The 251,356-nt window shown below is 48.7% G+C and overlaps 2 protein-coding genes across 14 annotated transcripts in view; both read left to right on the top strand.

Annotated features, from left to right (window-relative positions):
* Positions 1-72,590, top strand: part of GRK4 (G protein-coupled receptor kinase 4) — a 96,764-nt gene extending 24,174 nt beyond the window's left edge. Inside the window, exons 2-20 of one of the 11 annotated variants that reach the window (XM_057546373.1) lie at positions 5,336-5,431; positions 10,131-10,243; positions 13,076-13,153; positions 19,508-19,611; positions 22,809-22,901; positions 23,909-23,972; positions 27,318-27,458; positions 29,863-30,053; positions 39,557-39,594; positions 51,129-51,218; positions 52,094-52,118; positions 52,194-52,302; positions 56,348-56,485; positions 58,037-58,174; positions 58,644-58,772; positions 58,866-61,145; positions 61,708-61,768; positions 62,462-62,522; positions 68,544-72,590. In XM_057546373.1, the coding sequence (XP_057402356.1) occupies positions 5,336-5,431; positions 10,131-10,243; positions 13,076-13,153; positions 19,508-19,611; positions 22,809-22,901; positions 23,909-23,972; positions 27,318-27,458; positions 29,863-30,053; positions 39,557-39,594; positions 51,129-51,218; positions 52,094-52,118; positions 52,194-52,302; positions 56,348-56,485; positions 58,037-58,174; positions 58,644-58,772; positions 58,866-58,898 (1,580 nt within the window). In that variant the 3' untranslated portion in view covers positions 58,899-61,145; positions 61,708-61,768; positions 62,462-62,522; positions 68,544-72,590. Of the gene's footprint in view, positions 1-5,335; positions 5,432-10,130; positions 10,244-13,075; positions 13,154-19,507; positions 19,612-22,808; positions 22,902-23,908; positions 23,973-27,317; positions 27,459-29,862; positions 30,054-39,556; positions 39,595-51,128; positions 51,219-52,093; positions 52,303-56,347; positions 56,486-58,036; positions 58,175-58,643; positions 58,773-58,865; positions 61,685-61,707; positions 61,769-62,461; positions 62,523-65,687; positions 66,165-67,053; positions 67,117-68,543 lie in introns of those variants that run through there. The other 10 variants (XM_057546368.1, XM_057546369.1, XM_057546374.1 and 7 more) reach the window with 10 other exon arrangements.
* Positions 72,591-80,716: 8,126 nt separating this feature from the next.
* On the top strand, positions 80,717-217,222 carry HTT (huntingtin). 3 transcript variants are annotated; one of them, XM_057546224.1, is made up of 67 exons: positions 80,717-81,088; positions 94,360-94,443; positions 102,670-102,790; positions 107,210-107,269; positions 107,649-107,728; positions 109,392-109,530; positions 114,702-114,843; positions 115,605-115,783; positions 119,416-119,620; positions 120,830-120,877; positions 123,818-123,898; positions 128,543-128,904; positions 131,444-131,567; positions 131,825-131,943; positions 133,607-133,718; positions 133,969-134,106; positions 134,896-135,054; positions 135,153-135,250; positions 136,303-136,442; positions 137,465-137,528; positions 137,789-137,889; positions 140,254-140,400; positions 141,428-141,548; positions 143,139-143,215; positions 144,233-144,384; positions 145,475-145,677; positions 148,166-148,292; positions 149,854-149,981; positions 153,084-153,194; positions 155,570-155,647; positions 156,019-156,242; positions 157,418-157,496; positions 157,608-157,769; positions 160,203-160,258; positions 161,639-161,787; positions 163,457-163,593; positions 165,052-165,168; positions 167,901-168,023; positions 168,303-168,538; positions 169,621-169,763; positions 182,915-183,119; positions 188,788-188,929; positions 191,200-191,379; positions 191,509-191,685; positions 191,975-192,051; positions 193,237-193,375; positions 194,386-194,508; positions 196,004-196,217; positions 196,623-196,768; positions 198,171-198,348; positions 199,329-199,424; positions 201,785-201,951; positions 203,578-203,704; positions 204,935-205,035; positions 206,299-206,453; positions 206,811-206,950; positions 207,346-207,428; positions 207,910-208,040; positions 208,151-208,280; positions 209,907-210,062; positions 212,332-212,522; positions 212,792-212,906; positions 213,046-213,259; positions 213,560-213,665; positions 215,255-215,417; positions 215,576-215,736; positions 216,487-217,222. In XM_057546224.1, the coding sequence occupies exons 1-67, from the start codon at positions 80,877-80,879 to the stop codon at positions 216,698-216,700; spliced, it is 9,369 nt and encodes a 3,122-aa protein (XP_057402207.1). In that variant the 5' UTR covers positions 80,717-80,876; the 3' UTR covers positions 216,701-217,222. The 3 variants fall into 3 exon arrangements, with proteins under 3 accessions (XP_057402207.1, XP_057402206.1, XP_057402208.1); XM_057546223.1 differs by having other exon boundaries at positions 80,718-81,088; positions 201,764-201,951; XM_057546225.1 differs by lacking the exons at positions 80,717-81,088; positions 102,670-102,790 and having other exon boundaries at positions 94,385-94,443; positions 201,764-201,951.
* Positions 217,223-251,356: the final 34,134 nt, after the last annotated feature.

The raw sequence follows: 251,356 nt of genomic DNA, 5'->3' as shown, positions 1-251,356 counted from the left end.
TTGCTATACAGTAATTAAAACAAATTCATTTACTCATTCAACAAATGTTTACTGAGTGGTTATTTTATGCCAGATACTCATCTAGATATTGGGGGTACAGTTATGAATAACACAGGTAAAACCCCTCTCTTCAAGGAGTTTATTATCTAGTGGGGAGACAGGTCCTCAACAAGATACGTAAAATAGATTGTGTAGTAGATAGTGATAAGGGCTAAGAAGAAATAATGAAGCAGAGAAGGGAGATGATAAGGGTTGGACATAAGGTGGGGCATGACAGTTTAGGTGGGATGACCAGGAATAAAGGCCTGAGGAAGAGCTTTCCAGGCCAAGGGACAAGGAGGGCAAAGGTCCTGAGGCTGGGGGTCGGGAAGGAACAGACTGGGACGGAGTAAGCAAGGTTGTGTCAAAATGGACCAAGTTACTTGAAAAAATATTAAATTGTAGAGTGATGTATGCAGTAACACACCATTCCTGTTAATTTAACAACCTCTAGAACAGGGCTTCCTAATCTAAATAAAATTAATTACCTACAGTTGTAAAGGAAGCCAATTATATTAAAATAATTATAAAATTTTTAATGGATTCGTGTTACAATATGTGCTTTGTTATTAGAGCATTAAGTGACAAGGCAATACATGTAAAACATAGGCAAGTTAAGGTGTCATCTTTTGAAGATCTGTCAGTGTGAGGGTTCTTGTTGATCAGCTCAAATGGGGATTGTAAACTGAGGGATGGCCTTTGACTTACCTACTTCTGTGTGTTGCTCAATACAGTTGTAGGGAATTGCAGAGAGTAAAGTAGATAGCTAGACCACCCATGTGAGAACTTGGGCCCTGGCCACTTGGAGTCTGAACGATTAACTGCCAGGCACAGAGCTGCCTAAGGGTTGGTTGACTGTGTCGCATGAGTGCTTGTAGACCGTCTGGCTGCTGGCCTGGCACCTATACTGTAATTTCAAAGTCGTTTGAGATACAAGATATTTTGAGTTACCTCTGATAACTATGATGAGACATGAAAATCTGAATTCTCCTGGTGATGAAGTCACAGGCACGGCTAATATGATTGTACTTTTGCCTATATTTATAGCAGAAGGAAGTGATGAATTTTGGTTGGAAGTTTGTGAAAATAAAGATGATTTTTTTTTCCAGTTTGAATTCAGGGACACCCTGATATCTGCTGTGGATCCCAGGTTAAGAATCTTGTTTTAAAACAATACGATATTGTTCATGGCTATACACACACACACACACACGCGCGCGCAGATATTTACAAATGGATTGGAATAATACACACTAAATTCATGATTGTAGTTGGATGGTGTGTAATGTCACAAAATATGTTATAAAAATAATTATGGCATTCAAGGTATAAAACCATGTCACAAGCCCCTCAATATCCAGGAGCCACTGGGGCGAGCTCTTCCTCACATTGTGCATTTATCTTGGCAGTCCTGGTTATTGATGGAAAAACAGCCGCTGTGACAAAGGTGGCGTCCGCATTTGTCCAGGGCTGTTAGTTGGGTTCAAATCCCAGTGTCCCTGCTTACTGCCTGTAAAGCTTTGGGCAGATTATTCCACACATCTGTGCCCTCGTTTCCACACCTGTAAAATGAGGATTATAACAAGAGCTCAGCAACAGTACTCGCCTTGTAGCGCTGATGGGAAGATTTAGTGAGAGTAGACTTGTGAAACTTCTAGAAAAGTATCTGGCTTTTAGTAAATGCTAATAAGGGCTACTCATTATTATGGCCATCACCATAACCATTTCTGATATCTTGGGAGTTTTGGTTTACTCTTATTTTCATTTCACACATACCTTAATTTCTTTTTTTAAAAAATATTTATTTATTTATTTGGCTGCATCGGGTCTTAGTTGCGGCACGCGGGATCTTCCATTGCGGCGCACGGGCTTCTCTCTATTTGTGGCCCGTGGGTTTTCTCTCTCTAGTTGAGGCACACGCAAGCTCAGTAGTTGTGGCAGGTGGGCTTAGTTGCCCCGCTGCATGTGGGATCTTAGTTCCCTGACCAGGGATCGAACCCGCGTCGCCGGCGTTGGAAGGCAGATTCTTTACCACTGGACCACCAGGGAAGTCCCAACATACCTTAATTTCTAAACGTGTTCGTGGCAAATCTTTAGTTTAGATGCTTTTGCACTTTAAAAGAAAAAATCAAAACCAAAACCACTTTGGTTGCAGCTTATTGCTTCTTAATAGACAGTACTGTTTAAGCGGGATTCCTGGAGTCAGGCAGGCCTGAGTGTGTCTTGGTTCTTCTCTCACCAGCTGTGTGACAGTGGCAAGTTATCTACTCTTAGCTTGGGTCCCTTATGTGAGAAAAGGGACTAACTAGTAGCAGTACCTACATCCGAGGGGGCGATTGAACGAGTCCATAGGTGGGAAGGTCCTAGAGAGGTGAGGGAACTGTGGACCTGTGAAAATCCTAACTCTCCTCCTCCTTTCAGCCCTCGAGAGGCATCACTACCTCTGACCCATTCCCTGTAGTCAGCGCCTCCAGTTTTTTCAGTCTGCTGTGTGCAGTATGCCGCTCTTGGTGCCCTGCACCTGGAGGTCCATTTAGTCATCCCCTCAATTGTTTGCGGGCTGGAGCTACACCGGGAATTAGACTGTGAACCTAGAACCTGCCCTCACTGAGATTTAATGAAGATGTTTTCAAGATGCAGAGGGCTGGAAAAGGAAGGAGTGCTTGCCTCTCCCTCGGACAATCAGGGTGGGCTTCCTGGAGGGGGTCCCGCTTGAGCCGAGTGGAGATTATGTAAGTGGCGTGGCTTGGGCACGGTGTGCCTGTGGATGGTGTCAGGCAGGGCTGCGCTCTGTTCTCACTTCATCCTCAGACTCCGCGACACCTTCAAGGTCTGTAGGCGGTGAAGTGAGCTTGTATTTGCATGTTAGGAAGGTGACCCTGAGAGGCAGTGGGGAGGGTCTGGAAGGGAGGAAGAGGTCGGAAGGCCAGTTAGAAGGGAGGTGGAGGAGAGTGGTGGCCCTGGCGTGAAAGGACAGTAGAGAGGGTGGAGGGGTGGGGGGTGGGCGGGAGCGCCTCGGAAGGCCGGGCTGGCCTCCGTGATTCTGCACGGTGTGCCTGGTGCCCGACAGGGCCCTGCGCGCAGGACCGCAGCAGCGCACCCCTCCTGAGTGACTGACTGCGGTGCTTAGCAGACAGAGTTAGGTGGTGCCCCAGTTTCCTGCTTCCTTCGCCTGGTAGACGGTAGCTGTTGGCAGGATTCTCAGTGTGGAAAGAGGACTGGATTGCAGGGGGTGATGAGTCTAATCTGAAGCTGACCTTGAGGTGCTCTGGGACGTCCGGAGAGTGGGTGCAGGTCCAGGGCTCAGGATCTCAGTTGAAATGGGGGGAGTAGTGGAGCAGAAAGGAAGGCTGAGGAGGAAGGCCCTGTGTCTCCCACCTGCCCCCACTGGGCAGCCACTGTCAAATCTCTGTCTGCAGCCAGGCCTTCCCTCCTGAGCCTAAAACAGCCCCCCATCTTCTGGTGTCTTCCTCTCCAAACTGGGAGCGCATCACTTCCCCGAGAAACAGGACCTTCCTCCTGATTTCCCTGTTCTTCCCAATCGTCCTGGAGGCTTTAGTCACCAGCCAAAACTGTGATGTTTTTAGATAACTAATGAGAATCTACTGTACAGCACAAGGAACTCTACTCGATGCTCTGAGTAGAGTTCAGGAAGGAAATCCAGAAAAGAGGGGATACATGTATACAAATGGCTGATTCACTTTTCTGTGCAGTAGAAACTAACACAACATTGTAAAGCAACTATACTCCAATAAAAATAAATTAAAAAAATAATCACAAAACCAAACCAAAGGGCTTCCCTGGTGGCGCAGTGGTTGAGAATCTGCCTGCTAATGCAGGGGACACGGGTTCGAGCCCTGGTCTGGGAAGATCCCACATGCCACGGAGCAGCTGGGCCCATGAGCCACAATTGCTGAGCCTGCGCGTCTGGAGCCTGTGCCCCGCGACGAGAGGGGCCGCGATAGAGAAAGGCCCGCGCACCGCGATGAAGAGCGGTCCCCGCACCGCGATGAAGAGTGGCCCCCGCTTGCCGCAACTGGAGAAAGCCCTCGCACGAACCGAAGACCCAACACAGCCAAAAATAAATAAATAAATAAATAAATAAATAAATAAATAAATAAATAAATAAATAAATAAATACAAACCAAACCAAAGCAAACCAAACCAAAACAAAACAAATAAACTGTATGTTTTCTCTTGGATAAAATTCAGTAAAACTTCAGTTCCTCAGAATGCTTAAAACTGAAGGTTCTAATTTCTCGGAGTTAAACTTTTTTTAAAGGTCAGTTGTTCAAAAACCTCTTTCTAAAATATCATCTAATTGCTTTTCCCACCATTCTTGCCTCGCTAGGGACGGTCTTCTCCCAGACCTTCCCGAGGCTCACATCCTCACATCCCAGGTCTCTGCCTAAGTGTGACCCTCCAGAGGGGTCTCTCCTGGTCCTACCTCAGCCCAAACAGCACCCTCCGCCTGTGCCTTTGCTTGATTTTGTTTCACACCGTTTATCACTACATGATTGGCTAATTTTTTTCTTGTCACTTGTCATTAAGTGATTTTTAACCTCTCTCCCTCACTAGAATGGTCTTTTTTTTACCATTGTATTCCCTGCACTTTGAAGGTGTTTGGTATATAGTGGGTGCTTAATAAATAATTGTTGAACGAATATTTATAGGCAGCCCTTTATGACGTGATATTAGGTCCGGTTTACAAACTTGGATATAGGCTTAGCAGAGCTGCTTACGAAGGTCCAGGTCACCCGATTTCTAAAGGACAGAGCCAGTGACTGATTGCCTCGGTGGGATTTTCACACTTCATCAGGGTGCCTTCCAGATCACTCATCGTAGGTACCCAAGCTACTCAAAACAGAATACATTAGTGGAAGAAGTTGTCAGAAATGGATGTTTCTGGGACTTTCCTGGTGGCGCAGTGGTTGGGAATCCGCCTGCCAATGCAGGGGACATGGGTTCGAGTCCTGGTCCAGAAGATACCACATGCCGCGGAGCAACTGAGCCCATGCACCACAACTATTGAGCCTGAGCTCTAGAGCCCGTGAGCCACAACTACTGAGCCCACGTGCCGAAGCCCAACCGCCTAGAGCCCGTGCTCCGCAACAAGAGAAGCCACCGCAATAAGAAGCCTGCGCACCGCAGCAAAGAGTAGCCCCCGCTCTCAGCAACTAGAGAGAGCCCGCGCGCAGCAACGAAGACCCAAGGCAGCCAAAAATGAATAAATTAATTTTTTTAAAAATGGATGTTTCTGATTGTTACAAAAATGCCTTGTTTTTTTCAAATTTAGGAGGATATGGCAAAAAAAGCGGTCGTAGTAAAAAATGGAGGGAGATGCTGAAGCTGCCCCCTGTCGGCCAGTGCAGCGAGCTTCGACATTCGATTGGTGAGTAAGGAAGCCACACCTGCTCGAGTCCGGAGGTCATGGCTGGCGTTGTGCTGTTTCGTTTGTTAGATGTTGGTCTTTCCTTAGTCCCTTATTTGCTTCAAATGCTATTTAATAGATTCTCCATATATCATCACGATTCTTCCCAGGAAAAAACCCTGTAGGTTTTCTAATGTGCAGTTATAAAGTATGGCTATTGACTTTTTCATTAAAAACCTTTTTTAAGAACTGGGACTTCCCTGGTGGTCCAGTGGTTAAGACTCCGTGCTTCCAATGCAGGGGCTGCAGGTTCGGTTCCTGGTCGGGGAACTAAGATCCCACATACTGTGGGGCACGGCCAAAAAAAAAGTGATATATACCCATTGTTCCAGGTAGAACAGAAGAGAAATGTAGCAGTCATCCTCTCTAGAAGTGAACACTGGTAACCGTTTCTCAGTCTCCTTCCAGACAGTTCTCTATGCGTATGGACAGGAATTACTGGTGAGAACTTCAGGAAAGGAATAGTCAGATAAAAAATAAGGTATGGCAGGGTCATGGAATACTCTGCAGTGTAAAGAATGAGAGTTAGCTACAGGTCCTGACATGAGCACAAGAAGTCACAAGTAGAGTCATGTCTAAGGGCAATCATAATTGTATTTTTCAATATGGCAGTTTTAATTTTTTTTTTTATATAGGCAACTATATCAATATTTTTCTTCTTAGTCTCTGAGCTTTATGTTGTACTTAGGGAGGACACCTTTACTCCCTAAGATAATTTTTTTAAAAATCTGTCTTTTCTTTAGTACTATTATAGTTCCTTTTTAAGAAAGTTTAAATATTTTAACTATCAAAATTAATTTCAGATAGTATAAAGTGGGAGTATTTTTTCCCCAAAGACCTATCCAGCCCTTTTAATGTCATTACATTTTTTTCCTCATTATGTTTTAAAAATAGCAGTTTTATTGAGATATAATTAACATGCCATACAATTCACCTATTTAAAGTGTACAATTCAATGGTTTTTAATACATTCTCAGAGTTGTGTGACCATTATCACAATCAATTTTTCAATTTACAACATTATCATCACCCAAAAGAAACCCCATACCCATTGGTAGCCACTCCCCATTCCCTCCCCACCTCTAGCTACAGGCAACCACTAATTTACTTCTGTCTCTGTGGACTTGCCTATTCTGGACATTTCATATAAATGGGAATCATACACTACATGATCTCTTGTGACTGGCTTCTTTTCACTTAACATAATCTTTTCAAAGTTCATGCATGCTGTAGCATGAATCAGAACTTAATTCCTTTTTGTTGGCAAATAATATTCCATTGTATAGACATATCACACTTTATTTATCCATTCATCATTTCATGGACATTGAGTTGTTTTCATTTTTTGTCTGTTATGAATAAAGTGACTACAGTGATTGATGTACAAATGTTTTTTAAATTGTGGTAAAATACACATAACCAAAATGACCATTTTAAGAATGTAGGCTCCCTCCTGCTGCCGTCTCCTCACCACGAGGGGACTCAGAATTGGAATGAGTTGCCTTCTGAGATGCACTTGTCACCGGAAGCTGGCCTCTCCTTCCGACACTCGCCACCTCCCTCTGGCAGCAGCTGCTCGCCCGCTGGCTGGTCCCCTGCCCCGTCCCCCTGTCCCAGCCCCACTGCCCCCTTCTCCTCCACGGCCCCGGATCCAGACGGCCCTCAGAAGTGAGCAGGTCCCATAGGGTCTCTGCTGTCCTCACAATGCCCAGCTTGTAAGTATTATTGTGAAATTCAAATGAAATAATACACGGAAAGGACTTACAATCATAGTGGCACGCAGTAAGAGGTGAAAAATATTACGTGTAGTTATTATTTTTATCTGTTCCTTCTAGGAGAGAGAGAAACTCCTTAGTCTGGCACCAAGGCTTTTTGAAAATCTGATCAGTCTTTTTAAATTTTTATTTTATTTATTTATTTATTTTAAAAAATTTATTTATTTTTGGCTGCGTTGGGTCTTCGTTGCTGTGTGCGGGCTTTCTCTAGTTGTGGTGAGCGGGGGCTACTCTTCGTTGCGGTGCGTGGACTTCTCATTGCGGTGGCTCCTCTTGTTGCAGAGCATGGGCTCTAGGTGCACGGGCTTCGGTAGTTGCGGCACGCAGGCTCAGCAGTTGTGGCTTGCAGGCTCTAGAGCTCAGGCTCAGTAGTTGTGGTGCACGGGCTTAGCTGCTCCGCGGCATGTGGGATCTTCCCGGACCAGGGCTCGAACCCGTGTCCCCTGCATTGGCAGGCGGATTCTTAACCACGGCGCCACCAGGGAAGTCCCTGCCATTCATTTTAGGAGATTTCCTTATTATCCAGGTAAACATCCATGCTTTTATGCACATGCAAAGTACTATCCAGCCCATCCCACAGGGTTTTGTCATTAATCATATTTTTATTTAATTTCTAAGCCCACACTCTTGTTCTGTGACTGCTTCTTTCATGCTTTATGTTCTAGCAGTCCCTTCAGTCTCTAGTCTAGAGGATACTAATTAGGGTTTTAAAAGCTAAGTTTCTGTTGCCTGAATTATCTTTTCTCCTGGGTCAGTTTTTCTGCTGGCTTTTTTTGTTTGTTTATTTGGTTAGTTGGTTTTGGTTTTAGTTTTTACCTGCTGCTTTTCCCTTGTATCTAGAGACATGCGATTATTTATTCAGGTTTATGTTAAGGGCTGTTTTTCTTTGTGCGGTGGCGGTCTGGCTTCCTCTGTGGTTGTACCCCTCTCTTGAATGGTGTTCTGGAAGGCGGGTGCGTCAGCGGGGTGCCGTCCAGACAGGGCCTGCGTTCCGGCGGCCACAGACAGCGTGACTCCACTTTGCCAGCAGAGTGTGTGGTTCTTCAGCTGTGCTCTGCCTCCCCCCTGGGGTCCCAACTTTCTGCCAAGCGGCTTCAGCCTGAAGAAGTCCCTTGGTCGGCAATTGTGCCCAGTCCTGGGAGGGGCTCCTGGGACCCAGACACCTGGGCGGACCTGCTTATCTCTGCAGCTTCAGCTGGTGGTTCCTTTAACAATCCAGCCCCATAGGCTTTCCCTCTTCCAGGTAATCCTCAAATTTCTCACTCTTGAGGGTGCCCTGTATTCTTTTTCCAGATCACGTTTCATTCTTTTTGTTGTGACTTTGTCCTTGTTCCTTTCAGTAGGAAGCTGGGTAAGAAGGTTGGCAGACCTATGCTCCATGTGCTACCTCAGTGGAAACCAGGAACATTTCTGAGCCTTTGAGTTCGGGAGGAAAGAGTTAAAAACTCTCAACTTGTTAAAAACATCACTTTTGGACTGCCTTGTGTCTTTTGTTTCTTAAACGTAGTTAGTGAGTATCCCTAAAGTAAAATGTGGTAGCAAAATTGGACAAAGTGGGTTGTAGAATTTTTGCAAAACTGGTGCTGATATTTGTTGAATCAAGCAGTTGTGCATTGGCAACCAAAGTGTTTATATCCTTGCCTGTATTTTCCATGTGCAAACTCCAGTGACCCAAAACAGGATTTAATTCCTACATACACTTGGCATTAATAAACCCTTTAGCTGAGGATATTGTTATGGCTTGCTTTCTTTTCATGAATTTCATTTAATTCTTCAGCTTTAGAGCTACTTTAGGAGTACTTGGACATAATTATGCTCTACTTCAGAGGCACTGCTAAAAGAGCAACTGATTTTCTTGCTGAAGTTTCTTTCTTTTTTTTTTTTAACATCTTTATTGGAGTTTAATTGCTTTACAATGTTGTGTTAGTTTCTGCTGTACAACAAAGTGAATCAAATGATCCCTGAAAGTATCGTCTTTGCTGAAGTTTTAATGAACCTATTTTGAACATAAGATTTTGCTTTATATCCCTCGTGACACTTTGACCAAATATTAGTGCCTTGATCTCAAAACAGTATCAGTGTTTGGGGTAAAATAAGGTATGCAACAGATTATCCCACCAAAGAGATAAAAAAAAAACCCCAGTTAAAAAATCATTAAGCATATATAATATTTGTAACTTGTAAAAGAATAGAAAGGTATCAAAATGAAAAAGAGTTTTAAATCCTTTTTTTTTTTTTAATTTTATTTATTTATTTATTTATTCATTTCCTCATGGCTGTGTTGGGTCTTCGTTTCTGTGCGAGGGCTTTCGCTAGTTGCGGCAAGTGGGGGCCACTCTTCATCGCGGTGCGCGGGCCTCTCACTATCACGGCCTCTCTTGTTGCGGAGCACAGGCTCCAGACGCGCAGGCTCAGTAGTTGTGGCTCACGGGCCCAGTTGCTCCGCGGCATGTGGGATCTTCCCAGACCAGGGCTCGAACCCGTGTACCCCTCACTGGCAGGCAGACTCTCAACCACTGCGCCACCAGGGAAGCCCCAAAAAAGAGTTTTAAAAAATCTAATTTAGTGCATTCCTGTGGTGTATTTCACATGCATGTAATTCGTGCCAAACACACAGAGTGGATGGAGCAGTGGAAGGGCAGACCCAGCCCTCTTTCCTGCCCCTCATTTCCCCAGGGAATACCACCCCACCCCACCCCCCGTTTCCCCCCTTTTTCTTCCAGCTGCCTTTGGCACTTCAATTTTAAATATTCATGATAACCCAGTGTAAATTAGTAAACAAAACACTGGTTTCCAAGATAATACTGCGATTACTGCTTTTTACTTTTATCGTATCAGGTTCAGAAAACCTTACATTTGTTTGTTTCTTGTCCCTCTTCACCCAGAGAGGGAGTATAGCAGTCTTTGTGACAAGCAGCCAATTGGAAGACTTCTCTTCAGGCAGTTCTGTAATACAAAGCATGATCTAAAGAGGTGCATTGAATTCCTGGATGCAGTGGTAAGTAATTTATCTCAGTGTTGAACCACCCAATCTTGTGCTTTTGAAAATTAAAGACTAAGATGAGAGCTCTCTAAGTTAATTAGACCTTGGCAGTGAGGTGAGAGTGGATAAACTGGTGGTCTTGGTGTATCATGTTATCTTGGTTTGGGTAAAGTGGTAGTTTATATAGATTGCATGTCAAGTATTGGAGAATCAAAGGTATTTGCTACATAACTTTGAAACATGCTGCTTTCACCTGTAAGAAGGTTGAAGGGCTGATTAAGACGGTGTGCTTGTACCACTGCCTGAAAGGCCCCCTTCCTGCCTTCCCCTAGCAACACTGTGTACTTAAAACCCTTTAACCCAGAAGCACGCGGAGGGAAGAAAGCTCGTGCAAGAAGCGTGGTCACAGCAAATGGAACTGACTATGATTTATAAGTTTTCCCACATTCCTGTGTATCCAGCTTGGTATTTATTCTGATTTCCTTGTAGGTAAAGAAATTTTGTGTTTCTGAAACTTTAGAGATACCACTGGCAAGCCTAGACGTTTCAAAACTATGAAATTTAGAAGCAGCTTAACAGAAGACTGGTAGAATTTAATAGAAAAGCTCTCTTACTTTTAGTTATTTGTACCAAGATTGTGACACTTCCTCTCTCTGCTTTAGCCTGTCCTAGTTACATCAGCAAATATGTATTGACTCCTTATTGTATGCAGAGTACTATCCTATATCCTGGAGTTTTTATTCATTTTTTTTCCCTGACATAGCTTTTTAAAAATATGTATTTGTAATGTATTTTTTCAGAAAACCGTTTGAGGCTCTTGCCGGTTTTGTTGTTTGCTTCCTACCCCCTGGAGCTCCCCAGGCCTCTCCTTCCTGGTACCTTGATGGGATAAGGCAGGGCTGGGGAAGGGGGCAGTCTTGTTTCAAAGTGGACCCAGAGGCAGTAGGGCTGCCTACTGAGTTTGGGACTAGAATGTCGATATGTCTTCATGTGTGGGTTCCAGTTGCCAAGCTGCTGTATTTTAAGAATTTAGGGACCTACAATTCTTCTTTATTCTAAAATGGCTAAACTGCCTTGTTAAAACTCTCTTTTAGGTTCAATCTTTTTTTTTTTTTAATTTTTGTTTTATATTGGACTGTAGTTGATTTACAGTGTTGTGTTAGTTTCAGGTGCACAGCCAACTCTTCTGATATTGTCATACCTGTTAGTTACTAGGTGCTTGGCCCGTTGCGTGGGCCAGCAGGTTTTGCTTTCTGATGATAGCCGTGTGGGTGAATACATCACGCCTGCCCCTGCCATTGTGCAGCACTCACTGCTCCGACTCTACTTGTAGTGGGTGATGGCAGGTTCTTTGAACCTCTTGAGCGGAGAGAGGGCATCTTATCCATTTTCCCCTCATGGCCCCTGACGTGGTTGTGTGCCCTGTTCCCTGCTTAGTGTTTGTTGAATGAATTAATAGCGTCTGTATCAGTCAGGGGCCGATGAAAGAAATGAAGGCAGTAAGAGATACATATTGAGAAATTTACTGCAAGGAACTAGCTTACATGACTGTGAGCTCTGGCTAGGGAAGTTGGGGATCTGCAGGACAGACCATCAGGAAGGGCAGGATGGAGCTCTGCGGAAATGGGGTGAAGCTGCTGTCCTCAGGCAGAGTTCCTTCTAGGAAGGCTCAGCTCTGTTTGTAAGGCCTTTGCACTGATTGAATCAGGCCCACGCAGGTTACGTAGGGTTAAAGCCAACCGATAGAGACTCTGATCGCATCTATTGTATGGATACCAGCGTCACAGCAACACTAGGTTAATGTCTGAGTAACTGGAGATTGGTGCCCGTCAAGTTGGCATGTGTCCAAAGACCATCACAGAATCACAGCTTTCTTTCCCATTAACTGCGTGCTGTGTAGTGTCCGGAACTCCCGGAACTTGAGCTGAACAGTGTGCCAGTCAGTGTGCTGGTGAGGACCATCCCCTGAGCACAGAGCGCGGAGCTGGCTCTGGCCGGGTGGTCAGCCTGGTGGTCACGGCCACCCTCTGTGCTGGGCCTGAGAAGGGTACGGAGTGAGGGATGAGGGTGCACTCCACCCACAGCACTTTGTCTTGGAGTCCCCTTCCTGTGTTCAGTGGATCAGCTTCCTTGGGTCTTCCTTTCCTCGCTTCTCCCTTCAGCTCCATCTGGCTTTTACCTTCACTGTTCTGCTAAGGCCCCAACCTGCAAAATCGGGGCTTCACTGAGGCCTCCTCATGCTTGAGGCTCCGTGGCTCTTGACGCTGTTGAGCAACTTCTTGAAATTCTCTTACCTAGGCCTTCGTGATCTCTCCTCTGTTTTCTTTTCCGTTTCTTGTTCCTTGCTTGTCCTTTATGGATGTTTAGATATTGATCAGGTGCTGCTTTTGGGCTTGCGTGGCTCCTACGGTCTCTCTCCTGACACCTGTGTGTGAATGACTCCTGCTCAGGTATTGCCAGCTCTGACTTCCCTGGGAGCACTGCACGCAGGTGTCCAAGTGCCCCTTGGACCCCTCGAAAATGCCGTTGCCTAGAATAGCCCAAGCTGTTTATTTTATTCCATTTTATTTGGCCACATTTAATGGCTGAAAATACAGTATGATGTAGAGAGCATTGTGGAATGTATCGCTTTACTACATTATTAATCCCTTAAAAAAAAAAAAAAGTTTTTTTCCCCTCATGGCCATTAGTTTTCCAAGGAAGAGCTGCAGACACTTGATCAATAGAGCTGCTCTCTGGTTCTTAGGGCACCAAGTCAATTCCACAAGTCAGAGGATTTTTGAAACATTACGAAGTCCGTGAAGAAGCTTAACTAACATATTTCTTTTCTCTCATCGCTGCAATCAGGCGGAATATGAAGTGGCTGCTGACGAGGACAGAAGAGACTGTGGGCTCCTGGTCTTAGACACATTCTTCATTGAGGAGGTGTGTCTTCTTCTGTAGCGTAAAGATTTGTAAATAACTTACTTAAATAATCCGTGTGCATAGCCATCTTTACTTAGTTGGAATAAGTGTGTTAAAATCTTTAATTTCTTATAAATGTTCCTTTTCTGCACTTTCTTTTGATTCACTGAGGAAATTAATAATTAAATCTCTTGGGAAATTGATTTAAAGAGTTTTAAGGTTTCTATGTGTCCTCAAACAGAATATAGGCTTAGAGAATTTTATTTTCCTCTCTTGGACTGAAAATAACAATTTTCTCTTAAAAGCTTTAATGGGTCTTCGTTTTTATACTTTTTGAGTCACTTGGTTCTTACAGTTTAGTGTGTCCCTGAAATTAGAGTTGTAACCTGCTTCCCTCCATCTGGCTTGCTTTTTGCAGGCCGTTAGAAGTCCTAAACCCTGGGCAGGTAACTCTGTTGCAGAGTTGGAGGAGTGATGGCTAACATGTAGTGAGGATTGCTCTAAGCCTTGTGCATGTAACACATTACTTAATGCTCACAACAAACCTATGAGGTAGGTGTATTATTATGTCTGTTTTCACATGATAAGACTGAAAATCAGAATGGGTGAATGACTTACCAAAGATTACACAACTAGTAAGTACCTGAGCCAGGAATCAAACGTGGAGAGACTGTAGTTGGAGAATAGTGTGTTGAGAATGGGTTCAGAACATTCCGATTGTGAGTGTAGCTAATGAAGGTGGTAGGGCCATCAAGGAGGGGGGCTCACTCATAAGAAAGATTGAACGCCAGAGGGAAAGACCAGTGGACTGTCTAGCGGGCACAAAGATGTTCCCATAGCTAGCGCTGGCAGAGATGTGATTCACACCCAAATAGGTTTTGACTCCAAAGCTTGAGTCTACCCCAGCCTCCGGCCTCAATACCTTGGCTATAGATCATTCTTTTCAAACACAGGTGTTCACGGCATCTACATATTTGTAGGTACCCCCAGGACACTAATTGGGAGCTATAGAAGAGAAGTTTCCTTTATGTAGTTTTTAAAGTCTTTTTTGTTAACTTCTCTTTCCTTCTTCACCTTGCCTGAAGAAATACTCACATAGCAAGAGAGGTTGTCAAGGAGAAAGACATAATTTGAAAAGTTATCCTGGTGGATATAGCAAGTATAGAAGCAGGAGGGAGCAGCAGATATCCATCTGTGGCTCAGTAGTAGTGAGAGATGTCTCTGGGCTGCCTGAAGATGATGGTGTTGTTTTTGTTTTTCCTTGTCAACTGGGGGAAGCTATCCTTCTGCTTTACTTAAAAAAAAATGACAATGAGTCACATCACCATTGTAGTTTTTCTTCTTGTTGTCCTTTCTTTAAAAACAACAACAAAAATCTCTTTCTTTTACATATCAAAAAGGGAACTCCTTTACTCAAATTTCAACACCACCGAATACCTAAAGCCCCTAAAAGTAAGGCAAGACTGTATATGTTCAGTCTTATATTTCTTTATCCTTTCACTCAGTCATTCTTAGTTTTCTTTTCAAGATTCCCAAATATTAAAATTCAGCCAAATTTGATTTACAAAAAAAAAAAAAAAAGATGACCAAAACCGAGTGTGATTTATCCCAGGAATGCAAAGTTGGTTCAATATCAGATAATCAAATTAATATAATACATTATATTAATAAAGTACAAAAAAACTCACATGATTATCTCAGTAAAGGCAGAAGAAGCATTTGACAAAATCCAAAGACTCCTTTATAATAAAAGCCCTCAACAAATTAGGAGTGGAATGGAACTTCCTCAACCTGGTGAAGGACATATACAAAACACAGCTGACGTCATACTTAAATGTGAAAGGTCGGATGCTTTCCCCCTAAGATCAGGAACAAAATAAGGATGTTTACTCTCATCTCTTCTACTTGGCGTTGTCCTGGAAGTTCTAGCTAGGGCAGTTGGCAAGAAAAATAAATAAAAGTTATCCAGATTGAAAAGGAAGAAGTAAGACTATCTGTTCGCAGATAACATGATCTTGTTGTCTTAATCCATTCAGGATGCTATAGCAAAATACTACAGACTGGGTGGCTTATAAACAACAGAAATTTATTGCTCACAGGTCTGGAGGCTGGGAAGTTCAAGATCAAGGTGCCAACGTGGTCACCTTCTGGTGAAGGCCCTCTTCCTGGTTCATAGCCGGCACCTTCTTGCTGTGTCCTCACATGGTGGAAGAGGTGTGGGGTGTCTCTGGAGCCTCTGTTGTAAGGGCACCAGTGCCACTCATGGGAGCTCCATCCTCATGATCTAAGCATCTCCCAAAGGCCCTACCTCCCAATATCATCACTTTGGGGTTAGGAATTCAACATGTAAATTTGGGGGGCACACATTTCAGATCATAGCACTTGTATATAGAAAGTCCTGAGTATCTACACACACATTAGGAGAAAAAAAGCTGCTAAAGCTAATAAATGAGTTCAGCAAGGTTGCAGGGTACAGGATTACTATACAAAATTCTATTGTGTTTCTATACACTATCAATTAAAATCCAAAAATGAAATTAAAGCAATTCCATTTACAATAACAGAAAAAAGAATAGAATAGTTAGGAGTAAAAATAACAAAAGAAGTGCAACACTTATACACTGAAAACTTCAAAACACCATTGAAAGAAAGTAAAGAAGGACTATAATAAAATAGAAAGATATCCTATGTTCATGGATTAGAAGACTTAATACTGATTTGTAGATTCAATATAATCCCTATCAAAATCTTAACTTCCTTTTTTTTGCAGAAATTAACAAGCTGATCTTAGAATTCATACACGTACTAAAAGGATCCAGAATAGTTATAACAGTCTTAAAAAAGAAGAACAAAGTTGGAGAACTTACACTTCTCAATTTCAAAACTTACTACAAAGCTACAGTAATCAAGACAGTATGGTACTGGCATAAGGACAGACATACAGATCAATGGAATAGAATCGAGGGTCCAGAAACAGTCAACTGACTTACAGTAAAGCTGCCAGCACAATTCAGTGGGGGAAAGAATAGTCTTCTCGATAAATGGTGCTGGGACAACTGGATATCCACATGCAAAGGAATGAAGTTGGACCCTTATCTAATACCATATACAAAAATTAACTTCAAATGGATCAAATACCTAAATATAAGAGCTAACACTGTACAACTCTTAGAGGAAATTTCTAAGGTGTAAATCTTAGCTGTAAATCTTTTAGGTGTAAATCTTCGTTTCACCTTGATTTAGACAGTGGTTTCTCATATATGACATCAAAAGGACAGCAACAAAAGAAAACAAACAGATATATTGGACTTCATCAAAATAGTGCTTCAAAGAGCACTGTAAAGAAAAATAAAAGGCCGCCTATAGAATGGGAGAAAATATTTGCAAGTCCAGTATCTGGTTAGGATCAGGTATCCAAAATATATGAAGAGCTCTTACAATTCAACAATAAAAAGACAACCCAATTTTTAAAAAATAATAAAGATGTATATTTTCAACAGAGAAAAAATAAGCATATATCTGCAAAACCCACCCACCTCTTCTTCCCCATCAGTGGACTTTCCTATTAGAGTTCTCGGTGTCCAGAACTTTAAAAAGCAAGGCACCGAGTCATTTGGTAAAATTTCCCTGGTGACTACCTTTTCTGAAAAATAATTCTTGTTCCTTAATTTAAAGCCGCAGCAGACGTCTGTGTCCCACTTTGCTTACGTTTAGCATCTGGCCAGTGGTACCATTCCTTAGCTTGCTATACTTTAGCTTACCTTACTTCCCCGCTCATGGGAGACTAGAAGCATTGCTTTTCCTTTCTGTGGAAATACATTTCTATTAATATAAATGTTTTCTAAGGTATTGAAAAAGGATCACTATTTGGAGTAAATCATTAAATAGTCTTAGTAGAACTAACCTTCTATTTAATTTAGCTTTATATAATTTAGCTTATATTAACCCATGCTCTGGGTTAATATAAATGTTTTCTAAGGTATTGAAAAAGGATCGCTATTTGGAGTAAATCATTAAATAGTCTTAATGGAACTAACCTGCTATTTAATTTAGCTTCAGGAAATTGAGACCTTTGGAGGGGCAGTAATACTGTGGAGAATACTGAGAGCTACTTCTGTAAAACGTGTATTTTTGAGACAAGCGTGGGAATTTAATAGCTTTGTCTTCTGTGGAAATTTTGTCTTGTTTTGTGTTTTGTCCTTAGGCTGGAGCAATGTGTATTTGTTGAGTAAATGAGTGAACAGACTTCTTTGCTGAAATGGTGGAGTGAATGGATCCCTCTTATCCTCATCGCGGGCTTGCCGCGTAGGAAGGAACTGGTCTCGGGGGAGGATGGTTCAGGCTTGGCTCCCCCACTGTTCGCTGTGGCTGTACAAGAATGTCTGTAGCTCCTGGAGCCTCTTCCGTCGGGTTCTTATGAGGCTAAGTGACATAATGCCTCACTTGTATTAGGCAATTTAAATGACAGCTATTAATCATTATTAGTTATAACAATATTATTGGTTTTGGGGGGAAAATGTGAGTATACTTGTTGTATATGTCTATCAGTAGTTCAGCATCTTTGATGAAATAGCTGCTTTGATTTATAGAAAATACAAAGTTTTGCTGTAGTTACTCAGCTATACCATAGGCAGAAATGAGTGTAGAATGCACCTCTCATTTCTAGAATGTACAGTTGAACATGATCTGTGTGCTTTTTTCAATAAATCTGGACAAGATTTTTGCTATGTGTTTTCTTTTTCCAGAATCCTCTGGATGAGGGTTAAGAGAATAGGAAACTGGTGCGTGGGGACATATTGGTGAGAATGTAGAGTGATTAGGAAATTGCCTTTCTGGAGGGCAATTTTGCAATAAATATCAACGTTTAAAATGCGTGTATCCTGGGCATCCCTGCTGGCACAGTGGTTAAGAATCCGCCTGCCAATGCAGGGGGCACAGATTCAATCCCTGGCCCAGGAAGATCCCACATGCCACGGAGCAACTAAGCCTGTGCGCCACAACTACTGAGCCTGCGCTCTAAAGCCGGCGAGCCACGACTACTGAAGCCCATGCGCCTAGAGCCCGTGCTCCACAGCAAGAGAAGCCACCACAGTGAGAAGCCCGTGCACTGCAACGAAGAGTAGCCCCCGCTCGCCAGAACTAGAGAAAGCCCGCGCACAGCAATGAAGACCCAACACAGCCAAAAATAAATAAATAAATAAATAAATAAATAAAAATTTAAAAACCCAAAAACAAAACACAATTTTACAAAGATGTTCATGGCAGTGGTGTTTGCAGTGGAGAAAACTGGCAACTAGAATGGTTAAGAGGAACAGAAACCCATGCTCTGGGAAACCATGTGGTCATTAAAGAAAGTAGGGTAGCTTTGTAGGATTCGTCATATACTTACAAAACTGTATATATATTTATCCCATTTCTATGAGGGAAAAATGCGTGTATTTCTGAGTGTGTGTGTTTACATTTTTAATTATGATTAAAAAAACAAAATTTACCGTCTGAACCATTTCTAGGTATACAGTTCAGTAGAATTAAGTACATTCATGTTGATGGGCAACCATCACCACCATCCATCTCCTGTGCTTTTTTCAACTTGCAAAACTGTAACTCTGTCCCATTAAACACTAACTCCCCACTTCCCGCTCCGCTCAGCCCCTGGCACCCACCATCTGTTTTCTGTCTCTATGAATCTGACTAGTTTAGGGACCTCATGTAAGTGGAATCATAGTATATCTTTTTGTGACTGGTTTATATCACTTAGCATAATGTCCTCAAGGTTAATCCAGGTTGTAGCAGGTATTAGAATTTCCTTCTTTTTTAAATTATTATATTTATTTTGGATCCAACGGGTCTTAGTTGTGCGGCACACAGGATCTTCATTGCGGCATGCGGACTCTTAGTTGCGGCACGTGAACTCTTAGTTGTGGCATGCATGCAGAATCTAGTTCCCTGACCAGGGATCGAACCCGGGGCCCCTGCATTGGGAGCACAGAGTCTTACCCACTGGACCACCAGGGAAGTCCCAGAATTTCCTTCTTTTTTGAGGCTGAATAATATTCTGTTGTCGGGACTGACCACATTTTGTTTATCTATCCACCCACTGACGGACACCTGTGTTATTTCCATCTTTCGGGTATCATGAATAATGCTGCTGTGAAGATGGGTGTGCAGATATCCCTTGGGGACTCTGCATAGGAATGGTCTGAAGAGGCAGGTGACACACTGAACTCTGGAGAATGAGGCTGGGGTGGAGGGTGAAGGTGGCCCTCTGACCTGTTATTTCATATACTTTGTGGTACAATAAGCGTTAGATTCTGTTTTCAGTTGGTAAATTATGAAATCACTAATTGTCATGCATTTGGTCTGTGCTGTCTTAAGAGTTCGGCAACCCCTCTACCAGAAATACCGGCCCACGTCGTGCAGGAGTGCAGACTACAGCTGCAGGAGGACCCTTCCAAAGACGTGTTCAAGGAATGCACTCGGTGAGTGGATCGAGCTGGCCCTGCACACATCCTGGGGCTCCGCCCGAGACAGGGCTCACAGCTGCTTCTCCATGTGAGTGTCCTCTCCAGGCCACGGTGGTCCCCTTCACCAGAAAGGCAGGTGAAGAGTGACAACTACACGACATAATGACACACTGGAGCTCCCGGTCACGAGCGTGACTTTGCTGCCCTGGCCCCTCAGCACAGCCTTCTGCAGTGCTTGCTCTGGGATGAAAAGGGTCCCATAAAGTGTTGTTTTTAGACCTTGGCACTCGCTGAAAATATCTTTTCTGCAGATCTTTGCAATAAGGACAGGAAAATCCTAAGCCAGAACACTTTGGCTGAACTTAGCTTCCTTGTGTACTAGGAAGAAAGAATGGTTTCTGAGGTGACCTGGCCCAAAACATGGAGTCATTTGTATACTTACAAAGACATTCGGCTATCACTCATCCATTCACTCAACAGATGTCTGTTGAGAGCCTGCTCTGTCAGGACCGGTGTCGGGTTCCTGGGGCTGCCGTGACGAAGTGCCGCACACTGGGTGGCTGAGGAAACGGGTGCCCCATCTCCCAGCTCTGGAGGTGAGGGGTCTGACGTCAGGGTGTCAGCGGGGCCGTGTGTCTGAGAGCTCTGGAGAGGATCCTTGTTTCCTATTCCAGCTTCTGACGCTGAAATTCTATCCTGACATTGACAAACATGGGCGCTGCACGTGACCATATGAGACTGGTCAGAAATTCTGCCTTCTCTGTGCGTAAATTTCAAGACATCAACTTAACAGTTGCTGATCTTTAAACGAGTGTTGATACCCAAGCATCTCTCTGTTTGATTTAGTTCATTCGACTGATGACTGTCACTCCCTAGATATTTATTAATGGCCATTTGCCATCGGCTGTTGCAAGGTGTCGGCTAATTGGAGACTTCAGCACAATACCATGTATAGTCTAGGAGTTTCAGTGTTTTCTATTATTCTGTCTCATCTCAGTATTGTTACAGCCTTTGTTTCCCCCCAAACCTTCTTTTCTCGTCTTGGATCCCAGAATCCTGATGCTGCATAATGAACGTAATGATTCCTTTATGCTCCCTGTTTTCCACATGAAGCTGTGGTGAGAATCAGCACAACGTGAGGGTTAGTGGGGGTCGTCAAAATGAACATATTAAAAACCAGTGCTGAACTGATGCACAGTTTTAAATGTCATAGTTTTTAAAATTTGTGTGCAGTAGGTTTATCTGCCAGACTAGGGCAGCGGAGCAGAGTCTGTTGTTTTTGAGGTAAGCAGTACTGGGAAGTGAAATTGAGATACACTGGTAAGTTGACTATAGTCATTAATCTTACTAATTTATATACACTGTGAAATATACAAATGTATTAGAATCGGTTGGTATTTGTGTTGTTCCTTCATGGAGACGCTTAAGTACCTTTATAAAGATGATTTAGCTGAGCTGATAGTGTCGGAATTCTTAAACTGGTTCAGAAAGGCTGGGAGTTGAGCTGCCCACATGATCTCGAGGGAAAGGAGCCCCAGAGGCAAGGCCAGGCCCTGTCCTCACCCCACTGGGAAGTGAGGGCTTGGCCTCCAGGACAAGTGCAGGTCTAGGATTGGTGTGGCAGCATCTCAGGACCCTGTTGCACTCTTACAAATTATTGAGGACCCAAAGAGCTTTTGTTTATGTGGGTTGTGTTCTTAAGAAATAAGATGACACAGATGTTCCACTATCCTTCAGAGCAAAAACGTTGTCACCTCTCTTGTGGCCTCTGGAAAACCCTTCTGTGAGAATGGGGTTTGAAAAAGGTAATTCATGTCTTAGTACTATTATAAACATAGTTTCATTACTGAACACCCCCTGAAAGGGTCTCGGAACCCACGGGGATCCTCGGAACACTTTTTGAGAATCACTGTGCTATAACATTGGTCAATCCAAGAACATCTGAATAACCTCTTTTTTGCAAAATCAAGTGAAGCAAATCAGATGACTTGCTCAGAATTCTAAAACCAGTGTGGATGCTGGCATTATCCCCAAAGCCTCCTCAGTTACGATCCTGTAGCAACTTTCCGGGTGGCTGTGATCGCTCCCACTTGGACTCTGCCGTGTCCGGGACATGGCTCCTTTCTCTCTCCATCGGCGTGACTCTGCTTCGGCTCAGACCGTTTCCCTCAGCCTCCCGGCCCAGGGTCAGTGTGCTGCAGCCCCCCTGGTGCAGCTGCGGGAACCCTGGTGACACCTGGCTCTTAGCTGGCCGCTGACTTAGCCATCTTCTTGCCCAGCCGTCAGAGCCTTCAGGACGGCCCGAGGTGACGTCCCCTCGGGCGTCAGCACAGTGCTTGCGGTCACTCAGCGGATACTCATTAGTAAAGAGCCATTTTAAATGACAGGCTGCATTCTGTCCCTCGTCTACTCCCCAAGTAAAACTTGTATTACTACTATAATAAATCATAAATAAACCTCAGAAGCATGGCCAATTGCATACAATTTCTTCAAGAAATGTGTAGCATAAAACAGTGTATTGAGTGCTTTATTTATTTATTTATTAAAATAAATAGTTTTATTTATTTATTTTTGGCTGCATTGGGTCTTTGTTGCTGCACACAGGCTTTCTCTAGTTGTGGTGAGCGGAGGCTATTCTTTGTTGCGGTGCGCGGGCTTCTCATTGTGGTGGCTTCTCTCGTTGCGAGCACGGGCTCTAGGCGTGTGGGCTTCAGTAGTTGTGAGACACGGGCTCAGTAGTTGTGGCTCGCGGGCTCTAGAGCGCAGGCTCAGTAGTGTGGTGCACGGGCTTAGTTGCTCCGCGGCATGTGGGATCTTCCCGGACCAGGGCTCGAACCCGTGTCCCCTGCATTGGCAGGCGGATTCTTAACCACTGTGCCACCAGGGAAGTCCCTGAATATATTTTAAACTCTTGTCTTTCTACTGGTAGATTATTTTTATCAAGTAATTATTTCACTAATATTCATATACATAAAAAGAACCTCTGACTTTGGGAAGGTAAATTGATTTTATTTCTTTTGAATTCTTGCCTTCATATTTTTACTGGTAGCATTAGAAACGAGTGTGGAATTCTGTAACTGCAAAATTCAATGTATTGAATTGTGTGTAATGATTCCCTTTCCCATATCCAGTGCTCACTTATGCACTAAAACACAGTTGTTTTCATTTTGTAATGCAACAAATGTACATAATTGCATAAAAACTTTTTCTAGGATTGTCCATGACTATTTAAGTGGAGAATCATTTGAAGAATACCAAGAAAGCTCATATTTTTCTCGATTTTTACAGTGGAAATGGCTGGAAAGGTATGTTCTAATTTAAAATTCAGTAAAAACAAGTAGTAACTTCCATTACTGCATACTGATTGATGTATACTTTTCCATCTGTCAAAATACTACTGGAAATCTTGGGTTGTATATGGCATTTTTGTACAGAAATTATTAATATTCATTACACAATTTCTTTGGATCCAGTGGACTCTGTTTTCTCTTTTTAAAACGGTAGTTAGCCCTGTTGTTGCAGTAGTTAGAGAGTAAACCATATCCTAGGTTCACAGAAACGTAATCCCATGTGGTGGTTGAGTCTTTGCGGGCTCAGCCTTTGCTCAGCCTCCTACTGGCCGTGTGCCTTCAGGCAGTGACATAGCCTGTATGAGGAGAGAAGTAATTACAGGTCCTTGTTCTGTAAGAGAAGAGAAGTAATGATAGAATCCACACCCCTGGACTGCTAGGGTCACCGGAGGAACGTGTGTAAAATGCTTAGCACAGTGCTTGGTGCACAAAATAAGTGCTCAGAAAGTGTTAGCTGCCACTACTGTTGTTGTTGTAGTTATGATTACAATTATTATTGATTTATTAAATTTCCACTTCTTGTTCATACAGGTTTCTTTTGAGGCTTTGGTGTAAACATCGCCTTTGGGGTTCTTTTTTCACAAGGCAGCTCACTGTCGAGGTCACTTCCCTCAGCAGCTTTCTGACAGGCCCCAAGAGCCATGCCGAAGAACACAGACATATTTCATAGTGTGGGCTGGCTGCAGGCTTGTGTTCAGTTAGTAAGGATAACGGGACTGTTCTGCAACTATCTTCCATGTTTCCAACCAAGTTTACATGTCGACGTGCTTGTCTCTGAAAAGCTGCCCCACTGAGGGGAGCCACAGGCCCTGAGCCTAGCACCCTTGCCCTGGGCACCCTCTTGGAGCAGTGGGGTTCCCTAACTCAGGCTAGGACAGGAGCTAGGTAGGCTTTTCTCTTTCAAAATAGCAGTGTGATGTGAGGCCTTAAGCTTTTTTTTTTTTTTTTTTTTAATTAATTAGGCAACCAGTAACAAAGGACACATTTAGGCATTACAGAGTTCTAGGAAAAGGCGGATTTGGAGAGGTAAGTAGTATGGGACCAGCTACGAGCAATACTTCTAGAAAAGTAGACAGCAAGGTAACTGAAAAGCGTGATCTTCAGGTAATGTATCGACTTTACCAGTACATTCATTTCCTTACTGTGTGTTTTGGGAATAATTTTAGGAACCATGAGAATTAATGTTGAACTTTGAGCAGAGGGTACAAGCTTTTAAAAAATTCAGAGATCCGGGAAAAAAAAATAATTCACTATCTGTGTGATTTTACATTTCACTTCGTATTTCTTAAGTTGTTTTCTCATGTTCAGTGTTCAAGCTCAGTAAGGTTGTCCTGACTGAAAAGATTATTCTGTTTCCATATGGTGGAATTTCTGTTACTCCATTTCCCTAATTTAGGACTAGCCTAAAAGTTCACGTAGTACAAAGTATATTATTAAATATGCTCATTTAACTCAACTCCGGACATGTATGTACCTTACACCTACATTGAAAGGTGTTAGAAAATGTGTACATTTGGGAAAATCCTAAAGAAACTACCCACAGATTCATGAGAGATGGTCTTTAAATACGATGGCACTCCTAGATAGAGACCACTGTGGTAGGCGGACAGAGAGTCCCGTGCAGTTCTGTTTAGGTGACTTAAGGAGATGTCACTTGCCTCACTAAGTATCTGGAATGGTCACTTTCAGTTCAGGCCTTTCTAAGTCCCCAGACCCAGGCGAGCCGTAGAGGAGCTGAGAGTGTGTGTCGGGTCAGAGCAGGTTGTACTGTCTGCGTGTGATTTGCAGCAGGTGTGCTCCCAAGTTCCAACTGAAGGCCAGAGCGAAAGCCACCAGAGTTCCCCTAACATGAAATAGAGCACCGGCCCCAGAGGTGTCACGCCACCAGGGAGATGTGTCATCCACTCGCAGTTGACGTGGGAAGAAATTGGTCCACGTGGCCACTGCCCCGGGAGAGTCAGCAGTGTTGTCCTCTGATACCGTTCTGGAGAGCTTTTAGGACGTTGCACATCACCCGGCCAAATGCTTGCTCTAACCCTTCCTAGCAGACACTTCTGCGGGGACCCTCCTCTGTCGCTCCTGGAGCGCTTGGGTTCACGACATTCTGCCCCTCTCCACCTGCGAGGACAAAGCTCAGACTCTGTAAACAGCAGAGGAAGGTTTCAAACACATGGGTCTTGTGTTTACAAAAGAATGAAGTTCTAGCTCTGGCCACACAGAAGTTTTAACAGTGGACTCAGTGGGAACACGTTAGCAAGTTTTAACTGTCGTGAAAAGACTTGGTGTATTTATGATCTCATAGATTACTCTTTAACACAGTCACGTGTGTTTCCAAACAGATGGTTGTATGGACAAATAAACCACTGTGGTTTTTCACAGCCTTGTTCTGGATGTGCTGTAGCTGCGTCAGGCCCGGAGGGGAGCGAATAGTCCATTTCTCTTCTGTTAGAACCCTGTGACTAAGGCAGACAGCCTCAGGGTCCTTTCAATCCGAATGCCAGTGGTGCATTTACTTTTTGCAAATACTGCCACCTCTTCCGGTGCGTTTGAAAGGCCAACATTTTGGTCTTATTTGTCAACAGCAGCGCTTTCACTGAAGATCGAAGTCTTCCAAAGCAGGTCTGTAGGGCGCTGAGGCAGGCGCAGTGGAAGGGGGGCCGCGTGGGCGTCCCTGTGCGTGGCTTTGGAGGCTGCACAGTGCAGCGGAGAGAGCACGTCCTTAGGACCCACGCAGCCCTGCGGTCAAGCTCCTGTGCCCCCGCTTCCAGCTGTGTGATCTGGGTTCCCCACCTTGGTCTCGTCCTGCAGAGGGGACAGTGATCCCTGCCCCACCGGTTGTCGGTTGTCGTGGGGAGCATCTGAGGATTTGCAGTGCCTGCCGCCTTTGCCTCAGGCAAAGTGGATTTGGCAACTCCACTTAAAGGGACTTAAGTTCACGATAAAGAGATGTGCAGAGACTTAATGGGAGGAAAATGATGAAATAAATTTTGGAATAGTCACATATTTGGAGAACGTTTAATGAGGAGAAAATAGTCGCACTGTAAGATGAAAAAAGGAGGTTATAAAATATTATCTGTTCTGTAACATAAGCCCAATTTTCCCTAAAAACCAGAGGTTGTGTGGGAGCAAGGTATATATTCGTGCACATACGTGTACAAAGGGGCACTTAGAAACTTATACAGCAAAATATTAATGATAGTTATCTTGGAATTTGGGGTGTTTTATCATTGTCCTTATTAATAGTTTCAATATTTTCCACAATGAGCTTTATATTTTACCATCAAAATTATTATATTGATGGATAACATTATATCATGTCTTATATTCACTTTTTAAAGTAATCCTCTGTGTGCATGTGTGTGGCATGTGTATGTCTGTGGTGTGTGTCTGTGTGGTGTGTGTGTGTGTCTGTGGGGGGTGTGTGTGTGTCTGTGTGTGTCTGTGGGATGTGTGTGTGTGTCTGTGGTGTGTGTGTCTGTGGGATGTGTGTGTGTGTCTGTGGGGTGTGTGTGTGTCTGTGGGATGTGTGTGTGTGTCTGTGGCGTGTGTGTCTGTGTGGTGTGTGTCTGTGTCTGTGGGGGATGTGTGTGTCTAGGGTGTGTGGGGTGTGTGTGTGTGTGGTGTGTGTGTGTGTCTCGGGTGTGTGTGTGTGTCTGGGGTGTGTGTGTGTGTCTGTGGGGTGTGTGTGTGTCTGTGGGGGAGGTGTGTGTGTCTGTGGGGTGTGTGTGTGTCTGTGGGGTGTGTGTGTGTCTCTGGGGTGTGTGTGTGTGTCTGGGGTGTGGAGTGGGTGGGGCTCGGAGGAAACACGACAGCCAGGCGTTGATAGCCTGGAAACTGAAAGACTGGTACCTGGGGGCCTACTGTACTATTCTCTCCACTTGTCTATGTTTGAAAATTTTCATAATGTGAGGTAACATACAAATATTACTTTAAGAACTAATTAAGTAGGATAAAGGCATGAAAGTCTATGGATTCTATGAAGTACATTTTCTTATTCTTGAATTTAAAAAAAAATCAAGAATATTTAGTCTCAAAAACTTTTTTTCTTGTACAAAAAGTAGAAAGAAATAGGGAGACATATTTAAATTAAGCAGATGCGGCAGGATCACATGTGCATGAGTTCCACTGTCACCATCCTCGAGTTCATGAAGCCCTTGGTGGCCTCAGCTACCTTCGTAGATGGGGGCCCGAGGGTGTGAGAGAAGGAGCTGCCTCGGGACCCTGCTGTGACCGTGACTGCCGTGGTCTTGGCTCAGCAGATCCCATGCTGCTCTTTACCGGAGGGAATTGTCATGGAGAACACAGGTTTCTTTTTGTAGCCTAAGGACTGTCAGGTAGATATAAGCCTTTTTTTCTCTCTTTTTAAACTAGGTTTGTGCCTGTCAAGTGCGAGCCACGGGGAAAATGTATGCCTGTAAAAAGCTAGAAAAGAAAAGAATAAAGAGAAGGAAAGGGGAAGCTATGGCTCTCAGTGAAAAAAGAATCCTAGAAAAAGTGCACAGTAGATTTGTAGTAAGTATCTCCTCTCCGTCCTCGCTGTGGAGTGCAGGATAAGCGGCATTTTTCCGGCAGACCTGCTGCCGGGCTCGTGCCTTTTCTTAGCTGAGCGTGTGCGGGGTTTTGCTCTCCTGGCTGTTCATGGGGAGAGGTGCCAGGAGCAGCCCTCTCTTCCCCGTTCAGTCCTCACTGGACACACACGTAAAACAGTGGCGATTTGTTATGAATCTGTTGCTGTCCCCCGCCGCCCGGTCTGGCAGTGACTCTTCGCTGGCGAGGCGCCCCGTCCTCTGTGGCAGCGGCCGAGCTCACCCTGCGCTTTGTCGCAGCCTCCAGCTGAGCGACAGACTTGAAGACACTTCTCTGCCCATCTGGCTCCTCAGGTGGGCCTCGTGTCTCCACCTCTGTCCCCTTTCTGACACCGGCAGGTGTACTGCTCGCCCTCAACTAGCACATCCCAATTTGTAGGAGGCCTCAGACCTCACCCTTACTGTCGCAGGTAAGGACTGAGCCCAGGGACGCTGGCTCCAGGCCGTGCATCAAGTAGTGTGGTTTTCGTCTCCAAACCTGCTTTCTCTACACCTAATTACATGTCGAAGGGGGAGAGTGAAAGACAATTTATAAAAGGATTTGTGGTGTCATTTATTTCTCACTACTGAGGTCAGCTGCTTTGTGCTGGGGCACGAATGTTCCAAAACAGAGACCCTCACAGCCATCATCTAAATGTGATAGCAAGAGTTAATGTGTATGATATGTCAGTCCTCTGTGCATTACGTGAAAATCTTTAAATAAAATGGGCTCATCTTGGAGTTGCTTTAAACATATTTTTGTAACTACCTTGAAACGATCTAGCTTTATGAAAGGGACAAAAATAGTAGTTTGGGTTTATTATACTTAAATAAAACATTCTGGTTTCTATATTCTTGGCCTCTCCCAAGGAACCTAGAAATATTTTCCTTTCTCCTTGATTCTATTTTTCCCTTCCTGCGTGTGGTCCACCAGCAGGTCCTGACGGGTACCTCTGTCAAGTTCATCTCCTCCTCCTCCTCCCCAGTCCCCCCCACCCCACCACAACATGATTGTGTGCGTAGACAGTCCAAGACTTTCTAGAAAACTGATTGAGAATTTGGCCAAGTTATTAGATATGGCACCAATTAGATATGAAACAATTAGAAAATGAAAATTCTTAATTGAAACCATTTACAGTAGCACCAAGAAACATCAAAATCTAGGAAAAAACCAAACGAAACGTGCAAGACTTCTACACTGGAAACTGTAAAATACCATTACAAAAAATTAAAGAAGACCTAAATGAATGGTGGGGTACCATGTTCATGGATTGGAAGACTCAGTGCCGTGAAGATGTCGCTTCTCCCCGAATTGACATATAGATTAAATGAATTAAATGCAATCCCAATCAAAATCCCAGAAGGGGGCTTCCCTGGTGGCGCAGTGGTTGAGAATCTGCCTGCCAATGCAGCGGACACGGGTTCGAGCCCTCGTCTGGGAAGGTCCCACATGCCGCGGAGCAACTAGGCCCGTGAGCCACAACTGCTGAGCCTGCGCGTCTGGAGCCTGTGCTCCACAACAAGAGAGGCCACGACAGTGAGAGGCCCGTGCACCGCGATGAAGAGTGGCCCCCACTTGCCGCAACTAGAGAAAGCCCTCACACAGAAACGAAGACCCAACACAGCCATAAATAAATAAATAAATAAATAAATAAATAAAATTACAAAAAAAAAAAAAAAAGAAGGAATGCTATCTTTAAAAAAAAAAAAAAAATCCCAGAAGGGTGTGTGTGTGTGTGCACTCGTGTGTGTAAAATGGCATACAGACCAATAGAAAAGTGGGCAAAAAACTTGAACAGGCACTTCACAAAAGAAGTTCCAAGTACATAATAAGTATTATACATGAAAACGGTTTGCAATATATCCTCCGTATTTGCGTATACAGAGGAATGAGAATTAAAGCCACAATAAGAGGCCACCGTACCTCCACCAGCGTTGATTGACAACACAAAACGTTGGAAGGGTGTGCAGCACAAGACCCCTCTTGCACTGCTGGGAGCTGTCTTTAAATTTTATGCTAAATGCAGACATTCCGCAAGTATGGCCTGTCGGTGCTCAGTGAGTAGAGCATAGCTTTGAGGATCGTGACCCCAGGTGTCTTTGTGAAGGTTTGACACTGACTCAGTTAGACATAGAAGGTTCTCTGCTTTCAATACGGAGCAGCTGTAAGATCTTCAGTAGTTGAAGGTTCAAGATGACGCACGGTGTACGTTTCCCTGAAGCAAGCAGTAGTTGGGTGTTCTAATTATAAATCTAACATGGATTATTTGATTATTGTTAGCAAATGGAGTAAATCCCCAATGAATGAGCAGGTTTCTGTGTTTTGTTTTTTATGATTCTGTTGTGTTTAGGTTAGCTTGTGCTACACTTACGAAACCAAAGATTCCTTGTGCTTGGTGCTAACCATTATGAATGGAGGGGACCTGAAGTTTCACATTTACAATTTGGGCAACCCTGGCTTCGATGAGCAGAGAGCTATTTTCTATGCTGCAGAGCTGTGCTGTGGCTTGGAGGATTTGCAGAGGGAAAGAATTGTGTACAGGTAAGAATGGCATGGGCTTCGGGGGCCTTGAAGCCTGGTCCTCCTGAGCCTTAGGCCACCTCGAAGCTCTTGCTGGCCGCTCTTAGGGGCCTGGGCGGGAGGGCCGTGGGTGAGCCGCTTGGTGGTGGTCCCTTGGGGCTGTGCTCCCACGCTGCTGGAAATATGGCCAATCAGAGGTGGACCTTGGTTTTCTTTTTAGTTCTCTTTTATCTATAGTAAGTATGATAGTTTTAAGTTGGTCAAATATGGTCTTGCTACTCACATAATCACGAGAAGAACCCATTTCCAAGATTCTTAGACATTTTGACAGTTCTGCTAAGGACTAGGGACTGGGTCCCAACAAAATAACAGATGTCTTAAAATAATAATACGTGTTTAAATACTTTTTCGTCTTAGAATTCAGTAAAGAAAATTGAGTACAATAGTTGGAATTAGTTTCGTGTGATCAGTAGATCAAGTTTTAGGGAAAGCAGTCCCTCTACCACCCTTTAGGTGCTGGAGTCCTGGGCTCTGATGCTCTTCTTGGCCACTCCCTGGGCAGCTCCCTGCATGCATCTCTGCACGTCCACCTACCGGCTGTATGCACGTCGTTCCCTGATGGGCGTGTCTATCCTTGCCCTTTCTCCTAAATTCCCAAGGGGTCTGCCCATCCCTTGCCCCAGTCCTCCCCATCTAGTCCAAATCCTCCCCGGCTTTGGTCACCAACTCACTCCTGAACATTTCTCAAATTACTCTCTGTTTTCTAGGGTCAGTGGCTTAGATCGCATCTTCCTCAGGTCACCTTGCTCTCCTGGAACCTGTGCAGCGTCCTCCTGTCTTCACCCCTTTGCTCGTGCAGCTCCCCATGTGGATGCCTTTCTTCCACCGCGGCCCCTCCTGCTTCACTCTGAGCAACTCCTGCCCACCATGCAGAGTTAGCACACGGATGTCCTCTTTCCAGAAGCCCCCTCCTCTGACCACATCCTCACAGCACTCCATGTTGCCCATCCTGGGGGCAGGGTCCCTCTGGCTGGCTAGCTTCTTAGGAGACCTTCATCTTACCCATCCCAGTTCTGATGAACTTCTCACTTTTCCTTGTCTTTCGTAGCCCAGAGCCAAGTTAAGTATCTCTTGAGGATCAGCTACCAGGCTGGGCCGAGGGACTGACACGGCCCCGCCCAGCGTGAGTTGTGGAGCAAGGGGTGGCCTGCTGCCCTGGGAACGGTTGCCCTAGAGGGAGAGGGGGTCGTCTGAATGGAGACGGCCTGGCCATCATCCTTACAGGGAGTGGCTCTGAAGCATGGCCCAAGCCTAGAGGAGCTTTGATTCCAGTTTTACCGCTAGAGGAAATTAGTTTGTTACAGTTAAGTACAGTTGAGCCGCCTTTGCTTGCTTCTGGTGTTAAGATGCCTTACTGGATTGGTTGGAAGATTTTCGTTTCCCCCATCCTTTTACCGTGGGCTCCCACTTGCCCTCCGACTGAGCAGGTCTGTCTCGTCCCTACTGTGTCCACAACACCTGCCATCAGGAGGTGCCACCAAGTGTCTGTTGAGTGAATGACCGATGGCTTTCAGGCTCTAATGGTACATCCCTGCCCTCTTTAAACAAGGACCTGTTAAAGCACAGCTTGCATGCCTCAAAGGAGAGGGGTTCTTATGTACTCTTACCTATTTTCAGAGATTGACACTTGACAGATTTTATCAGACCAGGTCCTAGAGAGATGGTCTGGCTTTTTGCACAGAGACAGTACAAATAAAAATGCTCTACTATTTCAGCAGTTTAAAGGTCCTAAAAGAGGGAGCACTCAGGCTGGGCTTTAAGCATCCTTAGGGAAGAGCTTGTTACCAGTCAGAATTGAGAGCCTGGGGCCACCTTGCCCTCCTGCCCACAGAGCTGCCTTGAGAGCCCCGGTAGCATGGGGAGGGCACGGCCTTCAAGTGCAGCCTCCAGCCTCCATGGAGGCATTGAGGCAGATGCTGCAGTGCAGTTAAGGAGTCTCCCAAAGAGGGGCCTGTGCTTCATGAGCAATTAAATGTAATGGATTAATGCTTCAAATTAGGCCAAGGCCTGATCAGGGAAGGCTTCCTGGAGGAGCTGGAATTTAGATTGCAACCTGGAAGGATGGCTAAGAAGATCTGGACAGGGGGAAGAGGGTGGTTCTTCCAGGGGAGACGTGAGCTGAGACGTTAGTTGTGTTTGCATCTTGGAGAAAGTGAACAGAGGAGTGTGACTAAACCAGAGCATTTGTAAAGAGAGTGGGAAGGAAGGAGCAAGCGTGTGTGGCTTTTCTGTTGCCTACCAGGCCCTAGGCTGTGCCTTTTTACATTTATTTATTTGGAGAAAAGCTTAAGAAGTTAGTAAAAAGCCATAGCATCCTTGAGGGCCTTTTATTCCAGACATAATTTTCCTGGAGTGTTTCATTTCTTTTCTCTATACTTCTCTGCTGTTCATTCAGATAAAGTGCCTGAAACAACCAGCCACGAAAGGAGCCCCAGGCTCAGTACAGCCCAGGCCGGGCTGCTGGGCAGCCTTTCTGGGGATGGTGTGTTTTGCTTTCTGTTGTTTTTGGTGCTTGTTTGTTTGTTTGTTTGTTTGGCTGTGCCGCGTGGCTTGTGGGATCTTAGTTCCTTGACCAGCGACTGAACCAGGGCCCTTGGCAGTGAAAGCATGGAGTCCTAACCACTGGACAGCCAGAGAATTTCCTCTTTCGTTTTGATAGTGTGATTTCTTTTAAATTATAAGGATTATTTTTCTTAACAAAGTACAATATGTATACAGGTAGGTATGGCAAAAAGACTATGAAAATTTTAAAGAGTTGGCTTCTGAAAATGTTTTCAGTTTTACCACTATGGAAAACAGTATGGAGTTTCCTTAAAAAAAAATTAAAAATAGAACACCCATATGATCCAGAGATCCCACTCCTGGGTACATAGCTAAAAAAAAAGTCAGACTCATAGAAATAGAGTAGAAAAGTGGTTGCCAGGGGCTAGAGGGTGGGAGAACTCAGGACTCCGTCAGTTCTATTCCGTTGGTCTGTGTCTGTGCTCCCGCCTGTTCTACACTGTCTTGATTACTGCACCTTGGTAGTCAGTTGTGAAATTGGGAGGTATGAAGTCTCTGAGTTTGTTCTTCTTTTTCAAGATATTTTGGCTATTCTGGGTCCTTTGCATTTCCATATGAATGTTAGGATCAGCTTGTCAGTTTCTGTAAAAAAAAAAGAAATATATGTGTGTGTATATATATATATGTATATGTATATATATGTATGTATGTATATTTTGCCTGCTAAGGATTGCATTGAATCTATAGATCAATTTGAGGATAATGGATATCTTAACCATATTGAATTTTCTGATCTATGAACACAGAATGTCTTTCCATTTATTTAGATGTTCTTTAATTTCTCTCAGCAATGTTGTAGTTTTCAGTATATAAGTCTTGTACTTTTTTTTGTTAAATTTATTCTTAAGTGTTTGATTCTTTTTGTTAGTATTTCAAATGCAATTGTTTTCTTAATTTCATTTTGGATTGTTTATTGCTAGTATGTAGAAATCCCATCGATTTCTGGGTAATGATCTTGTGTCCTTGCTGAACTCTCATTAGCTTTAGGAGTTTACTGTGAATTCCTTAGGGTTTTCTACATACAGAATCATGTCGTCTGTGAATAAAGACAGTAGAGCCCGTTTATGTTTATTTTTCCCCCCCACTAGAATCCTGCTGCTTCTGTTGGTACTTCATGAGAGGGAAGTTTTGGATAGATGTACAAAACCTTGAGTCAGTGCACCCTCATGAGTCTTCTGAAACACACTGGAACAATCGATAGTTAAAAATCTGCCTGGTAAATGCTGTTTGTATTTATAGACGGTGAATATAGAGAAAGCAATTTGAGATTGATGTCCCAGAGGCCAGCTCTCTCATCAGGTATCCTAGTGTCACTATCAGAGGCAGAATCTGAGCTATAGTTTACAGAGCTTGTATACTATAGGGTCAAGCCGAAGACTGTCGTCCTTTTATTGTGAGGCACGTGGAGGCTGTCGTTTCTCAGGGATGTTCAGTAGACGAGAAGGCCTTTGGTTACTACTCGCTTACTTAGGTTTGGTGTTGTTTTGCGTTTTCTCTTTGCATAGATTCTTTTTTTTTTTTTAATTTATTTATTTTTATTTCTTTGGCTGTGTTGGGTCTTCGTTTCTGTGCGAGGGCTTTCTCTAGTTGCGGCAAGCGGGTGCTATTCTTCATCGCAGTGTGCGGGTCTCTCACTATCGCGGCCTCTCCTGTTGCGGAGCACAGGCTCCAGACGCGCAGGCTCAGTAGTTGTGGCTCACGGGCCTAGTCGCTCTGCGGCATGTGGGATCTTCCCAGACCAGGGCTCGAACCCGTGTCCCCTGCATTGGCAGGCAGACTCTCAACCACTGCGCCACCAGGGAAGCCCTCTTTGCATAGATTCTTTAGGTTACAAGTTCAGTTCTCAGATTGGGAGTTAAATTTTGTTACTTATCTCAACCATTAAATCAATTATTTTGCATTGTCTTGGTGGAAAATAAATTTTCTAATCCAGAACCTTATCAAGATGTTTCTCTGCAGTGACAGCTTCATGGTCGCTCTTTTTCTGATACACCCACTGTTCCGTGCCAGTCTCAGCCCACTGGTAACCAGCGTTGTGGCTGGACCCGCCTTGTGGTTCTTACTATGATTGCAGGACACCCTCAGCAACAACCGTCAGGAGACGTTGAAAGAGACAAGGTTTATTACTTACAGGGCCTGGAAATTACAGCCAGGTGGGGCAGGGGAAGAAGCATGAGCGCGGCCTTGGGAGTCTACTTTTATTGGGGTCTAGAGTAGGGGCCTAGGGTTTCAAGGGCTCACCGTTTACTGGTGAATGTAAAACGTGAGAGCGAGAATTTAAAGCACAGGAAGAGAAAAGGCAAGGCACCCAGGTGGTCATTTATGGAAATCAACCAAGGTCTCTCTAACAAAAAAAAAGACGCCTCAGTGGGGGTGTGGGCAGTGGCTGGCAGTGTGTTTGTCTCTAGCCAGTGGCTGGCGGTGTGTTTATTAGAGATAGCCCTCTTTCAAGTGGATTCCTCGGCGATCAAAGCTCAAGTCGGGCACTTGCTTTCCAAAAAGAGAAAAACCAGTCTGCAGGGCTCATACTACATCCACAAACTGGAAGTGGCTGTGGAATCCAGGAGAATCATTTATGGTTTAATGAAATTCTGGAAGATAATCTCCTTGTCCTAAAAGTGACTCTAGTGAGATGGTCTCTCCAGCGTTCAGACCAGGTGTTTTTCTGGCACTGGACCTGACCACCACGGCATCTTTCAGGAGTTCTGGGTGCATTTGGATACTTTGCGCTACTCATGGGAGTTGGGAGTGAGCTGACAGGTGGCTTTCTGAAGGATCAGAAACAGCTTCTTTGTGTTCTGAGAGCGACATTACGCGGCGAGGTGGGTACGTGTGACTCAGAGTGATTAGGTTGGCTTCTGGGAAGAGTGCGGGGTTTGTTAAGATTTGTAATTATTTAAAACCGAAGCTCCACCTCCTGCTTTCTTAGAGGAGGAAGGACGCAGCCGTTGCTTTGGGAGGAGGTGTGTTCAGCGTAGGGTCCCTGGAGATGCACCTGGGGCTGGGTGCTCACACGCGGTTACACAGCCGCGTCCGTGCCCGCCAGCAGGAGGGGTGACTCAGGCAGGGTGATTCCTGCAGAGTTGGAGCTCGTCATGGTGAACACATTGAACTCTGGCTTTGTTTCCGTGTATCACTGTGCTTAGAGAAAACCACCCCCTCTGATATGAGTAGCAAAAAATGCTGCTGGCTTCGGTCAAAATCGATACCAATAACATTCACTAGTAGAACACGTAACAGTTTCAGAGCACTTTGACGTGCACTGTCATCTCATCTTCCCAACAGTCTTGTGAGGAAGGCATCACATCCATGTACCTTCCTGGTGAGAGATGGGTACCCGGTGAAGTCCTGTGTTCTGCCCTCTTTTCCGTAACAGGAGGGGCAAGCGGAACCTCTTCTTGGTTGGATTGTTACATTTCCGAAGAGACTTGACTCTGACTCATCCTGTATTAAACAAGATTTGAATCATGACACTTCCACTCGTCTGGAATGCTGTAGTTGGAAATGATCAAGAGAAAATGCCATTAGAAATTACACTAAGGGTGGGAGACGTCTAGCTGTGCATTGGATGAATTGTGGATTGGAAAGCAGGTGAATCTTCCCCACTCTAAGGAGAATGCAGCTGGTGTGCAGGAGAACAATGGGGAGAGGGGAACAGTTCAGACCTGTAATTTGTGTCAGTACTGAATTGGGTCATGCAGGCCTTTAGACACTACAGATGATTGCTATCACATTAGATTTATCAGTAGCTGAAAGGTTCATTTATTCATTCCAGAAATATGTATTGAGTCCCAGGTTTATATGCTCCTGAGTTGTGTGCTTGAATCATGTCCTGGGGACACATCAGATTTTGAGGTCCTTGTCCTCAGGAAGCTTATAAGCTAGAAGGGCTCTGTGTGGGTGAACACGTAAGTGGAGATATAATTACCATTTATGGTAAGTGCTTCAAAGGATGATCTCTCTTGTTTTCTACGCTTTTTGAAACATGGACGTTTATAGTAAGAATGGCAGATTTTAATGTTTATAGGGACCGCTAATCTGTATATGACCCACATTCTTCCAGATTGGACATTTCTGCCTCTTAGGGATTGGTTCTCTAAAAGCAATAGTAGCTAAGAAGCCCGTTTCCTGGTGGCTCTCTTAGGTCAGTCGGCCTTCTGGACGGGGCCACTGACTGACCAGGACCTCAGAGTCTTGCCCTGAGGCCAGTGGGCCATCTCTGTCTTATCCAGACTCAGGTGTGAGCAGGTTGTCATACTGTGACGTGCCTGGGCACCAACTCAAGATGGCTGTTTTCTTGTCACGCTCCCACCAGGAACATTGCTCCAGATGCCTTTGCATTGGAGCAGAGCCAATTTTCAACACCGTGGTTGAACTATTTAGGCCGCACTAAAGTGCTGGTTAGGCCAGAGCTCTAGACCCCTTCCCTGTGGCCGTGCTGTTCTCCCCACCTTATTGCCAGCGGGTCCTCCCCACATCTGCTCACGTCTCCCTCCCGGGAGGGGCTGGGTGACTGAGGCCATCGTGGGAGACAGAGGGCGCCGGGGAGGGCAGGCCCGCCCGTGAGCCGTGGACCAGGCCTCAGTCTCCAGAAATCGTCTTCAACTTCGCCATTTCCTGATAACTCATGACCCAGTAGCAGGCTGGGAAATGGGATCCAGATGGGAAAGTACTTTTTTAACAAGAAGAGGAAGGGCACGAAGCCAGCAACCCGAGTTTCCAGGGAACCGGGACATGGAGGTAAAGGTGACTTTTAAACGGCCTGAGAGCACACCAGTTACACACCAGGCAGCAGGACAGCACCGGGGCTGGGGGATGGTGTAAAAAAGTCAGAAGACAACCTTATCTCCTTTCATCCTCAGCTTTGGTCAGACCCTCGTGTATGTGCTGAATTTAGTTTGTCTTCCTGGCTTAAGCTTATGATTAGAGCATCACTTTTCAATACAAAAGGAGCTGAAAAGATCATCTGGTAAAACTCTTTCACTCGATGGTTGAGGAAACCAAGCCCCGGGGGTGAGTGACCTCAGCCGTGGTGAGGCATTCTCCCGCTGAACGCCCTGGGCCCAAACTCAGAGAGATGTGAACAGAACTGCGAGGCTGATGAAAAGCCTGCAGAAGTGGTTTTTGAGGGAAGGTTCAGGAAAGGACAGATACCCAGTGTGTGGTGTGGGGCAGGGTGGGAGCACGGCGGCTTTGGGATTGGTCCCAGCTTGCCGTCTGGCATCCTAGTGACCCGCTGACTTAGCTACAGCCCAAGAGTGTCTGGACATACTCCAGAGATGCTGTGACAGTCGCAGGAGTCGGTGCGTGTCAAATGCTTAAGCACACATCTTGGCATCTGGAGAGCGTTCAGGAGGAGTTAGCTGACACCATTACTGCTACCACCGTGATTATTCTGCGCAGTACATACGGCGCACCTCCTTTCGGAGCAGGTGGCTGGCGCTGGACCTGAGAGCTGAGAGTGGTACTGGCGGCAGTTGTTAGGTCAGGCTTCTCACGTTTCAACGAGCCGGTCCCAGGACCAGGCGAGGATGCGGGTCGGCGGTCAGCAGGTCTCTGGCGGGCCCTCGATTTGCTTCCAGCCAGCTCCCAAGTGGTGCAGGCCCTCGCTCAGAGCACCGGGGCTCTAGGGGGTCTCGAGAGACGTTTGAAGTAAGGTGGGTGGGCAGCTGTCCTGCTGATGTGGAGTGCGGCTGTGAATGTTGCATACAGGGAGGGTTACTTTGTTTTCAACTGCATTTCCTAGGATTTTTTAAATACAGAAAAGAATGAAAGAAAAAACAAGGGTGTGCACATGGCTGGGCAGTGCAAGCAGAAGACACCCGTTGCCGCCCCTCTGCTCCCCAGGGAGACCAGTGATGGTGGCAGGGGCGTCTTTCCAGAGAATGTCTCTCTGCAGCGACCCATGCCCACATTCTTGATTCTCTGAGCTTCTGGGCAGGATAACTTCTCGTGTCTCTTCTGGGGTGTGGTTTCTGACCCCGGGAGGCGTTACAGTCCCTGCAGCCCCTGGGCGGGTGGGCTGGGAGCGCCCCCTTGAGACCAGCCTCCTCTGAGCGGCTGCTCTCTGCTGCTGGCTCTGTCCCCTCTGTAGGTTCCAGTGACGCGGCCACAGATGGAGGGCTGGTGCTCAGGAAGATGGACTCTTGTGACAGGGCCACACTTGAAATCAGAGTTAAATATAAATCCTTTGAAAACGAATTTTCTTCTCTCTAAGGGAAAAGACAAGTAGTTTGCGATATCACACTTAAGATATTGTCGTCTTTGGTGGGACACACTTATTTGAAGTTTGTGGCGTCGCCCTGCCTTCGCAGGAACCGTGATCAACAGTCACTGCTGCGGGTTATGTGCCCGCTGCCACGAGGCCTGGTCTTGCCCAGACCCTGCGCAGCCCGGGGAGTGGGCGGCTGCTGGGCGCTGTGTCTTGCAGGTGAGGACTCAGGCTTGGAGAGGCTGAGGCCACAGAGCTGGTAAGTGGCAGAGCCAGGATCTGAATCCATGCCTGTCTGACCCCCCAGACGGAATTCTTCTCGTATGGGGAATGTTCAGTTGTTGACGTTTTAAACAGTATATTAATGACGGGAGAAATGGAGCCGTGTTCCTTAGGGGCCAACCCCTCACCACGGGGCTGCGCGTCTCACGGCCGGGACGTCTTCCCTGAAGTCTGCAGAATGGTGCGCTTTGTGCACGTTGTCTGTAGGATCTTCCTCCTTCACGTGGCCACTGGAGCCTTGTGACGACACCAAGGGCTCGCCGCTGGACCCACAGGGGGGTTCTGTTACCCGCCTTTCTTGCCGTTGCTCAGAGCACAGGGGTGTCTGTGGGTCTTTCCGCTGATGCCGACGGATCCCAGCGTCAAATTCCAGATAACTGACTTTCTGCTGTTGTTTCTTCCCTTGCAGAGACTTAAAGCCTGAGAATATTCTCCTCGATGATCATGGTGAGTGAGCGAGCCTTTCCTGTCCACAGCGTAGACTTTGTTAACAGGGACTTGGGGACGGAAAGTTAGCGCGCACTTGGCCAGTTAGTGCGGAGCGGGAGCTGCGACAGGAGGGGACGCCCTCTGGTGTGTGCTCGTTTAAGGACAGAATGGACGGACTTCCCTGGCGGTCCAGTGGTTAGGACTCCACGCTTCCACCGCAGGGGGCTTGGGTTCGATTCCCGGTTGGGGAACTAAGATCCCACAAGCCGTGCGGTGTGGCCAAAAAAAATAGAATGGAGATGTCATCATTATTCCCCTGTATCTAGGCAAGAAGCAGAGATGGTTCTAATTTTCAGTTAAACTCAAAGGAAGAACACTTTCCCCTCCCTTATTTCTTGCTGTTCGCCCACCTCTTGCTTTATTCTCAGTGGTGTGTTTATGCCCTCCTAAACACCTGGCTACTCTCGGGGGCCGCCCTCCCCACAGAGCATGGGTCGGAGCAGGCATGGGGCTGGGGGCCCTCGGGGGCAGCAGGAGGATGGACGGCCCGCAGGCAGGCCCACCGCGGCCAGGTGTTGACCAGCGGCCCCGGCGTGGCGTCGGGAGGGAGCTGTCTTCGGGGGATTGTTGGGGTTGTCTCAGGACTCTCACGGTCCGGTGGAGAATGAGCCCAGGCCGGCGTGGCTACTACAGAGGAGGAGAGGGGCGGCGGTATTGAGGGCAAAGAATCCTGAAGGCGGACGTGGGGCGCGTTCGGTGCAAAGACTCCTCTGATGCTTCTGCCGCGTGCTTCCCGCGTGGTGCCTGACACGTGAGCACAGAGCGGCCACCTGTGCGGAGGGAGTGGAGTCTCGCTTCGTGGGAGGTGATGCTGAGATTTGGAAGAGTGTTGCCCAAGGGCATGTTCACAGCTTTGGGCTCTGAGCCCGTGGTTCATTCCTCGTGCTGTGCTGTTAACCAGAGCGGGGATTCATGCCCCGTGTGGGGATGAGGAGTGTCTCCAGGAGATGTTATTAATTGGGAAAGAGTGAGGTGAGAGCAGCGTGCAGTGTGCTTCCTCTTGTGTAAAAAGGGGGAAATGATCAGGGATAGTTGTATTTGCTTGTATATACGTAAAGACACAAAAACAAGAGTCACTAGAAACTATGAAGAGGTACTTCCCTGGTGGCACAGTGCTTAGGAATCCACCTGCCCATGCAGGGGACATGGGTTCGATCCCTGGTCCGGGAAGATCCCACATGCCGCGGAGCAACTAAGCCTGTGTGCCACAACTACTGAGCCTGCGCTCTAGAGCCCACGAGCCACAGCTACTGAGCCCACACACTGTAACTACTGAAGCCCCTGCACCTAGAGCCCGTGCTCTGCAACAAGAGAAGCCATCGCAATGAGAAGTCTGCACACAGCAACGAAGACTCAATGCAGCTAAAAATTAATTAATGAATTAATTAATTTTTTAAAAAGGAGCAGTAAGCTGCAACCAAAGGGTTTTTTTTTTTGAAGTGCAAAAACATCTAAAAGATTTGCCACGAACATGTTTAGAAATTAAGGTATGTTGGGACTTCCCTGGTGGTCCAGTGGTAAAGAATCCGCCTTCCAATGCAGGGGACACGGTTTTGAGCCCTGGTCCGAGAAGATCCCACATGCCGTGGAGCAACTAAGCCCGTGCGCCACAACTACTGAGCCTGTGCTCTAGAGCCCGCGAGCCACAACTACTGAGCTCACGTGCCACAACTGCTGAAGCCCGTGCACCTAGAGCCCGTGCTCCGCAACAAGAGAAGCCACCCCAATGAGAAGCCCACGCACTACAGCGAAGAGTAGCCCCCGCTCACCGCAACTAGAGAAAGCCCGCGTGCAGCAACGAAGACCCAACGCAGCCAAAAATAAATAAATTTATAAAAAATAAAAAGAAACTATTAAGAGTTAAAATAGCATAGGGGGAGCAGACTTTCCAGTCATACTGACACCTTTATATATGTTTTTAGTACACAATTCAATTTCTGCAAAAAAACAAAAAAAACCCAAAACACCCACAACATGCTGGTATTTTGATTGGAACTGTGTTGAATCTATAGAAAACTTGTGGAGAACTGACATCTTAATATTGGATCATCCAATTTAGGAACGTAGTCTACAGTTCTATATATTTGGGGTTCCTTCAGTTTCTCTCACTATTACTTTGTAGTAGTGTTCATTGTAGTACCATGTGAATATATTGCTTATTAAAAATCTTTTTTTTTTTTTAAGTGGACTCGAGGAAACTCTGTGCATATATTTGCAGATCTTTCTCTGCATGGGTCCCTCCTCTCCAGAACGTTATCCCACAAACTTGAGCTGACCTATCTATCCCATGTTCTAACTTCCGTCTTCTCAGCTTAGCAAGGCCGTCCACTCTGCTTGGGTCCCCCGTCCTGTGCTGAGACCTGAGGGTTGCTCCCGGCTAGGATGCCAAGAAGGTTGTAGGGCCCAGCTCGCTGTTTCTCTTCTCTCAGGACTCATGGTCCGCAGCTGCCCTGGACTCAATGTGTTTAGTGCTTTTGTGTTTTGTTTAAGAAATCTTGGCCTGAACCTCAAAATGTTCTATGTTTTATTCTAAAAACATTACTGTTGGGCTTCCCTGGTGGCGCAGTGGTTGAGAATCTGCCTGCCAATGCAGGCGACCCGGGTTTGAGCCCTGGTCGGGGAGGATTCCACATGCCGTGGAGTAGCTAAGCCCGTGCACCACGACGACTGAGCCTGTGCTCTAGAGCCCGTGAGCCACAACTGCTGAGCCCGCATGCCACAACTACTGAAACCTGCACACCTGGAGCCCGTGCTCCGCAGCAAGAGAAGCCACCGCAATGAGAAGCATGCACACCGCAACGAAGAGTAGCCCCTGCTCTCCACGACTAGAGAAAACCTGCGCGCAGCAACAAAGACCCAACACAGCCAAAAATAAATAAATTAAAAATAAATAAATAAATAGATAGATAGATATATTACTGTTTTATCTTTCCCATTTACTTCTGTAGTCCCTCTGGAACTGATTTTTGTGCATGATATGAAGTAGAGGTTGACACATTGTTTTCAAATATATAACCAGTTGACTAAAACCATTCATTGCAAAGATCATCTATTCCCCTTTTCTTTGGAGTGTCACATTTTACATAAATCTAGTGTCTCTATATGTGTGGATCTGTCTCTGGACTCTATAGTTTCCTTGGTCATTTTATTCATCCTTGAACCAGCACCATAGCCCTTAACCACTGAAGATTTCTAGTGAGTCTTGATATCTGTTCAAGTCCTCCAGCATCATTACTGTTCTTCAAGATTGCCTGAGCTATTCTTAGACTCCTTCATTTCCAGATGATTTTTTATAATTGGTCAATTTCTAGAGGGAAAAGCAAGAAGGTATTGGGATTTTGATTGAAATTGTATTGAATTATAGAATAATTTTCAGAGAATTAATATCGAATCTTTGAATTTATGAACATAGTATACAGTTCTGCGCATTTGGGTCTCTTAAGTTCTCTCAATATCACTTTGTAGTTTCATTGTAAAGTACTTAACGCATTTCTGTTATTTGATGTTTTTTAATGGTATTGCTCTTAAAACTTCATTTTCTATTTACCTGTTGCTGGTATTTCAAAATACAATTTCCCCTAGGATTTACATTTTACATTAGTGTGTGATACGTTGTGACAACTGATGAACCGATGTTGGTACAGTATTATTAACTAAAGTCCATAGCGCATATGAGGGTTCGTTCTGTGTTTTACACATTCTGTGGGTCTTGACAAATGTGAAATGATATATGTTCATTATCGTATCTTATGGAGTAGTTTCACTGCCCTAAAAATTCTCTGTGCTCCACCTGTTCATCCCTCCCCCACCCCCAACCCCTGGCAACCACTGATGTTGTCACTGTCTCCATAGATGTACCTTTTCCAGATGTCGTAGATTTGGACTCACACAGTCTGTAGCCTTTTCAGATTGGCTTCTGTCACTTAATAACATGCATTTAAGGTTCCTCCACGTCTTTTCATGCCTCGTTAGCTCATTTCTTTTTAGCGCTGAGTAATATTTCTCTGTCTGTATGGACCACAGTTTATTTATTTTCACCTACTAAAGGATATCTTGGTGGTTTCCGAGTTTCGGTAACTGTGAGTACAGCTGCTATAAATATTTGTGTAAAGTTTATGTGGACATAAGTTTTCAGCTTCCTTGGGTAAGTACCAAGGAGTGGGATTGCTGAATCGTATGGTGAGAGTTTGTTTAGTTTTGTGAGAAGCCACCAACCTGTCTTCCAGCGTGGCTGCCGCATTCTGCGTTCCCAGCGGCAGCGACGCGAGTTCCCGCTGCTCCGCATCCTCGCCAGCACGTGGCGCTGTCAGCGTTGTGGATTCCGGCTGTTCTGACAGGTGTGGAGTGGGATCTAGTTTAATTTGCGTTTCCCTGATGACAGGATGTGGAGCCTCTTTTCATATGCTGACTTGCCAGATGTTTATCTTGTTTGGCGAGGTGTCTGTTCAGGTCTTCTGTCCATTTTTAATTGGGTTGTTTGTTTTCTTATTGTTGAGTTTTAAGAGTTCTGTGTTTATTTTTGATACCAGTCCTTTCCTTGAACAAATATAAATGTTTTTAAGTTTAATGAGGTCCATCTTATCAATTTTTTCTTCCGTGGTTTGTGCTTTTGGTTACAATTGGAGTTGACTTTATATCCAGTGACCATGTTAAATCCACTGAATTCTAAAAGTTTGTAGACTCTTTGGATTTTCTGCAGACACCATCATGCCATCTGCACTTGGCCACTTTATGTCTGCCTTTCCAATTCTTCAGCCTTTTGTTTCTGTTTCTTGCCTCGCGACACCGGATGGGACCTTCAATACAATGTTGGATAGAAGTTGTAATAGCGGGAATTCTTTCCTTATTTCTGATCTCAGGGGTAGCCTTTCAATGTATCACCATGAAGTGTGAAATCCGCTGAGTATTTTTATAGAAATTCTCTTTCAGATTTAAGAATTTTCCTTTTAAAAAAAAATGAATGGTGGCTGAATTTTGTCAGTGCTTTTTCTACCAAAATGACTGTATGTTGTTCTTTTCTCCTTTTAATATAGTTAATCCACCAGTTAATTTTCCAGTGTTAAACTCATCTTTCATTCCTGAAATAGACCCAGCTTGGGCACAGCATGCTCCCCTTACTTGGATTGCTGGATTCTGAGGAGGCCCCTCACCTCCAGCACGGTCTCTCTGGCGCACTCCGCACGAGCGTCGGAATCCGAGCTGGTGTCTCCGTCCCTACAGCAGTCTCCAGGGGTTCAGAAGTCTCCATTCTCGGCATCCAGCTGCTCCCAGCCTCGGTAGGCGTCCAGGTGGGAGCGGCTGGAGAGCCTCTGTGTGTCCCCCATTCCCAGTCGGCAGCCTCTGGCTTGACCAGGCTTTGCAAGTGCTTCTGAGGGAAACACCTGCTGCCCCAGCAGGGCGCCTTTGTGTGGATCTCCTGCTCAGACGTTTTGGTCCATCCAGGCTGGTCACGTGGCTCCTAGTTGTGGCCAGTAACAGTGTAGGCCCGCCGTGGCCTTCTCCATCCTGCCCTGAGGCAGGCGCTCAGCATCATGTCTGTGGCAATTACTGTGTTACTTGTTCTTTATACACCAGGGACCTGGTCCCGTTCCAGTTAAGCATAGAAAGGAATGACAAAGCTTTGTTTTGCTTTTCTTGATTTCAGGAGACTTTTAGTCTTTTCTTGGTGTTTTCCTACTCTTTTAATTTTTAAAAATGTAATCCTAGCTGTACTTTAGTTTCTCTGACTTAAAAAATGCAGTTGATTTTAGGATGTTTACTATCTTAGAATTAAAATTCCGAAGAACTAATTTGCACCAGTAAGGCATAGAACATAAGAGTAACAGGATTGTCTGTAAGTACCTCTTCACTTCCCTTATAGACAGCTTGTTAGGTTTTCTGTTTTCGTCTGTAAAGTAGAACTTGACATTTGGATTCAATTTAGATTTTTTTAAAAAGCTGTTTATCATCTATTCTACGTTGTGAGGTACATTTACCATTTGTCCATCCTAAATATGGAAGCAATCTTTTTTGCAAACTTATAAATTAAAGGGGATTTGGTTTATGAAATTCATCTGGTGGTTGAGATAACAAAGAAAACTTTATCATGCTTATATTTTCTATAGAGGCCTTCCTATTTTTATGAAATAGATATATCCCTAAAGACTGGGATAAATAGTGAGTTTTTGTAAAAACCAGGAGCATTGTATTATTGACAGTGGTTTTAAAGGGAATCCTATGTATCATATTCTTCTATCTATAAAAATATTTATCAAAGATACAGATACTGTTTTTAATATAAATACAATAATATTTTATTTTAATAAATTGATTTATTTATTTATGGCTGCATTGGGTCATCGTTGCTGCACGCGGGCTTTCTCTAGTTGTGGCGAGCAGGGGCTACTCTTGGTTACAGTGTGCATGCTTCTCATTGCAGTGGCTTCTCTTGTTGCGGAGCACGGACTCTAGGTGCGTGGGCTTCAGTAGGTGTGGCATGCGGGCTCAGTAGTTGTGGCTCGCAAGCTTTGGAGTGCAGGCTCAGTAGTTGTGGCGTACGGGCTTAGTTGCTCCGCAGCAGGTGGGATCTTCCCAGACCAGGGCTCGAACTCATGTCCCCTGCAATGGCGGGCGGATTCTTAACCACTGCACCACCAGGGAAGTCCCTACAATACTATTATTAAATCCAAAACTATTTAATGATTCCTTAATATCACCTAATATCCCATTGACTTTATCTTCCTTAATTATTTCATAAGTGTTTTTATAGTTGTGTATTTAATGTCCAATGAAGTCTACATTAGATTTGGTTGATATCTTGTTGGGTCTTTTGTAACTTCATAGGTTCCTCCTCCCTGCTTCTTTTTGTCATTTATTTGTGAAACCAGGTGTTATGGGTTGAATTATGTCCTTCCAAAATTGATGTGGTGAAGCCCTAACCCCCAGTCCTTCAGAATGTGACTGTATTTGGAGATAAGGTCTTTTAAGATATAATTTAGGTTAAATGAGGTCTTTGCGGGGGGCTCTAATCCGATATGACTGGTGTCCTTATAAGAACAGGAGACTGAGACACAGACACACAGTGGGAAGACAGACGTGAAGACACAGGGAAAGGGGACAAAGGCCAAGCCTTCCAACACCTTGATCTCGGACTTCCAGCCTCCAAGACTGTGAAGAAATAAATTTCTGTTGTCTAAGCCATCTGGTCTGTGGTACTTTTTATGGCAGCCCTGGCAGGTGTCCACAGACGTTTGTGCTATAGAATTTCCCATGCTCTGGATTTAGCACCTTCCCTATCCTCGTTTTTCCTGTAAGCCAGTAGTTAGAGCTGGAGGCTAGACTAGGTCCAGATTTGATCGTTGGTGAGCAAACTTGGTGTGTCCTTCCTGTTACGTGACATCAGGAGGCGTGTGATGGCCAAGTGTCTCTCTTTGCTGTCAGCCTGATCCATCCATTATCCAGTTCCCACCAGCCTTTCACTCAGTGGATACCTCATTCCAGTGGGCTCACCTCACGATAAAATGATGAGAGTCTTACGCTGTCATTCCTTTTGCTCTTATTTGTTGGGATTCATCTGTAAAAAAGAACTTTGCCTCATCAACATTTGTTTACCTGGGGCTTCCCTGGTGGCATAATGGTTAAGAATCCGCCTGCCAATGCAGGGGACACGGGTTTGAGCCCTGGTCCAGGAAGATCCCACATGCCATGGAGCAACTAAGCCCGTGCGCCACAACTACTGAGCCTGCACTTTGGAGACTGCGAGCCACAACTACTGAACCCTGCGCGCCTAGAGCCTGTGCTCCACAACAAGAGAAGCCACCGCAACGAGAAGCCCGCACACCGCAACGAAGACCCAACGCGGCCAAAACAAAAACAAAAACAGTTGTTTACCTGTTTGTTCAGGAAAAGCAGAGGAAACACTTGAATACTTCCCTTTATTTTCATTTCTCAGAATATTATGTTAGTTCTCTGTCATTCTCCAGGATGACAAATGAGGTTTTTGTTTTTTCTGTTTTGGTATCATTATGAATGTGTGGACTAAACACTTATATACATTATGGGCCTTTGGAGTCATTATTCCTTTTGATGTTGAGACTGTCCCATCTTTGGCCAGCGGGTGTCCAGTAGTCTTTGCTAACTTCCTCGTCTTCTGCTGTAAGGAGATGTTCCAGGATTGTCTTGCCCGTGTGCTGACCCAGACCTGGGACCCACCATTTCTCCAGAGGGCCCCGGTCCTCTGTGCGGAAAGCCGCATCGTGAGACCACCGTGTGGGCGCTGAGGTTGCTCATTGCTGCCCTGTTGGTCATTCTTCCTAGACCTGCTCCGTGGACAGAGAAAAAAATGTGCTGTTCCTTTTTAAAGAAAACATTCATCATGGATTCATATTGATATTTCCAAGTCTCATCAACTTCTTCATTTCACTTTTGTGGTATTTTTATCCTAACGCTGAAAACGTTAGTTCCTAATGACAGTAACAGAATTACACTATTTTTCTCCACTTTTTTTTAAAATTAATTAATTAATTTATTTTATTTTTGGTTGTGTTGGGTCTTCGTTTCTGTGCTAGGGCCCTCTCCAGTTGTGGCAAGTGGGGGCCACTCCTCATCGCGGTGCGCGGGCCTCTCACGATCGCGGCCTCTCTCGTTGCGGAGCACAGGCTCCAGACGCGCAGGCTCAGTAGCTGTGGCGCACGGGCCCAGTTGCTCCGCGGCATGTGGGATCCTCCCAGACCAGGGCTCGAACCCGTGTCCCCCGCATTAGCAAGCAGATTCCCAACCACTGCGCCACCAGGGAAGCCCTCCACTATTTTTTAAGCAGAGATCACTCTACAGCACTAAGTGCCAGCAGAAGAGCAGGCTTGATGTGCCCAGTCCCCACCGATAGGTGGGGGGTTGTCCCCAGGCTCCTGCTGGTTTGGTCAGTGCTGCAGGGCGCAGCCTGTGTCGAGGCATTTCCCGTTTCTTGTTTCTTCCAGCGTTTCCTCGGGAATCTATCGCAAGGAATAGTGGGAGCGCGAGGCGAGGGCTGCACTCACGCACGGTGTTGCCAGACATCCGGATCGCTCTCGTGCCTGTGCGGGCCCCACCAGCAGACTGTGTTCTCAGACCTGGAGTTTTCGTCAGTTTGTCAGTAGTTTTACTTTTTATTTCTCAATTGAAAAAACACACTTTAATTAAAAAAAATAAGACCAGGGATACTTAAAATTTCACAATATGCCAGTCCTCTGCTTAGACACGAAATACGTGAAAGGTGTGTTATGGAGAGAATCTTCGTGTTTGAAAGGAGGAACCTGAGACACAGTAATAAATGGCAGAGCTGGGGCTCAGACCCAGGCTGTGTGGCTCTGGGTGTGCTCGTAAGCCCTCTACCCTCCTTCCTTCCCAGGCGGGCGGGCATGCGGGCAAGGCCACCGAGCTGGCCAAGCCGAAGGTTAGTCTTCCTGTTGGGGGGCACAACGGAGACTGCTTAAAACTCTTTCAGTGCCTTGGAGGGCATGTTGCATATTTTTAGTGTTCTGCAAATATTTATTGGTTGATTCATTCAGTTCTTCCATAAATTTTTTTAAATTAATTTTTATTGGAGTATAGTTGATTTACAATGTTGGTTCTGCTGTACAGCAAGGTGAATCAGCTATATGTATACATTTATCCCCTCTTTTTTATTTTTATTTTTTTATTTATTTATTTTATTTATTTTTTTTTTTAAATTTTTTTTTTTTATTTATTATTTATTTATTTATTTATTTATTTATTTATTTTTGGCTGTGCTGGGTCTTCGGTTCGTGCGAGGGCTTTCTCTAGTTGCGGCAAGCGGGGGCCACTCTTCATCGCGGTGCAGGGACCGCTCTTCATCGCGGTGCGCGGGCCTTTCACTATCGCGGCCCCTCCCGCTGCGGGGCACAGGCTCCAGACGCGCAGGCTCAGCAGCTGTGGCTCACGGGCCCAGCCGCTCCGCGGCATGTGGGATCCTCCCAGACCAGGGCTCGAACCCGTGTCCCCTGCACTAGCAGGCAGACTCTCAACCACTGCGCCACCAGGGAAGCCCTATTTATTTTTTTTTTATAGGCTTTTTTTTTTTTTTTAATTTTATTTATTTATTTATTTATTTATTTATTTATTTTTGGCTGTGCTGGGTCTTCGGTTCGTGCGAGGGCTTTCTCTATTTGCGGCAAGTGGGGGCCACTCTTCATCGCGGTGCGCGGGCCTTTCACTATCGCGGCCCCTCCCGTTGCGGGGCACAGGCTCCAGACGCGCAGGCTCAGCAGCTGTGGCTCACGGGCCCAGCTGCTCCGTGGCATGTGGGATCTTCCCAGACCAGGGCTCGAACCCGTGTCTCCTGCATTAGCAGGCAGATTCTCAACCACTGCGCCACCAGGGAAGCCCCCCCTCTTTTTTAGATTTCCTTCCCATTTAGGTCACCAAAGAGCATTGAATAGAGTTCTCTTTCTAGACACTCAAAAGAATGTTCTCTATGATTTATTATTTTCACAAGGAAATTAATAACTATTTTAATCTTCCTATATAAAGGCATTAACACATAACAGTTTTTTAAATGAAGTTCCTTCATTTTATTTATTATTTCCTTGACACTATTACCATTTGTTCTTTAGAGAAAAACTCCATATTATTTGTCTCTTGTTGTCCCTGTGTATAAGCCTCTTGGTGTTCTGACAGGGAGTGTTTATTTGCTGTTTCATAGTTAATGTAGTATCCATTATAGTTTTTTTTTAAATTAATTAATTATTTATTTTTGGCTGTGTTGGGTCTTGATTGCTGCGCAGGCTTTCTCTAGTTGCAGTGAGCGGGGTCTACTCTTCGTTGCGGTGCGCAGGCTTCTCATTGTGGTGGCTTCAGTAGTTGTGCACAGGCTCTAGGCGCACGGGCTTCAGTAGTTGTGGCACGCGGGCTCAGTAGTCGTGGCTCGTGGCCTCTAGAGCTCAGGCTCAGTAGTTGTGGTGCGTGGGCTTAGTTGCTCCGTGGCATGTGGGATCTTCCCAGACCAGGGCTCAAACCTGTGTCCCCTGCATTGGCAGGTGGATTCTTAACCCCTGCGTCACCAGGGAAGTCCTCCATTATAGTTTTATTTATGTGTCTGGTAGTTATATGGAAATAAAATAACAAACGTAATGCTCCTATCTTATCCTGTGGTTGTCTATGGATAAAGGGCTTCCTGATGAATAGCCAGGCATAAATCTAATTTCCTGCGGGTAGTGGAACTGAACGCACGACAGGATTTTACTAAATGTGGAAAAGTTAAATGTAATTTTATTTTTTGTATTTTTAATTTTTATATATTTATTTATGATTGAACCCGTGCCCTTGGCAGTGAAAGCGTGGAGTCCTAACCACTGGACCGCCAGGGAATTCCCTAAATGTAATTTTATATCTAAATGTTTCCAAGTATGAATTGCTATAATTTCCATCAATGTTTTTTAGATTTTTTTCCCCATTCTTTATTGGTAAAGTGTCAGCTCGCCCCCTGTGATTTGTCTCATGTATTTGGTCACATGCAGGACACATCCGGATTTCAGATCTTGGTTTAGCCGTGGAGATCCCGGAAGGGGAGACCATCCAAGGAAGAGTCGGAACGCTCGGCTACATGGGTCTGTAACCGACCACCCCAGGGTGCTCAGGCCCCCGCCCTCAGGACACAGAGAACTGAACATGGGAAGGGACCTTGGGTCAGCCCTGGCCCGCTGCTGGGGAGCGTACCTGGCCCCCCGGCCTGCCCTCCTCTCTGCTGACGGGCCAGAGTAGGGACAGGACAGCGGGCCTCCTCACTGCTCACTAGCCCCGCACACCGCTCCCAATGTTGTCGAAGTTATTCGCACAGCTCCAGAGCAGTGACCCAGCCTGACGCGGGGGAGCCTCTGACATGAGGGACCCTGAGGGCCTCTGCTGAGTCCCGCACTTACCCTCCCCCCATTCCACTGTGGCTGCTGTCACCTGCTGCTGGGGTCTTACTCTGATGGAATAGGGGTGCCCGGGGACCTGGCTCTGCCTGTTTGGAGGCGGGGTTTCCCCACGGTAGTTACTCCACGAGTAGTAGGAATGGTTTGTAATAACAGCTTTACTGAGATGCAGTTCATATGCCATAAAATCCACCAACCCGAAGTGTGTAGTTCAGTGGATTTCGGTATGTTCACAGAGATGAGCAACTATCACCACTGTCCGATTTCAGAACTTTTTCATCACCTCAAAGAAGAAGGCCCGCACCTGTCAGCAATCACTCCCCACTCCTCACCTCCCACCCCCAGCCCTGCAGCCGCTACTCTACTTCCTGTCTCCGTGGACGTGTCTGTTCTGTTTCGTATAGGCGGACTCATGCACTCTTTGGCCTTTTGTGTCTGCCTTCTTTGGCTTAACATGTTTGCGAGGGTCATCCCTGTGGTAACAAACATTAAATTTATAATGTGTTGTTTGGAATTAAGTATGAGGACATTTAACTTAATTTAAATTTCCTGTGTTTGTTATGTAGCTCCCGAAGTTCTCAATCGTGAAAGGTATACATTTAGTCCTGATTGGTGGGGACTTGGCTGTCTGATATACGAAATGATTCAGGGACATTCTCCGTTCAGAAAATTCAAGGAGAAGGTTAACAGGGAGGAGGCGGAGCGGAGAGTGAAGGAGGAGACGGAGCGGTACTCCCAGAAGTTCTCCGAGGACGCCAAGTCCATCTGCAGCCTGGTGGGTCGGGCTCGGGGAGGGCGGGAGCGGGGCTAGGCTTCTGACCACCCGCCGTTCAGACTAACGACCCAGCCCTCCCTCCGTAGGGCTCAGGAGGGGCCACCTGATGCTCGCCGGTGCCAGGGACAGGGCCTTCCTCGCAGGGGTTTCTGGTCACGCAGAGCAGAGTTCGTTGTTTGCTTTCCCCAAAGGTGCTGCTGAGAGGGAAGGGTGGTGTTGGGTCATTGTTTAGGGCACAGCTGGCCAACTTCACAGGACGCTAAACATGGAACAGAATCTTCGGGGTGCTTTGCAGCGGTGAGGTTTTTCTCTCTGCCCACGTTCCTCAGAACTCCCTTTAACTGGTCGCCAGCGACTGTGGTCCTATAGACACCCTGACCCGATGGCCTGCCACGCGCCTGGCACTGTCAGTCCCAGGCCGTCCTGGCAGTAAGGGGATGAGAGAGGCTCTCCTTGTCACTTCACTTCTCATAAGCCAACACTTAGGATTTTCTGAGCACATTTTAAAATTCATTTGCATCCAGCGAGAATTTATTGAGCATCCCCCATGGGACCTTCCCCGGCAGTGAGTAAAACAGGCAGTAATCCCACCCCTTCTGCCTCCAAGCCCAGTGCTCTCACCGACTCAGGGGAGGTGGCCTGTGAGACGAGGATCTTCGGCCGGGAGGTGGGAGGGGCTGGCCGCCGGGTGGGGTGGGGAGGAGGGACCGCACAGGGGCAGGAGGCCGGGGGCTGATGCGCTGGGACTCCCGGGAAGAGACCCACGGGACAGAAGGAGGGGGGCCGGCCCGGGCTTTGTGGGGATTCAGGTGGGAGTCTGAGCCCTGGGTGGTGGCAGAGCGAGTAAGAAGCCGTCGGACTCCGGGTGGACGGGAAGGCCGCGCCCGCAGGAGTTGTGAGCCGTGCACGGAGCGGGGAGGGGCTGCAGCAGAGCCCCGGCGCGGAGGCGGGGTCTCGGTGCGGGGCGGGGAGCTTGTCCCTCCTCCTGTGGCGCGCGGGGGTGGGAGGGCGCCGCTGGACGTGTGCGGAGAAGGGAGGGTGCTTCCGGCGCGCCAAGGGCCGCGTGGGCGTCCAGGGGGGTCGGTGGCCGGTGGGGTGCCGTGCTCCTGCCGCCCGCCCCCGGCAGGCAGGACGCGCGAAGCTCGCAGCAGGCGGGGAGTCGGGCTCGCTTAAGCGGGTCTGAAGAAGCCGGAGAGAGGCCGCGGGGCTGGGTGGGTGCTGAGGGGCGGTTGGAGGAGCGGCCGTGGGTGTGAGCGGGTCGCAGAGGAGAGTGCGGACACGGGGCAGGTGGAGGCGGGCTCCTTGCCGGAGTTAGACACAGGGGGGCACGTGCCGTGGGGGGAGGGCTGACGGGGGGGTGGTGGCAGGGTGGGGGACGGAGGACCAGGCCACTGGACGGCGGCCACAGAGGGCGGGGCGTGGTCCCCCAGTGGGTGCTGGGGTCAGCTGGTGGGTCGGTAACTTGCGGGAGTGGACACTGGCTGGGGACGAATTACCTCGGGGTCCCTCTCCTTTTGTGTCCGTGTGTGAAGTGACGTGTGCTGGTGGCCTTTCTCGGGCTGCGCACCGTGCTTGGAGCTGACGGCGTTCAGTCGGCTCCTCCGTGACCACCTCCTGGCCACCCTGCTGTTGCTGTTCAGTTGGTAGATGTTGACCCGGTGTCTGCTCGCATGCGACAGTCCGATGGGGCTGCAGGAGCATACAGATTAAGTGAGAAGTGCGGCCGGCCCCCCGGGAGCGCACAGTTGAATGGCAGGCCTAAAGTAACACGAAAGCAGCTAGAGTCAAAAGCAGAGCTTGACGGGTGCATGCGTAAACAAGATAGAAGCGAAGGCTTCAGGGTTTTCAGGATGAAGGTGTGCTGTTCGTGGGAAAGATGGTGGTGTCTGCATGAAGCGCAGCGTTGTGACTCAGGGCTCGGGGTCGAGGCCCCGCATCCCACCACCACGCGCTCACCCCTCCGGGTCTCGGGTTTCTCATCTAGAAGATGCGGACGGTGGATAATTTCTACCTTATAGAATTGCCAGCGGGATAAAATGAAGAGTGCGCGTGAAGTGTTTAGTCCCACGTGGATCCTCGGTAACTGCTGAGTGGAGCAACAGCTAGTTCTTAGAGAGCCTGTGAAATTCCAACAGACAGGGCCTGGAGGAGAGGCCAGCTCAGGTGCAAGGTCGATGTGAACAGGGCACAGGGGGGGAGCGTGGGCACCTGCGGGGTCCGGGATGTGGCCCGGCACTGAGGGCACGCGAAGGGGACTGCCCGCCTCTGCAGGTCTCTGGCCTCCACTGCCCGTCCCTGCCGGGCCCCTGCTGTGACACCTGGCGTCGGGTACCGCTGGGCCATTTTCAGAGCTCTCTGTTTTCTCATTTCATCCCCACAGTGGCTTTCTAGGATATTCTCAGAGCCGCACGGTGGAAAAATTAAAAGTTGATTTCCATGGTGTCCTGTAGTCAGTGGCAGCAGGCAGCACGGGCACAAGGTGCTTTCCGCTGCCCGGCGCTGCCTGGTCAGGCCCCTGGACCGCGTGAGTTGGCAGCAGGCTTGACAGAGGCATGGAGTCCCCGCGGTGCCGTCATTGCATCTGGCCTGACACAGTGTTCGGGTCTGGTCTTAATTAAGGAAGCCTGTCTTACTGAGCCCCGCCCTGGCTCGGTGCTGGAGTTCCCACGGCAGCTGCCTGCATGAGCTTGAGTCCCGCAGGAAAGCCCGGTGCCGAGCAACTACACAGGTGTATTCCCATCGGTGGTGTCTGGTAGGAGTCAGCCTGGCCGAGAGACGGCCTCGGTGTGTGTGCGGCACGGCCGAGCAGGCGGGGCCCGGCCCGGGGGCTGCAGGTGTGTGCAGGGGCGTCGCACACAAGCCGGGAGCCGAACGTGGGTGCTGGCTGGGAGTCGAGGCCACGGGTCAGCCAGCGTTCCTGTGAGGCACCAGGTGGTGTCACTGGGGCTTTGCAGGTCTCTCTCGCATTGTTCAGCTCACCGTTGCAGTGCAAACAGCCACAGACCCCTGAGCTAAGGGCCAGCTCTGCTCCCACAAAGCCCTATTTACAGAAGCAGGCACTGGTGCGATACAGCCCTGGACTGCAGCTTCCCAGCCCCCAGCTGCAGCTTCCCAGCCCCCAGCCTAGGCTAGGTTTTGGAGGCCCAGACCTTTCCTGTGTCGCTTTGAGCAGAGGCAGACCTCTTTGACTGCTAATTGTGGAAGAAGGCCTATCTGAACTTTTGGCAATAGTGGGCATACCTCACTTTTATGGTGCTTCACAAAGAGTGTGTTTTTGACAGATTGAAGGTTTGTGACAGCCCTGTGTTGAGCAAGTCTATTGCCACTGTTTTCCTAGCAGCATTATTCTTTAATTATGTACAATATTTTTAGACATAATGCTATTGCATACTAAACAGACTCTAGTAGAGTGTAAACGTAACTTTTATTTGCACTGGGAAACCAAAAAATTCGTGTGACTTGCTTTATTGCAATAATCACTTAACTGTGGTGGTCTAGACTCGAACCCGCGGTATCGCCGAGGTCTGCCTGTTTAAATGTATAAGTAAGGAATACTTTTGAAAGAAACACTTTCTATTAATTTTAAGAATATACAACTTTTAGAACTAGGTTTGCTAAATTTTTGCCTCATCTGAGGTCCTTAGTGATCTGTTTAATTAATAGATTAAAATAGTTTCTAATCATCAACATAACTTGGCATGAAAGTGGTGTCTGCGAAGTTCCCAAGAGCTTCTATTTCTTGAAAAAAATTCCCCTAATTTTTACATGGGTAAACTTTTCTTAAGGATTTACTTAGCTAACTCTTTATTTATTGATAGCTCAAAGGCAAAACTTCAGTTTCAATTCCTTTTTGAAGCGTTACGTATCCTAAATCAGTAAAATCTGAAGTAACAAGGTTTGGTTGATACTTTGGAATGTGAGTGACTTTGTTGAGGTGGAGGTACTCTTTGCCACCCTGAATTCTTTGGCCATTATTATGGAGCTTTTCTGGGTTTTCTTTTTTATCCTTGGAGCTTCAATTGACTCCATTTTTACTCTTCCACAGTTACTCACCAAGGATCCCAAGCAACGCCTGGGCTGCAGGGGCGAAGGAGTGGCTGAAGTCAAGGGCCACCCTGTGTTCAGGGACATTAACTTCAAGAGGCTGGAGGCCCACATGTTAGACCCCCCTTTCCGTCCTGACGTAAGTGTGTTGCCAAAGAGCAGTGGGGTGTTGGGGTGTCTGAGAAAGCGGATGTTTTCCAGGTAGATTCAGGACCACCCGTCCTGCCCCCAGTGCCCCCTGGCCCGTCCTCACGGGCCCTCCCGGCCCGCTGCCGCCCTGGCTGGTGGAGCCCACCCAGGTCACTGCCCTGCTCAGAAACCTCAGCAGCACCCGACACCCTCCCCGGGGCGCCCCGCCAGGGCCCCCACGTTTCCGCGGCCCCGTCCTCCGTCCGGAATGCGCTTCCCCACTCCGGGTCTCGCAAGGTCCTGGCTGCACACTGAGGGCCCTGGGGTGGCCGCTCGAGCCTCCTGGTGAGCGTGTGGCGGGGCCCACACGAGGCCACGTTCCCAGTGCCCAGCAGGCCCCGCGCACGTCGGAGCTGGGCCGGAGCAGCCCCCTCTTTGGCCTTGAGCTGCTGCAGGCCTGTGATGGAAACGTGGAGATTCGATCATTCCACAGGATATGATGGGCCTGAGACGTGCGGTTAAAATAGTTTTAGTCGTACAAGTCAGGATTCGTTGTGTTTATGTGGAATGTGTTGTGACAGCAGCTTCTCCCTTTGCGCTCGTTCTCGCAGCGCCCTCCCACCTGCTGGCCGAGGCTCCAGGTACTAGAGTCACGGGGAGGACCAGCTCCAAGACAAGGAAAACCCAGCCGGGGCTTCTCGGAGCCTTCTTTCCACCAGGCCCTGGGTGCCGCGGGCTGCGGCCTTCCCTGAGGAGGGCGCCGGCTGGGGAGTGAGGGCTGGAGGCGCTGGGGTTGTTCCGGGGGTTCTCCTGCCTTTAACCAGAGGGCCTGGGGGCCCGCGTCTGAGGGCGTCAGGCAGCCTGGCAGGGGCGCAGGATGGGGTTCCGGCCTGGGCTCGGGCCTCCCCATCGTCCCCTGCACCGTCTCCTGAGGGCCGGCCCGCCCGGCGGCTCCCACCTCCCCGCTGCTCTCAGAAGTTCTGACCAGGGGCCCGGGATCGGCACGCTCCTTGTCGTGCACACGCTCGGGCGCTCAGCGTACGCGTCCCTGCGCCCCGGGTTCCCGGCTCCAGAGGCGGCGGCCCGGGCTCCACACGCCCCGCCTGCTGGCCTGACTCTGCGCCCGAGGACGCCAGTGCCCGGTGGGGCTGGGGGCCTGGGGTCCTGCCCAGCGCAGACGGGGGCCAAGCAGGCGGACGGGCACGTGCGCGAGGGAGGCCGAGGGCTGGAGGCTTCCTCCGCCGTGTCCCAGCAGGGGCACCCCCTCCGCCCTTCTCCATCTGCAGCCTCTGCTGTGGCCCGTTTCCGTGCAGGAAAGAGAAGGCGGGGCCTCGGGAGGCTTGTGGGCGAGAGAGTGGGGAGCTGGAGCAGACGGGCCGCGGGGCCTGTGGCTCTGGGGGTTCCTAGAGCGAGGAGTAGGCGTGCTTCACGCCGGGAGGGATGGCGAAGAAAGGAGGGTGCAGGTGTGCGTGCGGCGGCTTCCCAGGCGTCCTGAGCGCCGCTGAGGGAAACAGACGCAGCGGCTGCCGTCTCAGCGGCGCCCCTCTGTTCTCGGTGACAGCCGCAGGCGGTTTACTGCAGGGACGTCCTGGACATCGAGCAGTTCTCCAGGGTGAAGGGCATCCACCTGGACAGCACCGACTACACCTTCTACGGCCAGTTCGTCACGGGCTGTGTCTGCATCCCCTGGCAGAACGAGGTACTGCCCGTTGCAGCACGGCCCGCCTAACTAGTTACAGCGACCAAGAAGAACCTCACGTGTGTAGAGTGAACAGTTTCCTCTTTAAAATATCTTTTTAGCTATTTTACATACACATCCATTTGCGTGTGCACACGTGTGCATGTTCGGAGGTAAAATTATATGTGGCAGCTGCCCCTGGTCCCTTCACGGGGGGTGGACAGAGGTGGCCCTCTCGGGTCTGCTGGGCTCTTGCTGCCCTGAGTCCTGCTCCCTGAGCGGGGCTGGCTGGACGGGAGTTCACTGCTTTGGGGGCCACATTGGCGGCCACGTGACCTCCCCCAAGAGGAGGTCAGGGAGCAGGGGAAGTAGGAGCCGAGGACGGGGGCCGGAGTGGCCGACGAGCGCTGGGCTGGGGGCCGGGTGGGCGATGCTGACTGGCCACGTGGGGTCTCCACCACTTCTCTGTCCTGCCCTTCTGTGGATGCAGATGATCGAGTCTGAATGTTTCAAGGACATCAACGAAAGGGGAAATGTGGCCTTAGATCCAGAAGAGAAGACATATCAACCAGCTCCCAAACAGAAGAGGGGCTTCTTCCACAGACTCTTCACTCGAGGGGTAAGGGTGAAACACGTTGTTATTATTACTATCACATTATAATGTGATGTGTTAAAAGGAATATTTCACCAAGGTATAACTTCCTTTGTTCAGCTTTCTTTTTTCAGTGCCTGTTATATAAGATAATTTACATAGTTTGAAAGCCAGCCATAAGGTGCAGTTTGAGCCCAGCGAGAAGAATCCTCACAATGATGTTTGCTACTGGTATGAAAACTGTTCTGATGCAAAAAGAAGGAATGGCTTACAACACTCGAAAGGGGATCCGTCTGTCGATGACAAAGCATTTCACACTAGGCTCAGAAATCAGCATCTTGTAGAACAACCATAAAACAGTGCACATCATTTCAATTTCTGCCTTACGTGTTCTGATTCTTTTTTTCTTTTTTTTTTTCGCTGCATTGGGTCTTAGCTGCGGCACGCGGGATCTTTCGTTGGGGCACACAGGCTTCTCTCTAGTTGTGGCTCAGTAGTTGCGGCACGCAGGCTTAGTTGCCCCGTGGCATATGGGATCTAGTTCCCTGAGCAGGGATCACACCTGCGTCCCCTGAATTGGAAGGTGTAGTCTTAACCCCTGGGCCACCAGGGAAGTCCCCGTGTTCTCATCCTTAGAGCTGTCACATCATTCGCCGCGATCACAGGGAAAGCTGATTTTCTTTTGAACATGGAAGAGTGGTTTGGAGAGACTTTCTGTGGTAGCATTAAACTTAGGAATTTTTTCCAAGTCTCCTTGGACCAGTGGATTATCCTGCCGTGAACCCCGTCTGTTCCCGAGGGATTTATGCCGAGGTTGTCCACTAACATCCATGGTTTTTCAGTATAGACCCAGAGGGTGTGACCACGTTTCCTCTGCGAACTGGGGGCTGGGCAGGAGTTAACCCCGTCCTTCTCTGGGACCGGGTGTCTCTCGGTGCGAGTCCTCTCAGGTCCGCACCGTGGGGGCCTTCAGAGAACCTCCGGCCGGTGGAATCCATACAGTCGTTCCGGAAGGAGCCGCGCACCCCGCGCCGCTCAGCTGGGTGCTGAGTGCGGGGCGGGGTACGCAGCGTGAGTGCAGGGCGCATGGGCGACGCTGTCTCTGCGTGAACCAAGCAGCCCGCAGGACGTGCAGCTCACGGGAGGGAATTTAAGGGTTTCCCTGCCTAGAAGTCAGCACCCCCCGCCACGTTTTCACGTCCGCTTAAGGCAGGTCAGCGACTTGCATCAGAAAGGCGCCTGACAGGCCTTCTGCTGTCGAGCGGGGCTGCATCAACGCCAGCCCCAGCGAGAAGGAGCTGCCCTCCAGCCGGTGAGCGCTCGCTGCGCAGCCGGCCGGCGCCACGGAGCCGTGCCCGGGGCTGCATCCTGCCCGTGAACTGCAGTAACCACGCGGGACGCACCCTGAAACGTGCCCGAGGACTCTGGCCATTTTTCTGCTTCCATACCTGGATTGTCTTTTCACTAAAGCTGGATGGGGGAAAGGCCCCTTGAGGACTTGTGCCGCCCAGAAAGCCCCAGCTGCGGACGCCTTGTGGCGGGGGACTCGGCGTGTCCCCGCGGGGAGGAGGGGAGAGGCCGGGGTGCCGGCCCTGCAGCGTCGGCGCCGGAGGTCCTGCTCCTCGCCCGCGGCTCCTCCCGTGCTCCTCCCGTGGCTGGGCGCCGGTTAGAAGACCTTGGCCCCTTTCCCTTCGTGTTCGCCGCTCCCGTGCCTCTCACCGAGATTCCCCCCACCTGCCCTCGGGCATCTCCGTTGCACCCCTGTCCCTCCTCTGAAGGAGGGTGTTGCCAGGACCCTGAGGTCGGGGCTTGGCTGTCGGGGGCCGCTCTCCCTACCCCTGCAGTGTTGGACGGGTTTCTGTGGCCGCGGCCTGTGAGTCTCCGGGGCTGGGATCCCGGAGCCAGACGTGCTGGAGGGGCCCTGGAGTCGGGGCGAAGGGGCGCCCGCTGTGCACCGGGCCTCGGCAGGGCCTTCTGGGGCCAGAGCGGCCTTTGGCAAGGTGCGAGCTGGTGGAGGGAAGAGCCGGGAAGCCTCCTGTGTCCTGCGACCCCGCCGGCTGCCCTGCCTCCGCGGCGGGCCGAGGTCGAGGTCACTGTCCCTTGGCTTGCCCGGGAGCCCTTGCCACCTGCCGTGTGGGGTCCAGGGTTCGGGCCTCGGAGACTGTAACCGAACAGCAGGGACTTGGTCCGGATGCCGTGACACCCGGGAAGCCACCGCCGGGGCCTGGCCCCGCGTCGCTCTCCCCAAGGGTCATCCGCCCCACCCAGCGCGTCCCGAGGTGCGGTTTGCATCTGCGCTGATGGAGCTGTATGCCGCATGCCGGCTGCAGTGGGGAGCCCAGTAGCGTGGAGGCCCGTGTCTAGAGCAGAGTCCCTCCCGGGTCACGTACCACAGACCAGGTGAGAGGAAGGGGGAGCTATCTGGGGTCTGGGGCCTTGATTTTGGCGGGAGGGAAGTGGCTCGGCCTCTCCCGGTTGCGGCCCCTCTCCCCCGCCTCATCCTGCCTCTAGAGGGAAGGTGGCAGGAGTTCCCACCTCCTGGGGGCTGGGAGGGGGACGTGCAGCAGGGTTTGGTCCACGCTACCTGCTCATAAAGAGGTTACTAATCGCGGGAAAGGAATATGTGCACATCGTAAAGAACACAGGAGAGTGTAAGGAAAATAGGAATCACCTTTATTCCCACGTCCCGTTTACATTCTGACTCCTTCCAGACCTCCTTCCTCCCCTCCTGGGGCCCTCCTGCCTCCCGCTGTGGATCATCTGGGGGACGGGAGGGCCTGGCCCGTCACAGGTGGGGAGGCTGGGTGCAGCCCACCTGTTTGCAGAGTGAGGAGGAAGGGGGGAGGCGCAGCGACGACCAGAGCCTGGGGGTCGTCCGCAGCTGGGGGCACAGCTATGGGAACCAGTAAAGTCCTTCTTTTTCTTTTCCTTTCTTTTCTTCTCTTTTCTTTTTTTGCTTAAGCTAGTCTGAGTTGCACGTCTCCATGCCCAAGTGAGAGCCCTGACAGAGACAACAAATCTAGGTAAGAATTTTTACACGGTATCTGGTAACTTAATAGATTGAACATTTTTTTTTTCTGATTATAAGCAAATATATATTTATTAAAGAGAATTTTGAAATTAAGATGAGTACACAAGGAAAATTTGTCTTTAATATCAGCCACTGTCCAGGGATAATCCCTATCAGCATTTTATTCTGTAATTTATATAATTGATAGTTATTTGTTTCTTGCCATGTCGTTTAAATATATCTGACTGCTTCACCTTTTTTTTTTTTTTTTCTAATTGATTGATTGATTGCTATGTTGGGTCTTGTTTCTGTGCGAGGGCTTTCTCTAGTTGCGGCAAGCGGGGGCCACTCTTCATCGCGGTGCGCGGGCCTCTCACTATCGTGGCCTCTCCTGTTGCGGAGCACAGGCTCCAGACGCGCAGGCTCAGTAGTTGTGGCTCACGGGCCCAGTTGCTCCGCGGCATGTGGGATCTTCCCAGACCAGGGCTCGAACCCGTGTCCCCTGCATTGGCAGGCAGATTCTCAACCACTGTGCCACTAGGGAAGCCCCATCTTAACCATTTTTAAGTGTACAGTTCAGTGGTGTTAAGTGCATTCACATTGTTGTGCAGCCATCACCACCATCCGTCCACAGAACTGTTTCATCTTGTGAAACTGAAACTCTGTCCCCATTAAACACTAACTCCCTATTCTTCCCCACCTCCAGCCCCTGGCCCCCACCATTCTACTTTCTGTCTCTATGGATTTGACGACTCTTGGGACCTCATGTAAGTGGAATCATGCGGTGTATGTCTTTTGGCTTGGGCTTATTTCACTCAGCATAATGTCCTCAAGGTTCATCCATGTTGTAGCAGGTGTCAGAATTCCCTTCCTTTCTAAGGCTGAATAATATTCCTTTCTGCTTCTCCATTCATCTGTTCATGGACACTTGGATTGTTTCAATGTTTTAACTATCGTGAATAATGCTGCTATGGACTTGGGGGCACAATATCTCCTTGAGACCCTGCTTTCAATTCTTTTGGGCATATACCCAGAAGTGGAATTGCTGGGTTGTATGGTAATTCTTGGTTTAATTTTTCGAGGGGCCGCCATACCGTTTTCCACAGCAGCGGCACCATTTTATGTTCCCACCACCAGTGCACAAGGGTTCCAGTTTCTCCATATCCTTCTGAACACATCCTTTTTAATGACTTTTTGGCATTATTCCAATATTTTATTAATTTTTTCTTTTTGGCCACACTGCACGGCTTACAGTATCTTAGTTCCCCAAACAGGGATTGACCCCAGGGCCCCTGCAGTGGGAGTGCAGAATCCTAACCACTGGACCGCCAGGGAAGTCCCTCCAATATTTTAAAGTATTAATGTTTCTACCAGTTCCCTATTGTTGGACATTTACGTTGTTTCATCTTTTTGATACTATTAATATTGCTTCAATCACCACCTTTGTAGCTGCATCTTCGAATGCTTGTCTCATAATGTCCTGAGTGACGCTCCATAGGTATATATGCTATAAGTCAAATGGTTCAGGTACTTAAATCTTCTCATATCATCTCGTTTATTTATTTATTTTTTGGCCACACCGTGCAACATGTGAGACGTTAGTTTCCTCCACCAGGGATCGAACCTTTCCCCCTGCACTGGGAGCCCGGAGTCTTAACCGCTGGACCGCCAGGGAAGTCCCCTTAAAGCTGCTGGTGGATCCACATCTTTTGATGTTGCCAAATTACTCTTCAGAAGAATGACAAGACTGTATTATAACTAGCAGTTTTTGCAAGGCCTTGCGTCCCGTGTCCTTAACCAATCCTGGTTAGCACTCTCCTTCCTCACCTTTTCTCGGGTTCTTGCTCAGTCTTACTGAGTCAACTTCTGCTGTTTTCATAAATTGCTAACTCACAGTGTCCCGCCTCACCCTGGAGCATCTGAGCCAGGACTTCACAGCCTGTGATGAAATGCCACCCAGGGTCAGACATTTCCCCTCCTGCTCCGTGCTTTGTCATCCATGACGTGAGGCATGTGGAGTGAGAGTGTTCCCTTTGGCTCATTCCTTGAAGTCAAACTTCCCCCCTCTTATGCCCTTTGAATCCAGCGCTGAGGTCTCAGAGGCCCTCTGCTCGGGTAGGTCCTGGCCTCTTTCTCTTCTGCTTCATTGTGTTATTCCTCTTAACTGCTCACTGCTGAGTGTAAGTGAAATTATTTAAACACTGCTTTATCACTGGGCTGAATTCTTATTGTTTTCCATCACATTTCTTTCCCTTCTCAACTGGAAGATGAGCCCAGGAAAGAGCCTGCATTGTGTGGCAGGGAGGGAGGGGGGTGGGCGGTGCTTCTGCTTTTTGTATTTTGTGTCTCTTACTTTGAGGGCCAAGCAGCGCTCAAGTTGTGGTTTTAAATAGGAAGGAGCATTTCCAGTCTTGATTTTCTAATAAGGAAACAACTGGGCTTTAGAGTTTTTGCTGAGGAAAAAACATAGCTCTCCTACTGGGAGGAATGTCATACCCCATGTAGACCTCATTTTAATTAATATAGCAGTCAGTGCTGGCCAGGCATCTCCTTCAAGAAGTCCTCCTGGGACTTCCCTGGTGGTCCAGTGGTTAAGACTCCATGCTCCCAATGCAGGGGGCCCAGGTTTGATATCTAGTCAGGGAACTAGATCCCACATGCATGCCGCAACTAAAGATCCCACATGCCGCGATGAAGATCCCGTGTGCCGCAACCAAGACCTGGCACAACCAAATAAATAAATTAAAACAAAAACAAAACAAACAAAACAGAAACACATCAATCTCAATGCTTTTAAACAAACAAAAAAAGAAGAAGTCTCCTGACCCTCATTCCCAGGCCAGGTGAAGGGCCCCTCCCTGGGCTGGAGCTTATACAGGGGATTCAGAGACACGGTTGTAGCCTTCATGTTGTTCATATTCTAGTTACAAATAACTAAGGGTAATTTGGGCTGTTATATCAGAATACCATAGACTTGGTGGCTTATAAATGACAAAAAATTATTTCTCACATTTCTAGAGGCTGGAAGTCTGAGATCAGGGTGCCAGCAAGGGTGGTTTCTGCTGAGAACCCTCTTCCGGGTTGTAGACTGCTGACTTTTTGTTTTACCCTTACATGGCAGAGAGCAGAGAGGGGAAGCAAGCTCTCCCATGAATCTTATAAGGGCACTAATCCATTCCTGGGGGCTCTACCATCATGACCTCATCTAATTATCTGAGTAATGGACAAATAACATGAAGATTTAAGATGAAAGTAGAGTGAACCATAGAAAGATATTGAAGAAAATCCTCATCTTATTACTAGAGACTAAATTACCAGGTTCCCAAGAGATAGAACTTATGACATTTTGGTCACAGTACAGTACAAAGTACAGTAATAGAGGCGGCAAAGAGGGGAGGAATGGAAGCAGTCAAGAGAATAAAAATAGTAAATAAGTACAAAAAGGATCAGAGAGAAAATGAGAGCTACTCTGATTTTACATTCTTTGTGGGATACATTTTAAAGACATAGGACACTTGTATACATTTGAATTGGATGCACAACAATGTGAGTGTGAATGTACTTAATGCCACCGAACCGTATACTTAAAAATGGTTAAAACAGTCAACTTAGGGACTTCCCTGGTGGTCCAGTGGTTAAGACTCCACACTCCCAGTGCAGGGGGCCCAGGTTCGATCCCTGGTCAGGGAACTAGATCCCGCGTGCTGCAACTAAGAGCCCGCATGCCACAACTAAAAAGATCCCACAAGCCACAACGAAGATCTTGCATGCGGCAATGAAGATCCCACATGCTGCAACTAAGACCCAGCACAGCCAAATAAATAAATAAATATATTTTTTAAAATGGTCAACTTTATGTACCATAATATTTATTTACCATAATAAAAAAGAATGAAAAAAGTTGTATTGAATTTAAACTCATTATTTCCCAGCTCTGTGCTCTGAAAGACCTAGAAGCAATGACACCCCGGTAGCAGTGAGCACACCTGCTGCCTGGATCTTGGTTTCTAAATACCATTCTCCAGTAAAAGGAGTCAGGGCTCCTCGAAGAAATGGCTGGTTCCACGTCTGAGGAGGCAAAGATGAGCCTGGAACATCTTGTGATATAAAATAAGAAAGTGCTTTAAAAATAATGGGCATGTCAAAAGGACACAGAAGTCACCTTGAAGTGGCTTCCAATGCATTTGGGACAATTTGAGCATTAATAAAAGAATAATGATGAAATTGATAATGATATATATATTTTTTAAGTGTCTATAGTAAGATTCAAAGAAGAAAAGGAAGAGCGGAATAGATGTGTACAGGGAGGAAAATGCTTCCTCATGAAAGAGTGCCGGGCGGTTAGGGCAGAAGGAATGAGGGGTTATGACAGTCACCAATCTGCAACTCCCAGCGTGAGTCAGGCCAGCAGCAATCAGAGTGCCAGACCCACTGGTGGAAGGCCTTTGGGGAATAGGGTATTCTCACAGGTCCAGAGAACTATCCCAAGTGACTTAGTAATTACAAAGAGAAAATGGACTTTTCTATTGGAGAGATCTGGCAGTCACCCCCTTGACTGAGTGAACGAACTTAGCCCCACAGACCAAGGGCAGCCGGACACCAGGACAGGCCCACCTGAGAAGCTTTCTTCCTAAAGGGTTTGATGGAATCTAGTCAGACCCCCAAACCAGAGCTGTCCAATAAAATATGTAAGTCACACATGTAATTTTTTTAAAGTAAAAAGAAACTGCTTTGAATAATTTTTAAAATTTAACCCAATATATCCAAATATTATTTCTACATGTAATCAGTATAAACATAATAAGATATTTTACATTCTTTATTTTGTACTAAGTATTTGAGATCTGGCGTGAATTTGAAATTTTACAGCACAACTCAATTCAGACTCGCTATATTTCAAGCGCTCAATAGCCAAATGTGGCTAGTGGCTAAAGCATCAGGCCACGCAGCTCCACACCTACCTTCCAGGTTACAGAAAGTACAAGGAACATAGGAGCAAGTTAAGTCACAGCATGAAGAGGCAATCAAATTACAATGAGGGTGTTCTGCAAGAAACTGGCCTGGACTCGTTAGAAAGTCAATGTCCTTTAAAAAACACGCCACCACCACCACCACAGGGGAACTATACATAAAAAGATACAAACAACCAAGTGCAGCACATGAAACTTGATTGGATCCTTGTTTTTAAAAAAAGCTTAAAAAACACATTTGGGGCCATGTGGATATTTGACTGAGGCCTGGATTTTATTTCATTCCATTCCATTTTATTTTATTTTATTTATTGGCCGCGCCGTGCAGCATGCAGGATCCAAGTCCCCCGACCAGGGATCTAACCCGTGCCCCCTGAAGTGGAAGCATGGAGTCCTAACCACTGGACCGTCAGGGAAGTCCCAGGCCTGGATTTTAGGTGATATTAGGTAATTAAGTGAAGGTGGTATCATGGCTCCTACTTTTGGAAACATCTGCTGAAGTATTGAGGGCTGGAGTGTGACAATGTCTTCAACCTACTCTCAAATGATGGAGGAGAGTGGTCTACATGCAGAGAAAGCAAATATGACACAGTGTTAATAGTTGTTGAGTTTAGAGGAAAGGTGTACTGGGTGGTCCCTGGACTATGTTTTTTTTTAAATTTTTTTAATTTTTAATTTTATTATTTTTTATTTTTTATCAGGTTCTTATTAGTTATCTATTTTATACATATTAGCATGTGGACTATGTTTTTAATGTTTTGTGTGTATAGGAGAGAAATAAAAAGCGCCCCCAGTCTGTCGTGTGGAGGACAGAGTTGAGGCAGCAGGATTGGACGTAGGGAGCTAGTTAGGACTGACAGTGGCCTAGGCCGGCTGGACACGTGGAACCCGAGGAGGTGGACTGATTTGTGCTACACTTTGGATGTAGAAGCAGCAATTTATTACAGCACAGCCTCAGCCACTGGGCTGTGAGCTCCCTAGGGACGGGGGTTTGTGTTATTTATATCGTATCCCCAGCACCTGGCATGCAGTAAGGACCCACAAATGGTTGTTGAAGTCAACTGAACTGTTAACCAGTATTTAAAGTAAAAACTAAAGGATAAAAGCTATCCAAAAGGGAAAGTGCTTTATTTTTATTGTATTGATATTTTACTCCCCACCCACATGTCTAGCATGTAAACCTTGTTTCCGTCTAAAAAGTAACGAGGCCACTGGCAATGGAACTGAAACCATGTTGACAACAACAAAGCAAACAAACAAAACCGAGGCGACCCAAAGAAACTTTTAGAGGTGATGGTGTGTCTGTTGCCTTGGCTGTGGTGATGGTTTCATGGGTGTTTGCACCGGTCCAAACTCGTCAAATTGTATACATTAAATGTGCAGGTTTTTTTTTTTTTTTTTTTGTATATCAGTTATACTTCAAGAAAGCTGTATTAAAAAAAAAACTGAAACCATGGGACAATTAGATTTGAAAGTCATAAAATTGTACAAGAAAAAGAGCTGACCACACCTAGGGAGAGAGCTGACAGGTCACGAGGACAGGGCTCTGAACTAAGTCATTCACCAGATTTCTGTTGGGCTCCTACTCTGTGAGGACACTGCCTTGTGGAGGAGCGTTGCAGTGGAGGCCAGCACACCTCTAGGAGTGGAGGCTCAGGAACAGAGTGGTTCTGTGTTGGGGGTGCGAGGCGGGGATGTGGGGTGGGAGTTCATCATGCAAAGAGCGTTCTGCCATGTAAAGATGTGGTTCTTAAAAAAAAAAAAAAAAAAGATGTGGTTCTTGTCTCTTCTCGGTCGTTACGCACGTTGCCTTGGAAGATGTTGAAGACGGGTAAAGACAGAGCTCCAGGACACCCCACAGACCCCCACTGACCGACACTGCCCATTCAGCTGGTACAGCCACTTGACTATTTACCAACTCAAGCTCCCACTACATGGGTACATTTCTCCCCCGCTTTTCCTTGAGAGACATTGTCAAAATGCATTATGGAAAGAAAATGAGCTATAGTTGGGAGGGGGTTATGTATATGTAGTCATAAAATACCTTGACACAAGTAAGAGTAAATATATCATATAAATGGTCTTTTTTTAAATTTTTAAATTTATTTTTGTATACAGCAGGTTCTTATTAGTCATCCATTTTATACACATCAGTGTATACATGTCAATCCCACTCTCCCAATTCATCCCACCACCACCATCACCACCACCCCTGCGGCTTTCCCCCCTTGGTGTCCATACATTTGTTCTCTACATCTGTGTCTCTATTTCTGCCCTGCAAACCGGTTCATCTGTACCATTTTTCTAGGTTCCACAGATATGCTTTAATATACAATATTTGTTTTTCTCTTTCTGACTTACTTCACTCTGTATGACAGTCTCTAGGTCCATCGACGTCTCAACAAATGACCCAATTTCGTTCCTTTTTATGGCTGAGTAATATTCCCTTGTATATGTGTACCACATCTTCTTTATCCATTCATCTGTCAATGGGCATTCAGGTTGCTTCCATGACCTGGCCATTGTAAATAGAGCTGCAGTGAACACTGGGGTGCATGTGTCTTTTTGAATTACGGTTTTCTCTGGGTATATGCCCAGTAGTGGGATTGCTGGATCATATGGTAGTTCTATTTTTAGTTTTTTAAGGAACCTCCATACTGTTCTCCGTAGTGGCTGTATCAATTTACATTCCCACCAACAGTGCAAGAGGGTTCCCTTTTCTCCACACCCTCTCCAGCATTTATTGTTTGTAGATTTTCTGATGATGCCCATTCTCATTGGTGTGACGTGATACCTCATTGTAGTTTTGATTTGCATTTCTCTAATAATTAGTGATGTTGAGCAGCTTTTCATGTGCTTCTTGGCCATCTGTATGTCTTCTTTGGAGAAATGTCTATTTAGGTCTTCTGCCCATTTTTGGATAGGGTTTTTTTTTTTTTTAATATTGAGCTGCATGAGCTGTTTATATATTTTAGAGATTAATCCTTTCTCTGTTGATTCGTTTGCAAATATTTTCTCCCATTCTGAGGATTGTCTTTTCATCTTGTTTATGGTTTCCTTTGCTCTGCAAAAGCTTTGAAGTTTCATTAGGTTCCATTTGTTTATTTTTGTTTTTATTTCCATTACTCTAGGAGGTGGATCAAAAAAGATCTTGCTGTGATTTATGTCAAAGAGTGTTCTTCCTATGTTTTCCTCTAAGAGTTTTTATAGTGTCCGGTCTTACATTTAGGTCTGTAATCCATTTTGAGTTTATTTTTGTGTATGGTGTTAGGGAGTGTTCTAATTTCATTCTTTTACATGTAGCTGTCCAGTTTTCCCAGCACCACTTATTGAAGAGACTGTCTTTTCTCCATTGTATATCCTTGCCTCCTTTGTCAAGGATTAGTTGACCATAGGTGCGTGGGTTTACCTCTGGGCTTTCTATCTAGTTCCATTGATCTGTGTTTCTGTTTTTGTGCCAGTACCATATTGTCTTGATTACTGTAGCTTTGTAGTATAGTCTGAAGTCAGGGAGTCTGATTCCTCCAGCTTTGTTTTTTTCCCTCAAGACTGCTTTGGCTATTCAGGGTCTTTTGTGTCTCCATACAAATTTTAAGATTTTTTGTTCTACTTCCGTAAAAAATGCCATTGGTAATTTGATAGGGATTGCATTGAATCTGTAGATTGCTTTGGGTAGTATAGTCATTTTCACAATATTGATTCTTCCAATCCAAGAACACGGTATATCTCTCCAACTGTTGGTATCATCTTTAATTTCTTTCATCAGTGTCTTATAGTTTTCTGCATACAGGTCTTTTGTCTCCCTAGGTAGGTTTATTCCTAGGTATTTTATGCTTTTTGTTGCAATGGTAAATAGGAGTGTTTCCTTAATTTCTCTTTCAGATTTTTCATCATTAGTGTATAGGAATGCAAGAGATTTCTGTGCATTAATTTTGTATCCTGCAACTTTACCAAATTCATTGATTAGCTCTAATAGTTTTCTGGTGGCATCTTTAGGATTCTGTATTTAGAGTATCATGTCATCTGCAAACAGTGACAGTTTTACTTCTTCTTTCCCCATTTGTATTCCTTTTATTTCTTTTTCTCCTCTGATTGCTGTGGCTAGGACTTCCGAAACTATGTTGAATAATAGTGGTGAGAGTGGACATCCTTGTCTCGTTCCTGATCTTAGAGGAAATGCTTTCAGTTTTTCACCATTGAGAGTGATGTTTGCTGTGGGTTTGTCGTATATGGCCTTTATTATGTTGAGGTAGGTTCCCTCTACGCCCACTTTCTGGAGAGTTTTTATCATAAATGGGTGTTGAATTTTGTCAAAAGCTTTTTCTGCATCTATTGAGATGATCATATGGTTTTTATTCTTCAATTTGTTAATATGGTGTATCACATTGATTGATTTGCGTATATTGAAGAATCCTTGCATCCCTGGGATAAATCCCACTTGATCATGGTGTATGATCCTTTTAATGTGTTGTTGGATTCTGTTTGCTAGTATTTTGTTGAGGATTTTTGCATCTATTTTCATCAGTGATATTGGTCTGTAATTTTCTTTTTTTTTTTAATTTTTTAATTTTTTTTGGCTGTGTTGGGTCTTCGTTTCTGTGCGAGGGCTTTCTCTAGTTGCGGCAAGTGGGGGCCACTCTTCATCGTGGTGCGTGGGCCTCTCGCTCTCGCGGCCTCTCTTGTTGCGGAGCACAGGCTCCAGACGCGCAGGCTCAGTAGTTGTGGCTCACGGGCCTAGTTGCTCCGCGGCATGTGGGATCTTCCCAGACCAGGGCTTGAACCCGTGTCCCCTGCATTAGCAGGCAGATTCTCAACCACTGCGCCAGCAGGGAAGCCTGTAATTTTCTTTTTTTGTAGTATCTTTGTCTGGTTTTGGTATCAGGGTGATGGTGGCCTCATAGAATGAGTTTGGGAGTGTTCCTTCCTCTGCAATTTTTTGGAAGAGTTTGAGAAGGATGGGTGTTAGCTCTTCTCGAAATGTTTGATAGATTTCACCTGTGAAGCCATCTGGTCCTGGACTTTTGTTTGTTGGAAGATTTTTAATCACAGTTTCAATTTCATTACTCGTGATTGGTCTGTTCATATTTTCTATTTCTTCCTGGTTCACTCTTGGAAGGTTATACCTTTCTAAGAATTTGTCCATTTCTTCCAGGTTGTCCATTTTATTGGCAGAGTTGCTTGTAGTAGTCTCTTAGGATCCTTCGTATTTCTGCGGTGTCTGTTGTAACTTCTCCTTTTTCATTTCTAATTTTATTGATTCGAGTCCTCTCCCTCTTTTTCTTGATGAGTCTGGCTAATGGTTTATCAATTTTGTTTATCTTCTCAAAGAACCAGCTTTTAGTTTTATTGATCTGTGCTACTGTTTTCTTTGTTTCTATTTCATTTATTTCTGCTCTGATCTTTATGATTTCTTTCCTTCTGCTAACTTTGGGTTTTGTTTGTTCTTCTTTCTCTAGTTCCTTTAGGTGTAAGGTTAGATTGTTTATTTGAGATTTTTCTTGTTTCTTGAGGTAGGCTTGTACAGTTATAAACTTCCCTCTTAGAACTGCTTTTGCTGCATCCCATAGGTTTTGGGTCGTCGTGTTTTCATTGTCATTTGTCTCTAGGTATTTTTTGATTTCCTCTTTGATTTCTTCAGCGATCTCTTGGTTATTTAGTAACGTATTGTTTAGCCTCCATGTGTTTGTGTTTTTTACGTTTTTTTCCCTGTAATTCATTTCTAATCTCATAGCGTTGTGGTCAGAAAAGATGCTTGATATGATTTCAATTTTCTTAAATTTACTGAGGCTTGATTTGTGGCCCAAGATGTGATCTATCCTGGAGAATGTTCCATGCGCACTTGAGAAGAAAGTGTAATCTGCTGTTTTTGGATGGAATGTCCTATAAATATCTATTAAATCTATCTGGTCTATTGTGTCATTTAAAGCTTCTGTTTCCTTATTTATTTTCATTTTGGATGATCTGTCCACTGGTGTAAGTGAGGTGTTAAAGTCCCCCACTATTATTGTGTTACTGTCGATTTCCTCTTTTATAGCTGTTAGCAGTTACCTTATGTATTGAGGTGCTCCTATGTTGGGTGCATATATATTTATAATTGTTATATCTTCTCCTTGGATTGATCCCTTGATCATTATGTAGTGTCCTTCCTTGTCTCTTGTAACATTCTTTATTTTAAAGTCTATTTTATCTGATATGAGCATTGCTCCTCCAGCTTTCTTTTGATTTCCATTTGCATGGAATATCTTTTTCCATCACCTCAGTTTCAGTCTGAATGTGTCCCTAGGTCTGAAGTGGGTCTCTTGTAGACAGCATATATATGGGTCTTGTTTTTGTATCCATTCAGCAAGCCTGTGTCTTTTGGTTGGAGCATTTAATCCACTCACGTTTAAGGTAATTATCGATATGTATGTTCCTATGACCATTTTCTTAATTGTTTTGGGTTTGTTTTTGTAGGTCCTTTTCTTCTCTTGTGTTTCCCACTTAGAGAAGTTCCTCTAGCATTTGTTGTAGAGCTGGTTTGGTGGTGCTGAATTCTCTTAGCTTTTGCTTGTCTGTAAAGCTTTTGATTTCTCCATCGAATCTGAATGAGATCATTGCCAGGTAGAGTAATCTTGGTTGTAGGTTCTTCCCTTTCATCACTTTAAGTATATCTTGCCACTCCCTTCTGGCTTGTAGAGTTTCTGCTGAGAAATCAGCTGTTAACCTTATGGGAGTTCCCTTGTATGTATTTGTCATTTTTCCCTTGCTGCTTTCAATAATTTTTCTTTGTCTTTAATTTTTGCCAATTTGATTACTATGTGTCTCGGCATGTTTCTCCTTGGGTTTATCCTGTATGGGACTCGCTGCGTTTCCTGGACTTGGGTGGCTATTTCCTTTCCCATGTTAGGGAAGTTTTCGACTATAATCTCTTCAAATATTTTCTCTGGTCCTTTCTCTCTCTCTTCTCCTTCTGGGACCCCTATAATGTGAATGTTGTTGCATTTAGTGTTGTCCCAGAGGTTTCTTAGGCTGTCTTCATTTCTTTTCATTCTTTTTTCTTTATTCTGTTCCGCAGCAGTGAATTCCACCATTCTGTCTTCCAGGTCACTTATCCGTTCTTCTGCCTCAGTTATTCTGCGATTGATTCCCTGTAGTGTAGTTTTCATTTCAGTTATTGTATTGTTCATCTCTGTTTGTTTGTTCTTTAATTCTTCTAGGTCTTTGTTAAACATTTCTTGCATCTTCTCGATCTTTGCCTCCATTCTTTTTCCAAGGTCCTGGATCATCTTCACTATCATTATTCTGAATTCTTTTTCTGGAAGGTTGCCTATCTCCACTTCATTTAGCTGTTTTCCTGGGGTTTTATCTTGTTCCTTCATCTGGTACATAGCCCTCTGCCTTTTTATCTTGTCTATCTTTCTGTGAATGTGATTTTTGTTCCACAGGCTGCAGGATTGTAGTTCTTCTTGCTTCTGCTGTCTGCCCTCTGGTCCAATTCTTTTTATTAGTCTTTTCAAAGAACCAACTCTTGGCCTGGTTATACTTCTCTGCCTTAATAGTTCTCTGATACTTTCAGATAGATGATTTTTAAAATTTTGTCCCCTAGTTTACTTGTCCTTAGTGGGAGGAGGGTTTGTCTGAAATTTCCTAGTTCACCTGCTAGGGTTGGAGGGTCTCCTGCAGAGGCGGGGGGTGGCTGTGGCTCACCGTGGTTACAAGGACACTGGCAGCAGAAGCTCCGGGAAGCACTCCTTGGCGTGAGCCCTCCCAGAGTCTGCCATTAGCCCCACCATATAAAAATGGTCTTAACTCACCAATTAAAGGGAGATTTTCAGATTGGGTAACAAGGCAAAACCCAACTCTGTGCTATATCTGAGACAAACCTAAAACCAAGTGAGTGAGAAAGGTTAAAATTCAACCATTGAGAATGTATATCAGGAAAATGCAAGCAAAAATAAAAGCAGCAGTCACAATCTTAGTATCAGACAAGATAGAATCCGGGCCAAAAAACGTTAAGCCAAGCAGAAGGGGCATTTTGTAATTGAAGGTACAATTCTCAAACAAGATGAAATGGTCAGAAATAACTTCACCAAGTAACAGCCATAGCTTTCCCAAAGCAGAGCTGAGAGGTTTAACCCAGCTGTCAGTCCCAGACAGATTAGACCTAAAGAGCATGGTAAGGTGCATTTTATGAACATGTGTGTATGTGGATGGATGCATAGATAGATAGATAATGTATTGATGTAATATATAGGTAATACATTCTATATTGATACTAAAAAATGCACTTTCTTTCCAATGCCCATGGAACATTCATGAAAAGGGACCATATATTATGGCACAAAGAAAATCCTCAAAGGGACTTCCCTGGTGGTCCAGTGGTTAAGACTCTGCACTTCCACTGCATGGGGTACGGGTTCGATCCCTGGTCAGGGAACTAAAAATCCCCCATGCTGTGTGGCGCAGCCAAAAAACAAACAAGACAAAAAAATTTCCTCAGAGGCTCTAGATAATGGAAATATACGAGAGACAGACTCTTAAACACTGTGCTCTCTATGTTCAAGGAGAAAAGTTGCATAGCTTGACAATTTTGGCAGGAAACTAGAAACTATTTATAAAAAGTGACATAGCATACTTTAGAAAGAGATATAAATTCCAGTACTGAAAACTACAAAATTCCAGAACTGAATGGTTAACATTAAGGGTTTAACAGTAGAATGGAAACAGCTAAAGAGAGAACTAGTAAAATAAATCAGATGAAACTATCCAGAATAAAGCAATGAGAGGAAAAAAAAAGAAAACAGAAGATAGGATGTGGTGAAAACACCAGGAAGAGAGAAGAGAAACTGGACAGAAGCAATATTTTGAGATAATGACTGAGCAGTTTCCAAAACTTGGAAGCCATTAGTCCACACGTTCAGTATCCAACTAATTCCAAGCAGATTAAATGAAAAGAAATTCTACTGTTAAACCAAACCAAGCCAGGATAATAACAAACACCATAAACAACACATGGTGCAGCCATAAACTGGAGCCAATGGGGGAACTTGGAGGCCGAAGGTCATCAGAAGAAGCACCTGTCAAGAGGGAGGAGATATGGGGATATATGTATATGTATAGCTGATTCACTTTGTTATACAGCAGAAACTAACACACCATTGTAAAGCAATAATACTCCAATAAAGATGTTAAAAAAAAAAAAAAAAGCACCTGTCTCCCGAGCTCTTTGCAACCCATGGAGAGTTGTGTTAGCCCTGGGCCCAGATGGCCACAGTGTAGGTAGTGCCCCAGGAGAGGGACCTTGCTCCCTGTAATTCTGTGTATTTATCGGGGAATTGGAAGGGGACAGGGAGTCCCTGGCCAATCCTGCAGCCATGGCAGATTTCAGGCTGTGGGGAATGGCTTTGCTGGTGAAAAGAACATCCGGATCCTGGACATCTTTCACCAGGGGAACATGTGCTTCCATGACTTTCAGAACTGGTCTTGGCCAGTCTTTTGGGCCCTTCCTGCTGAGCAGCCTATGGGGAGATCACTCGACGGGATCCCCAGGGGCATCCTGTAACAAGTGATTGTCTCCTTACACACCCAGACATGGCTCGCTGAAACCACAGAGAGCCAAAGACAGAGAGAAAATCTTAACAACAGCCAGAGGGAAAAAAGACACTTACCTCCAAAGGAGCAAACATTAAGTCAACTGACTTCTCAACAGTGAGAATGAAAAGCAGAAGACTGTGATGTCCGGATCTTTAATCTGCTGACAGAAAGTATCTGCCAACCTTGAATTCTATACCCAACCAAAAATCGACTAGGAATGAAGGCCAAAAAAAAAGACATTTTCAGATAAACTGAAACTGAGAGATTTCAGCAATAGAAGATCCACTGTAAGAGAAATTCTGAAGGGTGTTTTCCAGGCAGAAGGAAATGATCCAAAATGGAAGATCAGAGATGCAGGCACAGATGAAGAGTAACGAAAATGGTACATCTGGGAGTCAATTTAAACAAGAGCTGACTGTTCAAAACAGCAATTACTGTATCTATATCTTTTGCAGTATGTGTATTTATGGAGAATTAAAATAACGTGGCAATAATACCCTCTAAAGGGAGAGAACCCCTTGGGGGGGACGGGTGGGAGGCCACCAAAGCACCCTCAGGAGTTGCCAGTCCGCTCATCCTGTTCCTCATGGCTCTGCTTCACCTTTCCTTTTTCTGACCCAAGGCCTCACCCCCAATGAACTCCCACCTGGTTTTGGATTTAGGGCAGGTGTCTGCCGCCCAACTGGAGTGTACCCCGTTTGTGTGTGGGTGTGTTGGGTTCCCTCTTTTCCTGGGCAGAATCAGTCACAAGTGTGTTGCTAGGCTTTCATTTTTAGTTCTGCACTCAAACCTCTTTTACGTGTTTTTCCCCTGAATAGTACACATTCATCGCTGAAGATTTGAAAAATACAGAAAAGCACCCAGATTAAATTTCCTGTAATTGCCCTGCACACAGAGAGTCACTGTTATAGACTTGGTGAGCAGGTCTATTTATGTATGTATCGTTTTTCTTTAAAAAGAGAGGGGATTGTGCTATACACAGCAGTGTAACCTGCTAATGCATTGCACACCTTTTTCCATGTCATGAATGCTCTTCTAAAACAGGATCTGAATAACTGCACAGTTTTGTCATATGGATATATCGTGCTTCATTTAACCAATCTCCTTCTGTCTGTGTTTCCTTTTTTTTCTTTTGGTCCTAAATATTGCTGTAACCAGTGACCATCCTGACACACACGTGATTCTTTTCCGAGGATAAATTACTGGGAGTGCATTTGCTGTTCAGAGGCTACGTTCGTTTTAAGGCTTTGGAGACAAGCCAAATTGCCTCCCCAGCTGTGTAATCTTTGATTAGTCTGCGACTATGCCAAGCTTTTCTCTGAATTTAAAAAATCTGCCTTCTGGACGGTCCCTTTCACTAGGCTTTCCTCTAAGACCTCTTGTCAGGGGTGTAGTAAGTTCTCAGCAGACGAGTTTCTTCTTGCCTCAGCTAACACAGCCTGATCTGCTGTGGCCATATACGGTCTCAGTGACTCATACCGTCTCTGGACTGGTCAGAATTTGGGTTTAGGAGCCCATGAACAGAATAATCCAAAGTAAAAGTGGCTTAAACAAAATGGAATTATGTTTCTCTCCTATAGGTATTTGTCTGTGAGAAGTCCAGAGATGGTCTGGCCAGGCTGGAATGGCATCTCCACTCAGTCCTGCCAGCTCCATCGTCCTGGGTTGTGGCTTTCATCCTCATGATCCAAAATGACTGCTCAAGTGCCAACCACTATACGCCCGTTCCAGGCAGCAGGAAGAAGACAGGTGTACCCCTTCCTTTTAAGGAGATTTTCTAGAAATAACACACGTCACTTCTGCTTACATCTTATCAGCCAGAACTTATTTAGTCACATGGCTACAGCCAGCTAAAAGGAAGGAGGGAAATGTGGTGGAAAAGTGCCTGGATAAAAACTGAAGTCCTATTATTGAAGAAGGGCAGAGTGGCTATTAGGAGACAACAGTACTACTTAATGTGATGGGCTGAATTGTGTCCCCTGAAAATTCATATGTTGAGTCCTAACCCCTAGCACCTCAGAATGTGACTGTATTTGGAGAAAAGTGTCTTTAATGATGTAATTAAGATAAAATAAGGTCATGAGGGTGGGCCCTAATCAAATATGACCATTGTCCTTATAAGAAAAGAGGATTAGGACCCAGACGTGCATAGAAGGAAGAACATGCGAGGACACAGGGAGAAGATGGCTATCTACACACCAAGTAGAGAGGCCTCAGAAGGAACCAGCCTGCTCACACCTTGATCTTGGACTTCCAGCCTCCAGGACTGTGAGAAGATAAATTCTTGTTATTTGAGCCCCCCAGTCTGTGGGACTTTGTTATAGCAGCCCTAGCGAACTAATACACTTAATCTTTTGCTGTGTAACCAATGGCATGGTGGCTTAACAACACAGGATCTCACAGTTAATGCGGATCAGGAATCTGGGCACAGCTTAACTAGGTCCTTCACTCCCTGGTCTCTCGAAAGCCTGCGTTTAAGTACCACCTGCCTCTCACTTGAAAGCTCAACTGGGCAGGGATCCACCTCCAAGCTCATGTGGTGTTGGCAGGATTCAGTTCTCCCTGGGCTGTTGGCCGAGTGGGCCTCCCAACGTGGCAGCTGGCTTCAAGAATGCGTGTGCAAGCCAAGAAGGTGCAGAGAGCCAGCAGGACGGAAGGCTCAGTCTTTTGTAACTTAATCCCAGGAGTGCCACCTTTGCCTATTAGAATGTTAGAAGTGTCAGTGAAAATTCAATTAACAATCAAGTTAAGAAGAAAAAAGAGAATTTAATTCAAGCCAAAACGAGGATTATAAGCCAGAAGGCAGGCTCTCAGAAGCTCTGAGAGCTGTTCCGCCTGGTAGAAGTCCAAGACACAATCATATGTATTTTTGAGACAAAGGCTCATACATCGAAATGCCACACTGACATTTTACAGAGAGTTCACCAAAGATACATAGTCCAGGTAAACTCTTACAAAGTGAGCAGTAAGTCAGTACGGCCCCCTCCAGAGTTGGGAAAGAATGCTAATCTCGTAAGAAGTTACATTGCTAGGTCAGAAGAAAGGAAAAGCAAAGTTGATCTCTACGGTCCAGCAGGCGTTCCCATCTTGGAGGAGGTCTGGTTAATGGGTAATGCAGATGCACACTGCACATTAGGGAGGGAGGAGGCCCAAACGACACAGAGAACTTTCTGTTCAAACTTTTTTGTCTTGCTGTAAAATGTAAACCTTAATCAGAAGCCAGCCACCAGTGACAGCCCACTCTCAAGGGGAGGGGACCATACAAGGTGGTGAATCTCAAGAGGGCGTCACTAGGTCATCCGAGAAGTCTGCCAACCACAGTACCTGACAGCCTGGAGCTCCGTCATCGTGGCCTGTCCTGTGTGAGGGCTGGCACATGGCTTGGCCTGTGGACAAGGGCCTTTATTAAATCAGGGAACTGGGACCTCAAGGCTTGCGGCAAGTTTCTCTGAGGTCCTTCCCCTGAAGGGGGGGGTGGTTGCTCTCCCCTTGGGGACAAGGCTTCCTGTGGCGATGCTGGGTTCACCTGACTGCTTCGTGACAACAGGGTCTGAAATTAGGCGGAGACGTGGCTTGTGGCCTAGAACAGGGCGCTGCCCTGAGTGGGCTCTGGAGGCTTCACGCTGCTTGCCCCAGGCGGCTTCTCTGAGGGCCACCCACTCCCCGCGGGCAGGCGGACGCTGCCCCTCTGCTTGCTCACTGCTGCCCCTCCGGGTGGCGAGGCTCTGGAGCCCGGGACCCTCCCACGCCGGCCGGCCTCGCCCAAGGAGGGCACACCCTTGGGCCGGGCAGTCATGCCGGTGGGGCAGTCTCTGGGGTCAAAGCTGCTTTTCGCTGCACCAGCCAGGGCCTCTCCGGGCAGCAGGCACTGACCAGGCAGGTTTTTACCACCCGTGCCTGCCCCAGGCCCTCCGCCAAGCCCCTCAGCTCCTCCTCGGGCTGCAGACTGGCCCACCAGGGCTCCGCTCCTCTCTGGGGGCCACACCTGGGCTCCCGCCCTGAGGGTCCTCTGGCTCCACGCGGGGCGACCCACTTCCCCCTTCCTCCTCTGCAAGGCTGTCCCGTGAGCCCTCCCTCCGCCCGGGCCGCTGGGTGAGCAAGCACCCTCGCAGGGTCTCCGGCTCCGAGTCCACGGCCAGCCCTCCCTGCCACCCGCCGGGCTCGGCCGGGGTCTCCTCGACTAGGGGCTTCTTCCCGAGGGAGCATGACGCTCACGACCGCCCCGCCCCTCCTTGCCGCGCCCCTAGTCCTCGCCCGGGAGAAGCGCTGGGGTCTCCGTGGTCCCGGCGGTCCTAGGAGGCGAGACGGCGGGCGCGGGGGATTGGCTGGCGCCGCGCCCGGCCAATGGCGGAGGCCGCCGCCTCTGGCTGTCAATCTCGCCAGCCTGGCCCCGCCCCTCCGACGGAGCGTCGCGGGACGCAGGGCCGCGGGGGCTGCCGGGACGGACCCAAGATGGCCGAGCGCTTCGGTTCCGCTCCTGCCCGCGGCCCCGAGCCTCATTCATTGCCGCTCTGCTGAGCGGAACCGCGAGCAGGTCCGAGGGCTCCGGGGGCTGTTCCCGCAGGGCGGGAGGCCGCCATGGCGACCCTGGAAAAGTTGATGAAGGCCTTCGAGTCCCTCAAGTCCTTCCAGCAGCAGCAGCAGCAACAGCAGCAGCCGCCGCCGCCGCCGCCTCAGCCCCCTCAGCCGCCGCCGCAGGCGCAGCCGCCGCCTCAGCCGCAGTCGCCGCCGCCCCCGCCGCCGCCGCCGCCGCCCGGACCGGCCGTGGCCGAGGAGCCGCTGCACCGACCGTGAGTGCGGGCCCGCTGCAGCTCCCCGGCCCGCGGCGACAGGGCCGCCCCGTGGTCCCTACCCCGTCCCCCGGCCCCGCGTGGGTCTCCGGCCCTCGGCAGGCGCGGGGAGCCTCGCCGGCCTCTCCCGGAGGCGCCGGGGCGGCCCCGGCCCCAGTCCTCTGCTCTCCCGGCTGCGAAGTTAGGGGAGGAACCGGGGCTGTGTTGTGAGCAGGACTTGGCAGAGCCGAGGCCGCGTGCCGTCCCTCTTCTCCTGGTCTGAGAGGAGGAGGGCTGGGGGCGCAGGACGCTCCGGGAATTGGAGCCGGAGTGATGCGGGGACAGTGGTGACATCATGCCTTGGGACGGCGGGCTGGAGGGCGGGGGAGCGCGCGCGGCCCAATGGAGAGCCTCCTGCGAGGGCCCCTTTAAGCAGCCTGTGGCTCGGGGCTGTCTTCCCGCAGCCTCAGGGCATTTCGTGTCGTTCGGGAGTCGCAGCAGAATGTTGAGCATCAGGGAGAGACCGGCTTGTCTCAGCTCAGGTTGGCCTGCGGGCACGTGAATGAGCTGTGGTTGCCAAGTAAGCGATGAACTGTCTAGACGGTTGTTGTTAACACGTGAGAAGCAATAAAACTGGCTTAAATATTAGGAAGCGTTGACTGCCCTTTATTGCCTGTCCTCAGTTGGAAACAAATGACGTGTTGCTGAGGGAGAGGTTAGTCGCTGGGGGCGAGTGATGTCCCTGTCACGAGTGTCGCGGTCCAGCTTTGCCGGAGCAGTGGTGTCTGCGGACCCCACACACGCTTCCCGTTGCTGACATCTGCTACTGTTTGGAAGCAGGGGGTCTCCGTTGCTTGTGCCAGGGAAAGTTTTTGAAACAGAAGAAGAGAGACCATTAACGACACCGTGTAAGAGAACCGAGTACTTTTCCCTGAAGTCTTGTGTGCTGGGTGTTCAGCAGAGGTCAGGGTGTGTGCTCTGATGCACTTCGGGCCTTTCTCTCATCTCGGGTCATTTTATTTCTGATCTGGGTGTGTACAGGATGGCATTTAACGAGGACAGTTTTCGCGAAGCATTCCCTCTAAGAAGCGTACCTTCTTCAGGCTGATTCGTTTTTAGTAATGTTTTCTTCGTTATGCTTCTGATATGATCCTTGCCGTGTCCTGAGGTTTCATTAGAAACTGAGAATTTGGGGAGTAATATTGGCTTATCTGTTAAAATCTAGAAACAAATTAAGTTTTCTGCTAAAAGGTGAAAAACCTGTTTGGATACTTAGAGGGGAAAAAAGTTGGGTTTTTTTGTTTGTTTGTTTGTTTTTTTAACAGTTTGACTTTTCTCTGCAGCAGGTGATTTATAACCATAAGTATCCATTCCAGACTTTTATGGTTGTGCTTTTCCTGGAGTTAGATGTCTGGAAGTCCATGCCCTGCGTGATCTCGTATAAAGGCGGGAAGCACCAAGCAGGGCTCTGGGTGGGAAGGAAGGCCTTACTTCCGTCCCTGTCTGCTTGTTCAAACACTTGGTCAGTCTGAAAATATGCTTTCTGTTTCTTATGCTGATTTGACAGAACCTGAATTAGCTTATCTTCTTCGAAATAGGGGTGTAAAGAGGTTTCCTTCTTAAGCCAACTTGACAAAGTAGATACGTTTTGTTTCATTACTTTATTGTAAGGAAATGTATGATTGACTTATTTTTAAAACTTAGTCTATCATTTTTGCATAAATAATACATTAACATGGTACAAATTCCAAAATTGCAAAAAGGTAATTAAAATGTCTCTCTCCCGTTCCTTTCTCCTGAGTACCTAACTCCATTCCCAGAGGCAAGCTTCCTCCTTGTGTATCCTACCAGATATAATCTACGTATTATATATATGAAGATAGATTTTAAATTTTTTAAAAACAAAAGTACTTCAGAATAGTAACTTTGAAAGGTTCTTAGCATGCTCTGAAATCAACTGCATTGGGCTTAATTATAGTTATTTTAAATAAAATGCATAAATGTTACATCTTTATGTACTTTGCTGTTGAGAAAGCAAGTATTCGTTAATTTTGAGTAATGAACTCACTGCTTACAAATTTGGATCTTGGCATTTCTGTTCAGATGCTTCAACTGAAAAATTCATTCCCCAAAGTAAGATTGGCCAAAAGCAATTAGAAAGTAACTGTTCTATTTTTATGGCTCTTGCTCTCTGTGGAATTATAGTGTCACCAGCCACGCGTGGGCTTCAGTTGAAGGATCTGAGTGCCTACTCCCAGCTCAGCGTATGGGATACAGGGGTTCCGGGTGGTACTGGCTACAGTCTCGGCGAGGCTGACGTGCAGGGGAGTGCCAGAGCTTGGCAGGGTCCTAACTGCAATTATGAGGCAGTTGACATTGGCCTTTGGCACTTTCTCACTCTCCTTCAGATTCCCTCCTAGTTTTTCTCTGATTTTAATTATTTGCTGAACGTCTAATGTGTGCCAGCCAGTATCCTAATAGGTGCAGGGCTACAGCCATGAACAGATACAGCTCTGCCCTCATGAAGCTTACATCTTAGTGAGGGACATAGACCAGAAAAAGGATACGTAAGAAAAACACACAGTATGTTAGACAGTGATAAACGAAGCAGGAACAGCAGCAAAGCAGGGCAGGGGGTCTAGGAAATGTCAGGGTTAATACGGTATTGACGTGTTAGATAGGGTGTCCAGGGAAGGGCCACTGAGATGGTGTCTTTTGAGTAAAGACCAGAGAGAGTCAGGGATTGCCGTAAAGGTGTGTGGAGGGGCGTTCCAGGCAGAGGGAGCAGGTCCAAACCCTGCTGATGGAGGAATAGCGAGGAGGTAGTGTGGCCCGTTGAATTAGCGAGAGGGAGACTCTTAGTAGGAGCGGAGGTCAGAGAGGTGGAGAGAGTGCCGTACCAGATAGATGAGTAGGCCCTTCCTTCAAGGTGGAGTAAAGACAGTGGCATTTAGTCTAAGTGAGGTGGGAAGTCATTGGAGGGTTTGGTCCGAGGAGTGGCAGAATTTGAGTTCCATTTTTTTTTTTTTTTTTTTTCTTTAAAGACTGATTGATTGATTGATTGATTGCTATGTTGGGTCTTCGTTTCTCTGCGAGGGCTTTCTCTAGTTGTGGCAAGCGGGGGCCACTCTTCAGCGTGGTGCGCGGGCCTCTCACTATCATGGCCTCTCTTGTTGCGGAGCACAGGCTCCAGACGTGCAGGCTCAGTAGTTGTGGCTCACGGGCCCAGCTGCTCTGCGGCATGTGGGATCTTCCCAGACCAGGGCTTGAACGCGTGTCCCGTGCATTGGCAGGCAGATTCTCAACCACTGCGCCAGCAGGGAAGCCCTGAGTTCCATTTTTAAATGAATACTGGCTGAGAACTGAGTGAAGGGAGGCATGGTCAGGAGCAGGAGACCAGGTAGGAAGTTAGTGACATGGTCAGGTGAGATGATGGTGAATTCTGCCAGGTTGTCGGCAGTGGCACGGTGGGAACTGACTGAATTTTGAAGGTAGAACCAACAGGACTTGTTCATCTCTGTCTGCTAAGCATGACATAATTTAGCTATAGTTGGTGTTATCAGTTATATTCAACTGCAAGTAACAGAAAACTCTGCTGCCGTAACTTAAATAGGAAAGAATTTATTATAAGACAGCAGTGTCTGCTTGAGGAAGCTCACCAGTGATTAGGGACCCAGCTTCTTTCTTATACTTAACTTACAAACCCTCATCCTCATTCTTTCCCATTTTTTAAGTTGGGTTGTCTTTTTATTGTTGAATTGTAACAGTTATTCATAATATTCTGGGTACTAGACCCTTATCAGATGCATGATTTGTAAAATGATACTCCCTTTCTTGGGTTGTCTCTTCACTTTTTTTTTTTGGCTGCGCCCTGCGGCTTGTGGGACGGCTTGTGGGATCTTAGTTCCCCGACGAGGGATCGAACCCAGTCCCATGGCAGTGGAAGTGTGGAGTTCTAACCACTGGACCACCAGGGAAGTCCGTGTACAGTCTTGATTACCATTAGTTTTTTTTTTTTTTTAAGATTAATTTATTTATTTTTGGCTGTGTTGGGTCTTTGTTGCGGTGTGAGGGCTTCACATTGTGGTGGCTTCTCTTGTTACGGAGCACGGGCTCTTGGCACACGGGCTTCAGTAGTTGTGGCACACAGGCTCATTAGTTGTGGCTCGCGGGCTCTAGAGCGCAGGCTCAGTAGTTGTGGCGCACGGGCTTAGTTGCTCTGCAGCAGGTGGGACCTTCCCAGACCAGGGCTCGAACCCGTGTCCCCCGCATTGGCAGGCGGATTCTTAACCACTGCGCCACCAGGAAGTCCCTACCATTAGTTTTGTATCACAGTTTAAAATCATGAAATTTGAGTCCTCCAACTTTATTCCTTTTCAGGATAGTTTTGGCTATTCTGGGCCCCTTGCATTTCCATTTGAATTGTAAGATCTGATTGTCAGTTTCTACGAAGAAGCCAGCTGGGATTCTCTGATGGGTATTGCATTGAATCTGTAGATCAGTTTGGGTAGTATTGGCATCTTAACAATATTACGTCTTCTGATTCTTGAACATTGGCAAACATTTTATGTAAATGGTCAGACAGTAAATATTTCAGGCTTTGTGAGTACATCTCTGTAGCAACCATTAAACTCTGCCATGGTAGAAAAAAAGCATCCAGAAGCACTATGTGTGGTTAGGGGTAACCCAGTGATACCAGCACTGATTGGACTGCCCTTCACCAATCAGAAGCTCAGTGCCCAGTGGGCCACTGTTTTGACTTGGAATCATGTTGTTCACTATAGTCAAGTGTACTGTAAAGTGAAAAGGGATGTGCAAAAAAATAAAAACAAAAAGCAAAACCTACTAGAAAAGGGGAAAGGGGAATGAGTAAACTTCTTTTCTTGCGGACAGATGTGCACATAGCCGCTAGTCAAACCAGCCTCAAACAGGATGCTCATAGCTTAATAATAAAAGCTGTGCAAAGGCCAAAAAAAAAAACAAAAAAAACCCCGTGTATGGGTTACCCCTAACCACGTCTGGCTATAGTGGCACACTACACAGTAGCAGTGAACCGTAAGTGAATGTGTGCCCCTGTTCCAATAAAATTTTATTAAGGGCGTTGAAATTTGAATTTTGTATAGCTTTCACGTCATAAAATATTATTCTTTGATTTTTTTTGGGGGGGGGGTCAACCGTTTAAAAACGTAAAAACACTTCTTAGACTGGCCAAAACAGGTAGGCTGTAGTGTGTCCACCCCTAGATTAGATATGATAGGACCACTTTGGGGAAGCATTTCTTTTTTGGTTGCTTTTTATTAACTAGCTCAAAAAAAATTACACATATACGTTGTAACAACATCTTCAAATAGCACAGAAGATGGAAAGCAAAGCCTTCCTCCCTGGCTGTCCTAGCCTCATTCCCTAAAAATAACAATTGTTAAGTTTCTTTTGTTTTCTCTGATTTTTTAATGCATATACAAGTCCTTTTTTTTTTTTTTTGCATGAATGAGCTCACACTATACTATTTCACTTAGTATATCAAAGACATTGTTTCATAGCAGTACCTATCATTCTTATTAACTGCTATATAATACTGTAGAATTTCTTTTTAAAAGAGGACTTATGGAGATGTAAAGGCAAAGGTCTTACAGTGTCCTGACTTTCATATTCTCTCCTCCTTCAGAGGCCCCACCCCCATTACCTCTGGTCCCTGCAAGTGAGCCAACCACTCAGTAAACTACCTTGGAATGGAAGTCTTATTCAGACAACAAGAAGGAAAAATTAACACAGTATAAGATACTATTTAATGTTGTGTTAACTTGAATCAGTTTGGGTGCTAGAATATGTGTTAGAGACGAGATATGCCATAGATCCTTGCTGCTCAGAGTGTGGTCTCAGGGCCAGCCAGCAATTTGGTATCACTTGGGAGCTTATAAGAAGTACAGAATCTCGCTCTACCTTAGACCTACTGAATCAAGAGTCTGCATTTTAAGCAGGTTTGTGAGCAATTTATGTGCACATTAAAGCTTGAGAAGCTCCACTGTAGATGATCAGGACCTACTTTTCTGTTGATATAATATAATATAATATAATATAAAATTCCATCAGCATTTGGGAGGGAAGACTTACGTTGCTTACATCTGTCCAGGTGTAGCTGAGGCAGTATCATTTCTCTGTCCTAGGGCCATGGAGCATTTGTGTAGCTGTCAAGTAGGGTGTAACCCTGACAAGGGAGCTGTGGTGGCATTAAGAGCTCCCAGCTACTGGGAATGGGCACTTCAGTGGGGACTGGACTAGGTGACCTGGAAGGGCTCCTTTCAGCTGGGCACCTGTGTGTGCCGGGGCCTGTTCTGGGCCCTTGGGTCACAGCAGTGAACAAGGCCAGTGGTGTTAAAGACTATGGAGAAAGACAAAGCAGAATAAGGGGGAGGGGGGCTGTGTGGTGTTGTTTAGGGTGCGAAGTGCACTGAGAAGGTGATGCTGGAGCAGGGGGAGGGGGGCGGGTATCTAGAGGAGGTGAGGTCCAGGTAGAGGGAACAGATGAGCGGGAGTGCTTTCCATGTTGGAGGAGGAGTAAGGAGGCCAGAAAGAGGAGATGAGGGGTAGCCGTTTAGGGCCTGTACCCCAATATAAGGACTTTGGATTTTTACTCTGACCAGATGCTTACTTGTGTAGTCAAACAAGTGATATAACTTACGATGCTAAGCCAACACCAAATGCTGGCTTGGAAGAGACTGGGTCACTTAGTCATCGCTGGTGGGACTGTACAATGGACAGCTACTCTGGAAAACAAGCAGTTTCTTGTAGAACTGAACATATAGTTACTATATGACCCGGCAGTTGCACTCTTGGGTGTTTATCCCGGGGAAGCGAAAACTTCTGTTCACATAAAAACCTGTACACAAATGTTTGTAGCAACTTTATTCATAGTAGCCAAAAACTAGAATCAGCTTAGATGTCCTTCAACAGGTGAATTACTCAGCAATAAAAAGGAACAAACCCCTGATAATACATGCAACAACTAAGATGAATCTTGAGGAAATTATGCTAGTGAAAACAGCCAATCCCAAAAGGTTATATACGGGCTGGTTCTACTTATGTAACATTTTTGAAATGACACAGTTCTAGGAGTGGAGAATAGATGAGTGGTTGCCGGGGTTAGGGGTGGGTGGAGGTACAGAGTGGAGGGCCAAGGGAGGTGAGTGTGGTTCTCAAAGGGCAGCTCAAGGGATCCTCATGGTGATGGAAGTGTTCCCTATCTTTTTTTTTTTTATAAATTTATTTATTTTATTTTTTTATTTTTGGCTGCGTTGGGTCTTCGTTGCCGCACGCAGGCTTTCTCTAGTTGCAGCGAGCGGGGGCTACTCTTCGCTGCGGTGCACGGGCTTCTCATTGCGGTGGCTTCTCTTGTTGCGGAGCAGGGGCTCCAGGCACATGGGCTTCAGTAGTTGTGGCTCGCGGGCTCTAGAGCGCAGACTCAGTAGTTGTGGCGCACGGGCTTAGTTGCTCCATGGCATGTGGGATCTTCCCGGACCAGGGCTCAAACCCGTGTCCCCTGCATTGGCAGGCGGATTCTCAACCACTTCGCCACCAGGGAAGCCCAGTGTTCCCTATTTTGACTGTAGTGGTGGATACACAAACTTACACATCTGATGATATTGTGTAGAACTAAATGCACACATCCGCACAGATGAGTAAAAGTAAAACTGGAAATCTAAAGATCAGTGGATTGTCTCACTGTTCTGGCTGTGATTGTTTTGCAGAATGTTAGCATTGGGGGAAACTGAGTGAAGTATACACTGGATTTCTTTTATTGATATTTCTTACAGTTGCGTGTGAATCTACAATTACCTCATTAAAAACTTTTTTAAAAAAAAGATTTTCAAAAAATATTTATTTGTTTATTTATTTTTGGCTGTGCCAGATCTTAGTTGCAGCACGTGAGATCTTTAGTTGTGGCATGCGGGCTTCTTAGTTGTGGCATGCATTCAGGATCTAGTTCCCTGACCAGGGATCGAACCCGGGCCCCCTGCATTGGGAGTGTGGAGTCTTACCCACTGGACCACCAGGGAGGTCCGCCTCATTAAAAACTTTAATTAACAAAAAAGGCCACCCTGGTGGACAGGGAGCAGGAATGAAAGAGGCTATTCAAGTAATCAGAGCTGATTGAGGTAATCAAATAAGCTAGAGGTGCTGGCAGCTTGTGCCAGGCTGGGAGCAGCAGTGCTGGTGGCGAGGAGTGCTCACATTCCTTCCTCTGGGGAGGAAGAGCTGCTGGGATTTGCAGACAGATTTTTTAAAAAATTGAGATTATGATTTACATATCATAAAATTCACCATTTAAAAATGTACAACTTAGTGGTTTGTAATATATTCACATGGTTCTGCAACCATCACTACTGTCTAATTTCTGGAACATTTCATCACCCCAAAAAGAAAGCCCCTCTCCATTAGCAGTCAGTCCCCATTTTCCCTCCCCCAGCCCCTGGCAACCACTAATTTATTTCTGTCTCTGTGGATTTCCCTGTTCTGGACATTTCTTGTGAATGGAATCATACACATGGGGCCTTTTGTGTCAGACCTTTTTCACTTAGCATAGATCGCATTTTGAATTGCACCTTCTTCTATTAGTAATTGTTACAGTACTCAGTTAAATTACTAGTAAGAAAGGCTTTCACAGCCCTTTTCTGTGATACAGGCTGTGTGGTGGGGAAATCATAGGCCTTGCTTCCCCTAATCAAACAGTACTTTTTCTTTTCGGCCGTGTCGAGCGGCTTGTGGGATCCTAGTTCCCTGACCAGGGATTGAACCCGTGCCCTTGGCAGTGAAAGTGTCGAGTCCTAACCATTGGACCGCCAGGGAATTCCCTTAAGCAGTACTTTTATTTTAAAATTATGTATGAAACATAATTCCAAAATGACTTTGGTGTTCCATTCCTTCTTAAAAAAAAAAAAAGATCCAAAAGAGTCCTAATCTTCTAGGAACACTCTCATTAGTACAGTGCTTGGTGAAAGTTAAAGAGCAGCTGATGAGGGATCAGAAGACCTGGCTCTCTGCCCGGCCATTTACTGCCCTGCTCCTGCAGGCAGGGCAGCCTCTGGGCCTCAGTTTTACGCATCGTGTGGGGTGTGTAGGCACCGACTCGGAAATGTGTATGTGACAGTACCTGTGACCACAAATAGCAAGACAAGTTTTCATTTTGAAGGTGGAGTTAAAATAAGCACGTTTACAAAAACAGCTGAAGGATCAGGCCTGTTCTTACCTTGTTTATCCAGCTCTCACCCTGCTCATCCAGTTCCTGCCTGGAGCAAGGCGGTTCCGTTTTCACCTTAATTTCCATACTTACTCTTCTTGCAGAACAAGTCAGTTTGACATCTTAGTTCATCAGCCTAATTAAATTCCATGGGGGAATGAAATAGTTGTAGTTTTCTTAAACTTCGAAGTTGGTTTATTGACAAAATAAGACGGGAAGGAGGTATTTGAAGCAGGGACCATGGCATGTACAAGAACTGAGTTTGAAGGTGCATGACCAAAACAACTGAGTTATTTCCAGTGGCCAGAGTTCCCCCCGCAGGTTTCCTGATGGAGGAGAGTAGCCTGAGGCCAGACTATACTGGGCCTGGTTAAGCCAGGTTGGTGTTGGCACTGGGTGGGAGTGTTTGTTACTTTTGCCGCTACATTGCTGCCCTGACATCTTTCAGTGGGTAGTGTTGGAAGGGTTGTGTTTTTCGTTTTCTGATATTTTTGGTTAATGCCTCTTTGTTGGGGTGTCTGAGGGTAAAGTCTGATCCTCACACTTTAAAATGTGGGTATTCTTCAGTGTGATAAAAGAGAAGATTTTACAAGGTAAGTGTTTTGGTAGCAATCAGGTGGTTTGTTTTTATGCTCCTCACCCAAAATAGGTACTTAGTAATTATTGTTTAAATTTTAATAGCAAGACTAGTAACCACTGAAGACTTTGACTGTCTATCTGAAGAATCTTATGATTTTAGGGCTATCTATTGAGTGTGGAAAAGATGAAAATTTAAATATACTACAGCAGATTTTTTTTTCCCCCTCAAAAGTGTTTAGATTGCTGGAAAATGATTGCGGATGAGTTAGGAAGAGAAACTTAAAACATGTGCTTCTTTGTAGCTGACCATGATAGAACCTGTGCTGCCCTCTTTCTGGCAGTAAAGTTGTGAAAGTCAGGGCCATCAGACGTGCTGTGATTGATGTCTTGGTCACAGCCAGAGGGGCTGAGCGCTGCAGCTCGGACTCCACAAAGTGCTTGAACTCAAGCCTGTGGGGTTGCCCTACAGTTTCTCTATTTTTTAAGTTTTGCTGTTTCTACTTTTCTTTCCATCTCTTGGTTCTGCAAACTCAAGTTTAAAGTAATTATCATTTATCTTCTGAATCCTGTTTGTAAGACTGACTTAAGAACTTTTGAGTCAGTTTTAACGTGTATGTAACCTACTCTCCTACAGCAAACGCTTACTTATCCATTCCTTTGTTGTCTGTCTGAAACACCTTCTCCAGTGTAGGTGCTGTGCTGAGTGCCAGTGAGAGAGACACGATATGGCCCTTGCTCTTAGTGAGTCTGTCATCCCTGGGGAGGAAATTGCAGGAACAGTTACTACCAAAGAGTGTGATGGAGGTGCTGGCTGATGGCCGGGCCTAGGGCAGGGTCCTGGGTGAATAAGGCAGGCTTTCCCCACATGGAGCTCAGAGGAGGAGCTAGACCCAAACAGACAACAGAAGAATGTATTTTTATTTTGGTGGGTGAGATTGATATTTTCTCTTTGACTTTCTGCTAGTTTCATAAACTTTTGCTCAAGTTCTGGCTTGGGGGAACAGCACAGTAGGTCGTAAGGAAGTCAGGCGGCAAGTCCAGAGAGCTGTATTGTTTATTGTTACCTGTATTCTTGTGGTTTATTCCACATATGAGGAGGGAGACAAGGTTCTTTTTGAAGCTCATATTTGTATTTATCACTTTTCTATTCTGACCATTGTTAAGTAGTGAGGTCCACTCAGTTTAGTGTTTGTCAACCTTTTTCTGCTTACCATCCCCCTAGGAATCATTTTAGACCTCACGGTAAGAGGCTACCCAGGGAGGGGCCACTACCTATATAGCTAGGAGACTGGCTGTATGAATTCAGTTCACTTAAGGCCTTTGGCAGATTCTCACTTTGGAAAAGAGTAGTGGATACGTGAGTTAGTTTGCTTCCTAACGTGCTTGGAGTGGTCAGTGTTCTTTAATTTTCTTGATGGCTGTCTTAAACGAGGTAACCTCTGAGCTGCTGTAATAGAGACTTTAATGTGGTGGCTCAAAGAAGAGAGCATGTAAATTCTCATAGCGCTTTCTTCTTTAAATTGAGGTATTTTATTTATATACACACACACACACATACACACACACACACACATATATATAGTAAAATGTACCCTTTTTAATGTACAGATCAGTGAATTTTGACAGTTGCATAAAGCTGTGTAACTACTACCACAATCAAGATTTAGAACAGCGCCATCACCTCCTAAAGATTCCCCCTGCCTCGTACCTCTTTGCTGTCAACTCCTTCCTCCTCCGCCAGGCCCCTGGAAATTACTGATCACCTTATGTTCCCCTGGTTTTGTGTCTTCCAGAACGTGGTATAAATGGAATTATCCTTATGTATCTTGAAGCTGATACATTGAGATTCATCCTTGTGTGAATCAGTGGTTTGCTGCTTTTTACTGCCAAGCAGTGTTCCGTCATTTGGCCGTGTCATTTATCCATCCACTGGGACATTTGGGTTGTTTCCATCACAGTGTTTCTGAAACGAGTGACTCATGAGGGTGGGTGGTGAGGGGCCTCTGACTCTTGTGGTCACTTGGGACTCAGGATCCTTCCATCCTGTTGCTCTGCAGCCTTCTTGTGGTCTTTATCTGTATAATCAAACACTGGGTGTTAGGAATGTTTGTTCCAGTCGGAGGGAACTAGAAGGGGGATGCCCAGGGCAGGCCAGCAAGGCAGAAGCTCCACCGACTACTTCTGTTCCCATTTCATCTGTGAGGACTAAGTCACGTGTCTATCCCCGGCTGCAGGGAAGCTAGGCTGTGGAGCTTCTAACCAGGAGGCATGTGTCTGAGAAGGGAAGCATGGCATTTTGGTGGCTAACTAGCAGTCCGCAACATAGCTTATCAGTAAGAGTCTCTTTTAGGAAAGAGACCAGTGGGAGATACACAGTCACCAGTCCATATGGTGATGGACTCTTACTGGCCAGTCATCGGGAAGCCCCTCTCCGCATGCCTTGGGCTTGTCTTCTCATTCAGGCTCTGTCTGTCCTTTTTGGACCCTGACTTTCCCCTTTGGAGGCTCTTGTCCATTTTCTTCCCTGGCCACATCTGTAGTGCCTCTTGGAGGGTGTGTCTTTCGTGGATTTGCATAATTGTAAGAGCCTGTTCCTTCAGGTGTACTTGTTGGAAACTGGGGTTGCATTAGGGATTAAATAGAGGTGTTTGTTGGTTTTTAAATTTCTTTGGTACTAGAATTCCCTCCAAAACTGAGTAGTCCTCTGGTTTAGGTGTTTCTAGTTAGTACCATGTACTGGTGACCTGCGAACACTCAGATTCTTTTTGGATGTAGTTATCAAGCCTGATTTATTTTTTGGCTTCCTCTTTGGATTGACCCTCTCTACCCTATTTCTGTGGTGCCTACCTCAGAGACATCTCAAGTCATAGGTTTGGGTGGGAAGCAAGCACCTTTTATCTGATCTTCTTGACTAGGCTGTTAATCTCCTTTTTGGGGGCTGAGAAGTCTTACTAGGAGGCTTTTGAGAAAGTCTCTGGGCAGGGGGCTTGTTTCTAGCCGTTTGGGGATATAGAAGCAGTTAGCCATTGTCTGAACGTTATTTTACACCTAGGAGTGTGAGGTCTGTGTGGTATGCTGGCTGTAGTCAGTAAGTACGACTTTGAGAAGTGGCAGCAGCTTGGTATGTAGAGTATTTTATTGATATCATTGTGTTTCATTGAATTGCACACTCCGTTCATCCATGTGATCTTGGGTGAGCGCTGTTTGCACTGCAGTTTCTCCTTCTCTCTAAACTAGAGAAGGCAGGTGCGTTAGTAACACCCCTTGACTTTTCTATGGCGCCCTGCCCTGTAGGGAACCCTGGGCTAGGCTCCTCCCCTCCTCCCTGACCTCAGAGCCACCCTGCCCCCAGCAGGAGTGGCTGGTTTACTTCTAGGAGTCAGGCAGCACTACTGAACGAGTGAACGCCTTGTAGGAATGGATGGAGCGGATGACACAGCACATGCAAACTTCCTTCACTCTTTGTTTTTCCTTTCAGAAAGAAAGAACTTTCAGCCACCAAGAAAGACCGTGTGAATCATTGTCTGACAATATGTGAAAACATAGTGGCACAGTCTCTCAGGTAACTGCACTTTGAACTTCCTAGTGAAAATTAAAAATTTCTATATTTTCATTCTTAATGGTCTAGAATATTCTTTGTCCCCCCAATTGTTTTAAAACCTTTACAGGACCCCCTTCCCCATACTTCTGGCTACATATACGGAGAATGTCCAGACACTGTAATGAGTAATGTTTCCATAATCTTACATAGTATCATTGTAACCATTATGATAATTGAACATGTTTATATTTTACTTATTGCAGTATTTGGAACAACAAGAGCCTGTCCAATTATAGTGGTCTTTTTTTTTTTTTAATTGGAGTATAATTGCTTTACAGTGTTGTGTTAGTTTCTGCTGTACAATGAAGTGAATCAGCTATATGTATACACATATCCCCTCCCTCTCGGACCTCCCTCCCCACCCCATCCCACTCATTTAGGTCATCACAGAGCACCGAGCTGAGCTCCCTGTGCTTTATAGCATGTTCCCATTAGCTATCTATTTTTTAAAAAATAAATTTATTTATTTATCTATTTATTTTTGGCTGCGTTGGGTATTCGTTGCTGCGCGTGGGCTTTCTCTAGCTGTGGTGAGTGGGGGCTACTCTTGGTTGTGATGCACAGGCTTCTCATTGAGGTGGCTTCTCTTGTTGCAGAGCATGGGCTCTAGGGTGCGTGGGCTTCAGTAGTTGTGACGTGCGGGCTCAGTAGTTGTGGCTCGCGGGCTCTAGAGTGCAGGCTCAGTAGTTGTGGTGCATGGGCTTAGTTGCTCCGTGGCATGTGGGGTCTTCTGGACCAGCGATCGAACCCGTGTCCCCTGCATTGGCAGGCGGATTCTTAACCACTGCACCACCAGGGAAGTCCCCCCACTAGCTATCTATTTTACACATGGTACCCCAATGTTCATCGCAGCACTATCTACGATAGCCAGGACATGGAAACAACCTAAATATCCACCAACAGACGAATGGATAAAGAAGATGTGGTGTATATATATATGATGGAATATTATTCAGCCATAAAAAGGAAGGAAATTGGGTCATTTGTAGAGATGTGGATGGACCTAGAGTCTGTCATACAGAGCGAAGTACGTCAGAAAGAGAAAAACAGATATTGTATATTAATGCATATATGTGAAATCTAGAAAAATGGCACAGATGAACCTACTTGCAGGGCAGGAATAGAGATGCAGATGTAGATAACGGACATGTGGACATGGGTGAGGGGTGGGATGAATTGGGAGATTAGGTTTGACATAAATGCACTATCGTGGTCTTTTGTTTGCTTTTCTTCAGCACTTTGCCCCTGTCTGACCCTGTGGGAGTGCACGTGCTCCCCCCATGGCTGCTGCCAGCTCATTAAGGCTCTGGGACCAGTGGGATCGTGGGCACTGACTGGAGGTCTGCTTTCCTGGCTCAGTTGTTCCTCTGTGGTGAACTAGCAGCACCTTCTTGTGTAGCTTCTTTGCGAATTCTCCTCATTCTCTTTACTTTTGACTGTCGGTTTTTCTGACCATTGTTCATCGTAGCTGTGGATGGTAAATATTTTAAGCCTGTTTCTAATGGTTGAGTAGGAAACAGATGTACTTATGATTTCATAATTCTGTTACCCACATGGGCATGTGTGAAGTACTTCTGTCTTGGCATTTCTTTCCTTTGGAATAAATCATTCATGTTACTCTCCTGTTGGAGAGAGCTCTTTATAATCTGTTAGAAAAAGCTCTGAGAATAATAATCTTGATTTTAGTACTGACAGAAATTTGGTGATTCATTTATTTTTAGTGGCACCTTGCTTTTGTATTTCATACTTTCAAAGCGATTTCACATAGAATATTTCATTTTAGTTGAACTCATTCAGTTTGTGAAGGACAGTGGATGATTTCTGTTTCTATCTAATTTGTAGAAATATTATGGGAAGAAATGAAGTGACAAATGAGAATATGTGCTGAAAATAAAAATATAAAAAGCATGCTATTGTTAGCATAGCTTAGAAAACAATACTAAGATAAAAGTAGGGGAAAAAAAAGCTTGAATTCTATTTCCACTCCTTATAAGCTGGGTGGTTTTAGATAAGTTTAACTTCTTGGAGCCACTGTTGCCTCATCTATGAAATGTAAACCCAATTTATAAGGGTTCTTGTGGGATGAAGCGACACCCGTGAAACACTGTTGAGAGCTACATACATGTGTTCTTTAGCTACTGAGAGCCAGAAATACATCCCGTCGTGATGCACATTGTCCTACAAACTGTCATTACTTTTGTATGAAATGACGGTAAATGCCCGACAGGCCCCTCGTGCCTGCTGCTGCTGTAGCGCTGCTGTGCTCACCTGACCACCAGCATCCGGGTCTCAGGGAGTAACACCTCACTTTGAAAGCTTATGGACCCAGGAAATAGATCTCTTCCAGTCGTAGTGCTTCATGCATTATACTTAGTTTGTTTCTTGGCAGTTCCCAATGGAATTGATGGGATGTTGGCTTAGATTTACACATTGGTAGTAAAGTATGTTGAGATATGTTAAGACTGATTTGTGGTTCAGTTTGCCGTCTTAAATCACAGTAGTAGCTGATAATAGTTTTTACATTCGTATGTCTATTATGTTTTTATGGAGTAATGCTGATAGTCATTATACTACTTGTTCTACACAGGAGCATATGAATAGGATATTTTTTGGACCCAGAGAGGTTGTTTCTGGTGCCATCAGATCAAAGAACAAGTTTGTTTTAAGATACTCTGCATTCTTTTTAGGAATTTTGGAGTGTAGAGCTGAAGTGGATATTTTATATGCATGTAATGATTTATGAAATCTTCTTGATGGCTGGCATTTCCTGTTATCTCTCCTGAGTGTAATTAACCTCTGGTACGTTCTTACAGCTTCTGTGATACACTGACCTTCTCTCCAGTGGGGTTATTCAGTGGCAGCTTCTGAAGTCTTTAATGTGCATTGTGACTCTTAGTCTACCTAAGCTCTCAATTTGGTGGTCTGTCCTACTGGTTCCTAAATATACATGAACATCAAAATCATCCGAAAGATTTGTCAAAAATATAGTAATGAAGATACCTCACTGCCCTCTTTCCCCAGCACACTTATATTTTCTTTTCAGGTGGAGTGTGCGGATTTGTTTTTTACAAGTATCCTCTTGGGAATACTTAGGAACCCTCATCTAAGCAAGTGTACCTTGATAAAGTGGTTGGGTAAAAATAAGTATACAGGAATCTATAGATTTCCCAAATATTAGCATAAATCAGTTAGAAAATGTAATGGTTCAAGATCCAATTCATAGTAGCACCAACATATAAAATTTCAAGGAATTGACAAGAGATGTGCAGAAACTACATAAGGACGGCTGTTGACTTTCCTGGAAGGTACAGATGACTACTTCCCTTTCTACATGGGAAGATTTCTTTATCATAAAGTTAAATTTTCTCTAAATTAATTCATAAATTTAAAATGATCTTGATCAAAATTCTAGTAGGGATGTTTTTGAACTTGTACATCTGTAAGAATAAATACATCACTGTTGCAAAGAAAATCTGAAACCATCAGTAATATGGTGCTACCTGGCGTACATGAAATTAAAATAGCTGTTAGACATTAAAGAAGGTATAGAATAGAAAGTGGGAAAGTGTGTGTGTGTATCTGTGTGTATGAATTTATGATAAAGATAGCATCTTGTATTAGTATGGAAATGATGAACCACTTGACTGTTTAGGGGGGTATTATGTTTCTTCTTCACATTGCAAACAAACATAAATGCCAGATTAATTACCTAAATACAAAAAAGTGAAATCATTACTGTAAAAAGAACATTGACTCTCAGGCTGTGGAATGCTAACAGTATAAAGGAAAAAATTGTTTTATCTGGAATATAGTTCAGTATGTCAAAATCCACTTTAAACTGGAAATTACATAAATGCAACTTGGGGAAAGTATTGACTGCATATATATCAAAGGTTTAATAGCTTCTATAAAGAGCAATTATAAATCATGAAGAAAAAGACTATCATCCTAATAGGAAAATAGGCAAAGGCTATGAATAGGCCTTTTGGAAAAGAAGACATGAGATGGGGCCCGTGAGCATAATGGCTAACACTTACTTTGTGCTTCCTGTGGAGGCGTGCTCATATTTATTAGTGATCAGTGGGATGAGACTAAAACAGAAATAAGAACTTTTTTACCTGTCAAAGTGATAAACATTAAAAAATATTCAGGATTTTTTCAGAGGTGATAAAACTTTTTTTTTTGTTTTAAAGACACCAATTGTACTTGAACATTTGTTACTTTCTTAAAATTTATTTATTTATTTTTGGCTGTGTTGGGTCTTCGTTTCTGTGAGAGGGCTTTCTCTAGTTGTGGCAAGCGGGGGCCACTCTTCATCGCACGGGCCTCTCACTATTGCGGCCTTTCTTGTTGCGGAGCACAGGCTCCAGACGCGCAGGCTCAGTAGTTGTGGCTCATGGGCCTAGTTGCTCCGCGGCATGTGGGATCTTCCCAGACCAGGGCTCGAACCCGTGTCCCCTGCATTAGCAGGCAGATTCTCAACCACTGCGCCACCAGGGAAGCCCCCAGATACAACTTTTTTAAAAGGCAATTTGGCAAACACTATCTGTTTGACTTAACTGTTTCACCTCAGGAGTTTATCCTGAGGAAAGTGTACAGTGATGTGCAGTGCTATTCATTCCGTTAGAAAATTAAAAATAATCTTAATGACTTACCCACAGGAGAATTGAAAAATTAAGGTACATTTATAGAAAGGAATATTAGCTAACTTTAAAGAAGGTGATTTATAGATATTTATATTTGTGACCAGAAAAGATATTAGTAATATGTTAAAAATTAAACTTAAAAAATCATGAAAGATTTTTGCTTCTGGCTAAGTGACAAGGACAGGATCTACCTTCCTGCTTAAAGCAATTGATAATGGATAAAATATATGTAACAATGGTTTTCAAGGCACCGGGCATCAGGCAGTTCTGGAAAAATGGAAAACTACTGCGATGAGCCTTATGACTTCCCCAGGTTACTGCCTGGAGGGTTTCCCAGCCAGGATGTGAGGAGGGGAAACCCAGGCAGAGCCCAGTGGCTGCTGAGATGGGGAGACAGAGCTGATGGCCTCAGGAGGCAGGGTGGCTGGGGCCCACTGGGGAGAATACCAGAGAGGGGGGAGCTGCACGGAGCGATCCGGGAGACCTACAGGGGTCCCTCCGTGCCCTGGGGCTGGGGGTGGAACCACCTGAAGGGATCGGAGGGAACAGGTGCTAAACTCAGGTGCAGGAAGAGCTCCTGTTCCCCCCAGCCAGATTGGAAAAACCCATCCTTCCTGGGGCGTTGGGTGGGCTACTCAGAAGGGTTTGCCTTCGCAACAGGGCTCACTTAGCCCTAGGCTGAGACGTCATTCCAATCCTGCCTAGTAAAGCTTAAAAGCAAAACCCAAGGTGATCATACTCTTTCAAAGTAACTTAATTGCATTCCAGAGCAAAGTTCAAGAATATTTATCGGAATTCAAAAGTATATAACACCAACAAGATAAAAGTTACAAGGTCTGGCATCTGGTCAAAAATGATCAGGAATGCAAAGAAGCAGGAAAACATGATTGACAGTGGAAAAAATCAATTGAAGCTGACCCAGAAATTGCACAGATGGTAAAATTTGTACACAGAAACATTAAAACAGTAACTATAACTGTTCTTCTAGTTCAAGAAGCTAGAGAAAAGATTGAATATGTTAAGTAGAGATAAGACATGAAAAAGACCTAAAATGAACCAAGGTAAGAGTGACAGTGGATTTCTCATTGGAAATAAAAGTGCCAGAAGTCCGTGCAACATCATCTGTGAAGTACTGAAAGGAAAAAACCCCTAGAATTCTGTACCCTGTAGAAACTTCTTTCTCAAAAACAAAGGTGAAAGAAAGACTTTTTCAGACTTGCAAAAGCTGAAATAATCTATGTCCAGCAGGCAACTACTCTAAGAAATAATAAAGAAAGTGTTTCAGGTAGAAGGAAGATGGTACCAGATAGAAGTCTGGATCTACACAAAGGATTGGAGAGCAATAGAAATGGTAACTATAGTGGGTAAATATAAGACTTCCCCTCTTACTTTTAATCTTTCAAAAATATAATTGATTGTTTACAGAAAAAATAATAACTATGTATTTTGGGGTTTACACGTAGGAGTGAAATATATGACAGCCATAGCACAAAGGGTGCAAGAGCAGAAATGGAAATGCAGTTGACCTTTGAACTACATGGTTTTGAACTGCATGGGTCCACTTATATGCAGATTTTTTTCAAAAAATGCTGCAATACTACACAACGCGCGGTTGGTTGAATCTGTGGTTTCCGAACTGCAGATAATTTATACTCGGGTTTTTGACTTTGTGGAGGGTCGGCGTCTCTAGCCCCTCCAAACTATCAATATAGGTTGTATCGATATTAAAAGGATAATAAAGGAATATTGTGAACTTCAGTAACTTAGATGAAATGGACAGTTTCTTGAAAGATGAACTTCTAAAGCTCTCTCAAAAAGAAATAACCTCTAATTAGCCCTATATCTATTTTATTAAATTAAAATTTAAAAATCAATATTTGATTTAGTTATTGGAGACCTTTTAAGCATGGTTAGAAATGGTATATAAACCTACGTTTTTCTTTTTTAAAAATTGAGATATAATTGGCATATGACACTGAGTTTGAGGTGCACGTGTTGGTTTGATACATTTGTATAATGCACTATGACAGCCGTAGTGTTAGCTAACACCTTTATCACGTCACATCATTATCATTTCTTTTTTTGTGTTGAGAACAGTTAAGATCTAGTCTCTTAGTAACTTTGAAGTTTAAAATACAGTATTGTTGACTATAATCACTAAGCTGTGCATTAGATCTCCAGGTTTTATTTAAGTAAACCTACTTTTTCAACTGTGAATTTTATGGAGTCTCTATACAAATAAAATACTTCTGATGAAAATTTTGTGTTTGAATTGGGATGTGCTGTAAAAAAGATTGTTATATATCCCAGTAATTTTTTCATATTGATTACATGTTAAAATAATGTTTTGGATATATTGGGTTAAATGAAATATATTATTAAAATTAATTTTACCTGTTTCTCTTTACTTTTGTGTCTATTAGGAAGTATAAAATTGCACTTGTAGCTCACATTGTATTTCCGTAGCACCACTTTGGGCAGCGCCTGGATGCTGTGTCAGCATCCCAGGGACCTTTCCTCTTTATTCACAGCTCTATTCCGCAGAGATGAGGTCTGAAATATTGCTGAGGGGCACATTTTTTTTCTTGCTCGTACTTGTTTGTTAATCACTGCTAATGTGGTTCTTTGCTTTCTCTTAGGCTCCTGGCTCTTCTGACTCTTGGTAGGAATTGTGAGGTAGAGAGAGAGTGGGGAGGAGGCCCTTTATTTCAGAGGACTCTAGACTGAGATGTTTCAAGAATAGCAGCTTTGTCCAGGGGCTGTATTACTGCGGGGCCATCCTTCACTGTGCTGTGAAGTCAGTTTCATGCACATGGCCATGGGTCTCTCTCTCTTGGCTGTGTTTAGCCAACTGGATCACAACTGCCTGACAGGCTCTCTCAGTTAAACTTTTATAAATCATTTACAAGCATCGCCTAGATTCCAGTTCTTGAGACTGATGGAGCAACAAAAACACAGCCTGACCATGATCACGTTGAGTTTGGAACATATTGAAAGCAAGATGAAAAATGAGTAAAGGAGTTACATTGGTATATTGATTTTCTAGGTTCTGAGAATATTGTAAGAGTAGAAGTAACTTGTTGGCAGAGGGCAGATGGCTATCTGAGATTTAAGTATCTGAAGCCGTGTCTTTTTTTCTTTTTTTTCAATTGAGTTAAAGTACATACAAAGCAGTGTCTTTTTAAGATTTTTTGACTAAAACTTAAACAAAATGAGATTGTCTTGCAAGTACACTTCTATTTTTAAGAAATTCTTAAGTTTTAGAATAGTTTTAGATTTACAGAACAATTACAAAGATAGTATAGAGTGTTCCCATAAACTCCACATGCAGTTACCCAAATTATTAGCATCTTACATTACTATGGTGCAGTTTTCACAATTAATGACTCAATATTGGTATACTGTTAGCCTTAATTTTTATGTAATGTCCTTTTTCTGTTCCAGAATCCCACAGAGGATACCAGAAACTTCACTATGTTTTGTCGTCATGTCTTCTGAGGTTCCTTTTGGCTGTGACAGTCTCTCTTCTTTTTTTACTTAGAAATTCTCCAGAATTTCAGAAACTTCTGGGCATTGCTATGGAACTTTTTCTGCTGTGCAGTGATGACGCAGAGTCAGATGTCAGGATGGTGGCTGACGAGTGCCTCAACAAAGTCATAAAAGTAAGAGCCCTGTGGACGGTGTTCTACGAGCTGTGATCGTTGTAGCTAAGAGAAGAAACCATAACTTAGGGTTCTTTTGTTTTGAGTAGCGAAGTCCCTTAGGTCGTCTGCACTGTCTCCATTTATGGTGTGTGGTTTGGAGGCTCTCTGCTGTGTGCCAGCATGCCGGCTGCACCTGCCCCATCAGAGGGAGCGGGTTTGCCCTCGTGCCTGCGCAGGGCATAGGTCAGGGGTGGGCGCTGATGCTGGCCACTGGGTGCTCCTGGGGAAAGCATCACTTTGTTGAGAAACCGTGAGGCCTTGAAAGGCAGGGCGACGGGGAGTGGGATCCGCCTTTGGTGTCTTCGTCTCCTAAGACCTGGGTCAGGCAGTACTGTTTGCAGGTAAAGACGTGCCTTCTCTGGTAGCTTCGCTGGAGTTGGTGTGACGTGACTGGAGAGATAGGAGTTCCCAGAAAAGGTTGATGAAGCCCGAAAGCCAGAGCTACCTGGGTGGTAGGTGAGATAAGGAGAGGGCGGGGGACACCTGTCCTCTTCGCTTACTGTTTCCCGGTGCAGAGTTAGTACCCAAGACCACTGTAGCTTTAATCCACTTTTCCCTTTTTTTTTCTGCTGCCATTGAAGGTAAAGTCTTTCTTCCATAATTCTTACGGTGTTGGAAAACAATCCTTGTTTTTCTCATTCTGCCATTCTCCTAGTTTGTATCCTCAACCACCCTGGGCACCTTCTTCCAGGTCACCTTTGAGTGTGTGAATGAGCCTTTTGAATTTTGTGTCTAAGCTTATATATTGTTCCCACCATAGGCTAACCAGTGCCAAGGAAGGTTCTCTGACATAGTTCTTGATGCTTTCTCCAAAAATGATTTCTTGATAATGGTTAAGGAGAAAATGTATCTTGTTCCCTTCTCTGTAGGGAATCCCTGCTTATTGGATCTTTCCAGTTTTTCCTGATTTTTCCCTTACTGTTTTGAGTTCCACCCATGAAATTTAGATAAGGCTACATCTTTTTATTTTCCTTGAAGGCTCTCTTCCTAGTAATACTTACCTGGCCAGATGAACTAAGAACTCCAACCTAACTAACATAGGTTAGTTGAATATTTCCCTCCTTATTAGGATCTTGAAAACTAAAACTGTTCTTTGGAGTCTCCCCAAGGACTTTCTCTGGAGAGTGGTCACACTTTACATTGGCCAAGAAATTGTCCTTCGTTTTTCTGTCACGGGTCCAGCTTCCTCGGGAAGACGGTCACCCTTTACTCCTGCGTTAAGGAGGTGGGGCACAGGGAGGTCCTGGAGTGAAGGAGGCTGTGCTTGGATCTGGCCTCCGCTGCCCACTCGCTGAGCAGCTTTGGGAAATGTACTTCATTCTGCGAGCCTCAGTCTCCTTAACCATGGAGGGAACCGGACACGGTTTCGTGTACCTGAGTGTGAGGATCGAGTGCCGTGGCGTGCGTGACGGGTTAGCGTCGTCCTGCCCCTTGCTGGGCCTCGGAGTGGTAAGCGGTGCTCCTACAGTGAGATTCCCGCTTCCTTAACCAGAGAGGCCGAGGGGCACGCCAGAGCCCCACTGCTCCCCGCTTTCTGGCCTGTGGATCTGTGGGCCGTGCTCTCTGTGCTTGGGCGCCAGCTTCTCTGCAGACACAGGGTTCTGGCTTCGCCATTGGGAGTTGCCTGGTCTTCTCCCTCCACCTGCGTTTCACGTCTCCACGTGCACAACCCCCCCCCGCCCCGCCCCCCGCCCCTGCAGTGCTGTAGTGGCCACAGCCATTTGACCTTGTTCTCCGCCTGGCAGTGCGTGGGTACCACTCAGGTGTGATGGGCCCACAACACGTTTGGAGGTGGACTTTTTCAGTTATACTTGCTTCTCTCCAGGCCTCAACATCCTTGCTGCTTTTTTTTATTCCCACTGGCAGGACCAGGCTAGGCTTTTTCTGATATTTCAGTTCTTGAATCTGATCCTTAGAATCAGAAAACCTAAAGAAGTCACCACAGGTTGCCAGCAGGTGAGGAGGGGAGAGCGGACAATATGACCCCAAACAAACAAGCAAGGTGGTCGTTTTACATGGAGGCACATGCTGCAGAGAGAGGCGCGCTTCTGTAACTGCTGTCCAGCTAGCCTGGTGTGTGTGTTTGGGGGCTTGGGCCATGGCCTGGTCAGAGCTCTAGGTGCTGGCTTCTCTTCCTGGCCACCTCCCTGCTGCCTTCCTATTTCCTCTGCCTTGTTTCTGGCCTCCCAGTGCAGAGGTTCTAACTTCTCATGTTACGCCCCGAGCGTAAGACGAGCTCAGTTTCTCGGAACCTCTTCTTTCTGCTTAAAGTCGGTCATCCCGGGCTTTGGCTGTGCTCTGATGTCTGCTTCCTCAGATGCGCTGGTCTTCAAGGCCAGCAGGCTGGGAGTGGGGTCAGGGTCTGGCTGATGTGCTCTCACGGTGGCAGAGGAAGGACAGGCTTGGGAGAACGTGGGTGGCCCTAGGCCCGGGTGTCAGGGGTGGACAGGAACACTTGGATGGCTGCTTAGGAGTCAGGTCCTGGACTTGCGCCTTCTGCTTTTCAGAGTATCATTGTATGCTTAGGGTGAGGACCCAAGAAAATGGGGCATGCTCTGCTTTTCACTTGTGTAGCAAGTGCACTGGGGATGTGCTTTAGCTGACAGCGCGCTCCTGCCTTCAGATAATTTACAGTCTCGGCGGGGTTGGGGGCGGGAAGCATGTTTGTACAGGAATGCCTTAATGCGTGGTGTAAGTTCCGAGACATGCTGGCAACTCATCGTGGCGGTCAGGAAGTGGAGGTGATTTCTGTCTGGTGAGGCAGAGAAGGCTTCCTGGAGGTGGTGGCTGTTAGGTGAGTGAGGAGATCAGGACCCTCTTAACCCCTGCAGAGCCACCTAGGAGGGTGAACGTGTGTGCTAGCAGAGAATGGGAGGTGTTAAGGATCCATTCAAGGGGTTTGTACTTCATTTGGTAGAGGATGAAGGAAAGGAAGAGCGCGTGAAGGTCTTTAACCTGGTCAGAGGGGTGCTTTATTTAGGAAGAGTAGCCTGCGGATGCCATGTAGCCTGCCGTGGAGTGGAGAAAGACCGTGCACCCAGAATCCCTGCGGGAGGCTGAGTAACCCGGGGAGGAGAGGTGGGGGCCTTGACCCAGGGCGGCCTGTGAGGCACAGGGGGCCGTCATGGGCTGGACTTGGCTGCTGTGTGTGTTCGCCTCAGTGTGAAGGTGGGGTCAGGAGCAGGGAGGGGTCAGATGGCATCTTACCATCACCCATGACTGTGAGGGCCCGTTCAGTGCTGTTCCAGGGGCTTGAGGTTTACTTTCCTCCTGTAATAAAATAGGTTTGATATTAGTTTATAAAACATTTATAAAGTAAAACAAAACTTTGATATGCCTTCTGGTTTTATTGGCAAAGTAGTGCTTTAATATATGTTTGTCCATTTTGGTGTGCTCATTTAAGGAATTTTAGTACACACTGAAACAGCAGAATTAGGATTTTAAAATTTCTGAGACATTATTTGGAACCTCCCAGAAAGTGACCCTGTTTTGATTCTCAAGCTTGCTGAACCTCCGTGGGTTTTACTAAGACCAGCTTGGTTTATAGACATCACATGCTGTACATCTTAGGAAAGGAGGAGGGCTTTTCCATGGAGGCTTGGTTACGTCTTTCTGCTCTTCTTGTGGACGAGACATTGGCAATACTGTTTTGGAAGAGAGGTTCCCATGGCTGAGAGCAGGGCACAGAAGTCTCTCCTTTCTGTCTTGAGAAGCCGTCTCCAACGTGGACTTTGTGTCACTGGCGGTGGTTGCCATCAACCATTCTCACTGGGTTGAAATTGGCTGTGTGGCCATTGTTTGGCTTGGCCCATAAGTGAGCAGAAGGGTCAAGAAATGGCTCTGAGGAGCCTGTGGTTCCCGCAGGTTCGGAGCGTTGCTGCTCGCTGGGGAGCACCTGTGCCTCACTGGCGGACCAGACCTTTGGAGAGGACTTGGGCCTCTGCGTGGAGAGGGGTGTTCCCACACCAGAGCGAGGGGCCCTGATCTGGGACGTCCCCCCACCGTCCTGCTGGCCCTGCAGACTCCAGGGCATTGCTAATGTTGAATCGTCCAACAGAATGTGCTTTAATTGAATATAAGAGCTTTAGAATGAGTTTGAACTATGTACCGTTTAATTTTGGTATTGTGTAGTATTTGATTGTAATGAAAGTTAAATTTTTTCCTTCCATTTTAAAAATTAAAGTGAACGATCTGTATCTAGTCTGTTTGGTAACTTCCTGCATACATATGCTTCTTTCTTAAAGAATAGATTCTTAGTTTAGTTGCTGTTATAGTCTACTTTGCCCCAAAATTGAAATTTTAGTTGCCTTTTAGCTTTCTTTAGAATTGCTAGTAGAATGTGTCTTCCGTGAACAAATCTCTTATATTTTGTTGTAGGCTTTGATGGATTCTAATCTTCCGAGGTTACAGTTAGAACTCTATAAGGAAATTAAAAAGGTAGGCTTTTGTTTTCCATTGTTGAAAAAGTGCTACTGATTCACTGTATTGAACAGTGTATGTGAAATTTTATCTTTTATTTGATAAGGAAATAAATGCTGTTTGGTAAAGTAGACTTTATTGTTTTACTTTTCTTAAAAAGGTTGCTCCTCATTATTTATTAGATGGGATGGGAATTAAAATGGTAGTTTTAAAAAATAATCTTTGTAACTCCATCCCATTAGACCTTAAAATTTCAAACGTAGTTACACATTTAAATGGCCTTTTCTCTAAAAATAGAAATTAGCAATGAAAAAAATGCTTTTGTTTATTTGAAGTCCTCTTGGTGACTCGTGTCCGCGACTCTTAAATGTAACACACTGCTTCTTAAATCCCTCAGAACGGCGCTCCTCGGAGCCTGCGCGCTGCCCTGTGGAGGTTTGCTGAGCTGGCTCACCTCGTTCGGCCTCAGAAATGCAGGTAAAGTGGACACTCTGGGTTATTACTATTATTATTATTTTGGATGGGGGGCCAGCTCCGGTGGATTCTTGCCATCTTGGCTCAAATGTCATTTCTCTAAAGGTCTTCCCTGTCCACTCTGTCTGAAGCTGCCCACTTCTGCCTCTCCAGCTGCAGTACAGGTTGTCCTGATCCTTTTCCTGCGTAAAACTTATGGCTCTCAGGAATACTGTTGCACACTTCATCAGCGCGCTTGTTCGTTTTCTATCCCACCCTCCCCTGAGAGCTGTAGGAGATGTACGTCTCAGGACAGTGGGGGCATCCCTGGCTGGTCCCTGCTGCAGCCCAACACTGATAACGGCGTCTGCACGTGGTGCTTGCCGAAAAGATACTTGCCAGGTGGTTGAAGGTTGAGTACCACCTCGTTGCTTACTGTAGGGATTATAGAAAACTATGCCTTTGTCTATTATGTGGGTTAAAAATATGAGTGTTAAACTGTGAATAAAGTTTTGACTGATTGAACCAGTTGTATCTTAATGGATTGAAAAACAAAAGAAGGGCCACAGTTTTCAACTCCTTCCTTCTCTCCTTCACTGGCAAGACGTGCTGACATCCAGGGAGCCCTTGGCTTGTCCCCGAGGAACTGGTGGAGTGGCAGAAACCCTCTCTTTTAATATGAAACAGTGATCTGTTCCACTGAGCCTGACTGTAATAAGAGTCTTACATGATTGTGGACATACAGTCACTAAGGAAATTTCTTTTTATATAACCTTTTTCTTTTACTATCCTTATTTTGAAAACTTTGTTATATTTCTGAAGCAACATATCCCCAGTTCTCCACATACAAGCCAAAGTGACCTTAAAAAAAATATGATTGGATCATGTCATTCCTTTACTTAAACTCTTTACTCATTTCCCAGAGCTGTTCATATAAATCCAGACTCCTTACCAAGGCCCAGGGAGATCTGGCCCCCAGTGGCCCCTGTCACCTCAGATGCTCCGTTGACTCATTGGCCTGACTTCTTTGAAAAGTTGGGCATGTCTTCCTTGTGATGTCTGGTTTGTTTTCCCTTGGGTCATCTCCTTAGAAGGGCCCGCCTCCCTCCCTGTACAGTCCCAGGGGTACACCTGCTTGCTGCCCGTCTCTGCCACTAGAGGACGCCGCCGCCGCCACCAGGTGCTTGTCCTGTGGCTTCCACTTACCTGTCCTGTGACTGCTCCTCTCCAGTCCTGCATGGTCTGCTACTTCTCTGTAGAGGGCCAGGCTTCTCTCTAAGGCCTCATTCAGTTTCAATGCTTAGAAAAAATTTTGTAATGCTCCCTTTTCAAGAAAGCTTTATTCTTATTTCTTAATTTATTTTTTAAATGGTGTTTTCTTGTATTATCTGTTAGTTTCTAATTTAAAATCTGATTATTTTAATAACTATTATAATTTACTGCAAAGAATTTTTAAAACAAGCTTTTGCGAGTCGTGTGTGACTAGAGGAGAAACGAAGGATGAGAGCCTCCCAGCATTTGGGCTTCATCTGCCATTAGTCTTCTAGCAGAGGTTTGTTTACCTTCCAGGAAGGACTCTTCTGCATGTAAAAACTGGTTTTTCCCGAACAGACACTGAAGTCATCGCTTGTGTTTCTCATTAAGGTAGGCCCTGGAAGAGTAATTAGTGTCCCTCTCACATGTGCAGGCCTTACTTGGTAAACCTTTTGCCTTGCCTGACGCGCACAAGCAAGAGACCCGAAGAGTCTGTCCAGGAGACCTTGGCTGCAGCTGTCCCTAAGATTATGGCTTCTTTCGGCAATTTTGCAAACGACAGTGAAATTAAGGTATGATTGCTGCTTCAAGTCACAAGCGTGGGAGTTGGGCTTTTGCACAGGCAGGCATTTGAGAGTACTTCTCGAGTTAGGCTGTGCTTCATAATTTAGATTAAAATCTTTTGAGCTCTTTGGAGGCACACTGAGAGTTTCTTTCCACTTCTGCTTTCTTATTGTGGGATGAAAAGAGGAATAGGGAGATGGTTTATAGATGCAAAATCAAAAGGCATTTTGCCAGAGCAGACTGGTTTTGGGGTGTAAGATTGACTGCTTAGCCTGGCTGAAGAAAGGCCACTGTCCCTGGACTGCAGGCAGGAGAAAGCTCACCGATGATGCCTCGTGCGTACGAGTCCCCTGCGGCCGTCGGGAACCACTTCACTTCCTGTTTGTTTTTTGCCCCAACCAGCAACCTTCAGACCCTCTTTAGTGTTTTGTCTATAATGTCCAGAAATCATGACCCTGTCACATGGTCTGAGGATTACAGATTCTTGACTTCCTCCTTTTAGTGGGTCAGTCCTGTGTTAGTGTTTTTCTTGGTGTTTCCCTCCACATTTCTAAATAACTTGCTTATACTGCTGGTTTTGGGTTTTTTAATTTTTTACAATGGAAAAGATGAATTCAGCTCTAACCCTTCTTCCCTCTTTTTACTACAGTTATATCAGTATTCAGTGTGTACATTATTATGCCTAAGTAAATAGTCACAGCTAGTTATGTTCTGTGCCGTGGTTATGTTTCTTTGTATAACTTTTTGGTATTTCTGGAGTCAGTAATTGCCTCTTTTTCATTTGCTTATTATTCTTTGGCAATTTCCGTCTTCTCACATCTCCCACCGGCGCTGTGTGTCTCCTTTCAGTTGTGCGCGCGATGGGTAGTTTCCTGGACCCGTTTCCTCCGCTGGAGTCGTCCTGGGCTCCGCAGCCGCTGCTCCAGCCTGGTCAGGGCACCCCTTAGGTCTGTCGCACAGTCATGTCTTGGCTCCCTGGTCCGATGCCTGATTCCTGGCTGCCGTGTCTTTGTCTCTCTAGGCTTACTCCTGGAGAGGGGGCTTCCTGAGGAAGGATGACTGGCAAGTAAATCGTTTGAGATTCTGCATTAGTGAAAATGCCTTGATTCCTCCCTCACACTTGGCTGGGCGTAGAGTTCTGGGGTAGAAATCGTCTTCCCTTAGGAATGTACAGGCTTTGCCCCTTTGTCTCGTTTTCTCCAGCGGGGCATCCGAGAAGTCAAATGACCTGATCTCTTAGCCTCTGAATGTGTCCTTCTCTAGAAGGTTTTTACTGTTTTGTGTAGGGGGGAGTGCTGGGTGCTTGACAGACCTTTTAATTTGGAACCTTCTAGCCTTCAGTTCTGGGAAATGTCCTTATATTTCTCTGACAATTTCCCCCCTTTATTTTCTCTGTGCTGTCTTTCTGAAATTTGTTAGTTAGCTGTTGGCCCTCCTGGACTGATGCACATTTGTATTATCTTTTGTTTCTATTTTCCATTTCTTTTTTCTGTACTTTTCTAGGAGATGTCCACCCTAAACTCTTCTCTGGAATTTTTGTTCCTGCTGTGTTACTAATTTCTAAGAGCTTTCTCGTGTTCAGAACGTTCATGTTTCCTGGCACCCTCTTGTTTCACGAATACACTCTCTTATCTTTCTGAGGATATTGATTATAGTTTCTTGACAACTTCCTTTGACCTCCACATTGTGTGTTTCTTCTGACTTCCTCTGTTCTATTTCCTGTCTTTCTCTTTTATGTCAGCAGTTGTCCGCATAGATTTGAGTGAGCCCCTAAAAAGCTTATTGGAAGCAAGTGTGTGGCAAGCTTTGTCCCCCGGTGGACTTCCTCAGGTAATGGGTGGTGAACCTGCTTTTCCACTGTGGGTCTTTAAATGTAGTAAGTCTCTTCCTCTTGGGCCAGTCAGTACCTCTAAAGGAAAATCCCTCATTCTCCTGCTTGGAGGCGTCAGCCCAGCTGCATTTGTCCTGGGACCCTCGGATGGAAGGGTGCCGACAGTCTCACTGGTCAGAATGCAGACTTCTTAATTTCTGTTTTCTCTCTGTGCCTTGTGTCTGTCCTCAGCTGTGGTAACATCTCTGGGGATTCCCTGTCTCTGCGGGAGATGGGGCAGTGAAGACCACATCCCGGGCTGCCTGGGTGGGAGAGGGGCTTGGCAGTTTGCCCAAGGAGCTGTTAGATGAGCAGCTGTTTCGTCCCCACATCCACGCCACTTTCAGGTGTCTCTGGTACTCCTAAGCCTGAGCTTTTCTTGGATTTCTGTGGCTTGAGTGAGCTTGCCTTCGGTTGGTGGCTTTCAGTCCTTCTCCCCAGCGCCCAAAAAGGCTTGCGTGGGAACTTCTGCCTGAGGACTGCAAATCAGTCAGTTACCACTTGTTTACTTTCTAGCTTCCAAAATTTGCCAATGCCTGTAGTCTGCCCTTGTCCCTGTTCTGTTCTTTTTGTCCTTATAAGTTTATGCTTTTTAAACCTTGTACATGTGATTCTGGTGGGGTGTCTGGGGAGTAGAGGTTCACATGTCCAGTACAGCATGTTTGATCAGAAGTTTCCTAACAGGGCCCTGCTGTGTTATTCTCAGGGTTGCCTGTTAAATATTGAGACTCCCGAGCCTTTTATTTGACTGGTGTGTAATATACATACAAGAGGCATGTAAATCATACGTGTACTCCTTGATGAGTGGTCACAAAGTGAATCTGCCCTTGTGGCCACTGCCTAGGTCTGGACATACGGAGTATTACCGGCACCCAGGAGACTCCGCACCATCTTCCTGTCGCTACTCCCTCCTTCCTCCACAGGGCTGATCACTGACCTGGCTTCTAATGCCAGAGGGTCTGTTTTTAAATTGTAAATATGTAGGACCATACAGTATGTGTTCTTTTCGTCTGGTTTCTTTTGCTCAGCACTAAGCTCGTGAGATTCTCCCACGTCACTGCGTGTATCAGTAGATCCCGCGGTTTTTCAGAGCTGTGTAGTGTTCCCTCGTGATGAGTGATGAATGTACTGCAGCTGGACCTTGGGTCGTTTGTAGTGTTGACTGTCGCGAGCGTTGCTGCTGTGCCTGTCCTTGTATGTGTCTCTTGGAGCACAGGTTGTGATAGCTAGAAACGGAGATTGTGGGGTGTGTATATGTCACCTTCGGTAGATGCCTCCAAACAGCTTTGCTAAGTGGCTGCACGAGCTTACACCTCATCCGTGGTGTGTGCGAGTTCCGGCAGCTCCCTGTCCTCACAGAATTGGAATTTTGGTCATTATAAGTTTAGCCATCTGCTGAGTGTTCTGGAGTCACAGTTTGGTTTAATTTCCATTTCCACTCCCTGAGGTACTCTTGACTCTAAAGCGGAATGAAGTACTCTTAAGTATATGTCCTGCCTATGTTTAGAAAAGTGGAGCTATCTGCCCTGTAGTCTAGCACACTTCCTCCTCTTATGAGAAGAGCTTTTAAGGATGGTCTAGGTAACCTCCGGCCAGCAGCCTTCTACAGGGCATTCTCGGGATTGTGGGACTTGGACCCAAGAAAGCCCCCTCGGACTCTCATTCCATTTTACTGTTATTCCAAACTTTAAGTTCACCATGGGCTGACTCTTCATAGTAATGTTTAGCTTTCATTCTGCTTAGAAGTTTGAACTAATATAGGATGATTATTTACCGTTTCAGTGATGTGTGTGTGTGTGTGTATGTTCTCATTCAAAGGAGTTCTTTAAAATGTATCTTTCCTTGAAGCTAAAAAAGTGTGTCAGAGATAAGTTGAGTGGTTTCTCCGGGTATTGTCTCTGGGGAGAAACTGGAGGCCACAATCTACTAGGGGTGTCCTGTGGCCGGGGGTCTGGTCCTCCACCTCTCTGGTTCCAGAGGTCTAATCTGTGAATTCACTGAGCGTTGATGAGCCTCTGAGAACCAGTTTATGCCAACACGCAGTTAGGGAGAAGCTTGTTTAAGTGAGGTGCCAGTCTGTTAATTGGCTGTTCTTTTGCCGACGGTTAGACTTCCCCCGGTAGGGCCCCAGTGGTGTCCCTGACTTGCTCAGCGAGGCTCCGTACATGCCCAACAGTAACTGGGCCAGATCGTTGCTCAGAGCATAGTTTAGAATGATGGGAAATAGACGGTCTTAAGTAACATAGTCACCAAACTCCTGCAGCTGGATGGTCACCCCCTTTCATTCTTTGGATATTTTTGTGAAGACTTAAACGGTCATCGTTAGCACTATAGCACCCCTAGAATTATAGCACCCCTCCTCTGGGTTTTCTTGGAGGCACGGTAACAAGTCTTATTCTCTGATTTCTTAGGAAAATAGCTGCGAGGAGTGTGTGATCTCAGCTCAGTTACGTTGCACACGTTTTCCAGACCTGAGACTGTCTCTTGGTGGCATTAGCAGCACATTTACAAGCCGTCGTTTAGGCTGGGACCTTGCTGTGATTGGCTAGCACCCTTCTCCTGGGCTTCATTATTTGCTGTGTTTTTTTCTTTTTTTTTTTTACTGCATTTATTTTACATAGTGTTATTCACTGACCCTGGCCCCAACTACTGTGGGGACACCTTTTCTAGAAGTGAAGGCTTTCACTCTCATGTAGGGACGTAGATGCTGAGCAAGTCCCTACTCAGTTTATAAGGAAATAAATCGACTACATATTTGCAAACTGCTCTGAAATATCCCAGATTTGGGGTGCTTCCATTCAGCTCTAGGAAGGTCTCAAATTGTTAATACTTTATACTCTGCAAGAATTTGCAGCAAGTTATGCTTTTTGAAATACATGATGGTTTCTTTTTCATTTTTTTAAAATAAATTTATTTATTTTATTTTATTTATTTTTGGCTGTGTTGGGTCTTTGTTGCCGTGCACTGGCTTTCTCTAGTTGCAGCGAGCAGGGGCTACTCTTCATTGCGGTGTGCGGGCTTCTCATTGCAGTGGCTTCTCTTGTTACGGAGCATGGGCTCTAGGCACACAGGCTTCAGTAGTTGCAGCACGCGGGCTCAGTAGTTGTGGCATGTGGGCTCTAGAGCGCAGGCTCAGTAGTTGTGGCGCACGGGCTTAGTTGCTCCGCGGCATGTGAGATCTTCCTGGACCAGGGCTCTAACCTGTGTCCCCTGCACTGGCAGGCGGATCCTTAACCACTGCACCAGGGAAGCCCATGATGAGTTTCACAGGAGCTTCGTCTTCTGTCTACTTGGACTTTGCTTCCACAGGTTCTGTTAAAGGCTTTCATAGCGAATCTGAAGTCCAGCTCTCCTACCGTGCGGCGGACAGCGGCTGGCTCGGCGGTGAGCATCTGCCAGCACTCCAGGAGGACGCAGTACTTTTACAGCTGGCTGCTCAGTGTGCTCTTAGGTGAGGCGCAGGCCTGTTAGTGATTCTCCCCGTGGGGGGGTGGTCCCTAGTGTTTACTTGAGACAGGCCTTTGAAATTCTTTAAAATCAGGCAGCCCCTCAGCTTCTGGACCGGGCCCTTTAGCCCTGGCTGGCTGGTAAATGTGAACGAGCCCCCGTGGGGTCTGGGTGAGGGTTCGGAGAAGGCTCCTCCTCCTCGGTGCAGCGGTGCGGATGCGGCCGGGCCCTCGGACAGCTGGCGGGGCGGTGGGCGGGAGCCTTCCCAGGCCTGGCCCTCTGGGCAGCACACCGCACCACGTCTCTGCGGAGGCCCTGAGGGCAGGGAGTCCCCGCGGCCGGAAACTGAGGCTCAGGTGCCCGTGAGGGGCCTGCACAGGCGCTCTCTGGACGGGTGTAGGCCTGGTGAAGGTTTCTCCTCCACTGGGGGCAATTGTGGAAATCCATGCTGGCAGGTGCTGCCAGGAGCACGTGGACAGTCGACGTGAAAGAGCTGCCTGGCTTTCAGAGGCAGTGAAACTCACTCACTGTGCAGGGCCTCGCTGAGCTGAGGCTTTAAATGTTACCCCATAGAGCCACTCCTGGATTTTGGCCGCTCGCTGAGATACACTGTGTATTTTTTCCCGTAATGTTTGTGCCATCTGTATCCCTCCCTGCCAGCCTCATGATAGGGTTCTGCTTTGGATCTCTTCCTGTTGACAAAGGAAGCCACGAGTCTCCCAGCAGCGAATCCGATGTGACAGAATCTTGTTGCTGCCTTTGTAGGTTTGCTGGTTCCCGTGGAGGAGGAACACTCCACCCTCCTGATTCTCGGAGTGCTGCTCACATTGAGGTATTTGGTGCCCTTGCTGCAGCAGCAGGTCAAGGACACGAGCCTGAAAGGCAGCTTTGGGGTGACACGGAAAGAGATGGAGGTCTCTCCCTCGACGGAGCAGCTTGTGCAGGTAGGCGCCCCGTGCTTTACTCTAGTGCTTGTGCGCCCGTGACCAACGTTCAGAGACTCAACTAAGTTGGAAGAGAAGTGGCAGAGCCGAGGCTTAAGAGCGTGGACTCTGGAGCCGGACCCTGTGGTTCAGATCCTAGGTCATGACCCTGGCTACTCGCCCTGTGTGTGGTAGTGATGTCAGGTAAAAATGAAGGCGTCCCTTTACAAGGTCACCGAGGGTACTGTTTACGTAGACCTGCTCGAAGCAAACCCCAACCATCGTATTATTTTGTCTACAACTATTTCATGTGTCCCTATAGACGAGGACTCTTTTTTTAAAATTTTAATGACAATGCCCTTGTCATACCTAAAAAAAAGAACACTTTCTTAACATCAGATACCCACGTATCCCCTGTCAGTTTGTTCTTCCGCTCTTTGGAACCGGTATCCAAATAAGATTGGTTGATAAGGATTGTGATTCTCTTTGATCTGATGGTTGCCTTCTGTCCCCATTTTCCCCTTAGAGTTCATTTTTTGAAGAAACAGATTGTCCTGTGGAACTCCCGGCAATCTGATTTTTTATTACTTGACTCTCCATTGTGTAACTTAGCATGTTTCTTTGTTGTCTGTATTTCCTGTAAACCAATAACTGGAGCTAGAGACTTGTCAGATTTGGTGCATATTTTATAATATGCATAATATCTGAGTTCGGTAGTACCTGTACAATATTTTAAAATAAATATTATTGGAGTTGCATGCTCAGAATTTTTTTCTGATTTATTTTTAAAAAATGGCTGCTTAGTCAAAAGTTTGGAGACCATTGGTCTAGTGGGGGAAGCAAGCAAACAGTCACTAAATAGCAAGGCGGGGGGTGTAGGGTTCTGTAGAGTACATGGCGGGGGCAGGGGGTGTGCATGACCAAGGTCAGGGAGGCATGCTGGGCAGGCTGTTACGAGCTGATGCTTTTGGGTGAGTAAGATTTGACCAGACACAGGGAGTTGGGAGAAGAGAGTTTTATAGACAGAAGCTACAGCCTTTGCCAAGTCCACAGAGTGAGAGAGGGAGAGTGTGCAGGTGAGGGTGAGCTGGGTCCTGTAAAGGTCTCCAGGCTTTCTCACAGGTCAGTAGGGGTGCTGGGGGAAGATGCGGCTAGAGGGATATTGAAAACTGTGTTAAACTAGGAGAGCAGTAATCCTGGGAGGATGGAGTGAAGGGGTATGGGATGTGGTGCTTAATTAATTACCGATTTTCTTAATAGTTAACGTTTCTTCAACATGGTTAAACAACGTGGCACCTTGTTGCATTAGCAAGCTAGATAAGATTGTCTCTAAAACATATCTAATCTGCTTTCTTTTGACTGATGGCCATTTTGAATGAAAGTATTTTGATTAAGAAGTTCAGCTCAGCTAATGTAATAATAGCTTGGCTAGCTATATTTAAATAGAGTTTAAAATAATCCTGAGCCTGGCTAAACTGTTAAGCAAGTGTGGGCAAAATATAGATACTTTTAGATATGTAAGAATTCAGTTTGCTTTTCATGTGCACTTATTTTTTTCATGCATGCTTTTTGAAAAAATTATTTGAAGATGTATTCCAGCAAAATGAGAAATAGATAACAAAAAAAGAGGAAGTCCTGAAATCCAAGAAACAAAGCACCTAACCCAGGAATGTGTTAGAAGCAATTCTAAGATGACTGGTGCCGTGTGCCATTCAGATTAGAAACAGGAAGTCCGAGGAGCTGCCTGTAGCCGACGTTATGACTGAGTGCTGGGAAAAAGGGAGGGCTTGTGTGTATGTTAAAGGGAGGGGAAAACCAGGATGATTTATAAAAGTAAGTTACCCAATTATCAAACAAATAAAAAGGTTGAATAATTTTAAGCCAGTAAGAGATTATGATAAAAGAGAATCCATTTAACGGTTATCCTTGGGACATTCTCTTTCATGTGACACAGGACTAGTAATAATGAAATACTTCTTTCTTTTTGGTTCCAGTCACATTAATAGGCTTTGCAGTGAAGGATGTTAATGTACACATGATGAGACACATACTGATTTTTTTTCTTTATTGGAGTATAATTGCTTTACAATGCCGTGTTAGTTTCTGCTGTACAACGAAGTGAATCAGCTATACGTATACCTGTATCCTCTCCCTCTTGGACCTCCCCCTCCCCCACATCCCACCCATCTAGGTCATCACAGAGCACTGAGCTGAGCTCCCTGTGCTATACCGCAGGTTCCCACTAGCTATCTGTTTTACACATGGTAGTGTACTTAGGTCAATCGTAATCTCCCAATTCATCCCACCCTCCCCTTCCTGCCCACCGTGTCCACACGTCTGTTCTCTACGTCTGCGTCTCTATTCCTGCCCTGCAGATAGGTTCATCTGCACCATTTTTCTAGATTCCACATATATGCGTTAATATGCAATATGTGTTTTTCTCTTTCTGACTGACTTTGCTCTGTATGACAGATGCTCAACATCTAGGCAAAGCACATGTGATTTTAAAAGTTACATCGTAGTAGATAAATGTAACCCTTAATATAAAAGCACTCAGGTTGCTAACAGAATTTGGGAGGAGGCAGATGAGGTGAGGGACTGTGGGTGCTCATTTCCCCCATTTACATAGTAAGAAGTCAAGAGATTCTTTGCTCAGAGTAGATGGCTCAGAAATCACGGTGTAGAGCTGATTACCTAGAGCAGGGCTCATGGGCCAGCTACTCAACTCCAGCACCGTAGCAGGAAAGCAGCCACAGACAGTACACACACAGCCGTGTTCCCGTAAAACTTTATGTGCAAAAACCGATGGAGGGCCAGATTGCCTGTGGACTGTAGTTTGCAGATCTGTGACCTAGAGTTATGGAGGTAACCATCAGAAGAACTAAAGACAAGTCAGTCAAAGTAGCCACCTTTGAGACTTTTACTTTTTATTCTATAAACTGCTATACTGTCTTTTTAAAAAAACGTATAAATAACTTTTATGATATTAAAGGTAAGGCTGCCCAACTTAGCAAATAAAAATAGGGGGTACCAGTTATTTGAATTTCAGATAAATCATCAATAATCTTGTGGTGTAAGTATGCCTGAAATTGCATGGGACACAGTTACACTACAAAATTATTTGTTTATCTGAAATTCAGGTTTAGCTGGGTACTCTGTATATTATCTGGCACCTCTAATTAAAGGGAAAAAGGATCAATACACTATGTTCATATAATGTGATATAGTATTAAAAGCACTAATAATGTATAATGTAATGCCTTTAAAAGCTTTGGAAACCCTTTCTCAGTGGCACTCATGACAGTACTTCTTGCTTATTAAGTGTGTGTTCGACTAGCTGTGCGCTCTGTGTATTTTGGGCTTTACTCTCCTTTACTAATCATCAGTTTAGGGAGCTGGAGCTCTCCATTAGCTTGCTTCTGCTTTTGTGGAAGTGCTCTGTTGACTTTTAAGGAAGTAATGTAACAGTGAAAAAAATCCTGGGACTTTAGAAAACAGCATGGAAGCTATGATCATACTGGTAGAAGGGATAGAGAAGTTTTTAGAGAGTGAAATGAAGGCACAAATTTTCCCAACGTAAGACAAAACAAAAACCTGAAACCTAGGACATATTTTAAAAAGCATGGGAATAACACTGGTGTTTCTATTTCTAGGTGTACGAATTGACCTTGCATTATACTCAGCACCAAGACCACAATGTTGTGACTGGGGCCCTGGAACTCCTGCAGCAGCTCCTCAGAACCCCTCCACCTGAGCTCCTGCGAGCGCTGACCACGGCGGGCGGCATCGGGCAGCTCACTGCCGCTAAGGATGAGCCTGGTTGCCGAAGTCGTAGCGGAAGCATCGTGGAGCTTATAGGTAAGGTGTTAGGAAGGTGACTCTTGGAGTCCACCCTGCAGTGTTATTGGCCCCTCTCCTGACCCTTGCTCCGGTGCTGTGCTGAGCAACGGACAGCTCAGTTCCTTAGGAGACTTGCGATGCAGGTGTCGTCCTTATTGTGTGGATGGGGCAGGGCTGAGGTGGGAAGGCTAGGTGGCAGGGTGAGGCCGGCACGTGAAGCCCGCCTCCTGCATCTGACTCGGCTGCCTCCGCGCGGCATTTCATCTGTCGTGAAGTGGAAGCATTCGGGAAGGGATTTCCAGACCCTGTGTCCCTTTGCCAGAGGTGGGGTCTTCAAGTCTTCCTGGAATTCTGGACTCCTTTTCTGCCCTCTGGGCCCTTTTTGCTGTCGCGCCTGATTCTAGAAAACCCCTTCTGTTCCTCTTCTCATGGCACCTCCTCCGCCCCATCTCTGCTCTTCTTCCCCATGCTCTTGGGCACTGGGCCCTAATCCCGCCGCAGGATGCTGCTGCAGGCCTACCAGTCTATGTGGAGTTGCCCCTGGGGAGCTGGAAGAGATGGGTCCCTGAGTCGCAGCCTCTAGAACTGGGTCTGGCACAGCGGCGGAGGCTTCTTTCTGCAGCCTTTGCTGACTGCGCTGACTAGGCCCGGCGCATGGGGTCTTTTTAGTGCAGTGTGGGTGCAGTGTGGCCTTTACCCACAGCATCTGCAGACCAGGGAAGGTTGGCGGGAAGTCTGACTGCTGCCTCGTTTGAACACAAGTGTTTGCCTGAACCATGAGTAGAAAATGTTGATCTGCCTATCCACTGTCCTTCGTACTGAACAATCCTTTTCTCTGTGGAATGCATGCCTTACAAATAATTGCTGGAAATACTAATTTCTAATGATTGTTTCTAATGAAAATTTGTATTTAATTATTAGTTGACCAAATAATCCGAGATTTCTAATGTTTTTAGTTTGACTTTTTAAATGCACTTGGAGCTCTTTTGCATTTTAGGTCATATCTTTAGAACTGTATATTTGAGTGTTAATATAATTTTCACATTGAAATTAAAATTGTAACATGCAGTTTTCATGTTACAGTATGGTAGTTAAGCACCACCTGTAGAAATATGTTCACATATTTTCTAGTTTTAAAGTTGAATCAAGCTTCAATATTTTCTAATTCCTTCTGGATTTTAGCGGCTTGTTACCTTACTTTCATCTGTCATTTTCTGTGATTTACAGCTGGAGGGGGTTCTTCATGCAGCCCTGTCCTTTCAAGAAAACAAAAAGGTGATTATTTCAGAAATGATTCTTGTTTTGAATCTTACTGCTTTTTCTGTATTTCTGTAATGTAATTGGCTATGCCTATAACTCTTCTCAACAGGGTGATTATATGTATAAATGTTGCTGGAATCTGATAACCAGGCCTGAATAGTCCTGTAGGATGGCTTTTTAAAGAATAATTAATTAATTAATTAATTTATGGCTGCACTGGGTCTTCGCTGCTGTGTGTGGGCTTTCTCTAGTTGAGGCGAGCGGGGGCTACTCTTTGTTGCAGCGAGAGGGCTTCTCATTGCGGTGGCTTCTCTTGTTGCGGAGCACAGGCTCTAGGTGCGCGGGCTTCAGTAGTTGTGGCTCGCAGGCTCTAGAGCGCAGGCTCAGTAGTTGTGGCGCACGGGCTTCGTTGCTCTGCGGCATGTGGGATCTTCCCAGACCAGGGCTTGAACCCGTGTCCCCTGCATTAGCAGGTGGATTCTTAACCACTGTGCCACCAGAGAAGTCCCTAGGATGGGTTTTAAAAGTTGCTTGTGTATCAGAATTGGTTTGTCATATATTTCCTTTTTTTTCTTTTTTTTTCTTTTTTTTTTTTTTGGTTGTACCACGTGGCTTACGGGATTTTAGTTCCCTGACCAGGGATTAAACCCGGGGCCCTGGCAATGAGAGTACCATATCCTAACCACTGGACCACCACAGAATTCCCTGTCATAAATTTCTAATGCTTTAGGCCAAGGGTCAGCAAATGTTTTCTGTAAAGGGCCAGGTGGTACACATTTTAGCCTGTGGCCCTTACTGTCTCTTTTGCAATGATTCAACTCTGTCCTGTGGCAGGAAGGCAGCCATAGACAATACTAAACTAATGGGTGCGACTTCATTCCAGTACAACTTTATTTTACAGACCTGGGCGAGCTGGAGTTTGCCTTCTCCTGCTTTAGGAAATGTTGTGTTTATAAAGGTAACTCATCTTCCCAGTGAATTTTGTTTAGTATTAGGAATAATGTTTGGTTAATTATTTGGTGAATTTGGGCCTGGTTGTCATTTTTCAGACATATTTAGCTTTGTACATACCTAAGTTTCTGATAGTTTGTTTATTTTTATTTAATCGAAGTGTGTCTGACACGGTCTGATAGCTTTGGTACACGTCATCACTTATAGCACCAATAATGTTCTGTTCCAGTCTAGATGTCCATAGGAAAGAATTGCTGTTGTTTTCTATTTTGAAATCCTAAAAGACTTATACCTTTTTTTTTTTGAGGTATAATTGACATATAACAACTAATCTTTTACATACAACATACTAATCTTTTTTTTGTGTCATGAGTTGAGTATTTAATTGAGAGCCTAATGCCTAATATTATTTGTAGTATTGAATGGGATCTTAACAGGAATAATATTCTAGCCTTAACTGGATTAAGTAAGCATTTCTTAGAAGTACTTAGAATTAATAATATTTGGGCCATCATAGTGTGGGATACTTAGTCAAGTTTGAGATTTTGGTGAAAACACTGAGATTGCTTGAAAACTGAAAGGCTTCTAGGAAAAGCTAGCCTTTCTACTCTTGGACTAGGAAGAGATTTTCAGGCATGTGACTAGATTTCTCCGGCACTTGCCTTGTTTGTTTCTCAGTCACTCTTTCTGATGATGATGAGAGACTCATTGACTGGTAGAGATGTATTTTGTTTTCTTGGGGCTGGGACATGCGATTTGTCCTCAATCTCTTTTTTGTTTTTCCAGTGTTTTGTGGTTGTTGTTTTTATTTAGAGCTGCAGTTTTCACAGTTTCCTGTCATAGCTGCAGAATTCTTTTTTTCAAGTGAAATCTGCCAGTACATAGGAGAGAGAAAAACAGAGTTGTTGTTGTTGGATGTAAGATCAGGGTGAGGGCTGGGGGCTGTGGCCTGGCATCTTGGCAGCAGCTTGGCCCTTGCCCCCTCTTCGGGAGAACTCCTTGGAACAGATTTGCAAACTACTGTTTCCAAAGACAGAGACTGCTTTCATTAACTCTGAATTCACAGGTTGGAATGTTATTTGCTTTCTCAAGGTAAATCACTTGTTCTGTAATAAAGGACCCTGTTATTGAATAGATAAGCCAAGTTGCTGTGTTAGTTTCATCTAGATTTTGAGTATCCTTTGCTTTTTTCCGGCGTGGGGGGAGGGCTTTAATGTCACATCAGTGTAGATTTACGGAAGTTATCACCCCTATGACTTAATCTTTGAAGAGCAGTGAAATTAGAAATTGGAACTTACCAGTAATTATATTGATAGTGTCGTTTAATGACATTTATATGTAATATAACCAAAATGATTTAATGATCCCAGTTAAATCATGTTAAGACTTTTGTTTTCTTTTTTTCTTATTAATATAATTTAGAAACCATGAACTGTAAAATGTATTTTTAGGATTTTGCACAAGATGAAATATTATTCCATCCTCACAGATCATAACAGTACTTGAGTACTGATGATCAGTGATAGAAATCTAGCAGATTAAAAGATAATAAAATAAAAGTGACTTTCAGGTATGAAAGTTGTATGTGTAAGCTTTGATGTACCACTGGAGATGTGACATGAATATTCCAAAGGCTAATAGAGTTGGGTCTCGCCATAACTTGCCATTTCTAAGGCTAAGTAGTGATATAAATTATGCAACATTAACAGTAGTCTAAGTCAATAAATATTAATTATTAAAGTGCTTTGTAGTACAGATTGAGAATCATTGCTTTTAATTCTTTTTCCATATAGGTTTATTGACTTCAATAATACTCTAAGTATGATATCTCTGCATTTTTTGTGTTTCACACTCTAGAGGTATAAAGGAACTTATATATAATGATGGACTGAGAGCAGGAATTAAATATACTTACGATATTCCTCTTGGAATGTACATTTATTTGATTTTCAAAGTTCGTCCTTTTAGCAAGCTTAAAAGGACTCTCGCTACATCATTTCCTAGGGAAAGTGCTCTTTGGAGAAGCGGCAGCCTTGGAGGATGACTCTGAGTCAAGGTCAGACGGCAGCAGCCCCACCTTTGCAGGTAGCTCTCTCGGAGTGGCCATGGTGTCCTCCTTGCTCTCCCCTGCTGCCCCCACCTCCTCCCCTCCCCTGCACCTCCATGGATCTTGCTCCTGGGAGGCAGCAGTGAAGCCAGCTTGCTCAAATGGTGAATAATTCAGGCGTCTTTTATAGTGTTCACTTTGAAATGTGTGTTTTCTTGCATCAAGTGTTTGCTGTTTTCCTTGGTTTAAGCTGTTTTAACATTAGGTTTATACTCCCTGAGTATAAGTCTTTTTGAGAAGAGGATGGTGGGTAAAGTGTCTCATGAATTGCATTGGTTGTGAGGGGGAAAATGGGATTTCTATTTCTTCCTGGTTCAGAGCCTCAGAAAAATTGTCTGAGGCTCTGAACCAGGAAGAAATAGAAAATATGAACAGACTGATTATCAGTATTGAAATTGAATCAGTAATTTAAAAACTCCCAACAAACAAAAGTCCAGAACCAGATGGCTTCACAGGGGAATTCTACCAAACATTTAGAGAAGAGTTAACACCTATCCTTGTGAAACTATTCCAAAAAATTGCAGAGGAAGGAACACTTCCAAACTCATTCTATGAGGCCACTGTCACCTTGATACTGAAACCAGACAAAGATACCACAAAAAAAGAAAATTATAGGCCAATATCATTGACGAACATAGATGTAGTCAAATAGGATTTATCCCAGGGATGCAAGGATTTTTCAGTATCCACAAATCAATGTGATAGACCACATCAACAAATTGAAGAATAAAAACCATATGATCATCTCAATAGATGCAGAAAAAGCTTTTGAAAAAATTCAACATCCATTTATGATAAAAACTCTCCAGAAAGTGGGCATGGAGGGAACATACCTCAACATAATAAGGGCTATATATGACAAACACACAGCTAACATCATACTCAATGGTGAAAAGTTGAAAGCATTCCATCTAAGATCAGGAACAAGACTAGGATGCCCAATCTCGCCACTTTTATTCAACATAGTTTTGGAAGTCCTAACCACAGCAATCAGAGAAGAAAAAGAAATAAAAAGAATCCAAGTTGGAAAGGAAGAAGTAAAACTGTCAGTGTTTGCAGATGATACTATACATAAAAAATCCTAAAGATGCCACCAGAAAACTACAAGAGCTCATCAATGAATTTGGTAAAGTTGCAGGGTACAAAATTAATATACAAAATTAATATACACTAACAATAAAATGTCAGAAAGAGAAATTAAGGAAACAATCCCATTTAGCATCTCATCAAAAACAAAAAACAAAAAACCTAGGAATAAACCTACCTAAGGAGGCAAAAGACCTGTACTCCAAAAACTATAAGACACTGATGAAAGAAATTGAAGACAACATAAACAGATGGAAAGATATTCTGTGATCTTGGACTGGAAGAATCAATATTGTTAAAATGACCATACCCCCAAGGCAATCTACAGATTCATTGCAATCCCTATCAAATTACCAGTGGCATTTTTTACAGAACTGGAACAAAAAATTTTTTAAATTTGTGTGGAAACACAAAAGACCCTGAATAGTCAAAACAATCTTGAAAAAGAAGAATGGAGCTGGAAGAATCACTCCCTGACTTAAGACTCTACTACAAAGCTACATTAATTAAAACAGTATGGTACTGGCACAAAAACAGACACACAGATCAGTGCAACAGGATAGAAAGCCCAGAAATAAACCCACACACTTATGGTCAATTAATCTACAACATATGAGGCAAGACTATACAATGGAGGAAAGACAGTATCTTCAATAAAGTGGTGCTGGGAACACTGGACAACTAAATGTAAAAGAATGAAATTAGAACATTCTCTAAACCATATACGAAAATAAACTAAAAATGGATTGAAGACCTAAATGTAAGACCAGATACTATAAAACTCCTAGAGAAAAACATAGGCAGAATACTCTTTGACATAAATCACAGCAGTGTTTTTCTGGGTCTGTTTCCTAGATTAATGGAATTAAAAGCTTTTGCACAACAAAGGAAACCATGAAGAAAATGAAAAGACAACCTACAGAATGGGAGAAAATATTTGCAAGTGACGAGACCGACAAGGGATTAATTTCCAAAATATGCAAACAGCTCATACAGCTTCATGTAAAAAAAATATACAACCCAATCAAAAAATGGGCAGAGACCTGACATTTCTCCAAAGAAGACATAGAGATAGCCAACAGGCACATGAAAAGATATTCATTATCACTAATTATTAGAGAAATGCAAATCAAAACTACAATGAGGTACCACCTCACACCAGTCAGAATGGCCGTCATCAAAAAGTCTACAAATAATAAATGCTGGAGAGGGTGTGGAGAAAAGAGAACCCTCCTACACTGTGGGTGGGAATGTAAATTGGTCCAGCCACTATGGAAAAGTGGAAGTGTGGAAGTTCCTTAAAAAACTGAAAATAGAGCTACCATATGATCCAGCAATCTCACTCCTGGGCATATATCTGGAGAAAAACATGGTTTGAAAGGATACATGCACCCCTGTGTTCACTGCAGCACTACTTACAATAACCAAAACGTGGAAACAACCTAAATGCCCATCGACAGAGAAATGCTTAAAGAAGATGTGGTACATATATACAGTGGAATACTATTCAGCCATAAAAAAGAATGAAATAATGACATTTGCAGCAACATGGATGGACCTAGAGATTATCATACTAAGTGAAGTAAGTCAGACGGAGAAAGACAAATATCATATGTTAGCACTTATATATGGAATCTTAAAAAGATGATACAAATGAACTCATTTACAAAACAGAAATAGATTCACAGACAAAGAAACTTATGGTTACCAAAGGGGAAAGAGCAGGAGAGGGATAAATTGGGAATTTGAGTTTAACAGATATACACACTATTATATATAAAATAGATAAACAAGGACCTACTGTATAGCACAGGGAACTATATTCAATATCTTGCAATAACCTATAATGGAAAAGAATCTGTAAATATGTGTGTGTGTGTATATATATATATATATATGTAGCTGAATCACTGCTGTACACCTGAAACATTGTAAATCAACTATACCTCAATTAAAAAAAATTGAGGATAGTTTAACTTGAAAGAAATTTACATTTGTTTACAAATAGTTATCTAATTAAGCTCTTTATTCATCTTGTAAAAGATGAGTATTTAGTAAGATACTAATAATTGGATTAAATGAGAGTGGTTTGGGTTGTATAACCCTATGCAAAAGAATATTTTTAGATAACTGAAAATGAGGCTGAAATACTGGGGAAGGAAAATCTGAATAATTTCAGTGGTGATTACTTATTTATTGATTTAGTCTACAAAATAGAAATTGATTTTTTAACTTACAAAAGTAAAGTTAAAACAACAAAAAAATTACAGCTATACACATTATAAAGCCCAAGTGCTCATTGACCCACTGGCCTACAGGAGTGGCATTGCTAACAGCTTGGTGTAGATTTTTATGTAGTGGTAGTGTATTTATTTATTTATTTATTTAGTTGCACCGGGTCTTAGTTGCAGCAGGTGGGCTCCTTAGTGGCAGCTCACCAGCTCCTTAGTTGTGGCTTATGAACTCTTAGTTGAGGCATGCATGTGGGATCTAGTTCCCTGATAAGGGATCGAACCCGAGCTCCCTGCATCGGGAGCACAGAGGCTTAACCAGTGTGCCACCGGGGAAGTCCCCATAATGGTGTTTTTTTTTTTTTTTTTTTTTTTTAATGGGAATTTAAAAACTAAACTAGGAAAATGTGAAACTTTATGCTACCGGAGAGTAGGACTGGCTTAGAGGTCTTGAACAGGGTCTGGGAAGGAAGAAAGCCCACCTCCAAGAGCACCGCTTGCTTAGAGCTCCGGGTATTTGGGGTTTTTTTTGTTTTTTGTTTTTTTTAATAAATTTATTTAGTTTTTGGCTGCGTTGGGTCTTTGTTGCTGCGCGCGGGCTTTTCTCTAATTGTGGCGAGCGGGGGCTACTTTTAGTTGCAGTGCACAGGCTTCTCATTGCAGTGGCTTCTCTTGTTGCAGAGCACGGGCTCTAGGCACACGGGCTTCAGTAGTTGTGGCTCTTGGGCTCTAGAGCACAGGCTCAGTAGTTGTGGCGCACGGGCTGAGTTGCTCCGCGGCATGTGGGATCTTCCCGGAACAGGGCTCGAACCCTGTCCCCTGCATTGGCAGGCTGATTCTTAACCAGTGTACCACCAGGGAAGCCCTGCTCCGGGCATTTGTGACCACCCAGCCTGTGCCCCTGACCAGGCTCCCTGAGAATTGCCAAAGTCTCATCGCTGCTCCACGCTCAGGCTGGAGCAGTTGCTTAAGAACTGGAGGTGGTAATGTTGCTGGGCAGGGTTCAGGTTTTGCACTGAAATGCCATTTGAGAATATTTGTAGCATTTAAAAAATATCTGCTTATCCTTATTTTATCAATACTGTAATATAGTAAAAGGTAAGTAAATAATACAGTAAACATGTTTGAAGGATGCACTGTTGTCTTGCTTTTGAAATTGAGTAGTTCATATTTTCACTGTATTTCAGGGATTCTTGCAGTTAAACCATTTGCTGATAGTGAATTTTGGGGTATTTTGCAAATATTTGGTCCCATATTGAATGCTTTCCCTGACCCTTTGAAGAATGAGTGTTTCTTTGTCTTCAGCCGCAGTCAAGGGTGAGGTTGGCGGTGAGCTGGCTGCCTCTTCTGGGGTCCCCACTCCTGGCTCTGCCAGCTCCGCTGCCGACTCTGGGGGTCACGACATCATCACCGAGCAGCCCCGGTCCCAGCACACACTTCAGACGGACTCGGTGGATCTGACCGGCTGTGACTTGACGAGTGGTGCCACCGACGGGGACGAGGAGGACATCCTGAGCCACAGCTCCAGCCAGATGAGCGCCGTCCCGTCTGACCCTGCCATGGACCTGAACGATGGGACCCAGGCCTCCTCTCCCATCAGTGACAGCTCCCAGACCACCACCGAGGGGCCCGATTCAGCCGTGACCCCTTCCGACAGTTCTGAAATTGTGAGTGGTTGGAGGGGGCAGCCCAGTTTCTTCAGAGGAGCCTTCCCTGGAGGCCCAGACCTGGACCCTCCTGCTGGTTCACTCCATTCATCTGACCCACTGATAATAGTGTAGAGGTCACCAGCTCGGATCCTTAACAGGCAGCTCAGCCCCATCTGAGTCCTTCACTGAAGGAAACAGCCCAGTGTCTTTTGTGTCAAACGTGGAGGTCAAAAGTGCATTAAAAATTTCTTAATATCTTGTTGGTCACAGGTTAAGTCATTATTTTGAAAGTCCTTGAGGAGCCTATTATTAACAGATCTGTGGTCTTAATGCAGTATGATTAATAACATTAATACTGTGCATTATTTTAACACTTTTTGACTTTTCAAAACCTTTAACAACATATCCCATCTTGAGCATGGATCTGAGTGCCTCTTATCTCTGAGTTAGTGGACAAACACCTCAAGAGTGGTCTAAAGTTTGGTACAGGTATATACCAAATTTTACAGCCCAATTTTATTGAAACAGTTTGTACTACTAATTGTTTTGCTACTATTGAATGTATTTTATTAAGAATATATATATATTTTACTTAAATGAACACAGAAACTGTGCGTTACAAATCATGAGCTAAAGCGCTGGCAGCTCTCCAGTTGTCATGTGGATGCGGTTCCTGATGGCCGAGTGGGTTGCCACTTACTCGGCTGGAGAAGTGGGCTCCCGGTTGGGGTTTTTAACTAGAAGACCTGGAGGAGGGTAGGACAGATAACGGGAACGGTGGGAAGTGATTTTAAGTCAGGAAAGGGGGAAGAGTGCTAACCAGTAGGCCGGGAGAAGAGAAGGTTGGGAAAGTGCTGGGCTCAGTAGCACGTTAAGTGTGCGGAGGAAGTTTCTGTTGTTTGCTTATTGCACCAGGTTTCATCTTGCCTTTTTACAGTAGATAATTTCTGGGCAGGTTTGCTGGAAGTGGGACTGAATGACCATAGGAGGTTGTGAAAGCGTCCTGTCTAGGAGTGCTGCAGCAGCTATGTGTTGTGTGGTAGGGCTGGGCCAGGGACCCACGCCAGGCTGTGGCCTGCAGGGAACTAAACCTCTTCCCTTGATGCTTCTCACACTGGCAGAGTTCTTTCTGATTTATGAGGTGCTTCCATGTCCTTTATTTAGTCATTAGTTATTTGCTGAACAAATGTACTGAGCATCTGTTATGTTCCAGGGATTGTCCTACAAGCCGCGGATGAAGTAGAGGGCACAACATACAAAACTGCTCACACAAAGCTAATATTTTAGAGTGGGAGTCCTCAAACTCTTCCCATTTAGGGCCAGATAGTAAATATATTTGGCTTTGTGAACCATATGACCTGTGTTGCATACTCATCTGTGCTGTTGAAGTGCCAGAGCAGCCGTAGATATGTAAGTGCATGAGATGACTGTGTTCCAATAAAACTTTATTTACAAAAACAGCTGGTGGGCCAGGTTTGGCACACCAGCGTAGTTTGCCTGCCTCTGTTCTAGAGTGTGTGCCTGTGTGGGTGGGGCAGATGATGAGCCAGTAATCAACAGGTAAATAAACACATAGTCAGATGGCAATAAATGCCATAGAGAAAAATAAGCCAGCTGTGGGGGGTCGGGATTGTCTTCACAAGATAGCCCAGTGTGGGGCTTGTCTTGGAGGGAGCCCACCACGATGAGAATTCCCGCTCGGCCATTTACTAGCTGTGTAGCCTAGCGCAGTTATGGCCCTTCTGGCCTCAGTTTTCTTATCCACGAAATGAAGATGACGACAGTACTTATGTTGTAAGACTTATGAGGATAAGGGAAATAATACATGTAAGTACTTTCGAGCCTGCCTGGGGTGTAGTATGATATTCAAAAAATGTTGTTTTTTATTGTGGTGAAACTTCTCATTTTAACCTGTGTGCGTTCTCTTTTTTTTAAACAATCTGGAGAGTGGAGGAAATCATTTCTTTCTTGGTTGTTTTTGAGCAAGTAGCTCAGTTTCTTTTTAATTTATTTGGAGGGATTTGGGATGATTTTTTAAATGATATAGAATTTATTTCCGTAATAATTTAACTAGCATATTGAAGGTACATCACTCAGTTTTTCAGGTCAATTACAATTGGATGTGAAAAATTTTGCAGTATGAAATCATAACCCACATATATGGCTAAATATATGAAATATTGCGCCCAAAACTTAGTTGGGTCATTGCTAGCAGTTTAGGGGATAACCTATTGGTAGACTTTTGTCTAAAAGATTTTTCCTCATTTTTGACTTTTTTTTCTTTTTGTAATCAAAAAGAGAAATGTCCAGATTGGAATTGTTTTGGAATTTTTAGAGTTATGAAAGCTTTTTATAATGTAGCAGTAATGCGTGGTCAGTCAGCTCTTGATAATGTACACGCACGCACCCACGTGCACTTGAAGAAGTGACCTTCGTGTTGGCGTGTGAGATGTGGTCTGTGTTATTTGTGGGGTTTTGCCTTTGCCTTCCACGTTGGAGGGCTTGCCCCTCGGTGATCACACTTCAGAACCCTCACAGCCCCTCTTGAACTGTTTAGGTGTTAGATGGTGCCGACAGCCAGTACCCAGGGATGCAGGCGGGGCAGCCCCAGGACGAGGACGAGGACGCTGCTGCAGTTCTTCCTGATGAAGACGCGGAGGCTTTCAGAAACTCTTCCATCGGTACGTTGACTTCAGGCCATGTACTACGGAGTGGCCTTGTCTTCAACCCTGACCTCTTACGTCTCAGCTTCTGAGAAGAAATCTTCTGGCGTCTTTGTTTCCTGAGGTGTAGATAGCAAATGAGGAAAATCAATTGAGAAGTTATTACCCTTTTTTTGATCTAAATCCTGTGGTTTCATATTGACTTTGTGTAAATATGTGTATTTGTGTTTTAATTGGAAACTTGTCACTTAACCTCTCTCTCTCTGATTTTGAAGCCCTTCAACAAGCACATTTGTTGAAAAGCATGGGCCACAGCAGGCAGTCCTCTGATAGCAGTGTAGATAAATTTGTCTCAAGAGACGAAGCTGCTGAACCAGGAGATCAAGAAAGCAAGGTGAGACACTTAGGCCCGAGACTGCTCAGCATCCTGAGCTCCCGCGAGAGCTCAGCATCGCCCTGGCTGCTGCCTGTCCCCCGAGCTCTTGGCTTTCCCGTCGCGGAGCGTTTGCTCCGCTGTCTCCCCTTCGCATATTGACCTCTTCCCGGGTCTGCTCTGCTTTTCTGCCTCTCCAGGTGGGAGCGCGTCCTCACCATCTGGTGGTCGTGCAAGGCCTTGCAACATTCTTGGTTTTGTTCCATTGAATTGATTTATTTGTTTGTTTATTTATTGTGGTAAAATACTCATAAAATTTACCGTCGTAACCATTTTTAAGTGTACAGTTCAGTGGTATTAAGTGCATTCACATTGTTGTGCAGCCGTCACCACCATCCGTCCACAGAACTTTTCTCATCTTCCCAAACTGAAACTCTGTCCCCATTAAACACTAACCTCCCGTTCCCCCGGCCCCCGGCCCCTCTCACCCATCATTCTGCTTTCTGTCTCTATGGATTTGGTGACTCTAGGGACCTCATATACGTGGAATCATGCAGGATTTGTCCTTTTGTGACTGGCTTGTTTCACTCAGCAGAATGTCCTCAAGGTTCATCCATATGCTTGGTAGCAGGTGTCAGAACGTGTTTACTACATTTTGCTTTTCTCCTCATCTCTTGATGGACACTTGGGTTACTTCCACATTTTGGCTGTTGTAAATAATGCTGTTATCAATGAGTGTGCAAATACCTCTTCAAGACCCTGATTTCATTTCTTTAGGGTATATATCAGAAGTGGAATTGCTGGATCATGTGATAGTTCTGTTTTTAATTTTTTGAGGAAACACTGTACTGTTTTCCACAGCAGCTGCACCATTTTACATTCCTACCCACAGTGCACCAGCACTCCATTTTCTCCACATCTTCGCCAGCACTTGTTATTTTCTGCTTTTTTTGAGAGTGGCCAGCACACTGGGTGTGAAGTGGTGTATCACTGTGGTTTTGATTTGAATTTCCCTGATGATTAGTGATGTTGAGCATCTTTTCATGTTGAGCATCTTTTCATGGGTTTATTGGCCATTCATGTGCCTTCTTTGGAGAAATGTCTATTCAAGTCCTTTGCCCATTTTTTAATCAGGTTGTTTGGGTTTTTTTGTTGCTACTCAGTTGTCCATTGAACTATTTTAAAATTATCTCTATTGCTTACCTTTTCCATGTAAGTGTCCTGTATTCCCAGTTAATTTTAAATTCCTTGAGGGCAAGAAGTAGTGTTTTGTACTTAGTCCCTCCATGGATGCCCGGTCACTGTGGCGACCTCGGCTGTTCCTTCTGGGCCCCCTCGCACCAGGCCCACCCCTCGCAGCTTTGGGCTTCCCCAGGCTCTTTCCCCTGCCCGAGGAGCTTGCCCCGGATGCCAGGTCTCAGCTGCCCTCCTGCGTGGCCCCCTCCCTGCACGCTGGGCTCACCCCTGCCACAGCCCACGTGGCCCCGGGTCAGGACTCCCTGCGGCTGGTCTGATTCTGCTCTGCCGTGGCCCGTGAGCTTGGGCACCTGTGGGTGAAGGCAGGCGTCTCTGAGTCCCAAGCGCCTGGCACAGCTGCTGTTCTGGGACTATTTGTTGGATGAACTAACGAATCAATGGGTGGGTCCCATGATTATAAGACAAACTGTCAGTTTTTCTGTTCCAGCCCTGCCGGATCAAAGGCGACATTGGCCAGTCCAGTGACGAAGATTCTGCTCCTCTTGTCCACTGCGTCCGCCTTCTGTCCGCTTCATTTTTGCTAACTGGGGAAAAAAACGGTAAGTGTAGAAAGGCAGGTGCAGGGTTGAAGGGAGTGACTTGAGGTTTCAGAGGTCATCTTGGTAATCAGCTTTGTGCCTGTTTGCAGCAGACAGAGTAGAATCTGGGGACGAGCTTTGGTTTTCACTGACCGCTGGGGAGGGAGGGGAAGACGGGAGCAGTGGGTTTAGCGGGTCTAGTTTTGTTTATTCGGAAGCTAGACATGTGCTGCTTTCAAGCTGAAGGTGACCCAGGTGGATTTGTTTGCAGCCTTGGTTCCGGATAGGGACGTGAGGGTCAGCGTGAAGGCACTGGCGCTCAGCTGTGTTGGAGCTGCGGTGGCCCTTCACCCTGAATCTTTCTTCGGCAGACTTTACAGAGCACCGCTTGACACCATGGAATACCCTGGTACGTTCAAAGTTTGTATCTTACTCCTCACATTTAATCATTATTTTGAAAACTATTTCAAACCGTCTTGACTATTTTAGTTTTAGAGCACTAAGTTTTCTGAGCTAATTTGTGGCATTTGAGGTGTGTTCTCCATAAAACACATAAATAGTCATGTTTTTAGCTTCCCGGACCCCGTATAGATGCAGTGTTTAGTTGAAGCACATACAACAAAGCGATAGAAATCTGGGAACGTCAGAGCTGATTTGCATATGAATTAGATTTATACCAAAAACACAAATTGTATATAATCAAAATTGCTTTGGGCCACACCACCCAGGCCAGGTGTTCACACTCAGAGCCAGTGGGCACCGAGGCCAGCTGGGGCAGCAGCAGGCCAGTCTCCTCACGACGGGTGAACGGAGGGAAGACTCGCTCTCCCAAAGTTATCCTCCCGCCTGCTCTCTGTCTTTCCTTGGGCGAGGGGACAACCCATGCTTTTGAATTTATATTAGGTAAGTATGGACAAGTTTGAGGTTCTCTAATAATTTTTTGAGATGAAACCTTGGAATTTTGATTATTGGCTGACAACTTGGAATTATAATCCAGAAAATCTATTGTGTTGAAGGATGAATATAGAATATTTAAACCCCGAAACGTTTTTACCACTGATGGTTATTATATTCAGGTCTTTTCTAGATTAGGATCACTGCCTCGCCCTCTTTTTCTTTCCTGAGAATTCAGCCTTTGCCCTGAGTTAGAAAGTTGACAGTAGGGACTTGTACAGTGGCCGGCTGTCTCTCTCCACAGAGGAGCAGTACGTGTCAGACATCTTGAACTACATCGACCATGGGGACCCACAGGTCAGAGGAGCCACGGCTATCCTCTGTGGGACCCTTGTCTCCTCCATCCTCAGCAGGTCCCGCTTCCACGTGGGAGACTGGATGGGCACCGTCAGAACTCTGACAGGTAACGTCGAGTGTTCAGTTTTCAGTGTTGTCTCTTCCAGATGGCATTCTCACGTTCAGGTTCACATGAAGGTGTTTGTTCCTTGCTCTTCCGGTCAGGAAATACATTTTCTCTGGCGGACTGCATTCCCCTGCTGCAGAAAACTTTGAAGGATGAATCTTCTGTTACTTGCAAGTTGGCTTGTACAGCTGTGAGGGTGAGCATAATCATTTGTGGAAATCATTTCTATGATTAGTGGAAATTTTACCAATGTTACAGTTAAAATTGGAGCTTAATATTAAATATTTCCAGACATTCTAAACAATAATAAACATCTGTGTATCCACCACTCAGCCTTAGAAGGAAAACATTGCCAACAGTTAAGGTTTAATAGACTTTGATTTAAATCTCAGAATATTTGTTTGAAGTATACTTTCCCTAAAGGGTGTCTATACCTTGCTCACATTAAGTGTAAAACCTGTTGAATTAAAAAAAAAAACAACTCCTTCAGGCCCGTAGAATGGGTAGAGTTAAAGTGAGGCATAGGGGTTATTTAATCCCCTTTGTTTTTTGTGTCGAGGGACAGCCCCAGTCCTTTATGTGGTAGGAAACTTTATATCAGCTGGTTCATAAATCACAACTGGCTAGTCAACAGCAGTCCAAGTTAACCAGTAAAAATCAAAACAAAAACCCTACAGTTGTCAGATTTATGGGATACCATCCCTTTTTAAAATTTCGTGGCCCAGCCAGAATTGTTCCTTAGTTCCAGTTGTTTGCCAAGTTTCAGTCCGTCTGTCTTTGCTGGAGCAGAAGGAAGGGGGTTGGCAGTAGGCAGCAGGCCGTGTGTGGAACTGCCCACGAGCGTGCTCAGGGCTCAGCGGAGGGTGCAGCCTTAGAAGCCCCGTCCCGTCCGCTCGGGCGGCCAAGGGCAGGGTCACGTCAGAAGGGCTCGGGTGCTGGGCCCGCGGCTGAGCTCGGGTTTGGCAGTGGCGGTGTGGCGCGTGGTCGGTGATGGTGAGGTTGGTGTCTGGGAGGAGAGGCCAGGATAGAGGCAGAGTTACGGGGGGAGGAAAACAGTTTTGTGGAAGGGACACATTTACTTTGCACCTCAAGTTTACGGAGGTGAGTGTGCGTGGTAAGTGTTTCTGAGCGATGTGGGAACGGGGCAGCATCCCTGTCACTGTTAAAGGAAGACGGAGCGGGGGCGGTGGGAGGGGTCGGCGTGGGAGGGGTCGGCGGAGGCCCACCTGCCGCCCGCGTGCCTTCCAGCTCTGCGTCATGAGTCTCTGCAGCAGCAGCTACAGCGAGTGGGGGCTGCAGCTCCTCACTGACGTGCTGGCCCTGCGGAGCAGCTCCTACTGGCTGGTGAGGACGGAGCTCCTGGAGACTGTGGCAGAGATCGACTTCAGGTGAGTGAGTCGGGCTCGTTGGGTCGGCGAACCACAGCCGCTCCCAAGTCTGAACAGGCGTTGGAAGGCCGGTCCCCTGGTGCCAGGAGTGACGCTCATCAAGTGACCCGTGTCAGCATCGGAGTGGTTTGCACGGCTGCCGCTGCCCGTCTCCTCCTCGACTTTGCCCCCTTCTTGGAATTTTTACGTACAGGCAGAGGAGTGGAGTTTTCCGGTAGTCTTAGTCTTCTAAGTGTTCTGGATGGTGTGAATAAAAGAGCTCGAACTTCTAAAACAGTGAAGCTTGTGTCACTTGTGCTTGTTTAAACGAGTGTGCTTAACACTGGACTGAACTTAGCTGATCTGTATTGTGTTGCAGTTAAAAATAACTTCTGATGCCTTGCAGTTTTTCATTTTCTAAGAGTAAGTTTTCTTTCCAGATGATTTCTCTCTGTGCTTTCTTTTAGACGGGAAATTGCCCTTTATTGTCCAGGAATATTGTGCTTTTAAGCCCCCATCTATAGAGTGCTTGTTGCGTGCCAGGCTGGGCTAGGTGCCCTCTGTGGGTTACCTTCTCTCAACCTCACAACATCTCTGTGAAGTCGGGGTTGCTTTCAGCTGCGTCTCACAGACAGGACCCTGAGCGGGGCGGGCGGGGACCTTCCAGTCTTCGGGAGGCGCCAGAGTCTCAGCCCCCTCCCCACAGTCTGCCCTCCCGCCTTCTTCGGTAGGCGTCTGAGCTAATTCTGTAGGGCACTTGGGGTCTTTCAAAATAACAGTTGTTTATATCCATTTTGAAGAAAAATAGTTTCCTGAGTAGTGTCTGACTGAGTCTGGAGTCAGGAGAGCAGTGTAAATTCTACTTGTTTGAAAACATGAGTCTTTCTGCTGTTTTAAGTAAGACTGCCTCAGAGCCTTCCCTGGCTCTTGGTTAATGTGCTGGAACCGGCCGTCTTCCTTGCTCTGTCAGTCATGCAGGCCATCAGTGGGTGTTTGTTCAGTAACTAAATTGTTTCATTGTGAAATATGTTCTTTTGTGTTAGGTTGGTGAGCTTTTTGGAGGCAAAAGCAGAAAACCTACACAGAAGGGCCCATCGTTATACAGGGGTAAGCCCTTCATTTTTGTGAGGCTGTGATTTAACTTCCAGGAAGCACACTTTCCTAGTGGAGTAGAATGTCTTGGAATGCATTCTGTCCCAGATTTATTTCACATGAAGTATTTATTGACATCATGAAAGTTGTGATTGTATGCGTGACTTTAGGACTAGTGATGTTAAGTTCTTCCTCACTGGCTTTCCAAAATATCTGACCTAAAACTTAGTTAAATACAGAGATTATATCTGTTTTTATTATCCTTCTTTCCAAAGCTTTTAAAACTGCAAGAACGAGTGCTCAATAGCATTGTCATCCCTTTGCTTGGGGATGAAGACCCCAGGGTGCGCCATGTTGCTGCAGCTTCGTTAATGAGGTACTTAACTAGTATTCTCCCTCTTTTCACTTTCTTGGTTAGAGTCCTGAAAGATATGAGATTGGGAAGAGAGGGGAAAATGCAGAGGACATGGGGCAGTATTCCTAAATCTTTTGAGCTCACTGTCAGCTACTCTTAAACGATCAAAAAAGATATTTTTCACTACCTTAAGGGTCTAAAATGAAAATTTAAACAACAAAGTACTAGCTTCATATTATAAAAGTAATGCACCTTCATGGCCAGAATTTTGAAATATGGAGACTAGCACTGGAAAAAATCACCTTCAGTTCTACCATTGGAGATAACCACTGTTAACATTTTTTCCTGTATATCCTGTGTACAAGTTTCTTTTTCAAAATTGGGACAAAATGTACATGCAGTTCTGTTATCTGATAATTTCCACATAATGTATTATTAGCATCTTCCTGTTGGAAATACTCTTCTAAAAAAGAAATTTTAACTGTCATTGTTGTCTGGGGCGGCACCCTCTATTCAGATATATTCATATTTCCGTACTGAAGTGCATGACATTTCATACAGTGTGAGATAAATAAAGCCTGTAAATATTGTTTAAAAATTTTTTTAGTTAGTGGCCACTTTTTCACTATGTAGTTGTGATAAATTTTTATATAAATATTATTTGGTTGGATATTAAATTTTTATTGATTTAAATAATGAATAATGGTTCAGTGACTATTGTTATACATAAATGTTTATGTGTAATTTTTTTCCTTAGAATTAATTCCTGGAAGTTGAGTTACTAGGCCAAGCAAGCTTTTTGATTTTTTTTTCCTAGTAGCTTTATTGAGGTATAATTTTATATCTCTTAAAATTTACTCATTTTAAGTGTACAATTAAATTATTTTTGGTAAATTTACAGAGTTGTGCAACCTTCACCACAATCCAATTTTAGAACATTTCTATCATCTCAAAAAGATCTTTTGTGCCCATTTGCAATAATTCCCAATTCCCACCTGGCCACAGGCAACCACTAATCTACTTCCTGACTTTAGAGATTTGCCTATTCTACACGTTTTATATAAATGAGATCACATAATAAATAGATGGGACTTTTGTGTCTGGCTTCTTTTGCTTAGTTTTTGAGATTTATCCATGCTACGTGGTGTGTTTGTTCCTTTCATTGTTGAATAGTATTCTGTTACATAGATAATACTCTATTTTATTTATACATTCACCAGGTGGTATTACTATTTTCACTTTTTGACTACTATGAATCCTGCTTTTCATTTCTCATGGGTGGATACCTAGCAGTGGATTTTTATGGTTTTGGTACTTATTGTGAAATTTCTCTCCAGAAACAGATCAGTTTATGCTCCCACTCCCAGAATATGATTGTGCCTGATTCTTCTCACCAAAACAGTATTTCAAAAGAAGTTAAATATGTGTCAGTTGTTCAGGCAGTCATTGGTATTTCTTATTAAAATAACTTTTATCTTGTTTTAAAAGTAATACATGTTTACTGAACAAAATTTAGGAAGAATGTAAAGAAGGAGATAAAAATCTTTGTAATCAAACTACTCAAAGAAAACCAGTTACATTTCGGTGGATATTCTTTTGGTTTTCAATGTGGTCATTTGCATTTCTTTGATTACTTGTGAGGTGTACCTTTTCATGGATTTAACTGGATTTATATAACTTACTTCATCAAAGATCTTGGATCTTTACCATTTTCTGTGAATGATAGTAATTTATTAAACCTTAGGAAAAAATTATACTTATGACCAGGTCTTCATGGAGGAAAGAGACTTTAACTGAAGACACTGGGTTTGCAAACTAATGTGATAAAACAGTTGACTGTTTCTAAAGTTATGGGCCCGTCTGTAGGTGTGTGAGTGCTCACACAGGGTGTGTGCCAAGTGCTGACTGCAGGGAGGAGCCCGTGTGCCCCCTGCATTCTGCCTCTGAGTTCACTTTGGATTTGTGAGGGACCTCAGCTGGAGCTCTGCACCTGGGAGTGTGTGGGACGGTTTTGCAGACAAAATTGCAGAAGTGAGTAAGGGACAGCCCCTGGCATTCGGATCTGCCCTGTACTCAGTGCTTCCTGTGTGCCGTGGCTTCACGCGCTTGTTGATGCCGATCAAGATGGTTAGAAAGAGAACTTTCAAGGTTTTTTAAATCAAAGCATTTAATTATGTGTAGAGAGATGTATGTAACTGTATGACAGACAGGAAGAGAGTCCAGCGCCTGGTCTTTTCAGAGCGGGTGTGTGGGGGAGTGGCCCTGCGATTGGAGCCTCTGCTCTAATTCCCTTGACGAAGGAAGTGTCTGTGGGTAGCCGGAGGGAGGGGATCCCAGGTGGTTTCAGGTACTTTCTAAGGGAAATAAACCTTGCTTTTATGTCAGGCTTGTCCCGAAGCTGTTTTATAAGTGCGACCAAGGACAGGCTGACGCAGTTGTGGCCATGGCGAGAGGTCAAAGCAGCGTTCACCTGAAGCCTCTCATGCACGAGGCGCAGCCTCCATCTCACTTCTCCGCCAGCACCATAACCAGGTACCCCTGCTAGCCGAGGAAAGCGTGCCCTGGGCTCACTGTAAAGCCTCGTGTTTTCTAGAGAAAACGCTTGGAATAGGCGTTCCTCCCGTGATGGGGCGCTTCTCTTTTTCAGGGTCTACCACCCGCCTCTTTACTTAAGCTCTGCTGCAACCACACAGCAGTGACGTCGTAAATCGTATGATCTCTTTGTTATGAGCCACATACCGACAGCTGTATTCTTCTCTAGGGCTCTAATGCTATGTCTTCTCTAAAAACTTGTCCTTAAAATTTTCACTTTATTTGTGTTACCTGTGAAGAGTATAGTTACGTCGTGACATTAATGTTTAGGTGAGCAGGCTGTTAAAGAGTGTCGGTGTTATTTAGGGTTATCACTAGTTCAGTGATGTGCAATTATTATTATTCACATTTTTTTGTGAGAGTCTTTTAAATACAATTTCAAATGGTTGTACACAGCCCATCCTTTTCTATGTCCTTTAGACTAGAAGACTAACATAGACTATGTTTTTTATTGTTGAGGACAGGACACTGAGGGAAACAAAAGTGAATCAACGCTAATCCTGCCTGGGCTTCATTTATATAGTTGGGGAAATAGAATTTGTATGTAACTACAAGGAGGGATTGAAATTGACACGTGCCATGAATGGAGTATGGAAAAGTGGCAGTCCAATAGTGGGAAAGGACTTTCTTTTTTCCAGAAAGGAGTAGATTCATGAAGGATTTCTTTTAACTTAAAGCTTGAAAAATGGACAGCTTTGGACACGTAGAGAGATTGCAGGCAAGGCTGTGTTGAAGAGAGCATTGCTCCAGTGCTGTGGTGTTGGGAATTGGAGGAGGAGAGGGGTGATTTCAGCCATTTTCCTAGAATAATGACCACATTTATTCCCAGTCTTTCTTTAACTTAAAAGTCAAGACTGCTTTAATCTCTTGTAGCCTTTAATCTTAAAATTTTAAACGCCATTTGAATTTTGAAAATGTCATAAGCTTCAGTGGTAGATTATAAGTCTCCACGTCTCTTTCTCATTAGAATATATAGAGGCTATAACCTACTACCAAGCATAACAGACGTCACTATGGAAAATAACCTTTCGAGAGTCATTGCAGCAGTTTCTCATGAGCTGATCACATCAACCACGAGGGCGCTCACAGTAAGACTCTTTTGGTTGGTCTTAAATGAGGTTACTTTTCAGTAGTTTGTGTGGTCAATTCTTAACGGTAGGATGCTTGTATTAGAGCTCTTATATGTGCGGCTTACTAAGAAATTGTGCTTCTGTGAATAAAACCTGGGTTTATTCCAATGGGAATGGAAACAACTTTTTTTTTTCCTGAACATTAAATATGTTCATTGTAAAAAAATTCAGCCAGGGGAACTCCCCAGCGGTCTGGTGGTTAGGAATCGGCGCTTTCACTGCCGCGGCCTGGGTTCAGTCCCTGGCTGGGAACTAAGATCCCACAAGCCGCGCGTCGCGGCCAAAAAATTAAAATGAATCAATCAATCAATCAATCAGCCTGTCTAGGAAGACATAACAAAGAAAAGAAAAACTACCATAATCTGAACTGGTAGTATATCAGAAGTTTAAAATATCTCTAGAATAATTGACTCAGTGACTTTATAATATATACGAAGCAGAAAAAAATCAGAAATGCCAACAAAGATTTTTGTGTAATGTGATTATCTGTATCATTATTTGTGATGCTGAAATTGTAAAAGAACCATAATGTCCAAGAGTCCAAAACTGATTAAATTCTGATTATAACTAAATTCTGTATAGATGGTGATATGCTTATCATGCACTTATTAACATGATGCTTTGGAGGATTTTTAACAATCTGTAGAGTGATCATCTGGATTATAATGAGTGAAAAAAGGCACAGTACAAAACTGTGTATGCTTGTGTACAGACAGATCTTGCTTATGAAAAACAATGTTCACATTAAACACATTTCTTACATACTCAAGAAAATGATTGGCAGAAAATTTCCAAAACAAATTTTAGGATTATGAATGATTATGCTTCTTAAGATATTCACAAATTTTCTAAAATGAACAAGTCTAACTTCCATAATCAGAAAAAAAGAGTGTTATACGAAAGTAGTGCCAATTTGCTGATTACCAGGTTAAATCTTGTCATTTATTTTATGTGACAGAAGGAATGCTTTCATGTGTGAAAACTCAGACAATTATGATTAGACTATCTTGATAAGTATATAAGTGCCTTTCAAACTTAAATATTGTTTGGGCTGTCTGCAGTTTGGTCTTCCCTACATTATTTGTATTTATTTTGGCCTGCATATGTCAGACACTGTTCTAGGCTTGGGATGTAAAAACAAAGAGGATCCCTGCCCTTGTGGTTCTTTCAGTCTGGTTAGGAAGATGGACATTAATTAGCTCGAGTGCTGGAGCAGATGGGGTGGGGTGGGGTGGGGTGGGGTAGGAAGGGCGTTCCAGGTGGGGGCGGGGAGCGCAGGATGATTAAAGTTCAAGGCAGAGGAGGTGCATCACTCCTGGCCTCTCCTCACTGGGATATAATCGACCCTCCTTAAACCTGTATCTCAGTTGTCCAGCTGTATCTTCTAAGGTATGAACTTGTATCATGGGAGGACAGATGTCTTATCGTTAGATACAGATCCCAATTTTGTTTTCATTGTTCATACTCTTTATAAAGGGAAAAAGGAGGTTCCATTTAATAAACTTTTTTGGTGTTTGAGTGTGATTTTCTCATTCCTTTCTTCTTTAGTTTGGATGCTGTGAAGCTCTGTGTCTTCTTTCAGCTGCCTTTCCAGTTTGCATTTGGAGTTTAGGTTGGCATTGTGGGTATGTATTTTCCTCGGCGCATGGCTGTGTACAATTATGTGATACAAACATAGTTATACGGATCCCTTTCTTTCTTTCTTTTTAAGTCTCACCTTAACAGTTTCACCTTTTGGGAAAATACCCATCGGAATATTTGCTTCTGCCCTGTTAGTTGTGTGGGAAGCTAGAGAAGGAGCTATAGGGAAATACTGAATTACTTGTAATTCTAATGGATGTCAGATGCTCACTCTTAAGCATTTTGGAGGGTCTGAGGGTATGATTTGCAGGTTAATTTAAGGGAATTTGCATATGCTGGCAAAAGACTTTTCTAATTGGCTTGATTCTCTCCAAAATTATTCACTATGTATTAAAAATTTAGAAACATTTTTCGTTTGAAATCAAATGTGAGCTGTTGTGCAAAATCGTAATCAATTACAAGAGTAATTTAGGAACTATTATATATATATTAGCGGTTCTCATTTAAAAATGATTTTCTTCCAGTAGATGGCCCTCATAGCATCTGTGAAATAATTCTGAGTCTTCTACAGCATTAAGGAGTAAGCTTTTGTTATGTATACTGATAACTGAGACAAATTTAGTAACTCACCGTCACATTTGGAAGAAAATCTACAGATTTCTTGTGTGTGTCAGCGTACGGCCAACTAACTTTGCTTGAAGTGGGTGCATTCTCTGGTCCTGGGTGATGGCTTTCCTGTGTCGTAGATTCAGCATTAGACCTGACTTCAGAGCAACTCTGGTGTTGGGGTAAACGTGCTAAGTCAGAGTCGAAAGAGAGTTAAAAGTTATCAGAGTAAGCAGTTCCAATACTTCCAGTCAGATCTGCTACCTGAGTTCCTTTCTCGGATGACTTTCATGGGACTCTGGTTCCAGGAAAGATGCTAGTTCACAGTAGTAAAATCGCTTTATGAGCTGGCATGAAGTGAACAGTGATGTACCTTCCTTTTGGTTCATGGGAGAAAGCAAGGCTGTTATCTTAAAATTTTTCTGTAATTCAATCTTGCAAATGTCTGCTTTCAGAGTGCCCCCACTGAGCGCCTCTGATGAGTCTAGAAAGAGCTGTACTGTGGGCATGGTCACGATGATCCTGACCCTGCTTTCATCAGCCTGGTTCCCACTGGATCTCTCAGCCCATCAAGATGCTTTGATTTTAGCCGGGAACTTGCTTGCAGGTATTGGTACTGAGTTGAAAGAGGGATTCTAGGTCTTTAACTTTTGATTTCCTTTGGGGGGGTGGCGGCAGTGGGCGTATGGAGGAAAAGTATTGAGGTCATTGCCAGGGATGGCTTGTTCCTTTAGTCAGAATTTCAGACATTACCGACAGGCATAAATGTGTACTGCAGGCAGCTATCCTGTGCCGAGTATTTTAAAGCAGCCCTTTCCCAATCTAGCCCCTCAGTTAGCTATAGGTAAACCCATTTCTAATTTCATTTTAGCGGGCACCGTGTGCAGGTACTGTCTCAGGCACGGGGGCCATGAGAAAGTATGGTGTGTGGGCTCCGTTCTCAAGTTGAATGTAGGTTTGTAGCGACACGCGTCAACAAGAGTTCAGTGGCCGCACAGAGCGGCTGTAATCACTCTTTGTTGGGGATTAGGACAGGAAACAAGATTTGTGGGCTGGCAGGAGAGGACACCAGACAGGGTACAGCACATGTGAAGGCATGGAGACGTGAAAAATTGTGTGACATTTGAGAACTGAGTAATTTTGGATATCATGTGAGGGCGAGGACGAGGATGGAGAATGTGACTGGTGAGGGATCTGTCTCCGTTAATGAGGACTTAGTCTGTTTGCTCTGGGAGGTCATCGAAGAGCCTCATGAAAGGGACTAACAATCTGGTTAGTAGTTTAGAAAGATCACTCAGCTGACGTGAATGTGGATTGGAGGAGAAGTTAGGGAAACCCGTACTTAAGGCAGGATCAAGAGAGTCTGAACAAGATAATGGCTGTGGGCTGTGTGGGAAGAGGCCCATTAAAAGAGAGTGAAGGGGGCAGAGTCAGCACGTCTGGATCACCAGTTGAACTTCAGTTGTAAAGATCAGGAGGGGGACTGTCACATCCTGGGTGGGTATGTGATGGCGGCCTTCATGGAGGTTGGGGACACAGATTCGGGGGGAGATGTCGGTTTCCTGTGGAACCTGAGGCATCAGTGGGCCCCCAGGTGGAGGTGTCCCGCAGACTCTCGACGCAGATGGGTCTGAAGGACTTATGTCTTGGCCCCACGCTGTGGAGCTGGGGAGGTAATGTCTGTGCCCGTGTCACAGCCAGTGCCCCCAGATCTCTGAGGAGTTCGTGGGCCTCCGAAGAAGAGGCCAGCCCTGCAGCCACCAAGCAGGAAGAGGTGTGGCCGGCTCTGGGTGACCGGACCCTGGTGCCCATGGTGGAGCAGCTCTTCTCCCACCTGCTGAAGGTGGTCAACATCTGTGCACACGTCCTGGATGATGTGGCCCCTGGACCAGCAATAAAGGTAACTCCTCTCTTGGGCAGCTGTTCTCAGCTGGTCCAGATGGCTCCGTGGGCTTCCAGGAATGCCTCTGTTCACTCATCTGTCCCTTCCTTATCCTCTTCTGCTTTAAATAAACAAAATTGCTCCTATCGTGACACTAGATTTAACACCTAGATGTGCTCATCCAATTTATAGCCCGTTTGGTATCGTCTGTCATTTACTGTCACCTCTGAGAGGGAAATACCTGGCTTTATTCTTGGGCTTTCAGCGTTGGCCAAGAAAGCTCAGCATTGAAGTTGGTCTCTCCCGAAATGTTTTGCTTTTCTTTGAAGTACAGTTCAGTGAAAACTGTTCACACAATGAATTTAAGATGGATCAGTTCACTTGCAATTGTATGTGATGGTTCACTCTCTCTCCTGTCTCTTCCACCTTGACAGCTCAGGTTCTCCTCTAGCTGCCATTCGGTCCCCCTGCCGCTACAAGCTTCTCTCGAGTCCTTTCTCCCAGCTTTACCCCTGAATTAGTGTACTGCTTCTCTGACGCTGGCCTTCTTTGCAAAACCTCTCGGGCCCTGGACTCAGTCCACTGCATCGGCCGTTGATTCTTTAACCCCTGCTGGCCTGATTTCTGCCAGCTCCCCATAGCCACGCTCCCTGCCAAGACCCGCCTTTGACTCTCGTGGGTACTTCGCAGACCCTGTCTCACCTCCCTTCTGCATCTCCCAGGACCACCTCTCCTGTACTGAGACGTTCTCTCTGGTCGGCTTCCAGATTCTCTGACCCCCTTCTACTGCCTGGGCACTTTCCTAGTTTAGTCTTCTTCCCACCATTCGTGCTTTCCAGGGCTCTGTTCTCAGTCGGCCCCGCTCCATATTCTCTGGGCCAGGGCTGTCCAGTACAGCTCTCTGTAAGGATGGAAACGTTCCATCTACACCAGCCGGGACAGTAGCCACCAACCACATGTGGCAACCGAGCACGTGAAATGTGGCCAGGGCAACTGAGGAACTGAACTTCTAATTTTGTTTAATTGCCATTAAATTTACATTTAAGTAGCCGCATGTAGATCGTGGCTCAGCGTGGGACCGGGCAGCTCAGTGCAGTCAGGCCTACGCTCAGGTCTTCAGTGTCTAAGCAGGGGAGACCCCAGACCTGTCCTCGGAGTCCAGTGTGGCCAGCTGCCACGGGTCACCTCTACTTGGGCGATCCATAGAAATCTCATTCGGTCTAAATCTGGACTCCTTGGTCTCCTCGCCAGCTGGTGCTTCTCCCCGTCTCTCACTCCATATTTTTTAAGCTAGAAAATGGGAGTCATCACAACTCTTCATCTTGCTCACCAAATTCTTTGTTTTCTCTCCTAAGTATCTTGCAGAAAGCCCATATATGTATATGCATACATGCATGTACATTAACATATGTACATACATGCACATGTAGGTGCACACACATATACACACTTTTCTCTATGCTCACTGCCGCTGGTCTGGTCCAAGCTGATGTAGTATCTCATTTGCACCACTGCGGTGGCCCCGCTGAAACAACATTATTAACATATACAGTTACGGTGCAATTCACATACTATGGCCTCACCCATTTAAAGTGTATGACTCTGTTTTAGTATACCCAGAGTTATTTGGCCATCACTACGATCCATTTTAGAACCCAAAAAGGAACGCTGTACCATTTGGCTGTCACCCCCCAGCCCTCCCATGCCCCCCAGCTCCAGGCAACCACTAAGCTACTTTCTGTTTCTGTAGAGCTGCCAGTTCTGGACATTTCGTGTCAGTGCAGCTACACAGCTGGTGTCCTTCGTGACTGGCTCCTTTCACATAGCGTGTTTTCCAGGTGCAGCAGCTTCTTTCCCGGTCTCCCTAGCCCTTCCCTGTTAGCCATTGTGTCCTTTGTGCAGACAAGGCTCCGAGGTATAGGGTGGCCTCTCTCAGATCGCGGAGGGGGTGAGCAGCAGAGCTGAGGCGCCCACGCCACTGCCTCCTGCCGTGTGGGGCTGGGGTGTTCTGTACTCTGTCCTGTGTATGCAGAGTATGGGCTTTGTGGAGGGTCTGGGTTTGTTGCCTCCTACCTCTGCTGCTTGTTAGCTGTGACCTTGAATAAGTCACTTCATCATCGCTGAGCCTATTTCCTCATTTGAAAACGGAGTTCAGAGCATTGCTTTGTACCCTGTTTCATGCCCTGGCTTCCAGAGAGAGCCCCATTGCTTGCTATTGGAGGTGGCATGCCGGGGCTCCGGGGGCCTCCTGAGACCCCGCCTGACCACGTGAGGGCTCCTCCATCTCTCAGCGTTCATGGTGCTCCCGTTAGGAAGTGCTGGTCAGTTCCCACCACGTGCAATTGTTGTGTGGGCTAAAGTGGATGGTATGCATATGGAGTCTGAGCTCCATAAATGTGGATTCAAAAAAGAGAAATGGATTGCACGGGTGAATGGTAGAAGCACATACCATAGTTTTCAGTTCTGTGTTGGTTACACTTCCTTCACAGTTTGTTTTCTATTTTAGGCAGCCTTGCCGTCTCTAACAAACCCGCCTTCTCTGAGTCCAATCCGACGGAAGGGAAAAGACAAGGAACCCGGAGAGCAGGTGTCTGTACCCGTGAGTCCCAAGAAAGGCGGTGAGGCCAGTCCAGGTGTGAGGCCACGGCGGGGGAGGGGGAGGGGACAGGCTCGGGGGGGGCCTGTCTGTATTACAGTGGTTTAGGACTAAAGCTTACGTTCATGTCAAGGTTAATATTACAACTTGGTAGTTTTTGGAAATAAAATACATAGCAATGAAGCCAGAGAAATGGTTTCCCCAGGTGTGGTTTCAGGTATTGAATGTTACTTACTGAGTGTACACAGACCACATTTCGGTCTTACGCACGTCTGAGCGTTGCTTGCCAATGTGGGGTCCCAGCCGCCTGCAGGTGTCTGGCCCACAGCAAGGTGCCGCGCCCCACGCTTCCCATGCTATGCCTCCTCCCTTCTCCTCTTCTCGCTGATTGTCAGTAAGGGAGGGGGTGTAGACAGCTAGGAATGGAGTGGGGTGACGTTGTTGATTCTGACGTGTGGAGAATTCTGAAATAGGAAACGGAAATTTTACACGTGGAAGGGCTGAGGGAGAAGTAAAGTGGGGATAAAATCATCTGAGTGAGACGAACCTGAGAAATTGACAGACACTTGGAGGGGAAAGTCTTGGAACAGAAGGGGCCAGAGTGACCATGTGACTCTGCCTGTGACGTATGCGGTCCGTGCCGCTCTTGCTGGGCACAGAGCAGAGGCGACCAGACGCCTGTCTGCTTGTGCTGCCACCAAGTCCGCTCACATGCCACCTCACAGTGCCGGGGCCGGACATGACTCTCCCGTTCATTTTGCTTATAAAGCGTTTATGCTAAGCATTTTATTAATTTTAAAACTTTATTTAATTTTTTGGCTGCACTGCATGGCTTGTGGGATCTTAAGTTCCCCGACCAGGGATTGAACCTAGGCCCCAGCAGTGAAAGCATCAAGTCCTAACCACTGGACCGCCAGGGAATTCCCTATGTTAAGCATTTTAAAAGAAACTATTTTCTCAGTATTGATGACGATACCAGTGGAAGATTTACCAGCTAAAAAGCTTCAGAACTCTATAAATGCGAAGTTATCAGTATGTGATTGATAATCTTTCTGATGGATTAAATAAACTAAGGACCCCAAATCACAAATCTTTAAGACCTTACACGGTGCTTGGCATTTAATATTTAGTATCAGCTTAATGATAGTGTGTGTACCCTTACGGTTTTCAGAGCACGTTCACGTCACCCCTGTTTGATTGCTTACAGGGCTCCTGACCTAAGTCGACCAGAGGTCAACCCCGTCGTGCCCCTGGGAGCCTTGTGCTCCGAGAGGTGTTGAGATTGACTGACGGTCACGTCAGTTGTTCCTCTGACTCACAAACAGGCAGCCGGGCCAAAGCAAACGCATGATAGCATCACACTGCTTTTCTTCTTTTTCTTCTTTCTGTTTTATTTTGTCATCTTTTGGGCGGTACTCAGAGTCTACTTATGTCCATTAGTCAATTTCTTGTTATTGCTAATTAATCAAAAAGTCAGGAAAAATTTGGATTTTATCCTACTAGAACACTATAAAAATAATTATTAGTAACAATCTCTTTTAAACTTGGCGTGTGTTTACTTTTGATCTAAAAGTTTATTTTGTGTGGTGTGTTTAAAGCCTCTCGACCGTCTGAAACCTCAGGGCCTGTTGCAGCAACCAAGTCCTCGTCACTGGGGAGTTTCTATCACCTTCCTTCTTACCTTAAATTGCACGATGTCCTGAAAGCTACACACGCAAACTACAAGGTACTGCTTCTTTTGTAAAAATACACTCATTCACACATTTCAGAGGATTGTTGATATTTTTCTTAAGATTGTAGCTTATAGACATACACATATAAGTAAGTTAGGCCTTTGGGGTATGAGTTACAATTAGCTTTTTCAACTTTGTCTTTCAGCTTTGTTTACGGTAGCTTCCATCATACAAAAGTTTAGGATTTTCATTGGAAAAGAGATGTCTTTATGATTTATTGATGCCGTGTCTGGGCGTCCCAAGATCGCCCACTTTTAGAGATCCGCTAGAAGGTCTTGTGGGACTGAGCATGTGGTTGTACTCACAGCGAGGGCTCCTCACGGCAGGGCGGGGAGGACACACAGCCAGCCCCTAGGGGAAGGATGCCGGTGGAGTCTGGAGCAACCTCTGCCCCCCATGAGGGCCACTCGGAGGACCCCACCACCCCCGCCCTCAACTAAAGTGCAGCTGCGTGCTGGTTACAGAGGCTCCCTCTGCCTTCACAAACCAAAATTCACACTCGCAGAGGAGAGCAGGGGTCCAGCATCAACACGTTGTTTGCCAAGGCAGTCCAGGCACAGTGAGCCACCCTCAGTGCTCAGGGCGAGTCTGACGTCAGTCTAGGGAACTGTTTACTGGCTGAGTTCCCAGGCACCCCGAGGGCCAACCTTGCAAGCAGCTTTCTGGAAGGGTAGCAGTCTGCTCTGTTGTTTCTCTTGCACAGGTATGTTTCTTACTTAGGACTTTCTCATTCTGAGATGATGATGATTATTATATTTTATTTATTTATTTTTTTGGCTGTACCGCGTGGCTTGCGGGATCTCAGTTCCCTGACCAGGGATTGAATCCCGGCCACAGCAGTGAAAGCCCAGAATCCTAACCAGTAGGCCACCAGGGAACTCCCCTTATTCTAAGATTATTAAGGAAAATCTCCCACGGTTTCATTTAGGGCTTTTCCTTTTTTTCTTCCATTCAGTTTTTTGCATTTAGACTATTCTGTCTGCAATTTGTTAGATATGAAGCATGCATCTAACAGTTTTTTTTCCAGCTACCTAACCAGTTGCCCCTACAGTTTCCCAAATAGTCCATTTTCTGGCACTAATGGGTTTGAAATACTACCTTTATCACATACTAAATTCTCATAGTTCTATATTTCCATTTACTACTTTATTATATCAGTCTGTCCATCTGCTCATCCATTAGAAGCACACTTCCTGGTTATTGTAGCTTCATAATATATTTTTGAGGCGATCAGTTACCCCATTTTACTTTAGAATTTCCCTGGATATTCTTATTTATTTTTGCATATGAACATGAGAATAAGCTTATCTAATTCCGAAGGAAGTTGAGAGTTTTTCCCTTGGGATTGTGTTAAATCTGTAGATTAATTTGGGGAGAACTGATATCTTAGATGTTAAGCCTGCCTGTCCAGAGTGTGAGGTGCTTTTTTGCGTATTGGAAACTTCCTGTATGTGCCTCAGAAGCACATAAAATTTAAAGAATTTTAAAAGTAATTTTAAAAGATACTTCACATAGATCTTGCACGTTTTTTCATAAATGTGACCCATAGTCATCCTTTTTTTATTACTAATAGATACATCTCAATTTTTTTAAAACCATTTACAAACTTTATCTGGTTTGTTTTCTGAAGGATATAGATAATTTTTAAAGATAAAAGATTTGGAGGCTCTCTTTAGCCAGATGTTTCTCATGTCAAGCTCTAAAGTAGAGGAGGGTATGTTTAAAATCCCACACAGAGAAGATGTTACCTTTCCACCTGTTTTCAGCGTACGTCATCTTCAGTTCTGGGGGACCCCCCGCCCATGTTGTCCGCAGCATCCCCCCATCCTCTCCTCCCTCTTCATCGTCTCCCTGCCTGAATGCCCTGGACTCCAAGGTGGACCCCTTTACTCTTGGCCTCCCTGGAGCCTCGGAGTCCCGCCTCCTGGTTGAGTTGCTGTGCGCAGACTCTGTATGTGTGTTTGGAGCGGCTGGCGTGTCCTGAGATCTTTCATCACCGCCTCCTCACCTCCTCCGCTGCCCCACTGGGTGTCCTGCTCTCTCGCTCTCCATTGTTTGCTTGACCCTTGGGCTCCCCGCTGCTTTATTCCCCATTCTCCAAGTCCTTTGGCTCTCCTCAGAGCCCTTTGATCCTAGTTCTCACATCTGTTCGCTATTCAGGAAAGGCCTTCCCTGCTCTCTTCCCGACTGCCCACTCAACGTCCCGTGCCTGCTGGAGGTGAACCCCTGCCCTCCTGCTTTCCCTGGGTCTTTGGGGGTCTCGCTCCTGGATTTTTCCTTCCTTCCTTGGCCTGTTGTGAACACCCTCAGGTGGACGTGACAGTGGTCACAGAGATCCACTTACATGTTCATTTTCTGTGTCTGTCTCTCACCTGCTTTCCTCTCCCTTTGCCCAGAAAGTGTTTTCTCTTTCATCAGGGGTGGTTAGATTTTATTTCACTGAGCAAATTCCTTTCTACTTATTGTAATGTTTTTGTAGGGTTTTTGCCAGTTTTTATTTTCAGTCAATCACTCCCCCTCACCCTTGTTCTTATATATTATATCTTTGGCCCTGACCCTTCTCTCAGTCTGTTAAATGGGGGAAATTGCTACATAATTTAATTCAGTTGGGTCCTTTAGGATCTTAACTTAATATCTCTTAAGACTAATTTAATATTTTGTTGTAGCCAGACTGAAAGGTTGTGTCTGAATTTGATAATGATTTCCCCCAGGGATCTTAATGGGTGGAAGAGGACATGTGTTTTATATTTTTTGATATGCTGCTTATCAGGCATTGGTTATGATGGGCATTAAACATTCTTTTTCTCATTATGATAGAAGGTTAGGAATTATTTCTTTCAGTAGCGTCAGTATATGTTAGAAGACACCTTTGAAAATAGTGTTTGTATAGCTATCCGGAAGAGTAATTTCCTTTCCAAGACATTTCCCAGTGCTAAAAACAAGCAAACAAACAGAAACCCCACCACCACCACCCCGCCATGGTGAGTGTCACGCTGCCTCGCGGAACACACCACAGCAGATGGTGTGTGCCTGTCTCAGGTGACCGGGATGCTGCCAGTAATCATGTGTTCCTTCTCTCCCTCCACTTTCCCAAGGTCACCTTGGATCTTCAGAGCAACACCGAAAAGTTTGGGGCTTTTCTGCGCTCTGCCTTGGATGTTCTCTCTCAGATTCTAGAGTTGGCGACACTGCAGGACATCGGGAAGGTTTGTGTTTCCTTTCTTCTCGTTGAGCTGTAACTGGCACACTTGAAGTGTACCCTGGGCAGAGTGCCTCCAGGGCGAAACCCCACCATCCCGGCACATTCACAAAGTGGGGAGAAGGTTCTGCAGTCTGGGCACTTGAGTCTGATTCTCGTCTTAGCCTGAAGTTGCTGGGGGCGGGGTTCTATTTGTATCCTGTTTTCACTTTTTTGCTGTAAATTAGCTCAGACCCAGATGAATTTAAAAATTGGTGGGTTTAAAACTGTTGACAGAGTCCTTTACTTTATTTGACCTTCGCACATGGCAAGGTCAGAGTAGTCTCGGGGGTGTGGCTTGTTCCTCTGGTGCCTCAGGAAGCAGCAGAGCTGTGCTTGAGGCTCGTGGACTTCGGTTCCAAGCCCAGTAACCTCCCTGCACCACCCTCATGTTGTGGGGACATGTTCAAGCACACGGGAGAGTTAAGAGGTCGTGTGGTGAGTGCCCGAGTCGTGTCCACGACCAGATCCGGCAGTTACTGTTTTGTCCACTTGCTCTGCTGTGTTTGGATCCAGCTGTCCAGCTACCAGGGCATCTTAGTTTCTAATGAATTTCAAAGTGAGTTACCAATAGCCCTCCTTAAACGTTTGTCTCCTAGAAGTGGAATACAGTGAAGTTCCTTTGTTTTCATTTCTCTCCATTTTTTCTCGATATGCATAAAGCTTACCTGGCTTTAATCATTGTACACATTGTCTTCTGTTTCTCCTCACTGTCCCTTGTACTTTTTCCACATGTCAACTCAATGGGTCGGAGCAATGCTTAGTCCAGGGCTAATTCTTCCACCACCGAGGCAAGACCTCCCTGGTTCTAGCCGGTGCCCCGTAAACCCAGCTGGGGAGAGCAGTCACCGTTCCAGCCCTGTGTGAGTTCGGAGCGCTGTGCCCTCTGACCCTTCCTTACGCACGTGTTGAGCGGTTCCCAGGGCCTCCCCCGGTCTACAGAGTCCTCTCTGGGAGCTCTTTCTTCTTTGGAACCCTCACCGTTTCCGCTTCCCCGGACTCTCAGCTCCTCCTCGACTCGGGGGGTCCCCTGAGCTCTGCTCTGTCCCTCGCCCTTGTGCCACCACCCAGGAGCTCTCTGAGGGCAGTGAGCTGGGGCAGACGTGGGACTGACTTGCTGGTGTCCCATTTCTCAGGGATCCCTGTCCTCCAGTGCCTCCCGGTCACTGTCTTGGAACCCTGGTTTCATATATTCATATATTGGGTCGTTTTGGTTGTTTGGCTATACGGTAAATCTGGTCCCTCTTACTCCATATTGGCCAGGAGTGGAAGTCTCCATTATATTGTATGTTGATATTCGTGCCCGGGACTTGTTTCCTTGAAGGCCACTAACAGCAGCATCCTTTTCTCACCTGTTTTCAGTGCCTAATTCAGTTTCTGTTGCACACGGAGCATTTCATACGTGTTTGTTAAGAGACATGGTTCTTTGTTAGGCAGCTTGTGATGTGAAGGCTCTGGTTGTAATTCTTCCGGTTCACACTTCTTAGTTGCCTGCTATGAGCTAGTGAAAACAAGGTGACATGGTACAAACTCAACCCTGCAGAGTATAACCTTGGATATCTAGTCTAATAGGAATAAATCAGAATCTTAAAAATACATGGTCCTGAGTATTTGAAATCAACAGAAATCTGTTGCTTTTTAGTGCAGGAACTTATACCAAACAAATGAAGTGAGGGGCCTTTTCAATGTAGTTGGTCTGATAGAAGCAGTGTCTGGGGACCAGGTGGGTGGTGAGGGGGGAGCTGCTGATGCTGGTGCCTGGACCGGTTCATGTCTTCAGGGGCACCTTGGATAACATGGACCTCATTCCTGAGGCTGGTAAAAACAGTTTGTGAGAACAGTCATTTGAAGGCAGTCATTTTGGTCATTTTTGCAGGTTGCTGTCGGACACAGGACCTTACTCTAAAGGGAAATGTCTAGGGCTTTTTGTGGTAAATCACACTTGATGTAGTATGTGCTACGTTCAGCTGAACCTCTGCAGGGGCCCCACAAATGCAGCAGGGCTTTCACTCCTCTGTAGACTCTGAGCTCCTGCCCTGACAACAGGGCTGGATGCCGAGGGCACAGCAGATCCTTGATGCACAGTTTCTGGGTGAGTGAGAGAAAGAAAGAATGTATAAATGCATGAAAGGAAGGGTGAGACATGACTCCTTAGATTTCCATGCTTTTTACTGACTTTCTCTGCTCACAGTACGTGAAAACCCTCTTCTGACTGTCCTCTGATGTTTACTGTGTACACAATTTAAACGGAAGCTGTCCAGTGGCCTGCTCTCCGTGCAGAATTCACCACAACAAGTATCTGTGAATTGCTTACTTTAATGTCTTGCTGCCTGTCCTTTGCAGTGTGTTGAAGAGATCCTGGGGTACCTGAAATCCTGCTTCAGTCGAGAACCAGTGATGGCAACTGTTTGTGTCCAGCAGGTCAGAAAGCAGTTTCTTTTAAGCCCTTCGCCCCGGCACGCTGGTGTAATGCTGCCCGTCTTTCAGAAGGTGGTGCTGGTGGCGTGTCCGGCGGCCCCACCTGTCCCGCCTGTGCTTACTCCGCTGTTCTCCAGCAAGAGGGGTGCTCCTCCCTCACGGTCCAGGAGGGGGAGGCCCGCCCCCGTGGGGGCAGAGGATCTCAGAAGCTGTGCTGGCCTCTTGTCACTTAACTGGTGTCCTAGTATCCCTCCACTGTCCTGCGCAATCTGAAGTTTTGCTAACATACCCAGTTATATATAGGTGGGTTTGATATTTGTGTGGGAGATTCTGTGTTACTTCAGGTGTTGATGGCTTCAATTCTTCCACTCTAGCTGTTGAAGACTCTCTTTGGGACAAACTTGGCCTCCCAGTTTGATGGCTTATCTTCCAACCCCAGCAAGTCTCAAGGCCGTGCTCAGCGCCTTGGCTCTTCCAGCGTGAGGCCGGGCTTGTACCACTACTGCTTCATGGCTCCGTACACCCACTTCACCCAGGCCTTAGCCGACGCCAGCCTAAGGAACATGGTGCAGGCAGAACAGGACCACGACACCTCAGGGTAACCTTCTGATAGTCTCCTGTGTTCAGAGAACTCTAGAAAATGTGGTTGCTGCAAAGATGCTGCAGGCATGGCCCTGCCTCCAGAGAAGCATGTGGTCCAGGGGGTGAGATGGATTGCGGGCGCTTCAGTGTCTCGGCGGGGCTGGGCTAGGGGAGAGGAGTGCTGAGCGGGCTTCCTGGGAAGCGCACTCACTGCTGATTAGTCAGCCAGCCAGAAAGGGGACACGCTATTCCCCAGGGTGCATGACGACATTTCCCTTTAGAGTAAGTTCCTGTGTGTTGGTGGCACTTTGGGGGCCTGTAACTCAGGTGGCTCAGTAGTGCTAGTGTGTAGAGGGCATAGGTATTATTACTCTCTGTTTTGTAACTTTATGGCTAAAAGTCTCTTTTCACTCAAATTTATAGTTGTTTATGGTGCCTGGAATTACAGTAGTTGTTTCTTAAATTACCATCAATTATTAGTGCATATTTGAGTTACTACTCTGTAGTAACAGTAGAATTCCTGGTTTTTGTTTTTTTTTTAAGAATTTTGGTAAGAACTTTATAAACTGGTTTTTCTTTATATAGATGTAGTGATAAAACAGCTACAGTTAAAATACTAGAGTATTTTAGGAAAATGTCCATGTTTCAGGCTTTAATTGGTCATGTACTTACTCTTTTTCCAAGTCTCAGGAATAAGGTTCTTTAAATACTTTGTGTAATAATATGGGGTATATATAAAACAAGCAAGTGTCTGATTACTGTCATTTAATATTGTGTTTCTTAAAAAGAAAAGGGTATAATTGATGTAAATATCTAAAGAAACTTTTTCCCAAAGAAATCAAGGGGTGTCTTCTAAATCACTGAATCTTTCAAATGACCATCACCTCTCTGGCCCCACTACACACGGGGCTGAGTGGTGAGTTTCCTGTAGCAGAGGAAAGCTCTGTCTCGGGTAGCCTGCTACAAGTGGCAAGGTTTGATGGCTGTCGGTCAGCTGTAAACTCTGTTTCATCTAAATATCTTCACTAAAACAAGAGCTTGATGCCGCTACATTGAGTGGCTATTACAGTTCTTTCTGACTCTAAAACGCTCTGATTTTGTGAATTTGAATTAGTTTGACCGGGAGTATAGCTGGATACGTAGGAGAGTATTTAAGGGTGTTCTTTGCTCACCTTTCTTTCTGCCTGGCAGGTGGTTTGATGTACTCCAGAAAGTGTCTACCCAATTGAAGACAAACCTTACCAGCGTCGCAAAGAACCGCGCGGACAAGGTAACCGGGAGCCGGCAGGTGCACGCTGGGCACGTTCCAGGTTGGGGGCTTCAAGCTGGCTGCAGTGGAAGACTGACTTATGGATTCTTGCTTTCTCTTTTTTTTTTGTAGAATGCTATTCATAATCACATTCGTTTATTTGAGCCTCTTGTTATAAAAGCTTTAAAACAGTACACGACAACAACCTCTGTGCAGTTACAGAAGCAGGTTTTGGATTTGCTGGCACAGCTGGTTCAGTTACGGGTTAATTACTGCCTTCTGGATTCGGATCAGGTTTGTCGCTTTTATCTTTCATCTACCGTACCTGTTCATAATTTAATAAAAATGAACTTAAAAAGACACTGAAGTCTACCTTAAAGAAATGCGCCGTGTTTTTTTACCCACCAGTGGCTGCATCTCATCTGTCTCACTCACTGGTTGACGCAGAAGGCCTGGCGCGCACAGGCCTCAGCAAGCGTTGCACCCTCGCCCAAGCTCTCCAGGCTAGGGTCAGCCTTTACAAACCTGCCAACGGCTTTTCCCATCCACTCACCCTCCCCAATTCCAAGGTTAATTTGAACTTACATTGTAATTGAGGTTTACTGTTGGGACATTTTTGCAGAATCCAGAGTCTTATTTTAAACAGCTTATCAAGGAAGATCAGTTTCAAGCGATCTAAAGTTAGCTCACCTATTTGAAAGGGAATGTGATCTGTTGGGCAGTGGTTGACCCCCGGCCCCTGGGTCCCCGCGTGGCGGCTGTCTGAGCCGGCCCTGAGTGTCTGTGCTCGCTTCTACCAGGTGAGACCTCCCTGCCACGCTTTCCTCTGGCGGGTACGACTCTGGAAAGCTGTATCATTTTGTGATGCGAATTCTCTTAAAACAAGCGTCATGCCAGCCAAGTTCACTGCAAAGAAAGTTGCCTTTACGTCGTCAAAATGTGACTGTCATTGTTGGGCTGTGATTTGGGGCTACTTTCCTATGAGATAAGAAATGTTTTGCGATAGAAATACTGCAGTTCTCCATTCCCTTCTAGACGCCACTGTATCTGTGGTGTAGCACTGTCGTTGAGGCGATCCTCTCTCGACGCTTACGTATCAGATGGGGACTTTAGAAAGATAGAAGAAAGCAACAAAAATCACTCCGTTTTGGAGAAGGAGTGATTTGGAGAAATCTCTATGTGGCATGACTGAAGAGAGAATTTGATAAAGGCCTGTCTGACCAGGGTACGGCCGAGTGGGGAGCTGTGTTCTTTCTCTGTCCACTGACGGCAGCCCCAGCAGAGACCGGTCTCTAGCCACCCACTCTGTTTTGACCCAGCATTTTCATTGTCCCGCCCTCTGCTCTGGTTCTCGGAGGAAAATCATCCAAAGAGCCGTTTCCTTCCTTGGGGACGACACTCACTGCGGGACGGTTCCCGTGCTCCGACGCGGGGGCTTGGGTGAGGAGAAGCCCTCATCTGAAGTGGGGGGCAGCCGTGGCCGAGAGGGAGGCAGGCGCGGGCACGCGAGGGGAGCCTGGGCAGGTGGGGCCTCCCAGCGCCTGCTGCTCGGGGGAGAGCAGAGCCCGGGCTGGCTCCGCTCTCGTCAGGACACGGGCCGCCTTTCTCCGTTTCCCCGTTCTGACTCGTCGTGGGAAGAAACTGATTCTCTCAGGTGGTGGCTGGTCTCTGCTGGGGCTGCCGTCAGTGGACGGAGAAAGAACACAGCTCCCCACTCGGCCGTACGCTGGTCAGACAGGCCTTTATCAAATTCTGTCTTTAGTCATTCTACACAGAGCCCCTCTTCAAAACGGAGTGATTTTTGTTGCTTTCTTCTGTCTTTCTAAAGTCCCCATCTGATACGTAAGTGTCGAGAGAGAATTCCGTGCTGTGCTCGTCACTGCGCACACGCACTGGTGGTCTGACGCGCGGGCCTCGCCACGAGCCCAGCACTTTCTGCCTCTTACTTGGTGGCGTTAGGTTTTCTTGCCATGGGTGCTCTCGCCTCACGTTTGTTCCGATTTGTTTCTGTCACTCAGCGCCCTTTCCCCCCAATTTTTAGGGTTCAGTACCTTGACAGTTTTTATGGACAAGGATAGAAAACTATCAATAGAACAGGCAAGTGATTTAACTCAGTTCAGATAGTGATTTACTGAGCACCTGCTGTGTGTCTGTATCACACCCGGGGGCGAGGAGGACACTGGAGATAAGCTCCATGCTTCAGGTTGGAGAGTGAATTTGGGCACTTGGAACGTGACACAGAACTGGCTGTAAGCCAGTCGTGAGGTCCTGCCTCTGCTTCTCAAGGCCACCCTCCCCTCCACACCCCTCGGTACCCGGCTCCTTTGAATGTTGGGGGGTGTGGGGGAGAAGTTGGACTCACTTGGGCATCTTTATTCCTAAGCCAGTTTCAGGAAATCCATGCTGTGTGGCTTGCCATGAACTGGAGCAAACGAGGCCTCCTGGTGTGCCTTTTGGGTGCTGCCTAGTGGCTCCTGGAATTTATCTTTGTTTTTCCCAGCAGGTTTCACCTCAGTGTTCAGTAAATGTGTTTAGAGGGATTTCTGGAAGTGTCTTGAAATTATCTAGTCTGACTGTAGTGACAGTAGAATACGTTTGAGTTCTTGTACACAAACAAATTTACTGTCAGGAAACTTGTTGAAGGTTTATGCAAATGAGTATGAAGAAAAATAACCTAGCTTGCACATTTTAATTATTGATGTAAAAATTTTATTTTCCTGCCTGTAGGTGTTTATTGGATTTGTGCTGAAGCAGTTTGAATACATTGAAGTAGGCCAGTTCAGGTAATAGCGTTTTGTTATTTTAGATTTCTTGTCCTTGTTACATAATTACATGTAATTTTATGTTATGTTATGTTATCTGCCGCACCGCACGGCGTATGGGATCTCAGTTCCTTGACCAGGAATTGAACCCGTGCTCCCTGCATGGAAGCATGGAGTCTTAACCACTGGACCGCCAGGGAATTCCCTACATGTAGGATGAGCATTTATTTTAAAGGATTGTTAGGCATTTTTTTAAAAAATTTACTTATTTTATTTTTGGCTACGTTGGGTCTTCGGTGCTGCGTGCAGGCTTTCTCTAGTTGCGGCGAGCGGGGGCTACTCTTCGTTGCGGTGCACGGGCTTCTCATTGCGGTGGCTTCTCTTGTTGCAGAGCACGGGCTCTAGGCGGGCGGGCTTCAGTAATTGTGGCACGTGGGCTTCAGTAATTGTGGCTCGCGGGCTATAGAGCGCAGGCTCAGTAGTTGTGGCGCACGGGCTTAGTTGCTCCGCAGCATGTGGGATCTTCCTGGACCAGGGCTCGAACCCGTGTCCCCTGCATTGGCAGGTGGATTCTTAACCACTGCGCCACCAGGGAAGCCCTGTTAGGCATTTTTGCTAAGCATTATTTTTAATGGAAATCTGATTAACATGCTGTGGATTTTTGTTTCTTCTAAAACTTAATGAATAAGTATCTCAAGGTGTGTTGAGAAGTAGTTCTGCATTTGATAATCACATGTGTTGTCAGTTTTCATTTCATATTTCAAAGCATTTAATTATAATAGTTTTCTAAATGAAATCTCATTTGATAGAACACTAAGTTTTCTAATCCTAGAGAAGACAGTTTTTGAATACAGTTGTCTTTAATAAAGGTAATTATTATGCACTGTACTTATATTAATTGCAGTTTTTCTTTGCTAGACTGTAAGGTTTGAATACTTCCTTCTATAAGTATAATTATAGAAAATTAAAATTCTTTAGTTTCTGAACTAACTGATAAGTAGTTAGGGAAACATAGTGCAGAAGAAAGTGTTCTGAGAGTCCCCTGGGTCTGGAGGCCCAGTTTCTTGTTCTCGACCATGTGATTCGAGGCAGGTTACTTTTTCTCCTTTGGGTGTCAGTTACTTTTTCTCCTGTTGGCGCCTTCTCCAGGCCCTCACTTAGCCCAGGCGCCCCAGAGGACGTGCTAGCCCCACCCCGAGCTGGGCACACGGAGGACGTCAACTGGACTAAACTGGGTCCCGGGGGTCCTTCAGCTCAGCGCCCGCTCCTCCCGCCTCACGCTCTCCCGTTTTCTCACACGTGCTCTCTCAAGTCTGAATCAAGAGTAATTTCATGCTGTTTATATTGATTATGTTTCTTCATTTTAAAAGGAAGCATCTAAATGGGTGTTTTTGTTTCTAGGGAATCAGAGGCAATTATTCCGAACATCTTTTTCTTCCTGGTATTACTGTCTTATGAACGCTATCATTCAAAACAGATCATTGGAATTCCTAAAATCATCCAGCTCTGTGACGGCATCATGGCCAGTGGGAGGAAGGCTGTGACACACGGTAACGGGACAACCTTTCACTGGGGTCTTCAGTGGTCATGATGTGCTGACACCACCTTCCACCTGTGGGGACAGCTGCCCAACGCTCTGTAGGCTGTGCGTGTGTGCGCATGTGCACTCTAGTTAGAGATGTTTAAAAAAAGGAGAGGAGGGAGGTAGAGAAGATGGCGGAAGAGTAAGACGCAGAGATCACCTTCCTTCCCACGGATACATTAGAAAAAAAGGAGAGAGCACACTCTTTACTCTCAGGAGTGTATGATCCACTTAGGTAAACACAGACAGTGAGATAATCTAAGGTGCACGTAGAGTCTGACATAAATACTCTTGTCTATCCATGTGAAACAAAGAATTTTAAAGTCCAGCTTCTGTAAGGACATTGGATTTCTCGTCCAGTGGTATTGGAAGGTATAGTTTGGCCTTGATTCAGGGCCTTCTGTTTTGCCTGGTTATTTCATAGAAGCTTAAGTAAGTGAGGTCCACAGGTGACAGCTGCTCAGGCAGCCTCCTTCCCACCTGTGGAATGAGGTGGTGTGGTTTAGAAAGGAGCTGTGAATCTTTCTTTGCACTTTTTAAACTGCTCTTCCTACCGACTCCTCTCTGGCTCCATCGTCAGGAATCTGTGGGCTTTTGAACTGTGATTGGGGTGCCTCCCAAGACCTCGGCTGGCTGCTGCACCCAGAATCCCCGTGCCGCGTACCGCAGTAGGGTGACCAGCGAGCCGTGGTGCCGGGGGTGTGGAGGGGCTCGGCAGTCACCATTTCCACACTAGCAAGACGGTCACCTTAGCCATGGCCTTGCTAGGGCTCAAATCCATGCCTCAGCAGAGGGGTACATGACTGCACGTATGGACTTGGGGTCACTGGAGAGAGTTGAAGGTGCAAACGGCAAATAGAGGGATGACTGAGGATTCCCAGATCAGAGGGTCTTTGGATAGAAAATTGATGGGCAGCCAGACCACCCTGCTCTCTACTGGGAAGCCTGTTTGTCTGTAGAAAACTCAGCAAGTGTGTCGTGTGTGTGTGCGTCACTGAGGGTGAGAGAGTGTGCCTTTCAGTAATCTTGGTGACGTGACTGGGCTGATCCTTCTCAATGAAAGGCCTTTCTTAGTTTGTTTAAGTGGTGGTGTGAGGCAAAATAATTTACTTTGCTCTTTTGGAGAAAGACACGACTTGGGGGAAAACACATTGTCTAATGAGAGAGTGACTTTAATTGCTTGAAACAGTATAGAAATCTAATACTTTGACTAAATGTTTTCCACTGAAAAAGCATTTGTTCTCTCTTCAGGTAAATCTTTAAGTAGATTATGCATGAGGATAGAATGTTGCCATCTTGGTTAGTTAGAAGGTTTTATTATTTTGAATTTGACTTTTGAATTTGCGTCTCTTTGTGTCAGAAATAATGTTATGTCACAGAAACCCTAGTTTTTTGGTTTTTTGTTTTTTAAAAATTTCACAACATGATCAAGTGTCAGAGGAAGACCCATGGCCTTCCAGGATGGTATACAGGTAATTTCACGGCACTCATTGATAACCTTAATTTATCTCTTATCACAAAGCCAAGTGTGGGTCAGGGTTTCCTTTATTTCTTGAAGATAATTTGGAGGCGTCAGTGCTGTCTTCCGAGTGCACCTGTCACCTACCGCCTTCTTAGTGGCCCTTTTGTGCCTGCAGCCATACCCGCCCTGCAGCCTGTAGTCCACGACCTCTTTGTTTTAAGAGGAACCAACAAAGCTGATGCAGGAAAAGAGCTTGAAACCCAGAAAGAGGTGGTGGTGTCAATGTTACTGAGACTCATCCAGTACCATCAGGTAAGAGGAGGTGTGGGGCGGTCACTGACCCTTCCTTGTCCCTGCAGGGACAGGAGGAAATGCCACGTGGCCGCTGTCTGCTGTCAGTGTGCCAGCCCTGGGCTCTCGGGCGGGGAGACGCAGGGGGACATAAGGCTTGGTGGGGTCTGTCTTTAAGGCAGTGTGGCCTGGCCGACGGTCACAAGGTCGTTCAAGGCGGTAAACATGGTGGAGGCCCTCTTTTCTAAAATGAGGATCAAATACCAGTCAACAATGTCGATCAAAATGGTAACGTTCTAAAGAATGATTTTTAAAAATCTCAACCTGAAATAATTTAACGACTTTATTTGTACATTTATTTACCACTATGTTGAGGGAAGGCCAGAGTCTTTTTCTTGGCGCTGATTTCTGGCTTCGTTTTCCTTAAGGTGGAGTAGGAATTTCAGGTGGTGTGTGAGGCAGTCTGAAAACAGAAGTCTGGCTTTTTAATGAATTCTCTTCTGTAGCTGGTACAGTTGCCTAGCCCTCACTTATTTTGGTAATTCTTTTTAGCTATTTGTCTTTGAATCTTTATAAAATCGTAAGATTTTCTCATAGAAACACTTTCTTTGTGCATTCTCATTTTGGTTAATCTAGGTAATGTTTAATTAAATGCTTAGTGTTTAATTAAATCCCGTAATTACAATAAAAAGTACAACTACCATAAAGAGGTCTGAGAACCAATAACCGGCTCTTGGCAAGCATGCAGTTTAGTGGGAGGCCTGGAGGGCAGCTCGGCCGGCACGGCGTCCCCAGAGCTCCCGGCCTGGTTTACGGAACGGAGAGGGCGGGTCTTGGGTCAGGAGAGTTGGGATGAGTGCAGAGCAGCCGCTGTCGCGCAAGTGCTGCCCGAAGTGCCCCTCGAAGGGAGAGGCAGCTGTGGAGGCGGCCGGCGGCTTTCCAGGGAACGGGCTCAGCCTGGCCGGTACGTTCACAGAGCAGACTGCAGGCTTTTCTGCGAGCAGGAGGGTGATAAGCATTTTCAGCTTTGCAGGAGCTCCTTGGGTCTGCTGTCGTTCTGGAAGCCTTCCTGGCAGCATGTTCACGGTGGCTGTGTGCCAGGGAGACCGTGTTCACCAAAACAGGCTTTTGGGGGTCTCTGTTTAGAAGGGATCACTAACAAACTCGTGCTCACCCAAGGCCAACTCTTCTGAAGTATGGTGTCCTCAGTAGAAGGTGACCTTTTAGAGATGTTAACATGCACAAAAGCCAGAGGGTGTCTGCACAACAGTTTAGTCAAGGCTGTGCTTGTGTCCTGCCAAAGGTTGAGATGAGTTGGGCTTTCCTTTCGTGCCTTTCCTCTGGTTGTGAGTCTTGTAAAGCCATAGAGATGGCAGTGCTGTGGTCCTCCTGCGTGTCCCGGGGCCAGGGCTGCATCGGCCCTCCTTGGGGGCACGTGGGCTGGGGTCCGAGTGTCTTCTGGCCGTTCCCTCTGTGCAGGTGTTGGAGATGTTCATCCTGGTCCTGCAGCAGTGCCACAAGGAGAGCGAGGACAAGTGGAAGCGGCTGTCTCGGCAGATAGCCGACATCATCCTCCCGATGTTGGCCAGGCAACAGGTTTGTCCCCCTCCCCCGGCGTGTGGGGTCACTGCGACACCATGGAAGTGGGTGAAGATGCTCGTGAGAGGTGGGCGCTTGTGGTGGGCTTTTCGTCAGATCGTGGTGGGTGCATTTTATGGTCGTTACTGGTGCCGTCTGGGCGAGTGCGGGGCCAGAGGTAGAGACTTCCCCTGGGTCCCAAGGCGCCCCTGGGGAAGTGCCTCCAGGGCTGCGTCCTTTCCTGCTTACACCCTGTCTCCCTCATTCTGCTCAGTCAAACGTCTTCTGTTTGCTCTGTAGGGGAGTGTTTTTCCTTATCACGTATAAAGTAAGTTGGCAGTTATCCGTCATTTAATCAGGATTTCTGTAGTCAAAGGCTGCAGTCAGTGGTTTCCACAAGCGCAGTGGAAGGCACTGGTCTGGCTGTGCGTGTAGGATGGAGCCCAGTAGTTGCACGGCTTCTGAACCACTTCTGCCCCCACCCCCCGTTCCCCCCAACCCCGGCATCGAGGGCAGGACGCTGTGCTCCGGGTGCTGCACCACCCTGGGAACCGGGCAGCAGGGACGCGCTGAAGACGGTCCCTCCAGGAAACCGTCCCAGCTGCTGGCAGAGCTCTGGGTCTGAAGCACTGTGGGTACAGTCAGCAGATGCCTGTTTGTTCATCTGGGTCGGCCCGGCTAGGGAAGCGGGTGCTGTCAGAGTGAGCGTTTAGTTGGAACGGGGTGGGGAGACAGACAGCAGAGGGGAGTAAACTAGTGACGTGTATAAAATGTCAGATGAGAGTGCTGGAGGGAGGGGAGGTGTGTCAGCTGGGGGTGACAGTGTTGAATGGGTGACATCCGTGGGGACTTGAAGGAGGTGAGGGATGAGCCTAGCAGATGCCTGGGGAAGAGCTCTCCGGGGGGAGGACTTGGGGGCACCCTCGGAGGGCTTGGTACGAAGGGGGTCAGGGTGAACTTGAGAGTTGAACAGGCGGGCGGGGGTGTAGGGAGAGCCACTCGTGGCTCAGGGCCCGCGTGGACCGGGGGTGGGAGTGAAGGGGCGAGAAGGGGTGTCTGCTGGACGCAGAACCAGTGAGCTTTGCTGACGGCTTAGGTGGGGTGAGGGGTGTGAGAGGAGGGGCGGGCAGGTGGCTGTAGCGTGATGGCTTTGGGGGGACCGTGGAAGGAGCGGGTTTCGGGAGGAGGTCAGAGCCTGGTTTGGATGTGTTTGCTTGGGACACCGGGTGGCGCCAGGGAGGCTGGAGGAGGCCTTTGGGGTGCGAGCTGGAGGGCAGGCCCGAGGGTGGGCGAGGTCGCCGCGGGGCCCAGGGCAGCTGGGCAGTGGGCGAAGGCCGAGCCCCGGGAGGCGAGGGGGCCCGTGGACGAGACAGGGAGGAGCAGGCGGCGTGGTGTTCTTAAAACCGAGAAGAAAAGGTGTTTCCCGGAGGAGGGACTGATGGCTGGGAGCTGCTGACGGGCCCAGCAGACGGGCCCTGGGCACTGACCCGCACTTGGCCGCACGCAGGCCCCTGGGGAGCGGCTTTGGTGGGGTGGAGGGAACAGAAGCTCAGCCGGTGTGCGCTGGTGAGAGGGCGGGAGGAGAGGAGGGGGAGAGACGTGGCGGCAGCCGGCCAAGCTGGGGCGGGGGGCGAGGGCCAGTGCCCACCCCGAGGGCAAGAGCAGAGGGGAGCTGCCTGTGCAGGACAGGCGGCCGTGCTGTCGTGGCGTCCCTGAGCACCACCAGACCCAGGGCTCTGTGGCCACGTAGCCGGCAGGTCATAGCCGGAGGGTCGTAGCCGGTGGGTGGGCCCTGGGAAGAGGCTCATCTTCCCACCGCAGAGGGGCGGCTCCACGCCAGGCAGGGCTGAGACCTGCACCTTGAGAGAATCGTCCTCTGTGGAGGTGGTACTGTGTGTATACACACTCGTTAGTAGTGACGAAAATCATCAGTAGGGCAGTGGTTGAATGTACTGTGGTAGAGACTTAATTTGGAATATTTTGCAACCTTTAAAAATAACGTTAGGAGGATTTCTCTGCCGGTCCAATGGTTAAGACTCTGCCCTTCCATTGCAGGGGGCGCCAGGTTCGATCCCTGGGCGGGGAACTAAGATCCTGCATGCCGCGTGGAGAGGCCAACAAAATAAAAAAAATGTTAGGTTTTAAAACCTGTTGCCTTGGGAATTCTCCATTATATTTTTAATGGAAAAAAGCAGAGACATTTATAACATGATTTTTCAAAACAGCTTAAACAAAAATCTCTCTACATGTATAGGAACGTGGAGAAAGTTAACGAGAAATACACTAATTTGCTAACATTTGTTACTACATAGTGGGGTAGGGATGGGGTGCCAGTAAAGAAAGAAAAAAGATACAGTGTGTATGATAACCATTTAGGTACATTACACGTGTGTAAAGAGATGCGAGAGAGGCTGGTTCCTGAAGTGTTGATGGTGACTGGGTCAGGGCAGTGTGGTTTCAGTTGATATTTTTCATACTTTTACATATTTGAATTTTTTACAGGAAGCATCTATGGTTTATTTAATAAAAATCTAAATGCAAAGATTTCCATCGTGGAAAAAATACAGCTGTTAGTGTTGTTCTAAAAAACATTTACTTGGTTCACTACTGAAGTTAAAATGCATTTAAGTGCGGGGGTGGGAATGATGCATGGTCAAGGTCATTTGACCTTGAGACAACTGATGTGAGGTATAAAAGTTGGCATTTCAGTTGGCTTATGGGAAAATATCTGTGATGTTTAATTGCAACAGATGCACATTGATTCTCACGAAGCCCTTGGAGTGTTAAATACGTTATTTGAGATTTTGGCCCCTTCCTCCCTCCGTCCCGTGGACATGCTTTTACGGAGTATGTTCGTCACCCCAGATACCCTGGTGAGTATTCCGCCTCCTGATGGCGTCTTGGGTTCACCACTGTGTGGGGCACCTGGGGGTTTCTGCTGGGGCCAGGGTGGAGCCTGAGTATTTGCATTTTAAACAGGTTCCCAGATGGTGTTGATGCTGCTTGTCTGGGACCACACTTTGAGAACCAATGAGACAGATTTATTGGTGGAATTGTAAAATCAGGGTGATTTTCATAAATGAAATTGGCAATCAGGAAAACTTAATCCTCTTTTTTCTTTAGCTATAACTTATTTATTTTCCTTCCTTTAGGCATCTGTGACCAGTGTTCAACTATGGATATCCGGAATCCTAGCCATTTTGAGGGTTCTGATTTCCCAGTCAACTGAAGATATTGTTCTTTCTCGTATTCAGGAGCTTTCCTTCTCTCCATATTTACTCTGCTGTCCGATAATTAATAGGTTGAGAGATGGGGACAGTAATTCAGTACTGGAAGACCACAGTGAAGGGAGACAAACGAAGAATCTGCCAGAAGAAGCATTTTCCAGGTATGCTCTGTGTCTGAGCCTTCCGCCAGTCCGCGTCCTCAGGCCGTCCTGTGGTGTTTGCAGTCACTGAGTCTCGCTTCAGCTCTGCGAGGGGGGTTAAGGAGTCTGTGTCGGTGTGTTTTCTTTGCCCAGCCTGCCTCACCTGTGGCCCTTGGTCATGCCTGTCTGCAGGCTCTGTCACATCCTGAATCAGACCCTTGTTAAGACTGCGCGGCGGTAGTCGGTGGGTGCAGGCGATAAGGGCGTGGTTGCCTGCAGAGACTTTGAAAACTTAGGAAAACCCACTGAAAGTCAGTCTTACGTTTATTCCCACCGGGTGCTGGCCACCCTAAACACTGTCAGTAGTAAAATCCCCCTCCCCGCCAGGGTGGAGCGCTCATGCTGCGCTCCCCTGGGTGTACTTGTGGCATCAGATCACGTCTGCCCTTATCAGTTCTTGGGACCCTCCTCGAGGGCGGCGGTCACAACTCAGGCACTGAAAAGGCTTGTTGTGTAGACAAGTGTGTATCCACCTTTGCTGGATTCGGGGCACACGCTGACTTAGACCTCGTAGAGCGGGTCCAGGAAGCACAGTTTCTGAGAACGTGCTCCTTCCTGCCGGGTCCACCGTAATGTCCACGTAGCTGCCCTTGGTTGGTCATCAGGGGAGGCGCCATTGTGTTTGTGGAGATAAATCCAGTGAAACTGCACGACACCCGTTTGTCTGCAGGTTCAGCAAGGCAGCTTGTGGCTCCTGCTGTTACATTTAAGCAGGGGGCTAAAGTGGAGGATACGTTAAATTCCTGTGCTGGGTTATCAGCCTGCTTTATGGTTTATAAAGTTTTGAAGAAACCCTGCAGGTCATTTTACCCTCCTGACAGTCCTTTGAAGGTGGTATGATTCCTGCCATCTCATTAGTGAGGAAAGTAATACGCAGAGAGGTAAAGTGACTTAATCCAGAGGGCTGGCATTGAACACTTCACTTTACTTGCATTTTTACCCGACTCATATCTACTGTGTATATTACTTTTACGTGTGTGTCTCCCAGAAGTGCTCCGCAATAGGCACCTACTTCACTGTCACCCTTCTCCCTTTCTTTGAAGGTTTCTGCTACAACTGGTTGGCATCCTTTTAGAGGACATTGTTACAAAACAGCTAAGAGTGGAAATGAGTGAACAGCAGCATACTTTCTACTGCCAAGAGCTAGGCACGCTGCTCATGTGTCTGATCCACATCTTCAAGTCTGGTAGGTGCATCACACTAGTCTTATTAGAGCATCTGTATATCCCCTGCCCTGCCCTGCACACTCTCAGGGTGTAAGGGGGTGCTGCCCAATGTGAGCTCTGCTCTGCTCTGCTCAGTGTGCCTTTGAAGACGTTGTGCTGATGAAAACAGTAAACCGGGGCGCTTCCTCCTGTTTTAAAGATTTGGAAAGTCAAGATGTTTTTGTTACCTTTACATACGATTGTGGATTAAAAAAGACAGTGCACTCAAGAGAGAAGTCACAAGATCCCAGCCATGTAGCAAGCATAGGAAGCAACCAGCCCGCCTTAGGACAGTCAGTGTTTTTCAACAGGAATGAGTGTTTTCAAAAGGAATGTCTTGCTAGTTATAGGGTACAGGCATATCCTTCTTTTCTCAGTAAGAAAAATGAAAGGCAATTCTAATCTCTAGGAAAAACAAACAGCAAGGAAGTCATTGTCCAAATATGAAGCAAATCTGGAAGTGGTTTGAGTCCTGGAAGTACGGGGCTAGGTGCTCTCTTTGGGTGTGATTGCCTCTGGCGTGTTTAATTCTGTTGCCGCATCGTGTATTTCCACGTCTCAGCTCTTTTACTGTGTTGGCTTTGTTTTCTGTGGGGCTCCTTCCCCGTGGCAGAAAGGATGGCCTCTGGTCTCAGCCCCTGCGGGAGTCCTGTGAGGGACTTGTGAGCCCTGGGTGCTCTGGCCAGCCTGGGCTGGGTGAGAGGCTGGACGGCATTCCTTTGGGAGAAAGGGTTACTTTCCAGTAGTAAGGGAAGGGGAGCAGACAGAATCACTGACGGTCCACTGCAGGTGATGAAAGCATACCAAGGCAAGTTTGGAGGTAACCACCACAACTGACAGCAGAATGATAACAAATAGTCGCCTTACGAGGGATGGGGCAGGGCACTTGTAAAATCAGGAGCCCCCATCTGTTATGGGATTTAAAAATCATGTGTGTATATTACTTTAATACAAATTAAAACACACACATACCCACATACATACCATTAGAACAGAAGATAGTTACCATTGTCAAACTTCATTCATTCAACAAAGATGCACTGAGTCAGCCGCCACTGCGCTGGGCCCTGGGTGTGCGGTGGTCAGTACAGCTGACGTGATTCCTGCCTCTGTGGTGCTCAGTCTGGCGGGGCAGACAATACACAGATATATCACCACAAGTCTTGCTATCTCCTGAGAAGGAAACAAAAGCACAGTGACAGCCAGCACATAGGTGGGCAGTAGGGGCAGGTTCTCCTAGGGGGCTGCTGAGCTAAGGCCTGAAGGAGAAGGAGCTGGCCCTTCGGAGAGAGTGTTCCTGCCGAGAGGGGTGAGGGGTCGGAGGGGCTGAGGAGGCGGGCAGGGACCTGGGCTCGCGCAGCCTGGGAGCGATGGAGAAGGACACCTCTTCATGGTTGCTTCACATACCTGCTGTCGCCCTCGGCACAGGCGTGTGGCCAGAATTTAATTTTGATGATGGATTATAGCTTCAAGCCACCTTGTTTACTTACCATTGAAATAATTTTCTTTTTGAGGATCTTTTGATTTATGTCCCACCCACTGCAATAAGTGTAAAGTTGAGAAAATAATTAAGCCATATGAAGAATAAGTTGTTTTTAGTATATGGGCCATTTTAATATTTGGCCATCGGTTGGTTTGGATCTGACGCCAGAAGGGTACCAGTTCACATCAAAGGACGGCTTTCTACCTTCTTTGGATAAGAGCAGTGCATTCTGCGGCCTTAGGCGCATCCAAGTGGATTTCCGTGCTGTTCACTCACCCGTTGCTCTAACTTCCTCTTCCTTTTCTCAGAAATCAGGGGAAATACTTTTATGGTTTGTTGCAGTGCTGTCGAGTCCAGCTTCCTGCAGTGTGCAGATGTTCTGTGTCTGCACTAATCCAGTTGCTTCTGGCCACACGTGGCTGATGGGCACTGGAAGTGTGGTATTGTGACTGAGGAGCTTTTGTTCAATCTAATTTTGGTTAAATTTGAACAGCCGTGCATGGAGTGGAATATCGAGAAGGCCGCGCTCTGCTCAGGAGCCTGGGCTGGGTACCGGGGCACGTGGGTTTTGCCACTCGTGTCTTTGGACGTTGTTCAGTTGGTCCAGTATTTGTAAATAAGGGGTGTATGGGTGTGTACAAATGTCTATTTCTATCTCCTCGTGTATTTTGATGCCATTTCTTCTAAAGACACCAGGCGGCAGAATTACTGTGTTGGTTGGTTTTGAGATAAAATAAATCATCTTGTCTTTTACATAAATAAGGTGTCTTTAGCATCTAAAGTTGGTAATTTTTTTTTAAATTAATTAATTAATTTTATTTATTTACTTTTGGCTGCGTTGGGTCTTTGTTGCTGCACGCGGGCTTTCTCTAGTTGTGGCGAGCGGGGGCTACTCTTCGTTGCGGTGCGCGGGCTTCTCGTTGCGGTGGCTTCTCTTGTTGCGGAGCACAGGCTCTAGGCGTGCAGGCTTCAGTAGTTGTGGCACTCAGGCTCAGTAGTTGTGGCTCGCGGGCTCTAGAGCACAGGCTCAGTAGTTGTGGTGCATGGGCTTAGTTGCTCCACGGCACGTGGGATCTTCCCGGACCAGGGCTCGAACCCGTGTCCCCTGCATTGGCAGGCGGATTCTTAACCACTGAGCCACCAGGGAAGCCTGGTAATTTTTATTTATGCATTGCTTAAACAATGACAATAATTTCACCTCTCCATTGAAAATTGAGATCTTTGAATTTGCCCATTTCAGGTATTATTTCTTAGAACAGGAACTAGTCTGAGTAATGGCCTTGACCTCTCATTTTCTGTTACCCCTGTTGTTGGGGGGTGGGTATGAATCCCAAAGTCGTTTGCCTATTTCACATTCAATCCAGCATAAACAGAAGAGCCAAGAAAGTTACCTAGTCTCCATTTTATAGGTTCTGGGTAGCTAACACCTCGTCCTCTCCACTGAGACAGACCAGCTAGAAGGAGAAGGTGGAGCCGTGGCAGGAGGCTGGCAGTGTCCATTGCTTTGTTGCAGGCAGGGCTGGGTTGAGTCCTCCGGCCTGTGGCCACAGTAAGGCTTCCTAACTGCTCACCGTGTTTGCCAGTCCCCCCCCCCACCTCCACCAGCCCCCACCATGTGCCCTCCCCGCTGCCGTCCAGTGCTCACCCAGCCGAGGGCAGCAGTGGGTGGTGGAGCCATTCCTGACCCTCTCCCTTCCTTCCTCGCAGGCAGAGCTCTCTTCCCAGTATTTTATGTGTGGGCCAAAGTAGGATTACTAGAAGGAAGAGAAAATGGTCTTCCTGCAGTGAGAAAATGGGCACTGATTCAGATTCGTGCTTGGTCCAGGATGGGGCTGCTGATGGTGTTCTCTTAGGGGTGTGTGGTACCTTTTACATGATTATCCCCATCGATCCTTAGAACAACTCTGAGATAGTTCCCCATTTCTACTGATGAGAGAACTCAGGTTCTGAGCGGTCATATGATAAAACCAAGAGTGAAAACCCAAGAATTTTTTCTTGCCCATTATATCGTGCTGCTTCATGGGTTGGTGATGGTAAGTGTAGCAGCTAATGCTTGCAGAGCACTTCCTGTGGGCCCGGCACACACCGTGATACCCATGTTCTAGCTGAAGTAACTGAGTCACAGGGGTTATAATGCGTGAGCTCCCAGGTGGTGGGATGGGGGGGGAGGCGTCTAAAGCCTGGGCCAGTCCTCGTACGTCGCACACCATCAGCAGTGCCAGTTCCCCCGCGAGCGTCTAGCCCCAGGCTACCACCAGTGTCTGTCCAGTTCCTCCGTCTAACATCTCGTCCCCCATCCTGGTCCCCATCCCCTCTGGTGTTTGCTCTTCCCATTATCAGTTCTTCCAGTTTGTCTCTTGAGTGTCTCCTTCATTCACTCCCGCTCTCTTCGCTGCACACTCCACGCGGCAAGACATACATGTCTGTCTTTCCTTCTCGCCTAGAGCCGCGCTGCTGATGCAGCCTACGAGGTGGAGCAAACCCTTGCTTCGCTCTGCGGCTTCCTGAATTGTCCTCCTCCTCTTGTTTACTACACAGCTTTTCAAAAGAAGTGTTTCAGGAGTTTATTGTTGTTGCTTCTAGTGCTCTGCTTTCCCTCTTTCTCTCCATCCTCAGCGGTTTGCCTCTTGATCTCATTACCAGAAATGCCTCTGCAAAGGCCACCTGTGGGCTTTCCCAGGTCCTCATCTTCCCGGACCCTGCAGCCCAATTCCGTGGACAGACCTCTGCTCGCTGAAACTCCCTCATTCCTTGACTTCTCCTTCAGTCTTCTCTTTCCAACCTCTTAATTGCATGTGTTCTTGTGCATTGTCAGTCACCCCAAACAGGAGACGTGCGCCTACTTGGCGTCCCTTACTCTCCAGCAGGAAGGAGAAACCTTCAGTAGGCGTGGGAGCTTCCGCTACAGGCCTGTCCCAACGCCAACTTGAGCTGAGGTTTCTTTGGTTAATTCCACGCTTGTAACTGGAAGGTTGTACCTTTTGACCACCTTCACCCATTTCCCCACCCACCACCCCCCACCTCTGGCACCTGTCAGTCTGATCTCTGTATCTATGAGTTTGGTTTTTTTAGATTCCACATATAAGTGAGATCATACAGTATTCATCTTTCTCTGACTTATTTCACTTAGCATAATGCCCTCAAGGTCCATCCATGCTGTTGCAAATGACAGGATTTTCTTCTTTTTTTTATGGCTAAATAATATTCCTGTATGTGTGTGTGTCACACGTTCTTCATCCACTCATGCTTCAGTAGACACTTGGGTTGTTTCCGTGTCTTGGCTCCTGTGATTAATGCTGCAGTGAACATGGGAGTGCAGGTACCTTTTTTTTTTTTTTTTAAGGAGCATTTATTTATTTATTTATTTTTGGCTGTGTTGGGTCTTTGTTGCTGCACGCGTGCTTTCTCTAGTTGTGGTGAGTGGGGGCTACTCTTCGTTGCAGTGCGTGGGCTTCTCATTGTGCTGGCTTTTCTTGTGGAGCACGGGCTTCAGTAGTTGTGGCACGTGGGCTCAGTAGTTGTGGCTCACGGGCTCTAGAGCGCAGGCTCAGTAGTTGTGGTGCACAGGCTTAGTTGTTCCGCAGCATGTGGGATCTTCCCGGACCAGGGATCGAACCGGTGTCCCCTGCATTGGCAGGCGGATCTTAACCGCTGCGCCACCAGGCAAGTCCCCCAGGTATCTTTTTGAGTTAGTGATTTTGTTTCCTTCAGGTATATACCCATAAGTGGGGTTGCTGGATCATATGGTAGTTCTATTTTTTTTTTTAATAGATCTTTATTGTAGTATAATTGCTTCACAATACCATGTTAGTTTCTGTTGCACAACAAAGCAAATCAGCCATATGCATACACATGTCCCCATATCCCCTCCCTCTTGAGCCTCCCTCCCATCCTCCCTATCCCACCCCTCTAGGTCATCGCAAAGCACCGAACCGATCTCCCTGTGCTATGCTGCTGCTTCCCACCAGCCAACTATTTTACATTTGGTAGCGTATATATGTCGATGCTACTCTCACTTCGCCCCAGCTTCCCCCTCCCACCCCATGTCATCAGGTCCATTCTCTATGTCTACCTCTTTATTCCTGCCCTGAAACTAGGTTCATCAGTACCATTTTTTTTGTTTAGATTCCGTATATATGTGTTAGCATATGGTATTTGTTTTTCTTTTTCTGACTTACTTCACTCTTTATGACAGACTCTAGGTCTATCCACATCACTACAAATAACTCAATTTCGTTTCTTTTTATGGCTGAGTAATATTCCATTGTAAATATATGTACCACATCTTCTTTATCCATTCATCTGTTCACGGACACTTAGGTTGCTTCCATGTCCTGGCTATTGTCAGTAGTGCTGCAGTGAACATTGTGGTACATGTCACTTTTTGAATAATGGTTTTCTCAGGGTATATGCCTAGTAGTGGGATTGCTGGGTCATATGGTAGTTCTATTTTTAGTTTTTTAAGGAACCTCCATACTGCTTTCCATAGTGGTCGTATCAATTTACATTCCCACCAACAGTGTAGGAGGGTTCCCTTTTCACCACACCCTTTCCAGCATTTATTGTTTCTAGTTTTTTTGGTAATGGCCGTTCTGACTGGCGTGAGGTGATACCTCATTGTAGTTTTGATTTCCACTTCTCTAATAATTAGTGATGTTGAGCATCTTTTCATGTGCCTCTTGGCCATCTGTATGTCTTCCTTGGTGAAATGTCTATTTAGGTCTTCCACCTGTTTTTTAACTGGATTGTTTTTTTGATATTGAGCTCCATGGGCTGTTTGTATATTTTGGAGATTAATCCCTTGTCTGTTGTTTCATTTGCAAATATTTTATCCCATTCTGAGGGCTGTCTTTTTGTCTTGTTTATGGTTTCCTTTGCTGTGCAAAAGCTTTTAAGTTTAATTAAGTCCCATTTGTTTATTTTTGTTTTTATTTCCGTTACTCTAGGAGGTGGGTCAAAAAAGATCTTGCTGTGGTTTATGTCAAAGAGTGTTTTTCCTATGTTTTCCTCTAAAAGTTTTATAGTGTCTGGTCTTACATTCAAGTCTTTAATCCATTTGGAGTTTATTTTTGTGTATGATGTTAGGTAGTGTTCTAATTTCATTCTTTTCCATGTAGCTCTCCAGTTTTCCCAGCACCACTTATTGAAGAGGCTGTCTTTTCTCCATTGTATGTTCTTGCCTCCCTTTGTCATAAATTAGATGCCCATATATATGTGGGTTTATCTCTGGGCATTCTGTCCTGTACAATTTATCTATATTTCTGTTTTTGTGCCAGTACCATACTGTCTTGATTACTGTAGCTTTGTGGTATTGTTTGAAGTCGGGAAGCCTGATTCCTCCAACTCTGTTTTTCTTTCTCAAGACTGCTTTGGCTATTTGGGGTCTTTTGTGTTTCCATACGAATTTTAAGATTTTTTGTTCTAATTCTGTAGTTTGGTAGTTTGATAGGGATTGCATTGAATCTGTAGATTGCTTTGGGTAGTATAGTCATTTTCACAATATTGATTCTTCCAATCCAAGAACATGGTATATTTCTCCATCTGTTTATGTCATTTTTGATTTCTTTCATCAGTGTTTTATAGTTTTCTGAGTACAAGTCTTTCCCCTCCTTAGGCAGGTTTATTCCTAGGTATTTTATTCTTTTTGTTGCAATGGTAAATGGGAGTGTTTCCTTAATTTCTCTTTCTGATTTTTCATTGTTGGTGTATAGGAATGCCAGAGATTTCTGTGCATTAATTTTGCATCCTGAAACCTTACCAAATTCATTGATTAGTTCTAGTAGTTTTCTGGTGGCAGTTTTAGGATTTTCTATGTATAGTATCATGTCATCAGCAAATAGTGACAGTTTGAGAAGGATTCGTGTTAGGTCTCCTCTAAATGTTTGATAGAATTCGCCATTTGGTCCTGGGCCTGCCTCTCCTGTTCTCCCCTCGGCTTCCTTCCTATGCCCCCAAGGACCCACGTGACCTGGAGGGGGCTTTGGAGGGCAGGAGACTGGCCCGGGAGCTCAGCAGGCTCCCTGGGCCCCAGTGGGCGGGGCAATCACCCACCGCTCCTTTCCTGCTCCTCCCGGAGGGCCCCTCCGGCCTACCTCTCCTGATCTCCCCAGCCTCCCTCCTGTGCCCCCAGGACCCACACGGCCTGGAGGGGGCTTTGGATTGCACAGGGGACTGGCCTGGGAGCTCAGCAGGCTCTCCCAGCCCCAGTGGGGAAGGCAATCGCCCTCTGCTCCTCTCCCACTCCTCCTGGATGGCCCCTCCCGCTTGCCATTCCTGATTTCCCCGGCCTCCCTCCTATGCCCCCAGGCAGGACCCCTGTGGCCTAGATGGGGCTTTGGGGGCTGGGGGAGTGGATTGGGAGCTCAGCAGGCTCCCTGGCCCGAGCGGGCCAGGCAATCGCCCTCCACTCCTCTCCGGCTCTTCCTGGAGAGTCCCTCCCACCTGCCTCTCCTGATCTCCCCAGCCTCAGGGGTGCCGATCTTGTCTGGCTTCCACTTCTCCTCCCCCCTCGGTCCCCCTACATCCTACTGGTTTACTCTGGGGTTCCTCCCATCTCCTTGGGGGTCAGAGTCCCCCACCAGCAGCTGGCAAGTGCCCTAGTTGTGGGGAGAGGCTAACTCCACGTCTTCCCACAGTGCCACCTTGACTCCTCCTCTGGTAGTTCTATTTTTAATTTTTTAAGGAACCTCTGTACTGTTTTCCACAGTGTCTGCACCAATTTCCATTCCTATCATAGTGCACAAGGGTTCCCTTTTTTTCCGCAGCCTCACCAATGCTTGTTATTTCTTGTCTTTTTGATGATAGCCATTTTAACAGGTGTGAAGTGATATCTCATTGTGGTCTTGACCTGCAGTTTCCTAATGATTAAGGATGTTGAGCACCTTTTCATGTACCTCTTGGCTATGTGAATATCTTCTTTGGAAAAATGTCTATTCGGATCCTTTGCCCACTTTTTAAAATTTTTTTGAAGACTTTTTTTTGCTGTGGACCATGTTTTGTTTTGTTTGTTTGTTTGTTTTGGCAGATACAGTGCTCACTTATTCTCTCCATGTTTAAAAAAGAATTTCAAAATAAAATAATTTTATACACCATACAATTCAGGGTAGGGTTGGGCTCAGGGGGCCACTTCGTTGTTCACAGTGTGGGCAGAACCCTCTGTCTCCAAACATTTTTTGAGCTAGTTCAACTTTCAGCTCTGAGTCCTGGTCCCAGTCTTGAAACCACAGCAAGTTAGGGGCTGGAATTTTCTCAGCCATAGGGATGAGCTTCTTGTTCAGACGGGAGGAGAGGGCTTCCTGCACGGGACCAATAAAGCCTCTGATGCAGAAACATGAGGAAGCGAGGGCAGAGGGCACTGGGGCTGAACCAGAGGGGCCTGTCCTGGGGGGAGGGGGAGGAGCCCTCTCCGGATCCAGCGTTTCGCCGTGCTCACCCCGGCGTCTCCACTCAGTAGAACAGGGGCTGCCTTAGAGCAGCAGCAGCCGGTAAATTTGATGGAGGAACTTCCTCCTAGTAGCTTCCAGAACCTGAAGACGGGGCGCAGTAGGAACTTGGACTGGATTCATGAGATCCCAGGATGCCAGGGAGCTACAAGCCCTTGATGACTGAGACGGCCCTGCCAGTGGGCCCAGCTCCTGGGAGGCACGGTCAGGTCGTTTTGCAAGGACAGCCCTCGACTAGGGCAGATGGGCCCGCACAGTCACACTGGAGTGGGACAGACTCCATACTGCTCAGACCAGAAATCAGTGTCCCGGACCAAGTGTTCAGAAGACACAAAGCGGGCGACCTTCTTAAGGTTGGAGAACACATGGCTAGCCTCAAAGGAGAAACTCTCTCTACACTGCTGGAGGGAAAAGGCAAAGGAGAGTAGTGATGCAGGACGGCCTGGTTGGCATCTAGATGTCGGACAGTTAGCCCATGTAAACTGTCAGTGTACTGTTGGTCTGTCCACCAGTCAGAGACACAAGTCTCAGTCTTTCCACTGTCCAGGAGTTCCGGCCACAGACCCTCCTCCTCCAGGTCCGACACCTGCTTCTTTTGACACCACCTGTAGGAAGACAGGAAGCTGGTCTGTATACAGGCCCTGGGAGTGACCCCCCAGTTTTCCTCTGCCCCCCAGGCATCTCCTCCAGTCGGCACCGTCCATTTCAGGAAGCCTTCTTCGCCATTGGGGTTCGGGAGGAGGTTGCGTCCTATGGGTCTGCTCTCGCAGAAGCGGCCCAGGACACAGGGCCTGGGGTCGTCGGCGGGGGCAGGTAGGTGTGGAGGATGGGTGACAGGGTGGCGTGGCCTTGGGCCAGGATTCTCAGCCACAGGGCCTGGCAGTCCACCAGGTCATGCCAGTGCCAGCACACTTGGAGGCAGTGCCCGAGCGGCATGTGTTGGGGCACATGGCTCAGCACCATCACAAGCAGCTCCGATGACAGTTGGCCCAGACCCAGCACCTCCTTGGGTTCGGGGTCCTGAGTGGGGACCCTGGCGGGCAGGCCCCTGGAGGCTGAGGTGTACATGGTCTCCTCGCCAGGCCCAGCTGCCACTACTTCTAGGGGGAGAGGCATAGTGAACAGGAGGCATAGTAAGCAGATTATGTACTGTTGGGAAATTACTAAAAATAAAACCCCGAGCTTCTCTAGAGGGCGGAGTCAAGATGGTGGTGTGAGAAGACGCGGAGTTTGCGTCTCCCTACAACGTCTCCCCACAACTAGGGCGCCTGCTGCATGCTGGTGGGGGACCTCAAGGCCCAAGGAGATGGGAGGAACCCCCAAGCGAACCGGTAGGACGTGGCGGGGACCGAGGGGGGAAGAGAAGTGGAGGCCAGACAGGACCGGCACCCCTGAGGGGTGGCTGAGAGGGGCGAGGGGTTCCCACGCCTGGAGGGACCCTTGGGGGCTCAGATCGGGGGGTGGGGGGAGCGTGCCCAGCTGGCCGGGAAAGTCTGCCCAGCTCTCGGGTGGGGTCCTACGCCCTCAGAGTTCCCCTCTGGGCTGCGCTGGTCTTGGGGGCGTAGGAGGGAGGCAGGCGGGAGGGCACTCCAGGACCTGAGGAACAGGAGAAGAAGCGGAGGGCATTTGCCCCACCCACTTGGGACCGGAGAGCCTGCTGGGCTCCCAGGCCTGGTCCCTGCCACCCCACCACATTGGTCCTCTGATTTGGACCATTTTTAAAGTCTTTATTGAATTTGTTACAATATTGCTTCTGTTTTATGTTTTGGTTTTTTGGCCACGAAGCATATGGGATCTTAGCTCCCTGACCAGGGATTGAACCCACACCCCCTGCATTGGAAGGGGAAGTCTTAACCACTGGACCGCCAGGGAAATCCCACTTTGCCCACTTTTTAATTGGATTTATTTTTGTTATTAATTTATGTGTTCCTTATATATTTTAGATATTAACCCCTTATCAGATGTATGGGTTGCAAAGTTTTCTCCCATTCTGTAGGTTGCCTTTTCATTTTGTTGATGGTTTCCTTTGCTCTGCAGAAGCTTTTTAGTTTCATGTAATCCCACTTATTTTTTTTTGTTTTTGTTGCCTTTGCTTTTGGTGTCATATCCAAAAAATTATGCCAAGATCAATGTCAGGGAGCTTAATACCTGTGTTTTCTTCTTTATGGTTTCAGGTCTTACATTCAAGTCCTTAATCCATTTCGAGTTAATTTTTGTGAGTGGTGTAAGCTGGGGGTCTAGTTTCATTCTTTTGCATGTGAAGACCCAGTTTTCCCAGCACCATTTGTTGAAGGGACTGTCTTTCATCCACTGAGTGTTGTTGGTCTCTCTCTGTTCTCCCCTCCCGCCCTCTGTTTCTCTGTCTCCTGCCCTCCTCCTGACCCTCCATGGGACCGCCTCCTTCGTGACCTGCCTCGGTTATTGCTGCAGAGATGACTCTGGTAACTGCCTCCTTAGGTCCTGTCACTCCACCATCATGGCTGCCTTGGTCTCTCGTTTCCATCCTCCCTCTAGACATGTGCTTGGTGTCCTGGCAGCACCTCAGACTTACACTTAAGGTTGGACTTGTCACCTGGCACAGCTGCTCTTCTCCAGCTTCCTCTTCTTGACTTGTTCGGCATTTGTCATTAGAGACGCTCAAACCCCAGCGTCATTGTCGCCCCCCGGTGGGCCCCTAACTTCCTGTCCTGTCCCGCCAGCGGCTTCCTCCTGCTGTTGGGACGCTGACCCCCGAGGCCGGGCACTTCCCTGACGTCCTTCCGGCAGCAGCAGCCGCTTGCCGGTCATTGGCTCTGTCCAGCGCTGTACTGAGCCCTTCCCTTGGGTTTTATGATTTGATCCTTCCTGCAGCCCTGTGAGCGGCTAGTGCTCTGAATTCCATTTTACAAGCGAGGAAACTAAGGCCGCAGGGGACGTACGGCCAGGGTCACCGAGCAGGCATGGCAGAGCCACAGTCTGATTTCAGAGCCCGCCTCGACACTCCGTCACCTGGATCTCAGCTCTGACCATGGTTTCCTGCTCTCTGTTCAGTAAAACCCCACCTCCGTGGTCTGCCATTCCCCGTGTGCCTTGGCCTGGCTCCAGGGTTCCTTCGGGGCAGCGCCTGGCTCTTCCCTCGTGTCCGTGGCCCCCAGGGAGCCCACGCAGTGACGGAGGCACGAGAGGGAGCAGGCCAGGGCTGGGTGGGCCTGAGGTGGGCGATGCTGACCCGGCAGCAGCCGGAGAGAACCAGCCAGTGCGGCCAGAGGGAGGTGAGCACCGGAAAGCTTCTCGGCGGATGTTTCTGTTTGGCGAGCTTTTGTCAGCTCTCCCCTTGTCTCAGCGCGTACGTGTAACCAGTCATGAGGAGTGAGAAGAAGTCTGTGGTCTGTTTGTTTCTGCCTGTTTTAGGGCCCTTTCGTGTTTGGATGTGTTGAAATCTAGAGCAGAAATAAGCTTTTGACTCTCCAGCAGTGATGCCAGGAGTCCTCCGCTGGGGGGGACAGGGAGCCCCTGGCCACCTCCTGTCATGTCCAGTCCTGCTGCGTCCCAGGCTGCACTTCACAGCATGCACGTGTCCCCGTGTCCCTGGGGTGAGGGCCAGTCTGGGTGCATCCGGGGCGGGGTGGAGAGACAGGCGTGTGGAGCTGGCTTCGTGTCGTTCCAGAGGTGGGATAGAATGAAGTCGTGAATTCACTCCCTCCTAGGGGAGAGTTTTCCCGGCCCTAAGGAGGATGCTGTGGGAAACCGGGGCAGAGCCCGGCTGGGTCTGCTGCTGACGTGCGGGTCTGAGCGTGGGTGCCTGCCTGCGTGGCCGCCTTGCCCCGGGCGGTCACCCCGTGCTGGGTGCAGAGGCCACCTGGCCCTCGGCTCTCAGGGGCCTGCCGGTCCCACCCGCGCGGCTGTGGCTCGGGCTGAGTGGTGGCTGCTGCCTTCTCAGTGGAGCTGCGTCCACGGTCAGCGCCACTGCGGCTCCCGGCTCGGAGCCCCTGGGGAGCCTGGCACTCAGTGGGGAGGACGGGACAGTGGGAGCGCCGGCTTCCTTGGCTGCTCCCTTAAGGAAGCAGAATGTCAAGCTGGAATTTTCTAAGTGCCAAAGGCTGTGAACGTGTCAACGTAGGAAAGAGCCCCGTGTGTATCTTTTTTGTGTAAAAGCTTCGCGTGGTTGCAAAGTGTTGGACCGTGATGTGTTTCCCTGTAATCGGTTTTATTTTTGGTTTGTTTCTAGGGACGTTCCGGAGGATCACCGCAGCTGCCTCGAGACTCTTGACGGACGGCGCGGATGGCAGCTTCTACGGCCTGGAGAGCTTGAACGCGTGGGTGCGCTCCATGGTCCCCACCCACCCAGCCCTCGTGCTGCTCTGGTGCCAGATCCTGCTGCTCGTCAGCCACACCGACTACCGCTGGTGGGCGGAGGTGCAGCAGACCCCCAAGTACGTGCGCTCCGCCCCCCGGGAGGCCAGCCCGGGCTCGTGAGCCAGGCTCGGAGCAGCTTGAGCTCCGGCTCCGTTTTCACGAGGCTCTGTAAAGATGCCACCGCATGTTCATCTTTCTTTCATGGACACTCTATTGCAGGGAAAATGTGGTCCGACTGCAGGCATTCAGAATAGCCTCTGCTTTTCACATGTGATTTCTTTGACAAGTTCTTTGACACTGTTCCATCTTACGGGCCATTTGTGTCGTGCTGTGTCCCTCCTGCTGGGTTCTCATCCTTAAATTGGTTCCAGAGCCAGACATGTTGCAATGACTTAACTTCATTATAAGTTAAATGTGGTTCTGGTTATTAGATAATGAAGAAATTATTTAGCAGCCTTTCAAAACTACTTGGAAATACCTTATTTTTTATCATTCAAAAAGACTTGTTAAGTATCTGATTGTGGGTGGCCCTCTTTTTGCAGAAAGTTGTCAGGTCTGAGTCTCTGTTTCTAGGCACTCTCTTGCTCAGCCATTTGTACATATGTGGAAAGATAAGATTTGATTTCCGCCCCCCCCCCCCCACCCCCACCACCGTGCAGCTGAGTCCTCAGTGCAGTGTTTCGGGAAGACTCAAGAGCCAATGGCGAGGAGAGAAAGCTCTGGAAATAGGAGACTGCAGGGGCTGCAGGGTTGAGGTCAGCTCCTCTCTGCTCAGCATGGAAAGACAGCCAAGTGAGGCCATGGGTCCCGTGTTGGCTGGTCCAGTGCTCTCAGATGGAAAAGCCAGCGTGAGCAGGAGTATTACCTCTCTGCCCTGTGCTTACGTTGTGGGATATGCAAAGGAAGAATCATCGCTGCTTCCTGCCCTCCAAGTGCTTACAGTTAGTTGGGGAGGGCAGAGCAGTGAAAACATTTGACATGCTTAGAGAACAGTTTAAGCCTGTCGTGATGACTTAAGTATTGTGAGAGTCGGAAACAGAAAATCGGTGTCTTCTACTTCAGAGCTTCTTCACTGTGCATATAAATCAGCTGGGGAGCTTGTTCAAATCAGATTCTGATTCAGCAACTGGCTGATGGGGCCTGGGACTCTGCATTTCTTCCAGGCTCCTGGGGTACCAGTGCTCTGATCCATGGAGGACGCGCTGAGCAGTGAGGCCCTGGGTCCTTGAGGATTGTGCCTCAGAGCAGCACCCAGGGGGCTTGTTCCAAGGGCCAAGCCTGTGCTCCAGCCCACTGTCGGACCGGATGGCTGGGTATCCTAGGAATTAGGGTCCTGGGCTCTTGTGTTTTTGCAGCCTCCCCAGTAGCCTCCCTGGACACCAAGGGCAGGACTTGAGTTAGCTGATAATACTAACACATGTTGGGTGGGTGGACGGTAAGTGAGGAGGCATCCACTACCCAGATGGATCCCTCAGCCAGTGTTTCTTAGCTTCTCCCCCACTCTCCTCCTTCTCCTCCTCCTCCTCCTCCTCCTCTTCCTCTGCCTTTGTACATATGGTGGGCAGTGAGGGCAGAGGCCGACCTGGAGTGGATTCAAGAGGAGATGGGAGGGCAGACCCCAGTCTGATGAATGGAGGGCCTTCCACAGAAGACTCACGTGGGCTCTCCAGCAGTGTCAGTCAGTGTCATGGAAGATACAGAACTGTTTGCTTGGATGAAAAGACGTAAGAATGCATGACAAACAGGTACAGTTTTATGAACCTTGATTACATTCCGGATCTGGCGGATGAAACCACTAGAAAGGACATTATTGGGTCAACAAGCTACATTTGAATGTGAGCTCTACATAACGTGTTGCTTTTGGTTATGAGTAGTTCTTAGGGGACACAGTTGCCGAGGTGTTTAAGGGTGCAGTCTCTTGACCTGCAGATTACGCTCAGATGGCACAGCCCTCCAAATTGCGTGTGTGTACGGTGTGCATGAGTGTCGAGTGTGTGTAGGGTATGTGTGTAGGTGTGGAGGACGTGCGTGTGTGTGGAGTGCGTGCCTGAGCACAAAGGTGGTGACTTACTAGTAGTTGAATCTAGGTGAAGAGTAGGTCGCTGTTAACTGAATTATTCTTTCAGCTTTTATATCAGCTTGAAAGTTTTCAAAATAAAAGTCAAGGAAAAAAGATGATGGAAGAGGGACATTTAGAGAGCAGCTCTACACAGTGGTTAGGAGAAGGTTCGCTCTGGAGGGAAATAGAGACATGGGAAATGGGGACATGAGAGAGTTTCTAGATGAGAGAACAAATGGCATGGGTGACCCTTACAGAAGAGAGCGTTATCCTAGAGTAGGCAAGAGCAGATGGGATCTAAGGGACAGACACTGGCTTTATGATATTGATTTATTTTTTGCCAGCTTTTTATAGTTCAACTTACATTTTCCTGATTTCTCTCTGTATATTAGCAGCTATGGGAAACTCACTGATTCTGGGTTCTCAGCTCAGTCATTACTTCCTCAGGGAAGCCTTCCTGACTTCTCTTTGATTGGTGAAGTCTCACCATCTGCTCTTACCCCAACCTTTGCCTCTTTTTTGTGGCATGTGTTGAGACTGTAATTTGACATTTATTTGTGTGATAATTTGGTTAATATCTCTCCCTCTAGATCATAATACCCACAAGGGCCCTCATTGTGTTCCCAGCACTAACATGAGTTAGTGATTTAATTACCCTGATAATAGAAATAATAATAATGTATTGGTAAAGACCTCATATATAGATCACTAGCACTTATATAGCATTAAGTGCCAGATATTGTTCTGTGGGCTTTCCACTATGATAAGTTATTAAAATCTCTCAAAATGCATGTATATTATAGACAAGGAAACTTCTTTTCCCAGAGAAGTTAAATAACTTGCCCACTATCACACATTAACAGACATGTGTGCATGCATGATCCCCCAACTCAATTATTTTCACCTATTATAGCTGAAACTGTCATATAAGTGTGGGTTTATTTCTAGGCTCTCTATTTTCTGTTCCATTGATTTGTGTGTCTGGTTTTATGTCAACACCATATTGCTTTGATTACTGTGGCTTTGTAGTGTAGTTTGAATTCAGGGAACGTGATACCTCCAGTTTTGTTCTTCTTTCTCAAGATTGCTTTTGGCTGTTCAGAGTCTTTTGTGGTTCCATGCAAATTTTAGAATTTTTTGTTCAAGTTTTGTGAAAAATGCCATTGGAATTTGGATGGGGATTGCATTGAATCTGTAGATTGCTTTGTGTGGTATGAACATTTTAACAATATTAATTCTTCTAATCCATGAGCATGGAATATCTTTCCATTTATTTTTGTCTTCTTTAGCTTCTTTCATCAGTGTCTTTCAGTGTATAGTTCTTTCACCTCCTTGGTTAAATTTATTGCTAGGTATTTTATTATTTTGATGCAATTGTAAATGGGATTATTTCCTTAATTTCTCTTTCTGATAGTTTGTTATTTGTGTATAGAAATACAACAGATTTCTGTATATTGATTTTGTATCCTGCAATTTTACTGAATTCATTGATTACTTCTAACAGGTTTTTAGTGGACTCCTTAGGGTTTTCTATGTATAGTATCATGTCATCTGTAAGTAGTGAAAATTATACTTCTTTCTGACTTGAATGCTTTTTATTTCTTTTTCTTGCCTAATTGCTTTGGCTAGAACTTCCAATACTATGTTGAATAAAAGTGGCGAGAGTAGGGATCCTTGTCTTGTTCCTGATCTTAAAGGAAGAGCTTTCAGCTCTTCACCATTGAGTATGATGTTAGCTGTGGGCTTGTCATATATGGCCTTTATTATGTTGAGGTACGTTCTCTCTGTACCCATTTTATTGAGAGTTTTTATCATAAATAGATGTTGAAGTTTGTCAAATGCTTCTGCATCCGTTGAGATGATCATATATTTTTTGTTCTTCATTTTGTTAACATGATGTATTTTATCGATTGACTTATGGATGCTGAACTATCCTTACATCCGTGGAATAAATCCCACTTATCATGGTATATGATCCTTTTAATGTACTGTTGCATTCAGTTTGCTAATATCTTGTTGAGGATTTTTGCATCTATGTTCATCAAGGATATTGCCCTGTGATTTTCTTTTTTTGTGGTGTCCTTGTCTGGTTTTGATGATGAGTATCTCTATTTCCAAAAGATAATAAAAATGAATTACTAGAAGTTTGGAATACAAAGTACAAGTCATTATTTTCTGTCTGTGTACTCAGCAGATATAGAGCTGCTCTATCAATCGTTACAGAGGTTCTGTATGCAGCTCAGTGCTGGCTCTCAGATGAGCACGGGCTCCCAGGCCACACTTCCTGGAAGTACCCATGGTTGCCACAGTGGGGTCTGCTCTTGTCTGCTTCTTATTTGGGGGATTAAATCATCATAGTCTTATGATTTGCTTTCTACCTGTCCTACCTTTTGGTGGACGGTTAGGGTCCTGCATACGCAGTCATCTTTTATTTGGGAAGTTCATTTGCTATCAGTAGCTGGCAGTGTCTGTCCTGAGGTCTTGGGGGCTTGCCCTCCTACAAACTGGGACTAAATTTGGGTTGACGTTGGACCTTCTTTGTGTCCACTGCTAATATTTGAACCGCAAATTCTCCCCTTCTCTTTCAGAGGCTTTTTCCCCTATAACTATACTATTACAAAACACAGAATTACAGCTTGAATGTAAGTCATGTTGGGGCTGGCAGGAGGGCTGACTGAGAAAGGAAAGGTTTTTTGTTTGTTAGTTTTTAATTGACATATAATTTACAGTACGGTAGAATGTCCTGTTTTGTACCCGATATAGTCAGGTCACCACCACCACAATCAAGAGTTAGACCAGTATCATCACTTCGGAGAATTCCCTCCTGTGCCTGTGCAGCCACCCCCTCCCCCTGCCCCTCCCTCGGTAACCACTGATCCACGTTCTGTCGTGATAGAATTTTCTATAACAGTTCTCTTCTAAATCCTGAGGCGTTAACAGGAAGAGTTGACACATTTCAGAATATTCTAGTCCTGGTGTCATCTTCGTCTCCACTAAGCCTTAGCAGAGACTTGTAGGCTCTTGGCCGCCGAGGCGAGGGGATTGTCTTACCCTCAAGTCAGAGGGCTGTTTGTGAGCGTGGCAACTACTGTGTTTTAAGAGTTATGGCCAGTACTGAGAGTCCCAAGGTTTGTAATTACCATCTCCTTAGAAAGAAAAAACACAAGGTGAGAAGAAGTAAAGATGAAGTGAAATAACCTTCACTAGTGGGGAATTAATTTTGCAGAAATGCTTTTAAACAGGGTTTCCATAATAGCACAGACACTGTGGGCATGCTTAGGGTTGTAACTTTTCGTTGGTAATTGAAGAGTAAAGTATGGAAATACAAAGGTTTTTCTTCTGTCACTTGACGGCTTTCATAGCAAGCTAAAGCCACGAATTTCAAAAGCAATAGCTCTGCCATCAGACGTAGCCAGTGAGATAAGAGCGCTGATTGTGCAACTTCGTGGTGGATTTTGCCTTTCAGTCAAGCATTTTAATTTTCTGCCTGTTAGATCCTCTGTTTATTTTAGTTTTCCATATGTGCTTTATCATAGCTCAGAAACAGATCACTAAGAGTAGATCTTACACATTAAAGTAACTGTCTGCTTTAGAACTGGGACTAAACGACAGTCATCTTCAGTGTTTTGAAAATAAGCCGGCTGTCATCTCAGAAACGCTGTCAGAGCTTCTGTTGCTCCTTCTAGAAGACGCAGTCTGTCCAGCACGAAGTCACTTAGTCCCCAGATGTCTGGAGAGGACGAGGATTCTGATGTGGCTTCCAAACTGGGAATGTGCAATAGAGAAATAGTACGAAGAGGAGCTCTCATTCTCTTCTGCGATTATGTCGTAAGTTTGAAATTGCGAGGAGGGGCGGGTTGGGGGCTGGAAAACACCTCGTGCGGATGATGCTTCTACAGACTGACTTCCACCGTCCGTCACTCCACCAGAATGAAAAACTAAAATTAAAGTTGAATCCTGCTCCCAAGTATAATTGGAAATCAGGCTTGGCGTCCAGCCCTGGGAGTTTAAGTTTGTCTGTAAAAGATTCAGTGGGCAGTCACTTGCTCTGCACCACTCGCAGTGCTGGGCACCTTTGTTGTTTTGAGGGACACCATGGAGTAACAATAATAATAAAAAGAAGTTACAAGTTTGACTGAGTGAGGTTCTGATTAAAAAATTTTTTTAATCTGTGGAAAAGGTGTTAGAATGTTAATTGCTGCATTTTTAGATTCCTGTTTGAATGGCATTCTTTTAAAAAATAACTTTTGTGGAATTTTTGACCATAAAACTAACATCTCTTGTTTAATACAAAAAATTTACAAAAACCAAATAAGTAAACAGAAGAAAATAAAATCTGTAATCGTATTACTCAGAGAGAACTCGTTGTTCCACTCTCACTGGGATCTGATACCTTTTCCAGGCTGGTAGAACGTGCTGCCTTCCTTTGGTGCAGACATGGTGCTATGAAGGCCGCTGTCACTCAGCAGCGCATCGGAAAAGGAGTAGACTCCTTCCCCTCAGCTGCCTGTTGAGATCTTTTTCGCCATGATAGCAATTTGTTAATACTCATGTTTTGTTTTACATTCTTTTTTTTTTGTTAATTTATTTATTTTTGGCTGCGTTGGGTCTTCATTGCTGCGCGTGGGCTTTCTCTAGTTGCGGTGAGCGGGAGCTACTCTTCGTTGTGGAGTGCGGCTTCTCATTGCGGTGGCTTCTCTTGTTGCGGAGCACGGGCTCTAGGCACGCAGGCTTCAGTAGTTGTGGCACGCAGGCTCAGTAGTTGTGGCTCACGGGCTTAGTTGCTCCACGGCACGTGGGATCTTCCCAGGCCCAGGCTTGAACCCGTGTTCCCTGCATTGGCAGGCAGATTCTTAACCACTGCACCACCAGGGAAGCCCCTTGCTTTACATTCTTGATGTTGAAATAGTTTTTCTATCTTGTTCCACTTTTGAGAAATAATTTGATATAGTTATATAATGCTGTTTTCACAGAAAAGTAAGAAAAATATTTATTTTATAAGTTAATACTATCAAATTATCCCACAGGAAAAGTATTAAGCATTAACCATAGGCCAAAAAATTTATCTCGTTTTATAATTTCTGCCTAGGGTCATGAATTACATTGAAAAGGCAACATATGTATGGGGTTGGCCAAAAGGTTTGTTCGGCTTTAAGTAAAAATAAAAGACATTTTTCATTTTCACCAAGAACTTTTTTAAAAAAAATATTTATTTATTTATTTATTTAGGCTGCACCAGGTCTCAGTTGCGGCATGCAGGATCTTTTAGTTGTGGCACGCAAGCTCTTAGTTGTGGCTTGCAAACTCTTAGTTGCAGCATGTGGGATCTAGTTCCCCGACCAGGGATCGAACCCGGTCCCCCTGCATTGGGAGCACGGACCGCCCCCCACTGGACCACCAGGGAAGTCCCACCAAGAACTTTAGTGAACAACGTATTCATTAACCGAACAAACTTTTTGGCCAACCCAAAATTTAAAACTGTATTTTTCTCATTTCCTTATAAATCTTACATGAACTTTCTTCCCTTAAGATCCATTTGATCTGTGGGAACTATTCATATTTTGGATTCAGGAATTCTATCAAAACTGTGACAGTTACAGTAAATTCTTTTTTTTCCACTGACCTGTCACAAAATTGGAGCGAGGGTAACTGGAGAATTCCCGTCGGGAGGCTGGACTGAGGCCTGGGCGAGTCAGGGCTTGCCCTGGACGGGAGGGCCACCTGCTCTCATGTCTCAGCTCGGGCCAGTCACACCGTTCCCGCTGCCCTCGGGAGGCGCTGGGCTTTCAGGTGCCCCAGACCCACCGCGGCCCTGGGCCACGCTCCTCTCCTGTGTCCCTGAGCTGTGCCGCTGGGGCGCACTTCCCTAGGGCCTGACTTTGGACAGCTCGGCCGCAGTGCACAGTTGCGGGTGCCGGCTCTGTAAAGTGTGTTGTCACCTCGTCAGTTATGGTGCTCAAACACTAAATACTTTCAGTGAGGATTATAATTCGGAGTTGGTTTTCTCCTTCCTACCACTTCTGGCCTTTTCTATGGCGCTGGTGTCTGCTCTTACTTGTCCACTAGAAGATGGCCTTTCATTGTTGTCTTGTCCTCAGTGCCAGAACCTGCACGATTCAGAGCACTTAACATGGCTCATCGTCAACCACATTCAGGATCTGATCAGCCTGTCCCACGAGCCTCCCGTGCAGGACTTCATCAGTGCTGTCCACCGGAATTCCGCGGCCAGTGGCCTTTTCATCCAGGCGATTCAGTCTCGTTGTGAAAATCTTTCAACTGTAAGTCTCCCTGGTGCCGGCTGTCGCCAGTTTTCTCTGCCTTAAAAATGGAGGGTTGGCATTTTTAAACTGCTCTTTCCAGCGGGCAAACCCCTCTGCTGTCATGTCTCTCCTTCTCTCAAACCGCAGCCCACCACGCTGAAGAAAACCCTCCAGTGCCTGGAAGGGATCCACCTGAGCCAGTCGGGCGCCGTGCTGACGCTGTACGTGGACAAGCTGTTGTGTACTCCATTCCGTGTGCTGGCTCACATGGTCGACACCCTTGCTTGTCGCCGGGTGGAGATGCTTCTGGCTGCAAATTTACAGGTACTGGGAGAAAACACGGCTGTCGTGTTTTACAGAAAACCTGGCAGGGCAGGCGGAACATTGGCTGGCTCCTCCTCCACGGGGATGGTCTTCACGTGGCCACCGAGGGGGGCGTGCAGCACGGATGAACTGGTCACTCCTTGTGCGTCCGCTACGGGCGCTTCCTGTACTTCTCCTAGTCCGCCTTTGCTACCAGAGCCCCACGTGCCCCTTATCTTCTGGAAATGAGCACAGGCGGCTTTGACTCTTGTGCGCTGCAGCCCCACTGACGTGTTCTTGTCTGCTTTAGCACAGCACGGCCCAGCTGCCGGCGGAAGAGCTAAGCAGGATCCAGGAGCACCTGCAGAGCAGCGGGTTAGCGCAGAGGTAACGCCGGGGCCAGGTGCTCCTTGCTTTTTGAGTGTAAAGGCTAGGGTTTGTGAGGGCGCAGACTCGCAGCTTGAGAGGCTGGCGTGCCGTATTGGTGGGTTCACTGCAGGAGGGCCTTGAGAGAGAACCTTCCGAAATGAACACAGTCGGATCTCAACGTGTACACAGTGAGGAACAGCTGGCAGTGTCAGCTCTGCCGCGATAATGTGCCGTGGCTGTGTGAGGGTGGCGGGTGTTCCTGTGGCCTCCACTCACCATCTGCAATGAGTCATCGATCAGCTCTGTCTTAGCAAAAATCAAAGCCTGTGATCTAATTGCTAAATAAGACCTGGCAGAGCTGAGAGACATTACCTAGTTCTCGGCGAGAATTGTTTCTACATCTTGTCAACATTTTGTTTCTCTGTGGCTGTTTATCACCTAGTTTTGTTTGCAAAGTCTTTTTGAGGCCTTTACCAGAAATCCTGATGTCTGTTACATGAGTGTATTTCTGTGACTGCAAAATAAATGAAGAGAAGCCTTTATCGTCTCTCCTCCACAGCAGGGAAAACGTGTGTGAGAGAGGATCTGGTTACTGTACTGTGACTTCAGTGTTAAGAGTAGCTGTTGCTGGTTTCTTTAATCGAGAAGGGGTAGGACTTGGGCAGTACGAGGCTTTAGGTGACTTGTCTGTATGCTGGGTGACTTACGTTGTAATTTGCATCATGAAGTTGTTGTTCTCGTAGCAGGTGGTGAGAGGTGACACTATCCCTATTTTCGACCCTAGACTTAGTATTCAGGCAGACGAGGAGGGGTAAAAATATTTTGTGCCAGATGAGGTGATTCTTTTATGAAATGAATGTAAATTGGTATAGATTGTATATTGTGGGGAGGTAAAGTAGGAGATTTTGTGCACTGGGATCTTAGGTGGTCCGTTTTGTGTTTATAAAGAGTGCCTGTATTACCTGTTAGGCCATGTATTGCCTGCTGCAGTGTTTGAGTATAAATGAAGTTTCTGAAAAATACTTATGGGGCATAAACTGTGGTTGTTACCAGTAAACTGGGGCCTGAACTTGCGTCATGACTTGAGTGTCGGTGAGAAATAGCTCTGAACAGAAAGTTTCAAACGTGTCGCCTCGCTGTAAGAAGCCACCGTTGCTCCCTCCCGTGCAGCTGTGACCTAACCCGTGTGCGATTGGATTCCAGACACCAAAGGCTCTACTCCCTGCTGGACAGGCTTCGTCTCGCCACCGCACCGGCGTCACGTGGCCCCGCTCCTCTGGTCACGCCCCACCCGCTGGACGGGGACGGGCCCCTGGCACTGGAGACAGTGAGTCCTGACAAAGTAAGTGTCCAGCACGTCTGGGTGTGACGCACAGGGCCCCCTCGGGGCACTGAGTGCCTCTGCAGCGGGTGGCTCAGGCGGCAGGACGTCCTGGCGCTCAGCATGGCCCCTGAGGGCTCTCGACCTGCCCTGTCTCTTGCCAGCAATGGGCACAGTCACATCAGCGACAGGACCCATGAGGTCCAGCCTGGGTCTTTAGCAGGGGGCGTGGGGTGAGAAAGGAAGTGCTGACTTGGGTCATTAGAAGGGGGCTGAGGGTCATGGTGATTAATGGAGAATCAGGAGACAGGTGGCCATGGCCTGCCCACCTGGCCTGTCTCCCTCTCCTTACGCCTGCTGACCCGCTGCATATTGACCCCACCACCCCAGGGGACCTGGTACCTTGTCATCACCTTCCCCGCTCACACCTCAGAGCCGGGGGCCATCTGGGGCCTTGGTGGGGCCTTGGTAGGGCCTTGGTATGCTCCTTGCCTGGAGAGAGTTCATTTTAAATACGAACTTGGAGTCCAAAATCCAGCAGCCCAGGCGTAGATAGCAGAGTCCGGGCCGCTGTTCTCAGGCATGGTTTGTTCAGCCCCTCCGCTGCACTGGCCCTGGGGAGAGAAGCGCAAAGCAGACCCCCCAGTAGAAGATGATCAGCACGATGCCCAGCAAGGGGTGGGCAGGGAGGTGGGCCCGCTCCCCTCAGTACTTTACTGAGTTTGGGGGACAGTGGAGCGTTCACCAGGTGAGGGGAGAGAGTGCCCAGACAGGTACCAGCAAGTCCAAAGACACAGCCCTCGTACCAGTTCCCATGGAAAAGGCCTGTGGGGCGCTGAGCAGCCCGCACAGCCACAGCCTCCAGTTTTACCAAAGCTGTATTCATGGTCCAGGGAGGCCACTTGTCCTTTGGTCTGGGGCCACAGGACATGAGGGTCAGTAGGAGAAGAAGCAAGGTGTATCCGGTCAAGTTGGAGCCCCTTGAGAGCCTGCCCAGTCGCATCCCATCATCCACCTTTTCTCCTCCCCAGGACTGGTACATACGTCTGGTTCAGTCCCAGTGCTGGACGCGGTCAGACTCTGCACTGCTGGAAGGGGCAGAGCTGGTGAATCGGATCCCTCCGGATGACTTGAGCGCGTTCATGATGAACTCGGTACAGTGGAGCCGCGGGACCCTTGGGAACCCTTTCTCTGGTTACTCACACGTGTTTGATTAGTTTCATTGTCACATGACCTAATTGCCATGTGCGCCACTTATCTGTGTGCCTTAACAGCAGAGACCCTAATCCAGACAGGACAGGATGTCATTTCAGCCACATTAGAGTCTAAAAGGAGGGGAATTGTGTTTAGCTCACCTGTTCGTGCATTTAAGGAAAATAGGTTCCCTGAGGTTATAATGAGTTCTGACCGCCTGTCTCGTGCTCACGAGCAGAAGTACTGGGATGGTGTCATGGTGCGTGATTTCAGTGGCCTTTTCACGATGTCACGGGATTTAGTAAGCGCCCCCTACCTGGCGCGGGTCCCCCCCACTGTGTGCAGTGAGGCCCCCCGCCCTCACTAGGTGGCGCACAGGCCTGCTGGGCGGAGCTGGCCCAGGAGCCCTGGCAGGGCGCCCATGTCCCTGTCCTCAGCTGTTGGACCGGTGCTGTGAGGGGTGGAGCCCCCCGATGGTGCTGTCCAGCCACAGCCTTGGCAGGTTCCTTCTCAGACCCCCTGGGACCAGCAGCCGATAAACCTTCAGGTGTTAATAGTGCTGCCTGGAAATATGCCACGTGGGAGTGACGCAGGGATATGGGGGATGGCAAGGACCGGCGGGTGTGGCGTAGAGAGCCTCAGGGTGCAGCCACATGTTCCCAAGCACTGACCCTCCCTCAGTTTGAAAGTAAGAGCTACATGGGAAAAACAGGAGAATTGGCCCAAAACCAGTTTGCCAACCTCATTTTAAGAGCCATTCAGTGAAAGCTGATTTGCTGATAAGTGATAAATTTGCTTAATAACCAACTGAATTTTCCAAATTTGCTCATTAGACTTTTAACAGCATTAAAGAAAGGCTCAGCTGCAACGGCTAGGGGTCGATTTTGGTCACTGACGATGACATGTGCTTTTCTGAATATTAACTAAATTAAGATTGGCCAAAAAGATCCTCAAATGGCTTTAAAAAGTTGGCAAAGCACAGTACAAATTGAAACAGTATCGTATGAAATGCTGTTTTTCCACTCAAACTTGTGGCATTTATACGACTGCTTTGGTTTATTTCAGCTGCTTTTGAACATAACTCGTCTTTTTCAAACGCTGAGACGTTTGGCGTTTCACTGTTTCTTGGGTGGCACACCAGCTTGATTTTGTATCTTCTTCAATTAAAATTTCATCCTATTAAATTTTTGATTTCAAATAAACCTGAAGACATAAAAAAAATTTCTTTAAAATTAAAGTACCCAAAAGAGACCAGAAATATACTTCACTGATCATATGTTAAATGGAGATGTTCAGTTATTTGTAACAGAAGTAGAATAAGGTATTCTTTCAAATGTTTTGGATGGCGTACTAATCTGTTATCTCAGAAATGTTTGCATTCTCCTCTGCTGTGTTTCTCTTGCCCGACTGAAAGCTCGTAATCGTCATTGTTGAACCTTTAATGCCCCGATTCAGGAGTTCAACCTGAGCCTGCTAGCCCCGTGCTTGGGCCTGGGCGTGCGTGAGATCTGTGGGGGCCAGAAGAGCCCCCTTTTTGCAGCAGCTCGCACGGCAACTCTAGACCGCGTGACCAGCGTGGTTCAGCGGCTGCCCGCTGTCCACCACGTGTTCCAGCCGCGCCTGCCTGCAGAGCCCGCCGCCTACTGGAGCAAGTTGGGTGATCTCTTTGGTAATTAAAATCAAAGTCCCCTTAGTTTTAAAAAATGCTGCAGAGCCAGTGCCATGCTCTGTACCGAGTGAAAATACAGTCCACACTGTCGATCTGATACACCAAAGGCACTTACAGAGGCCACCGAGAACCTGCACTGGGGCCCCGGCTCTGCGTGTCTTTTGGTGTGTTTGCTGCTTGGCCGTTCCTTGACATGGCCTGGGCTCGGGGCCTGCAAGGAACGCAGGCTCAGCCTCGGGAATGTGGGTCCTGGTCTCGCAGGGTGATGGGTTGTGTGCCCGTGTGCTTCCGCGAGCCATGTCTTTAGTCCCCATCAGATTCTCGGTGGGGGGCCCAACTGCCAGTCTTTCAAAGGTCAGAGCCTCTGCTGAAGGCTCTTGCCCCCATGGAGGCCTTCTGTTTCAGGGGATGCTGTGCTGTATCGGACCCTGACCACTCTGGCCCGGGCCCTGGCCCAGTACCTGCTGGTGTTCTCCAAACTGCCCGGCCACTTGCACCTTCCTCCTGAGAAGGAGAGGGACACTGTGAAGTTTGTGGTCATGACCCTCGAGGTAAGAGGCAGCTTGGGAACTTGGCGCTCAGTGCAGAGGGAAGAAGCTCCTCCATCTGAAAATGCAGAGCTGTGTGCAGCCCGGCGCCCGCGGCCTGTCCTTTCAGCAGTGACCGCTGTCACATGTCACATCTGTCCCCTGCTTTGCCGAGCTCCGTCGCGCCCCTTATTGCTCCATTCCCCACGGTTGCCTTGTGAGGTTGACAACACAGCCCTTCTTGTCTCTGCCTCAGGGCAGGGGAGGGGGCACTCTGAAGAGTCAGGTCTGGGACCTGGGCTCCCGCCCAGGGTCTCGCGAGCATAGCATGGGGAGTCGTCATGCACTTATATGTGAATCTTGTTTCCTTGATGCTAAGATACTTTTTTGATTTAGTACAAACCATCCATTTAAAAATTTTTTCCGGGGAAAAAGAAGCCGTGCAAATGTAGTATGTATCCTAACTTTAGATACTTAGTAAATAATAATATGAGAAATTTGTTATATTTTAAATTGAGCAATAAACCTGATATTTCAGCTGTGGAGAATTGAACACTCTGTGTTAATACTTATGAACACCCCCAAAACGTGTACATACGTGTGTGCATTGCCTTTTTGTACAACTTCTGGAGAAGAGAGTTTGGCCTGCACCCTTGGAGACAGAGACAGGGCTGACCCAGTGCCGACACCCCCTGCCACCTCCCAGCGGGGAGAGGGGGGCGTCCAGAGGGCATTCGCACAGCTGTTCAGAAGGCGACAAACAAGCCCCTACTTGAGCCAGGCCGAGCCAGATAGCTGTGACCCCTGCCCTTTAGGCTTCAGTGTAGTAGGAAGGCTGGCAAACAAGCGTACAGTTACAGTACAGAGTGGCCCCTGCCAGCCATCACGTGCCCGCTGCGTGCAGGACCATACGCCCTGCATCATCTCATTCAGGTCTCAATGCAACCCTGTGAGGTGGGCTGTTATTCCCGTTTTACAGATGAGAGAAGCAGGGCTTAAGAGGCTCAGCGACTTCACCGGGTTCACCCGCTGGGAAGTAGCCATTCCAGCATTTGAACCCCAGCACGGCTGTCAGGTTCAGCCTTCGTGACTGCAGCTGAGGCGAGGCCCTGGGCGGTGGGAGCCCCGAGGGAGAGCCTAGCCCGCAGGCTGTGCGGCCAGGGCAGGATGCTGGGGGCGGGCAGCCACGTCCGGTTGGGCATTCTGCGTTCCACTCCCAGAGTGGGAGTGGGCGGGGGGTACTTCAGTGAGCAGGTGGGTCAGGATTGAACCGGAGGGAGCTGGGGATGGTGGCCCGAGAGCCATCCCTCTGGAGGGAGCTTTGGACCGTTCCTCGACAGCAGGGGGTTCTCAGCTCCCCTGCCAGCCCCCGTGGCAGGAAGGAGGTGTGGGTCAAACCTGCATTAACACGCACCTGCCCTTCCAGGCCCTGTCGTGGCATCTGATGCACGAGCAGATCCCGCTGAGTCTGGACCTGCAGGCAGGCCTGGACTGCTGCTGCCTGGCTCTGCAGCTGCCCGGCCTCTGGCGCCTGCTGTCCTCCGCTGAGATGGTGACCCACGCCTGCTCCCTCATCCACTGCGTGCGGTTCGTCCTAGAAGCCCGTGAGTCCGCCACCGGCACGGTTTCTTGCCTCTGTCTCTTGAACCAGTAATCAGCTCCGCAGATCTCGTCACAGACGTTCATTTTGTGCCACCTGTTTGCCAGGTGCTAAGTTGGGAATTGGGGGTGAAGAGGTGGATGAAATATGGGCCTTGCCTCAGTCTCCAGTATCTTGGGGTCTACACTAGGATTTAACTTGAATTTGCTTTTGCAGTCATTTTGTTTAGATTTTGGAATTCTAGCTTTCATAAAAAATACTTCTAATTTATGTCCCTTTGATTTCTGGTCCTAGTTGACTGTTTCATCCTTTTAGTCCTAGATGATCATAAGATTAATAAGATTGTATTCAAAAAATTACTTGTTTTCTGTTATAGTTGAAATGCTTGTTTCTATACTGCATTGTAACACTAGTATATTGAAAAATAAAAGTGACTTACTCTTTTCAAGGGACAATGTCCTTAACAAGGGTCATTAGCCACAATTTTTTAAAAATTGGACATTATAGTTTACATGTTGGAGGGTGTTTTGAAGTTTTGTATTTTTAAATTAAGCATTATAGAGTGGTGTTTTGAAGAGTCATTGTTTAAATTGTTTTCATCTGTGCATTTGTGGTCAACTTGAAAACGAAGATCCAGGGGCTAATTTATCAAAGCCAGACTTCTTGGGGGTTGCATTGATGCTTTCAGCAGTAATGAATCATGAACCATCTGATAAAGACCCCCCGGGTTAGAGGTGGCAAACAGCAGACAGTGGGAAGGACTTGGAAATCCAAGTGTAGAAGTCCAAATCCTTGCGCATTTTGGATTAACCTAGAGATTGATACCTGAGTCTGGTGCACCTAAGATGGTCTAAAGTTGATTCTAGGAAATCTAGACCTCATTTGACATAGTCTGTCACTTTGAAACGTTCATGAGGCTGCATGAATGTGAAAATCTGAGTGAAAGGAATGGGAATTCTTCTGTTTGTTCTGTTGTGGTTTTAGTTGTGGTGCAGCCTGGGGACCAGCTTCTTGGTCCAGAGAGAAGGACGAACACCCCACAGGCCGCCAGAGAGGACGAAGTGGATTCAAACACACAGAGTACGTCTTACCTAGTGTCTTTGGGGGCTTGAAATTCATTCACAGAAGAGGCCTTTAAAGCGATCAGTGTGGACGTGTGAAGCTGCCTTCACTTGGCTGTGTCCTGGTGCTCGTCCCCGAGCTCGGGGGCGATTCGGGGGGCTGCCTCGCACGTCCCGCTGGCGGGCACCCTCTGCTTCTGGCTCCCTGTGAACCCCACACTCCGCTGGGGTGTCGCGCTCGTGGGGAAGCCTCCTGCCCTCCATCCTCGCTTGCTTTCCCCACCACCCCCCGCCTCTGTTTGCACCCTGCACTTGCTGCTTCTGTGTCCTTTACCTCAGACTCCGAGCTCCTTGTGGGCAGGGCGTCCGTTTTCCTTCTCTGTGTTCTCGCTGCTGTAAGTGATCAACACATGTTCGTTGAGTAACAAACGAATGAATAAAAATACTAAGAAACTTAAAGTTAGTGGAAATACCATGTGAATATTAGGTAACCTGAGTGTCTGTTTCAGCCATATATTTTGGCGGACTTTTAAATGAAAATTCCTCCTCTCCCTACAGAAAAAAAAAGAAAAAAAATACACATCTCATTCATTTAAACCTATTCAAAATCATTTAAACATAGATTTAGCCATGTACCTTAGTTTTTCATGTACTTTCTCCCGACTCAGGTATTTTACTCTGAAAATGGTGGCAAGGCAGGTTGGGAGGAAAGCTTCTTGTCACCAGGGGCCTCCAGGCTCTTTCCCCAGAGGGTCTGGTGGGAATGCCAACCTGCAGCCTGTCCCACGAAGGTGGGAAGTAAATGCCCCACCTGGCAGTTCTTGGCTGTCTTTCTTATGGAACACTCTTACTTGGAATATCGAAATCTTATCCATGCTCTGTTGGCTTAAGAAACATGCCTTTGTAATAGCAGGTAGATAAATGCTTTGTGTCTTTTTTTGCCAGCTTTTGCTCAACCCCAGTTAATGACAAGAGTGTTCCTGTCGGTGGTGTTAAGATAGGAATTTTTCTTCTTGTTACCCACTCAAGGTTTTACAGTTGCACAGCATCTAGAAGCGGTGGTGTTTTGTTCACAGCCAAGCTCTTCTCTGAGCCTCTATCTCAAGACTCTGGTTCTGCCATCCCTGAGTTTGTGACTTAATGATTCCTTACTGATAACTGAGGAACGTGCAAACACTCACTTCCTGCTCGGCCACCTTCTGGCTGTGTGGCCTTAGCAAGTTACTACCCTGTGCTTCTGCAGTACGGATAAGAATAGTACTCACCTGATGGGGCTGCCAGAGGATTAAGTAAATTAATCCACATAAAGAACCCATGACAAGTGTCAGGCTTGCTGTAAGTGCTCAGGGAATGTCACCGTATGTTAGTTGTAATTTGAATTTCCATCCCTCTGAAGATAGTTGCGGCGTTTCACGTGGTTGAGTCAGAGCAGGCAGGCCCACTGGCTGGAGCATATTTAGTTCGGGTTGATACAATTGTGCTCATTCTCCATGGCCCCATTTAGGCTGGTTAATTTCATCCTGGCCAGAGGAAGAAGCTCGCTTTCTTTATCACCTCAGTAGGATGGTACCTCTTAAAGATGGTCCCGGAAATGGTACTAAAGTCACCCTTGTTTCTCTTAGTTCAGGGCTCGATTCCTCAAGTCCAGTAGTCGTTCCTTCTCTCTCTGAAGGAGCTGCCTGGACTGTTGAGTCTCGTGGACGGTGGATAGTATCCATCCACAGCCCTAAGCATTTATCAACTTGGCAGATAATTTTTTGGCACATACTCTATGCCAGGCTCAAAGTGAGGAAGAATGTGCCCCTGCCCTCGAGGTGCAGTGGTTCTTAAACCCGCAGGACGTGGGGTTTTCCTCAGCATTCTGTCTCAGGACTTCTCGGGTAGGACTCGGCAGCCCATCAGAATCCCTCCACCAGCCACCAGAACCCCTGATCTTGGGGAAACGGTGAACCGAGGATTACAGCGTGGGTCTCTACACACCAGCCTAGGGGCGAGCGAGCACAGGGTCCTGGGAGAGCCAGAGAAAGCCAAAGCCCCGGGGAGGGGCTGCACCCTCCTCCTGGGTGTCAGCTGGCTGCACATGCAGGGTGGGTGGGAGGCTGGGACCAGGTTCCAGGTGTTTGTGCCAGTCTTGGCCGATGTGGAGAGGACTGCTTGTTTAGATGGATGTGAAGGAGGTGAGATCTGTAGGCCTTCAGTGACCGCCTAGAGTCTCGTGGGCTCCACGTTTCTGGTGGGCGTGGCCGGCAATGGGGCTGTGCCTACTATCTGCGAGGGTGGGAAGGTCAGGGGGAGGGATGGTGGGTTTGGGGCGTGTTTTGACAGAACGGTCCTCTGTCACCCACGGTGCCTGTTTAGACCCTCAGTATGTCGCTGCAGCCTGTGGGATGGTGGCCGAGATGGTGGAGGCTCTGCCGTTGGTGCTGGCCTTGGGCCATAAAAGGAACAGCAGCGCCCCAGCGTTCCTCACGCCAGTGCTCAGGAACATCGTCGTCAGCCTGGCCCGCTTGCCCCTCGTCAACAGCTACACGCGCGTCCCGCCCCTGGTGAGTCTGGCCCTCCCTTTGCACAAGACCCAAGCAGCGAGGGGGACGCGCGGGCAGGCCCCAGGCTCGGGGCTCTGAGAGCACGAAACCGCTCAGATGCCCACTTGCGGTGGCCAGAGCATTCCTTGGTTGCATTCGCGACACCGGGCTGGTGTCCTCGGGCGTAATGTGGCTCAGTCGTTGGTAGAAATGCTCCAAAATGGGGTGAGGCATCCTCACATGATGAAATGAGATTTTTTCTCCCACTATGCTGGATGTGATTCCGAGGTCCTCAGGCTCGTCTGTTGAACGGAGAGCAGAAATTACACCTCCTGGAGTGGGCGTTTCCCTTTAGGTGGTCACCCTCAGGGGCAGCTCGAGGGTACGGCACAGCTGCAGCTCCTGTGCTCTTTTACAGCTGCCTTCGGAACCAGGTTCAGGTGGGCGGCGTAGTGGGACCCGGCTTCACGTCACAGAGGGGCCTGGGCGGGCGGGCCGCGGGCCGCAGGAGGCTGCGCTGCTGCCCTCACACCTGCTGGAGGGAGAGGTGGGGCGATGGGCTGGCACCCGCGGGCTGGAGCCGGCAGAGGGAGGTGGGCCGGGACCGAGAGGCAGGCGCTTGGTGCTGCCTGGAAGGGTGCGTGCCGCCGGCGAGGCTCAGCCTCTGTGCGTGTGAGGTTCCGCAGCAGCTGCACCGAGGCCGTGGTGTGCCCCGACCCCAAGGGTGAAGAGGGTTTCGCTGTGGGAGCTCTTTCTGAGGAAAAGCCCAGTGACGTGCTGTCCTGGAGTCGTCGTGGAAACTGGGAGTTGTGGGCGTTGGCGAAACCCGGCACCCCGGGGTGGGGAGAGCTGGGAAGTCAGGTGTGGGTCTCAGCCCGGGCGCCGCGCTTGGGCCGTCGCTGCAGGTGTCGAGACGGCTCACCTTTGGGTGGGAGCGGGGAGCCGATGCAGGCGGGCACAGTCCGGAGGCTTCGATGGCTGGCCCGGGTGTGGGAAGAGCCGCCCAGACCACGCACGCCGTAGATGAAACTCCGCGAGCGTGGGCTTGAACCCACGCGGCTCCACGACCCTCCTGTGGACGTGCAGCAGGGTTCGGGGAGCAGGTGAGAGGCTGAGAGGGCGTCTTCCAGAGGCCAGTGGGCGCTGGGGCTGCGGGGGCCAGCCGGCCGCCTCCTCGAGGCCCACTGGCCGGCTTCGGGGATCCAGAGTGCGAGCTCTGGCCGGCAGCGGCCTGTGTCCTCCGAGGGGGTCGGCTCGGCCGGTTGGGAGCTGGGCTTCTGCTGCCGGGGCAGCCTCGGTCCCTCCGGTGTGCGTGGCAGTGCCAGACGACAGAGCTGGACTTGACGGAGTTTACAAATGGCTGGCGTGGCTCTTGTCGTGCTTGCTCATGGTAAATATTTATGTGTGTGGCCGAACCTCACGTGCTCCTGCCAGCCTCTAAGGGTTGGGGGCACCTGAGCGGGCGGCCCTGGGCAGGTCTGGGAGCCCCCGTGGCACTGGCGCCCAGGGCCCTCCCTCCGCCGTGTCTGCGCTCAGGAAGAGGTGGCCGCCAAGGAGCTGTGCCGAGAGAAAGCGTGTTTCCCGGCTCCCTCGCCGTTCGGCCATCCTGACTTGACTCGGGAGACTATGTCTCTTTCATCCTCTCAGGTGTGGAAACTCGGATGGTCACCCAAACCAGGAGGGGATTTTGGCACCGTGTTCCCCGAGATCCCCGTGGAGTTCCTCCAGGAAAAGGAAGTCTTCAAAGAGTTCATCTACCGCATCAATACGCTAGGTAGTCCGGGTCTCCCCTCCGGCGTGGTTACACGTCATCATGCCTGCCCTGGGGGAGCCAGGGCTGCAGTAGTGGGACCCGTCTTCTCCTTTTATTCCACAAAAGAGTTAAGGCATAACATAATCGTGAATACGTTCTGTAATGTACACAAAGCTGTCACAGTGAAAAGTTTGATCCAAGTTTGTGTGTGTGTGTGTGAGTTTAATGCCAAATTTTCATGTGTCAGACTTGTTTCAGGTCAGGAAGGGTACCCTAGTAATTGATAATGCTAAGCCAGGTTCAGCCTTTGTATGGCACCTAAGCTAAAGGGCAGCAGTGATTTCCTCTGAGTGCTTCCTATGTGGTCACTGATGCCCCTTTTCTCGGCTGCAGAACCAGCAGCCTGGGCGAGATGGAGCCAGAGGTAGAGGGGGGAGTAGGCTTTAGGTGGACAACACTGGGCTTTGTGTAGCCTGGGGCACGTCGTTTTAACCTCTGGGTTTTCCTGTCCTCAACACCCCCATTCTTGTCACTTGTAGCCCTAATGCAAGTGACATGGCCACCTCCACCTCCAAGGTCACGGGTGGGGACGTTAGCGCAGCCCTCGAAACAGTCGTTCATCAAACAGCACCTTGAGTGCAGCTTGTGACGGTGCTTGAGGGTGGCCCCTCAGAGATGCCTTCCCGGAGGGCTTGAGCACACACACCCCTGCTAGATTACATTCTTTTTTGACCTACTGTTCTTCTTGGTGGGGTCAGAGGGACCAGCGCTTTAACTTTTCTAACAGCTGTACTGAGGTGGAATTCACACAGCACACCCTTCACCCACTCAAAAGTTCAGTTCTGTGGTGTGGGGTGTACGCTCAGTCTGGGGATGTGATTTCTGGAGGACTTTCCAACCCTCTGGTGAGCAGGGCAGAAGCGACTCAGACCCCATTTGAGTGTAGCCTGCTCAGATGTCCCTTTACTTCATTGCGTCTACACAGCAGGGCTCCAGAGGGTGCCTCTCACCGGGCTACCTGGGCTGAACTCAGCCTGGCCTCTTGTGTGGCTTTGGACCTGTGTGCTTCGGTCCCGTCACCACTGGGCTCGGCTGGCAGTGTTGCCGCGTCGCAGCGCTGTCGTGAGGGTCCAGGGAGCGGCTGTATGCGGCGCCTGGGCCAGTGAGAGCCGGAGGGCCCAGCTGCCACATGGCATCGAAAAGTGTGAGCAGCAGGGGACCCTCTGTCTAAAGTGACGTTTGCATTTCTAGGGTGGACCAGCCGTACCCAGTTTGAGGAAACGTGGGCCACCCTTCTCGGTGTCCTGGTGACTCAGCCCCTCGTGATGGAGCAAGAGGAGAGTCCGCCCGAAGTAAGGCCGCGTGCGGGCACCGGTGTCTGCTGGCCGGCACGCGGGCGGTTACGGCAGCTCGCGAGTCATCCGTGGTGGGGAAAGGCAGGGCAGCAAGCTCTTACTTTTCTGTCTTACCGTATTTTTAAAAGGTAGCCAGATCATGTCATGACTGGTGTTCCAGAGCAGGAATGAGTCTCCCCAGGGTCTGGGCACCCTAGAATCGCGGCCGGAGTGCGTTTATCACAGTGCTCTGCCCTTTCAGGGTCAGTAGTATTATGTCCTTTCTTGAAAATATTTTTGAGTTTTGTTTCTCAATATTCAGGGTACAGTGTGTAGCAACATTTCATCAAAATGAAAAGGCACGTCATAAAGGCCACACATACGTACCTGTGTTCATTTCTCTTGACTGTTTTGCGAAAATTTTATCAGGCTTTTTGGGGTATTAATGCATATTATGTTACTTTAATATTAAGAAAAAACATGTTCAGATAAAGCAAAGCCTGAAACATTAAGTCATGAGATACGTTTTTTTTTTTTTTAATTTATTTTTATTTACTTATTTTTGGCTGTGTTGGGTCTTCGTTTCTGTGCGAGGGCTTTCTCTAGTTGTGGCAAGCGGGGGCCACTCTTCATCGCGGTGCGCGGGCCTCTCACTATCACGGCCTCTCTTGTTGCGGAGCACAGGCTCCAGACGCGCAGGCTCAGTAATTGTGGCTCACGGGCCTAGTCGCTCCGCGGCATGTGGGATCTTCCCAGACCAGGGCACGAACCCGTGTCCCCTGCATTAGCAGGCAGATTCTCAACCACTGCGCCACCAGGGAAGCCCGAGATACGTTTTTAATTCTGACAGAAGGTATGGTATGAACGTCCAGAAATGGCCGTTCAAAGAGTATATATGTCAGACATCATCAAGGTTGTCTTTCACAGGTGTGGAACTAACAGGTTGTCATATGCAGAGTCCCTAAAATCAGTGAGGAAATTTAAGGACAGTTTCTTAAAAAGTAATTCATATTTGGAGGTTTGTGCCTGTAGGAGAACTTGCTTTCAAAAGCAGCCATTTGCCCATCAGATTCATCTCAAATCCCAGATGTGTGTGGGTTCTGGTGAACTTAGGCAGACACAACAGGACCCTGGCTGGGAAGGCACACCCCCCTGTCGCACTCGGGGGCCCCCGCCCACAAGGCCACGTGGCTGGACAGCCACGGCCCGCAGCTTCTGCCCACAGGTGGGGCAGCGGTGGTTGCCTGTGTTGTGACTTGGTGCCGTGGGCTCTCCTTCCAGGAAGACACGGAGAGGACCCAGATCCACGTCCTGGCCGTGCAGGCCATCACCTCCCTGGTGCTGAGCGCAATGACTGTGCCCGTGGCCGGCAACCCAGCCGTGAGCTGCTTGGAGCAGCAGCCCCGGAACAAGCCCCTGAAAGCTCTCGACACCAGGTTCACCCGAAAAGCCCTGTGTCTCCAGGGACGGCCGCGGTGGGAGCAGGGAGGCGCCAGGGTGCCCTTTCCCTTGCTGCCAGAATTAAAGACAGAAACCCCGTGCAGGGGGTGCAGATACAAAGTGGCTTGGTGGCTGAGGCCTGATGACTCGGGCATCCAGTGTTTAGGGCAGATTCCGAAGGAGCTGATAGAACACCTGCGCAGGGCCTGCAGACGGGAACCGCCCACAGAGGGTGTGGGCACGGGGCTTGGAGGTGCCTGTGTTTCCTTGAGGCAAAGCTGGGGAAGCCTGGTGGTTTTCACTTTAAGATTCGGAGGAACCAGATGTTCTATGACCTTTGTTCTGAACTTTAGGTTTGGGAGGAAGTTGAGCATCATCAGAGGAATCGTAGAGCAGGAAATTCAAGCGATGGTTTCAAAGAGGGAGAATATCGCCACCCATCACTTGTACCAGGCATGGGACCCCGTCCCTTCTCTGTCTCCAGCTACTACAGGTACCTGTGGGGAGAGGGCCGGCTGTCCCTGGGGCTTGCGGGGAGGATGGGTTGAGTGTGGGTGTCAGCCTATGCCCTGGGCCGGTGGGCACAGCTGGACAGTCCCGGCACCGAGGCGGGGTCCCAGGAGGGCCCGTCCACCAGAGCTGTCGTCTGGGCTCCCAGAGGGCTGCCGGCTGGGTAGTCGCCTCGTTCGCGGCTACTGACTCTTAGCTTTTACACCTCAGCCCACAACCGGTTCCGGTTCAGAGTCTGAAGCTGGTTTGTTACAGAGAAAAAGTGATAATTCAGCATCGCCCCCCTGGCCCTGCCAGCTTAATGGGTTGTGAAGGGATAGAACACCCCCGAGCCCCTCGCGGCCGTGCAGGCGGCACTCATGTGCCCTCGCTCCTCAGGTGCCCTCATCAGCCACGACAAGCTCCTGCTGCAGGTCAACCCCGAGCGGGAGCTGGGGAACACGAGCTACAACCTCGGCCAGGTCAGTCCCCCAGCCTCCGTCCAGCGCGAGGCCCCATGGGGCGCGTGGGGACCGGGGGGCCTGTCCGGGTTCTCAAGTTCCTCCCCACCGCACCCTCTGCAGAATAAGCATGGCACTCTTTTGCATTTGTGTGGAGCTTTGTTAAGCAAGTAATTCAGAAAAACGGGGTCCTCAAGTGACTGCCAGCGAGAGGACCAGTTTTGAAAAGAGAGCCCACGTTCTGGTTCAGTTTTGTGCCGAGACTTCACCCCGATGTCCCTTCGGAGCGAAAGTGTCCTTCCTTAGAGGCCCTTTCCTTCCCTCTCCTCGGCTGCCCCCGCCTGTCACTTCATCAGGTCTTTAGTCCTGAAGGCACAGCGCCCTGAGCAGCCCTGCTGAGTGCTGGGGGCTGCTCGCCTCAGGGACCCCGGGCAGTACCTGCGGCTCAGCGCCCCTTGCCTCTGGCCCTGAACGTCGGCCCCCTGTCTTGTGCCCCTTGAAGGTGTCCATCCACTCCGTGTGGCTGGGGAACAGCATCACGCCCCTGAGAGAGGAGGAGTGGGACGAGGAGGAGGAGGAGGAGGCCGAGGTCCCCGCACCGTCGTCCCCGCCCACGTCTCCAGTCAACTCCAGGTTCCCGTCTGCCTCTGTGTTCACGCGATCGGAGAGCTCTGATTAGTCACTTGACTTTACGGGGTGCCTCTGGAAATGAACATCTCATCTCTGTTGGGGGGAAATTGCAGGAAACACCGGGCTGGAGTCGACATCCATTCCTGTTCGCAGTTTTTGCTCGAGTTGTACAGTCGCTGGATCCTGCCGTCAAGTTCAGCCAGGAGGACCCCCGTCATCCTGATCAGCGAGGTGGTGCGGTCGGTGAGTTTGCCTCCCCCCACCACCGCCCGGGGTTCCCGGTCTCTGGGCGCCCGTGAGGGGGCGCGTAGACACAGGTGGAGGACGTAGTACTCCTGGAGCCAGTGAAGGAGCGGTTTCCACTGGTCCAGTCCCTGGCAGTGCCACCCGTCAGTCCAGTGGGAATGTCGTGGGGACGGCACGTTAACCGTAAGGTCTGAAGGGTCACCGTCCTTGTCCCCGTTGTCTCCTCGGGGGCTTGTGATAGACGGTCCCCCGACCACCAACCCACCGACCACCCGACCACCAATTGGTGCTTGAGAAGCACCAATTTAGAGCAGTTGTTCTCCAGCTGTTGGCCGGGGGATTTCTTTGCATCCTTGAGATTGGTGGGGACCCCAAGGAGCGTTGGTGTCTGTCGGTGACATCCATCCATGCTTGCAGTATTGGAAGTCACATCTGAGAAGTTTTAAAACAGTTACTTATTCAGTGCTGGCTTCTCTACGTCACCCAGGTTAGCCATCCAGCAAGGAGAGATGCCCAGTTACTGGAACTGTCTTGTTACCTGTGCAGCACAGGGTTTTTATTATTTTTACCGAAAGATGTCTCTTTTAGGTAATGACAAACTTTTTTTTTTTCAAGTCTGTTTTTCTCAATACTCCTTTAAAGGTTTCTAAATGGTTTCATATCTGGTCAAGTTGAGATTTTAAAGAACCTCATTTTTAATTTGTAATGTAAGTTACAAATTGATTTTTTCAAAAAAGTCAAGTTTAAGTTCTGCTAAAGATCTTACATTTTAAAAAGTTATCCATTTAAAAATAATAAGGATAACAATTTCTATTTTAAAATAAATTTTTAAAATTAGTTTTTGTATACTTTTGCAAATCTCTTTAATGTCTGGCTCATTAGAAGTCCCCTGGGGGGACTTCCCTGGTTGTCCAGTAGCTAAGACTCCACGCTTCCACTGCAGGGAACGAGGGTTCGATCCCTAGTCAGGGAACTAAGATCCCACATGCCGCATGGCGTGGCCAAGACTCTTGTATCTCCTCTGTATTCAGTCTGTTAATATTAAGTAATTTCTAGAAAATACCACTGTACAGTTGGGAGAGCACAGGAGAGAAAGGCAAGTAGGGTCTTAGCGTTTTTAGGAAAATAGTTTTGACCTTGTGGCCCTGAGAGGCTCACCTAAGAAGTGCTCTTTTAGATGATTTGCTGAGTGTCCTGCTGGCTTGTTGGTTCAGCTCGCCTGGGGCCTCTGAGAAAGGGCCAACCCCAGCCTTCCCTCACCATCCTAAAGAAAAAGGGCCTTCATGCCTATTCAAAGTTTGTTTTTAGATGTAATGTGAACACTGAACGTTTCGGGGAGACAAAAAGAATCATTGCCAAAGCATTGATTTCCAACGCGATCGCCCATTTCTCCATTCCGGGGCTCTGGGTAGCTTCGCTGGCGGCGGCCTGGGGGCGGGTTCCCACACGGCAGCAGTGTGTGCGTACAGGCACTAGGAGGACACGCGGGTACAGGTTTACAGTGTAGTTTAGGTTTCCGGGTTTTGTTGGTTGCTTTTCCCGGTCAGGGCTCCTGTGAAGTCCCGCGTTGCGCACTTCCCATAGCGTAACTCACCCCTTCCTGCCCGAATGTCCCGTCGCCAGCTCCTTGTGGTCTCAGACTTGTTTACGGAGCGCAACCAGTTTGAGACGATGTACCTGACGCTGACAGAGCTGCGGAGGGTGCACCCTTCAGAGGACGAGATTCTCCAGCAGTACCTGGTACCCGCCACCTGCAAGGCGGCCGCCGTCCTCGGGATGGTGAGTGGGAGGCGGCATGGGGCCTTGGCGCGCGTCGCTGTGGAGTGTGCGGTGCTGGGCGAGCCTCGGTTGGGGCTCCTGTCCCCTGGTCCCCCAGGTTATCCCGGTGCCTGTCCCCGGAGGGGCTCGGCTGTGCCGGCGGGGGCAGCGGGGCTGGCTCCTCCTGGACGGTCGCCCGGGGTCCACAGCGCCCCGCTCTCCTTCTCCGTGTGCTGCAGCCCCCGTGCTCCCGGTCCTCAGAGCCTCCTCCCGGGGCCGTTTGTCTCAGTGGCCCTGCGCTCCCACCCCCGGAGCTGGATCCTGTGCTCTGCTCTGAGCCCAGGGCCCGGGCGGGCCTTCTCCTGAGCCTCGTAGCTGTGCCTCTAGCTGATCGGGACTCGCCATCTTCCGTGGCCGCATCGCCACGCGGTACAGACACAGGAAGTATGGACCGCGGGCCCTGCCATTTCTTAGAGCGTGTTAAAATACCAGCCCTGCCGTCGGAGGCAAATAGCGTGCCTCCAGGCCACGTGGCATCAGCCGGTCACTGCTGTTTCTCGCTCAGATGTCTCCTGGAATCCAGCTCTGCTAGAATAGAGACTCGTTCCCTGAACAGACGCAGGGGTGGCCGCCATGAGCCGGGCATTTGGGACCATTGGCGAGGGGTGAGGGGCGAGGTGGCACCCAGGTGCCTCTCCCATGTCCCACACCCATGTTGTCTGTCCTGACTGCGCTGCCATTTGCGGAGCTCTCCCCTGTGCCCCACACACCCTGTGTACAGGCTGGCGGAGGTGGGGCCACCACGATCCCACCTGCTCCCGAGGAGGCCGAGGTGGGGGGTTGCTGACTTGCTCCAGGTCGCACAGGACGGGGCAGACGTGGGGTGTGAGCTGGGGTCTACGACCGGAGCCCTGACCGTCCCCTCCTTCCCGACTGTTCCCCCATTGACTTTGTCCCTCCGAGCCAAGGCCCAGAGCAGGTACCATTCATCCTGGGTGGCCTTCGGCCCTGGGGCCACCGTCCAGGGAACAGAAACAATGAGTCCGTTGGCTTTCCGCTGAGCAGACAGCTCTTCTAAGCGTCGGCCCTCTGGGTGTGGAGAGGGAGGTTTGTGCAGCCAGGCTTGAAGGGGTCCTCTTGTCCTTGCGGGAGTTTCAACTGCTGGGTTTGTTTTCGTGGTAATTGTGTTTGTGCTCTGGCCTAGAGCCCTGAGGTAAATGTTGTGTTGTCAGTAAATGGAACGAGTGATCATGGTTTTCAAGAAGAGGCTTAGGCAGGATGGCACGGGGACGCGGACTCGCGTCCCGGTGTGAAGGGCAGCGCAGTTTCCCTCAGGACGCTGCCTTTCTGCAGGTCGTGGCCTGTGCCCCTGTGCCCCTGTGCAGCACCAGCGTTCCCGTTCCCCAGTGTGGGGAAAGCTGCGCCCTCCGGCGCGTCCTGGTGGTGGTCGGTGGCCTTGGGTGTGGGCAGGAGGAGGAGGAGTCCTCAGCAGTGCCACCTCCACCGGGGCCCCAGGACAGAGTTCCTGGGGAGGGTTGCAGGGCCAGGCAGCCTTCGTGGCTTTTGCAGAGTGAGACAAGGCCCTTGGCCAGCGGTGGTCGCCTGTGTCTGGGCGGGGTGGTCTGTGAAAAGCAGTGGTCGCCACCTCTGCCTTGTGAAGGTGTTTTCTTTGATGAAAAGCCGATCTGAAGTGCGGAGTGTGGTGCTGAGTGTTGTTTAGGTTCCTGCCTCTCTCCATCCTGCTTAGGCTGCTGAGGGAAACTGAGACCATTTTCGTACAAGTTAGCATAGGCTACCGTTGCGGGTCCCCAAGGCCACACCAGGAGGACACGCAGGGCTCACGTATACTCGGGGCTCTGATCCATCACAGTGAAAGGCTGTGAAGCAGAACCACTGAAGGGAGAGGGCCCAGGGGCGAGGTCCAGAGGAAACAGGCGCCAGCTTCCAGAACCTTGTCCCGTGGGGTCACGCGGGCCGCGTTCCACCCCCAGCGACACGCTGTCCCCAGGGAAGCTCGTCAAGAGATTCAGAACCGGGGCTCTCATTGGGGGCCCGCAGGCTCCGCAGGCCCCTCTGCCGGGCACACACTGAACTCCAGCCCCGGGGAGGAGGGAAGGGTGTCAGCACAGACACAACAGGGGAGGCCCAGGGAGCCCCCCATCCCGACACCCCAGCTCCCGGACGCCAGCCCAGGGCCAGCCCCGCACACAGGCCCGACCGCAGCGCGAGGCCGGCCTCCCTCGGCCCCCACGGCGCTGTGAGGCTAGCCCCCGCGTGTGCTGTGCCCCAGGACAAGGCGGTGGCAGAGCCGGTCAGCCGGCTGCTGGAGAGCACGCTCCGGAGCAGCCACCTGCCCAGCAAGATCGGAGCCCTGCACGGCGTCCTCTACGTGCTGGAGTGCGACCTCCTAGACGACACCGCCAAGCAGCTCGTCCCGGCCCTCAGCGACTACCTCCTCTCCAGCCTCAAAGGCGTAGCCCAGTGAGTGGCAGCGGCCAGGACCTCCCGCTGCTGCCTCCCTCCAGGCCTTCTGTCTGACCAGGGGTGGGGGGCTGTGAGAAGTGACGTTCCGCATTTCAAAGCGTACGTCAGACCCTGGCCGTATCATGGGCAGGGGTCAGCGGGGACCCAGGCAGGCACCCTTCTCACAGGGACAGTGGCTGAGGTCCCTGAGACAGGAGGACACCACGTGCCCTCAGGTGGGAGTAGCTGCCGTGCGTGGCTGAGCTTGGCCCTTGTCTCGTTCTCAGCTGCGTGAACATCCACAGCCAGCAGCACGTGCTGGTGATGTGCGCCGCGGCCTTCTACCTGATTGAGAACTACCCCCTGGACGTCGGGCCAGAGTTCTCGGCATCCATAATACAGGTGCGCGGGAACGGGCGTGGGCTCCGTGCTCTTGGACCTGTGCAGTGGGGCCCTCGGTTGTTTTCATCCGGGGGAAGAAGCCTGAGCGACAGGAGGCCGGGCGTGGCTCTCTGACTGGGAGGTCTTCCCTCCTGTCCAGATGTGTGGGGTGATGCTGTCTGGAAGCGAGGAGTCCACCCCGTCCGTCGTTTACCACTGTGTCCTGAGGGGCCTGGAGCGCCTGCTGCTCTCCGAGCAGCTCTCCCGGCTGGATGCGGAGTCCCTGGTCAAGCTGAGCGTGGACAGAGTGAACGTGCACAGCCCGCACCGCGCCATGGCGGCCCTGGGCCTGATGCTCACCTGTATGTACACAGGTGAGCAGGGGGCCACCTGTGCCCGGCGGGTCAGTGCCGCCGAGCTCCGACGCACGGGACGCAGACCACAGGCCCCTCCGGTTCTCAAGGTTGCAGAGCTGTGCGGGTGCCTGGGAGCGGGTCTGCAGGCGGACCCCTGGGCCCTGTGTAGCTGGGCTGGGCCCTGGGGTGCTGGGGGCTCCCGCCACCTGGTCTCAGATCATCTCTAGGGGTTTAGGAAACTCCTGTGTGAGTTCCAGGCCCTACTTACAGAGCCTTTGCGGTTTTCCAAATGAAAAGAACTGAACGGCTTTGTTTCAGGAAAGGAGAAAATCAGTCCAGGCAGAACCTCAGACCCCAGCCCTGCCGCCCCCGACAGCGAGTCAGTGATCGTGGCCATGGAGCGAGTGTCTGTTCTTTTTGACAGGTAAGAATGGAGCCCACCCCGCCCTCCCCTGCCCTGGAGCTTTAGCCAGGAGCTGCTGCTTCCTGCACACCCGCTCTGCTCTCGGCCCGCCTCTGGGGGCTGCCTGCTTCCTGCCTGTGCCCTGAGCGTGCTCGCGCTGCCCTCGGGCTCTGCTCCAGTGGGCAGTCCAAGGACCCCAGCACCCGGGTTGGACTCGACTGGCTCCGAGGCTGTCCCCAGTGCTGGCGGGTCTGCTGAAGGCGAGGGGCAGTCCGGCCGTGCGGTGGTGTCGGGAGGGCCTGTAATGCGACTGGCCGGCAGACCTGCTGCCTTGTGAGAGGAGTCTTGGCGCCACGTTAGCAGTGGCTCAGGAGGCTTCGGTAGACCGTGGTACAGTCTTAAATGACAAACACAGACATGTTTGAGAGCCTGCCCCCGACGTGTGTGCCCTTGTGTCCAGGACTGGCTCAGTTTGCGGCCCTGTAGAATAGGTGAGGGGCCTCGTCCGGCTTTGCCCCAGGCCTCTTGGTCCAGGCGACGTGCTGTGTCTGTGGCCTTGGGGCAGCCGACTCCGCACCACTCAGCCTGACAGGTCTGGTCAGCTCGGTCAGCAGGAGGCCATTTGGGGTTTCACAAGAGCACACTTAGCAGGACTTTCTCCGTCTGCTCTGGCCAGGTGAGGGGTTGTGGGAAGCTGAGCGTGTGGGCTGTTTTCACGTTGAGCGTTGAAAGCGTTTACAGTCATTCTTCCCTCACATTCATTGGGCCCCTCCACGGTGGGCAGAGGCGCCCACGCTCAGGCCCCTGCCCACGTGGGGCTTGCGTTCCCATGCCTGCTGGTGGGATAAACACTTCAGCCAGTACAGTGCTGGCGTTCAGCCTGACTACCCTCCAGACGCGCAGGGGGACACTGGCTTGACAAAGCTGACTTTCAGTTGCGAGTGTCGCCCATGCTGGGCAGCGGCTGGCGTCTGCAGACAGGTGGGTCAGGCACGCCTGGGCCAGTTTCCAGGTCCCTTCTGGTGCTTTTCAGTCACACATAGCTTTTCTGTACAGTCGTCTCTCGGTATCCACGGGGATTGGTTCCGGGACCCCCCACGGATTCCAATCTCTGCTGATGCTCAAGTCCCTGGTATAAAATAGTGAAGCACAATCCGCCTCTGTATCCTCGGGCTCTGCCTTCATCCAACCAACCGCGGATTGAAATTCGGGTGCGGAACCCACGGATACGGAGGGCCAATGGTGTGCGCTAACGGGGCAGTAGCGTGAGTAGCCTGCTGGCCGCCTTCCCAGCTGGCACCTGGAAGGACGCTGCCCAAGATGCCCGCTGAGGGTGTGTTGAGGGGAGGTGCCAGGAGGGCACCAGGGACAGGCGGGTGAGAAGGGGGCCTGGCCGAGACGCCGACAGGTTCCAGGAGCGTGTGGACACTGGTGAGGACAGGCCCTAGCGAGGGCGCGGTTCTGTTACGACTGACTTAATTCCCCCGTAACGCCACTGCCCCAAACCATTTCTGCTTGTTACTTCAGGGCCCCTTTTTGGCTTGGGGGCCCCCGCGCGGGTTGGGAGCCCTGGGCAGGGTGGGGCTCTGATCCGTGTCTCCTCCCTGCAGGATCAGGAAGGGGTTTCCCTGTGAAGCCAGAGTGGTGGCACGGATCCTCCCCCAGTTTCTGGATGACTTCTTCCCGCCCCAGGACATCATGAACAAGGTCATTGGAGAGTTTCTGTCCAACCAGCAACCGTACCCGCAGTTCATGGCCACCGTAGTGTACCAGGTGAGGGCCCAGCCCAGGGGAGCCCCCAGACCAGGTGCCTACTACCCTCTGAACGTGTCGGCCCCGGGGACTTGCCAGACCCTCCCCTTGAAGCCGGCCGCCCCTCTTGCCCCGGAGCCGGTGCTGACGGGGTGGCCCCGGGCTCTCCGCCCTCGCAGGTGCTCCAGACTCTGCACAGCACGGGGCAGTCGTCCGCGGTCCGGGACTGGGTCATGCTGTCCCTCTCCAACTTCACGCAGAGGACCCCGGTTGCCATGGCCATGTGGAGCCTCTCCTGCTTCTTTGTCAGCGCTTCCACCAGCCCGTGGGTTTCGGCGATGTATCCTTGCCTGGGTCCTGGGGCCCCGCGGGGCGTAGCACTCCCAGGGGCAGCACCGCCGTCAACATCCAGGTTGACGTTTGCGTTAAGGTTTTGGAAACCTAAGCTCTGCAGAAAGCCCGGGTGTCAAGGTGATGTTTACTTTAAGCCCCAAGAGAGTAAGCCGTGGACAAGGAAACAGAAAACCGTGTGTTCCCTACGCATAGCAGGAGGGGCGGGGCCGGGGTGTTGCTCTGAGGAGTGCGGGGGGGCGAGGCCCCCCCCAAAGAGCTCCTCCCGCCCGCTCGTGGGTCCGTGCAGCTGGGTGTGTCCCTCGTGCAGCTTCTTGTTATTCTTTGTCACGTGCCTCGTATCACTCTCTTGGGTAAAAGCTTAAGTGAAGATCCAGTTGCCACCCCCAAGATGCTGGCTGCCAAAGGGACGTTCCCCTCCTGTCAGCCGCCCCCCAGGACAGACCGCAGAGCCTCGGAGCAGACAGCCGTCCTGGCGCTGTCAGCGGCCTGGGCTCTGCCCTCAGTGCACGGGTGCCGGGCCAGGTAGGTGCTGCCGAGAGAAGCACCCTCCGTGGGGGCTCTGGCTTCCCGGAGCCAAGGTGGGAGGCAGCTGCCGCCTCCACCCCGTCCGCGGCTTGGCTTGGCACTCGGCGCTCCCGGGCCGTTGGCAGTCCTGTGTCGGGGCAGAGGTTTCCAGGGAGGATGGGAGGCAGGCCCCCCCACACTTGCAGCCTTGCGCCCTTAACCGCCCTGCCAGCCTTCCCCACGTCGTGAGCAGGATGGGCAAGCTGGAGCACGTGGACGTGCACCTCTTCTGCCTGGTGGCCGCGGACTTCTACAGACACCAGATAGAGGAGGAGCTCGACCGCAGGGCCTTCCAGTCTGTGTTCGAGGTGGTCGCCGTGCCGGGAAACCCGTACCACCGCCTGCTGGCTTGTTTGCGGAACGTCCACAAGGTCGCCACGTGCTGAGCGCCCACGCGGGCGGAGGCGAGGTGGCGCCAGGACTCGGGGCCCCGCCTGCACCGCGCGGCTCCCTCACCGCGTGCAGGGAATGTATGCAGGAGTCTCTGGGGTGGAGCCTGAGTCTTGCAGGGAACAAGAGCAGCCGTTGCCGACCCCTCGTGCTAGAGCTAGCGGTAAACGCCCGTCGCCCGGTGTGTCCTTCCTCGTGTGCAGCCTGTTCGCTGTCGCCGGCTCACGGCTGCTCCTGCCTCGGCTCTCGCAGGTCGGCCGTTAGCCCCTCTGCTGTCCCGCAGGCGGGAGGTGACGCCACGGGCCTCCAGGAGCACCCCCCGCATCTCCCCAGTGAGGCACGGGGTCCTGGGGTCTCGTTGGCTCCCGCAGGCCTGCGTGCCGCGCTGGCGTCGGGCCTGGGCCGGGGTGGGTGGCTGGGAGCACGACAGCCCGCGCCGTTCTTCCCTGTCTCTGTTTTCTTCTCAGGATTTAAAGTTTAATTATATCAGTAAAGAGATTAATTTTAAGGTAACTTTCTATGCCCGTGTACAGTCTGTGCGTTGCCAAGTCTGTGCTGCATGTCGTGGCCTCCGAGGAGGTCGACAGGAGCCCGTCCCTCTCCCTCCACGAGACTTACTCTGGCGTTCCTCTCGCCCAAGCCCTAGTCCCCCGACACGCCGCCCTTTTTTGTGCATTCACGTTTAGTTAGAGTTTAGGGAGGTGTTGGTGTGCAGATGTCTGACCGGGAGTTCCCCCTGCCCCCTTACGAGTTGCCAAGGTGCCCCCGTGGCTGTCCTGGTCGTGGGCAGTCAGCTCTGGGGCACAGGCGGCTCTCAAGGCTCTCCCACCGGTGACGGGCGGCTCCTGGGCACTTAGCCGGCCAGGCCGGCCCGCCTGGCTGTGAGCAGCCTCTGTCCTGACCGACACTGTCGTCCCCCCGCTCCTGTCCTGACCGGGGCTGCGCTCTACCCAGGGGCGGGTGTTGGGATCCGAGTCCCCCGTGTCCCTCCTGCACAGTGGGGCCCAGACGCTCGCCTGGCCTGGCAGCCCCGAGGGGGTAACAGCGTTATTTGTCTGCGCCCCTCTTGGTCAAGAGCAGAGCTTGGTGTCCTGGCAACTGTTTGAGAAAGGCCCGAGCACCTCCTCGGCTCCCTTCAGTCCATCCACGGGGCCTCCTTTCAGCACAGGAGGGTGCGGATCTGTGCCCACTGGCCAGTGGTGGGGCCGGGACGAGGCCAGCCAGGGCCGCCACTTCTACCCCAGGCCCCGGCCCCGGACCAGCTGTTTCTGGGCCCAAAGCAGCCACGTCATCAAATGCGCACGAGGCGTGGACGGTCAAGTGCCCTTGGCCAGGGGCTGGTGGAGCGCTTACAGGCGGGGCTCTTCAGGTCCCCAGAGGCAGCCAGGCATTTGGTCACCGTCGTGCTGGCCAGTTTGGTCATGAGCTCACGTGCAGTCAGGTTTTGAGTGTTTCATTGGCAAGTGGAGATGACTGTGAAGCCGACTTCCACAGTCTGCAAAGGGGAGGGGTCCTTCGGTGCACGGCTAGCTACCCTCGCGTCTGTCTGTGCGACGTCTCACCACGGCGCACGCAGCTGCGGGCACGGACCCAGGCCGCTCCCACCCCCAGAGCTGCCGTGGTTTGAGGCCGGCTGGGGTCAGAGTGTGCAGCCAGGGGAGGCTGTGGGAGCCCCTCCTCAGAGCAGCCCTTGGCTTTTCCCCACCAGTGCCCGGCAGAGGCCTCGCCCGGCCAGGGTGTGAACAGTAGAAACGGGTCAGAGGTCCAAGTAGGACCTTGGGGAGGAACTCCTGACTCTGAACAAGAAGTGAGAAAGTCACCGCTCTCTCTGCCTTTTCACTTTGGGCTCCCACGTTATTTCAGCATCTCCGAGATAGAGGCATCGCAGGCTGACGTTGTCCCTGCTGAGATGTTTACGCTTGTTAGAAATAACACTGTGAATGTAAAACTGGGAACCGTTCCCCTTAGGAGTCATAGCACCAGGCTCAGCTGAGTTTGGTGGGTCCTCCTTGTTACCACGTGACCTGTAACAGCCAATGCTTAACGAGGGGGCTTGACCCCAGCTCTGGCCCTAGGTGCCAACCCAAAGACTTGCCGGTGTGCCCCCGAAATGGATATGAGTTTATGAGTGAGATCACTTTACCTGTGGATGAGTATGTGTGTAATGCGTTTGTATGTATCTACGTTCATCAAGACACAGGCACGTGAGGCCTCTAAGAATGGCCGTCAGTTCTCTGTAGAAGCCGACCTTCCTTAGACCTGCCCTGTGGAGTCGGCTGCGTGGGGTCACTAAAATCCCACTGAGAAAATAGTCCACCTTGTCAGCTCTCTGCAGAAGGGACTGACTTTACCAAGTTCCTGAAAGTCTTCGGCGAGCACCAATCATATTGTCAATCCAAATTTTGTTGAAAGTATTGTTCATTTGATCGTCAGGTTTGTTTTCTGTTTTTTTGGGCGGGGTGTTTTTGTTCTCCTGCTGGTGACACAGGAAAGATTTGAGTGAAACCAGGGTAGGGCTGGTGGGCGATGCGCTTCCGCGCCTTCTCGGAACCGTGTCTCCCAGGGCGGCCCCTGAGCCAGGCAGGGGCTCTCCAGCCTCCTAGTGCCCTTTACCGCTGGCTCTCCCACTCGTGCAGCCCTGTATCCTCTCAGGAGGAAAGAAGACGCTGAGGCGCCTCCAGACACCCGCAGTGTGGCACCAGAGGAGGCCCTGAAGCCCAGAGGACGCCCTTCGTGGCCGGGCGTCACTGCCCAGCCCTGGGGTGCGGGCGGCTCATCCATGGAGCCGAGGGGACCCCTGCTGTCGGCGCGGGTTCACAGAGCTGCGCTCGGCCATGTCGCAGGGAAGCTCCTCCGGGGCCGCGTGGCGTGGGCCACTTCTCTGTGGTTTGCAGGTGTGGACTCAGTTCCATCTTGATAACGTCTCTTCCTGGCACGTGGCCTCGCTTTGGCTTTTGTCCCTCTGCGCTGTGGCCGAAACTGGAGCTCCTGGCCAGGGTGAGACTCAGGGCCATTCTGCCCGCTGGAGCAACAGGCGGGGGTGTGAAAACCACCCCGAAGGCCACCAAGGCTCGCTGGGGAGCTCGGGGTGCCCCCGCGAGGAGGGGACCACGGGCCTGGGCATGTGCTCAGCAGGTGGGGGGGGTTCTCAGATGGTGGTGACAACCGGAAGGGGCCTGGAGGGTTCAGGGGCACTCTTCCCATGTGCCTGGCACTTTCTAAAGCAGCTGAAGCAACCCACTTCCCTCGAGCGCTTGTGGGAGCATCTGGCCCCAGACAGTCACTGCAGGGTGACCCCTGGCCCTGGAGGATTGTGGTCGTCGTGGACCTGCCGAAGGCGGTTGGGCTCTGAGCTCAGTGGGGCCACCTGCCCGTACTCGCTGCCTCGAGCCGTGGCAGAGTGGCCATCGGCAGGGGTTTGAGCTCATGCTGCACCGCCGCCACTGTCCCCGCCGTCCCTGCCACGCTGGGCACCAGCAGGGCTGTGATGGGTGCGTCCCGGAGCCTGGCCCAGACGTGACTGTCTGCGAGAGGAGAGGGAGGTCTGACGTGAGATGTACATTTTAATTTTTTAAACTGCTACAAACATTGTACTTACAAATTAGAAGAAAAGAATTAAGCGATAAATTGCCGGGTGAGGCCTGCTTTGCTTGTGGGGAGCCTAGACCCCGCGGGGGGAGGCAGACGGTGCTGCCACACCAGCACGAGCCCAGCGCCTCGGTCGGGGCGGGTGGTCGGGTGGCTGGCCGTGCGGGGCTGAGGAGGCGACCCGCGGACCACCTCACAGCGGGCCTCCTGCCAGCACACGCGGCCACAAAGGCTGCAGCAGTTCTGTCGGAATCTCCTAGGGGCCGGGGGATTTCGCCCAGAGCCCTCCCCTGGAGGGGTGGTCAGGGCTGGCACAGGTTCTGGGGGGCTCACTCGGGGGCCACGACCTGACTTTCGAGCCCCTCACGGTCCAGCTGCCCCTTCCGCCTCGTTGGCCATTGGCCCCCGTGCTCCTGGGCGACAGCGTGAGTCGATGCTGCCCTGTCCATTTGAGCCGGTGAGTTCTTCCCGCCTGAAATGCTAGCTCCTCCTGGAAGGCTTCTCCACTCAGCTGAGTGGGCACCGTCCTCCCCGGCCCCCGGGAACCGCGGTAGTGAGCGTCACAGTCATCTCGGGGCGCTGGTGATCGCCCACCAACCTGCAAACACAGAGACCCTGGGCCACGGGCTGCCCCGGGCAGGCGCTTCACAATGTCTGCTGAAGTGCCCCCAGTTCTGGGAAGTGGGCGGCCCCGAGCCTGACCGTGGTGGGTGCCCAGAGAGACGGCCGAGCATGCGTGGACTGGCCCCTGCCTGTGGTCACGGCCGTGGGACCGCACACGCCTGCAGACGGGGTGTCGGGATGTGTGCAGGCGCCGCAGGTGCGGGCAGTGTTGGCAGGAAGCTGCTTGGAGACCGTTTGGCTGCTGGGCCTCCTGGACGGGCCGCACGGGTTCGTTTCCACCTGAGTTGCTCTACGCGTTTGGGAAGGTCATGTCACCTCCGCAGGTGTGTCTCCTCTGCGACACACCCCCAGGGCCCCTTCAGCTCACCCTTCAGAGCTGCCTAAGCTCTACCCGCCCCTCCCTGGTCCAGGTGAGGCAGCCAGAACCTGGCCGGCACACCTGGTCCACCCGTTGTTTCCAGAAAGGAAATGTCCCCAGATCCCCTGGAAAGAAGCGACGGCATGTCCCCCGCTCACCCTCCAGCCACCGCGCACAGGTGCCCTCGGTAAAGGGCAAGACCCCCTTTTGTCTTCAGAGGAAGCCCTTGCTTCCTGACCTGACACCTGAGAGCCCTTCTGGGTCTGGGGGTGCCCGGCCCAGCCTCGCCCCTCAGGGTAGCCTGGCCATGGGCCCAGGCGCCGCCGGACGGGGCATTCTGCCAGGGCCCGGGGCCCGTGGGCACAGGGTGGGCCCACTTTGTGGGGTCACCAGGGCTCTTGGGAAGCCATGAGGGTGTCCTGCAGTTTCCACGAGCTTGGGGGCCTCAGCAGCCTGGCTTCTCCATCTGGATGGCTCATCTCCACTGGCCTTCCAAGCAGGAAACCCGGGGCCCGGCACGGCCACGTCCTCCAGGGGCCTGACGCTCCCAGGCCTTCACCCTGCGCTGTGGATGGGACGGACCACTGGCCAGGCCTCCACTCACCCGGCCCAGGCGGTGCTCGGAGCCTGGCTGGCCCAGTGGAGCCGTCGGGTCAGGGTTGGGTTCTGCCTGCTGAGGCGGAGGACTGAAAGTTACGGGTCTGGAATCCCGTGCACGCGGGGAAAGGATGGTGGTGCGGCACAGTCGTCGCCCCCTGACACCAGGGAGTCCATCCTCCCGCCCTGCCCTCCTTCAGCTCTGCCCTGCCCGCGCCCGGGCCTGGACCCATCTCGCCCCATCCCTGTGCTTCCTTGCCTCTGCCCAGCTGGGGAGTCTTCCTCGGCCAAACCCCTGCCTTTGGAGGCGGGCTCAGCTCACCGCTGCCTGCTCCCAGGAGGTGCTGGAGGCCCCTGAGGCCCCTTCCTGCCCTGAGCCCCCCCGGGGGGAGGCGGAGGCCTGTGCCGAGGTTTGCAGCCCTGCCCAGCCGAGGGCATGCAGGGCCCACCTGTGGGGCCGCTGGGAGCTGGGCCTGCCCTCCCCTCCTGCCTGGCTCCTCCTTATCCTTGGGCCGAAAGTGAGGGCTCTGCTCCAGGGAGCGTCCCCCGGGCCCCCCCCCCCCCCCCCCCCCCCCGCTCCAGGGCTTCCGGTGTCCCTGAAACCTGAGAAGAGATGGTCGGAACCCGGCCTTTTACCCTGACTCTCCTGGGCGTGTTGGCTGGGGGCCTAGCAGGGGGTGTAGGTGCCTCCTCCAAGCCGCCTGGCTGCCAGGACCCTGAGCACGGGCAGTGATGCCTGTGGGCCACAGCTGCCCTGCGGAGGCACTGGGACCCGCTGTCCTGGGGTTGACCAGGCCGGGTGCCCTGGGGCAGCAGCTTTTCCTGATGACGATTCCCCAGCCCCAGCCTGGCCAGCACACGGGCCTCTGCCCTCTCCCAAAGCTCCAAGGAGGGTTTGGGTGGGGGGAGGGAGGGGGCAGCGGGTAGGGGCCGCAGGGCCTTGGAGGTGCAGCCTCCGGCCGCATGTCTGGCGGTGGATACTTGTCCAGAGAGGACGACTCCTGTGCTCTTAGCCCCACTGTAGGTGAGGACAGGGGCTGGGGGGCGGGGACAGGCAAGTCACAACCCGAGTCGGTGGAGCTGGGTCTGAGACCCTGAGCCGGCTTTGCCTGCCTCTCCCTTGGCCCCCCTGCCCCTGGTGCTGGGATGCACTGAGTCAGCCCTGCTCTGCTCTTGGAGTCGTGGTTGAAGAAAGGTCCACCTGGAGGATGGTCAGGGTTGGCACGGGCTCTGGGGGACACAGAGCCAGCGCTAGGGCCACTTGGTAGGTTGAATCCTTCATCTAGGGCGGGGCGGGGTGGGGGCGGTTCCTGGAGGAGGTGGGCCTTCCGGTCACTCGTTCACTTGGCAAACACTACTGAATGCTCTGTGCCAGGTACCCAGGGCGGAGGAGTGCAGCAGTTGTCAGCCTTCCTGGGCGGTGCTGTGTGGTGTCCCTGTGTCCCCAGAGAGGGAGGGGCCTCCACCAGGAGCTGATGGCAGGGCCGGGCCCTGACCCAGGGACCCCTGCTGCCCTCCCCCTCTGCACCCCAAGTTCTGACTGCAGTGGGGGGAGGGAGCCCCAGCCAGCCCACCCCATCCTGAGCACTTCCCCTCCTTCCACCTAGGGCTTCAGCCCACCTCGCAGGGTGTCAGAGGGCAAGCTCTGGGCACGTGGGTGTGGGGGTGGGACACCTGGGCAGAGACTCGGGGACGCCTTGCATCCCAGGCTCAGCTTCCCTGTCCTGGGACGGCTCAGACCAAGATGCTCCTGTCGTAGTCAGGCCCGAGGAGGGCCCTCTGTCGAAGGTGGAGGTTTTCGGCCTGGACTTTGTGAGCCCTTCCCCCCGAGTTCAGGCCACCCCAAGGATGCCAGGCAGGCTCACGGATGGGCACGCTGGCCTGTGGGCCTGGGGGTGGGGCGGGGGCACCACGTGGCCATTGTGGCCCGTCCAGCAGGTGTGAGGGCTCTTGCTGGCAAGCCACCTGCTTGAGTTTTACCTTCAAAATGTTCAGTCCTGATGCCTTAGGTGGCCCTTCTCTCTGCAGCCCCCGCAGGCTCCACCGCTCTGGTCTTCTGCCCGGCTAAGGCTTGGTCCCCTGGCCATCCTGGTGGGCACTCAGTCCCTAGGCCCTGCCGAGGTGGCGGCCCATCCCCAGCCTGGCTCTCAGGCCCCGCTGTCCTGCCCTCCCCGTTACAGCCCCACCACCTCTCACTGCCCGTCCCACACGTGCTCTGGGCCGGGCGGCCTTGCTGCCTCCCTTGGCCGGTCCTTCTGCAGAGCTCTCCTTCATCCTATGCTGCACCACCCGGCTGGTGCTGGAGGTCAGTGTTGCTGTCCCCTGAGCCTCAGTCAAACACTGGCGGAGGCCTGCTGAGGGTGGGTGGCCGGGGACCCCAGCCAGTGCCAGGGGTTGCTTTGTCCAAGGTCAGCGTTGGGGGGCCTCCCAGGAGAGCCAGGAAGCAGTGGGGGCGTTTGCCCAGGACCATGGGCAGAGGAGGCGTGACGGTGTCCTTCACGAGGAGCCTGGCGGCCACTGCACAACACAAATCAAACCCAGCCCCGAGCCAGCGTGCCTGGGTTCAGAGCCCAGCTTGGCTGCTTGACCACAGCGTGACCTCACCTTTGTCCCTCAGGCTATTCATCTGGAAAATGGGAATAGCAGCAGTGCCAGCCTCCCTCACAAGAGTGCTGTGAGGATCAAAGTAGAAAACACAGATGTACCAGAGATACTGCACTTAGAACAGTGCCCAGCGATCAGAGAGTGCTTGAATTCTTATTACTGTCGCCTTAGCAAGCGCCACAAAGCTGGAAGGCAGAAAATAAATGGCTGGCTCAAGGAAGGTCCAATTTGCAGGAGGGAAAAAGGGAAGAAGGACCAAAGTGTATTGAATAGGAAGACTTCAGAGAGGAGCTGATGCCAGAACAGGGTTTTGAAGAATGAATAAGAGTTTGCCAGTAAGTCCGAAGGTGAAGTCTAGGCAACCTGCTGGAAAGGGAGGGGAGTTACTTGAGGTCGGTCCTTTGTTCATTCCTTTATTCAGCAAGGCTTCCCCAAGCCGTTTCCTGTGGGGTCCTGGGGTACAGGAGCAGCCCACCCAGCCAAGTGGACCAGGCAGGTCTGGGCGTGGATGGTGCTGATTGATGCAGGGCGGTCAGGGCTGCGGTGGGGCTGCCCATGGTGGGAGGGGTCCACACCACCTGCTCCCAGCTGCTCTCTGGCCTCAAGCACTGTGCCGGCTCCTCAGCCCACCCCACGTCACCCAGGCCAGCAAGCATCCCGCCTGCAAGGAGGGGAGCAGGCAGACAGTGGCCGAGCCAGGTGTCTGCTCGGGGCCGGAGCCCTGCCCCCGCCCAGCCTGGTGGTGGTGGCATTTGTACCGTAAGTGTGAGCGTGTTGGCCGGAGGATGGCTGTGCGCAGGGCACGCAGGTGGGTGGGTGTTGGTGCACACGCACGTCTCTGCGGGTCCCCGACAGTGTGTTCCTGTGTCATTCTCCCGGTCTGTCTGTCTCTGCCCCTCCCACCCCTCTGTCTGCCGTCTCTCCTCCTCTGGGTCTCCCTCTTTGTTTGCCTACGTCTCCTCATTTGGTTGCACCCCAATCCCTTACCCGGGGCCCTCCCTGGGCCCCCGCCTGTGTGAGCCGGGGCGGGGCAGAGGCGGGGGCTGCGGCCTGGATCCCACCTCTCAAGAGCCCAGTCTGCCCAGCGGAGGTGCCTCGTTCGGTGGCCTGGGCCGGCCAGCCTGGCAACAGGGCTGGGGCGCCGGGCAGGGTCGGGAGCCTGGGCCGCCAGTTTTGGGTCTGGCTCACTCACTGCAATATTGATGGCCCGTCAGGGCAGCCCTGATTTCTGCGCTTTCAGTTAAAAGGTTTCTGTTGTTGTAGCTTATGCAGTTGCTCTGTTGCTATGGAAACGTGACATCAAAATGACGTTTCCCGTTTAAAAGCTTTTAACTAAATTCCTGCCTGTCAGATGTAGGCCCCATTTTGAGCGAGGAGCTGCCTTCCAGGAGCGGGTCTCCCGCCGCCGTGGTGCGCAGGCCCCACGCGGCCCGGCCCGAGCGCGCTCTGTAACCCTGCAGGTGCCCCCGGCATGGCAGCGGCCGAGGTGCCCGGCTACCTCGTGTCCCCGCAGACAGAGAAGCACCGGCGGGCCCGCAACTGGACGGACGCGGAGATGCGCGGCCTCATGCTCGTCTGGGAGGAGTTCTTCGACGAGCTGAAGCAGACCAAGCGCAATGCCAAGGTGTACGAGAAGATGGCCAGCAAGCTGCTGGAGATGACCGGCGAGCGCCGGCTGGGCGAGGAGATCAAGATCAAGATCACCAACATGACCTTCCAGTACAGGTAGGCCCGCGGGTACCGCTCTCGCCGCCACGGAGCCCCAGGGCGCCCCAGGCTCGCCGGGCAGGCGGTGCGCACAGGGACCCCCCCCTGCCCCGGCCGGGACATCCCCGGAGCTGAGTCAGGAAGGTGGGGGGTCCTGGCTTTGTGTAAGCGAGAGGGGACCTGCAGAAGCCGTGGGGGAGGGGAGGGGGGAAACCGAGGCACAGGAGGGCCGGGCTGGGGCTGACCCCGGCTCCCCGGGCCTCGGCCAGGGCACCACCCCCCAGGCCCGCGGGCGACTCCCACTCGGCCCCCCAGGCTTGGCTCTGCTCCCCAGGGTGGCGGGTGCTGCTGTGTGGGCGGGAAACCGAGGCCGGAGGAGGCTCAGCCGCCAGGCCCGCGCGCCGGCCTGTCCTGCCGCTCTGTCTTCTTCAGCATCCGCTGAGCCTGCTGTGAGCACAGCACAGCGCTGGCCTGAGGGCCGGGGCGGGGGCGTGGAGGGCTCACGCGGAGGCCCCGCGTGCCCAGGAGGGTCCGCTCCCCGGAGGAGGCCCCCTGCCCTGGCTGCCTTGGGAGGAGCCCGGTCAGGGCCAAGCACGCGGCTCCGGCAGGGGCAGCTCTGGCGTCCGGGACGGAGCCCTATGGCCCCACGTGCCCAGCACCGTGGAGTGTGAGGCCAGGCCTATCTGCAGGGGGTCACGGTGAGGAGGGGGTCACAGGGAGGGCAAAGGTCAGAGGTGTGGAGTGGGTCAGGGCAGGTAAAGGTCAAGCAGGAGCTGGGCTCTAGGGGGAGAGTGGCACCGAGAGCACGGGCCCTGGGGGCGGCCTGGGCAGCCCCGAGAGCCTGTCAGTGTGCAGGGGGGCGGGAGGGTGCCGTCTAGGGGGCCGTGCAGGGACCCAGCTGGTCTCAGCCCAGGCCACCTTCTGGCCCTCCTAGTGGCCGCCGTGGGCAGGGGCACAGAGCTGGGTGTGGACGGGGCCCCGCAGGTTGGCCTCGGGCACCTTGAGCCACACCGTGGGTGAGAGGACCCTCACCCCGACTCCCACGCCCACCTCGAACAAGCAAGGAGAGACCTCACCCCTCCTGGCCTGTCGCTCCCGGCCCGTCTGGAGCCTGGGGACGTGCAGAGGCTCCCCAGGGCCCTGGGCAACCAGAGGCTATTTCAGTTGCATCCATTTAACTTTTTCTGGCCCTTGGAGGTCCTGAGCCTGGCCCGTCCGAAGGCCCATTTCTGACCCCCAGCTTGGCCCCCAGCCAGGCCCCGGGGCGGAAAACAGGCGGCTGCTGGGGTCCAAAGGCATCCGAGTCGCTTAGGTAAAGTCTGTCAGATTCCAGCCGCCGGCTCCTGGCGGCAGGGCCGAGTTGCGTGTAGGCGCACTTGCCCCCCGCCCCCCGGTGAGGAGGGGGCTGCGGAGGTGACGCAGGCTGTCTTACGGGGCTCCTGTCTGACTCCATAGCTCCAGGGCCCTGACTGGTGTCTAGCCGGGTCATTCATTATTTATCCTGAAAGCTGCTTCAGAGTCCCAGGGGAGGGATTCTGTTCCATTCCTGGAAGAGGGATGTGGGCCCCAGAGGCCACAGGAGAAGAGGGTGTGGCTGAGTGGGCCCAGGGCCCCCTCGCAGACAGCACTTCACAGTTTAGGAAGCACTTGCACACCGTGGTACCTGTCAGCTCCCGTTCACCGATGGGGAAACCGAGGCCCAGAGCAGGAGAGGGACTTGCCCAAGGCCACACAGCCCCTCACAGGCCAACGCTTTGGCTGCATGACTGGTTCTTTCTCTCTCCCCCCGCCACCCAGAGCCTCCCACAGCAGAGACTTTAGTTATTTTTTCACGACAGCTTTTTTTTTTTTTTTAACAATCCTTGTGTATTTATTTATTTTTATTTTTAATTTTTTTGGCCTCACCACAGGGCTTGCGGGATCTCAGTTCCCCGACCAGGGATTGAACCCGGGCCCTCGGCAGTGAAAGCGCGGAGTCCTAACCGCTGGACCTCCAGGGAAGTCCCGAGACAGCTTTTTATATATTAAGATTGTCGGGGGAATTCCCTGGCGGTCCAGCGGTTAGGACTTGGCGCTCTCACTGTCGCGGCCCGGGTTCAATCCCTGGTTGGGGCACTAGGATCCCGCAAGTCGCTCAGTGCAACCGAAAAAAAAAAAAAAAGTGCTGGTTAAGGAAGCCTGGGGGTGGCCTGGTTCCGTGGGGGATGTTTTGTTGGCACGCCGTTCAGGGGCTCCCCGTGCCGGGCGGGCCTCTCCTCATTTCTCCGAGGAGTGAGCCGGCTTGAGTTGACGGAACAAGAGCTGGGGGGGCCTGCGGAGGTCCTGGAGGGGAGCCCAGGTTGGGCCTGGGCCCCGGGCACCATCGTCCACCCGCCGTGCCCATGTCCGTGTCACCCTCCGCGGGATGGACGGTGGTCCGTGGTCGGGAAGACGGAGCGGCCTGCTCGTCCCCACGTGGCCCGTCCCTGGCTTCCTGCTGAGGACACTCTGCCTGCTGGGCGCTGCTGGAGGGCACGTCCCGCCTGGCCCGCCTCTGCCTGCTGCCCTGAGCCACACACCTCCGCGGGGGGCGACTCTTTCAGGTGGTCAGCTCATTACCTCCAGCGGCCACACCCTGGCAGGGAGCCCCTTGTCAGAGACAGAGGCCATCTGGCCACGGGGCGCTCTGTTGCTCAAAGGCCTCCCCACAGCGGGAAGAGCGAGGGGCAGGAACAAGGGGGCTGCAGGCTGAGGCTGGAGGCCCGGGAAACCCTGTGGCCTCTTTCCTGGCCTGGCTGGTGCTGCCCAGCTGTCTTGCGGCCGCCTCTCCCCATCCCTCACCTCCCAGGGGACAGCCAAGGCCCAGGGACCTTCAGGGTCTGTCTGCAGGGGTGGGGAGCAGGACGCAGGGCCTCGGATGGGCTCAGGCCCACAGTGGGCAGAGCTGTGCAGTGCAGACCCTGGGCCTGGGGCCCGAGTGGGGATGGGGGATGTCAGGCAGTGTGGGAAGGGACCCCGTCCGGCCCAGCCCCGGTCCTCCTGGTACCTTCAGCTGAGAATGATATCTGACAGCTTACTGTTTGCCAGGCACCAGGCGTTGTCTTCTCAAATCTTCCCGAGAGTGACGGCCACGTGAGGAGCTTACTTTGATCATCCCCATTTTACTGATGTGAAAATGGAGGCTCAGAGAGGTTAATGGACCTGCTGATGGTCACACAGCAAAGCGATGGAAATGAGAGACAGACTCAGATGTGCTGGACACCGAGGCCTGTGCTCTTACCTTCTGAGCTTCTTGCTCCCCAGGGCGTCCTCTTTAGAAAAGCACGTTTATTATATGACCGTATTTTACGTTTGCATTACACATTATATTACATTTTATTCCCATGTTGGTATTATACCATATATTTGATTATTGCCGGTTAACTTATTACAAAGCAGTATTTGTTCATTGCAGAGAGTTTAGAAATTCCAGAAAAGCAAAGAGAGGACGAATGAGCCCAAGGTCCCGGCACTCACACTGGGGCACGTGCATCCTTTCCAACATCCAAGGCGGTGTAGGTCCCGAGCCTGACTTCTTGCTGAGTCCCATGTCACCTTGGCCCTGGGGCCTGGCCGATTTTTCTGGGGAGGCCTGGCTGTCACGTGGCTACCCCAGGTCTGGAGCCCCCGAGTGCCCCTCCGCCGAGGGCCGGGCAAGGCAGGGCCGGGAGCAGCTGTTTCTCACCCTTGGCTCTTGTGTCTCTCGTTTCAGGAAATTAAAATGCATGACAGATAGCGAGTCCGTCCCGCCCGACTGGCCCTATTACCTAGCCATTGATAGGATTCTGGCCAAGGTCCCCGAGTCCTGTGATGGCAAACTGCCGGACGGCCAGCAGCCGGGGCCCTCCACGTCCCAGACCGAGGCGTCCCTGTCGCCGTCTGCTAAGTCCACCCCTCTGTACTTACCGTATAACCAGTGCTCCTACGAAGGCCGCTTCCAGGACGATGGCTCCGCCAGCTCCTCCAGCTTACTATCCCTTAAGTTCAGGTAGTGTGTGTGCTTCCCTCTCTTGCCTCCACACCAGCGGGGCAGGGGGCTGGGGGCTGCGAGGGGGCTGTCCTGGCGGCGGCATCCTCTGCCGGCCCGGGCCGGCCGCCGAAGCCTAGGCAGTGTGCACCAGCCCCCAGGGGCAGGGAGGCCAGAGACAGGAAGGCAGGTGGTTCCTGAAGCCTGGGCTGTCGTGTCCACAGACTGGGTGCATCTCCTGCTCTGTCACCGTTTAGCTGTGTGGAAAGTCCTTGATCTCTCTGGGCCTCAGCCTCCCTCTGTGAAATGGGGATAAATCAGAACCTTCTCCAAGGAGGGCTGGGGTTAGAGGCGAGCCCTCCCGCCTGCCCTCGGCTTCTGGCTCTTGCGCTCCCCCTACCCCAAGCAGACCGTGCCCTGGGGTCCCCTTCTCCCTGGCCTGGCCAGGCCGGCTGGTCTCTCAGCACCGGGGAGGGGGTATCAGGCTGAGCCTCCAGGGTGTCCTCGGAGCCTGGCTGCAGTGGGGGGACGCAGCCCCTCTGCCATCTGCGGCGTCCTGCCAGGCCTGTGCTGACCCCGCCTCAAGATGCCCTCAGTCAGGTGTGCGGGAGACACACCCCTGTGGTGTGGGGGCCGGGGAGCCAGAGGAGGTGACGTTTGGGCTGGGCTTTCACGGGTGAATAAGAGTTGGCCAGTGGGGGAGAGGGCAGGAAGAGTGTGGATTTGAGCCGTGGCCCTGCCTCCCCTGAGCCCGGTCTCACGTCTGTCAGACGGGGGTAGGGTGGGGTAAGGAAGGTATCTCTGGGGGCCCCTCCAGTCTGACACCCCCAGTCTGGGGGGCTGCTGCTCGGTTTGTTCTCAGTAAAGACCCCAAACAGAAATGCCTTTGCTGGTGGCCAGGCCGAGTTGCAGGGAAGTCTGAGATTTACGGACAGTTGTTTCCATGGATTGAGCCCAGTTCCCACACTGACAGCTGCCCCAGGCGTTGCACCAGGACCGGGACGTGGGGCTGTTCTCCCTCTCGGGGCCGAGCTCTGCTCTCTGCCCCTGAGGTTGGCGCGGTCACGATTCTGCACAGAAGCAGAGGGCCTGGGCTCGGGGACGGGCAGGGCCTTGGGGCCTGGTGGGGTTTGGCAGCTAGCTCCCTGCCCACCCGTGGGGGCCGGTTAGACCTGGGATGCCCCACCCCCGAGCAGAGAGCCCAGGGCATGCCCACCCAACTCAGCGGGTTTGGGGGTGCTCTCGTGGCAGGGCCCCCCCACCTCCTAAGCCTGCCCCCCACCTCGTGGTGGGAGGACCCGGCCCTCACGTGCGTGGACGGTGGCCCAGCTCCCCGTGTGCCCGGTGGCAGCTGGGAGGGTCGGGCGGGGCCCGGGCTCTGCGGCCAGCCGTCCACACGCCGGCGCTGTCCTTCCAGGTCGGACAAGCGGCCCGTGAAGAAGCGCAAGGGACAGGGCGGCCACTTGCAGAGGAAGAAGCTGCGGCTGCTGGAGACGATGCTGGAGGAGCAGCGCCGGCTGAGCCGTGCCCTGGAGGAGACGTGCCGCGAGGTGCGCCGCGGGCTGGACCAGCACAGCCTCCTGCAGGCGCAGGGCCTGCAGCTGCAGGAGCGCATGATGAGCCTGCTGGAGAAGATCATCGCCAAGTCCGGGGTCTAGGCCGCCCGCCGGCCCCCCACCGCTCCCGGTCGGGCCTTCCCTCCCAGCGGGCCGGGAGCCCCCAGAGCCTCGGTCTCCAGCATTAAAGCCCCCCGGACACGTGGCCGGGGCCCCGGGCTCACTGCAGGGTGGCTCCCGGGAAGAGCGTCCCGGAATCTGCTCTCCAGTATCGTCCCTGTCGACGGTACTCGGAACGGCTTTCGATGTTAAACGTGTCATTTTCGTCACTGCCTGGAAGCGGAGGCCACGGTGCAGCCTTGGAGGGAGGCGGCAGGCGGTCCCTCCCAAGACGAAGCAGGTGGACGCAGCGCGGGGGCGGGTGTGTCCCCCTCCCTGGGTCTGCTGCGTCGGCCCCGAGAGCCTCGGACACCCGGGCCAACCCCAGAGGCCCGCACCGCCTTCAGCGGCCTTTTCATCTGTCCCCCCAGGACGTCGGGCATCCCGACGGCGCTAATAACAGCGGTGACCCTGCCCGCTGGGGACACCCTGCCCTGTTCCACCGTCTCTGCCCAGGGACGCGGCGGGGACGAGACGAGGCCCAGCCTCGGGGAGCTGACACTCGGGGGGCAGGCAGGCGAGTGAGTGGAGAAGCCGGGTAACAGCAGGTTGTGAAAGTGCTGGCAGGGCAGGGCCGGGCTGGACACGGGCACACATAGCCGGCAGCCATCCAGGAGCTGCCTCCCCGGGAGGGAGAGGGGCTGGGGGTGGGAGTGTCAGCACTGCAAGGTCTGCCGGCAGGAAAACCCCTCCAGAGCCCCCCATACCCACCCCGTTCCTCCTGAGTCTCATCCGGGCCCAGGTGGCTGAAAGGAGGCACCACAGGAGAGCTGGGGGTTACGTTTTGTTCAGGGCCTCCCAGGGGACGTAGCCTGGGACGCCGCCACTCTGTAGCTCTGAGGACGCTCTTCCAAAAAAGTGGGGAGAAAGGAGCCTCTTGATATGTGACTTCTGGTAGGAGATATGGCAGTCAGGTCCCAGTAACAGGTCACAGCTAGTCACAAAGAGCAGACGTCTCAGTTAATGGCTGTAGCGCTTTTCTCTGTGTGGGAAGAACCGGATTCATTAAAACTCTTGCTGAGATACACGTCTGCCTGTCCGAGGGCCTGATTGTTTGTCCAAAGCACAGAGTACCCCGTCACGGTCTTCACGTCCTCTGTCTGCAGTGTGGAGGGCTTCGTCCTGTCTCCTTTTTTGGGGGGTGGGGGCCACACCGTGTGGCGCGCGGGATCTTAGTTCCCCGACCAGGGGTCAAAGCCGCGCCCCCTGCGGTGGAAGCGCAGAGTCCTAACCACTGGGCCGCCAGGGGAGTCCCCATCCTGTCGCCTTGATCCCCTCGCAGGGTGCACTATGGCTCCACCCCTGTGCAGCCGGGTGACGAGCGGAAGCCCTCCGTTGCTCTCTGTTTTACAGGGAATGTCTGCTTCGCCCCGAACTACAAGTTGCTGCCACACAACAGGGTTCTGGGGAGACTCAGTGGGTGGGTTAGTGACAGGTGGCTTACGGGGTCGAAGAGCTCCTTCTGACTGTGGCTCAGCAGACTGTTAGGATTTCTTGTGGGGCTGCGGGGTGGGGAGTGGAAGCTGGGGCCCTGCAGGAGGCTGCCGCGGTCTCCCTGTGTGACAGCCACCGGCTCATCCGAACCTCCAGGGGCCCTTGAGGGCAGCCAGGCCGTAACCAGGGCTCTGCTGGTGTCAGAGCACCCCGGGTGAGCCAGGTGGTGTAGACGCCTGTCTGCTGGAGGGAGGGGCTGGGTGTCCTGTGCAGCGCAGAGGGCGGGGCCAGGAGGGCAGGATGGCCCACCGGGATCCCCTCGGAGAGCACGTGCTGTGGCCTCAAACCATTGCACTTTGGGACTGAAGAGGTGGTGTGTCTGGGGAATGTTTACCCGGCTCTGCAGCAGGGGTGGAGCCCTGCCGTGTCAACCTGCAAGTATTCCCACGAGCCCCAGCTGCCAGGAGTGCCCTGCCAGGTGTGCGCTGCCAGGTGTGCCCTGCTGGGTGTGCGCTGCCGGGTGTGCCCTGCTGGGAGTGCCCTGCCGGGTGTGCGCTGCCGGGTGTGCCCTGCCGGGAGTGCCCTGCCGGGTGTGCCCTGCCGGGAGTGCCCCGCCGGGTGTGCACTGCCGGGAGTGCCCCGCCGGGTGTGCGCTGCCGGGAGTGCCCCGCCGGGTGTGCCCTGCCGGGAGTGCCCCGCCGGGTGTGCGCCGCCGGGAGTGCCCCGCCGGGTGTGTGCCGCCGGGAGTGCCCCGCCGGGTGTGCCCTGCCGGGAGTGCCCCGCCGGGTGTGCGCCGCCAGGTGTGCCACGCTGGGTGTGTGCCGCCGGGAGTGCCCCGCCGGGTGTGCGCTGCCGGGTGTGCGCTGCCGGGTGTGCCCTGCCGGGAGTGCCCTGCCGGGTGTGCGCTGCCGGGTGTGTGCTGCCGGGTGTGCCCTGCCGGGAGTGCCCTGCTGGGTGTGCGCTGCCGGGAGTGCCCCACTGGGTGTGCGCTGCCGGGTGTGCGCTGCCGGGTGTGCCCCGCCGGGTGTGCCCTGCCGGGTGTGCGCCGCCGGGTGTGCCCTGCCAGGTTTCCCCCGCCAGGTGTGCGCCGCCGGGTGTGTGCTGCCGGGTGTGCGCCGCCGGGAGTGCCCCGCCGGGTGTGCGCCGCCGGGAGTGCCCCGCCGGGTGTGCCCTGCCGGGAGTGCCCCGCCGGGTGTGCGCCGCCGGGAGTGCCCCGCCGGGTGTGTGCCGCCGGGAGTGCCCCGCCGGGTGTGCCCTGCCGGGAGTGCCCTGCCGGGTGTGCGCCGCCAGGTGTGCCACGCCGGGTGTGCGCTGCCGGGTGTGCCCTGCCGGGTGTGCGCTGCCGGGAGTGCGCTGCCGGGAGTGCCCTGCCGGGTGTGCCCCGCCGGGAGTGCCCTGCCGGGTGTGCCCTGCCGGGTGTGCGCCACCAGGTGTGCGCCGCCGGGTGTGCGCTGCCGGGTTTCCCCCGCCGGGTGTGCGCTGCCGGGTTTCCCCCGCCGGGTGTGCCCTGCCGGGTTTCCCCCGCCGGGTGTGCGCTGCCGGGTGTGCGCTGCCGGGAGTGCATGGTGGATCCCATGTCCACTGCAGAGGCCCAGAGCCTGGAGGCGCCTCATGTTGAAGGCCTGTGTTTGGGGGCTGCCCTGGCGAATTTCTAGCTCTTAGACAAGGCACCAGCACGAGAGCTCACTCAACCGACACTGGGCCCCGGCCAGGCTGGGCCTGAGAGGGTCTGGACTGAACCCCGACAGGCAACCGACCCCATCAGGGTGGTCATGCCCAGAAGCCCCCCCAGGAGGGGCGGATCGAGTCATGTAGCAGAGTCTTCACCTTAAACATCTTTGCGTTCCTAGAGTCAGGGTCATGAAGTATTAGTATTTCGGAAACTGCGAGGCCTCAGTTACAACGTGTAATTTTGCATTTTTGCATTTGTATTTAGAGGTAATTTGGTCTGTTTTCTTTTCCCTGCTCTCTCCATCAGAGTTTGTAATTAATGCCCCTTCTGTGTCCTCTATGGAATCAGCTTATCCCTGTCCTTGGTCTGGACAGAGCCATTTAAGGTCCAGCGGAACTCAGCTGGGAACCACCCAGGTCGCGCCCTTCATAAACAATGTGTCTTTAGCCACTTTCCAATGTCTTCTACAGTTATGGGTCCGTTAAGGAAGGAAAAGTGGCGCTATCAGTAAATGCTAAAATATTTGATAAGATTCAGCAAAACAACATGTTAACACTGACAAGTAAAATCAAGAACCAGACAAATGTGCTCACTTTCACCATTATTATTTTGTTGTCTTGACATTTATCGCTAATGCATTAAGACAAACAAAATAAGTAGGATAAGAGACGAAATGAAGAAATTAAAAATACCTTTATTTTCAGATAATATTTTTATATACCCAGAAAACCGAAGTATAGAAGAGATCAAGAGCACTTTAAACTACCTTAAACCCGTTAAATATGAGGATGGAAAAATTCACAGTTATGATTCAAAGCTGTAGACTATCTACAAGTGAATTTAAGCAGAAAGGTATAGGATTATATGAAGAAAACTATTCAGTCTCATCAAAAAATGTAAAACAGGCCTCCCGCCTTCTGAGATGGCCCACACTCTGTCTGTGGAGTGTGCTTCTCCCGAGGCTGTTCTCACCTTTTGAGACAGACTGCATTCTGTCTACGGAATGTGGATCTCTCTAGATAACTCCCCTTCTTACCTATCCAAAAAAAGAAAATTTAAAACAATATCTGAGCATGTGGAGAGACTTAGCATTCTCCCAGAAACTCCAAAATATAATGTAATTTTATTAATGTAATCCCAACTCTGCTCTCAATAACACTGCACTTCTTTGTTTTGAAATGGATGGAATTATTTTAAAATTCACATGAAAAAGGAATAGGGCAAAAGCTCCGAGACCGATGAAAGTGGGAAGACATACTCAGCTCCAGGAGGCATTGGGAAAATACGAAATTAAATGCGAACATGCATTTCACACTCGTGAGATGGGGAGAACGTCAAGAAACGAAGACTCGGACACGGCCGGTGGCCACATAAACTGATGCAACCGTTCCGAGGAGCCATCTGGCATTTCCTAGGAAAGCTCATCAGCCGGGCCGTTCCCACACGTGCCAGCCCAGGGCTGAGTTCTTAAACCGGGGCCTCAGGACCCCCATAAATAACACTCTTCAAAATTACTGAAGATGCCAAAGAGCTTTTCGTTTATGTGGGTTCTAACTGCCAATATTAATACCTGTTAGATTACCTTACTAGAAATTAAACCTAAGATTTAAGAAATATTCACTGCAAAATAACAATAAACTCACTACAGTGGTAACCTAAGTTAACAATTACATGGAAAATATGTTTTCCAAAACAAGAAGTTTTAGCGAGCAGAGTGGGATCATGTCACATTTCCTCAAATCTCTGGCTTCAGAGAGGTCAGCGTCCACTGTGGCACACGGCTTGGTTGGAAAACGTGAGAGAATCTGGGAAATCCAGACTCACACGGTTACACGTTTGGGAAAGAAAGGAAGGTTTAATAACATCTGCAGGTCACGGACGTTCTTCCTTGTGACGACACCCAAACTCAACAAGTGGTGGTCCCTCTCGGGCTGGTTGCAACGTGGAATCTGAAATTGTATCGATGAACTTTCCCTTCTGTCTTATTGGAATCCATCTGTCCGTCCTGCGCCTGGACCAGTCCTTATCCGCACTTGTTCCTGTGACATCACACGCTGGGCATTTGGAAGATAACGGATCACCAAGCAATGCAGGTAACAGCCATGTATCAAAGTGTCACTTTTGTGAATATCACCATCAGTCTCAGCAGAAAAGTCTTTAGTTTGGTAAGTTGGAGAGCTTATGGTGACGGATGCAGGTTTTTCAAAATCACAGTCTTTGCATGAAAGCTTGAATTTTATTATTGGTCACAAACGCTCCGTTTTCCTTGAAGGGACAGGCTCACTTTGTCGTTTTCAAGAAAATGTCTGCCAGGTCTGAATAATCAGAGCTTTTATCAGTCCTTCTTTCAAGTAAAATGTTGTTGCATTAAAATGTGTGTGTATTTTTCAGCCAGCAACTCAAACAGCTGCACACGTGCTTTTCCACAACCTCCCCTCAGGCCCAGAACTGAAGCCCTTTGTGTGTATCTGCCATTTGGTCACACGGCAGATTAAGCCGTGGACTCAAGGGCCAAGATTTGATAGAATTAACCCTTCTCCAGCAGGTGCTGCCTCTGAGGGCCCCAGGCAGCTTTCTGACACTGTCTTCCGGAGTGTTCCGTTGGAACCGTGCTGGCCAGAACTCCTCACCCCATGTGGTCCCAGGGTCAAGGGTGAGGTTGTGTGAGGCTGGGAAGGCGGAAGTGAAGGGGAGGCCAGGATGTTCTGAAGGCCGCGGTGGCTTGCGGTCATGGGGGGTTAGGGCCATCGACGCAGCAGGGGAGAGACACAGCTGTCTCAGCTGTTCCAGTTTGTCTGGTGCAGTGTAACTGGCCACGTGAGCCATTTCAGGGTACTGGTTCCACGGCATTTTGGGGGCACCTGCTCAGGTTCAGGTGCTGTGATACTGTGTCCCTGCCCTCGAGGAGCTGAGGACAGACCTCAGTTCCTTCATTCAAATCTCTGCTGTTTGGTGTCGAGGTTGATTCAGGTTTTCCCCTGTAACAGACAATGCACCGAAGACCCTCCCTCCCCTCCCTCCCCTCCCTCGTGGCAGAGCCTGCTAAAGGCCCGTCAGTTTCCATGCTTTCCTTCCTCAGTGACAAAATGCTTATATTATTCTGGGCAACAGTGTTCCAACTAAATCTGACCAAAGTTCCTTGCAATTTAGGGTGACAAGTAAGACATCTGAGGAAGTTAGGTGCAAATTCTAGGAAACCTCCTTAAGAAAGTAATAGGCAGGTATGTGGGTTTTTCTTGCCCTTTCCCCACTTTCTCCTGTTTCCTGCCCAGCAACAGGGGAGATGGAGGAGATGTCTGGCTCTCCAGCAGCCTTCTATGACTATGAGGCCCTCTTGAGGATGAAAGCCACAAGCCCAACAGAGCAGAAAGACTGAGGGCCCTGGCATCTGCCTGCACCATGAAGCTGCTGTGTGGGCCTGGCTTCTCTTATGTGAGAGAGAAATAAAATTCCATCCCATGTCAGTGTTATTTCCAGCCTCTGTTTTTTGCAGCCAAACGCAATTTTTAACAGAGAATTTAGTACCAGAAAGGGGAAAGGGTATTGGCAACAGCAGCTCCTAGAACAATGTGCCGGCCAAGTGGAGGCAGCTGAATGGGGGGCAGAGGGGTCATGAGGGCCTACCCATTGCCGCTGGAAAGCCGGTGACACGTGCCATGTCATGGGGATTGTGTGGCCAGACTGCCACCTGGCCCACCTTAGCAGGCAGACACGCACAGGCAGGATGGCCGCGCTGGGGGGTGGGGAGGAATACGTGCAGAACCCTGGTGAGAGCTGGGCCCTTCTTGGCACCTTGAGCAAGACCCCAACAGCAGAAGGGGAGCCCGGGGGGCACGCAGCGGCATAGGGCCAAGGCCCCCCACACCATGCGTGTACAGGGTCCCCAAGTCGGGATAAGGGAGGCCGGGAGGGCCGCGGGTGTGGGCGGGGCCCCGGGGACCTGGGCTGCTCCTCAGCTCAGAGGCCACAGTCAGCATGGGGGCCTTGCTCCCCGGGGAGGGCCCGGCACACAGACCCTGCCCTCCCTCCTGCTCCAGCTGCCTTCTCATTTCACATCCGCAAAATGCCCTCAACGCAGGCCTCGCCCCCCAAGCTTTCCACCAGCTTCTGGAGCTTTCCCATCTTATTACACCGGTGTGTTATTACTCCTCCATGGCCGATTCCTCGTTAATCCGTTGCACCACCCTCCTCCTCCTGTCAAGCCCACAGCTCAGGCTGCCGGGGGTCTGGGGGCCCGCCTCTCCCCAGCTGCTTCCCCCGCAGGCCAGGAGCTCAGCGCACAAGAGCCCATTACTGTTGAAATTTAGATTCTGGCTTCATGCCTGACCCCCACCTCCCTCATTTTTCAAAAGGCCTTCGTCTTTTCCTGTTCAGAGAACTTTCAAGAGACCTTCCAAGTTCTCTGGGAACAGTGCAGCTCCCCAGGGTGCCAGCTGGCATCTCCTGCAATTATCCTTTAATTATAGGGACAATTTTAATTTCACAATAATTAGAAATATCAACTGCAGCTCAAGCCTTCAAAACTAATGGAATTTTAATGGGCAGCTGCTCAGGTTACAGCCAAGGATAGTAACGCTCCACCACCGGGCGGAGGGGTCGGCTGCAGGCGTCCGTGCGGGGGGCGCGGTGGGGGGGGCGCAGGGCGGGCTGGCCGATGCTCTGGGGCCGCCCTGGAGCCTGGGAAGTGATGGGCGCACCCAGTCCTGTGGAGTAGGGCCTGCACCCCGGACTTTGGGCCCCAAGCTCAGTGTATTTCCCTCCTGAACATGCATCCCGGGCCCAGGTCCGCCCACCGGCAGCCCCCGACGCACTTGGATCTGAGCTCCGTCCCCCCACCCTGGGCCAGAGCCCACCCCACCCTGGCGCCCATAGGGTGGGCCACGAGGAGCTTCCTCTGAGGGATCTGGGAGTCGTGACGCTCACCCACTCGTGTCTCTCCTCTCAGGATTGCAGTCCAGTGTCTGAAAACAATTGTTGCACGTGTTTGGTCCAGTTTTCAGTTGTTTGAAGTGGGTGGGCGCGGGTGGGGGGGTGATTCCATCCAGACCTGTGACACCACCGGGGTGGAAAGTATAAGTTAATGGTGCCTTTAGGTGGGCAGAGGTTTTGCTTTTGATAAAATCAAAATTACCTAACATTTTTCTTTTATGGCTAGAGTTTTTGTGGCCTAAGAAATCTTCACCAAGGTCATGAATTTATTTTCCCATGTCCTATTCTAGCAGCTGTGATGATGTTTGGATCTTTGATCCAACTCAGATTAATTACTGTGTATGATGTGAGTTAGATATCAAGGTTCATTCTTCTCCATGGTTATCCAGTTACTCCAACACATTCCCCCATGGAATTTTTCTGGTGCCTTTGTCAAAAATCAATTCACTGAACACGAGTGGGTCTAATTTCTAGACTCCGTTCAGTTCCGCCGGTTAAATGTCCACATCATCATGATTACTGACTAGTTTATAGAGTCTTGAGGTCAGATAGTGTGAATCTTCCAACTTTACTTCTTTTCTGAAATTGTTTTGTTTACTACAGATCTTTTGTGTTTCCTTATACATTTTAAATCAGCTTGTCAGTTTGTATCCAAAAAAAAAGCCTGCTGAATTTTGATTGACACAACATTGATCTGTAGATCAACTTGAAGAGAACTGACATGTTGCCAATCACTATTGAATCTTGCAATTTTTGAACGTGATGTATCTCTCCCTTTGGAGAAATCTAATGCATACTTTATTAAATCTATTCCTCAGTATGTAAATCCTCCAATTGTTTGTTGGTAGTATATAGAAATACAACTGATGTTTGTATCTGCAGCTTGCAACCCTACCAAACTTGCTTATTAGTCTAATAGCTTTTTAAATAAGTTCCTTAGGACTTTCCAGGTTTATAACCAGGTTTTCTGTGAATAAAGGCAGTTTGCTTCTTGTCCTGTAATGTGTATGTCTTTTATTTTTGTTTCTTGCTTTATTCCTCTGGCTGGGACCTCCAGGACAATGTTGAAAAGAAGTTACGAGAGTGGTATCATTGCCTCATTCCTGAGCTAAGGGGGAAAATAGTCTTTTACCAATGAGTATGATGTTAGCTATAGGTTTTTCATAGATGCTCTTTATTAAATTGAGGAAATTCCCTTCCATTTTTAGTTTGTTTAGAGTTTTTAATCACAAATGTGTACTGAATTTTGACAAGTGCTTTTTCTGCATTTATTGAGATAATTGCAAGATTTTTTTCCTTTATTTTGATAATGTGAATTATAAGGGTTGCATTTCAAATGTTAAATCAACCTTGCATTCCTGGGATAAGCCATACTTGTTCATGGTTTTATTTATAGTAATATTTTGCTAAGGATTTTTATATCTATGTTCATGAGGACATGGGACTGTACTTTCCTCTTCTCATTATGTCCTAGTCAAGTTTTGGTATCAGAGTTATGCAGGCCTCACAAGATGAGTTCAAAAGTGTTCTACCTTTCTCTGTTTTCCGAAAAAGTTTGTGTAGGAATGGTGTTATTTCTTCCTTAAATATTTGATTCACTCCAACAACATATGGTTCTGGGATTTTATTTGTCGGTAACTTTCTATATGGAAAATGCTGGCTTTTTTCCCTAAAAATTTATTATGAAAATTTCAACCACTCAGAAAAGTGGACAGAAATGTATAATGAACAGTCATATCCATTTCCTAGGTTAACATTTTGCTGTACTTTCCTTAGCAGATATCTATCCATCACACCATCTTATTTTTTGATGCATTCCTAAATCACAGACATCAGTACATTTTCCCTTAAAGATTCTTAATTATTTGTTCAAGTTATTTAACTGATATAGGGGTAGTCAGACTTTCTACTTCCTCTTGTGTAATATTTGTTGTGTTTTTAAAGGAATTTTTCTATTTTTATATAAAAATTTATTGTCAAGTTTATTGTCATCAAGTTGTTCATACAGTTCTCTTACTATCCATTAGATATCTGTGGGCCCTGTAATGATATTCCTGATATTAGTAGTTTGTGTTTCCCTCTAACTTTCATTTGTCTTACTAAGGTCTGATAAATTGTATTGATCTTTTTGAAACACCAACTTTTGGCTCTCTTGTTTGTTTTCCCTGCGGTTTGGCTCTTCTGTACTTCACTAATTTCTGCTCTTATTTTTATTATTTCCTTCCTTTACTTCCTTTCCTTCATTTACTTTAGGTTTAATTTGCTCTTTATTTTCTTGCCTCTTAATGTAAGGCTTAGATCATTAATTTCAAACCACTTTTTGTCTGTTTAAACACTTGAAATTGAAATCACAATTTTTGATATACTGAGTTTTTTACCATTCAGTTTAATGTATTTTTCTAATTTCCCTTGTGATTTCTTCTTTGACCTTTGGATTATTTAGAAGTGTGTTACCTAATTGTCAAAAGTTGAGTGATTTTCTAGGTATCATTATTGATTTCTGTTGTCAGAGAATATATGCTGTATGACTTCAGTCCTTTAAAATTAACAAGATTTATTTTATGGCCAGGTATATGTTCTCTCTCAGAAAATGTTTAATGTACACTTGAAAACAATCTGTATTCTGTAGCTGATGGGTGTAGTCTTCTATACACTTCCTGATTATTTTGATTTTTCATCAATTTATGATAGAAAAATGTTAAAATATTGTTATAAATCTATTAAATTATTTGTCTATTATTATTGTCTCCTCTTAGTTCTCACAATTTTGCTTCAAATATTTGAAGATATAGCCACTCCAGCTTTCTTATGGCTATTTTTCCATGGTATTTCTTTTTCTATCCTTTCACTTTCAGTCTAAATGTGTTTTTCTATTTAAAGTGTGTCTCTGTTAAACTAGAATACAGCAGGTTTTTTTTAAATCCAGTCTGACATGTCTTGCCTTTTAATTGGAGTGTTTAGCCCATTTATATTTAATGTAATTAGTGATATTGTAGGTTTAAGTCTACTTGTAATCTTACTAATTGTTTTCTATTTGTCCTATTGGTTCTTTGCTCTTTTGTTTCTCCCTTTCCTATCTTCTTTTGGATTAACTGATTTAAAATTTAAAAAATTTTATCTCCTCCATTGGCTTTTTAGCTACAATGCTCTTTGACTTATTTTTTTAGAGGTTGCTCTAGGGATTCCAATATGTATCCTTAATCTACTTTTTTTAAAAATCTTTTTTTTAAATTAATTTATTTTTTAAAAATTAATTTATTTTTGGCTGCATTGGGTCTTTGTTGCTGCGCATGGGCTTTCTCTAGTTGTGGCGAGTGGGGGCTACTCTTCATTGCCATGTGCGGGCTTCTCATTGCAGTGGCTTCTCTTGCTGCGGAGCACAGGCTCTAGGAGCGTGGGCTTCAGTAGTTGTGGCATGTGGGCTCAGTAGTTGTGGCTCACGGGCTCTAGAGCGCAGGCTCAGTAGTTGTGGTGCACGGGCTTAGTTGCTCCATGGCATGTGGGATCTTCCCAGACCAGGGCTCGAACCCGTGTCCCCTGCATTGGCAGGCAGATTCTTAACCACTACACCACCAGGGAAGTCCCCCTTAATCTACTTTGAAATCATATTATACTACTTCACGTATCATGTAAAGACCTTTCAACATACAATTCCATTTCCTTCCCATCTTTTGTGCTATTGTTGCATATAATTTACATGTACTTTTGTTATAAACCTCATATAACATTGTTATTATATTTGCTTTAAATGTTCAATTGTTCAGAAAATAATATGTGTTGGTAAGGATGTGGAGAAATTGGAATCCTTGTGCAGTGTTTGTGGGTTGTGAAATGCTGCTGGGGAAAACAGTGTGGCGGTTCTTCAAAAAATTAAAAACAGAATTATCATCTGACCTGGCAATTCTACTTCTGAGTGTAAACCCAAAAGAACTGAAAGCAGGGACTGGAATAGATACTTGTACCCCCATGTCCATAGCAGCATCATTCACGACAGCCAAAAGGTGGGAGCAGCCCAAGTATCCGTGAATGGGTGGATGGATGGATGGATAAACAAAAATGTGGTCCATCATACAATAGGATATTATCCAGCCTTGAAGAGGAAGGAAATTCTGACACATGCTAAACATGGATGAACCTTGAGACACTATGCTCAGTGAAATAAACCAGTCACGAAAAGACAAATACTGTATGATTCCACTAATATGAGGTCCCTAGAGGAGTCAAATTCACAGAGACAGAAAGTAAAATGGTGGGGCCGGGGCAGAGGGGTGGGGAGTGAGTGTCTAATGGGGACAGGTTTCAGTTTGGGAAGATGAAAAAGTTCTGTGGATGGATGGTGGGGATGGCTGCACAACAATGTGAATGTACTTAACACCACTGAACTGTACACCTAAAAATGGTTAAGATGGTGAATATTATATTTGTTGTTTTGGGTTTTTTTGGCCGTACTGCATGGCTTGTGGCTTGTGGGGTCTTATTTCCCTGACCAGGGATTGAACCCGGGCCCTGGCAGTGGAAGCGCAGAGTCCTAACCACTGGACCGCCAGGGAATTCCCTATGTTTGTCTATTTTACCAAAATCAAGAAAAAAAAAAAAAATTGGAGAAAAGCCCATAGCTTTAGCTCTTTTTTTTCAATTTTGTTGTTTTATAGGAATTTTGTCAAGGTGCAAGGACAGAAGGAAGGCATTTTATTGAACATTTTACTGGCTTCAGTTATATTTATTAGTATTTATTAGTATTCAGGCAGATGTGGTGTGTGGTTCCCATCTGCACTGTGATTCGGGGGCCCTGAGTATTAGGGATGCTGTGGAAGAGCTGAAGGCTGGCAGGGACCCTGCCCCTGGGTCCTGGTGTCCCGGGTGGCTTTAACAAACTCCTATAGACTGGGGGCTTAGACAACAATCATTTATTCCTCACATTTCTGGAGGCTGGGCGTCTAAGATCAAGGCACCAGCAGATCTGGTGTCTGGTGACGCTTTGTGGCTCATAGACTGTGGCTGTCTTCTTGCTGTGTGCTTACGTGGCACCAGGGGTGAGGGAGCTCCCTGGGGGGGTCTCTTTTCAAAGGGCACTAATCCTATTCATGGGGGCCCCACCCTCAGGACCATCCACCTCCAGGACACAAATGTTCAGACCACAGCACCAGCCCTTAGGGTTCCTGCCTATGTATGAGCCACGGCTGCAAACACTCAAGTCACCCACCTGGAAGGTCCCACCTGTCTCAGGACCCTGACATGAATGTCCAAGGCAGCACTGACCAGTGGGGCTCCGAAAGGGCCCTGGAGGAACCGGGGTGCAAGAGGACGAGGCCTGGGGACCCTTTGGCCTCAGGTAAGACACTCCCCTTGGTCTCACGCAGAGGGGAGCACAGGCCCCCTGAGACAGGCATGCAGGCCCGGAATCTGAACCTGGGTGGGTGGGTGGTCGTCTGATGGGCGGGTGGTTGGGTGGGTTCCTTTTCTTTCTAAAGCAAAGGAAACATAGCAGCCTCCCCAGGAGGCCATGTCTCTCCTGGGCGGACACAGCCTGTCCTGGGGACCCAGCAGGCCCCCTGCTCCTCAGGGAGGGAAAGCCCGGAATTGCACCCTGTCACCTTGGATCTGAAAGGGGTGAGATTGAAAAGCGTGTGAAAACTCCGAGACTTCCTGCTCTTGGGGGTGCCCAGGGCGCAGACAGGGCTTTGTGGAATCGTCTATTCCTTCTCAGTTCTTGCCCTATCGCTGCCGTATTAGCAGAGACATCCCGCAGCCCCAGGCCAGGGACTGCCTCTCGGGCAAGCCAGGAAATCCCATCACAGGACCAACTGGGAAACGCGCGCAGAGTCCAGATTCCTTTAGGTGTGAGAGGCAGTGCCTTTGTCCAGCCTGGCTGTCTCCCTGGTTATTCGTGACGTCCGTCAGAGGTGGGGGAACTGAGGGCTGCGGGGGATCCAGGGACACAGGACTTCCAATGCTAAAGCCTGGAAAGGCCCAGGTGAACTGGGACAGCTGGTCCTCATAAAAGGGAAAGGTCAGACCTTCACCCCGCAGTCTGAAACGTTTATTTCCTATGCAGTTGGTGGGTGGGAAAAGCATTTCTCACTATAGAACCAAAACGCAACTTTCTTTACTTTCTCCCTCTTTCTCATCGCAGCCCGTGCAGGGGGGCAAACTTCCTAGGTCCCTAAAACTTTCTGGTGGCATTAGGGTTTTCCGCTCACTCTTACATAAAAGACAGTTAGCTTTCCATCACTTAAGTGGCAAATATAGTCTCAATTCAGAGTCAGTCCAAATCAGTGATATCAAGTCTGAGATACTAATCAAAGTTCCACACTTGAAATCAAATCAAACCCTCCTGCCCTGGGCCAGCTGGGGGCTGGAATCCTGGGAAGGGGCGAGGTGAGGGTTTCCCCTTCCCCAGTCTCCTCCCACTGCGCCCCAGCTAGTTGCCACATTTCTTTTTTTTTTTTTAAAAGAAAAAAATTTTTTAATACTTATTTATTTAGGCTGTGCCAGGTCTTAGTTGCGGCACGCAAGCTCTTTAGTTGCGGCACGTGGACTCTTAGTCGCGGCATGCAAACTCTTAGTTGCAGCATGCATGTGGGATTTAGTTCCTCTACCAGGGATTGAACCTGGGCCCCCTGCATTGGGAGTATGGAGTCTTACCCACTGGACCGCCAGGGAAGTCCCCAGTCGCCCCCATTTCTGTCCCTGCAGGTGGAATGGAGGGGGTGGGGGAGAGGGAGAGGACTGAGGGAACTTCTGGGGTCTGGGCCTGCCGGTACAACATTCCTTTCTCTGCAGGTACTTTCATGGGTCCTTGGGTGAGTCTGCGGGTGGACGGGTGGGGACCCCCCCGGACACCCCCTCCTTCCTCGGCCCCGAGGAATCAGGGTTCACTCCTGTCCTTGCTGTGGGCCCTCTGCCTCTCGGGGTGGCAGGCAGACAGGACAGTGATGTGGCACCGCGCGTGGTCCCCGGGATTCCTGGGCATCCTTGTGCACACACAGTCAGGGTGTGGGATGGGTCTGGTGGCCCGGGATGCCTCCCGGGTCCCCAGTGCCTCCTCTGCAGGGGACACAGGACACAGAGTGACACCTGGATGTGGAGGAGGCATCAACTCTCCCCCATCCTGGGTGGGACCCGTAGCAGGACACCCCAAAGAATCTCTCCTCAAACCCTTCTCCGCTCCCTCCGGTGGGCAAGCGGTCCGGCTGTCTTGCCTTTGTAAGCTCCCCCTCTGCACTTCCCTGCCCCCTTACTCATCCATCACAGCTGTCACACTGTCACCTGGATGCAGATGGACCCTGGCTCTGGCCTGCCCGTGGTGGGGCTGGGGGCTTTCCCTCCTGCTCGGTCTCATCACCTGACAGTTGGGATAATACTAATAATACCCACTCCATGAGGCCGGCTGACTAGGTGATGCCAAAAAATTCCCCACGCAGAACCCCCGTTGTCTCCATAGAAAACGCAGGAAGCACCCGTCCATCCGAGGGGGTCCAGCATGGGGTGGGGAGCGGGGTGGGAGACTCCGGGTCCTTACTGAGAGGTTACCCTGGGGCTTTGTCGTCCCTGGAGGTGGACGTGGGCGGCCTTACAGGCAGGCGTGCGGCCCTCTGGGCCTTGTTCCTCGGCTGGTGCGAGCGTCCTGGAGTCCTGATCCCACGCGGGGCTCCCCGCGGCCTGAGAAAGAAGCTGTCCTGAGGAGCGTGCCTGTGCCCCGCCTGCCCCGGACCTGAGCTCGGTGGCGTGGGTCCGAGGGTGTCCGGGTCCCAGACAGAGGAGGGCGCGTGACGGACAGGGCGACCCTGCCGGCCTGGCGACATTCCTCCCGGGGAACAGCGGGAACAGCCGCGCGCGCCCCGAGGCACGAAGGGCAGCGCGCCCCAAGCCTGGAGGCCCGGCCCGGAGCCGCACCCTGGAGAAGGCTTGGCACCGTCTCCGGGAGCCCGGGTCCCCACCCACGGCTGTGAACGGGCAGAAGCGGGGCCGGCGGAATAGAGAGGCCCGGCCGGGGAAGCACCCGGGGTGCCCGCGCCCAGAGGCGCCCTGACCCGGTGCTCATCCTGCCCAGGGGAATTCTGCACAGGCCTGGAGGCCCCCCAGGATGCGGCCTCGCTGCGCCAGGAGCATGGGCTCGTGCACACCACAGGGAGGGATCCGGATGGGGACTTCGCCGTTCGAAAAGGGATCCTCGTCCTTTCCAAGTCCTGGTCTTAAAGGTGAGTTCCAGATGCTGCCTGCTCGCCGAGGCCACCGCCGAGCCTTCTAGGAATCGCTGAGGGACTCAGAGTGCAACCTTCAGAAATTACTCCCCCCTCGTTTTCCTGTTTTGAGGGGGTGTTTCTGATTTATTTCTTGTCGATTTCCCGTGGAGGAAAACACAATCTCCTAACATCCACTGTCCCCCAGTAGGTATTTTTCCAGCAGGAGGGGTTCTGTTCCAGTGCATTTAGGCGGTTGGTGGAGAAGAGACATTTCAAAGTGGGGACTGCCCAGGAGGGGACATTCACGTGCAGGGGCCCCCCTTTTCTGCTACGTGAACTTGGCCGAGGCCAGGCCGCCAGTCCCCAGACCACCAGCAGCCCGGCTATCCTTCTCGGGGGGGCCCCCAGTGTGTTCTGATTGATTATATGTTCTGTTTCTGTAACACTATGGTCTGTTTCATTAGTGCACGCTCTATTTGGTAACAATGTCCCTAATTAATACAAGTTCTATTTAGTGACAATATGCTCTATTTAATTAATTTCATGTGTTCTAGTTAAAAACAACATAGTGCTTCACCTGATTTATTTTGTCTGTTCACTGATCCTAATGAATTCCAAAACACAGGGTGCGAGGGTGGGTTCTGCAGACCTTCGGGGCTGGTCGGCTTGCCTGTCTGCAAGGAAGGGGCTCACGAGGGGCCACCTAGGGATTTCAGGTGGGGACAGCGTGTGAGCAGGGCCCGAGCTGGGGGCGCTCAGCCCCATGTCTAACTCGCTGGGGTCCCCCAGCTGCCCTAACCCACTGGGCTCCACACCAGCCTTGCCCCTTGGGTGTTGGCCCAGGGCCCCTGCCCCTCCCTTGCCCACACCACGGCCTACAGTCTCTCACACCCCTGCTGCCCCCTCCCCGGGGCCCTGTCCCTCCCTTGCCCACACCACGGCCTACAGTCTCTCACACCCCTGCTGCCCCCTCCCCGGGGCCCTGCCCCTCCCTTGCCCACACCACTGGCCTACAGTCTCTCACACCCCTGCTGCCCCCTCCCCGGGGCCCTGTCCCTCCCTTGCCCACACCACGGCCTACAGTCTCTCACACCCCTGCTGCCCCCTCCCCGGGGCCCTGTCCCTCCCTTGCCCACACCACTGGCCTACAGTCTCTCACACCCCTGCTGCCCCCTCCCCGGGGCCCTGCCCCTCCCTTGCCCACACCACTGGCCTACAGTCTCTCACACCCCTGCTGCCCCCTCCCCAGGGCCCTGTCCCTCCCAAGGCCAGGGCACTGTCCCCACTCCCCAGCGTCACCACCACTGCCCCTCTCCGTTGTCCCTCCACCCAGCCAAGGGCTCTTCTGGAAACACAGCTGCCCAGTATCCTGGACGTGGTTCCCAAACTCCTCCTGAGGTGGCCCTGCAGGCTTCTCTGCCGGACGGCCCCCATGGGCCATGGCACCTGCTGGGCTGCTCCGCCTGGAGCTCCTGGAGCCTCTCCTGTCCCGGACATTGTGCCCCCAAGCCTGGCACGCGCCTGGTGTGTGTGGGCACTCCCACCCTTCTCACGGCCCTTCCTGTCCAGGAGCTCCGGGGTGGACGGGGGTAGTTTGGGGGGTGTGGGACAGACCTGAACTTGACCCCTTCACAGAATGTTGGGACGGTGGCAGGTGGGTGTGTGGGTCTGGTGGGTGCATGGGAGGGGTGTGTGGGGTGGAGGCGGGTGTGACAGGTGAGGGGTGTGGGAGCCGCCTCCCAGCAGGCCGGCCAAGGCCAGGCAGGCGGGAGGAGCACTGGCTCAAGAGGGCGGAGAGGACCTTGGACCACGCTAGTTGCTTGACCATTGGAGCTCTGATCTGGCCTTGTGTCCGGCTACGCCAAGGGCGCCTGGCTGTAAGGCCCAAGGTCCCGTCCCCCGACTTCTTGCAAGGCAGGAGGGGGCCTTGTGGAGGGGAGCCTGGAATGCCAGCCTTGGACTCAGACAGTGGATTTCTTCCTGCAGAAGGTGGGGCCCCCAGGAGATTCTGAGCAGGGATGGTACAGCAGACGCAGGCTGGGGAGAGGAGCCTGGCAGCGTGTGCCCGCCGGCCTTCCGGCAACGGCTCAGGGCGCGGGGAGGGGCTGTGTGGCATTGCGTCAGCTCCCCGCACCCCCCCACCCCTTAGTGGTGACCTGTGCAGGGCCTGCTGGAGGTCTAGACTCACAGTGGCCTTGCAGATCCTTCTGCAGAAGGGCTCTGAGCCCCTGAACTGAGATCTAGAGGCGGGGGAGGGGCTGCTGCAGCCTCTGCTCACCAACCCTCCTCTCCTTTAATTGTGGAAAACGACCGGCACCCAGTGCCCCGCCCACCTTTCTTGCCCCAAGAACACCATCACCGCAGACCCCCAAGGGTCTGCCCACTCCAGCGGCCCCACCACCTTTCCGAGCTGTGACGTGAGGGACCAGCCACGGCAGCACCTCCACTGTCAGCCTCAGCCTGCAAGGCAACCACCGCCAAGCCCCCGGATGTGCTGTGCTCTCCGCAGAGAACATTTCTTGGGCTAAGTGACCATACGCTTTATCACCCCGCATAGGGCTCCTTGTGGAGACACAGGGGTTAATAAAATAGACTGAGAATGCAGCCGGCAGGTGTCGACGGGGCAGAGTCACTTAACTCTGCCAACCTTGAAAATAAAATAGCCAGTCAGTTATTTTACCAGCAAGATGAGTTCATTCAGGAACAGCGGAGGAATTGCTATTTGGGACGTGCAAGCTGTGGCAAAACCATGAGCAAGTCTAGCAAACAAAGGAGAGGAATTTTATAGAGTAAAAGGGAGGAAGGTGGGAGGGGCTGCTTTGAAAGTCCATTATAGGAAAGCAGGGGTTCAGGGTGGTAACGGTTTCTCATTGGCTGAGCAGTGGCGGCTTCTCATTGGCTGGGCTATTGCCAGGTGAAGAGAAAAGCCTCCTCCTGCTGGGGAAGTAGTGACCTTCCTGTTGGAGATGCAAAGTACTCTCTTCCTGTATGGGGCCTGTAGTCTCCCGACTGCGTGAGAGGTCCCCTTCAAGCCTTCCCAACTCTATTTTATTTTGTTTTGTTTTTGTGTGTCTGTTTTTTTGGGGTTTTTTTTTGGCCACACCATGTGGCGTATGGGATCTTAGTTCTCCAACCAGGGATTGAACCTGTGCCCTCAGCAGTGAACTGCTGGGGAATTCCCCCCAACTCTATTTTTTTTAAAAAATTTTATTTATTTATTTTTGACTGCATTGGTTCTTTGCTGCGTGCAGGC

This window comes from Balaenoptera acutorostrata, chromosome 5, assembly GCF_949987535.1.
Source record: "Balaenoptera acutorostrata chromosome 5, mBalAcu1.1, whole genome shotgun sequence".
Taxonomy (NCBI): domain Eukaryota; kingdom Metazoa; phylum Chordata; class Mammalia; order Artiodactyla; family Balaenopteridae; genus Balaenoptera; species Balaenoptera acutorostrata.
The sequence above is the reverse complement of the archived record's forward strand: the minus strand, read 5'-3'. Positions and strand labels throughout refer to the sequence as shown.

Coding starts and splice junctions, on each gene's coding strand:
- HTT (XM_057546223.1), top strand. CDS start 80,877: ATGGCGACCCTGGAAAAGTTGATGAAGGCCTTCGAGTCCCTCAAGTCC. Junction 141,549..143,138: donor CAACCACGAGGGCGCTCACA/GTAAGACTCTTT, acceptor TTTCTTCTTTAG/TTTGGATGCTGTGAAGCTCT. Junction 168,024..168,302: donor TCGTCACCCCAGATACCCTG/GTGAGTATTCCG, acceptor TCCTTCCTTTAG/GCATCTGTGACCAGTGTTCA.